At 38.4% G+C, this 288358-nt stretch overlaps 3 protein-coding genes across 6 annotated transcripts; all 3 read right to left on the bottom strand.

Moving 5' to 3' along the window:
• Positions 1-110368: 110368 nt before the first annotated feature.
• On the bottom strand, positions 110369-148491 carry TINAG (tubulointerstitial nephritis antigen). Its single transcript, XM_056486448.1, has 11 exons — positions 147974-148491; positions 142871-142934; positions 141756-141845; positions 140064-140178; positions 134901-135024; positions 133120-133270; positions 127520-127700; positions 127024-127069; positions 122572-122677; positions 111940-111985; positions 110369-110815 (listed from the first exon to the last, which is right to left on the bottom strand). The coding sequence occupies exons 1-11, from the start codon at positions 148341-148343 to the stop codon at positions 110699-110701; spliced, it is 1410 nt and encodes a 469-aa protein (XP_056342423.1). The 5' UTR covers positions 148344-148491; the 3' UTR covers positions 110369-110698.
• Positions 148492-155177: 6686 nt separating this feature from the next.
• On the bottom strand, positions 155178-255771 carry MLIP (muscular LMNA interacting protein). 3 transcript variants are annotated; one of them, XM_056486445.1, is made up of 14 exons: positions 255622-255768; positions 212742-212900; positions 210448-210813; positions 202928-204544; positions 197193-197264; positions 188834-188899; positions 188670-188753; positions 188515-188574; positions 186751-186795; positions 184320-184364; positions 178850-178975; positions 164961-165014; positions 157593-157627; positions 155199-155495 (listed from the first exon to the last, which is right to left on the bottom strand). In XM_056486445.1, the coding sequence occupies exons 1-13, from the start codon at positions 255682-255684 to the stop codon at positions 157601-157603; spliced, it is 2784 nt and encodes a 927-aa protein (XP_056342420.1). In that variant the 5' UTR covers positions 255685-255768; the 3' UTR covers positions 155199-155495; positions 157593-157600. The 3 variants fall into 3 exon arrangements, with proteins under 3 accessions (XP_056342422.1, XP_056342420.1, XP_056342421.1); XM_056486447.1 differs by lacking the exon at positions 202928-204544 and having other exon boundaries at positions 155178-155495; positions 255622-255766; XM_056486446.1 differs by lacking the exon at positions 184320-184364 and having other exon boundaries at positions 255622-255771.
• A 6225-nt stretch (positions 255772-261996) lies between these two features.
• Positions 261997-281277, bottom strand: LOC130251383 (protein scribble homolog). 2 transcript variants are annotated; one of them, XM_056487956.1, is made up of 6 exons: positions 280759-281277; positions 278471-278665; positions 277852-277941; positions 277118-277195; positions 275280-275375; positions 261997-262755 (listed from the first exon to the last, which is right to left on the bottom strand). In XM_056487956.1, the coding sequence occupies exons 1-6, from the start codon at positions 280978-280980 to the stop codon at positions 262603-262605; spliced, it is 834 nt and encodes a 277-aa protein (XP_056343931.1). In that variant the 5' UTR covers positions 280981-281277; the 3' UTR covers positions 261997-262602. The 2 variants fall into 2 exon arrangements, with proteins under 2 accessions (XP_056343931.1, XP_056343932.1); XM_056487957.1 differs by lacking the exon at positions 277852-277941 and having other exon boundaries at positions 261998-262755.
• Positions 281278-288358: the final 7081 nt, after the last annotated feature.

Raw genomic sequence — 288358 nt, 5'->3', positions numbered from 1 at the left:
GTGAGTCCTTCTGCCCCTCAATCCACTGAAATATTAACCCATGTAAATGTGGTAGTTTTCCCAAAACAATGAATTTGAAAGGTAGTTCAGGCTGGTAGCGGTGAGCCTGCCTTTCAGACAGGGCTTGCTGTACCTTTTCAATTGCAGCTTTTGCCTCAGGTGTCAGCTCTCTGGGAGACAGTAGCTCCCTCTCCCCTTTCAATAAATTAAAAAGGGGTTGTAAGTCCTCATTAGTGAGGCCTAACCAAGGTCTTACCCAGTTCAATGACCCACACAGAGAGTGAAGATCTGCAAGAGTTTTAGGGTTACAATTAATTTCTAATTTCTGTGGAACAATGGTCCTGGCTGTAATTTGTAGGCCCAAATATTTCCAAGGTGGCATCCTTTGAACCTTGTCTTCCTGTAATTGAAATCCAGCAGAGGTTAAAACTTTAACTACTAGGTCAAGCGTGTGTTGGAGTATGGAGTTGTCAGGAGCACACACCAGCACATCATCCATGTAGTGTAGGATTATAGCTTCCCTGCTTTGTGCACGCACAGGAGACAACAATGAAGCTACATACCACTGACAGATAGCAGGACTACACTTCATGCCCTGTGGAAGCACTTTCCAGTGGTATCTCTTCATTGGAGCCTCTCTGTTCAATGATGGTACTGAGAATGCAAACCTGGGAGCATCTTCAGGGTGTAATGGGATTTGGAAAAAACAATCTTTGATGTCTAACACTGCCAATTTCCAGTCTCTAGGTAACATGCTAGGACTAGGCATCCCAAGTTGAGGAGACCCCATGTCCTGAATTACTTTATTTATTTCCCTAAGGTCATGCAACAATCTCCATTTGTCTTTCCCTGGTTTTTTCACTACAAAGATTGGAGAATTCCAGGGACTAAGTGTTTCTTCTATATGATTTTTTGCCAATTGTTCCTCTACAAGTTTTTCAAGTGCCAGTAATTTTTCCTTTTTGAGCGGCCACTGTGTTGTCCAAATAGGTGTGTCACTTAGCCATGTTAGTTTCTGGACCTGGCAGTCTACAGTGGCTGCTTCCAAAAAATCTTGAGGGGTTTTTGGAATTATCATTTTAACTCCCCACTGTGACATGGAGTCCCTCCCCCACAAGGGACATTTGTAATCAATTACAAACGGACGAACACTGGCTAATTTGCCGTCCGGTCCTTCAATTTGTACCATGCGTTTTGATATTTTTGCCAATTTAACTCCTCCTATACCCTGGAGCTGCCCAGCCACAGGTTGCAATTCCCAATGTGAAGGCCAGAGTTTTTCAGGAATAATGGTCACGTCTGATCCCGTGTCCAGAACACCCTGCACGTGTAGGTGATCTGTTCCATGTGTCATGTTGCATGCTAGAGAAGGTTTTTCCTCCTTTACTGTTTCTGCCCAGTAAACCTCTGGTGACTTATCATCTGCTGTGATGTCTGCTGGAATAGGAAGGGCTTGGGCCAGTACTTGCCCCTCACACAAATAGAAAGGTGCTTGAGAGCAACGGGCTAATATTATAACACTGGATATTTTCCCCTTCATGATCATAGGAGCTATTTCAATTTCTAAAGGTGTGTGTGCTGTGTCTCCCACAACAAAATACTCACTCTCCATGTGGCAAACCGTCATGTCAATTAAGGGGCTTGAGATGTCCACTGTAATGATGGTCCACTCAGCAGATCTGAAATGAAAACCTTTGGTAGTCTGGAGCCTAACACGGCCACAGGACTGCCTGACCTGGTTAAGAGAACATTTAATATTTATATCATCTGTTATCCCCACATTGTCCCTTCCACCCTCCCCCTTTGTTTTTAAGAGAGAGGCTTTTGCTACAGTATGGCCTGCAGAATTTATATCCTGGCGCTCTATGGTGTTTATGGCAGGCCAGCGCCTCAGTTCTAGTTTTTTGGTTCACTGATTTTCTTCTGTTTCCTGTTCTGAGGACAGTCCCTAGCAAAATGTCCTTCCTGCTGACACTGGAAACAGGTGATCTTCTTTAGCTGCTGTGATGACATGTGCTGCTTCTTCATCTGTTGTGGTTGAGGTGCTGGAGGCTTAGGAGGTGCTGGACTCGGGGTTCTCTCAGGATCACTGAACAGTTCTGCTTTGCGTGTGCATGCTTCTATCATCTGTACTAGGCTGGGCTCCGGGTAGAGTGGTAAGCTTGAGATGACTCTGCGACATGCTTGATTGGCATTCTTCTCTGCTAATTCCTTAATCAGTTCTGCATGCATGGCTGGATTTTGCACCTGGCATTCCACCTGTGTCTTTAATCGATCTATAAAACTTAAAAAACTCTCAGAAGAATGCTGTTTAATATGAACATAACTAGTAGTTACTTCAGGTGTTGGCAAACTGATAAAGGCCTTTTCAGCTGCATCACTAACCTTATTTAAAATAAATTTAGATAATAACCGAATTTGTTTTTCAGGGCAGTGAAGTTCGCCCTCCCCACATAAATGATCCAATGTAATTTCATTATCATCAGAATCTTTGGAATGCTCAGGGTTTTTGTGAAGCTCTGTTAAAAGACTGCTTAAAGAACGTTTCCAAATATTAAGCCATAATTCATATTCAGCTGGAGTTAGCAAACACATAAAAAGGTCCTTTATATCCTGGGGAACTAATTCATTAGACAAAAGAGTTGTTCTTAGCATCCCTTTAAATATTTCACTTTGCCTCCCAAATTCCCTTTGAACCTTACAAATTTCCTTTTTATCTTGGTATGAGAATGGCTTGTAGCTTCTCCTACCATTCCTTCTACCTACATAACTAACCGGAGCTGCATCAAAGAACTGAGGAGGGTTAGTCAGCAAGTTAGGGGTTAAGTGGTTCTGTGTCTCTGCCTGCGTTCCTGAAACACGTGCTGCCCCTCCCCCCGTCTCAGCCCTCACGGAGCTCCTATTGTTTTCTGTCCCCGTGTTAGAAAGATAGTTACAAGGCGATATAGGAACAGCAGCTTGGAAATATGGGTTTACATAGCTGGGAAGATATGGAGCAGAAATGGGAGTTGGATGCAGGAATGGGTTATTGGAAGAAAAAGGCATATGGTTTGAAGTTAGTACAGGTTTTCCCCCCTTGCACTGAAGAAAGGTGATTTTCTAAATTAGAATTTTCAGGCGGCAACATTGTATAACTGGAGGGATTGTTAGAATTAGTAGTTTCTTGAGGTATTACTGATTTCTCTTTTAATTCAGGGACAGAAGATTCCGAATTAGGCAAAGAGGATTTTAATTCAGAGACAGAAGATTCCGAATCTAATTGCGTTAAGTGTTGGTGAATATTTAGAAATATAGGCAAAAATAAAGCAGCCGTGGTATCGCCTTTCTGTATTTTAGAAGTTAATAAATTTCCAACATTGTCCCAAAATAAAACTGAAGTGACATCTTGCTTTTCAAATTCTATAACTTCTCGAGACAACAAACTAACAAATTTCTGAATCTGTTTTTTAGAAATTACAAAATCCTGCGCATCTAACATTTCTTTAAGCTGAGAAATAATGCTCTTTTGTTGTGCAGAAAATTTCCCCCCCATTCCGATGTTATAAACACAAATGCACGATTCCTATACTGTTGCAGAAAGTTACAAATTAGCAGTCCGTTGCAAACCCAGGTATGGGGGTACTGGGCTTTGTTACCACACGCGGCTGTCGCTATGGCAGCACCAGGCGGTCCCGGGGAAATCCTCCTAAGGGAAATCCCCGCGCCCGTGCTCACGCCAATAGCACAGACCACGTCGGTGGAGCGGCCGAACACGTAAATGCCGGCGGGATTGCGCAACACCGCACACGCGCTTGCCGCTCCACGCAGGACTGCCGCCGCTGCCCCCGCGGGATACAAACCTCCCCCCGCGAATTTGGGGCTACTCCGTCTAAAAACTCCCCCCTCCCCAGTACCTCGGGGCTAGTTAGGGGTTCCCGCCTCCCCGAAGGGATCTTTTACCTTCCTCAGACGGAGTGCGGTCTCGCCGTAACTCTGCAAAAGCTCCAATCCAGAACCGGCTCCTCCGATTTCGCGGAGAAGTTATCCGATTCACCCTCCTATGTTCGGGGCTGGCAAAAACAGCTCCGACCCACAGAGGTAGTTGAACAGCTCAACGGGCCTTTCTTAGCCAAATGGGGTCTAAAACTGAGAGCCCCACGTTTGGGCGCCAACTGATGCGATTACACTGTGTCTTTTTCCTAATTACTTAAGATCAGACACAGTATCGCATCATGGATGGAGAAGGATACCAAAAGAGGCTCTTTCAGTCTTAAGTTTATTCCTGGGCGATGGTATGGCCGGAAAGAGGCCGAGTTTCTCTGGGGCACAGGTAATCAGGAGAGGGGAATGGGAGTGGCCTTGGCTGGCTGCCAATGGGATGAAGACACAGACGGGACAGGGGCCGGAATACCTGACCCCCCAGTGGGTACAAGGACACAGGGGAAGGTCACAGGACCGGAAAGGAAGACAGGAACTGGGGTTTGCAGGAAGGGGGTTACAGGATACCTTGATATAATTTCTTATACCTCAAATACTGAATTACAACAATGCTGGAACTTGGAGTTCATTTCTGGAATATTAGGCTGTTGGAACTAAACAGTGACCTATTCTTAATGATTTTGCCAAAGAAAAGTAATTTGTAAACAAGATAGAACTTGGAAAAATATCTAGAGCCTCTGGAGCCACCACTGTGCAGTGGAATGTTCTCAGTCCTGGAGATCTGGGCAGATTATTGCAATCCAAGCTTTTGACAGGGCTTTAGTAAAATGATAAAGGTTTAATTTCTGTGTGAATACTTCCCTTTCTTTGTCTGCTGCTTTAAATTTCTGCACTTGTGTCTGGTTTCTGAGATATACTCTGGCACAGGTTTCTGTAGTTAAAATAAGTACTGTACAGATCTGTAGCTGTACAATTGCATTCTTAATGTGTTGACAGAAAGATTAGTTCACCAACTGCCAAGCACAGGCTTGTTGAAGCATTTTGTATTGCCAGCAGGTTTGGTCATTCAGCACCAGTATCAAACTTTCTGCTCTTGTGCTTCTAATAATTAATTCATTAACAGCAATTGATGATCTCCACCAGTGAGTAAACTCTGAGCCTGTGTATGTAAGTGTCAGCAGATAACCAGCTGGTGCTATATTCAGCCCATTTCCATATAGCCTTTTCCTATTGTGAAATTAACACTTTGGGAATTCAGGGGTTTTGATAAATGGTTCAAAATCTCAGTGCACATTAAAACTAAATCCCTATTTTTTTTCCCACTTTGGGCAGATATTTTGATTTACACCAGTACTGGTAAAAGCTGAAAGAGAGCTTTGAATAAAAGGAACTTCAAATATTCCATAAATGTTTTACATTTATTCTAAGATTTGTTTGTGATTATTTTGCAGTGCTGAAGTGCTGCTATTTGTTATTTAGAAAATAAAAAATGTTGAGATCTTTTTTTTTCTCTATTCTTACAAGGTTGAAAGGATATAAAAACATTATGAAATAAGGTGAACATTCCCATTAACTTCAAATTAAATCAATGCAAATAAGGGCTGCTTTTAAGAGCAGAGATTAGTAAAACTTTGTTTAGTTGACCATGATGATATAGAAATGAAAAGACACTAGTATTTGATAAACTGATCCCATGATGTATGAAATTTAATTCACCCTAAGTTGCCATCTGTCTCCCTGTAGCTGCCATCAAATTGGTGCACCAGGACGAGTCTGCCTTGCTCAGGGATGTGGTCATGCATGGCTGGTATTAGGAATGGTGAAATCAGAGCCTCACTTGCTCCCTGGCTTCTGCTCTCTTGTCTGGATGCTGGGCTGTTTTGCTCAACATTGCAAACCAAGAAACAAGCTCAATTTAAGACAGAAGAAACATCTTTAAATTGGCAGCCTTGTTAAGCTCAAGGATATTAATCAAAGCTTAGAGCATTTGAAGGATAAATTGTCCAAAGGCTGTTAGGTGTCTTTGGGAGTTTAGAACCATTTTTATAAATGGTGATAAAAGTGATAAGAAGTGCTCTCTGCTGACACTTTGATGAGATGTGAAAAGAAATATTGTTTTAGATATAATAAATGAGTGAGATTTCATATATCTACAAAGGTAAATCAGTGAATGCTTCAATGACAGTGTGAGGCTAAAAGACTTTTTGTTTCAGTTTTAAATTCTCAGTAATGCACTTGACCTTCACTGCTTGTATTAGGCTGAAATTGTATTTTGATGTTGCTAAGCCATTAAGAAATGGGTTTAATTTGCAAGTGAAATTTGTTTGAAGTAAAGAACAGGGAAAGAATACTTCTGGCAGTGTTTTCCAGTTGACATTGCTGTTTGATGGAATTATGTAAAGTTGGCACATACAACACTTGTCATAGCTTTTCTCTGAAATCAGAAAACAACTAGCTATGATTTTCCTTGGGCTCTGAAATGACCATCCATACTTTCTAAGTTTTGTGCTTTCAGTAGTATGAAATAAGCCAGAAGAAAAATCTCTATTAAATATTTTTAGGCAAAGAATGTAATTCTCCAGAAATCCATCATTTTTTTAATATTACAGGTCAAGGAGGAAGGTAGGTGCTCACCAAAATCAGAGAGACAGATGGCTGATGTAATAAGGTCCCTATAAACTATGATTGCAAAAGACTGGCAAATTGAACACTATTAATCTGAGCATCAGTGTCAGATCAATCTTATTGTAGCTACATCATGTCATATAAATAACTGGTTTGGTCTGGTTTTTAGTATGCAGGGATTTGCAATTTCATTCTAACACCCATGAAATGGCCTAATGCTTCCTCTACTGCTTTTTTTTGGTGAACCTTGACTGCTGTTTGGAAGCTGCAGTCTCAGGAGCGCCTGTCGCTGTTGCACTGGGATCACTTGTCACTTCACCAAGCTCATGGGCGAGCTGGCTCCTGAATCATTTGTACTTCCTCCAAGAAGTACAGACCTGGCATGCACCCTCTGAAGGCTGGCTGCAGACTCTAAAGCCCCATCTAAGCTAGTTTTCCGTGGATGAGATGGGTACTGGCACTCAGCTCCTCGCAGTGCAGGGCAGCAGCGCGCAGCAGTGTGTCTTTGTTGACTTCCAAACTATTTGTTCAGCTTTCCTGGTGGATTTTGCAGGTATGTCAGCACCATCTGCAGTCACAGAAAAAACAGCAGTGTAAATATATTCCTAACCTGAAATTCTGTCCTGCAGACACTAATGCCAGGAAGACAACAGGGTGATAATTCATGTACAAACAACAGGAGGTTTAACTTCAGTAGCATCAATTGAATACTAACAATTTAGTTGTGAACAAGGGCTTCCAGGACATATTACACTTTTTATGAGACATTGTGTGTGTCATTCCAATCAGGAAAAGAAACTCAATTTACATAGAAACAGAATATTTTAGAGCAGTCTTGTAGTCAAACATAGATAGTAATAAAGATTTAAAATGCCTTCACTGATGTGTTGAAGACCTTGCTGCCTCCAAAAACACAGAATTTTTTATCTCAAAAAATACCAAAATTTTGAAGTAAACACACTAATAATAAGCTGAAATTACTAAATTGAAATTACAGTCTTTTGAATGAGACATAATTTCACCTATTTTAATATTTTTTATAAAAGTAAATTGGCAAATACCTACATTTATAACAATTGTTCTATATTTAAAAGAGGAAACAAGACATTCACATATGTTATTAAAATAGAACCTGGGTTAAATAGAAATTGCATATACCAGGTAAACAAATGTTATCTGTTAGGTTCTTTTATTTTAAATCCTCTATATTCACGATTTTCTACTGCCAATTGTATTATATAGGCCTGCTTACTATACCTATAACTGCCCTTAAAGTCTAAAAGTTTACTAAAAATAAACTTGAGAATTGCAGAATGTACAGTAGCTAAAATATACCTAGATTCCATGATACCAATAAATCTAATTGAACTTTTGGTTCAAAAAAAAAAGGTACAAAAAAGTCAAAAGTACTGAATTCCAACCGTAGGTTACGTCTAGTGAAATCACAGATTTTATGATGTTGGCACATAAACAAGAACATTTTAACAGCATGTTAAAGTGAACATTGTTTCGCTATGGACAGCATAATTTTATTTATTAGCCTTTTATGCAGCTTTTAATCCACATGTTCTTCCAGATACTAACCCAATGACAAGATACTACTTGAGCAAGATGATGCAATGCTAGTCAAATCTTCTGACAGAGCACAGAGAAAAGATGGGTAATGAGAGATGGTAAAACACTACTTAAAAGAAACCTATAAATCTCTGTGCTCAGGCATTTACATGAAACCTGTTGAACATGCAGGATGGCAGTGCAGGCTGCAGTGCCAATGGTTTTTAGTTGTATTTGTCATTTTTAGTAATGTAACCATTCACTAAAAAGGTGCCACAAAGCCTTCAAGAAATTATTTCCTCAAAGAGAAGCCACTGTCTGAATCTGAAATAATAATAAGAGTCCTAACTCACTTACTAACTTTTATTAAGGCAATTCTTAGAAATGCTAGAATGAAATCACTTCTTTTCTGCCTTCTAGAACTGGACTCTTCACTGTGGTCAGCCATTAGACCAATTTTGCAGTTTCTGCAAAACACATCTCACGGTTCTGCATCTTCTTGGTGATGCTTGGTGCTTGGTGATGGAGTTACCTGCCACGCATTTTTTCTTGATCTCCAAATAGATATGGTCATAATCAAAACTTCCAAATAAGCAGTGGGGCTGTCTGATGGAACCAGTATATGACACTGGTTAAAATAAGAGCCCTTTTGCTCCTGGATTAGTTCCTCCCGATGTCTACTGCCACAACTTGTTCAGCCCAGTTAAACAGAACTTACCGTCGCTTCTAAGCCTGCCAAACTGATTGTAAAAATCTGGGATAGGAGAGAGAACAAGGATGTGATGTTATCTCCCCTGCCACTGGTGTTGTGGTAGCTGAGTGGATGCACATAATTAAGGGAAGTAGCAGCTTGACAGTAATTTTAATCAATGTGATAGACACCCCCCTACAATTGCTTGAAAAGTTCTAAAGCTGGGAAAGACACAGCAATAGTGTGGGGCACTAACACCTTTAACAGGCTTGTTTTCAGTACATGAAAGACATAAACCAGACTGACCACATTTTGGGCCCTCCCTGTAGCAAAATGTCTGGAAGTGAGCCAAGGGTCTGTAAAGCTGGAACAGCTAACCATCTACCCTCATTTCACCTATGCAGACTCATCCAGCAAGATAATTTTATTTGGTAGTGAGTCAGCAGGACAGTGACATTGAGGATACTGCTGCATTTGTATGTCTTGGAGAGAAGTGCAAACCCAGGTCAAATGGGGCAGGATTTATTAGATTAATTATACACCGTTTTTATTGATCAAGACCCATGAAATATGTCAGAGTGTGAGAAGCTAATCATCTCTATTTACACTTTCTTTTTCTTATTCTGGGAGCCACAAAATTATATGAGGCAGGGATTTTTTGGGAGAGATACTGCCTTTTCATGCAATCTTATTATCGATTAGATTGCATGGATAGAGTAGATCAGGAAAAACTTTTGAAGTATGAGATCACCCTGCTGCAAGCCCTACATGCACTATCAGTGCAAATGGAGGTCTTGGAGCTGTAAGCATCTGGTTAAATGCTCCTAGGATTAAAATGTGTAGGTGCTTAGTTGTGGCTATCAGTCCCCTTTCAACCATTATATCTACATGTATGTCTCTGCTTAGATGACTATGTACACCCACATGAATGTGTGCTTGTGTTAACATTCACCACACTCATTTATATAAGCTTTTAAGTCCCTTTTCAGATTTTCCTGCAGATCCATGCAGCCAGAATGGTGAATCCTTGCTCAAGGCTGCTTCTTCTAGTAGTTGACTTCCCCCAAAATTGGGTCCTGCCACTGGTCACCAGAGAGAAGAGCTCAGTGCCTGCCCTTCTGTTTCCCCTCGTGAGGAAGTGTATGGGTTTACCCTGGCTGGGCACCAAAGCCTCTCTGTCACTCCCCTGGGAAACTGGACAGAGGAGAGAAAATGTAATGAAGGGCTCGTGATTTGAGATAAGGAGACACCACTCACCAAATACTATCAAGGCCAAAACAGGCTTAATTGAACTTATTACTAACAAAATCAGAGCAAGATAATGAGAAGTCAAATAAGACCTTAAAAACAGGATGACACTTCCATGTGCTGTGTCATGCTGTGTACCAGCACTGCACTCATATATTTTTTTATGACATCTAGGTTCTTACTAATAGCACCAGACCTGGGAGCACACACATTAGAGGTGTCAACCTGTAGTTATTTATGTACCAAGCTTCAGGACAGTGTATAGCCCTTCTAATAATCAATGTGATGTCTCATGTTAATAAGTTCAGTGTGTATATAAATTGCTGCTCAGCTGAGGGCTGTATCTGATTAAGACTGAAAGTTAATTGGATGTGGATTTTCTATGCCTTTATATTAGTAAAATGGAGTGCATATCTATGGGACTATCAGGTAGTGTAAGTGAACTGTGTGTGAAGAGAAGGTGTGGATAAGTTTTGTACACATCAGGGTGTGTTTTTAATTTTATAAGTGTCTGAGCAGAATTTTGCATATCTCATCACCTCGCCCCTGCTTTTATCTTCCTTCTCTTGTTTTTTTGTTCTTCTCAATCCTTTAATTTTCCTGCTGCTTTTATCTGCTTTGCTTCCTTCCTTCTATCCTGGTAGACATCTCTGCTTTCATCTGTCAGGTCCTCTTCTCTCTCACTCTGCTGTCCCCAAACACATATCTCTAAGCTAACTCTCATCTTTATAATCCACAGTATTAATCTCACACCTTTACTTAGTTTAGCCTTTAATCCTGTGTTTTGACATGCTATATTAGGTTCTTTGAAACAAAGAAAACATGTTACATGTTAGGGCAGTACTGCTCACAATTCACTACAAATACTTTGGGAAAACTGTGACAAAGTGCAAATTGATTCTGCACATTGGGGTTATTTTTGGTATTTTAACCCTGTATTGTCTATTCTGTTTCTTAAGATCATACACCCTGAACTCATATAATTATTTTTAAAACTGACTGTTCCTCAAGAAACTACTCAGAAGTTAGCAGGTAAAGAGGACAGCTCATTCATTTCTGACAAAAATACTGTATTTCTGTTAAAAATAATTATGAGCTTGCTTTTTCCTGAAATCATCTTCTAATGGCACTGCTCACAGAGAAAAAATGGGTGTGACTATCATGAGCAAATCCTATAAGTCTCACCTGTGGGAAGTAATCAGAGACAGTTTATCCAGAATTTTGTGGTTAGAGTGCTTTTTATGGCAGGAGTAACACAAAGCAGATGGTTGGAAAACTATAAACTTTTCTTGATGTTGATTTGTTAGACTCTGCGATATAATCACCTTTAAAATGTTATAATAAGTGAACATCCAGAGTTACTTTTCACTTTGTAAATCTTTTTTATATGCTCAGTTACTTGGCAAGAGAGCCAGTTGGCATATTTTTGCAAAATTTCAGATAGGTTACACCTATCAAATTGAATATTAGTCAGAATTACCACAACTATGTTTCTGACTACTAATGAAAACTACAATCATTTTTCAGAACATGTATTCTTTACTGTGTTAACTTAGAGGTTTTATATCCATCTCTGTTTAAAAATAGAGGAGAAATAAGAAGTTACTAAACTCCTCCAGTTGTCTAAACATTTACTTACATGGAAGAACATGCAAAATGCTTTATACCTAAAGATTATTAACCTGTGATCTGTAATAACTCTCTTCTTCAAAAATATAAATGAAAATAAAATCCTGCTATTTACTGTAGACCTATTTGAAAGACTCATTGAATTTTGAAGATAGTTTAAAAAGAAAATTGCCTATCTGAATGTCAGTATCTTTGTTTTTACTCAGAACATGAAAATATTTTCAGATCTCAGCAGCTGAAATCTCTCTTCTCTCACCTCCCTTTTCCTTCACAATTGGGACTTTAATATTTCAGCAGAAGCAAATTCTTGAAGCAATTTCCAACAAAAAAAAAAATTCCTATTTTTAAAAATGTCTTAAAAATTATTATTTCTACTTTGCTGTGGTGAACAGAAATAACAAAAAGGAAGAATGTCAGGAAAATAATTTTATTACACAGGCAGGTAACAATAAGTTTGGATATAATTGCTTTGAGTTCTATCTGATCTTGACTTTCTTTTCCTGAACAGGCATCCCTCTGTCATCAGACTGAGAATGGAAAAATGAAACTTCCTTATCTTCTGTGCCAATGTGAAATTAAAGCCAAATTCACCTGCTTTCTAACAGGTGATCTCTTTGACAGATGATATGTGTTTTTCTGGGGAAGGCTGCAGTGCACTAAGTCTATATAAGCTTTTGCAGCAGCAGCCACAGGCTGGGTTTGAATATTCTGCTCAGCCTCTCTTACTCACACAGGAGGAAATTGCACTATAGTTTAGCTACCTCTCATCCCCCAGGTTTGAATGTGGAATTCATATCTGCTTTCTCACTTCTAGCCTCAAGTAGGAAGTCTCCAGAGACCACAGAAATCCTTAAAATGGCTGAAGAGTCCTCATCATTGGAGGAAAGCCCTAGGCACTTGGTGTATTTGAGGTAGGAATGCAAATGCAGAACAAACCAAGAACGAGGAAAAAATGTTTCAACTTGCCATGTCTTCTAATGTCGGCTGCCACAAAACTTTGGGCGGGCTCTAATGCTCTAATGAGAGCTCACCTTGCACTTGAGCTGTTTATTCAATATTATTATATTCATTGAAGACAATTTAAGGTAAATACTGCTGTTTTCTTAGAATACCTAGGATGAATGTGAAATTATCTCTATTTCAGAGAAAGGAAAACTGTTGTGAAGAATCTGACACAAAGAGATTTATTTGCCATCAGCCATCAGCTGCTGCTGAAAGAACAGACTTCTGCTAGAAATGAGAACTGAGAAGTGGTTCATTTGTTCTGGCTGCTCTTGGCCATTCATCTGAGGCTGTCTGATTCTGAGTCAGTCTGATTCATACACCTCTATCCTGCCCTTCCAAACAGCCATTTGTAGCAGACTGAGCTTTATTAGGGAAGATTACACTTGTCACTTGTACAGTGTCCTTAAGGATAAGAAATCATCTAAAGACAGTGGAACATAAGGATAGTCAAAGTTATTACTTTCAACCCCTTTACCACTTTTTAGCTGCTTTTTGAAGCCCCATATGGATCTGATACCTGGAAAGGCTGACCTGGAATAGAGACTAGACAGAGCAAAAGGGATAAAATAGGTATTTATAGACAGGATACACCCTGGCAGTGCAGGAGCCCGGCCGGGGCTACACCCAAATCAAATCCAAGGTGGATCCTGGTCAGGAGTCTTGAAACTTTTATAAGTTGTGGTTCATCTATTGGGGTCAATTTTCCAACCACAGCCCCAGGCTATGGAATCTCAGCCCCCTGGCTTGCCCCTTTCCCTCGCCCTTGTTGTGCTTTTTTGGGTAACAGTTGTCCTTGACTCTCTAGCTAGGAAGGGATTGTTTTGTCACTACCCAGTGAAGAGAACTTACTAGCACCTAACATGAAGTTTCAGAGTTACACACTAAGCAGCAGAGAATCTGAAAAATATAGAAGCTAAAACCCAAGGCATCAGGTGCAGTTCAAACAGGATATGGAAATACACATGCAGGTGAGTTTCCTAGATGTTTAGCAACACAATCACCATTTTTAAATTTGTTGGTGTTGTTGTTATTGTTGTTGTAAATATCTGGTTTCCATATAGTGATATAAGCTACCAATTCTTAGCAGCCACTGTAGCTTTCAGAAAGAAACACTTTCTCCATACCAGCAAATGGGTCTTCAGAGGCTCAGGTTGGTAAGTTCTGTTCTTATTTACAGTCTCAGAATGAGCAGTAGATTTTGTTGATGCCTAAAATTTGTTTGAAGTAACTCAAATTAGTGTCAAAGACTATGCAAATGGTAATAAATTACCAGGTCTTCTTTTCACCTTCCAGCAGTGTAGATTGCTCCTCACAAGTAATTTTATCAGTAAAGCTATCATGGTTGATTTTAAACATGCCAAGAAATGCAATTTTTCTTCTCCTCTGAAATCTTCTTCTATATGTACTTTTGGCTGGATTCTTCTGGCAAAATGTCTAAATTTACTTTTCTGCCGCTTTTCACCCCATTTTTCTGCTAAAGGCCAAATATGCTTCTCCATTTTAATTTGTAGTTCTTCTGTGGACTGTGAGGCTGATGCACCTGGCCTACATCTCCCAGGAGGCTCATGAAGATTGGAACTGGAGCACAACTTTTTGTGAAGGAGGCCAGAGAGATGTTTTCACATGGTAACTCTGTAGGGACAGCTGCTTGGCTGAGGTGCAGCATCTATTTGCCCTCAGTGCTGTCAGTGCATCAGCAGGGAAACAAGAAGCAAGAGTTTAGGAGAAGTGGTCTTTTGGGAGGTCTAACACCATTCTGATAATGTGTTATATGTTTATAACTTCTGAGTGTTTTCAGGCCCTTATGTTCCTTGCTCTTTCTTTATAACTTCTTGTTGAAAAGAAATCTCTTGCCATTCCTTTGAACCGTTTCCTGCTAAGGAATCTCTTTTTCCAAAAGTGTGTGACCTTCAGTGGGCATAACATTCCAATTGTAATCTCCATTGTAGACAGAATTACTGTACTTCACTGCTCCAGGCACCATTCTCTGACACCTCCAGGCTGCAGGAAGCTCAGCTGATCTAGCAGGACTGTCCACATGACCAGCACACATATCTATGTGCAGACTTCACTGCTTTACATTAACAAATTTTACACAACATTTGCAGCATAGCTGACTGTTCATACAGAATGAAATGCTGGCAGTGCTGCAAGGGCCTGTAAATTCCCATGTAAGTATGGGTCACTCTGACATGCTTATGTTTCTCTTGGATAATTAAAAAAAAATTAAGGAACTACAGGTAGACTGCTGCTTTGAACAAAATTCCAACAGGTATCAAAATAACAAAGGGGAAAATTTTTCTTCCTTTTCGTCTCTTTTTTATCAGGCACCTTAGTTTTGTCTCTCCAGCCTCATTTCCCAAGGGGATTTCCCATTGTAGCAATGTGGCAAAGGCTGTGTGATGTGTATGACAACAGGAAAGAGAGTTTCCTTTGATGCATACCTCTGAGCTTTGATGAAGATCTCCAATATTATTAATACTTAATAAAAACCCAAACTCTCCAAAAAATTGTATGAACAGCCACAAATAGCTTATATCCAAATACATCCAAGGCCAAAATCTGGGTCAAGCCATTCAAAAATGTAAGACCATGAGACTTTGTGCATGCTGATCAAACTAATGGCTCACAGTGGTTTGCAATGACTTCTGAGCATCCCTCTGCCCAGTGTTATGTCCATGGGTTTGTGGCTAACCCTTCCAAGATTACTTCAGTAAACACAAATCTAAAACTGTAAGATATCAACCTTTATCAGGAATGTAAATCCCTCTAAAACCAGTGAAACTGAGACTTTCCTGCTGTTCTTACAAGGTTTCAGTAAGTAGAAATTGTACCCTGTTCCCTGCTGTATAGAGCTTATGTCCCTCAGGTTAAAATCACACTGTTGGCCTCTATGTGTTTTTCTGATACATGGCAAGTTTTGCATTGTATGCAAAATTTGCATTGGGTGTTTAAAAAAGTGTGTGTAGAGACATGGCCATGCATCTTGGGCATGGATTTGGCCACTTGATACTACTGCCTTTAAGTGGTTTGGATTATGGATACCTAAAAAAATATATCCCTTATTCATTTTTCAAGACTTGTTTAGGACCTGCTTTATTTCTCATTGTAGAATATTTTGTTACCAATAGGAAAATATTAAGCTACACAGTTTCGGGTGGTTTTATTGCCAAATGCAATGTTTGATATGTTCAATTATACTACAAGGAGAGCTGAGACATTCCAAAATTCCAGGCAATGCTGGCAGGAGGACAGGCATATGGAGTGCTAGGTTGTCACACCACAGAGAAACACAGAAGGGTTTTGATTATCACAGATTTTTTATATCAGCACCCAATCACTCCCTGGATAAGCACGGTGTTCTAAGTTTGAAAGAGACACAGATAAAGGGGATGACAAGAAATAGAAACAATACTGATAACAGCATGGAAACCTGGGCCAATAAAAGTGTCAGATGTAAGGAAGGTCTTTCTTGGTGTAAAACATATGTTTAAGTGTCACACAGTTTTATTTAAAGATCTTTTGCTATTTTTCATGTCTTTGCTCAGAAGAAGTATCTGCATTCAAGCATCCTGTGCTTGTCAGTGTGTTGGGTGGAATGCAGATAAAACCCATGGTGTTTTAGCTTTCAGACTCAGCATTTGCCATTCTGGATGCTGGAACATGAGCTGTGTCTGCAGAGGTGTGTGCTGTGGTACTCTGTCACATCAGGGGCAGTGTGGAGGTTTGTAACCAAGGGGCTTCTCTATGAGCTGTGCTGCTGCCTCTCCATCTGCATCTTCTGAGATATAGGGACTGGTGCTTCCTCAACAGCCCCAGCCAGCCCCAGCATAAGGTGACAGTGGTGGAATATTTGTCTTTAGGTACAACAGAGAATGCACCATCTCCTTGACTCAAGATTCAGAGCATCCTCTTAATCATTGAAATCTAGATGGATTTGGCATTATGCTACCTTACATGTAAGGAAAGGAGTTAAATTTAGACATATGTCAAGCTGCTATCTTCTTGCAATTGGAAAATAAGCAAACACACTGATTTACAAATTTATCTCCAGGCTTTGAATTGACATTGGAATTTTTGGAAAGGGAACAGAAAAACAAGGATTAATCTGTGTGCAAATGTCAGGTTGATTCTGAGATGAATCACTTGAAATAATTACAGTTTTAAGATTCATTCTTTTCATTTTTAGATTCTCAAAGTTTACAATCACCTAGCTAATTTAAGCAGGTGACTTTTAAATCTGTGTTTTGCCAAAATTATGTATTCACCAGTGACTTTTTTTTTACTTAGCTGACTGAGCAGCAGCAAAAGCAAGTAGATGTAAGCATTGGAGTCAGATCAGAAGAGATAAAGGTTGAAGCAGTAAAATGTGCAATAGCCTGACACAAGAAATACAAAGGAGCTACTACTGAAAAGGCAGAAGCCCTAGCTTAGAAGCAGCCTTGTATGTCAGTCACTGCTATTGTGAATTAATCCCTCTTTATACCAGTGTTAATAGCTTTCTGGAACACCCACAATAATAAAACAAAAAAGACAATGAGAGATAATTGCATGAAGATGTTGAGTTTCTGATTTAAGCTACTGTGTCTCATCTTACAGATAAATGAATCCAGAATCAACAGCCATTTCCAGAATTGCATAGAGTTACACACTGGTTGAAAGTCATGCAGGTACCCTGAGCAGATGTGTGAGAAAATACATTTTAAATTCTAGATTTAGTAGTGAGCCACTCTTTCCAGCATGGCTTGTAGCTAAGGGTTTCATGTGTCACAGAAGAACAGAGTTTATGGATCATCTGTGTCATAATCTCCAGCTAGGAATTTGAACCAGGAGAGTCCACCTTTGCTTGTTCATGGCATCATGGGCTATATCTCTGAAGAGGACTGCAACTGTAGGTTTTTGGAACTAGAAGCCTGAGAAGCATGAAATTAATATTGACAGAAATGCACAAGTTCAAGCCCTTTTCTTCCAGCTACAGAAATCTGAAAGAATTTTCTCTGAAAATGGGTCTCAGAGTTAGAAGCAGCTTTAGACTGCATGAAAATGAAACACATTTCTGTAAAAAAAAAAATTTCCATGACCCTTGAATCATCACTTCATCCTATCCATAAGGTTTTCAACATCCCTTTATACGTGTTATGTGTGTTGCTTCAATTAAAAGAAAAACCAACAACAAAATCATTAGAAATGGTGTGTCCTCAAAAACAATGCCAATATAGTTGAGCATTTATAGAAATAGATATTACCAATACTGCACAATACTCCACAATTATGTGATGCAATCCCTGGTGTATTTTGTAACTGGATGTTACTGAACTCAGCACAGTCAGTAAGCTTGTGTTTTTACTGTGGTTTCAACAGAGTGTTGTTTTTCTACAGCAGAGACCCAACAGGTGTACTAAGTAACATGAGAAAGGTAGCCCTAAAATACTACAGATGGAATTATTTCAATTATTGTTTATTAGGAACATTAGGTCAGTCTTAATAATGTATTTTTCTAATACTAACAGTTGGAAAACATTCTTTTTCCTGAACAATATTTACAGATTTACTAATTCATATTTAAAGTTTTTATTTTAACTGCTGTCAGTCCAAAAATGTGAAAAAACATCCAAGAATACTGTGCAAACCATGGACACTGCATGCTATGGGTGAGTTATTCTAGAGCTATTGTCAGTACAAAATGTTAACACAAGGTACAGTCAAGTCAGTGTCAGAGGATCACAGGAAAATTCAGGTGTGAGAGAAACTCAGGGGGTCTCTAGTCAGGCTTCCTGCTCAAACCAGGATCAGATGTGGCCAGAACAGGTTGCTCAGGGCTTTACCCAGGTGAGCCTGAAAACTTCAGAGGCACAACACTGCACAAACCTTTTCTGGGCAGCTTGCTTTCTTGCTGGGCTATCCTTATTGTGACAAAATTTCTCCTTCTATCCACTACAAACTTCCCATTTCAGCTTTCAATTTGCTGTCAACCTCCTGGGATACCCCACTGGGAAAATCCTGACTGCTCCCAAATAACTTCCCTGTGGGTCTCCCCTGGAGCTCTGTCTTCTCCTGCCTGAGCAAGCCCATCTGTCCCAGCCTCACCTCAAAGGCAGGTGCCCAGCACTGATGGTCTTGGTGCACGTTCCCAAAATCACTGCAGCTCATCAGTGCTTGGTGTTTTAGGAGGAGACACAATGTTGGATGCACGTTTTAGATGTGGTCTAAATGGAGAGGGATAAACCTGTCCCTGATCTACTGGCCATGCTGTGCTGACAGCCCAGGTGCTGTTGGTCATTACAGCTGCCAGGATCCACTTCTGGCATGGGATCATCTCTGTGTCCCCCAGAACTGCCAGGGTCTCCTCAGGAAATCTGCCCCTCAGGCAGCCAGACCCCAGCCTCAGTCACTGCCAGGGTTATTTGCCTTTGTCTGTCCATGTGGAATTGCTCAACTTGTTCTCAAGGTGTGAGTTAGAGGAGTCACCATGGTTGGTACCATTCCAAGCCATACACATGACTGGCAATCAGACAAACTCACATGAACCAGGAGAACAGCAACCATTCTCCTTTCTGCTTTTTGCCCTTGGGCAAATCATGCCACCTCTCTGTTTTAATTTGTCATCTAAAAAGGCATTTGGCATTTATGGTATATTTATTCCCCTTGTCAGAGCACTCGTGGCCAGGTTTATCAGCAATATTTGATTTCTTTCTCCTGGAACACAGAGGATGAAGACAGACAGAGACTGAACCCAGAATTTCACCTACAGAGTCATTTATGGACAGCTGCTCAACAAATAGATAAAATCAGTATGTAATTACAAATATATGTGTCTGGCAGTGAACTGAGTGTAAAAGTAATTTTGCTTTAAACCTATTTCTCAAAAATATCTAAATTTGAACAAAAACAAACGCTTAATTTTCATCAGAAGCATCCCAGCAGAATTCTGAGTGTAGTGCTTACAGGCTAACTCCAAAGCTGCTAAAATAGAATTCTCTGTGATTCATAATTAATTTTTTCTTTTCCATTTTTTATGTTCAATATTTTACCTTTTAGCTCATTTTTCAAGCCTTTGTAGTAGAAGGTCGGTCATCTGCTGGTACTCTTCCCTTGCTATAGTGCTAAGTAAGCACTTTATGATATTACAAAGTTTGTCTTGGGATTTATTAATTGAGTGAGTAACACCCCAAAGACAATGTTTCCTGAGAAGATGGACATTGCAGAAAAAAGGAGATCTGCTCCTTGGGTTGTTTCCAAGTAAAGTTTGCACATTATTTTTTCAACTACTTTGGGACATCTGCACTCTGCAAAAAAAAACAAATCTGGGCCAAACTTTCAAACTGTGTTTCCGTCTGTGATTCATGCTGCACACCCTCTGCAGCAGGGTGTGACTCTGCATGTTGGGAACATGTTTGTGCAGATCCTCCATGGATACCTGTAAAACACAATGCTTATTTCTGACAGGGAAACTAACTTGCTCAGGTAGAAAATGCTCCTCAGCTATCAACTTTCACGCTACATTTTTTGTTTTAAAAGGTCCAGCACTTGCAGCCATTTGCAGACAGTACTTTGGAGGAGTCCATTGTAGGGCAGGTGTTCATTTTGTGAGAAATACACCTCAAAGTATTGATTCCTTTCACCAGTTCATCTGTCAGGCTGCAAGCAGGAAAAACTGCTGCCCTCTAGAAATGGTTTAAAAAGTAATAACTGGAGTGGTGCTGTTCTCCCATGGGTTCTCTTGGCTGTCTGAAATTCCTCCCACCACACAGATGATGGCACAGGTAGTTCTAATACAATATTTTGTCAGCAGATTTAGAAGACTTAATGTCTCTTCTTTATGGGATGCCTCCTTCTGACAGTGAGATCTCATACCAATACCACAGTCCCTCAAGAAAGCTGTATCACCCCTGGTGTCAAAGAAAGGGTCAAATGGCAATATGAGGTGTAGATACCCACCCAGGTTTTCCCTGTGGATAATAAAAGGCATCCAGATGCAAGCAGTTCCAAATCTTTCTTATCCACAAATACTGTAACTTCTTTCATATGTATAAAAACATAAAGAAATAAGGACTTGGAATCCTTCCTCAAAATCCCTCTGAAGGAGTTGTATACAGCAGCTGGTTTGCAAACACTATTACCATGAAAATTCTGATTTGGAAGAGAAAGAGCACTCAAGCTCAGTGAAAATATACAGCAAACATTAACCCTGGAAAAGAGCTCTTGAAGGAAATATTTCTTGGCTGCATTTTCCTCTCCCACACCAAGATGTGCTGTACTGACATTTTATAAGTGCTGTAGGTGTGGTCAGCAGTAAATCATGACTCTTCTGGGGAGCTCTCTCCCCAGCACCTTCAGCTGTATTATGCCTTGAGGGTGGCTGTCTCACAGTGCAGTCAGTACAGCTCAGTACTTAGGCAAGGAATCTTCACATTCGTGTTACAACATGGGAAAAATATTTCTGTAGCATTGGTACTTTTCCAGTTGTGTTTTCTCATACCTGGTGATCATCCTCATTCTTAAGGGCTCTTGAAGAGAAATGTCTTGGCTGCGTGCACAGCTCGAGCCTTTAGGGCTCTGGCTTTTCTCAGGAAAATGATGTTTACCTTTCTGACAGAGTGCCAAGCATTAAAAACTCCTTCCTGCATCATCACAGTTAAAGAAGGCAAATTTAAAAGGGAAAATAAAATTAAAGCCAGCAAGACAACCCTGCCTTTTCCATTATAACAGTTTGTGAGCTTGGAAAAAGATTAAAAACAGCAAATTGCCAAAATAAAAGCTGACAATTTATGCAATCTGGTATTTCAGTTGACAGAAAGAAGTTCCTAATCTCAGTGGTATCTGTGCATTATTATAGTGATATAGCAGTTAGGTCTGACCCAGCAACTTATCTAGTCATTACTGAAATACAATTGTATGACTAGCACAGCTGAGTTAGTTTCATTCTTTTTAATGTAACTTGCTTTTTAAAGATTTGTGTGCTCCTCTGATTCCCTTTTGTCCTTTGACTAGACTAACATATTCTGCATCATGCAGCATTGGTCTCTGTTTTAAGGAAAATGAATTTGAAAGTTAGCTGTGTCACACTGACACACAGAGAAAGTCTCACTAATTCATCCAGTAGTAAAAATGCAATAGGTCACAATGGCTATTCACCAAGAAACTGTGAGGAATAAAACTACATTAAATACTTGTGTTGAAGATACATCTCTACCTTTGGTCATTTTGACTATTAATCAACTTTTTTATTTTTTTATTTTTTTTTAAAGCTGGTTAAGCCCATATGCTAATAATATTTTCTACATTTGAAATCAAACCCTCAAACCATATGGAGCTGTTATATAGTCTGACTATATACTGTGATATAGTCTTGTTCTTCTTGTTGTTGTTGTCATACTATGCATATTGTACTGTTTTAACCACTACTGACAATTCTTCTTTTCCACAGCAAAATGAAAATGAGGCACTTTTACAGACAAAACAATGTGATAGTTGAAATTCCATGAAAAACTTCTTGTTTATAATATTTAAATAGAACGAAATATGTTCCTTCATCCACCAACTAAAGAATGAAAGATGTTGTTGTTGTTAAGTTAATAAAATCTAATTCAGGAATTAATTTCTACTATTTATGATTTTTTAAGAGACAAAATAAAATTAATTATGAAATTATTATAAAAATATGAGATAATATTTTTATGTACAAGTACCAGTTATGTAATAAGATACTTATAATTTCGGTAATTTTTAGTTACTGTCAGTCTGTTTGCATCAACCCCAAGTACATGGCTGGTTTATCTTATTCTCCTGATCCTTTGTCTTTCAAGAAACAAACAGAAAAGGGGTAAGAACTGCTTGCTGTACAGTCTCATATTCATTCTAGATCTAGACTGAGGGTTTGGAAGTAGTGCAGGCTTCTTCAGAAGTCTCCTGCATTGGCTAGAGGCTCTTGTTTGCTCTTTGCTAATTTTCTTTTTGGCTTATATACCATGAAAGCCCCAAAATCTTCATCAGCAGGCTAGTAAATCCTATAACCCAGCTCAAGTGTAATCCTGCAGTTCTGTGACAAAAAAACCAACCAACCAACCAACAGCAAAAACAACATAACAAACAAAAATAACAACAACAACATACACAAAAAAAACCACCAAAAACAAAAAAAAAAAAAAAAAAAAAAAAAAAAAAAAAAAAAAAAAAAAAAAAAAAGCAAGCCAAAACAAAACAAAAAAGTAAGAGAGGGGGAGAAAAAATCCCAAATGACCATTACAGGAATAAAAATTAGGAAATCTTGAAAAGCTAACCTCTCAGTAATGTTTTCTTGCCTCAACTTTCTGTTTCCATGAGGGGAAAAGGCTGAGAGACATGTCTCCTCCAAGGATTTGCTTTTTTGTGATGAGAAAGATAAAATACTTCAGAGTTAAGTAAGGAATATAAAATTTGAAAGTGCTCAGAACTTTTCAAAATGTTATTTAAAAGGACTAGGATACAGAATTTTCAATATTTCTTATATGCAGTCCTTCACATCTGTCTGAATTTGAAATAAAAATGTTCTTGTGATGAGGAAAAGACTTCTCCCTTTAGAGGCAGGAGGACTCTCTCCCTTTATTCTCCCTTAGAGTTACGTTTCTGCAGGTGAGGAAATATCTTTTTTCAATTTATGCAGTACCTAGCTGCCTAGTATAATCTAAATGGATAATTTTTAGTACTCTTATGTCAGAAATAGGAAAAAGAAAATAAAAACAAGGAAACCAGTGTTTGCTTCTGTAAGTTGGGGGGGGGGTTTAAATTAATTTAAGCTTTTATGCCAGCAAAATAAGAATCAATGTTTTGCATTTAATTTTGCAAATAATATTGACATTTTATTTTGCACAAGAATGATATCTGGTCTTAGATTAGAACATTCAGCCAGACTTGGAGCACTCTGAATGTTCAACAAAGGCTAATACTCTGCTGTATTGATGTTTGAAATCACTGCTTCCCACTGAAGTCTCCAGGGGCATTCCTCTTGGCTCCAGGTGGGTGTACTGGGCTCTAAGTTGAACCTTTTGTGTTACCAGCAGAAAAATTTAATAAATTGCCAATAGGAGAATGAAGTATTTCAGCAATGGCAGGAATGCTTTGGTTTTTTGTTTTGTTTTGTTGTTGTTGTTTTTTCTCCTTTCTCAAAAGAGCTAGGCAAACATACTAATATTTATTGCATTTCTGTTTAAGCTTGGAGCAAAAAACTAAATTATAACACAGCAAAATAAACTTGCCTTGCATTCTAATGCTTCCAGTATTAAAAATACCATGTTGCACTATCATCCCTCAAGGACATGTGTATGAGAGTTAACAAAGGTGAAATAACACTGGTTCTTATATTATACTTATGGCATCCCAAATGTCAAAATAAAAAGAAAAATAAATAAATAAATATTTATTTCAATAAATATTGTTGAAATTTTTGGTAGTTTTTTACCATTCATCATGAAGTCATAAACGGTAGGATAAAAAAATTATTGTTTTGTAGATGATCCTCCCAAATAGCCTTGGTTACTTGACATAGGGTCAGGTATAGTCCAGAGAAATATAAATTTAGTCTTATTTTTCATAGAAATTTGTCAGAAAAAATTATAAAAGGATACCTGTTTACATATCTAAAATAGCTTCAAAAGCCAAGTTATATTCACCCAGAAGGAGTTTTGCCAGAGGCTGATAAGAGAAAGATAGTGTTGGAGTTAGTCAGTAATTTCATTGTTCAAACAAGAGATGAGCCACTTCATATTCCTCAGCTCCTGGTGGAGTTGTAGCAGGAAGCAGCAGGGGGATATCCCTGCAGAGTGTCTTTTCTGGAAAAAGTCAAATAAAAACAAATGCAGTATGCTGAACATCTGTATTGTTCTTTACCTAAAGTCATCCTTGCTGAAATAAAAAGCGAAGTTCTCTCAGTGATCTTCCTCTGTCACAGGTTATAATCAGCCTTAGGACCTCCTGGGAAAGTGTTGTTCTCCCACCAGGCACAGAGTGTCTGGCTCAGGCACAGGTCTACTGGAAACAAAATGCCTTTAAATTTCCTTCCTGGCAGGCACTACCAAGCAGAGGGTCACTGTCTCACACTACCAGCTGTGGGCACATGTGTGCAGAGCCCTCCTGCCCTCAGAGACAGAGCCTGGCCAGGTGTTCTCACAGTGCATGCTGATTAACATTCCCTGCTGTAGTGGTCTAAAGGGCTTCTTCACAAAATGTACAAATATGTGTATTTCTTTTCTCCAGAAATCCTGCCTCATCTGGTTAGTGTCAGTCAAACTTTTGCAGAAGTGAATCATGGCATTACCTACCACAGAAATGGACTTCATCACTGACTCCGGTGGAATCTGAAAGCTCTGCAGAAGCTGCAGCTCCTTGCTGCTGTCCAGCGACCCAGCAGCTGCCACGGATGGAAGAAAATGGGCTGTGTCTTAATCTGCTGCTTGTGGAGCACTGGATTCAGAGTGAAACCCTAAAATGCCTGTTTGCCTGTACAGCCTGTGCTCAGCTTCTCCAGCTTGCTCCTTTGCATTCTCTCCTCCTGCAGCTGTTGCTCTGGATGCTGACTCTGGGAGTCACAAACACTCCAATGGGGGGAAGGCAGAGCATCCCCGTGGAGCATTCTGCTGCTAGAGATAAGCTTGTCCTGGAACCTGATGGAGCATTCAAAATCAGACCACTTTCTGCAGGTGCCTTACAGGTGTCAGAGCTGCTCCTGGCAGCATGCTGGGGGACACACTGTGCTGTGGATTATTTCCTCTTGAGATGGAAGCAACCAAGCTCCTCTGTAATAGGGATTTGATGTTTGTACTTCATTGGTGTTGCCTAGATATTGTAATGACTTTAAACACAAATAGTCTTGGAAATAATAGAACATTTTTAAGGTTGCAGAGTCAAACACTCAAAAGAGGAAATGCCAGAACTAAGATTGCCTGGGAAATCTTAATTCAGCCATCTTTTGCTGAATGTGGTAGGACACTTTAGTTACATAGATCACTTGTTTCTTTAAGCATGAATAGAGATAGTGCTCCAACAGTGAGAAGTTGTATATTGTATTTGCTTCTCACTGTTCACTGTATACCCCATGACCTTATTTTTGCCTCACATTATTCAAACACTTCTGTAAGGCAGAATTATTCATTTCCTCTAGGGTGTCAGAGTGTTTCACAAACATTAATTCATTCAGTCCCACAAAATTAAAATTAACTTTTTTTTTTTTTTTTTTTTTTTTTTTGGTAAAAAAAGCAATACAGAAGTTGTTTAACATCAGAGGTTTTTCTCAGGTTTAGGTGTCAGTCACAGTGATCTAAACCAGGAACTTTTAGAATACTTTCAACTATATCTTCAGAAACAACATCTCTTTACTGCAACTTTTACTTGTTTTATATGCAATAAAAATTTGTTTCCAAATAGAGTTTGCACATGCACATAAATATATTGTACCTAACTCTTGACATTCAAATACTGTATTTCTGGTCAATTATGCTCTGAGAGATATTTTGAGTCTGTATTTTCTAATTCAGTGCTCATTGAGCCAGTGCTCATGTGCATTGGTCATTGGAGACTGTACACTGCCATCATTGATGGGAGAGATGTCATCAAAATGCCTTGAAGACTCTCTATAACTCAACATTCTGAAGGAGTGGATTTAGCATAGGGATCTCTCATAAAGATATTACCCTTGGACCCTCACCATGACATTATTCATTATCTAAATTAATTGTATTTAATCTTTCCTGAACCTCCATTTAGATTAAATGCTTGTTAAATACATGTACAGCAATTGAATTTATTTTGTGCTCTCAGTATTTTAAGAAAATTTTATACCCCACCTACACTGATGGAGCATAAGTTGCTTTATTTGGTGAATTCACCTATTCTACATATGAAATTCTGCTCTAAATTTTAGCATGAGAGGAGTTTCCTGGCATTTGTAAACCCTATGCTAAAATGTATATGCCTGTTCGTATATTACAGGATATTTGGTCTCTGCTTTATCCATATTATATTCCAGCATATATGTGCCTGTATAAGAAAAGTTTAAGAAATCAAAAGAGGAGAGTGCAAATACACCTCTACACAGCTGGACAGTTCACAGTGTCCTACATGAAAATATATTTGCCTTTCAAAGACGTGGTGAAATGTTTGCAATACAACAGTCAAACCACAGTTGTGTCAGATCTACTGTTAAAAACAAAGAGGTTTTGCAACAAAGAGGCTCTGAAGTGTTCATGCTAATAACAAAGTTTTATATTTGGTTCGGAGACTAAACTGAGAGCTGGACAGTTGAGAAAGGACCCTAAGAGGAGTTTATTGCGCGTTGAAATTGTTCCAGGCTTTTTTGTGATAAACAACCTATTGAAATAACTCTGTGGAAATATCTCCTGGATTAAGTTGCTTTTCAGCAAGAAAATAAGATGTAACTACAGCCCTCAGAGTCACATGAAAACATAAAAGTAAAGCTTATTTCTCTATGGTTTGCATATTGGCAATGTTAATTGAAAAAAATTATCAAGTGCCCTGTAGGGACCTAATTTAAATTCCTTTTTGATTTTAATGGAATTTGGATGAGGCACTTAGTTCATAAATCTACCAATGATGTATAAATGAGTATAAAGCTTTGTTTGCTGCATATCAGTATAAACTTTCTGTTGTTCTCTTTTGTTCAACCATGAACACACAAATTTGGATACACCCGTCAAACGTATGTGACTAAATTCAAAACTCTCTGATACCATCATCTTTTTGACTGTGACGGATTTCTGAAATATTAGCCATTACTAAATAATCTTTTTCATAATTTCTGTATTTACTTTTGCTCCTTTTAGATGTATTGTCAAAGTTCATTTCCTGTGGCTTTTTTTTGGCAATCCATGTAATCCATGCTTTGTCTGTTACAGCCTGCTCACAACTAGCCTTTGTTTGGTGCATTACACATGTAGATATACCAACAATACTGGGCTCAGTATTGTTTACTTTTTCATCAATGGCTTGGATGAAATGGCAGAGGCCTCCTCAAGAAGTTCACTGATGACACAAAGCTGGGAGGAGTGGCTGATAGCCCAGAGGGCTGTGCAGCCCTTCAGAGGGACCAGGACAGGCTAGGGAGATGGGCAGAGAACTGTCTGAAACTCAGCAGGGGAAAGGGCAGGGTCCTGCACGTGGGGAGGAACAAGCCCAGGCACCAGCACAGGCTGGGGCTGACCTGCTGGAAGAGAGCAGCTCTGCAGAGAAGGACCTGGGGGTCCTGGTGGACAACAAGCTGTCCCTGAGGCAGCGGCGTGTCCAGAGGGCTGGCAGTACCCTGGGGTGCATCAGGAATAACCCTGCCAGTCAGGGAGTGATCCTGCCCCCCTGCTCAGCCCTGCTGAGGCCACATCTGGGTGCTGTGTCCAGTTCTGGGCTCCTCAGGATGAGACAGACATGGAGCTCCTGGAGCAGGTTGAGCAGACGGCAGCAAAATGTTTTAGGGATTGAAGCATTTCTCTGATGAGGAAAGGCTGAGGGAGCTGAGCTTGTTCAGCCTCTAGAAGGGATGAGTGAGAGAGGATCTCATCAATTTCTATCATTATCTGAGTATGAAGACACTGGAGCCAGAGTCTTGGGGGTGCCCAGTAATAGAACAAAGGGCAGTGGACAGAAACTGATGCACAGGAGGTTCCATTTGGATATGATGAAGGATGTCTTTACTGTGCAGGTGACCAAACAATGGCACAGGTTGCCCAGAGAAGTTGTGGAGTCTCCCCCAGTGGAGATATCCAAGAACCATCTGGATGCAATCCTGTGCACTGTGCTCTACATGACCCACTTTGGTCCCTTCCAAACTGTCTGTGGTTCTGTGATATCCTTTGTGATTTATGCTCCTTTGAAAGACAATTTTTAAAATAGAAAGTCTATTCTTAACTTGTACAGCTGAGCTCTATGCTGGAACAGGGCACTGTGAATCCAAGTCAAAGGCAAAAGTTGTGCACTCAGAAGAGATTCTTCCTACTTAGAAGCTGCATAGCAGTGACCAACAAGTAATACATACCATGAAAGCATCTGGCTTTCATTTCCACTAGGAGGACCCACTTCTGTGCTGTTGTAACTGCTGGGATATTAAACTCATCAGCAGGCCTTTAAATTTCACAGCCTTCATTTGCTGTGAAGTCTTTGTGTCTGGGATTTCACTCCTGGGCTGAAATGCAAGGACATGTCCCAAACTCTTCATTGTCCTAATGATATACATAACATCACCTTCACATTTTACATTATTTTTTTCACCAGATAAGACACCTAGACCAGTGTAAGATGATCCTAGTAGAGCATCTACTAAAGGCAAGCATTTATCTGTTCTTCAAATCTGAAGATCTAAATCTGCATCTAAGACTGAGGCTGGATCTTTCTTAGCTATGCAGAGACTTTGCTAGTGTCAACTAGGACAGGTGATTTAGCCAAACTGGAGGTGTGAATTACTTCCATAGCATCACCAGCCTTGGATTCACTTGGAATCAGAAAACTGTGGATGTTGCTTAAAGACACTTGTTCTCTGTTCTCTTGCTGTAGCTACACATTAAATATCACTTGGGTGGTGGGGATGTGTGAGGAAGGGGAGACAGAGGAGGTGGAAAGAGAGAAGGTATTCACTGAAAACAGGTGATTACAGAATAAATATTTTCACCCTTCAGCTTCAGAGCAAAATATTGCAGTCTGAGCAACTACTTTGGTATTCTCCAGGGCTCTGTAAAATGTATTTACTTCAAAAGTATTTAATTGTCCTTGTACTGTACAAAACAAAAGCAATACAATGAAGTTTCAGTTTAGTCCTTAGCTAGCCAAGTTCAAAAGGGAAATTGAAAAGTAGTTTTATACCTCTGAGACTTAATTCCAAAGAATATTATCGTGCTTGAGATTTTTTAACTTGTAGTACATGCTTTTATCTCTACAAAAAAATCTTGAAGTTAAAATGAAATAGTTCATTGATTATTCAAGAGGTCCATTCTTTCACTGTCTTCATTCCATTCTTTTTTAAATAATTGACCACATTTTAAATTCTGCTTTTAAAAGATGCTAGATATTGTTGCCTCTTGAGTATTCAGGCTCACTTTTTCATCCAATAGTATTTGCAACCTCTTCAACCCAATTCTTTAAAAGCTGTTTTTTAATGCTTTGCCAACGTCTGTTTTTCCTGAGTTTCAGTTATGTTTGGAATCTCAAGCTAAAGTAATATAAATTTTCTTAGTTTTTTTATAATGGATAATGCATTTTGTCTAAATATGCTTTGAAATAAATACTACACACTAGAGTGCCTAATTTATTTTGTTAGAATGGATACAGATTTCAATACACAGCTTGTCCTCACAAACTGGTACTCAGAGAAGCTTAGGTTATTTGAATTTAAGGCTTTTAAAGTCCTGTTACATTGTCTTGGGCTTTTGTTTGAGTAGGACTTGGAGATTTTTAATGTAAGAACAAAAAAAAAAGAACCAAACAAGCCTACCAGGTCTTGGCACTTGACATATTTTGATATTAGAAAACATAACTGTGGAAAGGACAACAGGACCATCTAAGAAGAGGCCCAAGCTGAAGTCAGCTCTAAAATTAGCTGTGGAAAAGCACTTGGGTAATTTCTAAGGCATGACTTCTCAGCTAAGATGAGAATATCTTCTGGTATTTGTTTTTGTTTTGAAGAATTTTGCTCCTTTATGTTGTCATTCTGTGTTTTTGCTTAGCTTAGGACATTCTGTATGTCTAGTGCAAGCATCCATTAAAAAAAAAAAGAAATAAAAGCCACAATATGTTTTGCAATACTTTGAAAGTTCAAAGGTCTCATCTGCTGGCTTAAACAGGTTTAAAAACACAAACCTAAGTTAGTCCATTAATGATTGATTCTGAAGCTCCATCCTTTCAAACAGGCAGCCAAAATGTCCTGTAAACATGCCTGAAGAATTTTTCCAAAGAATTAATCTACTGAAGACTTTTGTTGTTGAAGGGAATAAATTCACCTGGATTTGACAGTGTAGTGGATGTGGTGGAATTTTGGGAGAGATGGTCATTTTCATACAGACAGAGTTTCAAAAGAACAGCATTGCAGCTACAGAAATCAGTGTAAAATGAACTGCAACATTTCACTTGTGCAGAGTAGCACATCCAATTTTTAATAATTTCAGTGGAAATAGAATGGCAGAGGGAGATTCAGGGATTTTTCTCTGCATATGCTGGTGTTGTTATTAATGCAGAGATCCTTTTGTTCTGGTGAGTTAGAAGTTACACAGAGCCCTTAGATCATGGAAATGTTTGAAAGTGACTTCACCCATGGTTTTGTCGGAGTTTTGAAAGCCTCCAAGGATGGGAAAACCTGTTTTAACATTGAATTTTCTCCCAGTGGCTTTTCATTGATTGGTTGGTTTGTTTTGTTGTGCTGAGTGTGTTTTCATTCCTGCCATGCACCTCTCCAGGTTCCATGTCTCCTTTGACCTTCTTGCCATGATTGCCCCTGCTGAGATGATTTGGGCACTGCCTCTTTCTAGTTACCCTTCAAGTAATTGCCACCAGCTGTAGGAACTTCCCTCACCTCCACTCCCCTGTGCTGAACAAGCTCAGCTGCATCAGCTTCTCAGTCAGGCAAGGATTTGCAAAGTAACAAAGAAAAAAGACTCTCCCATTTAAATCACATGCAGCAGCTGATGAACAACTGAGCTGGATATGTGTAAGGAAACCATTGACTTGATTACTATGAATCCAAAAATAATACAGTAATTTAAAAATAAATTATAACCAATAGTATAGTGTCGAAAAGATTTTATTAGCATAGGACACTTGTTGCTTTTAGCACTATGAAAACTTAAAGTATAGCAATTCCTCATGAAATATTTTTTCAGTCTGTCTCTTTAACATAACAGTTGTAGGAGTCACTTTCAAATTAATATTTTATAGAAGTTATGAGAAAAGTTATGCAGTTTGGTCCTATCGAAATCCACACCAACAGAAAAAAAAAATTTGAGTTAAGAGGCTCAGAAAAGGCATGAAGCCAAGAGTCCAAACTTCTTTAATCCTTTGTTCATTTTATTAATTCCTGCCCTCTGGGCTCTTTTCAACTGAGTAAAACTCAATCACAATATATTAACAGTCCATAGGAGACACCATACTACCATAGGTTAAGGTGCTACTCCCATGGAAAGCACATCTTCCTATTTTTTCCTTCTGTTTCAACAGAAATATTGCCAGGGAATTAGATGAAGTGGGAAAGGTGTTTTGGCCTGATAAAGATGATTCTAAGTGCATTTTCTACATGGAAAGGTATGCAGCCATAACTGAAAAGTGGCTCCTGTGACTAAGCTACCTTCCAAAATAATTTTAAACTTGAGAGGTAGACACCTCAGATTTTTGTGTTTTGATTAAAGTAAGACAGTGTCATGTGCAGTACAACTTATTTCTTCAAGGCTGAAAGCTGATAAGATGCTAAGTTTTTTAAAGTTAAGAACACCTAACATGTCATTAAAGTCTCTGTTAGTGGAAGAAATTCTAAAATCTGAAACTTACCCTGAATTATGAAAAATGTGAGAAATACAAAGGATAGAAATAGATGGTTAAAATTACTTTTTTCCCTTTGAGGTTGCAGGGAAAAACACAGTATTATCCATCCCCACAAAATCTACTGTCAGCAGGTTCAAGCATTGCTGTCCTTTCTGAACATTTTAATTTTTTTCCAAGAGATAGGAGCTGAGATTTATTTCTAGTAAGTGTAGCTGAAAAAAAAAATGGAAGGACAAATGTCAGGACAAGCAATCATTTTGTGTCATGGCTGGAAGAAAAAAACAATACATGCTTTTCATAGTTACAGTGTCTACCCTCACAAGTCAACAAGGGAGGTGGGATAATAAATGGGCAGAAAGCAATAGGACAGAGTAAGAGGAGTGAAATAAATGACTGGAACAAGAATTGGGATAAGAATAACTGAATAATTGAGTGAGAGACTTAATACCACTGTCAAGAAGACTCAATGTTGAGACTTCAAGAGTTACATCAAACATCTCAATAAGAAGTCCTGTAAGAACAGGCTGAAGTAGTAACATTTTTAAATGGGAATTTATATTAGGCAGGTGCATATCATATTTAAACATATCACCCCAAATGTATCTTGAAAAATTTGTGTAAAGAGGGGCAAATTGGGTGAGAACCCTTCTGGAAATACAAATATTGTGTATGCCCTTTATGTTGGGAACTATGTATAAATTAATTTTGTATTGAATATCAGGCAACTCAGAGAGTATAGGAGTTGACAAAAAAATTGGAAAAATAAGACATGTTAATTAAGTTGTGCAGTAGGCATGCTGTTTTTTTGTTTCATCACAAAGCCTTTTGTCTTCTCCAACAGCATCAGTCAAAGAAGAGAAACTGGTAAATACAAACTGATTGACAGCTTTTGCACTTTTCAGCTTCAACTAATGGAATTCCCAGGACACCTGCACAGCAGGCTTGCTGATTTTCTCACAAATAACCTAGCAAATTCCCTGCAGTGGTCTGGGAAAAGAGGGTGTGAAGAGCTGCTCTGCCCTCCACAGAAGATGTTGCACAAAGAGACAAACAGGTGAATAATGGAACAGTTGCTTCACAACCTGCCACATTTAGCTATTTTGTTATACATAAAAGGTATGTCATAGGTAAATTGGGATGTGACATAGGAGAATAAAAGACCTGAGTCAGCTGTCAGCAAACTTTTCTCTTTTTTGAACAAAGGTTTCTTCATCAAGGGAAATAATTGGATTGCTATAAGCTGGACCTGGGGAGTGAACTAATGTGCATGCTGTGCAAAGTGATCATTTGAATTGGCCCCAGAGTGAACAAATCAAACCACCTTGGCAGTCAAGTTGTTTTCAAAAGGTCACTTACATTTAGTTAAAACCAATATTTGCATCAACAGATGATTTATTACTATCTCTAGTAATAAATCTTCACTTCTCTAGAAGTTTAAAAGTATTTCTATTTATAGCATATATGCTATAAAATGTACACTTCTCTGATATGCAACATCTTAAAACTCATGCCATGAGAAATATTTGTGGTGGTGAGAGCAGCACCTCTCTATCTTAGGACATGGTAACAAGTATTTCTAAAATATATATAAAAGATGTAATACACTTGACAGTATTCATTTTCTCCACATAGCTCAATGTAAAGGACACTGGAAGCAGGTCCTGTCCCTTCCTTTACCAGTAATCAGCAGTTGGAGACAGCTCAAATTCTGTGGTTAAAAATGATACATTTTGATAACAGAAGTCCTATTGTCATAGGAAGATATAAAATTATATAAATTAATACACTTTTGGTATCAACTCTTCAACCTTTGGTTGAAATGGAGAATACCTTTCTTCTCAAAATAAGTAGAACAATTTTATTTTATAACTTCATGTTAAAAAAACCCCTTTTTTTTTTTGAAAATATTTCTGGTTTCCCCTGACACAAACATTCATTCTATTATTTTCTGTGTTTCATCATGTAGAGAGAAGAAAATAGATCATCTGGGGTTTTTTGTCTATGCTAATGCCATTGCAATGTATGTGCTTAAAAATAACTTTCAGTCTTTGATTAAATTTATTACAAACAGAATTTGAACAAAATGTATTTTTTTAGCAGTTTTCTAGTTTTATGAATTCGTAGCCTCAGAATTTGAAAAGCTCTTTCCAATAAACAAATGCATTTTATATTTATTTTTAGAAGCAAATCCAGAGGGCTCTGTCTTTTCCTCTCCTGCAGCATCCATCTGCACAGAGGAGCACATCCTGAGAGCAGGACAGCTACTCACAGCTGCCCCAGTGGGAGGGGTCCCTGCCTATGGCAGGGGGTGGAACTGGATGATCCTTGAGGAATCCAACCCAAGCCATTCCATGATTCTAAGCAATCTAACCTGAAGCTAGGAGTCATGTCCTCTGTTTTTCTTTGAGTACATTGTAAAAATGCACTAGCACAGGTTGAGGTCTGGTGACACAATGTGCACTGTGTTGCTGTCTACAGAAAAGCAGATCAAAACTGATCAAAATACATGAAGCACTGGGTTAGGATATGGGAAGAGTGTGGTAAGTAAAGCACACATTTGGCTGAAGGACAGAACAAGGCTCCAATGATCCTAACTTGAATTTGATAGTTTACTAGTTAGTAGAGCTTGAACCAGTGGCACAAAGTCAAAGAAGCTATAAGATTTTTCATGAGGATCTATCTCTGGATCCTGAATTCTCAAGTAATTACTCAGATGACTGTAATAAAATGATCAGAGTTCTCTCAGAGTATGAGCAACATCCTTCCTCAATGCATGTTCAGTTCTGATGACAGTCCTGAATTGGATTGCTCCATAGGGGTTATAACCAGCATATTCATCAAATACTTGTGGTAAAAGCTGTAACCACTATTATTGTGGCAATCCTCTCCCCAGCCTCACCTTAAAACTGAAAAACTCTAAATAGCATGAAACAGGAAATTTCACAATGCTCAGGCAGGTGAGATCTATTCAGGGAGGAATACACAACACACTAATTTGTGGGTACCTTTACCATTAACTCACAAGTGCCTTATTTGGTTTAATAAAGTGCATTTCTTCTTCCTTGCTTCCTTTAAGAACACAGCAACTCATTGCACCTGTAGAGGAAAACACACCAACATAGGACACAACATGCCCAAATCATGCCCATAGCCCCTAATTACCTGTATTTGCAGTGTCTGACAAGAATAGCAAAATACTGAGCTAGGCAGTCTGGCAGGAGGAAACATCAACATTTCATAAATTGGCCCCATTGCTGTCGCACTGCAGAACTCCAGAAAAATCTTTGTGTGAGCTCATAGTGAGTAGGATATTCAACAAATACAGAAAATAAAAATGAATATTTCCATAATGAAAACAAATTTGAAGTGAAGCCTTCAAAAGAGAAATCCCGTTTTCAAGTGCATCTGTCTCTCTCTCCATCTTTTGGGATCATTCCCCCATTGCAGTTAAACACCGTACTCTGTCCCAAACATGTTTGTTTGTAAAGTCTGGCATTGTCAGAGCTGTGGCTGGGATGTGAATATTGTCCCCTGGCTGTGGGCTGGGGTGGCCAGACCAGCGGCAAATTTGTGTCAGCACCATGAGCCACTGAAACCACCCGAAACTGAGCACATGCAGGCTTTTAATGAGGTTGATCAACTGCAATCAAATGCCTGGAAAACACCCAGAAATCAAGACTTTCCAGGCCAGAGCCACTGATCCAGAAGGGCTAGCACTGGAGTGGCAGAAAGCTCATATACCTACCTCACTCTGAAAATTTGCAGCTTACCTTTCTGGCTTAAGGTGCCAGCAGAGACAGATATGAGCTAGAGTCAAGGATTTTTTGTGCTGACATGGGCAGAAGCTTTGCATGGAGCATCAAGCACTGAGCTGTGGATTCCAGCACACAGGAATGTACCACAGGCTTGGACACTGCCCAGCTCCTCTGCAAGTACCTCCCTGTGCACCAGGTGTTTGGGATGCAGGCTCTCACAGTCGTGCTCTGTGAGCCAGGCAGAGGGAAAATAACGGGATTTCCACTGGGCATCAGTAAAAGCTGGCAAATGGTCATGCCAGTAATTGAATTGTTTGCAAACTGAGGAGGAGAGGGAGAAAGTCCTGATAGGATAAAATGTGATCAGAATAACAGCTTGCTGCTAAGCAGCTAAAACACAGGCTGTGACTCCTGGGAAGTGGAAGAAAAGCTGGAAATACAGCAATTAAGACCTTTATTTAGCAGTTAACAGGCAAGTACATGCAACACTGTGTGCCTTTTCACAATCAAGTTCTAACAAGTTAAGAGATATCCTTCAAAAAAAGCAGTGCTGTGCTGTGCTCACTGGGATGCATGAAAGGAAAGTGTTTGTTGTTCCTGTTTTTGAATGAAGGTCAATGGAATTGGATTTGTGAAATGGGATGTGACATGAGAGGAACTGTCACTCGCATGAAGGAGTTTTTTAGAGTCAGTCTTTTGTCAGCACAGTATTGCTTTTCATTGTTTGGGTTTTTAAATTTAATCACTGCTATGGCTGCAGATGTTCATGAAAGCGTGAATCACAGAAATTACACAAATGTTTAGGTTTTCATGCTTATTCACTTCATACTTGTCAGAACAAAAGGAGGTCTGAGTATTTGCCTGCAATGCTTCCCAACAGCTTTATTGCTGTTGCAGTGCCCATCCTTTCAAACGAGCAATTTGACCTGTCCCATTATTTCTGTCACTTTTCTTGGTTTAGGATCTGAAAGACAAACAGTACTTTTAGGCTGTCGATCCTGTCTTCTTTCAACACAATGGAAAGACAGAATTGAAAGAATCTCAGCTAATTCAATCTCATGAAATCTTCTGACTTTCCTAATCTCTTTCTATGACACAAAGAATGGAGAACTATTAGGGCACTGAATTAAGGATAGGATGAGTTAAAATCCCCTCAATGTCAAAAGCAAACAAACAAAATGAGGTGACTATAAATGAAAGCAAGGAAAAAAACCCAGAACGGTATAGCAGCTGTTGATGTGGTTAGAATAAAGCCAATTATTCTATGAGAAACAATTAAATCAAACAATTAAGCAGGAGGCTGGCACAAGGCAGCTAGGTAAAGCCTAGGAGTATGGGAAAGCAAGCAGGTTAAGCAGGTTTTGCTGCTGTCTCAACATCCCTAAGGTACCTATGGATAATACTAGGCTTGCCTTGCTCAAGTTTCATTTGAGTTACATCAGAGATGCCAAAAACTGGTGTTGTACTTAACGGAACACCCCCTCCCTCCCCAGATCCTGTCATGGATGATTGTGAAGACAGGGAAGTCTTAATAAATGGTTTCTTGCTCAGATTACATGTATGAGCAATGACCAGAGTGAAAAGACTGATCTGAGGTTTCCCTCCTGCATTTGGGAGAGAATCTTTACAACTAGCTCATGTCCACTCACTTACTCACTTGGTGCAAAATTTTCATTACCATTTTCATTATTATATTCATTGCTGCTTCCTATATTTCAGAAGGCAAGGTGACCACACATCGTTCAAGACTATTCCACCAAAGTGTCATTTAGATTATCTAGCTATGTTTAATTTGTATGCATTTGTGAAATAAAAGCAGCAGTTCTCATGCTCATTTCAAAAAAGGCTAAACGTGAGGTTTTAAATAAATAAATAAATAAATAAATAAATAAATAAATAAATAAATATAGATAGATAGATAGATAGATAGATAGATAGATAGACAGATATCTAATAAGGAGGATAAAAGAAACAGGATAGTTGAAAAATAGCATTTGCATAATTAATATGTATAGAGATGAAAAATACTGACTGTGTACAGGGGAAGATAATTGCTTTGTATTATCTCTACAAATGCTAGATTACCTAAGCTTCCACATCCATTCCTCATTATATGAGCACAGTTTCCTGATTCATTTTATGTTTATAAACCCTTCTTGACTGGAGCATAATGTAGGATGAAGCACCTAATGTTTTCACAGGATCTTCTCTTCCTTTCCCAATCAATATATTCCTAATAATTTTAAATATTTTCTGTTCTGGGTCTCATTCAGTGTATGATTCATATAAATCAGAGAGTTACTTTACATTTACTTCCCATAGCCAGACCTGTAAAGGATAAATAAGATAAATGGGCAAAATATGTAATGGTCTAAAATGAAAACAAAATATACAAGTTCTAATTAGTGTCCACGACCTGTAATTTGCCTACAGATTTCCTGTTGTAAAATTAGTTGTTTATGCCATTTTATTAGGGATCCATTTGTCAGAGGGTGCATTGGGCAAAATTTGCTGATCACAATGTTGTTGCAGTGGAAGACAATCCCTGCTGCAGGTGGGGATCCCTGGTGGTTTTACTTTGCACACTCATTGAGGGTGGTCAAATGGGGTCTGGAAAGGCTCAGTATTCAAGAGCCATCTGGAGAAAGAGAAGATAACTGTAATCCCTACTAGTAGCACGGGGAAAATTTCTCCTGTCTTAGGGACTCAAGGGTGCTATTAACAGCTAAACCACAACTTTTGCATAATGTTGATGTTCTAGTTGTGCTGCACACCAATTTTCCCATGTTTGCAGATGAGGCAATATTTGCCAAAAGAGAGTCTTCTAGAGATAATGAATTAATGCTTGAAAAGTATCAAGATTTCCCAGAAGGTTTACATGTGACAAGCACTTGAGATATGTCAGGTTTCTCATGACAGTGTATTTAGTTGTAAAATGTATTTTAGAATGAACTGATTTTTTCTGACAAAGTAATATTGAATTTTACAGTAAAGCTTTCTATGACAAAACTGTTTCTTTTTCAAGCTTCAAATGTTCTGTTAAAAAAACAAACAACCAAGAAAAAAACCAAATGAAAACAAACAAACAGAAAAACAAACAGAACAATTTGAGGAAAACATTTAAAGTATTTCTTTGATCTTTTGAGAATGAACAGCCTCATATATTGTGCTTGAGTTTGTAACTCGAGGTAAGTTTGTGATGCCATTAGCCTAATCTTGCTTTTGCTTATAATAAAATAAAAATCATTAAAAGGTACTATTGCATGGGCCTTCAGCCACAATGTGGTATGTAACACGCCTTTCTTTCTGAGATAACACTATAGCCATAGTTAGACTATTCCTGACAAATTCTTGTCTAATCTTTCCATAAAACCTTCTATTTCAGTTCAATTATTTTTCAAAACTGCCAGAAATTATCATCCTACATTTGGAAAACTTATTTAAATAATTTAATTTGATAATTTAAAAGAATGGCCTAAGGGTTTGGATGTGTGTTGGGGAAAAATACAAGTAAATAAAATGTTGATAAGAAAGTAGATCATATTTTAAATCTCCATGTTAACAGTTTTAAAAACTGGCTTATCAGAAATCTTAGAAACTACAGTATATAATAAAAAATCCTGTTACATAACCCTTTGATAAAGACAAAAAAAAGAACTATCATGCACCTTATTCTGAAAATATCACAGAATTTAAAAAAACTTTGGGATATTAATTTGAGTTTAGATCATATCTTGAACAGTGAAATAACTATTAGGTATGAGGTTCTATAAAATAACTGTCTTTTTCTATTAAGTCTTTATTTTAGAAAGAAAAATGTGGTTGGAATAGGGTGAGGATGAGATTTAAAGAAAAAATGCTCTTTTTCCCTTGCATTAGCCCTCCATTCAATTTTTATGGACCTGAAAATAGCATTATGGCAGACCCCAGGAAGAGCTGAAATACAAGTACAACTTTTTTGAAAATATAGATTAAGTCGTATTTGCTAAATGTTTGTGCAGAAACGCTAAGTGAGAGATAATTCACACCCTTTGTAACTTCTATGGCTTGTTGTCAGCAGCTGTTAATCTGAGATGAAGCTCACAGCAGGGGTGGAATGTGCAAGCTGTGATGGTTCTGCCAGCATCACTGTGTAGGAGGTGTTTCAGAAAGAGCCAGCTCTAGCAGTGCTGGCACAAGGTGCCTCACTTTGTCTGTTTTCCTTAATGATACCCTTCAAATTACTTGGAAGCTCTTCCCACACATAATTAACCAGCATGCTCAGGACAATTAGATGAAGAGTAGCCTGTATTACTGTCCCTTACCCAAAACTGTCTTTCCAAATTGTAAGACTTGCTTCCTGAGCAGGACCTTGACCTTCAAGACACATGTACCCTGTGCTCACCATAATGCAAACACAGGCCATGCATATTAATGTGTGAAAGGCACGCTGCTCGCCTACTAGTCTCTCATGCCACTCAAGGTGTGTCTTACTAGTTCCAGCTTGCAGGAGCAGAGAGTTTTCATTGATATGCTACAGGGTGCTAAACCAGTTCTCACTGTATCTGCAAATAAACAAGCGTGAGTACAGATATAGATACGTGTTTTATTTTACACATGATGCTGCTTCTCAGAAGTGACAGTTTCAGCTTCTCTGTATGCTGTGCTTTTAGAAGAATATCCATCTATCTCATTGTGTGTACTACAGGAACACAGCTTTCGTTTCACAATCAAAATGTGGCACAGGACCTTTCCAAACCTTTACAGCAATGTGAAACCTGGGTACTGGGAATTAGTAACTGCCCAGAGAAAACTCCAACTTATTCATGCCTCAGGAAAATTGTGATTAACTATTCTCTTTCATACTCTGATCAACACAGTAGAGTTGTAAAGAAGTACAGAAAAACACTGGGGATGAAATGAACCCAAATCTGAGGTGAACCATGGTCCTAAATTCTCTTTCTATGTCAGTCAACAGAGTTGTGTTAACTTCCAAAGAGGTTCACAATGCTTGTGCTCTCTAGGAATGCTGTCAGATAAAATGTATGCTGTGGACTCCAACAGTTCCACTGTGACAGAGTTGCAGACTGGAGGGGATCAATGACATGAAATAAGCTGGTCACTGCAATGCAAGTCATTGATCTTCCACAGATCCCCTTCTGCTCAAGGTCTAATACAGTTCAGAATCAATATACAGAATTAGGTACATAAATCCTTTATATAAAACTCCTTCCATTCCCATCAACTCTCCATTGAGAGATTTTATATTACCTTGATGGCTCCTCAAGTTCTTTCTTACTTTTATTCATTGCCTTTTCATGAGAGCTGTGACTTAACAATACCTTCACATCCATTTAATTCAGTATTGATCTTTTTTTTTTTTTTTCAATGGTACCATAATTACAGCTTTCCCATTTGCACAAAGGTATATGTTTAGGATTTTAGATCTTTTGTGAAATGAACTTTCCTCATTAAGAAATGAGTTTTAAGTATACACAGCCATCACTCAGTTGTCAGGGTAACAGAAAATTCAAAAAAACTAGATAAAACAAAAATACAGATAATAGCAAGAACATTAATTATCCTGTGAGTACATTTAGCACATTCTCTCCTCATAGCTTCAAAAGTCCTGTTTATCCAGTTTTTGCTCAAGACAAGGGTACCTTTACATAGCAACAGGCAGAGCTCTTTCAGTATCAAGTCCTTTTTATTATGCATTTTATGGACAGTTCTCTATGTCACATATTAATAATGCATGGAAGAGAAAGGAATAGGGAAGGTGTGGTTTATATATACAATTTAGTTAACACACTCAGAAGAAATAAATTCTGAAACCTCCAGTCACTATATCTCTTCCTTTAGTACTAGTCCTGCTATTTCTAATATAAAAGTCATGTTTATGCCCAGTTTAAAATTCCTATACACCATTTGATTTAATGGGAGCTATTTTGTTAGTTGTTTTGCAACCATGTCTCCCATGAGGAATTCCTGGGAGCCAGCAGTGCTGTCAGGAGGCACTGCCCTTTAACCCCTTTGACCATGGGCACATCTCTCATGGAGCTCCTGGTCCCTTTCCCACAGTGGTCACTCTTGGGTTGGTCATGTTTTGGGCAGAACGTGATGCTCTGGCTCTTCACAGAGAACTCGGATTTTGAATTACTCATGACTCTCAACCTGCTTCTGACTGCAGTATCTTTGTCTGTCAGTGTTGGTCCTTTGTTAAAGATTCAGTCAAGACTGAGTGATTTTATTTCTCTGAACAATGTAACTACTTTCCTAAGTGTGAACTCTGGGTTTCCTCAGCAAGTCCATGAGCTTTGGCTTGTATTCTATTCATGATTTAGCCTGTTATCATGGATTGTATTAGGCTCAAAAACTTGTAAGACTGGATCTGCTGCCTTAAAGCAGAGATTAACATCTTTGTGGGTGTGGGTTTCTGGGTCTCACCTTTTTCAGAAAAATGTATTTTACACAGAATGTTGTCTCACTGAACATTTCTGATTTCTTGTTTCATGTTAGCACAGGAATAGGTGACTGACTGTGCTTTGTGAAGAGTAAGGCCATCTGTTGACAGAAATAAGACCATTTTCTGACTAGCCAGTCTTCATCATTTACAGTTATAATCATGGATTGTTCTTTATTCATCCATCAGCCTGTATGTTTCCAAAAAGTGTCAATGATGCTTTTAACTGATGTACTAAATGGGATTTTAGTTGTCTTTAATCACCTTAATGTGCTTTGCTTAGTCAACATCCAGAGCCAAGAGTATTAGATAGATCTGAACACGATATCCAGCCCCAGTGTGTGATTACCCACACTACACAATTGCTGGTGTATTCCCTGCTGGATGCACAGTGGTGGGGAATGTTTAGCTCTAAGGACACAAGTCATGAATGGTGTATGCCATTTGTATGCAGGACCAAAGGACAGCTTCTTGCACATTATATTTAGCAGCACATATTTAGCCAAAGAGTCTGACAGTGATCTGCTTCCTTCAGCCATGAAGTTTAACTACTCACTATTACAAGTCAATGAAGAAAATAGCTGGTTCCAAACTGTGTGGTCTGTAGCAGTTCAGTTCACAACATCCACAGCCTACTCACCTAAAAGTAAAAACATTTATTTTAATTTTTGTCCACAAAATGCTGTCAGCACTGGAGGAGGAGAGGGAGAGGAGCTTATTAAGGAGGTTTAGGACCAACACAGGGGCAGCCAGGGAAGACCTTGTGGCCAGGTAAAATCTCTGTCTTTGATCTTCTTGCAGTTTGCTCTTGCAGGTGGAGGAATTCAGGCTCATTTTCTCCCTACACAGGTGTATGACATGTTCTCATTATTACTTAATAAAATTAGGTCCCACGTTGTCACAGTTTAACAGTAAAAAGTACCAAGAGATTGCATCTGATAATGCTATACCAAATAAAAGATCCTGGCCATGAGTCTGGTTATACAGAGACAGTGAGCTGACAAGTTCACACTGAGAATGCTGGTTAAAGTGTTCACTAATCTTTAGCCAAGAAATGTTTTTTTGGAATAACCTGCCAAAGTATAATTAAGTATTCCCTTAAAACTACAGTGTAAACAAGCAAAGTATCTAATCAACATATATCCTGTCAGATTCAAATTGTTTTAGCCTGTTCATTAAAAAGCCATGCAATGAAATTAAGATGTTTTTACATAAGCCTAAGTGAAATAAACCAGCACTGTTGCACTAATATTAAGTTCTTTGAGAGAACATGCTTTCAATACAGAGATGCTTAGATTAGGTAATTTGTATTAATTATATTGTCATCCTCTAGCCTCCTATCAATACAGATTCAGATCCAGTAGTTTTGTCATTTTATTCACAGTTAATAATTAATTTTCAGGCCTGATATTCTCTGTTGACATAATTCAGTCTTTCAAATACTATAGAGCATTATTTTTTATTTTATTTCCACAGTCCCTTGATCAATATCTAAATATTTATATTGATATAAGAGAGCTTGTTCCCATGCCAGATCCTCTCCAATTGAAGATTATGGCTCAAAATAAAAGACTCATCATCTCAATAACTACATTTATTTTCACTTGTATGGCTGGCTCCCAGACCCTTGACACAGAAACTGAATACAGTCATTGTGATAAAATATAATGCTTTAATTATCAAACCTGTGGTGATCAATATCAGTGGAGATTTGCTATTGATAATTTCTTGATTTCTCTTTGTCTTCTTAACCCAATGTAAGAAGTGAGTTGCAAATCAGAGTTCATTTGTTCAGAGTTAATTTTTTTTCAGCAAAATATATGTGAATAAGAGCTGAACATTAATGCAGTTTTCTGGTTTAAGTGGGACTTCATTCCACAAGTTCTGATTAAAATAAATGCTGCAGAAATACAAGTTATGGTGTGTGTTACACAGCAGGAGTCTGAACAAGAACTGCTCAAAAATATCAGGAGTTCATCTAGTAAGGCTGCAGTGACAAATGAAATTTGAATGGGTTTTTTTGGTTGGTTTGTTTGGTTTTAATCTTTTAATTTATATCCACTGTTTCCAATATTTCCATATGGCCAGAACTATGTGAAGCCACTCCAGAGAACCATGCTCTGAAAGTTATGGTGAGTCCAAGCTGCCTGGTATTTTTGTGCCATTTCAGCAACTAGGCTGCTGCTCTCAAGGGTGCTGGATGCTAGATTAATCTGTTTCTGAACAAGAGAGTAGGGCATTTCTGACAATATCTTCTTTCATAATATAAAAAACATAGAGCTTTACTCATGTGGCAGAACTAGAGGATTTAGTTCTCTCTCACAGACAATGCCCAGCCCATTGAAGGGAGCAGGAATTATGTCCTATTTCATTGCAGCTCGAATTTTATTGTAAGCTGAAAGAACACATCAAAGTGAGACCAAAGTTCAAACCTTCATGCTTAGCTACTTTTTTCCAAAGGCCAAAATAATTGAATTTATTTTATAAAGATTTTTATTGAAATTATTTCAATAGAAAATATATGGTTTAAATTGAACATAAAATATTTAATATTTATACTTGCTCTGGGTTTTTTGCTTAAGAACAAATTGGTTTCCATTCATCCTAGCGTTTATCTTGCAGAACTTCAAGCATGCTTTTCTGCTACTATTGCAAAAATCAGATGTAAAATCCATCCATGATTTCAGATTGTTTTGCATTTGGAGCTTGATTTTGAGTGCTCAGTGACCTGAATTTTGCAAAGGACCCATACTTGCCAGGTAGGACACTGACATTTGAAAGAAGACTTGTTGGCCAATTGACTCCTGAATGTTTTCACAGCTGTGTTACAGAATAGGTTGTGTAACTGCAGTTTGCAGTCTGCTGTTAAAAAGTCTTTTTAAAACCCGTCAATAGACATTCAAAATGAAAAATAAATTATAACTAAACAGCACTACATGCAAAAAGACAGCAAGATGCCTAAATGTGATTAGCTAAGTGTGGTCACGTACACAGAGTGATCCAAGTCTCTTTTACAAGCTCAGAAAAGCTAATAAATTCTGCCCAAATACATTAAAAGAATTTGACTAACAGCACTGCTAGTCATTATTATTAGTGTAGAAAGTCATCAACTTTTCAGTCTGGAAAGATCTACCAAGTGTAAAATAATTCATAAAATCAGCCTAAATATTTTTTGGGGGTTTTTTAAAGGAAGCTTCAGAGAGTGGTTCTTTTCCATTTCCATAGAAACTGTTGACTCATTTACAAGTGCCTTTCTCCACTCCTGGGGATCCTTCAGGGACACACTGTTAATCAGATTGGACTCCATGGGAAATTCCATCACATCCTGTGATTTCTCCTGTTCATTTTGCAGCTCACAAGGCAGAATTCCATAGGTAACTTGAAAAATCAAAATGTTCTGAGTCTTGTAGGGAAAATATGTCTGTTTTTCAAAATGCCAAAGACATGGAAGTAGAGATGAAAGAAAAAAATGGTTTAATGCCTCTGATGCATGCTACTGTTCCATTGACAGCTACATCACAGAGGAAATTCAATTACAATCAGTTTAAACTGACTTTAAGTTTCATTGCTGGTTCAAGAGAAGAATAATATAACACAAAGATTTTCATCTGTAAGAGTGTTTCTTTGCAAGTATCTCTCAATTTATATCACAATATTTCCTCTGCTTAGTCAGTTTACATTTTTAGGACTCTTTTTCTGAATCGAGTACAAAAATAATGTCTATGCCAGCATTTAAAAAACAAAACAAAATCTTAATATACTGTTTGAAATTTGTTTGCAAATCATATGAAGGATGGTTAAAGTTAAATGTTATGTATACATTCTACAGCCTTGTCCTGTGCAACTGACAGCTCACACCACAGCAACAGCTCTACCTGGGGAGTGGAAAATGTGGATGTGAATACTTTTGGACCAAGGAGAGAATTCTCACTTCTGGATGATAGTTCTAAGGCCATTTATTTATGAATAGGGAAGAGAGCAAGACTTCCTGATATACATTTTGGACAAAAACCCACCAACAATATGTTTTTGATTTTTATGAAAGAGAAGATATTTATAGCACTATAAATCAAAAGTGTAGTAGGTACCTTCTATCAGCAGGTGACTGGCCAATAAATGTTGCATTCAGACTGTCTGAAATTTCCTGTGTTGGTTAATTCCAGACCTCCATATACTGGCTACTGAATGCTGCTGCTGCTCCAGACTGAAAGCACATATGGATGTCTCCTGATCCTGCCACAGCAGTCCCCTTTGGGGACCTTGGGATGAGGCAAAGTTTTAAGAAAAGTGAATCCTGCAATTAAGATTTCAATAACATTGCAGCTATTGTGTATAAAGATTCTGAACAGAAGCAAGCAATATAGTTTCATTATCTTTGAAAGTAAAATTTTATTAAAGAAGATATAGTGTGCTGGTCTCAGTATGTCTCAGTATCACTTAGATACTTAGAAAACAGCTTCATACCTTGAACTTCATCCACTGAAGTTAGCATTTAGACAGAAAGAGAAGGAGAAAGAAGGGCTCAGTCTTACAAAAACCCCAGAATGAATCCCAGGTAACTTCAATCTCAGAGTCACAAATGCTTCCAAGCAAGCAAGCCCATTTCCCAGCAGACTGCTATTGCTGAGGAATACTTAGGAACAGTAAATGGTAACACTCTTTGATTTGAAGAGGCAGTCTAGCAGAAAGGGCTCATTTTCTCTGTGTTCCTCTTCTTTCTTTAAAAGCGTGGTCAGTACAAGAGTGCTTTGCTCATTATCTCTCACTGCAGCAGGTTCTTCTTGTACTGGGAAAGGTAAAGTGACCTCTATTAATTTACAATTCAAACCAGAGGTTGCTTGATCTGTTTTAAAACGACAGGCCTTAGGAAAGCCTTATTTATGTGAGCTTTAGTTGTGTGAGCTTTAGTTACATGAGCAGAAACCTGAGCTAGAGCCTCCCTACCTGCCTGGCTTAGGGCATGAGTTGACAATTTTATTCTTGGAGTAGGTAAATCTTCATCTTTGTTATGATATGCACACAAATTTTGTTTCTTACAACTTTGATATCACCTAGACTGTATCCAAAACAGCTCACCTTCTAATTCTTCTGGCCCAACAGGAGGTAAATCTTGGAAATTAAAACCAAACTTTTAATATAGGTAGATCATGTTTGAGCATTAACAATTTCTGGGTTTGCCTGAGACATCTATCTTCACAATTTAGTTCAATCCTGCTCTCATCTGAACCATTACAGTGGCAAATCAAGATATCCTGGTGTGCTGTACCTGCAGGAGGTTTTGAATACAGCACTCTGGTCTTGCAGAAATACTGAAAGTTAGGGAACTGAACCACAACCATTAAAACTAATAAAAAATTCATAATTATCAATTGTGACACATACCATATGCACATCAACAGAGTTTATAAAAATGAAGAAAACACACAGGTAAATTCAATAATAATTGTTACCAAAATATATTTAGTAAATATGATGAAAGGGGTCGTTTCTCTCCATTGGATACTGTATAGTTCTTTGCAAACATGTGACCCAAAAGATTTGCTGCAGGTATTCCTTTCTTCGCTCTCCACTGTGAAATATTTTCAGTTCTTGGCAGGGAATCTTACATTTGCATACATAGGAAAACAAAAAAGTTGCAATTCAATGCAGTAGAATATGAAAGGAAGAGATGAGAGTTACTTAAAAAAAGGGAAAATTAGTGCACGTTAGATTCCAGTCTAATATGTGATGGACTGGTGCTACTAGAAAATAGATGCAGTTGACTTTGAAAATGATTTCATTGATCCACTTGAGGATTTAAAAAGATAGCAAAGTCAAATAATTAAACCATTTCAAATTATGCTCAAATTTTATTTCCCAGAATTGTGGTACCTAGGCAATGAATTCTGACTTTTTTTCCTTTACTAAGTAGAGTCCTTCAGGACATGCTGTGACTATCACTCAAAGCACTACCACCTACAACCTACAACAATAAACAACCTTTCCTGGAACACCAAATACTATCAGCTGGAAGAAGCATCTGAGCAAGAGATGACTAAAGATCCCAGCACAACTAAAAAAACTGAAAAAAAAGGAAATTAAAGTAGAACATCGTAACTCCCATGGAAAAAATACAGAACAGAAATAATTAGAAAGTGATTATACTCTAGAGGTCAAGTGGAGGAAGGTCAAGTCCTCAATTAATATCAAATACAGTTAAGCTGATTTTCAGGGCTATTAAGAAGTGAGAGCAAAACAGAAATTTAAATATTTTCTGTCAGTTTGTGAATGTTACCACACATTTTAGAGAATCAGTACAATCCTGACCATCTATATTAACAGCATAAATCAAAAGGGTAAAAGTAATATCTGAAGATGTGAGAGACCTTGAAGAGTTACTAAAAAGATTAAAACTCATTGGCAGAAGGCAAAAAAAGATTGTGATAAAGATCCAGAAAATCACAAACAGCAGAGATTTGGAGGAACTGAGTAGAGATGGGTAGTTCACTATTTGTCACAGTGTCTTGGGGACAACAAATGAATCTTAGTTTGTGAGAAGCAATAGGACTAAACTAAATGGCTTACAAGATGAACAGGAAGAATAAAAAAAGAAAATCAGAGTTTTAAAATAATAAAATCACAGATTCAGCTCCTCTGCACATATCCTTTCACAAAGGCATTGAACCACATAATAGTACAGGCCAACCTGGAGGGAAAGGAGAGCAAAGGACCTGCAGGAGAATCAAAGGCATGTGAAAACTGCTAAAAATAGCAGCTGTCTGGGACACCAGCCCAGTGCTGCTCCTACCATCCATATTGATTCATTCCCAGCAGTCCCCCAGCAAGGCAAGGCTCGTTTTAGGCTGTAGCAACTATCAGACAATGCCCAGGAAAATCTGAGGAACCGAACGAGCCAGGGATTATTTCCATTATACAACCTGGACAGATCTGGGTGTTTGGATAAGGGAAGCAAGTTCAGCTGTGGCAAGCTGTGCTACTCCACTTTCCCCAAGGGCCACATCAGACTCTGTTTTTTGTATAGATCTATGTGATCACAGCAATTCCCATTAAACTTTTGGTAGAGCACGTCTGCTTGCCTTTCACCAAATTGGAAGAAACTGGACAGGGGATCCCCAAGACTACAAAATCATTAAGGATATAAGATGAAAAGCAAAGAAGAACTTAGCCAGGATCTCACTATAATGTTATAGCAACCTGAAAGAGAGATTGCCCTGTTCCTTGTCCTTGAAGCTGTGTGCAAATGTCTTGTCACTACAGAAAAGAGAACTAGAGCATACAGTGATTCATCAGTTCTGTTTGAGTGGAAATAAAACACACACCACATTCTTGAAGCAGGTACAAGAAGCATAGGCATGAATTGAAAAAGCCCACATTTTCATGGCTGATTGGTATCTAGCAAGTAGGTTATTCTGTCCCTCCAAAAAACAAGGTTGTGGGATTTTTCTCTGTCTTAGGCTGCACTTGGTCCTGCAAGCATCCAAATCATCCCTCTAGGAGAGGAATTCAAAAGGCTGGACTGCTTCCACACTTTCTCTCCTCCTCTTTAAGGCCATGCAATGACATAATCCTTACTAGAGTCTATACAGAATATGTGACTTTTTGTCTCAGTTACATCAGCGTTGCCTTTACACTGGCTGAATATCAGTCAGTTACCCCACCTTCAGCCATAATATCTCTAAGTATTTCATAAATCCAAGGTGCAACCAAGAGCATGTGTTGCATGGATATTTATGGGTATATAAGTCTTCCTGTAGCTATGGAGAAAAACATATAAACAGTCATTTCCGCATCAGTGTTGTGTTCCTATTCAAAATTTGCAGCAACAAGAAAAGAAAATGCAAGCCTCTCTTGGAGCCTCTACCCAAAAATTGATGATCAGCAGAAGAAAATCCTGTTTATAAAAAGTATGTGACAAAGATGTTGCAACTTGGGCACATATCTTAGTGTAAAGAATGAAACATTTCTATGCATCCTGACCACCACTCAGACAGCTACTACCCTTTTTATCTCTATAGCTTGGATCACAACTACACACATGACAACCAGGCCACTGATACTCAGACTGCTGAGAAGTAGACATTGGGCCTATTATGGGCTCTGATTTTCATATAATTTCTTATTAAAGAGGAAAAGAATCTTCCATATTCCATATGGAAGATACCAAAAAAAGGTCACTTGGTCAATCATGTAATTCCATGACATGATTTCTCCTTCCTTGATCAAAGGTCAAAAACGTTTAATGACTCTCAATTTTTAACTGATCAACACTACTCACCATTGGGAATGGGTTGAGGTGAAGCCCCAGCAGAGATGTTGCACCATGTGCATGACAGGATTGTCTTAGTTAAGAAGAGAGTTCTTTTCTCATCAGAACGGCTACAACTGAATTAAGCCGAATTACAGCAGAGGTTGTGAAACTTCAAGGAGCAAAATCAGAGTTCTGTGCATGACCACCAGGAATCAACCAGTTATTTCCAGAAGGGATGTGTGGGAGTCCAGAGTATTCCTCTGGCTTCCCTGGAAGGTTTAAGACCCCCCTGGTGGGGTCCTCAAAGACCCTCAAATGAGACCCAGGTGTCTCAGGGGCTAGATTTAGCTCCTTGGAACAATTTACCAACATTGAGAGAAGAAATGCAAGCCACAAAAATAAATAGAGTGCAAATTAGACTGTTAGAATGTAGAATTAGCAGATTTCTAGAATGTTTGTGATAAGGGACACGTGGCCAAGATGGAGAATTGGGGGTGTGGATACCTCTTCCTCCTTCTTCTCCGTGTCATCCATGCTGGGTGACACGCTGGCACTTTTAGATTGGATGAGAACAGATCTGGACCATGTAACAAGATTGTATTGTATTGGGGGTCATTTGTAAATACCTAGTACGTAGTTTTAACTATAAAAGATAAGTCCTGCCTCTGCCAGGCGGATTCTGCCCTGGACATCTAGCGAGCAAACCGCTGCTCGCTGGACAAAGCATTCCTGAGATAAGCAACAATAAACAACCATGAAAACCTCTGAGAACAGCCTCCTGCAGTCTTTCATTGATGGGCATTGGAAAGAGCTGGGTTCCAGAGCACCTGCATGTCCACCTAAGGTGATCTCAAGTCTAAGGAGACACCTCGGGATGTGACAGGGATGAATGAAATGAGAAAAGATGCCATTTATGCATGTAACTGAGATGATTTTTTAAACTTAGATATCTATTGCCCTAGTGAGTATGGTGATAGGAGTGGACAATAACAATTTAAATGGCTAACTCAATCATAACTGCAATATTTTTAAGGACAGTAACCTAAACTCATGAAGAGCACCTTTGACACACTCATTCATCTTTCTTAGTTTCAAAATTTGTATAAAGGGTGAAAGAAATTTGCATTTTTAATTACATATACTTGAAGTGGATGAATATTGTTGGATTTTATTGAATTTATTAAGGATATTAAGAGACATGAAGAGTGTCATACATGGAGATTGTGCATCCCAAAGCTGGAGGACCTCTTTCTGATATGTCCACCAATTTCAGTAGGTTGTCTCTTTCAAAAAACTGCCTATCAACTTGAGAAAGAACTGCTTGAACTAGCACATTTTTCATAATTTTAACCTCTTTAGACACCTAAAAAAAATAAAGAACGCTTCTTTGCAGTATGTTTAATGTCTATTTCTACCAATAAGAATTAATACTCTGAGTACTTTTTATTCCGTGGTGACACAAAACAGCAAGAGCCAAATAATGAGCACACAAACCTTTTTATGAAAGAAGTCAGCAGAGTCCCATGCTACTGAAGGAGAGGAGGTGTTAATTACAGACCTTATGTTTGCTGACCTGCCAAGAAATAATAAGTATAATATTCAAATTCGAATCCATTATTTCCTGATTCTTACACATTCAGATATTTAGACTAAGGTCAACACTTCATGTTAACTTCTGTTTTATCTGCAAATACAAGGGAGAACATAAGGCAGTAAAAGACTCAGTTCAATCTTATCAGAATTAGAACTTATTTAGTTCTTATTAGAACCTATTTATTATTAAAATACCCATGACCTAAAGACAAAAGCAAGCTTGAAGCAGGCACGACACACAAAGAAAAACCAATGGAGCTCCAATCAGTAATATCAATTTTCATTCAGGTTTAACAGCATGTCCAGCTCTGGTTCAGGCAAAAAGTGCTGGTCCCAGTGGCTAGCTGTTGCCCCAGGGACTGAAGGCCAGGTTAGGGCAGGATTTAAGTCCCAGCCTTCCTTCTCGGTTTTAGAGAAATGCCACTTCATTGCAGAAGCAGCAGTTGAAGGCTCCTACGTTCCTCTCGAATTGTATTTGAGCCCCTGGGCACTGCTGGTGGGTACCTTCAGTGGTTCTTCCCTGCTGGATGCCCTTTCCACAGGTAAAGGCTTCCTCTGCCCAAACCTACTTGTCCTTCAGGTGAGGCTCCCATGTGCTCAGTTCTCTTTGAGATGTCAGTCCTGATTTCGAACACCTCTTACACTAATTATAGCAGCCATGTGAAGTTTAGTCTGTATTTGAGTAGACTAAGTCTTGTCACTGAAACTCCTTGAGGATTCCTGTACACAGCCTGTTTAGAGCACGGGGTTAGTTTGAAGTCATTGCAGCAATCCAATAGTTAAACTTCCAATCTAAGTGGCATTACCTCAAAGACACTTCCAGAAGATGATGAATGTCATGTACGATGTGCATCTCTCAGATCCTCTTTTCTTTCTCTTGGTCACAGAAGGAGCTTAGGTGCCTCACACTGCCTATAATCAAGGAAAAAAAGAAGAATTTAATGTTAAAGCTATTTAACTTGACACTTTGGTTTCTTGTAGTTTGTTATGTTTTGTGTATTAATTAGGTTCTTTATGGGAAGTGTTGTTTGTTTTGTTACTTGTGATCATTAATTTTCTTGGACAAGTTGTCATGAGCTCAATACTAAGAAAAGTCCCTTTGCATGTGAAAACTTAAACCTGTAGTATCTTACTGGTGCTGGTTTCAAATATTACATCTGGCTGGAAATAGACTATTTTAAAGCACAGTTTTTAGAAAAAGCAGAGGAAAGCAGCAGCTCAAACCACACGAGAGAGTACAGTGAGTAGGAGGGCTAGAGCTTTACGCTTATAATTTTATTCTTTCAGTGTTGAGTGACTGGCATTATCCTTTCTGCAGCTGAAATTCCACTGTGTTTATGTTAGTTAATCAAACAGTTGAAGTCAGTTATTTTCCCAAAAGGCAAAGGATTCTTTCTGAAGGCCTGTACATACTAAAATCCAGATGCATCAAGTTAGCTGTTGATTTTCCTTGAATATTCAAGCACACATGCAAATTAGTTCAGAATGTTTTCTGTCAGAAAATGATCACATAAAATTAGTTATCAGAGATTCTTTTTGCTAATAATTTAGTCTATATTTATTAATAATGATACAGTGGAAGGATTTAATTAATACATTAGTACATTAAATTTATGAACTAAATATTGCATATGTCCTGTAATTGAAATCTGAGGTTAGTTCAGATTTTGAAGAGTAACTTGAATTCTATTTTTGCTTTTTTGCTACCATTTCTTGTGTCCTTGTGCTGTTCTTCAGCATAGTTTTAACATACTATTATGGATACACCAAAAAAGGGAAGATTCAAAATATTCAGATAGAAAGAAGGAGAATGATTCCCACTGATTTTTAATAAATTTGAAACCTGTTATTTATGTCTATAAAGTATTTTCTGAAATTATTTAAATCAAACAAAAACTAGAATGTTCAAACCAACCCTTGTGAATAGAAGCAAACTTGGTACCTGCAGGTCAGGATTTTAAACCTGCATGCTATTTTGGTACCTTTATAGTCTGTTTGTACATCATATCCAAGCTATTAACAGTAGATATGCCCTTCTGCCCTTACAAAAAGAAAAAATCCTGGTTAGTTATTTTTGGTTTTCCTGCCCCAACTCTGAAGTGCATGGGTAAACTTATGCTGAATTTTTGGCTATCCCTATTTCACATATCTGGCAGCAGAGAGGGTTGTGCTCTGCTGCCTTGTAAAACTACCTAGCACTTCCCTCTGCAGCTGGACAGGAGAGAGAAAATATAATAAAGGGTTCATGGGTTCATAAGGACCAGGAAAGATCACTCATCAAATACCATCATGAGCAAAACAGAGAATTAGAAATATTAATTGAATTTATTACAAACAAAATCAGAGCAGGATAAAGAGAAGTCAAATAAGACTTAAAAATACTTTTCCCCCACCCCTCCCTTCTTCCCAGCTTGACCTCCTCCCCCAGCAGTGCAGGGAGACAGGGCATGGGGATTATGGTCAGCTCATCACAGGCTGTTTCTGCTGCTGCTCAGGGACAGGAGTCCTTCCCTGCTCCACTGTGGGGTGCCTCCCATGGGAAATAGCTCTGCATGGACTTCTCCAGAGTGAATCCATCCCACAAGAGACAGTTCTCCACACGGGTCACTCCTTCACTGGGTGAAGTCCTGCAGGCACAGCCTGCTCCAGTACGGGTCACAGGTCCCACCAAGGAACCTGCTCCAGTGTTTACAGGTTTGCAGCTCCTTGCCAGGAGCCTACTCCAGCTGTGGCTGGATCAAGGCCCCCTGTCAGGCACCCACCTGCTCCAGTGTGGGTCTCCCCCAAGGCTGCAGGTGGATCTCTGCTCCCCATGTCCCTCCCTGGGCTGCAGGGGCACAGCTGCCTCTCCATGGGCTGCACCAGGGGCTGCAGGGCAATCTCAGCTCTGCACCTGCAGCATCTCCTGCCCCTCCTTCTGCACTGACCTGGGGGTCTGCAGAGCTTTCCTCACATTTTCTCACTCCACTCTTCTCTGGTTGCAATTACAACTGTGCAATCACTTCATTTTTCTTCTTAACTTTGTTGTCACAGAGGCATAATCATAATTTCTAATTGGCCCAGCCTTGACCAGCAGCATGTCCATCTTGGAGCCAGCTGGGACTGGGATTGGTTCTGCTGGACATGGAGGAAACTTGTGGCAGTATCTCACAGAAGCCAGCCCTGTAGTCACTCACCACCCAAACCTGGCTGCTCAAACACAATTCATTACCATACATCTTGAGAAATTAGTTTTTTCTCCAGAAGTCATCCCATGCTGTAGTGTCATGTGTTTGGTGGCTGATTCTAGTGCACTTACTACTAGAGATCCTGCTAAAACCAGATAAATCATGTCTGAAATCCCAAAGATCTTCTGGAAGAGTTCAAGATGGGAATATGAGAGATAAAAATTATTTTCTTTATAGTTCTTTGTAGAAGAGGTTTTGGAAACCAGAGTAACTTCAATACCTAGCAGCCTAGATTTTACCTGAGAGTACTTGAGAGAGCTCCCATGTGCCTCAGCAGTCAGAAAGACTACTGGTTATTAGCAGTCCATAGTCAACAGAATATGCCCACAGTCTCTCTCCTACTCTGTTCTGGGGTGCTACATTTCAGACAGAAGACTTTAGGATGTTAGCAGCTGGCAGAGACATAAGATTTTTTTTATGACTTATGTATATACTAATACATTGATTAATCTCATTCTTTAGGATTCTTTGTGGAGTTCACCATCCAAATGGAGGTTGATAGATCTGAACCAACATCTCTTTTTTGGGGTACTTTAACTACTAAAACCTAGCTGGCATTAATCTATTGGTAATTTTAAGTGTAAAGCCAATCCTCTCTAAGGTCAAGACATCTGAAATGGTAAGAGAAAAAGAAGGGAAGATGAAGTGATGGTTTCTATAGCCTTCAGCTTCCATAGTAACAAAGGGATTTGTCACAAAAGTTCACAGAGTACATTTCAGGAGAGAATATAAAACATCATACAACATTTCAAAGAAAGTTGGAGATGTCAGAAATGCATTATCAGAAAAAAAACATGATATAAGTTAATAAAGAAATCATTTTTCTTTCTAATATTTTTAATCTGACACATTTCTAACAGAAAGTGAGGTATTTTATTCTGTACAACCACATTTCCCTAGCAACAGATTTAGAACCAAGTGGGTATCCAGAGCCCCTCCTCTCCTCTAGATCTGAGTCATTGTTTAAACTCCCTATGTGGTATAAAATAAATTCCTTATTTCTTGCAAATACTGCTTTCTCACTATCTATTTATCATGAACTAGTTTCCTGACTTACGTGACTCACTTTATGAAAATTATTTATTTCCTGTCAAATTTTGACAAAATAAAGGAGTCAATCGTCATAAAATTAATTTTATCCAAAGTCTGTTGTTTTGATTACATGGTGTTTAATCAAATAAGGAATGATATCTCATAGGTAGCATCATTTGAATTTGAGTTGATGAGCAAAGTAACTGGAGAAGCCAGAGCAATAACAGGAAAGGTAGATGGGACAAGTAACCAATGAAGTAAAGGCTCTGATGAAAACTGAGGCAGCTACCCAAAAATGTAAAGCTGCATGTCAACACTCAGTATAGCTATAAACTGGTATAAAGGTATAAACACAGATATAAACTGTCCACACAAGAGCTATCACCTGGCACGTGTTCAATTTCTACGTGTTCTGAGAAGCAGGGGTAGAGATGAAGAAAAAGAATGGGTATTTCAAGGAAAAGCAGATAAAAGACAAAGTTTCAGGTATAACAGAGCCCTTGCAGATACCTGCTGAAAACAATGCCTGGAAAAGAGATGTGTTCAAGAACAAAGGATTTACAAGCAAGATCAAGGTCTGTGGTGGCTGGTAGAGCAAAGAGCTGTTGACTGTCAGATTAGATAAAAGGAATAATCCATATTATTTCTGCTTTGACACAACCACAATGAGTCACAGAAAGCCACCAATGTCAACAAAAATGGTGGTTTTAATGTTTTTAGTGGCAAAAATAAACATTCAGAAATACAACAAACTTTGTGCTGCCTTTTTTTCTACCATATCTGAGAGGATGAATAGAGAAGAAAATACTATATGAATAAGTATCAAACTGCTCCTCAAGCATACTCTTATTTTATGTGGTTTTTGCACTCCTGTGTGTATCTCCCAAATACATTTGAGGCATTTTATTTTTCTGGGTAAACTTCTTTCATTGTCTTTAAATTTGTTGTATTTTTGATACAACAGTAGGAGTTGTGTTTTCCTTATTAAAAGGCTTCACAAAGTATCCTGTCAAAATACTTGACATCAAGACATCCACTTTCATAAGTATTTTGTAAGAATCCTAGCATTAGCTCTTAAACAGCTTTCAATTCAAAAAACCAAACACATCAAATATAGAGATCTTATGTCAAACCAGGTAAATTCTTTCCATTAACCATCCACTGAACTTCCTACTTAGATCTATCAAGAGACTAGTTTCTTTTCTTTTTTTTTTACTTCCATAGCAATTGACAGCACTAAAAAGAAGATAAAGAAAGTTGGAAAGTAGCACAGGTCTCAGATCAGAAATGAAGGTGCTTCTCTTTAAGATCTTCAGTGAAAAAGCAAACTTGAAGGGAGAAAATAAGTCATGCACAACAGTATGGCCTTTGAAACCAATTTGACCCAACATCATTCAACAGGAGCTTCAAAGAGTGATTTTAATGATGACCCACTGTTCTGTGAAATAACAGTTAGCTGGTTAGTTTGCAGGGGAATATTATATTAGGGGAATATTACTTGAAAGAATCTAGGACTTTTCAGATAAACATATTTCCTAGTTACTGATTCACTGACTGATGACAAAGTGAAGCACACACCAAAGCCATCCACAGACAATTTGGTTTTCTTATGAGACAGGAACAAGCATAATAAAACAATAGTGGGGAAAAAGTTCCTTATTTTCTTTTACAATGAAAGAAAGGAAGCAATTGTTTCTGAATAAAACTGTGCTAGCAGTGGTGTTTAAGAAATCTGTTTTTCACATGCAATGTTGAGCTTCATTGCCAAGAGCCTTGGAGGACAGCTAAGAGTGTTGATAGTATATAACCTTTTTACAGAAACATTTGTGTTTCAGACTGCAATAAAGCTGCAGATGTTTAAATTACTTGAAAAGTTAAATTAACAGCTCATTTTTTGGCTATGACCATGGATCTGCTTTATTTCACTGGACCCTTTTGGCATAATACTTTTGGTTTGAATGTGACCACACTATTGTTAACTGCCTTTCCCTTATCTCCTGAGAGCATCACCATGGGCTTTGCAGGAGCTTCCCACTTCCCTCCTTGTACAAGCTTCTTCCCATCTCATGCATATCCTTAGATGTTTTATTTGTTTATATATGGATTCTGGCTCATTATTTGTCAAAAACCCCATGGCTTTCTTCATCCTAAACTGTACATTCTGCTATCAGGTACCTTGTCAGTGTTTTTAAAACACCCCTACAGCTATTTGAAACAATGCCCAGAGTGCCTAATATTGGTAAATTCTGAGATATATTATGTGAAATTTTCAAGTGAAAGCAACAGTCTCAATTCAGGAATATGCAGCAAGGGAACAAAATATCAGTCTAAGTTGATCTCAAAGGTGCAGCTATGATGGCAGCTCATTTTCTTCAAAAGAATAAAGATATTTGTTTTCCCACTGCAGTTCTATGAAAGCATCATCGTTCTAAAAAAGGTTGTTACAAATTTGAAAGAGGGATGATATAACATATGGAGGTTTTACAAGTTGACATAAAAACTTCGTGCAGATACTTTGTGCTACAATGCAGACTTCAGCCTCAGTGGGAATTTTGCCTGGCTGAGGCAAAATTAGAGTTAGAGTTCCATTCTTTAACCCAAGTTTCCTAATGATTTCCCCTATTTCCAGTTTTCAAACTTCTTCTGCATCTGTCCTTGACTAATACTAATTAAGGTACTCTCTTTAGACTCTCATCTGCTCCACCAAGTGTTTTAGAGGATGCCAAGCACACCATCCAAATTTTGTGTGCAGCTTCTGCCATCTCCTGTATATCGGTTTAATCTCTGGCAGGTTTGCAAAAAGAAGGAGAGGAGGAATAAATTAATGTTTATCAGCAAAAACACTTAGAAAATAGCAACATCACAATTGACAGATTCTTCCTTTGGGAAAAAAGAATCAAACCAAACCAAACCAAACCAAACCAAACCAAACCAGAAAACCCCTGTTGTCATTAAAAACTAATTGTATAGATTAGATGTTTAGATGAAGAAAAACTTTTAGTTTTAAACTGTGTTATTTTTACAAATGGCAAGTATTTAACAAAAAATGCAAGGTGGGAAATGTTTGAAGAATGTTCTGGTTTCTGAGATGAGTATTTTATTTACTTGGTGCAGCTTATTAAGGCAAAGAGATTTCATAAAATCACATGGACAATGACAAATTTCTTGCACACCCTTTGAAATCAGTATTTACATTTACTATAGAGATCTGTCTAATATTTAGTTATAATTGTTGTTATGAGACTTTCCCAATCCTATTAAATGAGCTAAATACCAACTAAGGACTAACCCAAATCCCACTGAAGTTATAATGTTTTTTATCTACTCAGACAAGAAATCCAACCTCTTTCCTGCATGTTTCAGGCTGCCTATGGATGAGCTTTCTCTTTCTTGTTTACAGGAGTTCTCCTGAGCTTACCTAGCAACAGGTGTCACTCTCAGAGAAGACAACCTTCTCTCCCATAAATCTTCTTCTCCCTGTGTTGGGCTCATGCACAGCTTCCTTCTGTGATTCCCAAAGAACCAAGAAGAATTTCATGAAAAGGAAAGGAAGATATAGTGAACAGATGTTAAACTGAAGTCTCATTTTTCTGCTGCTACTTTCTGAGGAAGGCAGTGTGGATTGGCATGAAATCTCAGCCTGTCCTGCTGTTCAGAGAAAAAGCATCTAAGCAGTAACTCAAGAAAAAATGGCCAATTGAAGATGCCACTCTTTTTTGATAGTAAGACATTTTCAAATGGTTCAGAAGGACTATATGACTGCTTGTGTTCTACATTTCAAGGATATCAGAGGAAATAAAATTTTCCTTCGTGAGACACAAAATCTGCAGTAAGTTAATCTTTTAAAAACCAGCTTTTTAAAAAAAGCTATGGGCAGAACCCACCACCCCTAAGAAGTCTAAGAGAAGAAGGTTAAAGTAAACAGCAGAGAAACAAAGGCAAACCTACTGTCTAGCCTGTCACCCACATTTCTGCCTTGCTTCCCATCTTCCCAGGAAATATTCAGAAGAGTTCATAATGATGAAGAATCACAGTCCTATGAAACTTTAAAGAGACAAACTTTAAACCTTTCCATAACCCCCTCCCCCTTAAGGTCTTAATTACTAGTCAAAAGTTCATCAGGCAGACTAACTGAAAATTAAGCATAGGAGAAATGAAATCCAGCCTTATTTAAGTCAGTGGGATTCTTATTATCAACACTGACAACAGCAGAATTTCACACAGGATGTTTGCTCTTGCCACCCTGGTAAACAGGTCAGCATTTCTTTAATGCTGACTGGGAGACTCTGTAGCAGCCCAGCACACCAGATCTTACAGCCTGATCCTTGCTGTGTCCTGCAGTCACAGTGAATGTGAGCACAGCTGTACAGAGGGGACAATAGTCACATGTTTCAAAGACTGTTTGGATTTTTACAAATGGGAAGTATTAGGAGACTTGCATGAACATTATTACTTATGCCCTGCATATAGGTAACCCCTCAATTCTACACAGACTTCAGTTCTGTGAGAATTAAAAAATATATTTTGAGCTGCTCCTTTTTTAAAACCATCATCCATTTGTCTGTGCAAGGGTCCCTTTAAAGTAAGAAACACAGTGCAGACAATTTTGCTGCTTGCTTATATTTACTTACTGTAATTTTTATTTAAATAATATTGAAACAAAATTAGCATTCTAGCTTGAATTTTCAGTTTGATGCCTGCAGCTTTCAAAAAAAGAGAAAAGCTGTAAGCATTAAGATTCAAAAGCACAAAGGAATTTTGACAAAATATTTTGATCAGAAAGTAGATTATTAGGTATTGTTAGGTATTAAAATTTGACACTTCTTTATTAAATAGAAAATGTGCTATGTGAATGGAAATGCACTGCTTTCCTTTCCTATACAGCTATGTGTTAATGTTCCTACACAGAATGTACTTGAAATCTTCCCCCCTAAACTGGAGTAAGAAGTAGTAACATTATCAGAACCAGTGTTCAATAAAAGTCCAAAAATATTGGAGATCTTAAGCAACAGCTTTCTCAAAAGGGGAAGAGGAGGGGCAGTCCCTGATCTCTGCCCTGTGGTGACAGTGACAGGACTGAGGGAATGGCCTGAAGCTGTAACAGGGGAGGTTTAGGTTGGATATCAGAAGAAGGTTCTTCACCTGGAAGTTGGTTGGGCACTGGAACAGCTCCCAAGGCTGACAGAGCTTGAGAAGTGTTTGGACAATGCCCCCAGACATGTTGGCATTTTTGGGGTGTCCTGAGCAGGGCCAGGAGTCAGAATAGATGACCCTTGTGAGTCCTTCAACTTAGGGCATTATATGATTCTCTGAACACAAGGGTATTATTCACACATATCTTTGTGTCATTTAAAATTCACAAAAGCTGGGACACAAACACCAATTTCATAGTTTTGATTAAAGTCATTATTTTTGTATTGCAATATGCATTTGCTGTAACATATTACTATAATGCATACTTTTTATTCACTAAAGTGAGTTTTGAAATACTTATCTCTTAGCCTGGAAGGCTGAAAGATAAACTCTTCTAGATAAACATTTCTAGAGTGACTCCAGAAGGGCATTCTTGCAACAGGAATGTACTGTGTAACTGATAGAGAAAAATAAAGAACAAGCCTGGCACAAGAGAACTCTGTGTTCATAGGTTCTGGAGATTGCATTTTCCTCCATCTTTCTCTCTCTCTCTCTTTTCTTCCTACTCTGTTTTTCCATTTAATTTCTTCATCCACCTTTCCAGACAAAATCTTTATTGAATAGAAGATGAACTACACTGTCTAGGTTCTCACTACTTGGCAACAGCAGAAACAACAGAAACCCTGCCCCTCTGAGGTTAGTAAGTAAAAGGCATCTGTTCATTTCAGAATGAGTCATGATTCAATATATTAATTCAATCTATTAAAAAGGCAGGATATGTTGTTAAGGAAACGTCCTGTCTGTCCCTCCAGGAGCCTCTGTCAGTCACATTCTCACACCTGAGCTGGGACCAAGGTGCAGCTACACCCCAAACTCTCACATCACACCAGGCTTCCCAGCTGGCTCAGCCCCAGGTTTCCCACAGCACAGGCTCAGATGAATCAACCTTTAAAATAATTCAATCTTGATGCAAGAGCTAAATAACACAAAACCAGCTCAAGCTGGTGCCTCCAAAGAGGGACTGCAGAAGAAGGAAACTGAGCACTTGTCCCCCCACAGTCTCACAGATACAGAAAGTCCTTGGCCCCTGCTGTGTCTCTGAGTGTCCAGTCCCCTGGTTGTGCCAAGGGCCAGTGATTCCTGGCCTCTCACCTTGGGCTCGTGATCCCAGAGCTCAACCTGCAGCTCCTGCAGCAGCTGCCCACCCAGCACTGAATGGACACCTCAACAATCTGACTTACTGCTTTTTCTTCTGCATTGTGATAAATCTTTAAATTTTTTTGGCAGTGTTATCATATTTAACAAGACTTGTTAAAACATGTAAATCTAGGTGATGTTTTCTTCAAAAGATAGCTAGTTTCCACTAATGACCATACCAAGTTCTTTTAATCTGTTTCTCAAAAGCCTTGAAAATAGATATTGCTGATATACTTATTCTATTTTCTGTCTGAACAGACCCCAATGTTTTCAGAAAAACAAGCGACAGATGGGTTAATCGATTTTTATTTATTAAATGATAAGTATACCAGATTTAAGAAACAAGGTAATCTTTACTCTGTGTGTCTATGGATGACACTGACTTGTGTTTTATCATGCTTAATATTGTTTCAACAAGCAACACTGACGTGTTCAGCCAGTGTGAATTCATTTATTCTACTAGACTCTCTATTTGAAATCCTGTATAAAAGAAAACTTCAAGGGAAATAGTATTTTCCCTTAACTTATACGTTTTCCTGTGCAGACAGTGAAATATATTTACTATATAGATCAAAGCACTTCATTGTGGCAAGGCTTCTATAAATGCAGATAATAGAAATAACAGTTTCCTGAAGGGCAATTCAGAAATAAATACAATATTTCTTAATGGATATTAAATTAATATATCTTCATATATACAACCCATGGTCATATATTGTCCATTGATTTATTGTGCTAACATAACAATTATTACAAACTAGAATTCATTCTTGGATAAATGAATATTTAGCCAGTTGTTTATCTCATAGCAAGATCCAAAACATTTCAGGGTACAAGGATGGTATCCTAAAAGGAGCCATCACTAACACAGACAAGGAGTGGACAAAGACACTCCAGAGGAGTCATTGCCTTTGAAAGATCATGGTTTGTGGAAACTTTTACAATGGGTAACCAAGATGAGGCAATTCTACACGCAATTTTTATGATGTATAATTACACAGGCTCAGCTTATCTCATTACATTTTTATTCCCTAATGCACTATAAAACCAGCTGCTCTTCAAAATCTTCTACATTGATGTGGGAATTTAATCAAAGTAGTCCATCTTCAATTCAATTGCTTAAATTTAAGGGACAACAGAAAGGTGAATATAGACATCATCTTCCAGTGAGTCTTTACATGATGAGGTCAAAGCAATAAAGGGAAGTATATTTAGATATTATCCCACTCCCTTAATGACAAACAAGTGAAGCACAACACATCCCCAGCTGAGTTGTCTTGTGTTAACATTAAGACATAGGTAAGAAAGTAGAGAGATTATTTTAGTTAAATAAGACAGAACCATACTAATCTATGAATTTTATTATAGTGCTAGTAAACAAAGCTAGCAATTTATCAATGGCAACATTTCTAGCTACATATGAAGGAGTATTTCCCAGGAATATTTCCTGGGAAGAATGAAGATCTCTACGTTTGTCTATGCACTTGCTAGAGAAAACAGTAAAAGGTAGCAATGATGATTATATTAATTTTGAAATCTAGCAGTTGACCTATTAGCTGATAATTTATTACAGTTGCCCATAATTAGATTTATTCATAAAATGTGCACTTTCTGACTTGTTTTTTCTGTGACTATTTTAATGTTGGTCTTGAGAAAAAAATCCCAGTGTATTATTTATTGGACAAATATAGTGAGTGCTAGAGCAGAAGAGACAGGTACAAAATATAAAAACTCTGAATTCTTTCTACATCTGTATCATACATAGATTTTAATTCTAAATACCTTCAACAGAAATGGAATTTCAGGCACATTGGCTGTAATATTGCAGGGAGATGTCATTATTTTTTGTAGGAATAAACAGAGAAGTTGCCAGGTACCCTTCTGGAGAACCAGCCACTTAGAGAGAACAAAGCAGGAAAAGCTGGAGAACTGTCTTCTCCCTGAAGCCACAAGAAGTCAAGTAAAATATGAAAAATGAAGCAGGTCTTTTATGGCTGACCTGAATCCCAGCTCGGAGGCAGATAAGAGATGGAATCACTTAGGTTGGAAAAGACCTCAAAGATCAAGTCTAGTCATTAACCCAGCTCTGCCAAGTTCATCACTTAATCACATCCCTAATTGAGATATCTACATGTCTTTTAAATACCTTCACAGATGGTCACTCAACCACTTCCCCATTCTGGTGCCTGATAACCCTTTTGGCCTAACTGGTTTTCCTGCTTACTTTTTCTCCCTTCAAGATATTAGAGCTGTCAAAAGTTAATGCAGCAGATGAAGCATTTTCTAAGGCACAGCAGAAAAACAGAGTGACTACAGCAAGCAAAGGGACATTACTGAAAACCTTTACTTGTGACACAAGCACCCATTTTAGTAGTCAACACATGGCATGTATGTGCCTGCTAGCCCAAAGTATTTCCCTGCTGCTCTTTCTGCTGTGACTACCCACAAGCACTGTCCTAATTCAGGAAGTTATCAGAGGATACAGATTCTTGTTTATACACATACCAGAGCTGCTGGAACAGAGCAGGCCCAAGGAGAAATTATTTGAGCCAGTACAACTCATTTTTAAATGTCACCCAAGCAAAACTGATGTTGGAAGCCAGATACATGTGTGTACAAATAACCTCCTTTCTATTTCAGTCACAAGTGTGAGGGGAGTATGGAAAGTAAAAGGGAAAACAGGGAGTTTATAGAAGAAACTGCTACACATGTTCTTGGCAAAGGACAAGATACTCTGTGGGTTTCTTTGCAGAAGGTTATGCACAGACGTGCTCATTCCCCACGACCTCCCAAGTGAACACAACTTTGAAACAAGAAAGATAACTTTGGTTTGTACCAGTTCTTGTTCTCATTAAAAGCAAAGCTCATTGAGTAATATTTCCTTTCTGGCTTCCTCTCTTGTATTTTGTGTAGGAATAGGTGCTCTCATATCCCCATTTAACTGACACAGGAAACTGCTGGGCATAGCAGAGAACCAGTTAGAGTTTTACAGTCTTTTCCAAAGGAGCAGGTGCCACATTTACCTCTGCCTTAATGCCCTTTAATCATTAATATACATATATATAGGTATATGTGTGAGAATATATATACATAGTTATGTGTATATGTCTATGTCTATAAATGTTTATATACACATTCTATTCTATTCTATTCTATTCTATTCTATTCTATTCTATTCTATTCTATTCTATTCTATTCTATTCTATTCTATTCTATTCTATTCTATTCTATTCTATTCCATTCCATTCCATTCCATTCCATCCTATTCTTTTCTGAAGGACAGGTAGTCCCAGGTAATAAACAGAAAGCAAGGAAAGGAGATTGAAGGAGGAAGGCAGGGTGGCTTCAGGTGTGGCTCTCCCAGCCACAGTGCCAGAAAAGCTTGGAGAGGCTGGAGCCAGATGAAGTGCCAGGGAGGCCTTGGAGAAGGCAGGGAGAGCATCAGGAGGAGCACCATGCCATGCTCCATGGGACACAGAGCACAGCAGAGCAGAAAGGCAGCAGCTTGTCCTGCAGCTGCAGGAGTGATGCAGCACGAGGCTGAGCAGGGCACTGGTGCAAAGGTGAAAACTCTGATGTTCCAGAGTAGTGTAGGGGAACAAGGTGCTACAGACACAATGGGTCTGCCCACAATACACTCCCAGAGTCTAAGCTCAGTGACATAATGGGAAATAGTAACTAGCTGTTTAAAATCTGTATAAAGACAGGTATCCTGGGGAGCTCAAAAGCCAAGTGTTCACCTCCACACTGGAGATGTGAACCTGAGTATAAAGCATGGCCTAATAATGTGTTATTTGTGTTGATACCCCGTGTTTTTCCATCACAGTCTTCTTTCATGGTATAGAATTTAGTCAGAGCAGGCATTCCCAAAGCTCAGAAGTGTCACACTTATCAACATCTCTTTGAACCCTGACATGAATAGTTGAACTGATAATTGTAGCTGCACAAGCTTCTCAAATGACTCCCTTTAGACCCTGTTTTGTGAACAATAATAGTCACCCACAGATCTGCTCTCAGGATTGCAGTCAATTGGTACTATTTGATCTTGTGGAGTCATTCACAGAGCCAGTTCCTGCATGCCTACCTGATGATTCTTTACAATACTGTGGTACTTAGGTTGCTGTTAGAATCTTGTATTAGAGGGGATGTATAGTGTTTACAAGCTTTTAAGATGCATATTTCCTAATGAGATTTATTTAGTTTATCACATTAGCTTCTAACTTACTGCTTTTGAATGATCTCAAACTTCTTTTCTACACTCACACAATGGAAATTATACAACTACATGGTAACATTCTCATTTTTTTCTCAAAAGTACCTGAGGTTTTAAACTCAATTTGGTTCTAAGTCATTATGCCTTGGAGTTTTCTGGTTCACCATAATTTACTTGGATTCTCCACAGGTCTGTGTAGTATGCATGAATACATCCTGCTTGCCCAGCAGCTCCCCATTTTTGCTTAATCCCAAGCTGTTTTCCTGCAGAGTTAGACTATGGACACAAACAGAAGTTTTCTTGACTAGAAGTAGGTTCTACACACCCTTAAGTGTAATTTCTCAAAGCTAACTAGCAAGCAGATATGTGAATTCTATAAATACCTTTGGAGACTTGTGCCTGGACTGGGGAACTTCAAATGCTTAAGGACTTTTCCATTTGCTTCTGATTAACTCCACCCGACATTTAACCACATTCAGTCTGAACTATTCATTTATCCCACAGGCATACTTGGCACAAGTAATATATTCATAATAAATTAATTTTGGTTTTAGGTCTTTTTTGTATTTAAAAAATTAATTCTGAATACCTTTGAAAGCAAGAAACTGATACTTTAGTTGTCATTTCTGTAAGCAATTTAAACAAGAGAAAAAAAGAAAGAAGAGAAAAAGAGTGGTTTTACAGGCCTTGATTATGCTTAATACACAGTTCTAATATGCTTATCAAGATAAGCTTCTGGGCTGCTGTAACCAAGACTAATGGCCCTTGAAAAAAGAACATACAGAAAAGCAAATATTGGTAAAACAAAAGGGTGCTGGCAAAATGATGGGAAAAATGTATTCAGTACAGTGTTATACTTTACACAAAACTATGAATCTAGTAACCAACGCTTATCTCAGGGAAGGAAACCTAGATAAGTAGAGTTTTAAGTTCCCACATAAAAAATAGTTACTATAGTAACATGTAGCAATTTCAAAATTACTGAAGTTGCATTCTTTGGAAAACATGCTATTTGCTTCTCCTGCCCCATATGTGGGTCATGCAGGCAGGAACAGATGTGAAAGACCTGTTTGGATGGAGGTTCAGATATTTCACATGTTGCTAGCACAGCAAAAGCACCATTGAGACCTGATTCAGTGCCTGAACCCTGCAGCTGATCAATGAATACAGTAATACAACCTAGGGCTGTAAAAACCTCTGTTTATAATCCAGCTTGGCGGATTTTTTTGCATAAATTATTTTAGTTCATGATACCTGATATCATCATGTTCATGATGGCACAAACTACACAAGATTTATGGAAAGGGTGGGATGACAGCTGAGAATCTTCCATCAAATTATTTTTACAAGGCAAGTTTCATTGACATCAATGGTATGAATCATTATCATGTCAGCTTACAAACAGAATGCATGCCAACAGCTAATTGCTTTTGTTTGAATGAAAGACTGTGACAAGCTCACAGTTAAACTCTTGGCAGTTACTTATGAGATGATTACTATGACTGTAACAACTGACACAGACATTGATTCTGTTATGGTGTTCACTGAAATTCCATTTAATTTAACACTGATATTCTCCACCTAGAACGTAAATCAGATATCAAATGCTTCAGAAGCAAAGATGATAATGAGGCAGATGTGACAGGACTATTTCTGTTGAAACTCTTTGAATGTGTGTTCTATTCCATACTCCCACCTGCTTCACTCCGCGGATTATCTCACATCAGCAGCTAAAAGCAGAAAAAAAATAAAACAAATTCTCTCTGTTTTTTTTTTTTTTGGTAAAGTACCTTGGAAAATCTGCCTGCATTCATTCTGAATAATAATCTCCATTAAATCTTTATCCTAGTAATTTCTTACAGTAATACAGTTACAATTAGTGAGCCACTAAAAGCTCCTGCTTAATGCATTTCTCAGAAAACTAATAGGTCTTGAGTACAAATAACACTTTTCAGATCACAATCATTGATTGCTCTACACAGATACAAATTTTAGTACTCATTGCTCCATTTAGAAGCATAAATGTCTGTCAACTTAGAAAGATGGAAGAATGGAATAGAATAGAATAGAATAGAATAGAATAGAATAGAATAGAATAGAATAGAATAGAATAGAATAGAATAGAATAGAATAGAATAGAATTAACTTTTTAAAAGGCTAATTAGTCAGCTATCAGATCAGTTTTCAGTTAAAGGACATTGCAAGCTTGCCTCTGAATACTCTTTCTATTTCACGGGCACTGCTATGAAGTTGAGAGATTGTGTGTCAGTGGTTCTATCAATTTGCTGCATTGCAGTTCATGAGTGATTTGAAGAAACTGAAGAAAGGTATGATGCAAATCGCACTGTGTGTAAAGAAACACATATCTTTCTTCATTTCATGTCTTTGTCCTGCATTGCTTCCAACTACTCTCAATTTCACAAGTGGTTTCTGTAGGCTGTAATTGTCAAGATCAACAAGAAAACAAGAGAAACAAGAGAATGTTACCCTTTATTTTTAAAAAAACCTTTCAAATTGTATCAGGTGGATTTTAGCTTTTGATTTAATATTCTGGTAAGGTCACCTTTAAGATCATTTTGTGTAAAGCAGTATGTTCACTGACCAGTGCTGAGAGGAATGAGAAAGGTGAAAAACCTAGAGAAAGGCGAAAAATCTAGAGAAAGGCTTTTTTTCCATATAGCAAAATCCTGAAAATCCATGTAGTCTCATGTTAATTGACACAGCTTAAGCTCCTTATTTTGTATCGAAATAATTAAATGTTCACTGTGGGCTACTAATGACCAGTTAGCACAATTCTCACACAATATGTGGTTTTGCTCTTTCTTTGCTAATTTGTTTAACCTGACCCTTTTCAATTGTAATTTAATGGTGGGGAGTTGGTAATGAACCAGAAGCTTCACAAGATCTGTTATATATGAGGATGTGCTATTCTTACTAAGTGGGTTTGTCCTCACCAGCTGAGTGTAAAACCACTCTGTTTTGTTAAATCATATACAATTAAACATTATGTGAACTACAGGAATAATAATAATAATAATAATAATAATAATAATAATAATAATAATAATAATAATAATAATAAACATTAAAAATAGCAATAATAATAAACATTGTCATTTCTGTCATCAGTGAGATTAATATGGAGCTAAAGCATTAATTTCAGCAGGACTGTCTGGTATATACTGGCTGCAGTATATGTAGATCACAATCTAAAATGGAGCTTACTTATTCAAATTTAGAGTCAATCCTAATTAAACATGAAATTCACCCCAACTTGTCTATATGACCATAAGATCTCATTTTCCTGAGACAAAGGAGAGAAAGAAAAGCCACACCACTACTGTGGTTTGAAATTTTCTGTTTGGAAGCTCATTGGTTTGTATTTATTTCTTTTCTACTTCTGGTTAGACTACGGGAATTGATCCGGGTTTTTAAGTATTTTAAGTGTGAAATCTTCACCCTTGTTAAAAAACATTGTGAGATCTGTTGTTTACAGTATGGGAGACCAAGGCCAAGTATCATCCTTGTTCGTGCTGACATTCCTGTAGCTAGGATAATTTGTCAGTGATACACCTGAGCTGTTGCCTGGTTCTGGAGTTCAGCCAAAAAGTGAAGTGTTGCCTGCATAAAATTCACTTGAACTTGATCACTGGAATTCCCTAAGCCAGCCAAAACTATAAGTATCATCAACAGCTCTTCGAAAGAACTAGTCAGAAATGCTCCATTTTCCTAGCAGTGTGTGTGATGGCTGGATGGAAGGGGAAGAACAGGTCCTCAGCTTTCCTGCTTTAGTCAGATCCAACCTTCTCCTCAGCAAATGCCCCACAGGTGCAAGAGGTGGTGACTCCTGCCTGTGCACCTGGAACCTCTTAGGGCAAAGGTGTAACATGATGGTGTGCAAAGAGAAAGACTGGTGCTGCTGGAAGGGAAGGGTGTGCTGGATGAATTTGGGCCCTTCAGAATTTAGGTGCATTAAGTTTATAAAGTCTAATGAGACTGATTTCTTAAGCCAGACTTGGTCTGAGCATCTATACATCTATGAACACTGGAGAATTTAATTGACTTTGATCTAAAAAAATGTACATTCTATATTAAGGTGCTCATAAGCTATTATTTAGCAACATAATTTTAGACATGAATTCCTATAATATTTTAAGTTCTCTTTTAATTACTGAAAGCCTTTCTTTGATCTGGCCCCTTGTTTGTTTCAAGTTTCCAGCAAGAATTGGGGCATATTAAGTTAACATTATCTCAGTAGGAAATAAGACTTCCAGAAAAATTTTAGCCAATATTCTGGTCATCAGTATTCAAGACTCCTGTGCTTATTGAATATTCAGATATTGACTGAAATGCTTTCTTAAGAGAAAGACTCTGCTTTCAGTGCAACATTAACATGAGTTTTGATAAAAGCTTCTAATCTGTATTCTGACCACCACATTTAATACGTATCCATTATTCGTGGTGAAGTCTGGTGGTTAATTGATTGTTTTGAAGACAAGAGGCAGACAATGTTCTGATTAGTTTGAGATGGAGGAAGCTTGCATATGTATTGTTTTATATTTTCAGATGAAAATTATCTCAGTATTCCCTCAAAGCAGTTGAAATTTTGACATTTATGAACTTTTGTATTCTAAGATTTTTTAATTGTTGACATTTTATATATATTGAGTTTATTGTCAAAAAGAAATTATAAACATAACTTTTTTTTTTCCTAATATATTGAAGTGAAATGAGATACATTAGAACTACAGAAGTAATTGGCATACCTCAGAAATTCATTAAGTAGGACACTGTAATTTAAATCCCTTATCCTGCCTCAAAAGAAAATCTACTATGCATTTTTAAGTCTAGCTCTTCAGTTTTCTGGATGTTGTATTTGAGATGAGATTATGCATTCATCTTGATTCACTGGTGTCAAGTAATTTTACAGAAATGAAATACAGGGCAAAGATAAACTAGCTATTGCCTTGTGTTTGTGTTAAAAAACAAGGCAGAAAACTCCATCTTGCAGAAAAACAGAGCAATATTCAACTGGTCTTTTATCCTTTAGACAGATTTGTGTCTTTGGAAGGGTGTTAAAAAATGATTGTATGGTTAATATAGAAAGCTAAATTGGATAAGTCTTCAGTTAAATTTGAACCCTCTCTATAGTGAATTGTCTACTTGAAGAATAAAGGAAATTATCTGTTGTGACTGATACCAGTCTGGTCTATTTTCAAATGGGCATTTTACAATCTAAGCAGCTGCCATTTTCCAGCTACATGACACAGCAGGCAGAGAGTGACAGGGTCTAAAACCATCCCATATAAACTCAGTCCTTCCCATAAAAACTTTGCTCCTGGCTGGATGATTCAGCCTGCTGAGGGTGCAGGGCAGGCTTGGCATCAGCCTGGCTGGGGATTGTTTTGTGTCACTGCTGTGGCTACTCCAATGTCCCTGACTGCAGCCTCTGGGTACCATTGATCACAGAGCCCTAAAAAAAGAGGGGTCAGTGTGTACCAAAACCCCATCTCTCATTTCTCTCTGTTGTCTCTATCCTACTGCTCTTGACAATGCTCAATACACCCTAACCCAGTGCTCTTGTTGATGAGTCTAGAGAGGTCTGTTGTATTTTTGGGCTACTTTGCAGTTACACTGAGTTCTGGGGCTGCCTCAAGGTCTGGTGCCTGCCAGGTGCTGAGGGCTCAGCCTGGCTGATCTCAGCAGTCCCTCCTGGCCCTGCAGTCTCTGAAGTGATCCATCCATCACATGTGTAACTGCAGATGTTTCTTTCAAGGCTTCTTTCAAACTTCTAAAGTTTATAAACAGCAGAGGAATATCAGCAGAATAACATCAGCAAGTAATACTGTGTGACATCTGTACAGAGGAGTATGAAGGTATGGTTTGAGCAACTGTGTTGAAAGTAGCTACAGCAAGTGGTAAGTAGCATCTTCCACTATGGGACCTTTCTGACAGGATTTTTTCAAACTTCTTTTTTTTTTTTTTTTTTTTTTTTTTTTTTTTTTTTTTTTTTTTTCCCTGCATCTATGCTATCAGTATCCATGTTCTTCTCATTCAAACACTTTGGAAGAGTCACCCGTCTCCTGTCCTGGGGCTGTCTAGAAACAGTCTGGTTAGCCTGGTATATCCAAAACACTCTGTCTAGAGGCAGCCCTTCAAAGGTACTTTACTCAAAGATGACTACAACTGTGTCACTAGTACATCATTGGTTCCTATATTTGAAAGCTATCTCTAGTACTTTTGGACTACTTATCAATTATTGAATACTAACAACAAGGTTTTAGCCAGGAAGCTTTCCACATGATCCACTACAGGAGAGCAAATCACTGCTTTGTAAAAAAACCATAAAAATGGAGGTAGAATGCAGCTTCCACTAGATAGCCAACATTAAGCCAGATTTGAAAATTAAAAATTTTTACTGCTTTGTGAGACTCTCTGAAGAAAAGGTGGAAGATGGAAATCTCAAAAGATATATTTTTGAATGTTCCTGTAACTTTAGTAGCTGCTGCTGTGCAATCGCTTGCTGCACTATGCTGTGAAGTACAGGACACGTACCTTTCAGAACAAGAAAATAATCAAATCTTGCAAAAGTATTTTGGACAGTATTTAGGATTAGATTTTGTCTCGAGGTACAGCAATGCTACACAGTTATGTACTAGTTTATTTATATTGCATTCTTTAACTCTGTGAATTTTTTATAGGAGTAATTTCCAGTCAAAACTGTGGAAACTTAGCCTGAATTATGTTAAAATTAACTACTTTTAAACAGCTAGATTTCTAGGCAGACACTGGAAAATCGTGGTCTGTTGTCATATTTCTCTTTCCCTGCAAGGATGGAGCATTGTTTACTTTGTGATTTAAAGGAGTGAACTGCAATGTAAGAAAGCTGCACCTAAGCCATCTCAGAAACTGTCAGTAACTGAAAGAGAGATGAGGATATTCAAACCTTATCCAAATTCCTAGCTTTTTGTTTTCTATTTTAACTAGTATCATCTGTCATTTTTTTAAGGAATATATTGACTGGGGAAATTCATCTCTGTGTTCCTACATTTGGACTTTATCCTGAACCTGTTGCTTGAAGAGCCAAGCTGAGCCCAAATTTGGGGATTCATGAGAGCTTCCAATCTGAGTAGGTGGTGATGTTTTTTTTTATAGGAGAGGTGGTAGGAGGCAAAATCAGGAAACAAAACGCAGTAAATTAACACAAATAGTCAAAACACTGAAAAAAAAAGAGTTCTTGACAGCTGTCAGACTGCAGAACAGAAGAGGCTGAATACAAGCAGACATAAGCCAATTCAGAACTAAATATAGAGTGATGGTGTAATGACACAGAGGCAAAAAACCCCTAAACCAAGACTCAAATAACATATCAGAATTCTGGACAAGGATTTATAATAAAAGCAAAACTGTAGCATTTAAATAAATGGCGAAAAATCTGCTAAAATGTGAGGTTTTTGTTTGTACAGCAAATTCAGAAAGCTAAAGATTACTGAGAAATTGTGATAGGAATCACAAGGGGGTGTTAGTGCTGAGCAGAGGGAAAGCATCACCCTGTGGACCTGCTGGTGTAGACCCCAGTGCTGTTGGCCAAATGTGCTGCCAGGGCTCACTGCTGGCTCAGGCTTTCCTTGCAACCAGGAGCTCCAGCCCTTTCCACAGGGCTGCTCCCCAGCCTTCTGTGCTGTGGGGTTATCCCTACCTAGCTGCAGGACATGGCTCCCTGGCAGCCCCTTTCTCCAGCCTCCACTTATTGACTATTCCCTCTAACTTGGTGCTGCCCACAAACTTGCCAAGAGGGCAACCCTTCCATCCATCTAGGCCATTAATTAAGACAGTACAGATCCCAGTATTGTGTCTATTTCTGAAATGGGATAAACCACTTTATGGGATTGAGAGATATTATTCATATCTTGACTTTACCTATCAGTCTTGCTGATCAGAAAATACACAATTATGATTATGTCTGAAAGCCAGCCATCACTGCAGAAAATGTACATTAACCAGCAATCACTGTATCCTCAACACAAAGAAAGTATTAGTGAATATGGCTCCTAGGAAATACTTATGCCAATGGACTTGCCAGTGTAACTTTAAAAGCACTCAGAATTTCTGTGGGGATCATTTTCAGAGTTATCAAGGCTTACAAAATGCAATGGTTTACAAATGGACATGTTGAATATACAGAAGAACTAAAAGATATGGTCAGGATAAGCCTGTGAAGCTATGATGGCATGTTTGAAAGCATTTAATTCCACCAGGTATTGGTCAAAATGCTTGTCTACACAATAGTAACCATTTAATCTAATAATGTGATAATGTATGGTTTCTCTTTTTCATATTAAAAAGAGATGCCTTTTTATATTACACTTCACAAGGCACATATTTCAGATGCTTGACAAGGAGTAAATTTTTCCTAAATTGCAATTTGATACACATCAGTCTTATGGTATAAAGAACAGTATGTTACAATGGTAAAAAACTAATTTTCTTTATTCTTAAACATGAAAAGTACACACCCATTGAATCATTGATAGATCCATTAAATAATTAGACAGATTTTATTATTTCCTCACAAAACAATTCAATGCCTGTCAAAAAAGCTTCCAAACAATGTGGTACACCAAGAAGAAATAAATACTTTCACATTTTTAAAAAAATGCTATCATATTTTCATATAAACTACCATGGTCCAAGAAAACATCTATTGAGAAACAGCTAGCAGGGAAATCCAGTGGGTACAGGTGGAAATCATAATGCATTTTAAAGACTGAGCATAGACTCTAGAGCATAATAACTAAAGTGTGAGCTGGTTTGACATCCTCTCTCTGACAACTCACAGTTTACATTGGCACATCAAACTCGAAGAGCAGAATCACCCACTCAAAAGTATACAAAAAATGTAAATTTTAAATTAGCTCTTTTTGAAACAGATGCATTGGTGACTATTTCTACTCTGAAAGAGAATGTGTGGCTTTTGCCTGGCAAAGCACTGTCAGTGGTCTACTGTGTCTAGCAGTGCATTTGAATGTGTATTGTGCCTGTGAAACATTAAAAGCCATAACACAGCTTAAAAGCAGATATTGGTGCCACTGAAGGTGTTTAAAATAACTTCCCCTGCTGATTTTAATTTGTGATTATATTTTCTGATCAGCAGTACCACTTTTTATTTGTGCTGCTTTTAAACAGCCACAAGAAATTAATCTACTCCAGGACTCCACAGCTCTGTCCCTATAAAACATCTCCTAGCATTTAAATGCTATGGCTAAGAGGAATATTTTAGTCTGAATCCTGTTGAGGCTGTCTATGGTTGACATGACTGGACAATGAGTCCTTTTAAATATATCATTGTTCTAAGCAATATAACTCGATTATTATACATACTACATATACTATGGCATGATAGAATTATTCTCTTTATTTATTAATTTTAAAAGTATTTTGGCTAGGTATTTATCAATACTGGACAAAGATGGTATTTACTCTGCCTACATTAAGCATTTCAATTTAGATCCCTAAACTGGCAGCCTGTTTACCCTAAGATCACTTTTCAGTGAGTGGTGAGAGAAGAATTTTAGAGAATATCAAGTGTGTCTTCTTACTGACTTCAGTTAAATATGTCTGACCATAAACTATATTGACAGAAAGAGACACTAGACTTGTAACTCAGGGGCTTAATGGTCCATGGCATGAGTACTCCTGTTACCTCAAAGGAAGTGAAATAAACACTGCACTGTTTTCACACTAAAAATTTAAAAAATAAATCCACTCAAAAAAAAGGTTTTGAAAGTTGCTGGTCATGCAATTGGTATATTTTCAGTTTATCTTCTTTTGGGTTTGAAAAGCCAAAGTGTTTTCTCACAAGAACACAGGAGACATTAAGTTCTAGAAAATCAGTAGTTCCAACCAGTTTTAAGTATCAGCTTCCCTTTAAAATTTTAGACATGATAAATCCCAACAATACTTTTACCTTATTGTGAATTACTACTGATTGATATGCTATTCCATACTGTCATGAGGAAATAGAAAGGTAAAAGAAGAGAATAGTAATAAATTAAGTGATTTTGAAAGGATAATCCTACTTAAAAGTGTCATTCTTTAAAATAAAACAATAAATATTTTCATCTCAATGCATCTCTCTAAGAAAAATTTCATTTACAAAAGAAGAATTAAATCAATATAGCTTTCTGAAAAACGATTGAATTGATGATAAAAGGTTTAATGAAAATTTTACTACAAGGTTTTGTGCGGATCATCAGTCAGGTTGACAGTCCAAATAAATAATCCAGTTTTTTTTAAGAATGTGAGATCCCAGTCTTTGGAATGACCTACAATTTTTTCCCAGGACCATGACATTTTAAAAGAATGACATGTTTTTTATGCTTCATTCAATTTATTTATCTTTTCATTTCCTAATTGTCTGAATGTCAAATCTGTGCATATTTGTTTTTTGAATACTCTAAAAAAAACCCAAAACCCAAACTGTTTATTTTTCCATGTTTGACCGGTTTTATAAATAAATTATCTGGAAAAAAATCAGCCCACACACCTGCTTTTTTTTGACATAATATGGAGTAACCAGATATGCCTAAGGATCTGGATTTTCTTTTATATTTTACTGTAAAATGCAGTGCCTTATTGCAGACCCAGGAGCATAAATGGGAACAATTTAGAGAAGTTGAATTAGGACACATATTTTCTTTCTGGTACTGTACAACTAAACCAATGGAGATACAATAGACTATAGGATTTCTAGGTCACCAAAGATTTCCAGTCATCAAAGAATATTTGACAGGTCGTGGTCTGTTCAAGAATCTGATATAATTGATTTTTATTTCTTGCAATCTTTTTCCACTTGCTTTTATTACATTAGGAAATCAGACTTCCAAAGTAGAATCTGTTTTCCTGAAAAATTGAATTATCTCTGTTTCCCATATATTCATTATTAGCTTGTCTTTTGAGGTTTATTTTCTCTTCTCTAGGCTTACAAAAGAGGGCACAAAGCACTGGTTCTAATACCAAGATGCTGGATGGCAGACATATCCTTGGTGAAAAACAGATTGGAAGTTTGTCATAATAAAATCCTTAAAGTGTGTTCTATAGTCATAAAGTACAAAAATGTAAATGAAATATCTTTAATTTTAATCCATTTTAATGTAAATGTAAATGAATCCATTTTAATATGAAATCTTTCATTATAAAAAAAATAAGTGGAAGCATAGAAAGGGATACTATTGCGAACAGTGAAGAAAATTTGTGAAGTGATCATAGCATCCCTAGTGGCACACTAACACTAAAACATTAAACTACCAACTCCTAACGAGACAGCAGACTTGACTGAGGAGAACAATGCATTAAGAGTTACTTTCAGCATATGGTGGTCCTTCATTTTGTCTAGAAATTGTAAGAAATGCTTACAGTTGAAAGGCCGAGTAATATATTTCAGGGAAAACCATACAAATTTCCCAGTTGTATATGATTTTCTTAGCCCTTGCTGTTAAGGATAAGAGCACAAAGACATTTCAATTCTTAATATTCTCAACAAGTTGCAAACGTGTCCTGTTTGCAAAGCTCAGGCATTTTTCTCTGAAGCATGTGCAGGGAGTGTAACCTGCAATCCGTGTCCAGTGTGTTACTCAGGAGCCTTATCTGTGCCCTCATTTGTGCCTTCCCACCTTGTCTTCGTGTCCTGTGCTCACCTTTTGGATGTTCTGGCAGACATGAATTATTCCCACCATCTCAGTTCCAGATGGAAAGCTGGCACTCACAGCCCTTTTGCCACTGCTCAAACCCCTGTTTGGTGTTTTGATGTTTTATTACGCTTGCCAGTCTGTCACAGGAATTTCAGAAAACATCTCATCCTGATTTCTATGTCACTGTAAACAACCTGAAGTTAAAAGCATTGATTACTTTGACTGGCTTCTGCTTCTGCCACTGGAATTGGATTTTTATGCTGTGGTATAATCTTCTTTCAGGGGAGGTTGCCTCTGCTTCCCATGGTGCTGTGCCCTTTGGCAGAGACAGACTCAGTCAGCACTGCTGCTTTTCAGCTGAATGCTCTCTGATGGGTGACCAAATGCCAGTGCTGAGTTGTCTGCACTTTGTGAGATGTGGGGATTTTAATGCAATATTTTGCCATAAAATGGAGACTGTTTTTGTCATCATTCTCCAGCGAGTGAGGCAAGCAGTTGTAAATGTGTCAGAGCGCACGATCTCACGGGTCACGGCTGTACGAGCTGCATGTCAAGGCACAGCTTGCCCTTTAAGTGTATAAACAGCTGACATGCAATGCACATGAGGAAAAGGGCAATTGTAAAGGAAAGAGATAATATATTCATTTTGTTAAGGCAGTGATGACTGGCAGAACCTTAGAAAACAACAATTTGCCCACGCTCATTGCCTTCCTTAAATCTCTACTAGATTGGGCTTCAGCACACTCACTGACAAGCATGGGGAGTCTTGGAACTCCAGTGGCAGGAAGAAAGGTGTTTTCATAGACCTGGGCTTGCTTTCAAGATATACCTAATAAAAGAGATACACTAAAACAGAGTTTTAAAAAGAAGGAGAGGAGAAAAAGAAAACAGAGTTGGCTTATTATAGTAAGCCCCAAAAGTGCAGGTTTCTGGTGAGGAAAATGTTTACATTTTGAATTCCTATTCAAATTTTAGACACCATTTTTATACCTTTGAAGGTTGCAGGAGCTCAGATTAAATATGTAATATGCTTACACAGTTTACATATATCTGACAGAGGTCATGTAGAGAACAAACTTCAATTCTTGCATGAATCAGTTACCATGGGTTAAAAGACCAAAACTCCAAGAGATAATATATTCTGCCTCCAAATCCTAGATGTCATAAAGATACAGGAAAATAGAAGCCTAAAAATGAAGCTTCCAGATCAGGAAGTAATACTTGATTCAGTTCTACTGTTCAACATGAATAAAAGTTGAAGATGGCATTTATAATTTTAGATGGACTCACACATTTTACAAAAGCTTTGATATAGGTAACTTTTCACCTCAAATGTAAAAACAGAACTCCCATGAAAAAATCGTCCAATTATTATAACAGAGAAAAAAATTGAAACTGACACTGTTACATTTTAAATGGCATCAGTTACAGTATGGTTAACAATGTGTCCTAAACTTTAAAACAGGACTGCACAAACATTTTAATTTTAAAAAAACAAAAGATAGTAAACACTCTGCCCAAGCTTTAAGGATGTTTGAGACCCCTCAGTGAGTGATAATTGTGCCTGCATTTTTATATTGCATGTGAAAATATATAAAGCCCCTAATATTTATCCAATTTTTTGGATCACTTTTTTCCTGTGAAAATGTCTAAAATAGCAAAGAAACAAAAAAACACTACAAAAGTGAAAGTGAAAGTTTCATTCTTTGAAGAGAAGGATAAAATAATACATAAAAATATTAAATTATTAGTTTACTAATTTTCACTTAATTTCAGTGCCTGAGACAATAGACAATAGAATTTTAGAGAAATTTGATCTTTATAATTACTTTTATAATTAATAAGATTTCTATTTTTAAAATATATACCAGATGCATGCAGTCATATCAGAAATGTGTTCAATGGCTGTAGTTTTGGCTGATATCAATATCTCACCTTGTGTAGTGACAAAAAGTCATCAAAGCAAGACAGAAGTGACCAGGTTTCAGTGGAAATAATACATAGAAGAAGGATTTAAGGTAATAAATTGAAATAACAAAAAACAGATTGCAGCTACCATCACACTTAGATTCTTTTTATTGCTCTATCTAGGGCCTTTCAGTTTCTTATTAGAGAAAGCACAAGCAGAAAAAGGTTGATTACTCTTGAAGGAAAGAAACATTAATGGAAACACTGGCTGAAAGATGTGTTTGCTCATTTTATACCATATTTGACAAAGCATTCAGATAGAAATTAAGAGAGGATAATATACACTTAGCTTTTTTCAGAGACAAATAATGTTTGGCAGCAACAGGAGTGAACACCAAGGAGGCTTGGAGCAAGGCCAGGAGCTGCCCAGGGTCCCTACAAATTTGCCATCCAACTTCAAAAAGATAAGTTTATGCTTTTGCAAACCTATTGCTGCATGAATGTCAAAGAACTTTTAATACCTTGATTAAACACTGCTGAATATCTTGCTGGTAGTGTTATTAATATCTTTAGTTAATACTATGATAAATGGTCAAAAATATGTCAAATAAAAAAGTAATTTCAAGATGTCCTTTCTCTCCTGAAAGAAACATGACTTCAGTACCTTAGGAAGAAACAAAAGAGAAGACTGGTATTTGTGTGCCTGTTGAGCACAGGCATAACTTGTGAATGCTAAAGAAATTTTGCAGAAGGCAAAGATAAAGGCCTAGGTAAAATGGTGAAAGGAAAGTTTGGCTTTGTTCAAAACTTGCATATGCTGAGCTTTATACATTTGAACGACAGTAGAATAATATTTAAAGAGTGGGGAATAACACAGCAGGTTTTGCTTCAGTCAGTTCAGGCCTGGTCTGACTGCATGAGGTGAGAAAAGGGAGCACCATCCTTGCTACATCAGGAAATAGAGGTGTGAGTGTCAGACCTGTAACTCCCAAAATACCCTTTCCACCTCTTGTTTACCAAATGGGACATCCAACATTGTTTGCATCTGACTTAGATAGTGGCTGCCAGCAAGGTAATTATAAAAGGCTATTTTATAAAATTTTAATATTTATTCTGATAAAGTTAGGATATTATAATTACCTTGTTCCTACTGTTTGAATTTTTGCTGCTAAAATTATTCTGGGACAGACTAGATGGTAATGATACTACTGGAATTTTTAAATTTATTTTATGAGACTACAATTATATTGTGTGGCTCATGGTATGTTTTACTCCAGTTTAAAGTTTCAAAAAAGTTAATACTCTTGGCCATAAATACTTGCAAATATATTTATAAAAACTCAAGAAAGAAGGTTTTGTAGTTCTCATTTCACCTTACTTTTTCTCTACTGTTTGAGAGTGTTTTGTGGGTTATTCACATATATCTGTCATTGCAAATTGCAGGGCATAACAAATGGTTACAGTTATGGACATTTTTTGGTCAGTCATGAACTAACAGCAATGACATCTCCCAAGACTGCAAGACAATGCCACACTGAACATATGTGAGATATCTAGCTCAAGATATGGTGGGGAGATAAATTTATAAGGATCTGAAAAATTATGAAGAGTACTTCTTTTTCTTTACAGAGAGATGTTAATTAATCATTCAAGAGTTTTAAGGTAAGGGCTTATTCTTTTGTGAGAATATGAGATGTCAGAATGACAAATTTTAGTCTTAATATCTCAAGAAATAACAAGCAAAATTGTAAAAAAAACCTTGGCCCCTCTGACATTATTTTATAGCTCCAAAATATTCTGGAATAAAAATATCCTTATCAATTTTAGCTCAAGGTCCTTAATCAAGGTTCCTTTCAATTATTTACTTCAGAAACATGTGCAAAAACTGATTTCTGGTTTTATGAAAGAGAAGAAATTAATCAGATTTTAATTTCCTTATATAAATGGCTTACCTATTACTGAGCAGTGTCAATAATGGAGTTTTTTAAAATAATGTCTCTTTAATACTTGTTTTGATGTCATAAGTTCAGGTAAGATCAGATATTTTTCTCTTTTACAAATTCTCTCAAGTCATCCATAAATATTCTAAGCAAAATTTCCCAATCCTCACAATATATTTCCCTATTCGTAATATACTAAAAGAATTGTCACCATTAATTTATGAAATAAATTATTTCAGTCCTACTGCAGGAGGGAACCATCCTAAAGGAGTATTCCCCATCAAAGTTCTTAAAGAGAAATACCAAAATGAGGTTGTAGCCAAATGAGACATTTTTATTACGTTCTGTTGGCTCTTCTCAGATTTTTTCCTTAAACAGTAAAATAACTGTGGTCAGTAGCTTCAATTACTGAATTTATCTGCAGTGGAGGTGTCCATAACTTGATAAGGTTCTCCCTGGGTTAAAAGAGGAGGACTTACTTTGGCAAGAGGATTATATCAATTCACGTTTGCAAAGGTTAATCTCATGTGGAGAAGATCCACAAAAATGATTGCTATCTAAGCCTTTAGGTGAGTCACAATGATTCTTTTCCCTTCCCTCCTGGCTTATGGATTTCTATGCAATTAAAAGCCAGACACTCTGAACTAAATCAAAGCTGAATCAGTTATATAATAAGTCTGCTATTACAGGCTCTGTGTTCCAGGATCTGGCCCAAAGTCCTTAGGTACAATCCTGGTGCTGGAACTTCCTTTGTAGAATGCCACAAGGCAGGAACAAGCACTGGTGTGCCCAATTTGGAAAAATCTCTTAGTTTCTGAGTGAAGGTAAAACAGAGATAAAGCCTTCATCTTTTTTTTTTTTTTTTCTTCCTCTGATAGAATGAAAGAAATGCGGCAAGAATGGAAAAAGAAAATCGAGAACTGCTACTCAATAGATGCAATCACTGGTTAAGGTAACTGACACATTATGGTGTGGACCCATCAATAACTTTTGAAAGATTCTGGAATTTTCAAGCTTTTAAAAAACGTGAAATTTTCAATGAAAATATTTTGTTAATGTTGTTGTTGCTACTGCTGTTATTTTTATTTTGGGGTTTTCTTTGTCCAAAACCCCAAATATCTGTCTTTTAACACCTTGAATTTATTAACATATTATAGGTCAGCCTCTCAAAGGCATCAATCTGGAGACTAATACTATATTGTGACAAAGTATCTTTAAAGAATATATAAATTCATGTGCCATTAACTGTCCCTGTAAAAGCCAGCAGACAGAAAGACCACTGTGAAGAAAGATCATAACTCTCAGATACATAATTTCCAAAATACTGCAGCTTTGGATTTGTAGCTTCAACTCAGTTGTTTTCCTAGGAGAAAAAGGTTTATATGGATAGAGGAATTAGCATTAAGGAAAGGAGACTCTCATTAATTTTCAGATAACCTGAAGAGCAACCACCAAACTTTTCACAAGTGCTAGGTAACTGAACAAGAGCAGCCAATAAATGCATCAGAGAAATCCCTTCCTGCACTGAAAACAGGTTGAAATCTTGTGCATTTTGAGTTTGCAGATTCTTGTGTTTTCACAGGAGAAGGACTTGGTTTTTTCCTTGCCTCAAGTAATTTTTTTTTTTTTTCTTTAAGCTGCTGCCACTCTGAAAAGATAGGACAGTTTGAGGCAGGGCACAGTGTGCAGTTCCTGTCCACACAGGAACAAGATTACTCATTGTTAAACTCTTGTTGCTATTGCTGGGGCATATAATGCACAGACTAATTTCACAGAATCATCTCTTCTCACAACATCAGTTATTCTCAACAGAACTTGTGGAATATCTTCTGTATGGTATCCTTCAGTTAAGATGGTAAACATCTTAGGAGAAAGTATTGCAATAATTGTCCCTTCTCTGGCTTTTAGAAGTGTGTGATTGCAATTAAATATTTTGCCAAAGCTCATCTGTTTTTCGTTTTTGTTTTTGTTTTTTTTTTTTTAATTGAATTTTATCTTCTTTTATTGATCTTAGACATTTATGGTTCTTATTTTTTTACTACATAGCCCCTTTTAAATTAAGCCAAATTTTATTCAGTGGTTAATGTTGGGTTAATCTAAGCACTTCACTCAGCAATGAGAAATTTGTGCCACAATGTTCCAAAAGTGACTGTGAGTGAGATAAAAACACTTTGCTTTTATCAGCTTTAGATTTGTAACTCTTATTTTCCCAGGATGACCTGTTTCTTGTGTTATAAAAGCTCAGCTCTTACAGTGCATGATTCACATTCTGTAACTGTTTTATATACCCATATCCCACGTTCTCTTACTCATCAGCTTTACAAAACCAAGCAGTGAAATCCTGACCTGATTGGACTCAGTGGGAGTTTTGACATTGCCTTCAACAGCACTGGGATTTCACCTAGGATCTTTGTAGCCTTTAAATGAAAGAGCCTTTGGTCTTCTCTGTTTGGAGTGGGAGGAAGAGCACCAAGACACAGGGCGAGAGTATTTATCATTTAACTAGATGTATCTCTTCCATTTGTGAGACAAAGCAGCCAGTAGAATCAGAGAGGACATAAAGGTGAAGGAATTGGAATTTACTAGGATGGGAACACATTGGCTGTAATCTGCATAAACATTTCTTTTGCCAGGATCTGTAAAGACCTGGACTTAAAAAACCACACTGACTCATTTGGCTTGCCAGCTCATTTTTAATTCTAGTCTCTATTAAAGAAAAGCCAGGCCTGGTTAATCAAAGTTTTTACATTAATCAGAGGTGAAACAAAGTTATCCAGAGTTTTAAATTTAGAATGAAATGAAGGAATTTTCCATTCTATTCATGCCTTTATGTTCCATGACTGATGGATCAGCTTCTTTCCCACCTGTGATGCGATTACACTGTGTCTATTTCCCAATTACTTAAGACCAGACAAAGTATCGCATCATGGATGGAGAAGGATACAAAGAGGCTCTTTCAGTCTCAGTTTATTTCAGGGCGATGGCGTGGCCAGAAAGAGGCCGAGCCTCTCTCCGAACCAGGTATTCAGGAGAAGGGAATGGGAGTGGCTTTGGCTGGCTGCCAATGGGATGAGGACACAGAGGGACTAGGATCAGAATACCGACCCCCGGTGGGTACAAGGACACAGGGGAAGGTCACAGGACCGGAAAGGAAGACATGAACTGGGGTTTGCAGGAAGGAGGTTACAGGGTATCCTGTTTTCAGTTCTTATACCTCATATACCGAATTACAACACACCTGTGAGTGTGAACTAAGGAGTAGGAGCTCCTCTTCTGCTGAGCTGCTGTTAGGAGAGTTTTCTAATACCTCTCACAGTATTTTGTGTATAGGACTCCAGTGCAGAGGCAGCAAAATGTAGGGTTTCAGAGTAGGAAGAGTAAACCTAAGTAGAGCCAGCAGCATTGCCTGCATGCTCAGCACATGAGACTTAGCCAGTGCAACCATATTCCTAAAACTGATGTCATCACCAGGATCACACTCTAAAACACTCTGCTGGAGCATGCTAACAGGAGAACTACTCACTTGTTTGTGTGCTGATGGAAAATTGCTACTTGGCCAGTCCTATAACTGATTCCTTATTTTCACTCCCTTTTCAGTTTGTAAGTCTGTCAAAAAATACACTGAGACTGAATAGCAGTGCTTTGTTGTTGAGCTGACGCATAGAAGTCATATCTGATGGTATTAAAGAAGTGTCAGAATTGAGCCTTAGAATTAATGCAGCAAAATATGTTTTCAGTATTTCTTCCCTTGATTCCCCAAACACAGTCAGGGGAGTTATATCCTGACTGATCAAACATAGAGCAGCATTCAGCACGAGGTAAGCAAGCTACCAGCAGCCCCCTGAACTGAGTAGGTCGGGCTCTACTGCTTCATCTGCTTTGCTAAATTACATTGCTCTGTGACTCTGTCAGCCATCCCATGCTCTCACTCCTCTCCATGCCATGCCATTCCATTCCATTCCATTCCATTCCATTCCATTCCATTCCATTCCATTCCATTCCATTCCATTCCATTCCATTCCATTCCCATTGCTTTTGACAATTATCTTCCCTCTACCACAGAAGTATGTAATATCTATACAAACACCTCACCAGCTTTATTAAACTTAGCTGCATACAATACCTCTGAAATATTAAGGGTTTCCTTATGTTATAGATAAAATGGAAGTTCACAGATAGCAGATTTTTTTGCCCCCTTGAGAGCCAGGACAACAATGTGCCAGAATAGAATCCAGTGGCCAGTGATTGAAAAAGTCACCAGATAAGATATATAAATCTGAGGGAATGTGGTTTTGATTTGGGGGTTGCTTTTTCTTTTTGAATGACTGTTCAAATTGACATGACCTTCCTCTTACAATCAGGTCATCTTTCCCTGCTCCAGTGGAGATACCACTCAGTTTGCTCTGAATGCCAGTCCTATGAATGTCTGTAATGTGTAGTGCTCTGGCAGCAGCTGAGACTGGCGACCTGCTGGGCCATGGTGAAGAGCCCCTCCCTTCTCACAGCTGCAGAGCAGGATGAGGGCTGGGATCTGGGCACCCAACCCCTCCCTCCTGTCAACAAAGGCAACACCCAAGTGGCCAGAAACAAGCATACTGGTGGTTGCTGGTTAAAAGGTTCAGCAGGTTTGTTTGATGAAAGAAGTTAGTGCTTCAGTCTTATCTAGGACCATCAGAGTCCAGAAGCAGCCAAAAAGACAAGATATTTTCAGGATCAGTTTTGGATCCCCACTCCAAATATAGCTGAAATCCTGAACTAATTTTGGTCTCTTGATTCCTCTCCATAATGTGGAGAAAAGTCTTCACTCTGCCTTTACAATTTGGGAAGACACAAAGAAATTGCCACAGCTTGTAACCACTATAAGGGCTTGTGGCAAAACCTTACAGTTAGTTAGAAGTCTTTTTATTGATTGAGTAAATTAAATTCAATTACTTATGCTTCAGTGACTTTTAATAACAATTCAGCTCTTTCCCCTAACAGTTTCCTAATTAAAATTACATGTAAAATTGAGATGTTGCCTTTAGAGCTTATAACAAATCAATGCTTTTCAACTCCCTGCAGCACATGGACAGCTTCTATATCCAGATTTCCCTGTTAGACTCAGGATTCAGGCACTAACACTTCACAATACCTTGTTACCTGGATTTCCTGGAGTGGAAAAAAGTACACACATACTTCATCCTTCTTGTTGAGATCCCTGGGTAAAGAAGGGAAGAGCACTCAGGGGCCTACAGCAAGCCTTGAGGTTTCTGGAGTCAGACATCTTTGCTCCCAACTACACATCCTGTTCTGGAGAGTTAAAAGTGGGTGGCAGTGATAACAGGGGGAGGAAGAAGGAAGAAAGGAGCCCTGATCCTCTCTTTGGGATACATTTCATATTAGCAGTGCATGAGAAGCAAGAAACAGAAATGGCTTTGGGAGCTTGACCTGTATGCAAGACTCAACTTTACCATCTAAGAGATTTAACCACCAATTCACTGATTCATATTCCTTGCTTGTTTTTCCTCTAAGTCTTAAGTATGCTTTTGAGTTTGGCACTTGGATATATAAGACATACTTAGTAATATAACAGCTATGTGAGGGGCTCAAAATGATAATCGTTTTGACCTATCTCACAGTGATGGCAGTAGTTATTCAGAAATCACTCCACTAAGTGGCTGAAGTAATTTGTGCTTTTGATGTATGCCTGCTGAGCATAGTCCTTATCTTTGACCTTGGCATCCATGAAAGCATGGCAGATCCCACAGGTTTTAAGACATAGATTAGCTTGTTTAAAATTATTACTTCAGTGACCTCTATCTTCTATAATGGAACATATTTTCTCTATGCTATAACATCAATGGATATTTTGCATTGTGTTCTTCATTAGTTATAAGCAGCTCGTCTATGCACTTTTCTTGGTTATATTCTGTGTTATTGGTTAAAACATAACAAAATTGCAATTGGATCTGCTGTCTTATTTTATGCCTTTACTCTTATTTTGCAGTGAGGGGCTAAATACAAGCAGACCATAGGTTGTGTTACATTTTGTTTGCACCACTGTGCTCTCTAAACCAAAAATTTACTGCATTTAATTTAATGCATTTGTAATGAAGAAGCACTAATAATTCCTCCAATCTCAAATTTATTTGTATAGTTTAAAATTACAGAGAAGTCTTAAAGGTATTTTCCATATGTTTAGAGACTAAAGCATCCCTCAGAAAACAAAATTAAAATAAATTTTATTCATTATAGGTACTTTTCTTGGGGGAGTTTTGATGCAAATTATCTCAGTAAGACCTTTTACAATCAGAAAAAAAAAACCCCAACAAAGTAATTATACTCTTTGTAAAAAGGTGATGTCTCTTATGCCATGAGTTATAACTGGTGCAACTGATAAGGAAACCAGTTTTCTAGCCGAGAGTAAATCATGTTAATGGCTATCTGTTTCAGTTATTACACATTTTTGGTTATTCTTTTGATTTTCTATATTTTCAAAAATTAAATCTTATGCATAGGGATTTGAACTGTTGGCTAGAATATTGTTTCTAACACTATTTGGTCTAAAAAAATAATTTAACATTGTCTGTGGATCTGGATTCATAATTTCCTGAGAAAAAATTATTCTCCCCTTTCAGCCCCATATACAATACAGACTTTCATTAAAAGAGTTCCAATGTGGTTCATTATGTTTTACAAGGGCTTATAAGCACCCCTCAATTCCTTTACAGTACTTCTGAAGACATGCATTTAATTTTTTCTGTGTATTGATCCTGAAACAATAACCCATGAAGCAAACTCAAGTTTGCAAAGACTTCAGGAGTAAGAAGCAAATTGGCTGGGTACTGCTGTATTGTCCAAATGCCTCCTGTCTGACAGAGGGAGAATCCTCAGACTGTACCTGGCCCATGTTTCACACAGCTTGTCTTTCTCTTTCCTGCCAAGAAAAAATGTTGGGAAGATCATCTGGAGTCTTGGATGTGTCCTATTGGACTGATCGAGTGGGAGAACTTGAATGGTTGTAGGTTAATGAGTTTAAAGGAAGACCAGGGGCAACATAATCAACATAATGAACATACAAATCTCTAGTGAAGGGGGAATTGGTTACGTAGGAAAAGATGCAGAAGTATCAGCAAGATTTTAGATGCACATACACTGAAAAGAGAACTATAGCAAAGTAACACGAACAAAAATATGTATATGTATATGTATATGTATATGTATATGTATATGTATATGTATATGTATATGTATATGTAACACACATAAGAATGTAGCAACATTATTTCAGCACCAAAACTATCACTCAGTGGATCATTTCTATAATATGAATGCTGGTGAATAATGCCACTTATTAAGAAGTTTGGGGTAGAATTTTATACATCAAGGTTATATGCACTTTCACTGAATCCAAAGTATTTAGACTCACTAAATCTCTACCCAATAATAAAAGGAAAAAAACCCCAAGAATATTGCCATAGGTATGGTCTATTACTGGCTTTTAAATTAACAGGATCAAGTGGAAGAAGCCTTTAGGAAAAAAAAAGGAAAAAGTGTTAGTACCATCATTTGACAGAGAGTCTTTGACGTTAATGGCAGGTTTCTAACTCTTCATTCACTGAAGAAAGAGAATATGACTTTACAACAGGCAAGCAGGACATATCTTTAGATCTAGGAAGTTAAGACACAAAGAATAACATTTCCTTCTGTTCTGAAAAATTCTGGAAAATTGGCAATGCAGCAGACATTAATCATAATATCATGCAGTGTTTCATTCCTAGAGGAAAAGGGAGACCAAAAAGTAGGAGAGACATAAAAGCTTCTGCAGTAATTGTAACTTCAATTTTCAAAGCAATATTAGAAAAAAACAATTTGAAAAAGTTGTCATCTAGAAGACACCAAACTGATAAGTCATAATCAATATGGGTTTGTCAAAATGGAATCCTGATGAACCAATTAATTTTTTGACATGACAGAAAACCTGAGAGTTGGGTAAAAGTAAATCTTTTGAATTGGACTTTTGACCCTGTCCACCATGATATTCACTTGGCTTCCTCCAAAAGCACAATCTCGATTAGCTTCCTACAAAATGGATAAGTAATTTGAAAAAAAATTAAATTAATAGGTCAGAAGTTAAAGGATATAAGTACTACAGGGGGATTTTATGGTTCCATATTCTTTAATATTTTCATTAGGAACCTGAACAATATACAGTGCATTAAATGTGCAAGCCATTTGTGGTTGTGAGCTTACTCTAAGTGGAATACTAGAATGAAGGATCTTGACAAAAGAAACAAAAGCAAGCAGCAACAATCAAAACAAAAGCAAAACCAAAAACAAACAAATAAGCAAAAATACCAAGACAAACAATAGGAAAAAAGACCTACAAAAAAAACTTTCCTAGACAGGAAATAGTGACCATCAAAATCAAGTATACAATATAATGTCATATCAGTGCAAATTAGAATTTAAATAATTACTGTTTGCAAAAAAAATCATAATTAAATAATGTTACTGAAATACTGAAAGGTAGAAACATAATTGCTTAAAATGAATCACAGGAAGCAATAATTCTGCTCTTCTCAGCAATGATATGACCTCCCCAGAACCACCATTTCCAATTTGGACATTACACAATAAAAAGGTGACCCCTTAAGAATTATTAGACAGTAAATGTGAAAACATGAAAATGTGATTTCAGGAGAAATCTGTAGGGAAACATAATGGCTAGCTTAAAAAGCTGCTGAAAAAAGAGGAAGGGGAAAAGCTTTTTTCATGTCTGCTGAGAATGAAACAAGTAATGTGGACTAGAATTGCAGCAGTGGAAATGTACATCAGGCAGGTAGGAAAATATCTAATGGGAAGGACTGGTAAGTATCAGAGTAAATTGCTTAGCAGTAATGTACATGTTCCTCTGCAAGCCTCAGACATCTGTCAGGAATAGTTTAGATACAGCCAGTCTTCTCTCAAACTGGGGAGTAAAAACTGAGATGGAACTTTCTGATTCCCATCTCATTTCCCGTGATTCTGACAAAACTTCTTAAAAAAAAAAAAAGAGCATACAGGTTAAAACCAGTGGGCTACATGGGATAACTTGTGTCAGTGTCATTAGAAGAAATACTTGTTTCCTGCTAAAATATGTGTGTTTTACTGACACCTTATGCATACTTTAAAATTCAACATTAATTTCTTGGTCTACATCATATATTCCAAACTGCTCAGTTCTGTCCTTTTAGCACAAACCAGTTTGTGGTTCTGAAAGTTTGGCAACATTTCTCATGCAGAGCAGCATAGGTCTTGAACAGTGTAACTAATGAATCATACTGTCATCCCAAATGTTTTCAAAAAGACTTTTACTTGAATTAAGTATCCTTGAAGTCTAAAGTGATATTCTCTATTACTGTCAGTCCCACTTGAGCTTCTTCCTGTACTAGACTAAGGCCATCTGTGACCTCCTTGGTTTGACATCATATTTTGCTTTTTTTACTGGAAGTACACACAGGCTGGAATGAGCTGTAAATTCTGCTTGCCTAATGGATCTATATTCTACAAAGAAGTGTGGTCACCCATCTGAAAACATATTGTTTTGTTATCTCAATAGCATAGAGGCAGCTACTGCTTTTTGACTGTGAATTCTGTTTCTGTTCCTCTAATGTGTTTGTCCTCATGGCAATTTCATTACCGAAACAAAAAGCTTCACAGTGTTTTGGTTTTTAATTAGGAATAATAGTGTTCCATATTTTTTCAAAACCTTTAGACTATTATTCATTGACATAATTTAACTTATGTTTCATGCTGCAGAAATGGCATAATCCAAGCCAATGAAATTTTCCCTCTCACATTTTATTCAGAAGAATAACCCAGCCTTCATAGGTATAAAAAGAAAACGGTGCTCAGGATGAATGTATGCACTTCTCTTAGTCACATAAAATGTATAATGGAAGATCACTTAGCAATCCCATAAGCTTTTTTTTCAACATTCCTAATGGACCCAGCAGATTGCCTAATGCAGCATCTTGTCTGGCAGATTTCACTACAGGTGCATTAGGAAGAAGCATAAGAAACAGTATATACCCAGTGATTCCTCTTAGTTATTTTCTTCTCTTATTAATTTTATTACAGTTATATTCAGAAATATTCTTTTTTATATAATTGATTGTCAAATATACCCTTTATAAAGAAATTATATAGTTGTTACTAAGCAGCGGATGGGGGGAATGCCCCATGAAAATATCTTTTATATTACTCATTATTGGAAAGGAAAGAAATACTATCTGTATTAAAATCAAATTTCTCAGTGTAAGAAGAGAGAATAAATGTTTCCTTTTTTGTGGCTTTAATACAATTAGGGTATTGTAATTGAAACCTCAGGAACGGGAGCCACCAGCTGAACAAAGAAAGTGCTGCCATCTCCCAGCCAGGCAGATGCCAGTATTTAGTTTTTCAACTGCATCCTTTATACTTGCCATGAACTGTCTTGCAGGACACTAACTTTGAGGTAATCTGAAGGGAAAGGTTCTGACATTACCCAGTAGTAATTTTCAGAGCAGCCAAGGTGTGCTAGCATGCTCAGGTTAGCTTAGGAGTGCTTTCCAACAGGTGCTATATAAAAGAGGAGTCTTCTGCTTGCTGTTACCAGCCTGGAGAGTTCCTTGGCAAAAGCAAAAGAGGTATAAAACTCGGATATTTGGGATCCTTAGGGAACTTGGAGCAGATGCAATAGTTCAAGTCAGACATCAATATACAGGAGAGAAGGAAATGCAGTGACTAGTAATGGTCATGGCTGTGAGAAAAGACAAGCATTTCTGAAACACCCTCAAAGTTTCATTCAGCTACAGCCTGGAAGACAAGCATCTGTACTTTCACACTCATGATTCAGATCTAACTGTTCAGATGCAAGAAAAACTACAAAGAGCTAAATCCAAATACTTTTCAGACCTGAGGCAACTGTTTAGGGAGAAGCAGCAGCACTGCTGATACAGTAAGTGCTTCAGCTCCACTGACCTATGCCCACATAGAAACACAGACCAGCCTTACACAACTTGGAAACCTCACACCCACACATCTGAATAAACTTAATAAACACCTTCTCTTAGAAGAAAGGTGGCTCAGTGCACAAGTAATGCTTGATGTCAGTGTTCTAGAAACTTCTGTACTAGATTAATGGTTCTAACACAGGAATGAACCTTAATAAATACTGCAGCTTACAGTCCAGTTCACAGGTGCACTTTTTACTGCACAACTGGACTTCCCAAGAAGAGAGGGATCAACAGCTATGTAGTGAATTTGGAACTAAGGAGATCTGGAGGGAAATGCAGTAAGAAGGGTAACTATATGTAAATGGATTAACAGAGCTTGCAAAAGGAACACTGTGACTGAAGCTGTGTGTAGCTGAAAAAAGAAAATGACATTTGAGAGAAGTCTACTGAACATAACTTTGCTCAGATATCTAAAATGACTCTGGAATTTTTCTGCAAATGCCTTACTGGTAGGATGGGAAGTGATTGAAACAGTACAATAAGAGGGAGAAAGGCAACTTACACAGAAGAAGGCTTTTGTCCCCAGAATTACTGTGCCATGGTTTATTATTTAAATGCAAATCTGTTTTTAATTGCCAGATGAATTCCAGTGTTCTACTGACAGTGTACTTGTTCATATCAGTACAGCAGAACCATCCATTTTCTACCAAACTGCTGGGTGACAGGAAAGTCAATTTTCTTTACATTTTCCTCCATTTGGAAATAAAACATTCATGTTTCTATACCTTATGAAGGTTTACCCATCAAAACCTTTTAATATCATCAAGATATTTTGAAGATTATAAACTAAATTGATACATTTAATAATCAAAATTAAGAAATCCACTTGGGAACATTCAATACTTAGACATCCAGCTCTACATCCAAAAATATCAAACAATAAATTCTCAAAAATACATGGCTGAAATATATATATGGGTATATATCCCTCCAAGGCACAAATATTACCTTTATGAGAGACAAAATCCATTTGAACCAGTACAAATGTTCCAGGTAACATGTCCTCATGTTTCAGGACTTTCTATTTATATTCCTGACTATGAATTTTGAAAGTTAAAGGGAATACATCCTAATGAGTCACTTAGTGCCTTTTGGCAATCCCCTGCTTCATTCATTTTGATGAATATTTCATAAGTGTGAATTGTAAGACTTGGATGTAAGATGAAACAGAAGTGTCAAATGTTTAATATTAAAATATATATTAGACAAGAAACACCTCTCTTTCCTATATGTCAGAGCAGTTGGATTTATATGTTACAGTATTTTTTCTACTTAGTCAAAATTACAATTATGAGAAAAATTATGCTCAATTGAATGACAGCAGAATCATCCAGACCTATATGACCTCTCTGAAATAAACCAGGACTATTATGAGCAGGGATGTATCTATGCACTGTGAGGTAAGAGAATAAGTATTTCTTTCTACACATGGGGAATGAAAGTGCAGAAGAATGCAGAACCTTCTGCAGGATGACACAAAGAACACTGACAGAAATTAATTCCAAGGTTTTCAGGCTGATAACTGGACTATACATTTAGATTCTAAACTGAAATGTAGCTCACTTGCCCCCTAAAGCCAGCTGTCACAAGATCATTTTATTACAGTGAGTTGAGAATGAAACTCCCAACTCTAATTATTATATTCTTATGGGAAAGTATTATTATATTTTTATAGGGAAGATATGATCATGGTGATTAAAAAAGCTCTTTTCTCCTTCAGTAAGAGGGCCTAACATATAAGAACTCCTAGCAGGGTGCATCATCTTTAATTCATCTTGAAGAAAGGTCAGTGTGTTACAACTCAAAATAGGCAAAAATATATTTTTTAAATCCTATTTATTCAATCTTTTAATAATAGAATAAATGGAAATGCTGATAAATATTAACAGAGTCAACTTGCCACAGACCACTACAATATTTCCTAATGAGCATACCATATTCATTAACACTAAGAATACTATATTTATTGAATCTAAGAAATAAATATGCATATAAGAAATGCACACACCTGGAGTGACACATGGTTTTACATTTTATACTTTACATCCTGGAGATTTAGCAAGAGTTTTATGTCCCTGAAGTCAAGTGTCCTTGGGAGGGTTTTAGATAATTTTTACCATTTTTTAATTTATGACAAAGCTCACATATCTAGAGAGAAAGGGTTTTAAGTACATGGTCTATATGTAAACCAAAAGTCTTTCAAACTGAAAAAAATCTCCAACATTTTAAAACTGATGATTCATTTACACTTATTTCTTGATTCTATGAGATATGACTTACAATATTTAGCTGTAGGATTTTGCAAGACATATCTGAGTAAGAATGCAATGGGTGAATGTTGCTTTTACTCTGAAACATTGCGTTCATTCTTGCCTTTTCGTTGCTGCTATGTGGAGTGCAAGCTTCAGTCAAGCTAAATAAAGCCCCACAAACCAGCACTATCTTAAATGACGAACATGCAAAGAAACAGATGAATGGAAAGACTTCATTCACTCAGTTCCATTTGGCTCAGACAGAATGACAGCCAGCCTGGAGAAACTGCTAATGAAACTTACTGCCTTTCTAAAAATAGAAACTCCAGCTTGAAATGAAATGCCTGCGCCTCTGTGGAGGCTAAAGGAAATGGAAATGTAGCCATGAGTACATTTTGGAAAGACATCAGTGTATTACAATGTTTTCTGGTATTCAAAAAGTCTATATTAACCATTTTGAAGGACCCTCTATGCCTCTTTGTGGTAAGGAGCTTTTTCTGTCGGAAAAAAAGAAAAGGAAAAAGGAAAGTTAAATCCCTGTGTCTTGCTATTATTGTGGGATTTGCACATGTCGGATTTAACATAAGAAATGGCAAAGGGAACAAACTGCTACTCTAGACTCAGAAAATATTTCTCTCTCTCTCTTTTTTTTTTTTTTTTTTTAATAATTTATTCCATACAATTCATTTTGCATAAAGTTTCATTTCTCCTGGAAACTGAAATCCTGCATGAGGTGTTTTTTTTCCTGAATGGTAATAATATTAAACTATTTATTTTTGTCAGTCTCATGTAATAAACAATTCCAACCTCGTAGATCACACTCAGGACCTTGTAAGTCACTATGGATTCTGCATGCATGTCCATCTTCTCTCTCAGCCTCACACAGCTTAAGTGAATGTGCTCTACATGTGTGTTGAAATCAATCTCACTCCTTCTCAGGACAAGAATTTCCAAAAGGCTTAGTCATAATTTCCAGAAGTACGTATCTGGCAAGTTAAGACAAGTAAAGAGGTGGAAGAATCTAAGACATATGGATTTACTATGCCTAGGAATGTCAAAGTAGGAGTAAAGAAAAAGTGTGTACCTTGTGTGCACCTGATAAACAGGGATAACAAATAATCCACAAGGAGTTTATATGCACAATAATGTTGACATTATGTGGACAAATTTCCTTTACTGTCCCTCATTTTAACCAGTCCTACATAACCCTTCCCACAGGAATACAAAATAACTGGTTAGCTGTCATTGTCTATAGAAGGTGACAGTTGTTCTGGTGACCAGATCTGAGGTTCAACTTACCAAGTATGGAACAACCCAATCTAAATTTCCACCACTAATACAAGAACCTGCATGTAAATTCATACACAAAATTGTGTACTCTAAGTTTAAATCAGATGCTTTATTCTGAGCTGGAAAACATTTATAAATTTGTGGATATCAAAAGGAAGGAGAGTGTAACGTGAAAAGTAAAGAAAATGAGTGATATAATGTGATAACTCTAGTGGGTGAAGGATTGTATGATGTTATCAGGCAAACCCTCTCAATTCCTCATTCTAGACACTATTTTTTTGTACCTTCTGGAAAGCGAAGGCTATCTTTAGGATAAATGAAATATTGATTTTGGGTTCTAGCTAGACTCCATTAAGAAGCTCTTTTAAGTTACATTGTGTCTGCAAAGACTGGAGTTTTATGAACACAAATCAGTTTTCTTATACCCATAAGTGTGCTTTTCATGAGCACTCATAAATAATTCACCCAACTTTCTTGTCATCAGTAGAACTTGACTTGAAGCTTTCTTAAGCACTTTCAAAAAACCTTAGCTGCATGTCTGGTATTGAATATCAATGATGACTGACTGAGTTATACTAAAGACAGCCCATTTATTTCTAAATACAGGAGCAAGAGAAACAGCATTGTGAAGGGAAAAAAAAGACAATCAATGACTCACAAATACTTTCTCTGTGTTGAAAGCAGATGGTTTGAAAGTGTACTTGAATAAAAAAAGACTGTCTGACCAATGTGATAATGGTTTGGGATGCCTCTGAGTCTGTTAGCTCTGTCTATACTGCCAGATGCACCACTCCCCAACTTCCAAAAGTTGTTTTAACACAAAAGACCTGGAGTGCAACAGACCTGATCAATTCGAAACACAAATGGAAATGGGGACTCAGCCCCTACAACTCAAAGAGGCACTACAGCGACGGTCAAGTTGTTCTGGCTCAGGCTTTGAGCAAAGGCAATGCTTCATCCTATTCAGAGTGAATATCAGTCCTGGAAATCAAATTAACAGAAAGGGATTGGGCTTCCTTCCTTACCTCACTCTTGGAATGGTCCAAAGTTTTACTGCATCTCTGGCAATTCTGTTCAATTGCCTAACCCTGAGAGGGGTGGACAGGGTTACAGGAGAGCAGGTCAGCCCAAGGAAGGCATACTGACATCCAGAGAAGCCTACTTGTTCAGAGAAAGGTCAGGAACAGTTTCATTTTTCAACAATTACAATTTGACATGACTTGGGCCATACTGTTATAGTGTGTCTTGCTTTCAGCTGGGGCATAGTCTTCCTGGTAGCTGGTGTTTTGGATTTATCATGAGAATAATGTTGATAACATATTCATGTTTTAATTGTTGGTGAACAGTGTTGGCATAAAGTCAAGGACTTTTCAGTGTGTCGTGCTCTGCCACTGAGGAGCTGCACAAAAAGCTGATAAGGAGCATAACCACAGTACCTGATCCAAACTGACCAAAGAGTTATTTGATACCATGGAACATCATGTTCAGTTTATTAACTGAGACGAGTTATCAGGAGGTGCCAATCACTGCACAGGGACTAAATAGGCATTGGCCAGTGGGTAGAGAGCATTTTGCATCAGTTCTCTTTACTGGATTTTATTCCTCTCTCTCTTTTTGTTATCTTCCTTATCATCACTATTGTTATTGTTGTTGTTGTCATTATTATTTCAATAACTAAACTGTTCTTATCTCAACCCACAAGTTTTACCTTTTTCCGATTCTCCTCCCCATCCCACCAAGGTGGGGGAGTGGGAGGGGCAGGGTGAGTGAATGGCTGCATGGTACCCTAATTTCAGTCTGGGTTTAAAACATGACACTGTGCTGCTGTTTCCTTAGGAGTTGCATCATATTTCAATGATACTATATACATATGGGAAGTTGGTAAATTCTGCTCTGATAGATGTAAGATGAAAAGATAAAGAATTTATTTTTTTCAAAAAAATAGACGAAGTTAACTTCTTTGATCAATACTCACACAAATTTTTAAAGCATTCCCCTAGAGATAGCTTTCACATGTATAAATATACATAAACTTTAGAGGTTGTTACAGCTGCTTTTGATAGAGCTTGACCCCTCTGAATAAAGACAAATACTATTGCCCAAAATGGCACTGTTCTAAGGCACTGCTCTAAGGCAATATAACTGAATCCTTTCAGAACAACATGAGTACTGAGCAGCACTAATCAAAAGTGTTTCAAGGGCTTGAAGAAAAAGATGTTTAAAAAAAAGTGAATGCTATGGTTTTTTCCCAGTTCAGCTAGGTCTGAAGTCTCATCATCAGTCTTACTGAAGTCTAGTCAGAGAATAACTTTTGTGCCTGCTCAGTATGCTGACACTGCTTCTCTGGGTTTCTGCAAGCATTTCTAGACAGGAAAAGAAGAAGGTGAATAAATTATGGCACAACAAGGGTTCAGTACTTTCTATTTAAGAAAACATATGTAAAAGGAGCGCTTCTTGTCCCATACCCAGCACTCTGCTCTGTTTTAGAAATAAACAATCTCATGGCATTTCGTACTCCTCAGAAGGCTTTGCAGGTAGGAGGGGGGAGTGTGATCCTCCCCATCTGCTTTGTGCTGGTGAGGCCAGGCCTGGAGTACTCTGGCCAGTGCTGGGCTCCCCAGCACAAGGAGAGATGGAGATACTGGAGAGCCTCCAGCAAAGGTCCACCAAAACAATGAAGGGACTAGAGCAAGCTCCTATGAGGAAGGGCTCAGACTGCTGCCTCTAGGCTGGAAGTTGCCTCTTGGAAATTGCTCATTTATGAAGTCTCCATATCCTCTTTTTTTCCCCTTTAGGCGATTTATTAGTGACTGCATAGACAGCTAACAAGCTAAACAGAAGTATGAGGGCTGCAATGTGTGAAAAATCTCTCTAAAATCATTGTCTCTGTTATCACAGCATGTATTGCAGGTGACCATAGGTTTCCCTGTTGGTTGGCAGGTCACAATTTATAATTGAAGCAACTTGTTGCACATCAAATCTATGAGCCAGAAGTTGGCAGCTTGATCTTCATCTGAATTCCTTCAGAGCAGCATCTTAAGACTTCTTTTTTGTGGTGGTACTAGTCATGGAGTGACATTGGGTGTACAAAGTGGAGGCCAACTGCAGTTAATTACAAAAATTGAATACAGGGGAGTTTTGTCCAGTAATTAATGTATTTTAACACCTGTCTTTTGAGAAGACTCCTCTTTTTGCTCCAGTCTTATTTGAAAGTAACAGTTCTTGGCACAACACAGTTTGTTGATGACTTTGGCCGTCTTTGGCCATGGCCTGAAGAGCCTGTAGCCTGTACTGCCACTCTGGGTATTAAACCTGAGGCTTTGTACAGGGCATAGCACCAAGGCAAATTTCTCTATGAAGCCTTTGGGGGTTATTTTTAAAGTCTCTAAGGAAGCAGGAGAAGAGAAAGCTTTTCAGAGGCTCGCTACCAGGCATTAGATTTGGATTGGCATTATAGGTAGTGAGAGACAGAGTAATTGTAAATTGACTTCACTTTTCACTGCCATCTTATGAGAAGAATGGTAAAAAACAGAAAAAGCTATTCTGGGAGATATTTGGAATGAAGCATGAGAAAACAGATATGAAAGGAGCTTTTTCTAATAAGCCAGTGGTGGTGTAGATATCAGGGCAGAAAGCAGAAAAAGTGGTAACATCTTTAGTTGATAACACTGTGGAAATTCAATATAGGGAATAAAGGCAGTTCTATACAAAATATTCAGTACCACATTTTATGGAACAACGTAAAATAGAACATGATGACTAAACCAGCATTCAAGTTTCATGTTTGCTACCTTCTTAAGCTGAAAAGGCTTTGCAAGTGTGTCTTTAGATTTTCAGATGTGTTTTATGATGGAGACTAGATCCTTGGTCCCAGGCTTGAGCATTGGATATGACTTTATTTTTGCAATTGTTGTAGGGGCTGTTTTTGTCTGAAGTAGTATCATTCCTGACACTGGTAACAGGCCATACAGTACTTCCCTTGTTGGTTGGGTGCACTACCAGGTTTGTGCCCAGCATGGCTGCAGGACTTCCATGGGGATTAGTTCCTTGCCACCTATGGTTCAGTGAAGGAAATCCGGCGCCCCCGCTGATGGCGCTCACTCCAGTCCGGGGAGCTTGGGATGTCCCCTTCAGCTCTTAGAGCTCGTCCCTCGTCACGTTCCATCCTCCTTAGCTTCTCCCTCAGTGTTTGGTGCCAGGTGCTGTAGGATCTCTGTGGGGATCGGCTCCTCGAAGTCTGTGGCTCGCTGAAGGAAACCCGGCGTCCTCGCTGCCGGCGTTCGCTCCTCCCTGGCGCTGGGATATCCTGTTCAGACCTCAGAGCTTCACCCACATCGTGATCCATCCTCCTTAGCTTCTCCTGTGGGGTTTGGTGCCAGGTGCTGAGGGACTACCCTGGGGTTTGGCTCCTTGTCCCCTGCAGTTCAGTGAAACAAATGCGGCGGTCCCACTGATGGTGTTCACTCCTCCCCAGAGAGGCACAGACATGCCCCAGGCCCTGCCAGTGTCCTTGTCCAGCAAATCTGCTCTGCGCCCTTAGAAAGCACACAACAGGATGTCTGTCCCTGATGGAGGAGGCCAGGCACTGTGGCCCTTCAGGCCTGCCCTGGGCAACCAAAAGCCTTGTTGTCACACTTGTCACAATGGCTCCCTGGTGACATCGGGGCTTTAGAGACCACACCCAGAAGATAAGTTCCAGCCTCAGGAACAAAAACTTCCCAGATAGCTCATCTTACATGATTCCCTGTAGTTGAGCAAAACTCTGTTGCCATGTTTTTCAAATAAATTCAAAGGTTTAACCTTTCACAGCAAGTGTGGTGTTCTGTTTTAGAAACTGACCATTCAAGGCCTTTCTTACTCCTCAGCTGACTTTTGCAGGAGCAGTTTTGGTGTGAAGTAGTACCATTTCTGATGCTAGTACCCTTTTTGGTAGGGTATGCTACCAGCCTCTATGCTGGTCAGGGCTGTGGGACCTGCACTAGGACTGTCTCCCTGTTGTCTGTCCTTTTTTTTCCTGATACTGAAGGGTGTGATGTTTTTGCAGAACTTTCTGAGTGATAAAAAAAGTTAAAGCTCTTGCCCTTTGGCTACAAATCTATTGTCTTATAAAGAGTATTTTTTAAAAAAATAACAGGAAAGTGTTACATAGGCCTATCTTGTCAGTCAATGTTCTCAGAAAAGCAAATTCCTCTTTTCTGTACAGATACCTTCATAGTCTTTAGACTAACTGAGCAACGTGCCTTTGCAGCCTGGCAGAGCCGGGCCGGACCGGGCTCTTCTGTGGCACTGCCCCCTTCCAGAGAAGCCTGCCAGGCCCTGTTCCAGTGGGGTGGCTGGGACCCTTTCCCAGAGAGGCCAGGCCCCATTCCAGTGAGGTGGCTGGGACCCTTTCCCAGCGAGGCCAGGCCCTGTTCCAGTGGGGTGGCTGGGACCCTTTCCCAGCGAGGCCAGGCCCTGTTCCAGTGAGGTGGCTGGGACCCTTTCCCAGTGAGGCCAGGCCCCGTTCCCAGTGAAGCCTGCTGGTCCTTTTTCCAGCAGCGCCGCTGGGCCATGTGGCCGGAGGGCTATACCGGTACCAGGGCAGCCATGCAACCGGCACCAGCACCAGGAGTGGCCCTGTGGCCAGGACTGCTCAGCCAAAATCGGTGCGGCAGCGCCCTGCAGCCATGGCTGTCTCAGCATGGCTCACAGTGAACTTCATTTTCTTACCTGCTTTTAGCCAGCAATGCTGCAAACAGAAGGATAAAAGCAGCAGCAGCAGCTTCCTTTACTTTCGGCACCTCACGAGGAGAAGGCGCGGGGTGTCAGTGGGGACCACATGACTAATGGAGAGGCACAGCGAGTGATTTCCCCAGTGCAGAGCCTGGATGAAATCAACCTTCCAGCTGCAGAACTCCATAAAAACTGTTTCAATTGATAAAGCTTGAGAACAAATGAACCTGCGAACACCAATTCTCTCCCAAATCAGAAAAAGGAAAGGGTGAGACAGTAGTGAAAACAACATGGCGACACCGAGGTCAGTGAGGAAGGAGTCAGGTCCCAGATGGGAGGGGATTGAGGAGATGCCTTAGTTCTGGGCCGAAATTCTTTTGAAAGGCTGTGGTGAAGATATATTTGATATATCAGACTTTGTTTTTCCCTGTAATTCATGGGATGTGCTGGGGGATGTAGCATTCTGACCACAGCCATGAGCAGAGGCACCAGTAAGTAAGCAAATGTTGCAGTAGCTCTGATCCAACGAGAAGCTTGAACAGAGAGGGATGAGAGAGATGACAAACCTTGCCACAGGGATAGAAGAAGAAAACCTCTGTTCCCAGAGATGAATGAAAAGAACTTTTACTTTCATGCTAGAACAGATAATCCTTAAAGTAACACTCTAAAGTTGACATGACCCATGAAAGCAGCTGTGGGGAGGCTGCAAGGCATGGGGAGGAACTTCACAGTTGCAGATTTCTGGGTGGCTGCTGTTTGTAAAAGTTAAAACCACAACAGTTTCTTGTGCAGAAGTCACCATGGCATGATGAGAGAGACTCCTCTCCCTAAGTGAACTGAAAAATAGACTATTTTAGAGATGGTAAACTGACTGAAAGTTCCAGGTTTTGTCTCTCTACATTGTCAGTACGAAAGAAGAGTTGAGGGGAGAAGTGTTCTGAAGGTTTAATCTGATTTCTTCTTTTATTCCTTTAGTTCTGTTAATAAAGTTTTCTCTATTCCCTTTAAAGTTGAGCCTGCTTTGCTCTCCACCTAATCCTTATCTCGCAGCAGAAAATGAGTAAATAATTCTAGTGGGTGCACTGGCAATATGGCCAGCGCTAGACCCACTACATGAATTGATGCCTTGGGTGGAAGAACCAAAGAACCAAAGAACCTTGGTGGCGAACCAAAACCACTACAATCATCCTGAGTGCCATCCCACAGCACAGGCAGGACAACCAGGGGATAAAGCCCAGCCAACGTGATTTTTAAAGGTAGGTCTTGCTTGACCAGCCTGATCTCCTTCTGTGAAAAGAGTTCCACTTAGATGAAGGACAGGTCTAGAAAACATGTCTTATGGGGAGTGGCTGAGGGAGCTGGGACTTTTAAGCATTGGCTCATGGGGGACCTCATTGCTCTCTACACTACCTGAAAGGAAGTTGTGGTTGGGGGCTGGTTTCTTCTACTGTGTCTGCAGTGAGAGGGTGAGGGGAAATGGCTTTAAACTGAGACAGAGGAGATTCTAATTAGATATTAGAAAAAAATTTCACTGTTATGTTGCCCAGGAAGGTGGTGGAGTCACCAATGCTGGTGTTTAAGAAGCATCTGAGTCTCACTCTGGGTGATACGGTTTGGTGGTTTAGGGGTGAGAGTGGTGGTGCTGGGTTGACAGTGGGACTTGATGATCTTAAAGGTCTCTTCCAACCTTGATGGTTCCAAGATCCTATGATTCTATGAAAGAGTTGAACAGAAACAGACTGAAATCAAAGCTGCCATTTTGCTTACTTTATATTCTTTCTCTTTCTGCTGTTAGCGCTTGGGTGGTCTGTCCATTGAGAAAACTCAGTACACAGAAATTACATTAAATTTCTTGCTCTCCTGCTCTCCCGAAGTAAATTCCAGCAGCTTTTCCAAAATACCATGGAAACTTATGGGAACCCAAGTTCTTAAATATACACAGATGGCTTGCCTGTAACCTTGTTTAAATATCACCTTCAGTGTCCCAAACATTAGCATGCCAGTAATAACAAAGGTAACACAAGAAATGCAAACACATGAAAAGACAGCACACCATGAGGGACAGAGAAGCATCAGAACAATGAAGGAAAACCCACATTAAAAGTAGCCAATTAGTGAAATGCCATCTATTCATCCAAACTTCACTCAAAGAAGGAAGGTTTCCTATTTAATGGAAAAATAAATTCTTCAAGACTTAGAAAAATGAGTGATTAGTTGTACTTTTTCCCTCTGTCTTTTCTTATTGGATGCATCATTATGCAGTTATTTACCTTGAAAATGTCACTAGGACAGCCACCACTGTGGTGCTCTAGTATTTTTTTGTTTGTAGTAGTGTTGTATGGAATTTGGCCGGATCTATATTTGCTAGACATCAAAAATGCTTTTTTTTTTTTCTTTGCTTTTTTTTTTTTTTTTTTAATTCTTGTTCATTCCTTCAGTGCACTTGAGATAATGTCCTATTACAGTCCATTTTGATTTTGGTTAGTTTTTCAAAAAGGAAATCAGAGTGAAACGGGCGAGTTTCACACCAGACTGGATGGAGTGGAATCATTACAAGATGATGATTCCAGTTTAAACATATTGTTGCTTTAAACTTTGTCAAAACTTGGCCCAGACTTGCTGAAAAATCTCTAATATGGCCTTATTTTTTGCTTTAGACTGACCTGAAGCCCAGCAAAACTTGCTGAATTTTGTTTCCAAGACAGAAGTACAATTACTTTTTACTTCCATACCTAGTGGAAACCAGAAAGATTTATTAGACCACTTCTCTCCCTCTTCTTCTACCCTTTTTGCCTTTCTTCTGATGTCAAGACCTTCACAGACCAGCAATTTGGGTTCTATTGAGGTCACACTTTTAATACGCTTTTTCACATGTAGTGGATCCTGCTAGCTAGTAGTGCTCTCAAAAAACTTCTGTAGTTTAAAAAGGAAGACATGAGTTTCTAAAATCTTGATTGTCCAAATTTGTTGTTTCTTGATGAAGAGAAGTACTTCGACTGGAGCATAAGTCTTACAAGGCTGAGGAAACTGAATTTGTTTAGCCTGAAGCAAAGGAGGCTGGAGGGGCACATTACCAAAAACTGGGAGGTTAGTCTTCTGCCAAGTGACAGGACAAGAGGAAATGGCCTCAGTTGTGCCAGGGGAGGTTTAGATTGGTTATTAGGAATAATTTCTAATACTGGATATTAGGAATAATTTCTTCACAGAAAAGGTTTTCAAGTTTGGAAAAGTCTACTCAAGGAAGTGGTTGAGTCCCTATGCCTGGAAGTATTTCAATGAGCTGTAGATGTGCCACTTAAGGGTGCATGTTAGGGATTTGGCAGTGGTAGGTTAATGGTTGGACTTGCTGGAGGTCTTTTCCAATTCTGTGATGCTGAGTGAGAACAGAATTACAACTACATGCAATAGCAATATTGCTAATAAATTTGGACTAACAGCTGGGTCCTTCCCAGTATGACAGTACAGCACACTAGGGCTAAATATTTGTCTTCTACTCATAAGTTTTCCAGAAATTTTTCTTTGATAACACATTGGGCTATGTATATGATTTGATAGACATAATGAACTGTACTTTTGTGGTTTTATGCCCATTTTGCTGCAGTGAGAAATAAAAGATTATAGTCTCAAGAGTTTTGCAATGGAATTGCAGTTGTGTTTATATTAAGGCAGTAGTTTAAATTAATAAGTTCCTATTTATGTGGCTGTCACTGTCGGAAAAACTGAATGAAACATTCAGATGTTTCATTCCTAAAATATTTCTATTTTTCTATATTTTCTATTTTCTTCATGCCTAAAGTATTTCATACGGAGCCTCAGGCAGCCCAGAGCTTCAAGAACCCCCAAACCTTTAAAGCACAGAGGATTTCAACAGTGAGCAGAGTCTGACCTCGTGCCTCAGGCTTCTTCCTCAGCTGCCTTCCCCAGGAAAAACTTTGCACAGTGCTGCTCCACGATGAAGATTTCCAGACAAAACAATAAATTGTTGTAGATGAAGCAATAACATTCACTGTATTTGACAGCTAGACTTATAAAGAGAAGAGAAAATTTATTCCTTTCATTGCATTCAGTCTCTAACATGCCCTAACTAGAAGTTATTTGAGTCAAAAAGGCTTGGTCTGCAGGCAGTGCTTGGTCTGCATCACTCAGTGACCTTTGCCACCATCCTTGGTTTGGGATAACTGCTGAACAACCAAAGACGCTGTCTCCATCCTGATAAAGGCTTGGTCCTTGCAGTGAGGAAGGGGTGCAAAGATGTAAGTTCATATAGGAAACAGTTTCCAAATGTTAGGTATAGCATTAAGTCACATCTCTTGGGAAAAAATTTGCTGAAAATATTTACAAACATATCATTCTGTTATTCTGATTTCTAGAAATGCAGCTCCTCTCTTCAGGGTTGCTTTTAGTATAGCAACTTTTCATGGTCCCTGCAACTACAGGCAAACAGTTCCCTTGTTCTCAGGGTTTGTCTCATCCTTGCTCTAGATGCAAATTCCTTATGTCCCTGGGAGTTTACTTTCCTTTTGTTTCAGGTTGTGTTCCTATGGAACATGTTGCTCTAAGCTCTACATAAAGCTTTGCAGCTTTGAGTCCCAGTGCTGGCTGCCAGCTTGAAGCTGTGAAGCCTCCCTAATTTTAGCATGCCTAGGTGTCACGGTGTGACTTGGGTTTTGCCAATTTTAATATATTTAATTTCCTTTAGAGATAGGATCCAGAAGTAAAGACAATGCAGGCTGAAAACTTAAAAGGATATAAGAAGAAATTTATTAATAACACAAAAAAAAAAAAAAAAATTTTCAGAATAAGATTCCTAGATTGCTCCTTCCTCCACCTTCCTTCATCCCACATTCCTTAACAACAACATACAGAGAACACTTCAATCAGTTATCTACTTAAATAATCATTTCAGTTCACTTAAGAGAGAAAAGCTCCTTTTTTAGTTTAGGCTTAGGCGGTGTCTTCACTTTCACAATCTACATCCACCCAGGAAAATATTGCAGATTATGACTCTCCTCCTATTTTTCACAGTCCCTCCAGAGCTGTGCTATGGGTTATATTACACACTTGGGGTACCACTTTTAAGGGCAGGCTGCTGAAAAACAAAATTCTCTTCATTTCCTTCTCTATCAAATGTCTCTGTTCATATTCCAGTCCCAAAACAGAGAGAGCTCCATTTCCCTGAGGCAAAAAGTCTTCTTCTCAAGAACCCATCCTCCCCAAGTATATTTCACAGCTTAAAGGAATTTTACTGAAGTCATAACCCCCTTAGAGCCCCACAAAAAAAGGTTTTCAGCTACTTATCAGTTGCATCTTTTCAATCTCTTCCCATCAGGAACTTTATCTTCATTCCGCTGACTTCTGTGGACTGCATGCTTCACTTCTTCTCATTCAGGGGAGCTCAGGAGATTGAGAATCTTATCCAGGCATAAAGAAGTTAAAATTGTATCCAGATCATGAAGAAGCCACATGGGCAGCTGGAGGCCTCTTCTGGAGAACCGAGCCTAGCTGAGCCAAGCCAAGCCAGGGGCCCAGCAGGGCCGGGGCCGGGGCCGCCCGGAGCCATGTGGTCGGGTGAGGGGCGGGGGGGAATGGGGCTGGGACCATGCAGCCAGGCCAGGCCCCCCCACCAAGCCGGGGCCGGGTGCCGAGCCGGGCCCCCCGCAGAGCCAGGGCCGGGGTTCCGGGCTGGGCCCCAGGCCGAGCCTGGAGCCGGGCTGGGGCCCCAGCCAGAGAACGCCGCACCTCCAGAGGCCGGAAACCATAAAAGAACAGTCAACTTAATCTAATGTGATTTGTGAAAGCGAAACAACCTTCAATTGGTTTCCCCAGCTGTCCATCACCAAATCCGCTCTCCAATTGTCCCCGTAGCCCACAGGGGAAGCCCTCAGAGACGGGACAGCCCCTCCTACCCCCCGGCCTAGTGCGGCTTCCCTCAGGCGGCTCCATCCCCTAGCACGTGAAACCAACGCGCCAGGGAAGCTCTCCTTGAGGAATCTCACTATGGGCAGCCAGGACAAAGCAACCATCCTAAATAAATAGCTTAACATTACAGACCAGATCTTAGGGTCTCATAAGGAAATCAGGAGCAGCAAAAGCCACTAGCAAAAGTAAAAGCCACAACAGTGCAAAGCAATTTGAAGTTGAAATCAATAGTCCCCCCCAGAGTTTACTGAACATGTTTTTACAGTGTCATTCACTCTAAAGTTAAATTCTCCTCTTCTGAAATCTTGGCATTTATGGAATCAATACATACCAAGAGGTTGGGAAATAGGTGTGCAGATGATTCGGTACACTTTCATCTCAAATACTGACTTAGCTCACTAAAAATACAAGAGCTATTTCTCTCAGAGCATTAAGAGCTTCTAAAATTGCTTGTGTTACAATTTGCTACAAATGTGCTCGTGTGTTGTCAGCACAAATTTCAAGTGATAAAGGTTTTTTGTGTCTAAATTCAGTTTACTATATGACACTAAAGGCCGTAGGAGGCTTGTTGTGCTGCAGTATGGTATTGACATTTTAACAATAGCTCCTCTAAGTGATACAACATAAATTGTCACCCAACTTTAGTTTAAGAGAGATTATTTCAGAGGCATGGGTATTTGTTGTATACCACCACCATGAAAGATTCTTGAATGAACTTGCTGGTGACATTAGAAAACAGGTTCTAATTCTAGAAAGAGTTAACATTATTCAATACACTGAAGAGATACCTGGAAATTCTTTGTTCACTTATATTTCATGGCAGCTTTTTCCCCCCACTTATTTAATGTGCCGTGTTTTCTGTCAGATATAATTTTATTCCAGTTGGCATTTAGCCTTTGGATTAATTGAATCTGAAAAGGCTAGAAAGTATTTAATTTCTTCTTACGTCAATAGTTTTAATATCAATATTTTAATTAGCAAATTAGCAAAATAGTCCTCAAGCTTGTCAAGATCTGCAGCAATGCTTATAGGAGGGGGTGTGGGTCAAAGCTGCTTCTTCAGACAGAAGTAGCTATGGAAGTTTTAGGAGTTCTAGGTGTCTCACTTGCACTCGTGATCCTGATCACCAATACCAGGAAATGTGCCTGGATTGCAGATATGTCAGTAGAGACAAACAACAGAATGTCTTTTTATCTTTTTCTGTTTGCAACAGGCTTTTGGGAATGTTGGCACGTTCCTGTTCTCAGGTTAAACAGGGAGTGGAAGGCAAGCAGTTCAGGAATTGGTCTAGTCTAGACTGAATTGAGGAGAAATTACATTTTCTTCTTCATTTTATTTCAATTAAAACATTATTAAAATTGTACAGTTTTGATTGTGGTTGCAGGAACAGCAGTCTTTCACTGCAAGCAATTTTTGGATTACACCAAATGCATCGACTTTGTGGGATCTAGAAAAAAATTAATTTCCTGGATGAGATATTGATACATAGGTACAACTTATCTACTTAGTTGTAGGAAATAATTCTTCAGCTGCAGGATCAGAACTACTTACATTTCTTTGGAATTTACTACCCAGTATGACCGTGAGCTGAGACAATTTTGTTTGGAAGAGCACATAATACTTCTGAAATAATTTCTGATTGGAATATTTATTGCAAAGAGATTAATGCCAACAGTGTAATTCCATTTTTTTCAGGCATTTTTCAATCAGGAGGTGACTTCCTGCTCTGTGAGCCATCAAGGTTTTCAGTAGTCCTGGAGATAACATGCTTTTAGACAAAAGGGCTGCTTGTACTAGGTGAGATCTAAGAGTGCTCTAATGCCTACAGTGCATTCCAGGAAGACCTCATAAGGGCTAATAGAAGGGTAACTTATAGAAGACTTTATTATTTCCCCACAAAGACTCAATATACAACAATGGAAAGAATAGATACATCAAGCAGAATATGGTACAGATAAATTATGGCTGTCCTGAAGTAGCTAAAATCAGCTTCTCAATATCACACTCATTTTGTCCACGTAGAATCTTAAAATAACCATTTTCTCCCCAGGATTTTCCCCAGGAATTTGCAGCAATCTAAAAGTAAACAAGGCAGAAAAAAATTACCAGTTTTCATTTTAAAATATTATTTTAAATGCAAGGTGCAAGATGCAAAGTGCAAAATTAATCTCTTTTTGTTAGCTTACTTTTTAAGAAACAAAGTCTCTCAGATTGGGTGCGCTGAGAATTAGCGTGTATTTTTTTCTTATTTCTAGTAATTTGTTCCTTTTCTGGTTTGATCAAAATTCCAGTTCCAAAATTAGGGTTAGTAAAAATGGAATAGCATTTCTACAAGACAGTTTGATAAATTGAAGCAGAAATCATTAAATGGATATTCAGCTCTTTGCTGGTAAAAGTGGTTATTTAAACAATAATGGTCAGAATTCCAATTGCAACTAACCTGTTAAAAATACACCAAAGATAGATTTATATATATATGTATATATAAAGCTGACTTTTAAAAAATTAAGTTTTATTCAAGTAGCTATTGACATATTGAGCAATTTATTTTCTGATGAAGTCTCAGCAGGTTTTAGCTTTGATACCAGTGAAACTACCTACCATAAGCCCTGCCATCAGCTATGTAAACACCAAAGTACCTTCAGATGAATGCAGGAATAATGGGATATGCTGTTAGTCATAATCCAAGTGATAAAATTTGACTTACTCTGAACGGCTTAAAGGAAATATTCTTAGTATGATTGGTTTTAGTTTTGAGGCTTATTCTGATGGCTGGATAACAATTGCCAAGACTGTTTAAATAGAAAATTTGTCTTTTCCAAATATTTGTTAAAATACTATCGATTAATTTTACTAACTTTCATTTGCAGGCATCAAAATGAACTGATTTTTCATAGAAATTTTTAATAACAATTGAAAATTTGGATAAGATTTGAAACAGAAAAGGCAGGGTAGGAAAAAACACAGGTATAGGTGGGATGAAACAGACTTTGAAATTGAGGTAGGTGATGCTTTAGTTTGAGGGTCAGCATGATAAAAGTTGCCAGAGAGGGAATAGAATTATGCAGGACATTTTAAGGTAAAGGAAAAAAATAGATGCAGAGAGCATGAATGAAAGTAAAAAAGTAGATTTCAGATGAGCTGTATTGTTGGGATCTTTTTTCTTCTGCTTCCAAACACTGACCTAAGTATTCACTTACCCAGAACTTCTGGTTCTGTCCATTTTTGTCACGTAATGCTCCCCACCTTTTAGAAAAGAATGGTATTTTCATGACACAAGCAATCAGAAAACAAAAGCTTGTCTTAGGTATTTGTCATAATTGCCAGTATCAGAACAAAGCGTGAGTAAAAAACCCTGATGATTCAAGTGAGGTTACCTGCTGACCTGCTAACCACAAGTCAAATTCCCATTCGTTATTACAAAAGCTTAACACAAGTCTAGTTTTAGTTTTTCATTGCAAAAATCTCTTTTCATTGACAGGATCTCTCTTCTGGAGAGCTTTCCTGCTGAACTGTGTAGGACTATTGAAAATGATGTGAACAATATTTCTTCAACTCAGCTGAAGATTACTATGAACATTTTTGTTAAAAGTCTCCAGAACCTTTACAGAAGTAGCTGGTGAGTTGGGACTGAAAATATTCCTAGCTTTTCTCAGATCACATTGAACTGCTGACAGTCTAATCGTTATTACATGGTGTGTGTCAAGGGGGGGGTGGGTGGTCAATGTTTTTGTCATCTTTGTCATGCTAACTTTTGTGGAAATATCTATGAAATCATACAATAAATTTTCCCCACCTGCCAAGTGATAGGATTTTCATAGGGGATAGCTGTAGCTGAACTCTGATTTTTAGATCTCACTTTATACACAGGGCAGAAGTTCCAACCCAATCACCTGGATGTCTTTCAGTGAGCAAGAGTTGCACTGCACACCTTAGGTAGTTAAGTACATGTGGTTTTTCTGCTGGAGCTTTAAGACCTCTTTCTTGTTTTGAATTTATGCAACAAATGCTTGTCTAGTTACTATTCACAGCTCATGATGGTTCAATGTCCATGAAAGGGCACAAATAAACAGAAAACCAAAGATGCGAACTTTTAGATTGTTTTCCCCAGTGTAAAATTAATCCTGGGATATATCAAATGCAATTGATAGAGTGTTTACTGGTGTATATCCCATAAATACTGCATGTTTGAGCTGTATTTGCAGTGCTCCAGTCATTTTCAAAGGCAGCCAGCAAAAATATGATGATAAACCCCACACTATGGATGGGGAAATAGGGATTTTTCTGTCACCCTTTTATTTGAACAGCAACAGTGGCATCAACTCTCCTTGGTTAACAGTGAACTGTCATTTACATGGAATACCTGCACTTCCAGCCAAAGAAAAAAAAGAAAAGGAAGACAAATTGGTGACTAAGAGAATTGAAGTGTGGATTGTACTTTCAAGCACAAATTGTAGCTACTGATCATAAAATTCAAGGAATCATAAAAATAATGTTTGCCATAATGACCATGGAATGCAGTTTATTTTTTTTAAAAGAGGCCTCATGATGCATTTTCTTTTCATTACCATATGAATGCTCAGAGATTATCAATAATTGCCATTTCTTTGCCAAATATATTTCAGATACAATCTGTCGTGATTATAAATTTAAAAAAAAGTTATAGGCTTTTGAATTGCATATGAAGTTCAGATTTATTTCTTTACTCATGGTTGTTTTACTAAAAGAAATTACATTAGCTGCAATGTGAAAGTCCAACATTTCTCAAAGACAGAGAAAAATTGCCTTGAATTTATATTCATGTATTCCTGCATTTCAAACTACACGTAATTTCTCCCAGTTGCTTGAGCATGATGATGACCAGTTCCCACAGGGTCACATTCCTGTGATAAAATGTTTTTCTAACATCTGTTATTTTCTAAAAGAGTCGACTTCTAGTTTCATACATTGATAGGAATTTATTGATTCTCAGAAATGTTTTTAAGTGAAAGAAGACTTAGAAGCCAAGATAGAGAAGGGCCGTTTTTTAATCCTTGACTATAACATATCCATGAATCTAATTTCCCAGAGTTTGTCTCATCATAGATACATAGGCACTTGACATATGCATTTTATTTACAGTTTAGAAAGAACTGCTTTCTCATTAATCAATGTCTATGGGTATTCATCAAATACTCTAAATAAAAGTATATGAAATTAAAATATAGAGTGCAGCCAGCAGGTCAAGAGAAGTGACTGATTTTTTGGGACTGCCATTCTGTGTTCAGTGCTCAGTCTTGAGCTTCCCCACACAGGAAAGGCATTAACAGGCTGGAACAAGACCAGCAGGAGTCCACTGAGATGTTTGGGGTCTGGAGCACAGGATGTATGAGGAGAGGCTGAGGGAGCTGGCTTTGTTCACCCATCAGGAGAGAGGGCTCAGGGCAGATATATTTGTTGTCTTCTTCTTTGCAAAGGGTGGGTAAAGAGAAGATAGGACAGACTCTCCTGATACAATTTGGTGGTCCCCCCATTGCTCTCCCTCCACATCCCCTACTTGACCTCCAGCAGTAGTGATGGCTGCATCCACTTTACTCTAGATAGCATTCCAGATCATTTTCCATGCAGAGTAGCAGCTCAGAAAAAGTGCTGACTGGTCCCTCAAAATCTTCAAAACCAAAATTAAACAAAAAAAAACAAAAAACCAAAACAAAAAAAACCAAAACAACAACAACAACAACAACAAACCCCTGACCAAACAAAACAAATCAAAACCAACCAACGAACAAAAAAAGCCTAATTCTGAAGGACTTTAAAGAAGTAACTAAACTCCCAGTGGAATTAGTTCCCAAGAGGAATTGACAGAGACCTTAAAGTCAGTTGACACATTCTTGGACCACATCCATTAGAGAACAATATTGCATTTTACTTTTTTTTTTTTTTTTTTTTTTTTTGATTTTTTTTTTTTTTTTTTATTTTTTTAATTTTTTTTTTTTACTGTTCCAGCTTGATATTTACTCCAAATGAATGCCATTTTAAAAGCAAAGAGATGCTGGATCTCATTGGACTTGGACAGACAGGAATTTCTCAGGGTTATTTTTGCAAGGCTTTAGGTCATTATTGTCCCTATCTCTGGTATTTTTAGGAAAACCTTTCAGTGGTATGTCCTGGTTTCAGCTAGAATAGAATTAATTTTTTTCTCAGTAGCTGTTGCAGGACTGTGATTTGGATTTGGAATGAGAGTTGAGAAGATGTTGATAATACACTGATGGTTTGGGTTTTGCTAAGGAATTTTTCTCCTTTTGTCTCATGATCTATCCTCTAGTAAAGAGGAATACAAAATAAACTAGGAAGGATCCTACCTGGGACAGGTGGCCAGAAGTGACCAAAAGGATATTCCACACCACAGAATTCATTCCCAATACATAAGCAGGGGGAAGATCCCCAGAAAAGTGTCCAGTCTGGGTTCAGGAAGGGGGTTCTGGTGTTGGTCAGCAGGTGGTGAGCAATTGCATTGTACAGCACTTCTTTTTCTCTTTTTATTATCACTTGCCATTATTGTTGTATTTTACACTATTTTTGATTATTAAACTGTTCTTATCTTAATCTACAAGTTTTACTTTGATTTTATCCCCCATTCCACTGGGATGTGTGGGGGGAGAGATGGAATTGAGACAATTTCCAGCTGGGCTTAAATCATGACACCATTTCATATCCAAACTTTCAATTTTTATTTTTAAGGAAAAAAAAAAAGAGATTTTAAGAAATCATTAAGAAGGTTTGTCTATCAATTACTGAAAATTACTTTTAAAAGGGAGTTTTCTTCTCTCTGGCAAAGATATTCTGTGATATTCTGTGAGAAACACTCCAAGTAGCTTTTCCAAAAACAGCTATCACAATCTTCAATCAAAAATAACCGTGAATAAAAAAAAGTAATTTCACAAAACCACATTCAGTCCCTCTTCAGGAAAAAAACTAAGCAATGTGTTTCCATTTACTCCAAGGAAAACTGCTCGAAATGACTCTGTAAAAAGAATTTTGTTGCTCTTTCAAATAAAAGGATGAGTACTTGTGGCCCTATATAAAATTATTTTCATAATGTTGTGTCCAATTTTAAATAGTAGAGGCATCTCAGCTGTCCTTTTCAGTAATAACTTTCCCTTGATATTAAATCTGTAGGAGCAGGCCCAGAATACACAACTCTGCCTGACAGGTAAAAAACTAGAATACAGAGCCTTTGAGTCATGTTACAGAGAAGGGAAATTGGTTTTATTTGAACATTTCTTTGTTTGTTTTTCAATAAGCTACACCACTAAATTGAAGGTGGACTTCACAAGAGAAGCATAAAAAAAACCTATGAGGATAAAAGTAAGCTGATAATTAATCATTGAAGAAAATAATAAAAAGTGGGAAATATAACCAAACAATAAAAAGGGTTATCAGCAGTGGCTTAAAAACTGAGGTGTTTTGGCAGATAACAGAAACCATGTTCAAGTGTACTTACACTCACTTTTGTAGGTAAAATGCTCTTAACAGCAAATATAGTGAGGACTTCTGAAGATAATTATAAATAATATCATACAAATTGACTTCTTAAGACTAAAGATATGAACTGAAAACAAATACAGCCTTAAAAATAGAGAGGAATGGCAGATCTTAGATCTTGAGCTAATTTATGAAGATTAGTAGTTATTAGAAGTCAATGCTTTGCATTAACCAAGGATTTAAACTGCTTGCTGGACAGAAATATATGCAGTCCAAAATTTATCTCAGTTTCTTTCCTGGATATGGTTGTGTAACTGTGATCACGCTACCAGAGAAAAAAAAGGTGTAACTATTGTAGGTCATGCCCTATTCTGAATGCTGGCAATTTTATCTACTCAATTAGACAAAAGTTTAATTTTAATCTTGCATTAAAAATAAGAAGGTTAGCCACTGACTAATGTTCACTGCAAGAGAAAGCTGCTTAGGAAGTGGTTGCTGGAATTTTAAATTGTAGTTTTGAATAGACTTTTCAGCATGAGAGGTGAGTCAAATTCAGTCAGTGAGCCAACAGTTAAATCACTCCCACAGATCCCACAGATCTACTGTAAGGAATTGTATGGGTGACAGAATCATGAATTTAACTTCATGAATCATCAGACACTTTATCTTTTCCCCTTGATCTCCTCATGTATTTCTCTTTGCTGTAAAATGTTTTGAGTCTTGCTGTTTAATTTTTAACTATAATACCTGATGTTGATTGTCTGACAATGAAAAAGTAATTATTTTTTCCCCATAAAAGAAAAAGGGAACTCAAGCCCAGGTTTCTGTATTCAAGAACAAAACAGTTTGGGTTATGACTTTTGGTGGTTTAAGATGTTACTTGGTTTTAGTTATTCTGACTGTAAGCTGGAGTGAGGGCAACTAAAGAGAAAAATATAGAGAAAAATAGAGTCTCCAAAGCAAAACCCCAGATGTCATTAACAGTAGTCAAGACTTTGGACTTTGGACTTGGGATAGGTGAATCATTTAATTATGCATTAAATGTTGGAATGCTGTTGCTCTGTCTGGTTTTCTCCTCAACAATAAACCACAAGCTCTTTGCCTCACATACCAACTTTATCTCCATTAGTATGGCTTTTTGTGTTAAACATTCAACCAATGTTTTTTTCAGGGCATAGAAGTTTCAGTTTAGTATTTGGCTAAGCCATTTAATCTGCTGCATTATTCCACTTAAATCTTTCAGTGAACTGACAATTAAAATGAAGGGGAAATGTGTTTCCAGATAATGAACATCTCAGTGTCCTCTTATTAAAGTCTTTTGTCATTCTGAGCTCCTTTCAAGGATTGAAAATATATCTTGTTCATGAAAGATTTTATCAAGGCTTTTAATATTATTTTCTTGTTTCCTTCAAGCCTTAAAGTGATAGTCCATAGATTTAATAGCAGCCAAAGGCCTGGGCTTTTGAGACCTTCCTGGATTTTTCAGTGCCATGGCTTCACCATCTCCAGCTTTTTAGTGAGGTGCGGATCATGTATTGTATCTTGGCATTGATACTAAAGTGATTCTGAAATAAAAGTCTGAGAGATTTGTCTGAACAAACTGCAAACATTCATGATGGAATATTTACTTCACTAACTTTGAAAAGAGATTTGTTTGAACCAGAACCACAGATACTCCATCCAATGTACTTCCTTGACTGAACTGAACTTTCCTTACCAAACAGACTACAGCATTTTATACCAACAAATCCTCCCCAGGTTTTCTTTTCCTATTGCATTTACTTTCCCAGATGGAACTAAGAAAGCCAGAAGACTAGAAAGAAGAGGAAATAAAATTTTAAAAACCCAGCTAACCAACCGACCAAAAAAAAAAAATTAAAAAAAAATTGCATAGAATCTGGTATAGAATAAATATGACAGGTTTGATTGGAAATCCTAGCTTAAATGTACAGATCTGAAAGAAATTTACCAGTAAGCTCATCTTTGATGTGAATTTAGTCTTTTTTAAATTAAGAGACCTTGAGATAAAAATGACAGTTCCATATGTTATTTTTCAGCCATCAGTCTTCTTAAAATAGGAGGGTGCCAATAAAAAAATGAAAATTACCAAACTAATAGTTTGTCCTCCTTAGTCCCATTTGCCATTTGCAGTTTCATTGTGCCTCTTTAACTGACTTTCATTCTGTTGTCATTAAGAGCTGTAATTGTCTATGTATCGATTCACATATGCATGTATGTACATACACACATACATATGCAAGACATTCTGGAAATACCATCTTACCATGAATATAATGTAACAGTCATTTTGGTTTTAAGGGACTTTATGAGGCCATTGCATGTGGGATTTCTCTAATCTAATCTTGAATTTTTCATGTTAGCTATCTAAGTGTGATGTCATCCCATAGATTATTTTATAGTCTTCAAGGAGAAATCAGATCCAACAAAGCAATTCAGCTCACCTTTAGATACTTAAGATAGGGCAGATTAATGTCAATAAAAGATATAGGGAAACTCGCTGAGGCATGGGAATTGAACTTTTCTATGTCAAAACTTAGCTGTTATGTATCCCAGTCTCCATTACTCACTTTTTCTGCTTATTCCCTGACTGGAATACTGACACAGAAACTGCCTGAGAGATCCTGCTCTCTCTAAATATTAGTGAGTGAGTCCATCCTACCTTCAGATTACTGAAAGCCCTATTTCACTAGAGAGACTGTGACCAAACCCAGACACCCTGCTCCCCCAACAGCCTCCACCTGGCTGTTCCACATTTTCCTCTCCTCATTCCATGCTATTCCATCTTTTCAGGTTCTCACCCTGAGCCTGAGGTCACGCAGTGCTTCACTGGAGATAGACTCCCAGTCTTGTCACAGCTGATTTTATAAATAAGCCTTTGAATGATAGAAAATAACTTGCAATTTCACGTTGCAGAGCAAGGGAAGCCAGTCTAAACATTTAAAATCCTTCTGGCCCAATGATCAATTAGGCAGTTTGTATGTGCATTTCTAGCTTTGTACAAATAGCTCTTGCAAGTTTCACCAAAATGTACTCACATCTTATCACTCCATTGCCTTATATGTTGCACAATTCATGGGCAATTTAAGGCATTTTCAAAAATGTTTCTGAGATATTACAAATAGCAGCTTAATATGGTCATTCATTATTATGACTTTTAAAAGTATTGAATCTCTTTTATGGAAGGGATTATAAATAAAAATGAGCCTACAATAAGCATTAAACACAAAACTGTATTTTCTATCCTATCTATCAGCATGTCTCTCTTTTTGTCTCTCCAGGAGCCATATCAGCTAAGCAAAATGCAAATATGCATCAGTATTTTTGTATGAAGTAAAACTATGATGAGATTCCCATGAGTTTTTTTATTGAGGTCAAGCAGTCTAAATTTTCCTTTGCTTCCAAGCTATATGTGAGTGACAAAGAACTTACACCTACAACACATATTTTGTTCATTGAAACAAAGAATTTATATTAAAAAGTGATGGCTTAATCCTGAATACATTAAAATCTATACAAAGAAGTGGTTTAGAGTTCATGATGCAGAATCACATTTTATGGCTGGATTTATGAATGCTAGAAACACCTTAAGGCTCCAAGAGCCTCCAACCTCTCAGGATCTAATTCCATTTTTGCAGTTAAACAGCTCTGAAAATATTTTCATATGACACAATCTTGGAGGCCACAATGTTTGCACATTAGACATTTCAAGGATTGGTAACCCTTTATATTGTTGGACCCGTTGGATACTTCAGCAATATACAAATTAGGTAAATGTTTTATTAAGTCAATGCATTCCCCACATATTAAACACTGAACAAGTCTGAGGTTTACTGTATATCATCTTCAGTTTTCATCTTTTTCCTTCACTTCTTACATCTTTTTTCAGTACATCAGACTACTCATCTTTCCTCCTACTCTGTATTTAACAGTGACTAACACAATCCTGTGTCTCAGTCAAGGCACTCAGATTTTGCTCAGAGTGGCCCCTTGCCTAAGGATTGCTGTCTTTTCTTTGCACAGCCTGTCAGTTCCTATTTAAATCATCATCCACTTGAGCACAGAAATACTGAATCACAGAATATACTGACTTGCAAGAGACCTACAAGGATCATCAAGTCCAACTCCTGGACCTGCACAGGACACCCCAAGAGTCACCCCACGTGCCTGAGAGCTCTGTCCAAACACTCCTTGAGCTCTGTCAGGCTTGGTGCTGTGACACTGCCCTGGGGAGCTGCTCCAGTGCCCAGCCACCCTCTGGGTGAAGAACCTCTTTCTAATATCCACCCTACACCTCCTGTTACAGCTTCAGGCCATTCCCTCAGTCCTGTCAGTGTCAGCACAGAGCAGAGATCAGGGTCTGCCCCTCCTCTTCCCCTCACAAGAAGCTGTGACTGCAGTGAGGTCTCCCCTCAGTCTCCTCCAGGCTGAACAGACCAAGTGCCCTCAGCTGCTCCTCATGCAGCTTCTCCTCAAGGCCCTTAACCAACTTTGTTGCCCTCCTTGGGACATTCTCTAATAGTTTAATATATCTTGCTTATAATGCAGTGTCCAAACTGTCCCCAGCTCAGAGCAGAGCAGGACAATCCCTCCCTTGCCTGGCTGGTGATGCTGTGCCTGATGCCCCCAGGACAGGGTTGGCTCTCCTGGATGCCAGGGCACTGCTGATTTATATTCAACTTTCAATTAGCCAGGATCCCCAGGTCCCTTTCTGTGGCACTGCTTACCAGCATCTCATTCCCCAGTCTGTCCATACATCCAGGGTTGCCCTGAATAGGGTGCAGAATCTGGGACTTTCCCTTTGTTGAACTTCCTATGGTTGGTATGCATGGTTGGCACGTTAGTTATCTCCTCCACCCTCCCTCCTCAGCCATCTCTTTATTCCCTGGCACCATTCTTGCATAATCACTCATCTGGGTAGGTTATTCTGCACAAATGTGGAGCAGCTTGTCTCAGGGAATAGTGGTTATCACCCTGTGCTTGCACCAAGGATATTTCACAACCATCCCAACAGCTGAACTCACAGCCTCGCAGCAGCTTATGCCAGAGCTAAAGTATTTAAATTGCACTGCAAATTTTACTGTCTAATGTTATTGGTTTCCCACTGCTTAAATATACACACAAAACCAACACATACCATCTGTCCTCCATAAACATCTTTTCCTAATTCAGTGCTTCATTTTTCTACACTAAAGTCCAGTGTCTTTTTTTCATTGCTTCACAATATTCTCTATAATGATAAATTGGGAGTTTTTCCTCTATTAGCCTGAGTTAATACTTTTTGCAGCAGTATCAAATATGGTCTTACATAACCCTTCTGCTTCTCTTTGTTTCTAAGCCACTATCAAGCACACTTTTGTAATCCGTAGCCAGCAGTTTCCACAACCATAGGCACTCCCATGCCCTTCATGAAGATGTCTTCACTAAGATCACAAGCATAAAATGCACCTTATTTTGAAATGTTATGTTCCTGAAGTAGTTGTTGAAAATATCCTCAGTAACCTTCATAACACACATTGAATCATTATTTATATGATATTCTAGACCACCAATAAAATATTTGCTTGAGATTCTACAGTCATTTTTCTGTGTATTAAATCCCTGATTTAATAAATTCACCCTCACATATTCCCTCCATGGCAAAAAATAGAGTCTTGTGGTTTGTTCAGTAATTCAAGTATATGCATTATTAGATACTTGTCTTCTTAACATAGTGGCCCTGGTCTGCATTTGAGAGGAAATCCACTAGTCTACTACACATATGCTTCTGAAGCAGTTTCCCAAATAAATCATCAGCATCTCAGCAGCAGCTGGTTTCTATTCAGGGCACAGAGAGCCCAGACTTCTGTGCTAGTAAGCTATGCCATTTAAGTGGGAGGTCACTGTCAATCTTTATGTTTCTATTTGCATTCTGTTTGGTGGCATATTTGAAGAAAATTATATCAACTTTGTTCACAACTTGATGAATACTAGTAATATTTGTGAATGCCCATCCGAGTATTTTTATATGTTGTGCATATATATAGATAGATAGATATAGATATAGATATATTTATGTGTGTGTGTGTGGTTAACTATGTTTATATGGGGTTTAATGGCTTATTCTGTAAACATTATATATGAATTTTTTTAACAAATGCAAGAGTAGATTAAAAGGTGATGGGTCTACACATCTCTTCAATACTCTCTAAAATTCATAGACGAGGCAAAAATGAAACATCCATCTTATGTTGGGAGCTAGCAGTGTTCCACCTGTGACAATCAAATCTTTGGGTTCCAAAGGGGTCATTGACATTTTATTACACTCGTGACTGGCAGAGAAAAAGGGTAAAAGAATGTGCTTTACTCACCCAAGGAGTTTGACTGAATGAGTTTTCCATTTAGAGCCTGCTTGCTGGGAGTGTCGATATATTCCCTCTTTGTAAAGGAAAAAATCTTCATACACTTTCATTATAGCTGGAAAACAATAGGAAAAATCACCACAGTCAGCAAACATTACTTCTATTATTTGTTGCTCCTTGCATTTTACCAGTAAAATTCTTGTTGTGTGTTGGACTGCATCAAGTGTACTCTGTAATTCCACTAAAAGCATCAATTTCTCAGAAGTGCCCTGCTGTGAGTGAACCAATAGAAATACTTCAAAAGAGTTCTCTCTAAGGTCTCTTACCAAGTTTGTTGGTTTTCCTTGTCATGGAAACTCCCTGTCATTGCCTTCTTCCAAAGCAGTAAGAAGAAACACAAATTTTGAAATCTAATTCAATAACATTAATCTCCACAAGGTTCATATATAAACTACTCAGTTCTGACTATCATCTGCATATCCAAGAAAAGTATTTAACAAAAAATGTATTTCCTGTGTAATATGGTGGAGTGACATGCCTTTTTCTGAAACTTAAAATTCATCAAATACACAGCAATCTGCTTAAAGAAGATTGGATTGTTTATATATGTATAAACTGTGACCAAAAAAAAAAGTGTGGAAAAAATTATCCCTCTTTTTCATAAAAATGTAGGGTGAAAGAGCTGATGAACAGAAAATTTTGAACAAGATAATGAAGATTACAAGTTGCATTTCATGCCTATTTAGTATTTCTAAAGAACATCATTCATTTGTTTATTAAGAAAATAGTTCTTGGTTTCTTTTCCACATACAGTACCTTAGTACCATTTTCTTTATGGTGGGCTACCAGATTCAGAGAAATGAAAATACTTTTCAGGTCTACATTACCTTTAGATTCCAGTGAATTAGAAGCATTAAATATGAGCTTCATTCCATCTTATTTTTAGCTTATGAATTTAACTGCCACACACCTTGGAACATGAGAATCAGTGAAATCCAATTTTCTAAAGCCTTGAACCTTGCTAACCATTTTTTATGTGGTTGGATCATTTATAACATGTGCTGGTATAGATCTGCAGTATCCAGTAAGTTGAGCTCATCCTGCCATTTTTTTCTGTCTGGCATACTTACAAATCTGTTTTTCTTAAGTGAGTATTTTCATAAACTTGAAGGAAATTAACTATCTTTACAACAACCTCTATCATATTTTATATGATTGAGCAAAAAATTTTAGGGGATGAGGGAGAACTCCAAAAACATGGTGAGATTAGGTCATTTGCCTTGCCACGGACAAGCCTGATATTGCACCCTTCCCCATCACATCTTGGTTGAAGCTCTGCCTATAAGACCCACTGTTCCTGAGCAAAGACTCCCTTCCTCTCTGAGAAAGGTGAGTCCCATCATTCCATTGTCAAAAACCCCCAACATTTTAGCTGTGACACCAGCTGTGGAGCCGTGTATTAATAGACCCAGCCCATCTGTTCCTTCCAGTGTTGCTGCCTTCAACTGCACAGAGGAGAATATAACTTGTGTCTCAAATGAGACACATTCTTGTCAGTGGAGAGATATCATACCTAATTTTTTCCATTGAAATGAAGTAGAAATTTTTGAAGTGTATTTCCAGAATAACTTTAGATTATATGATATAATTTTATCCATGATTATATATTATATATACCTTGCACAGACCTGCGTGTGTGTATACATTCATTTGCATATGTGTGTAAATATATATACCTATGTATATGCAAAACCTTGCAATCAGGAGCTAAATAATGGTATCATCTCTGGAGTTAGATTGATCTGGGTGCATGAAGTATAGGGTGGACAAAGATGATGATAATTCTAGATCTAGCACTGAAATATTTTCATTCATTCAGTGACTTTGTCCTAATACGGACTGTGACATGGACAGGACAAGGTGATCATCTAATTTTGTTCCCTCTCACACAGGAGAGAGTTTGCATTTCCCAAACTGAATGGATTAACAATTAATGAATCAGAAAAGGCAGCAATTTTCATAAGGTTGACTATAGTTCATGCATGAGCTACTTCAGTCATGCTGAGCTTGTCAGATCATGCTTATCGATGCAGCAGATTAAAAGATGGATTCCACCATGGATTCCCCTGCACAAAATTCTTAAATAGGAATTTTGGTCTCTTTTTAATCATACAAAGACACAAGAAATTAAAACTAGTTGCTACAAAAGAAAACAGTTTAGCTCTATACCTTAATATAGCCAAGTGCTTTCTACAGATCATTTTCTTGTGTTAGCAAATATAGAAATTTTTCCCAAGATCAAAACTGAAACTGTAAGTTTTGTGGGGTCAAAGCTCTGATGAATTGCCAACAATGTGTGAGCCTTTCTTTTAATCAAGACTGACTAATGTGTCAGAGAGGATAATTTCCTACATCAGCATTATAACCATCAGAGTATTTCCTGAAATCCATAAAAAAAAGTTGAGTGGGCAATATTATATTGTCCATCTGAATGTTTTCAAAGTAATGGTGAAATTGCATTATGTTTACTTGAAAATGGATTTCTTAAAAAAATATAATATTTCTTCTTTGAATCCAAAAATGCTAATTGCTCCATTTCTGTACCATGTAAGACAATGAAGTAGGTCAGAGAAAAATTGTCATTCTAACTTGAAAGTTGTATGACAAAATTTTCAATTACATTCCTAAACCTACTGCTTCACAGTAGTTAAAAAAATATTTTTTTCTTAAAAAAATATTTTTTCTTAACTTTGAATATGTCCAAAAATCAAAGTCCATTCATCATCATGATCTTGAAAGGATCTTGAATTCCCAGCTATTAAACATTACTTGGTACATTAGATAAGACTGTCCCTAAGCACTCTGTAAGTTCTTCAGGAATGACAAGTGAGTGAATAATGGAAAACCTCCTTCAGTATTTGAAGATCATTTGCAGAAAAAGTATGACATGATTTTAAAATTAGACTTTTGCCCTGGTTGCATTTGTAATATGGGAAGATAGAAGAAAGGATCAGTGACAAATTACAGAGTCATAACTGTGATTCATTTAAAACTCCTATTATAGCCAAAAGAAAAAACAGCAAGTGATTTCACTCAGTGATGCATACTCTCAGTTATATGCCATTATGTAGATCTTGATTTTTCTACAAACAGCATTACCTTAAGCTGATACACAAAGAGCATTAAAATTAAAAAAAAAAAAAAAAAGGAATTGTTGAGTGGCTAAATCCTAACAAATGGCTGAATATTGATTATTTAATGTGCAATATTTAGTACTAGCAGATTAAGACAGCAAAATGTGTGAAAATACAGACTATGAATGCAATATTTGAGGCCTGAAACTGTCTTGAGGATCCTAATTTTTATCATTTTCTAAAAACAGCAGAAATTACTGTCTTCGCATCTACATCAAATGCAGTGTGGGAAATAATATTTTCCTTGAGCAAACAAACTTGGACAGAAAAAAAAAAAGATGGTGTTAAGTCTGAACTTCAGATTAATTGCAGCTGCCCACATAAAGAGCTCTAAAAAGTAATTTCAACTCCATGATGCACCAAAATGAATTCTATCTAACAATCAAAGCCATTTGAATAATAAATTGAAGATTATGCTAATTCCTTATATAATTAAAGGCAGTAGAAATGCAGAAGTCCCCTGAAGTAAAATTCTTTGGTTTTGCATTAGCCAGCCATCCAAGAGATCCTGCACTATGACCTTTCTCCATCATCCCAAGCCCCACATCCATCAATCTCTCTAGTTACACTGGCCTGGGCTGTGAGCAGGAACCTGCATTTTCAGCTGCTGCCAGCACCATTCATGCCTACAGACAGTATCCAAGGTTAAAAAAATATAAATTTGCAGTTCCCCACTCAGTGCTGAAGTGTCTTTATTTCTGACCTCTGAGAGGTCAGGGATCTTCATTGCAGAGTTCAGCAGAAAAATTCAAAATTGATAGGCATCAACAAGAGCATTTGGGCTCTGAAATGAGAAATTCTGGGGTATTTCAGTACTGAATGATTTGTGGGAAGGCTCATATAGTTCAGTATTGCCTTCAGAGGAGAGCAGGTCTGGTGGGCTGGCCTTAGCCAGTGAGGGAATCAACCCCAGCCCTACAGAACAGAGTTTGGCCAACATTTAATTCCACCTGCACAGCCACAGATTGCTCTTTCACCAGTGACCAAAGAACTGCCATGAGAAAAGGACACAGATTTGCTGCACACAGATTTTGCACAAATTTTCAACGTGTCCAGCTCAAGGTCAGTTTACTCTTTATAGGCTCTGATGCAGTCAAGCTGCCTTTAGGGCCACTGTTTACCCATCAAATATCCCTGCATGAACTACAGTGCATATGACCAGTTTCTTCACTCTGGCACATAATTTGCATTTTCTAATATTTTGATACAAGGTAATTGCATAGTCTAATTATTTCAATAATGTTGTTATCCTTTAAACTTACCATACCTTGCACTGGTCCTCTATTCTTGATTTCTTCCATTATATCAGTTTCCTGAGAGGAGGTGAAAGCAGCAAGAGAGGGAGCAAGGGAAGATAACACTCATTAAATAAAATTAAACCTCATACTAATTTATCATTGTGTGCACATACATATAGTATAAATATACCTTTGTACTTGTATTTCTGCTGGAGAATATTTGGTTTACCAAATTAACATAACCTTCAGAAACATGTTTAAGAAGACCAATTACACTGTAATGACTGCATACCTTCTTTTCTATCTCTAATTTCTATGGGACCACAAAGAATCGCCTTTAAAGATATAATGTACAACTGAAAAACTTCCTTAGGAAACTTTTCTTAGGAAAATTCAAGGACAAAATAAAGGAAAATTTACAGCTCTAGTCTTGAGGTTAAGTGAACATATTTTGATAGGCCTGATAATATTCAAACCCCAAAGGAGTAAAACTGTTGAGAGAACAGATGAATGCCATGAACTTACTTTTGAGGACACCCTGTAGTGAGAGGCACACCGGTATAACCGATTGGATTTCTCATAAGCATTGGGACATGGCCCATTTGTATGGTTTTTTCCTGATTCACTTGACACATAACACTGACTTTCAGCTGCTGGCCCCAGGTGTTTGTTCCAAAATGATGGATAACAAGCATATGATACAACCCTGTTCAGGTATTTAAAAAAAAAAAAAGTTGTCAAGAAGCTTGCATAAACATTTTTGCCATTTTACTTCAAGCTTTTAATTATTTTGCAGCTGTTGTATTTCAAGTAATATTCTTCAGAAATGTGAATCTTCAACTGGCACATCTTCTGGATGGCATTTTCTTCAATTGATATACGTGATATTTATGATTAATTTTCATTACAATAGTCCTCTCCCTACCCTTCTCCAAAGAGAGGTAGGGTAAAAAATGCATTTAGCACTTGTCACCTGGTACATTCATCTCATCAGTGATGCATGAAAGTTCATGCTGAAAAAAATCAATAAATTACCAATGTTGTCAATGGGCTTCATTTATCAAAAATGGCTTGTGAAAAGGAACACGTGGAATATTGTGAGAAATTTTTGAAATATACACATTTCTGCATTAATGCCATGCAGGCCTATGAGAGGATTTCTTTTACAGGGCATAAGTAAATAATTTGCTGAAGCAGAATACTTTAAAATAGTCAGTCCTAAAAAAGCATTTGTATTTAAGTAGCTCATCAATTATACTGGACTTTCTGAACCTGAGGGACTGGAAACTATGTTTCTACACAATGTGGGATATAACTGTGCTTGGCTGTGTATACTTAGCTGTCAGGAGTTTTACAAGATAAGCCCATATATGCTCCAGCTGTTTTGAATAAGGCATGGCATTTACCATTAGCATTTGGTGATAGAAAACCTGAGAATGTCTTTTCCTTTCTGCCCAAAGTAGACATACACACAGTAGCACACTGGAGCTGCATGGTAATCCAGATAAGATCTCTCACTCTGAACTAAGAGCCACATTTGAATCTTTTCACCAGCCACAATTTCTGCAGCCTTGATGAACACAACTGAACAGCTTTCTGCTGAATCGTGATTTTATATGTGCTAAAGCATTGGCACAACAGTAAACAGGGAGAAGACCCTTCTAGAAGAGTCACAGAAGAAAAATAGAAATAGGTATGAATATGTTTATATGCACAAATATAGATACATATATACAAAAAAAATGTTAGAAGCAATCAGGATCCAGGGTCAATTAGGAAAACTCTGTAGTGTGTTCATACATTTTTGACAGAATTCATTTGAAGTCACATTTGTGTATTCAATTTAATGAAAATTCTTGTGCATTTATTGCATTTATATGATTGAATTGTGAGATAAGAAAATAATCCTAAACATTAGACTATGGTATTTGCAAGCTGGCTAACAACAATATCATCTTCCTCATACCCTGCAACTGCCAAAAGCCCAAGGTACAAATCAGATTAAGCCCTATTGTGATTAGAAGCACTATTTACATTCATGTCTAACTTTTATACTACCTGAAAGTGAAGTGTTTCTTCCTCATTCTTGATGAATATAAACTTTTTGTTTTCCTTATTAGTTAAAATAGATGCTTTCAAAGAACACTTATTTCTTCCAAATTATGACTAGTAACTGAAATATTTAAAACTAATTATAATTAGTAATAGAATACATATTTATTCTTTAATTAATGGAGGAAGACAAAGTGATATTTTTAGCTTCACTTACTGCACTGTTAATTAATTGAGTCTTCAGTGATGCTGAAAAGCCAGGTCTCAGCGCTGGCCTAGCTTCATTGATCTTTATGGAAATCTTTTCCTGACTTCATTGGGGATAGTTTAGGTCAGCACTTGATTTTTCTGAACATCTATCAAAAATCTGAGCTAAGCACACTCCAGAAATCAAAACAGCAGAAACTTTAAACAGCACTGAATGCCTGCTGTGATAATTTACAAGGCCCTGCAGAAAATCAATGTGTTTTCTCCCTATTGCAGGGTATGGAGATAATGAAACAATGATTGCAATATAACAGTTCCTAAAAATAAGTCACCTGAAGGTGTGAGGAAGCAAGGACTTTTTGACAGGGCTCATTCAAAAGACACTTCTGACTTGTATGCCATAAATTTCCAATTTTCTTTCATTGTCACAGGTAAAAGGTTATGGATTATGGGGTTTAACTACAACACTGATTAAATTATGGGTCTAGTGAATCAAATCAGGTTTGGATTTTTTTATTGCTGTTCTTGATATTATTTTCTCTTGGCTACTGTCAGACACTTGACACTAGATGAGCTCTTGCTCAGACCCAGAAGTGCTGTTCTTGTGTTCTTCCAGTATCTGTTCTAAAGATATTTGGATATTTACCTTAATGTGTTTATTTGTGTCTGGAAATGTGGGAATTGGTTTTGAAATATCATTTGAACTTGAGGAAATAAAAGCAGAATTTAGAAATGTTTATAAAAAATAGGTAAGTAGAGATACTTTCATATGTGTGGTACTTTGATGACAAATCAATGATCAGGGATAAAAATGGGTAGCAAGCAGGAGTCTGCCACAGCACAGTGATGTTGTACAGGCTGGAGCTAGCTCCATGGCAACATAAAAAGCATAATAAATGACTAAGAAAGCAATCCTGTACTGCTGAGATTTGTTGGAGATTTAGATAGCTTCCAAAAATTCATTATAGTTTTCACAATTGCCCTTCAGATTCTTTACTGAGGTGATCAGTTGCAAGAGGCTGGTGAATAACATGAGGGTGAGCAATAAGCAAGTACTTGGGAGTGTGGAGGTGAAAAGACAGCTCTAAGAGGTGCTGTGTGAGCTGAGGTGCTGTGGCTCACGCTGGGTTTCCAGGCTCACATCAGTCAGAAATCCTGCTCAGCACACCACTGTCACACTGCTGCTCAGTCAGGTCAAACAATGTTATTGCATTCACACCAGAGCAAGCTCCTGCAAGGGAACAGCTGGGTTGATAATAAAGTGCCTCATAGAGCTGCAGCCTGCCTTGCTTTTCTTTTAAAAATAAGCTATCTCTTTTATACTTAAATTGCTTCTGCAAAACAGGCCATGTCAGTAACCACAGTGCTAAAGTCAAAATAATACTACACTCTGGTATAGGAAGAATTGTATTAATATGGTAGTTGTGCCTGCACAGGGATAACAGTCAGAATAGAAAACTAGGGGATTGTCCTATCACTGCATTCTTTGCAGCTTTTCCTCTAAAAATAACATGCTGCAACTGTTGTGGAGATAATGCTCATAAAAATTATTCTTGCTTCTCTTATCTACACCAGCAATTCTTGTGCTCCTTTTTTTAACAGTCAAGAAAATACTCCAGAGAGAAAGAAAGAGTTGCAATTACTCTCCCTAAAACACGAGCTACTCAATAAAATGAGACTGTTCTTCTAGTTACAGAAAAGTATTGCAGTTAAAAAGTACTTTCAATTAAAATGTCAGGTTATAACTTTCATTTCTTCATAAATGAAGCCCTTAGCTCCCAAGGTACTCAGAGACCTTTGCTGGGTAGAATCACTCAGCTGAAGGATCTCCTGCTAAAAACCTAAATGAAAGCTGGTTTAGTGTTAAAACTCTGAGAGAAAAAGAGGAGCACTCCAAGTAAATACTCCCCATAACAATACAAAATCTTTGTCATGTCAGAAATGGTTTGATACACTTGCAGAAACTTGCAGAAAAGTTTGATAGTTTGCAGTTATCACTTGTATAGTGTGACAGGGCTTCTTCTGGATCCCCAGAGTGCCATGTCAACTGTAACACATCACATCTGACATTCTTTTGCTCTTGACATGGCTGTTTCCTTTGTTTGTTTTATAAATAAAATTAAAAGTTGACAGAGAGAACACCTGAGATGTCTCTGTCTGTCAGTTTCAGAGGTATCAGAGTAAGGGATGAAATTGTATGAAAGCAAGACAGGAAATAGATTCTGGTATGGAACAGAAAGGACAAAAAATTCCTGGTAATGTGAGAAACAGCAGGATTTAATTATATGCTATGTAAAATGCAGTTATTGAAATTCTCCTGGAAGTAATTTCCAGGCATACAAACTTCTAGGAGTTGACTGAAAGCAGGATGTGTGGATTTACCATGATAATGATGATATGATGAGACAGTCTGACCACGATGGAATGTCTGGCTCCATAGAGAATAAGGAAAGCAGTACCTATAATTTGCCCTGTCTTTAGTGACATTTTCAGCACAGGTTTATGTGGTGTTCCTCTAGCTTATTGGATTAGGTAAATTGCTAACAAGGTCAGTTGTGAACTGGAATGTTGAAAGGTTGACAGGTCAAAGTAACTGGTGTCTGTTTATTAATGACATTTCCCAGAAGACAACACAAAAGCATCACTTTTGCATCTCTATTAACAATCTGGTTAGATTGATAACCCAGATGTAAGATACCAGAGCAAGTTTGTGGAGGATGTAAAATTTTAGGGAGTGATTAGTATGCATGGCTGCTGTTCAAAGCAGCATTAATAGGCTGAAGAAATGAGCCTGACAGAAATATCCTGAATTTCAACAAAGACAGATGGCAAATCCTACCTCTGAGCCAGAACTGCCCAGGCACTGGCAGGGTACTGCCAGTGTAGAAAGTCATTTCACAAAGAAGGACATGAGGTCCTGAGAATCAGAAAGTAGACTGTAAGTGAGCAGTGAGCCCTCTTGCAAGTGTGGTCAGTCAATACTGGGCTGTGTTACCAAGAACATAACCAAAACATTGTGAAAAATTAATATTCCCCTCATATTACTACTTGGCAGATGGGGCTGTATTTTCCACTTATGTGTTCCCTGGGAAAGACACTGACACACTGAGCAAGTCCAGTGGAAGGCTCTTGGGGGCCTGGAGCTGAGGCAGTTGGACTTGTTCAGTTTAGAGAAGAGAAAGCCAAAAGAGAATATAATTCCTGACTTCATCTACATAAGGAGAGGTACAGAGGAGACAGAAAAAACCTCTTGGAGATGCACTGTGAAAAGCTGGAAGATAACAGTCAAGTCCTACCAAGGGAAATGCTGATGTAGGAAAAAATCTTTGACCATAAGCCAAACAAACTGACCTGCTGCAAGAGAGGTTTTGGGACCTCCATCCTTGAAGGTACTCAAAATGTGTCCAGGGACATGGCCTAAATTTCAAAGTCATGCTTTGAGCAGAATGTAGAACCAGGTCACCTCCAAAGTTCCAACCAAAATAATTTTGTGATTCCATAAATGATTATATCCCATTTTAAAGTTTCTAGCTGTTGTTCTAGCTGAATTTGATAGCTCTTAACCCTGCCTAATCTGATTTGAAGGAAGAAGGATCTAGGTACAGTCCTTAATAGAGTGTTGCACTCTGGAACAACCTTGGGATGAGATGATTACAAGTTGCTTTATAGAGAAAAGATGTTTGATTCTTTTTGAAGATTCACGATGTTGTCTCATGCAACTGGCTGCTTACTCAAGGTTGTTTCAAAAGAAGAGCCTGTATCCCAAGCAGCACAAAAGTTCTAAGAACATTTACAGTATTGTCTTATTGCAACTTAAGCAACTGGTTCAATTTGAAATAACCTGAACAGCCAGATAAAATATTTACCCATGTGTTTTCAGATATCTCCAGGCACCATCAATACTTCCACCATTACATCCATGTTGATTCCTGGTATCACAAGAGATCAGGTTCTGAGCAGAAAGGTTGTCTGTGATCTGACCCTTTGAATGAATTGCTATTCTATCTGCTGCAACACCTGTTTGAAAATAAATTTTCTGTTGTCAAAAACAAATAATTACTTACAACTTGATGTGATCTGTCCAGACTTTTGTGAGAGAGGACTGTGAAACTGCAAAGCATCATGAGCAACTTTGCTGTTATATGAAAAATTCCTAGATGTACTGGCTATTATAAAATCCCAAATATCTAAACGTCAGATGAGACATTTGCATAATTGTCTCTACCATGTTTGTGAATTCATATTCACATCTGGTTGTCTTCAGCAGAAGAAACAGATACTTCCCAACTTTCTGCAGCTGAATCTCCAAATCTCTTGGCTTTCTTTTCTACCTTTCTTTCCTTCATGTGAGGGGAAAAAAAAAAGAATAGCCCTGTGAAGAAGAAAATTCAAGACTAAAAGTATATATTGTTTTTATTACAAAGAATATTTGGACATGTTCATATTGAAGTGTAAATGTAAGCAACTTTGTACCTCCTTCCTTTGTTACTCAAAATTATTCCTCAGGCACAGATATCTTCTCTGAATCCAATCAGATAATCACAATTTTTAGTAGTTATATATTTATGAACTGATTTAAAGGCAGACTAAGTTAACTAAGTTGTGGGTGAAACTTTCTTTATCAAATGGCAATGAAACAACCATTAAGCCTCACTGCCAGTCATTACCAGTGATTAAATTGTATTTGTAGTGCTTTCAGCCCCACATTTTTGAATTTTAAAATAAGTTGTTTAAAAATCTCTTGAAATCTAAGTCCCCATCAAAATCAACACTAACTTTGGTGAACTCTGAGGAAGACTTCAGTAGACAAAGTTTGCTGATGTCAGGTGACAACTGTATTTTGTGCTTTTGAGAGGTGTCCCATGATAATGAATTTATTTTCATAGGTATAAAAGCCTTTTATTGTAAAGTTTTGGAATACTAACAGAAATTATTCATGATAAGAAAAAATTATAGTGCTTGTCTCTTCGTTGTGCAACAATTAATCTTGAAAATTCAGACTGAAAATGTTAAACAACATTATGGTTGTTTAATATGTTTAACATATTAAACACACGTTCAACAACAACTGTTAAATAACATATGAAGGCATCTCACAATACATTGCTTTGAAAATAATTATGTGAATTAAAATTAAAAGTTTTGTTTATGGAAAAGAAAAATTGGACACGATATCTGCAAAGTCTTTCCCTCAGTGATCTCTGTTCATCTCTGCAGTAATCTGTCAAAAGAGCTCTTGGTTCTCTCTTTTTAAAACTGCAGTGAATAAGATAGATCAGAAAAAGAGGATGTTCAGTCTGCTTTTTCAGGGAGCTGAGATTTGCTGCCTAAATGCTTCTTTCCTTCTCTTACTGCTGTGATTTAAAGAAGCAGTTGCAGAAACCTGCACCCACTGACCAAATTAAGCAATGAAGATTGATTGCATGCTTATGTTACACAATTTTATGAAAAGCAAAATGCTGCAGCTTAGATTGACACTTAAAGATTTTGGGACAATATAGAGGGAAAGTTGTAGCAATTTTAAATGTTCCTATTTGGTAATAAAAGGTGAAAAGTGAGCTGGTATGATTTTGCTACTAACCACTATGATTTTCATCACACATCTAACATCACTGATACTATCAAAGGGAGTAAAAAGAAATATTACTTGCGGTTGAAAAAGCCCAGGATGCTCCACAGTTCCGCTGATCCAAAGGATCATGAATCCACTCAGGCCACTCATAAATGGCTGAAAAAATTGCAGGAAACTTTTCTTCTGGAAGTGATTTTCCCTAGAACAAAATGTAGATCTTTATATGCTTAATTTCCTATTTTTATCATAAATTTTACTGTCTTTCTGATCGTAAAATTCTTGATTTCTAGACTGAGGAAACCTAAAGTGTTGGCCCGTGTGACTTCCCAAGCAACCCAGTGGTGGTTTCCCCATGGCTGGGTGCTGCAGATCCCTGAGAGCAGGAGGGTTCTGCTTCAGGACTACCAACCTGAATAACCAGACCAGTTCCACTCTGATTTTTATCGCAAACAATAATTCCTTATGAAATTTGCTAAGTATGACCCAGCTGGAAATTTTGGAAAGAAAAGCCCTCTGCTAAAAATAGCAGTGAAGTTAAATACCTGTTAACCTGTTCTCCCAGACACACGGATGTAGGTAGGAAATTTTAGTGACTGTGAGAGAGGAATCAATACAGTGTATCATTGATTTGTCTTGTACATACACAAAGGTTATTCAATCTGAAGCAATTATTCCCTTTCCAGAATAAAATCAGTGATTTTTCTTCTGCTTTTAAATCTGATAGTGAATTCATGAAAATACATGGTCTGCTCACTAAAGCAATTTGCCAGCCATTTCTGGCACTTTCATCCCTCAGCCTTAATTTATGTCCTCCTCCAAAGTCCTCCAAGCTTTGAACAAATATTTGCATATTCAACAGCCATCTGGTACAACTGATAATAATCTGCTATGTGTTCAACATATCAAAATCATTGACCCTTTTTTTTTTTACTGTTGATCTTCATGGAATGATGGATCATGCTGCACAAGGAAATAAGAATGGCCACAGAGAATTGCCGTATTAGGCCAGGCAATCAATCTGTTTCAAAAAAAAAGTTTGATAACCTCTGTTCCAGAAGGAAATACAATATATGAAATAAGATAATCTGTTCCTAAGAAAAATACTCACTGATGCATCTTTCTCATAAGCAGTCTGAAATTATGAAGCACAGTGGCTTCTCTCCTGTTTAAATTCCTTTATTTTACTTCAATTTACTTATCTTCTAATTCTTGGTATCCCTGCTAAAACATTTTTCTATTGTTTATATGATTTATGATAATAAAACATAAATTTTGCTTAGATGATTTTAACATTTGAGGCCAGTTCTTTCAAACTAATTGGGGACGCTTTGGAGAACCAAATTTTAGCCCTTTGCTAAAGATCACTTTGTTGTGTGCACTGTGAAACAGCAGCACCTCCATCGAGCTTGAACACCTGGATCAGCCACAGAAAACCTGCAGCTGAGAAAAAAGGGTGAAGAAAAAGGGAAGTTTGTACCTCAGGTCAATATCTAACATTAGGTTGGGACTCAGCTGTGTGTATTCCCAGACCCAATGGATCCAAGTTGAGCAGGTTGGATGCAGGCTGCAAGACCAGAATCCATTAGGGAATACTGCAAGCTGTTAGGTCACTTCAATGGTTTCTAAAGTCTCACCTCCACCCAGTTATTTTACAAGGTCAGCCATTTTTTATACCTTGCTAAAATATTAATCTCAATATTTTGATTAATCATTTTCAAAAGACTGTTTTTCTGAGTTTTATATTCATGGGACTTGCAACCTCAAGTGACACTCAGGAAGCAGTAACTAATTTAAAGAATAACTTGACAAATTATGTTCATTATTAGTGAGTAAGCACTAGCTCAAGATTTACTTTGAAGATGAAACATACAGGAGAAAACCCAGGCAAAGAATTTCTCTTATATCATGAGACTGTTCACTACCAATCATCAGTAAAAAAAAAATCTGGCAAATGTTTAGCACAATTATGTGTGTAATGGCTGCTTACAATGCTGATTATGATGCCTCATTACAAATGAGGCAGTTGAGAAAAGCAAAATTCTAAATAGATCTCTAGTCTTCACAATGTATTACTTTATGTATTTCTAACCTACTGCCAATGTATTTGTTAGCCTCATAATGTAAATCCCAGAGCAAATTCATCATTAACCCTCAGCCTTGTCATTTAGAAATGCAGAACTGATCTGTAGCCAGAAACATTGGGTTTTTTCCTGAAAAAATTGCTACACTGATATTGAGAAGTGCTGCTAGTCTGTGGCAAACATCAAGTCTAGACAACTGTTTCTGAATGTATGCTCCATGGACCAGCTTCAGACAGCACAAGGCAATCAGCAAAATGATTGGTGAACTATTTTTAAACCTTTCTGTGTACCCTCTGCAGTAAAGTTAGCAGCCTGGCCAAAGCAGGAAGGTAAGAGGATATAAAAGAGCACTCAAATTTCAACAATGACTGCTTCAGAAAAGATAGATGACCAATAAGAGAAAAAAGGCCAAAGATAACTGAATTTGCAAATGTGGAAATAGTTTCCCTGAGGAAATCAATTTTTTTTAAATGTTGCAAAAATATTCTGGAGATCACTTGCTTTGTGAAGACCAAATGGGCACGAATGACCTTCAATTTGCAAGAGAACTACAGCTGCTGAGGGTTTTTACTGTGAAAAGCCATATATCAGTGGAACAGAGGGTGTACTCTGTCTACTTTACAATTGTTTTTATGACTTTCTTGATATTTAGTGAAAAAATGGTGCCTTATTACTGAATTTTGTATTTCATTTTCTTGTAAGATGGCACTTAGGTGACCACATTTTTGGGTGAAGCCTTACCATTGCAATGTACCTCTTGCCAGGATTTGTGCTGACAGAATACCACCAAGAGTGCATCACAATGGTTTTAAAGGTGTTGCAATTATTCTTGCGCTACATGAAACTTTAAGAATGATTGCAAAGCCTCCTGCAGTGAAAATGCCTTCTCAGATGGAGGAGCTTCAGCTTTGTCAGGAATCACACAGTTTTAGTGATGCATTTAGCTGTTGGTCTGTACTCAGGTCTAGCCACACTGTGCAACAGAGGGGCCTCAGTTCAGATTTAGTTCCTGCTCCCTAATATTGTCTTTTGGGTATTCTAATGTACCATCGTGTCAAACTTCACTTCCAGACAAAAGCACCACCTTGGTGAGCAGGTAAAGTCTTTTATTAATAGCAGAACTTTTAAAAGCTCTATGAGCAAGTTCAGGAAGTTTGAGATTTCCCTAAGGATTTTGCAGAAGTTGGGAAAGCCATATGGAGACTATTATTTTATATTTTTAGCTTTTGTAAGTAAAAAGATTTCCTAGAATTCTGTGAAAGGTATGTGATTCCAGCAACATGTAAGGAATCCTCATGATGACTAAATGCATCAATGTGCCAAGCTGGATTTCTGGATAAAACTGCATTGAATCTCCTTGGGTATCTGTCAGTGCCAGAGGAAGCTGGGTTGTGGCTCACAGATTTCATAAGTTATCAGACAGAAAAAATACGACTGAGAAATGTATCTGTGGGAAAAAGGCTGTGAGAAGCGTAGCAGTAGCTGCAGGAAGCTTCATCACAATAATCCAAGCTGGAGATAATGCAGGACTACTGAGTAAACAGCTGCTACAAAATGAATGGAGGAAAGGAAGTATCATAAAGAATTTCTTGAAACCTTCCCTTTCCTGTTTTCCTAGGTCTGATTTGTCCCACCTGGCAATGGAGATGTCAATCTCTGGGCTGGGTACATGACATCCTTTTTTTGCCTGTGCTTTATAAGATTCACACTGTATACCTCAAGGACAATGCCAAAAACAACAAATCAATCCAACTCTTTTGAGCCCCAGTGCAGTTCACTGGTAACTTCAGGCAGACACCTACTAAATATTGGATTAAATTCTGTTACGCCATTGTCTTATTTTGACCTGCCATCTTCAAGTGAAATGATCCTTCTTTGGCTGCAAAGGGTAGTCCAGAAAGTCCAACAAGGCAAAACTCCAAAGCTTAATTCCTGTCCACTTCTTGCTCTGGCAATCCTTCAGTGTGTAATTTTCATTGAGTTGGCCAATCTGAAAATTGAGTTGGCCAATCAAGAAAAGAATTTCTAATAAGAACATCCTGTTTTGCACCAGCACACAGGAGAAATAACAAAATACAGGGCTGAGAACCCCTTGCAGGCCCAAGGGTGGTTACCAGGGTAACTGATTTCCTATAGGACGTACTTGCTAGATAGATTGATTAATTAATTAAACTTATAAAATTTGTGGAAATCCCATATCCGGCAGGCACAAAGATATTTTGTGCACCTGAAAGCTTTCATTAACGAGCTGCTCCTATATTACCACCTTTAATATTGTTTGGAATATTTTCTTTTGATTGTAGAAATACCACAATACATAAACAAGCATTAATAATTGACTTCTAATAGATAATCAATGGCATCACTTGCCTGAACTATATTGAAGGAAAAGATAAATACCTGTTACACCTTATGCTTTTGCAGACCTTGGATCTATCCATACTTGTATGGTAGATGGGGGGTTTTGGTCTGTGAATTCATTAAATTGTGTCATCTAAGAAAGAATCTAAGTAACTGATCCAAAGCATTGGAAAAATTACTCTGGATTCATTTTTTCTTAAATTGTTTAACCTACATACATGACTTAAAGTATATTTTCTTTGATGCAGAACTAATTTTAACATAAATAAATGGTAGGAATTTAATTTAGCTGTCATGAAAATAGCCATTGCCAAGGGGTTTGGAAAGCTGGTAGTAGAGAGCCATTTCATTTTGCCATGATTCCCATAATTTTGCTGTCCATTTGTTCAAAACCCAAAAAATGCTTTCATGGCTTCTGTCAAAGATTTCTGTTTAGTCTCAGCTGTGAGCCTTAATAAACTATGCCCAGATGTATTTTTCTGTGGTTACAGCTATGTGTGCAATGATTAGCAAATAGATAGAATTAATATGGAGCCCTCTTACAGAAGTGAACTACAATGATACATTAGTATTTCTGCAGAGTTTCACAGTGATTAGGATTTTCTTTTGCTCCTTCTTGTTTGATTTCTGTCAATAGGGACAGACATTCTATGACTTGTAGAATTGTTCCAGGAACATCATATTTGCCATGGAAGCATTTAGTGACAAAAAACTACATAATACTCATAATTGTCCACGTTTATTTTTCCATGTGATAAAGTTATTTAAAAAATTAACAAGTGTACATAACACTTACAGGAGCTTCTCTCATATTCAGCAAAGACTGAGATGGAGTCAAGGTGCCCAGGCGCTTTTTGAAACCTTCTTCCACTGTCATTCCCCAGAACTGACTGTAGTTGTCAGCTTTCCATCTTCCTCACAGATGAAAACCAAAAAAAAGACCCAGGTAAGAGATACCACTCACATTAACACAGTGTTCATTTAAGAGTACAACTAGAAAAAGCATCCAGAAATAAATCTTTGAAACTGCATTTTAAAAAACTTGCATTCAATATACTTGAGAAAATATTTACTATGGGCTTTTTCCCACTGCAGGATGGAGCAACACAGCAGTACATGAGTAGTGGTGATTTGGAGTCAGCATCACATCAGCCTGCAGGACATGAGTGTGCAATACTTCAGAGCAGTACTGGAAAATGAGACACTCAAAATATTACTCTCAAAGGTATGCTCAAATCATGCTCCAGCCCAGATGCCCACAGAGAAACCACAGCCTCCTGTAGTGAGTTACAGTGCACCTTCAAGCCTGGTGCACCAGAAGAGAGATACTGTTGAACCCAGCAAAAAGTCCAGCTGACACCTTCTGCTCGAGTCTTATACCAATAGTCACTGTGAGAGAAAGGGCTCCCCATGGTTCTCTAAGTGTTCTCTTGCTGCTGTCAGGTGGACTCAACTCAGATTGTAGTGTTGATGTGCAAACCATAGGCACAACACAAAAAAAGCCACCCTTGCAGCCATATACATTTGGAACACACTGAAATCTACTACTGAATAAGGGCTGAGTGACAGGGGAGCAAGCATTCTCTTTACCCATTCCATTCTTGCTTTTGTGTGAAGAACAAGAACTGGGATTCATGCTGCCCAAAGAAGTCCCATTGCTCTTGGTCTCCCTGTGGTCAGTGAAAAGCGCAAGCACATGGAGAAGTTGAGTCATACCTCACCTGTCACCCTGTGACAAATCTCATTGTTCACCACTAACAACAGACAGGTTCATGCTCCAGGGGCCAGCTTGGCTGTTTATCATTATGCAGTTGGTTTAAATGTCTCCCATGAAGTACAAAATGTTTCAGCACTCAGGACAGCCTGAAATCTGGACGGGTTTCATTGGTGAATTTGGCACCCCAGATCCTAGGGAGGCTGCCCCTGTTTCTCTGTCTCAAAACAGCCAGCTGGCTCCAAGGCACAGATCCAGTACTTGGGGTCCCTAAACCCTGTGCACTAGCCAGGGGAATGAGATTGTTAGCAAGAAAAACACCAAGTCTCCAAGGTTCTGATAACTTCATCCCCATTGCGCCCATCTTCTCCTCTTCCAGTAGTATCTAGAGTCCAGTTACACAGAACAGTGCTCCCAAGGGAGCAGAAAAAATTCCTTTAAGTATCTATCCCAAGTAAGAAACACAGTGAAGAATAGGGAAAGGTGATGAAAATCATGTTTTGAGAGAAAAGAAATTTTTCTAAATTTGGAGAATATTTTAGATGGATGTTTCCAGTAACTCTTACCGGCACGAGATGTTCAGTATCTTTCCATTTAAAGCTTTATAAACTGCCAGCGATTTAGGGAAGTTTCACAAATGCACACACTGTCAAATTGCTGTAATGCATTTGAAGAAGGAAGGGTGGAGAAGACTGCATACCTTGTAATTTGTACATACCCAGAATGAGCAGTACTGTGATGCATAACAAAACTTTAAAATAAAAGGGTTCTCACCCATAGTCTCCAGAATTGATGCGCTGAATTAAGTCTTGGCGAACAAGACATACATCTGTTGAGCACTGCCAGAGACCATTGGAACATTTGCTGAAAGGACAAAAATATCATTAAACAAAAAAAAGAATTGTCAAAGGAAAAATATGCACTTTAACAGCAGAAGGCAGATGGAGGGGGGAAAGTGTGAACAATATAATTGTCAAGAGTGTTTATGAAAACTTTGAATCATTTCTTCCTGCTTCACCGTCTAATGAGTTGGAAGAAGATGGGAAGGTTTACAGTTTGTGAGAAAGGTTGTATCTGAAAAATTTTGCTTCCATCTTTTTGAGGCCAAACCAGGCAATGCAATGTTGTTGTTGAATTCCTGAAAAAATGTGATGTTTTGAGGAAGTTTTACCCTGGAAACCCAGAAAGAGTTTTGTGGCCCCCAATATGGTGCTCCAAGGACCCTGGGGTAAAGTCAGCACAGCAAGAGCTCCAGCCCTATTTGGGATTCCAGTCCCTCCAGTGCAGGGCTGGATTTTTGAGAGGCAAAGCTTGGGCAGCCGACTGCCAGGGCTGACAGCAAAGCTCCCCTGCCTGCACTGCCTGCTTCTGTCCCAAGGCAGAGAAAGGGGTGCTCAAAAAATTCACCCCTTTCCACATAAATATACATATATATGTGTGTTTATACATCCTTTCCTTACAGGTTAACATAAGTTCTCATTACTCATTAAAAAAAAAAAAAAAACTCCCCCAAAAACCAAACAAACAAAGAGGAAGGATTCCATAAAGTTTAATGATATTTGTTTGATCTGCATTCAGGTCAATGCCCAGGTCTAGACTGAAATCACTTCAATTTAGGTTTGACTGAGCAAGAACAGAATTAGACCAGTGAGGAGGAGATTTAAATAGTCTAATATTTATATCTTGATGAGAAAATCCAGTTTTCTTCTTGCTGTTCTCCTAGGTTGACTGTAATCTATGTCCACAAAACCTTAATACTTAGCACTACTTTTGCAGCCATTTTGTTTTAATTATGTGTTTAATATGAATTTAAAGGTGCTCTCTACCTTAATTCCTGTTTCATGACATATGCTAGATAAAATTCAATTTTCTGTTCTCTGAAACATTACCAGGAATTGCAGTTGTCTTTAATTATTGCTGCTTCTCCGTAATATCGGCCATCTTTATAACAACCTGCCAACATAACATAGAGATGTGTGAAAATAAAATAATTCTTCAAGTGAAATACTTAAACTTTTGCTAGTATTTTATTAATTGTTTTATGCAATATGCTTGAATTATTTAGCTCATGGTCAGTAATATGGTTCCAGTTTCTTCTAAGTAATGAAGGCAGTTTAATGTATTTTACTTTTTTGGAAAATATATTAAGATTCATAGTAAATAAATTCAGCATCAGATTCAAAATACTGAACTCTTACATTAAAAAAATAAATAAAATTATTTTCCAGTAAAAAAAAAGAAAATATTTCTAATAAAAATTAGTTTCTAATTGGCAATTAAAATAGAAATAGGTTTTTACAGGTATAGAATTCAAAAAACTAGTGAATACTCCAAATCTATTACAATAAATTATTTTTCCTTGCCAGATTAATTCTTCTTTGAAAAACAGATAGATCAATTGAACTTCAAGGCAAATGTATGTTTCATTCACCCTCCAAAACCCACTACAAAATGTAAATTAAGCAATGAGTTCTGCAAAAAAATACATCCCTCTCCTTTTTCTTTTTTATTTGATAACACCTCACTGAAAAAAGATTTTGGGTGTGTTTCAATATCTTCCACATAAATAGTTTCATCAGTGCATTTAACTGTCAAAGCTCCAGTGGAATAATGATCCAGAATGTCTGCACAGGGCATTGGATTGAGACAATGACAGACATTGTACATTTCTCACACAGGTCTGTGTTTTCCAGCCTGTTCCCATAGGTGAGCCCACAGACACCAGGTCTCTTCCCCTGCTGAGAGAGCCTGGACTCCCTTTTCCTCCGTGTTCAAGAAGCTTTAATACAGTGTTGACTTGCAAACTTGCATGGTACCTTGCCTTCCCCCCAGCACGAGTGTGAGGAAGGCCTCTCTCATGTCACATCCTGAGGTGTCTCCTTAGACCTGAGATCACCTCTGGAGGACATGCAGGTGGTCTGGAACCCAGCTCTTTCCAATGCCCGCCGATGAGAGACTGCAGGAGGCTGTTCTTAGAGGTTTTCATGGTTGTTTATTGTTCCTTATCTCAGGAATGCTTTGTCCAGCGAACAGCAGTCTGCTCGCCAGACGTCCATGGCAGAATCTGCCTGGCAGAGGCAGGACTTATCTTTTATAGTCTAAACTACGTACTAGGTATTTACAAATGACCCCCAATACAATACAATCTTGTTACATGGTCCAGATCTGTTCTCATCCAATCTAAAAGTGCCAGCGTGTCACCCAGCATGGATGACATGGAGAAGAAGGAGGAAGAGGTATCCACACCCCCAATTCTCCATCTTGGCCACGTGTCCCTTATCACAAACATTCTAGAAATCTGCTAATTCTACATTCTAACAGTCTAATTTACACTCTATTTATTTTTGTGGCTTGCATTTCTTCTCTCAATGTTGGTAAATTGTTCCAAGGAGCTAAATCAAGCCCCTGAGACACCTGGGTCTCATTCGAGGGTCTTTGGGGACCCCGTCAGGGGGGTCTTAAACCTTCCAGGGAAGCCAGAGGAATACTCTGGACTCCCACACTCTCACAGCCAGGGTTGGAGTTTGTCTGCCCAGATACACACATATCACATTTTTGTTTTCTTTTTTCTCTTCTGCCAGAGCTGGGATTAAAAGCTCAAGAAATGGAATTTCATGTTCGAACCCAGATGTTTATTAATTCTTATCTATGTTACAGTGAGTGCTACAGTACTTCTAGCTAACAAGCTAAAAATGGCAAAATGACCATGTATCTCTCTCTACAAGGTCTTTTAAGCCTAAACTGTCCAATTGAGAATGAACACCTAAATTATTTTTACTTTTGACCCAATAACCAAACACCCGTGACCTGCAATGCGGAATTTTCTATCCAATTAAACAAGATTCCACCTAGACCCAAGAAGAAGAAGGAGAAGATGAAAGAAAACTCTGCCCTAAAACCTCCATCTTGTTATCCACATATTGCTGTATTCTAAAATCCCTGATTCCAGATTTTCCACCTTGTGGTATTACACACTTCTATACAAACTTCACACCCATAATCCCGGTTCTATCGATCAATTTTGGAAGCACTCTCCATGGCCTCAGGTCAAAAGTAGTACCCTCCTGTGGGTCAGTGCCTGTCAGCACAGAAAGTCCAAAATTCTCAGTGTCCAGGGTTCCAGCAGACACACACACACACACACACCTCAGCTGCCTGCACCTCCTTCCCTGCCAGGACAGAAACACACACTCCAAGCCCTACATAATTTCATAACCAATGCAGAAGTGGAGGTGATGTGTTAACTACAAATGCCTTTATTTCCCTGTTGTTAATTCAGCAGTCTATGGGAGATAGCACAGGTAAAACAGATCTCACCAAGGAAGTCTGAGGCCCAAATTGACTTCAACTTTTAACCCAACTTCAGCTAAGGGCTGAGGTTTTTTTCACAGAATACTCGAAGCAAATTACCAAAGCACCACAGTTTGTCACAGTGTGTCACAAAGTCAGCATCAGACAGTAGCTGGAAGCAGGATCAAGCAATTTATTTCAAAAATACCAAGAGAAGGAAGTATTGATGCAGCATTTGAGAGATGGAATAGACTCTCATTGGAGCTCTGCTGGCAGGGCTCACTGCCTGTGCCCAAGATAAAATGCAAACCTGGACTAGTACAGAAGCAGCTTTATAATGGTGTATGCTTAGGGAATTGAAGTTTAACACCATGCAGTTTCTTTAGCCTAGCCAAATTAATATTCTGTGGGCCAGGAGTACTGTTCGAAGCAACAGAGATATCTAAGATAAAAGACTCAAGAGAATACAGTGAGGTTGTCTGGCTCTGAATGTATTATGTTGGCATATTAATGCATTAAGTGGGAAAATAATTAATTTGAAGGTGCAGCTTGATGACTTTGTGAATGGGATTTTATGATGTAAAAATCAATAATGGAAAGATGAGAATCTGAGAAATGGAGACTTCCTTCACAGTACAACATTCATATACCCTTAATGGTTCTTATTTCATTTGTTTCCAGCATTGGTGAGAGTATTTCTGTCAGTGAAATATCTTCATGCTTATTCCCTTGTAAGTCAGATCACAGCTGTCATGTAAAAGCCATCAGCAAACTCATTGGATGTCACTTTTACCACCAATAGGGTGAGATCCTATTGTGTGTGTGGATTTTGACAGGGCTTTTTGTACCATCAGAATAACTGATATAGAGATAAAATAAATAATAAGTAAAATCCTGAGATAAAACTCAAAAAGTTCCTCTAACAACAAAATTTAAAATACTACTATAATAAAAACACCCTGAAATTCCATTTGGCATCTAAGGCAGGAACATGCAGTTTCTTCTGTAACTACACATAAAAGCCATAGGGGAAAAAAACCTGAAGGCTGGGTTTATAAAGGCAGTTCTCCTGCTTTATTTTGTCTTTATCATTTGCTTTTTACCCTCTAAATTACTTATATAATGAATATCCAGTAAAGAGATTTTTTAAAATTGCATACTTTCCATCACTTTAAAGATCAGAGAACCAGAATTTTTTGTGAGATGACATATTAAAAATAGTATAAGATTGTCTATAGGACAAGTAAAGGTACTGTAAATATAACTACTACCCCTGGCAGGTATGTTAGGAGTTACAAAACAGCAAACACAAATGAAAAAATTTGATTAAGAAGGAAGCAAAAATATTTACCCTCACCTACGGCCTTATCTAAACTTTCTGTTACACTTCTACCTTTTAGAGTTAGACTTGTGGCAGCAACCACATGGCAAACTGCTGCAGTTTTTGTAGTGATTCAGCTCCATGAGACAGTTTGCCAAAGTAGATTCACCAGCTCTCAGCTCTGGGCAAAAATACAACCACATGTTTATGTAGAACTTGCAACAAAAACCCCATGTCAAAAATAATACACAGCACTGCACCAAATAAAAAATAAAAAAATAAAAAAATTAAAAAAAAAAAAAAAAAAAGTCTTTATTTACAAAGAGCCCTAGAACATTCTTTTAAATGGTTAGAAACACTATGAAAAATCAAATTTGCTCGGGAGCATTTCTGTCACTTGCACTTATCAAATTTTGGCTGTGTGCCTAAGAGCACAACCTCCTGAAGAGCTTGTGTTCTGAGTGCTGAACTGCAAGCAGCAAGGTTATTCCAAAGAGACAGTTAATTTTAAAAAGTCACAGTAGTATTCTGTTGATTATAGGCTTTTGAAACTTTGCTCCATTCTCTACATCTTTGGCCAGGTTTGATGTACTGACAGTAAGAAGCAACATAGTCTTAAAATCCACAACACCAAATTTTCTTGACCAGCAGAGATTTGTCCTATTCGCAAGCCAAGGGAGGACCAGCTGTTTGAAAATTTTTTTCTTTTTTTTTCTTTTTTTCAATCTTTAGTACTAAAAATAATTCGGCTAAATTTAGAGTAGTCCTGGAGGGACTTCCACTGCAAACTAGATAGTAAGAAACTAAAATATGCCACAAATCCTTGTTCTAAACACATCCCTTCACCTACTCCTTTTTCTAAGCACATCCCTTCGTTTAGTCCTGCACCTGAGCTGTAGCCAGAAAAACAGTGTCCCACAGGAAAGCTGTGCTGCATCAAAAGCACTGCAGAGCACCTGGAGGCAGTGTCATTCAGGATAGCCCTCAGTTTTGTTGATGATTTGTTTGTACTGATGGGTACAAATATTTAGAGCTTGCTGTTCATCTCGTGTTAATCTGTGAAACCCTATTGAAATGTTTCAGTTTACACTAATTTTGACTCAATGAGGTTATTCTCTGAGAAGTTTCAAGTAAAACAGAGGTTCTGTCCAAGAGAAATACAGTCAAGTAAACACTAATGTCCTAGAGACAAAGAAATAACAGCATATAATATACAAGCATATATATGAGTATAATTCTCACTCCAGTTTAACACTCAATGCCTTTGCCCACTATGTCTTCAGTCACACTTTCAGGATGTATACACTCCAGAGACTGATCAGTAATTCTACTTCCACCTATACTTTCAGTGCAGTGCACTGAGCATCCTCTCCCTACTTACCCCATGCTGGAGGTGGCCAAGGCTCCTCTGACCTGGTGGGCTCTGCAGGGTGGTGGCAGACATCCCAGTAGTCAGCACAGCAGTCCACAGGCCCCGGAGAGCCCGAGGTGCAGTACTGGTCACAGTAACATATAGCTCCTCTGGAGACAATGGTGAAGCTGCAGTCATCATCTCTCCCTGTGCAGCAGCCCCGAATCCTGCAGGAAGTTCTGTGATACAGACTCCTTTTGATCCTGTTCCACCCAGCAGAACCACTGTCTTCCACAGCCTGAAGTCCTCGGGGGAAATTCCTTTTAGAATCAAGATGCTTTGCCATCGCAACTTCACTGGCAATGCAATATAAGAGCAATATCTGGATTCTGTGCCACATTCTTGTGCCTCTAGAAGCCTTTTTTGAGGCTTGTTGTCCTTCACTTTCTCAGCAAATGTTCATTTACTTTAGATGTAGTACCTCCAGTTAGCAATCAGAAAGAAATCTGAACAGAAAGCTGCAGACTACAGTTTTCTAGGAAGACTCTGCATGTGTTAATTATTAGTCAGATATGTTGTAAACTGATTTATTTGCCCAAGATACAAAGATACTGGAAATAGAGCCACAACTATGTATTCATCATTATGAAATAGAGCCACAACTATGTATTCATCATTATGAAACTTTGGTGTGATCTCTTGAGAGAAAGTTTATAGCAAAGTTTCAACATATACAAATTATACATGATCCAGTATACTTCTATACTGCAGATTCTAAAATCAAAACAATGTGAGGGATAAGTACATGGTGTTCTTTTTGTGTACCTATAACCAGCATATTTTAAAAATTATTAGAAAACTTTTAAGTTTAGATTGTAGCTCATCTAAATTTTCCTTTCTGGTAAGCAGGGTGACATCACTGCAGTAAAATAATTCTGCATCCCTCATTTCAATTTTATTTCCAGTGGTCTAGCTTAGCCTCATATGTTTAACTTTTTTCACTTGTTTTACTACGGGCAAATTCAAAAAAAAAAATCAGGTGATATTCAGCATAAACTATTCCTCAAAGGTATTCTTTTAAGATTTGAATTTCTGTAGTCAAAATGAACTTGGAAGTCATTCTAATTAACATAATAAATACTGATAAGGGTTCATTCCTAATTAAAAAGTAAATGGCTGTATTCATATATCCACAAAAAAAAAAAAAAAATTGAAAAGTAGATATAAGGATAAGTCTAACAGCCTTTGCTACTTAATCTGTAATCTCCAGGTTTTTGAACAGAGGGCTTAAAGAAATATACGAGGTACTGTTGCCAAAAAAAGATTCAGAAAAAAGAACTGAAGAACTTTGAAGTTCTTACCAGAGATAGCACATAAGGCTTAATAGAAATAAAAGCCCCATGCACAATTCCACATCTGAACAAGACAATTTAAGTCTCCAAAGCTGAACAAGCAGAGGTAAAAACCAGTCATCCTTCTGTCTCCTTTTCTTAGTAAGTGAGAGGAAGCAGAAGAAGTTGATGGTGGGTTGTTTTTTAGGGAATTAAGGGGATTTTTCCCTTTGTGACTGCAGCTGGGCTGCATGGGAAGGCACAGCATCAAAAGGCAGCTACTTTTGAAAGCACAGCCATTGCCATGAATGGTAGAGTCATTAGGAGGCAAAGTGTGTGTATGTTTTTATATTTGGGCTTGTATTCCAAATACTGAAGTCTTCAACACAATTTCTTGCCAGCAATGCTTTTATTGGACCTGCCTCCTACACTGTCCTTGTCACAACTAAGGAGCTGCAGATGAGGGAAAATTACATCAGACCACACAGTTTTTATTTTTCTCTCTTGCAGGAAATCTTCTGTGTGAAAGAAAACAGACAGGCCAAGGTCAGCAACAGGCAATCACTGTCCATTAATGGTACATAAATATTAACCTTCACATTTGCTTTGCTTTTTTTATTTTTTTATTGCTTTGTTCATAATAGAAAAATTTGGACAACCTTAATTCTGTCACTGACTGCAATGATGCAACAAATGCAAGGGAGATGAGAAAGGATATATTCATGGAAACAGTGAAGTGTTCTCTGGAAATTATAACTCATTTCTTTTCCTTAAGTCTGTGCAGCTCTGTCAGCTCCAAGAGAATTATCTCTGATTTGCACTGACATTAGCAAAATTCAAATCTCCTTTGTATTACAAATCTTCAGAAATTATTTTATCTAGTTATTTCCTTGCTCTGGAAGCATAAGAAAGAATAAGTGGCGAATGTCTGTCAGTCAGATTAAGTGAACAGGCATAACTCTTTTTAACTTTAAAGACCTGCTGATGATAAACCAGAGGCAGGGAATTTGCTTGGAAATAATTTCAGCTCATTTACACAGGAGTGAGATTTCTTTTAAAGGAACACAAAAATCAATTTGTGTTCCAAGCACCTTTGTTTTGCAGCAAAGTTGATATAACCCATTTTTCCCACTTGATGATTTCTGTTCATACCTTTAAAAAACCCACAAAACTATTCCATTGTGCTCCAGCAAATTGATTTTTTTTTAGTATTTTCCTCTGTAAGCCAAGCAGCTCTGTCTTCACTGTGTGAAAGCATGCACTGAATTATCTGTAACAATTTAGAAAAAGCTATACGTGATCCTTTTTCTCTGTTGAAGATTAGTCTGTTCCAATCATAACAGCTGCCCTAAGATTTTGAGTTAGGGTTCTAGTACTAGTTCTAGTTGGCACAGTTAAGTGCAAAAGTGTTTGTCTAATTCCTCTTTCAGCAGTTCTTGGTGTTTACAGTCGAGCTTCAGGAAACACCACACATTTGGCAGAAATTCAAATATTAATACCACTGAATGACTGACGAAGTAACAAATTAAAAATAAAATAAACAAACAAACAAAAAAAAGAAGGTAAAATGTCCAAGAATTTCTTTATAGATGGGCCAGGTTTGTTTCACAGCCTTTTTTTCAAAAGCTGTACTTATTTGTCTGACTGAGCCTACTGGGCATAATACATATATGCTTTACATGGTTTACTATTATTACTAATAATAACAATATTATTAATATTATTCGGTTGCTATGGCCTCACAGCCTTTTAGTTCTACCCACCACAGTAACTGACCATATTTCCCGTGCCAGATGGATCACTTGGTCAGCCTCAAGCAGGAGCCATCCCATTCTTCTTGCCAGCCATGCTCTTGCACTGTGTCAAGCTCAGGTCAGCCCACTCTGGGCTCAGCCAGTGGAGCCTGTGAAGAGTGGGGACCCTGTGCATGAACCAGCACTGTGCCCATGTAGTCATACAACTGCAGGGGCTCTCATAAATGGTGCTTCACTAGGACTTGCAGAACAGGTAGCAGCAGTCATTGTGGCTCACACCCCAATAGGAACCTCCCAAGAAACACAAATCAAGCACGAAAATTTGGCAGTGATCCCAATACAGGATGGACCACATGCCACCTTCATTAGACCATCAGTGCAGACACTGAACATATTAACATATTAACTATTGTGAACATATTAACCTGTGCCTGGCTGCATTTAGCTTCAGGGAGGTGATGTTTAATGTGAACTTGCCAATCTCAAACCTCATCAACCAGTCAGAGATGAAGGCGACAAGGATTATACACGCTGTATTTCATTGACAGTGTGAGATCTCAGAAAGTGCGCTGGTGTTGCAAGGATGTTATGCACATATTGGTGTTCATCCAAATTGTGTGCACATATTGGTGTTCATCTCAGTTATGTCCTCTTATCTGATCACACCACTGAATCTTAGAATCATAGGATCATTAACTTCGGAAAAGGCATTTAATATCACCGAGTCTATCACTGTGTTCTCCACTAAACCATGTCCCCAAGTGCTTCATCCACACACCTATTGAACAATATCTGGCATGGTGAATCCACCACTAACCTCAGCAGCCTATTTCAATGCTTGACCATCCTTTGAGTGAAGAAATGTTTTCCTAGCATCCAATCTAAACCTCCTCTGATACACACTGAGGACATTCTTATCCTATCACCTGCTACTTGGAAGAAGAGACTGATCCCCTTGCCTGGCTACAGCCTCATTTCAGGCAATTCTAGGTCTCCCCTGAGCCTCCTTTTCCCCACGATAAACACCCCCAGCTCCCTCAGCTGTTTCTAGTAAGTCTGTATCTTAATCTTTTGTTGTAATTCGGTATATGAGGTATAAGAAATGAAATACCCTGTAACCTCCTTCCTGCAAACCCCAGTTCATGTCTTCCTTCCGGTCCTGTGACCTTCCCCTGTGTCCTTGTACCCACCGGGGGTCGGTATTCTGATCCTAGTCCCCCTGTGTCCTCATCACATTGGCAGCCAGCCAAAGCCGCTCCCATTCCCCTCTCCTGAATACCTGGTTCGGAGAGAGATTCTCCCTCTTTCCGGCCATACCATCGCCCTGGAATAAACTGAGACTGAAAGAGCCTCCTTTGTATCCTTTTCTATCCATGCTGCGATACTTTGTCTGATCTTTATTAATTAGGAAAAAGACACAAAGTATCGCAGCAATCTTTTTAACAGACCGATCCTCAGTGTTGCCTAGTTGCCACTTCCTGATTCTCTGCCATCAAGGATTTTTTATACCTTAAGGTACAGATTTGTTTTTTCCTTTTCTATCCCTGAGTTGCTACTCTTATCATCCCAACAAAATCCTTCTCTCTCTGCTTTTATTTTTCTCATTTTGCATAGCTTTAGCTTGTGAGCTCCCTGAGATTTAAGCAATTTTCTCATTAAAACTGAGTCAAGACCACAGATCTGTGCCTTACCAAACCAGGCTTTGGATGCCAGCCAGTTGAACCCTAGGGCTGAGGGCTGTCCTGATTCTGATCAGCATCCAGATTTTCTCAAGTATAGCACTGTCCAAATGCACGTATAGTGCTGGACACATTTCCCTTCTGACCACTTGGGCCAACTTTAACAAGTTATTTTCTTGATGGCTTGAGTTGTAGGACGTAGCAACAAAAGAAACATCACAAACTTGCACAGAGGGAGGTGAACATGGCTCAGACTGCAAGAGAAGTGAGGCAAAAAGAATCCCCTTCAGCCCTCAATAAAGATATACAGACATTGTGATCCTGGTGGGAATGTGTATTTTACCAGAAAATCATTACTAAAATCAGGGTAAAGGTATCAGAACCTGGGTTAAATATATCACACTATTGAATAAGCAGCATCCATTAATTTACTAATACTACAGAAAAAGCAATCACTTTCATGTTATTTTGCTCTTTATAATCTCTCCTTAAATATTTTTTTCCTAATACTTTCCATTGGTTTCCCAGGATAGAATTTCTAGACATTAATTGCCAATTAATTGCCAATATAATCTCATTTTTCATTCTTAGATGGAAAATGTTTGACCAGAGAGGGAAAATGTTTCTTAAAGTACGCACAGATTAACAAAATCACAAACCTGGAGGTAAACAAAAGGATTTCTCCTTTGCTCTTCCTCTAATCCCAGTAGCTGTTTCTCTTGCTTGTGTTCCTTTCACCTATGGGCTTCATTCAATATCATGGGTTAATTTAAACTTAAGCCATGTGAACAATGTCTCAGCTAGACATGCTAGAATGGATTTGGGCTCTACAAAAATGAAATTCAATAGGAAAAGGAATCTGGAGTTGGAGCAAATTCAGAACAAAACAAATGCCTTGGTAAAAAAGGGCAGGACAGCAGACTAAGGCTTTTGTGGATCACACACATCACATGGCTTTAAACGTGAATTTTTGCCACTTCAGTGCTTTATTGGACCCAAAAAATACTATTAGGTCCTTGGTGGGTACATCTATTACAGCTTCTACAGTATTTTTAACACATTTATAGTTACAGATGTTTTTATATGTATGAATTTTTATCTATTTTTAATTTTTTTTTAAACTTTTTTGTTCTATTTGTATGTGTTGATTTCTGTCCCCACAAACTCTCTCTTGAACTGACTAAAATGCTTTTTCAGTTTATTTCCACCACCTGGTTAATAGGTATGCCATTCACAAGATCTACACAATTAATGTCTGCTATTTTTCCATTGAGAAAGAAACTAATACAAAAAACACCACAATCTTTCCACAATATTCTTAAAAATTTATATATTACCTATAGAGAGAAGGACTTACTGATTGCTGACCTTTCATTCTGTTCTCACAGCTACAGAGTCCAACAGCTTAAAAGAAGGCTGGATTGAATTCACAGCAGTTCCAATAGGGCAAAAGGCTGAGTAGCCTTTGGGCTATTCCACTTAAACTGGTCTTAATTTTAATGCTTTTCTTTATGGTAGTATTTCATAAAATAGCTCATCATATTAATTTTCATGAAAACACCAGGGATTCTCATTAAAATATCAGTCTCAATCACAATGTATCAGGAGATAAAATGTACTCTGGGACAGGGCTCAATGCAAAGGTCCTGAGCACGATGTCAGAGTCACCCGGGGGGTGACTTGTGGTTCAAAGGACCAAGACACTGGGGAGAACTTGGCTTTCTCAGCTCCAGCTCAGATCTTTCCCAGGCTGTGGATTTTTCTCAGAGACAAGAGAAGGAAAAATGAATAACATAGATTAACACCTGTTGATCACAGAGCTGTCCATGTACTATGTAATGTTTTACAGAAAACATGTTTTCAAAAAAAGTGTTGCCTTCTTGCACCAATAAGCCTTTTCTATTTTGTATTACACGATCTATCCTATAAAAGTGCAATAACTTTTCAATAAATCACCTCTTCCTGCTACTTTGAAGAGGTTGTGTGTGTGTTACTGTATTATTCTCCATTCTTAATCACACAGTGACAAGGCAGCTCGTGCTAGCATAGACAACCAGCTTCCTTAGACTTCCACAATGCATTTTGAGAGCAAAATCTTTAAGATCCAGGCTTGGACAATATCATGTGGAAGCAGCACAAGATCAAAAACCCAGCAGCATAAACTGGGAAGTGGTGTTTCTTCCTGGTGTGCCAGGAATACGGACGGGGATTCTGCCTGCACTCAGCACCTGGCATGGTCAAAAGGGCAATGAAATATTGCATGGCAGGGGAAAATCACTGTGCATGCTCACTGCTGGCTGCTGTGGGTGCTGACACAAACATGGGTAATCCCTGGACTGCTTCACAAAATGAGTGTCTGTGTGGTGGCTAAATGTGACCAAGTTTAAGCACACAGGAGCATTCCTTTCCCAGCAATGCTGGCATTTGTCCAGATTTACAGGAGTAAAAACAAGAATCACAAAAAGACTCTGCAATAAAAATACAGCTTTATTTAATTTCAACATTTATATTATTTCTAAAGAAAATATGTTGTGTTATATTGGGCATCTCTTAAAACAGCAAGCACTTCAAGAAATGTCATATCCAATGTGTATCTCTGGGGTTAATTACGCTTGTACATAAGATTATTTCTTGAAAGAATATTTGATGGTTACGACTGCCTTGCAACTAGCATATGGGAAGCAATATTTTTTAAATGGTGCTTTCAATAAGACTGGTGCTGTGGATTCCTTCTTAATATAGAAATAGGCTTCAAAATTCCGTTTTAGCTCTGGATCCTAATTTTGGGCTGCAAAAGAAGGATTTTTGCATGAACACAATTTGTCAAAAATACAGATTAGTAAGATACATAACGTACACTGAGATCACTTAGTTTTCCTAATTTATACAACCTGATGACCTATTAACAAATAGAATTCATAGTTTCACAGAAAAAAAATCAAACAAACAAACCAACCCTAAAGATATATTCAGCCACCTTATTTGTCCTGTGGCTGTGGGAGAAAATGAGAGCTGGCAGATCAGATTTGTCTTGTGAGAAGCTTGCCTGCCTTTGCAGCAGCCTAAGGCAAACTGCTTTTAGGACTTAAATTTTCACAGAGCTGTAACTGTTCAAATTCAAACTAAATCTCTCTCTTTGAAATTTAGACCCATTTCTTTTTCTCCTACTCATAGGAAAGATGGAAAAATGACTAATATCCCTTTATAATAGTCCATTATGAAGAGAGAAACTGCTGTGCCTCTACTCTGTCCTTATTTCTTATCTTCTCTGTGAAGACGCTGAAGCCTTTATAACTTTTCTAAACCTCCCACATCCTATGCCATTGATTTTGCACTAATAGTGAAAAAAACCAGTGATTATCTTCATCATATTATAAGCATTCCTTTCAACATCTCCCTGAAAACATCACCTCTTCTTCTCAGACTCAGTTTTTCCTCCCCCTATAATCCTCAGCTTCTCACCTGAAGTATTGTTTTCATTCCTTTTCTGCCTGTACCCTTCATATTTCTTCTTATTTTTCTTTAATCAATTGCATCATATTTATTTCAAGCCATTCTTGTAATGCAAGTGAATTTTTTTGAACTAAAATCCTGGCTTCCACGCTGCTTGCAAGTTCTCCCAAGTGGGCATTATCTGTAAATTGGGTAAGCATATTGCCCATGTCATTGAGAAAGTAATTAATGGCAAAGTTTTATAGTGCTAGAGCTAGAAGACAGCATTTTGGAAGTTTGTATATGTTCTCCCACTTAGGCAGCAAAAATCTCCTCTCAGAGTCCTGCTTTCCAATCAAGTACCTATCTACCTTATGTGATTTAATTTAGTCCGTATCTGCTTTGCTTGCTCGGGGATGTCATGTGAGACTACATTGAAGATACACTGTATAAAACACATCCTTATATCTGCTTTGCTGTCACAGAAGGAAATGAGATCAACTTGATAGGATTTGTTTCTGATGTGTCCCTGTGCAAATAATCTTATCATCTTACCATTCTCTAGATGCTCACAAATGTGTTGTTTAATACTTTGTTCCAGTCAGTGCCTTGGAAATGCTGTTAGGACTGAATTTTATGTGGTTCTTTAGATTTTCCTTCCCTCTTTTGCTTGGACAGAACATTGTGTTTACCTTTCTTTCTCCAGTTTTCTGGGAACTTACTCATACTGCTAATCACTAGTGTTTGAGAAATTGCTTGGGTTAAGTAATTTAAAGGTAAATTTCATTAGGTTGTTCCATCCTGATTACTCCAATTTACCTCAGTACTCCTTCAGGTGTTATTTTCCATTTCTCTCCATGATCCTATTCTCAAATTCTTAATAATAATTGAAATAAACTTTTAGTGATGATTAATCTTTTTTTTTTTTTTTTTGGTGAAGACTGAAACAAGGAAAGAGAAAAATAGGACATTGAACCTTCCAGCCTTTTGAGTATCACCTATTTGCTGGCCTCTCTTGCTAAGTACTTCATTAAATCAGCTCTCAAGCATCGTACATTATTTGCAATGGGGTATTGTTTAATTCTAGCAAACCATTCATTTAATGGCAGTATGTGGTTATGTGCTCAAATATAAAAAAATTCATCTTATTTCCCTGATATCCTTTCACAATCTAATTCCAGAGTATACCTCAATTTCTTCCAATCATTTTGATTGCATACCACTTAAAATTAATTATATTGCGACTTTATTCTGTCATGCTAAGAATTGGAATTATTCTGAATTGGTAATTATTCATAGGCAATCATTCTCCAAATATAGCCATCTTATTATCTAAACACTGAATTGTGTACCTAAAGCATCCTATTATCTTTTCAAATAAAATTATAAAGTGACAGCAAAGCAGTTACATATTCAAATTGTGAATCAAGTTTTTAAAAACAGTGATACTCACCATCATATCTAAACAGAACCTCTTTCATTGGAAACCTATAGAAAAATGAAAATAAAAAGCAAAAAAAAAATTAAGAGGAGAATAAAGACTGCAATATGTTATGCAGGAACAGTTGTAAAAACTGGTGGAAAACTTCATTCAGCACTTCTCTATTTTTTTGATCACTGGTTTGGTGCACTCTACTTTTATAACTCTTCTCACTGAACCAGAAATGATTTTTCATGCATTGATACTCTTGAGGAATTCTTCACATAGCAAATTTCAACAGACAAGCATCACCTTGACTAATTGCACATCAGAGAACATTTCAGATTCACATTGATTTTTCACTTTCCACGTTTTTGAACCTCATGCTGGGAGGACAGAGCATGTGGCCACCCTTTCATTCATGTGACAGGTGTTGCTTGCCTCCCCCTGTAATGCCAGTGTCCTGTAATAGCCTGGCACCCAAACCAAGGAGTAGGATAGACTACAGGGATCAATAACTATCTGGGACACTGGTCTAAAAATATAATATTCAACAGTCCAAAATCTCTGTTCCAGGTGGTGTTTCAGAGGATGCTAGGGTGACACCTCCATCAGAGATCTGGAGAGCCTGTATGTCCAGGAAGTCTGTGGATGTTCCTGATTTGGAGGGTGAGAGAGACTGGTATGCCAAGAGCATGACTCCCATTCTGGAGGACTTTTCCAGACTGGAGGAACAGGCTAGCAGAAGATTTGTGAGCAAAGGCAAATGCAAAATTCTGCATGGGGTAGGGGACAAGGAGGGGAGGAGGAAGTGAATAACACAAGCAATGGTACAGGACTGTGACTGACAGACTGACTGACTGACAGACTGGCAGCAGCTCTGCTGACAGGGACATGAGGTCTAGCTGACAGCACACTGCATGTGCATCAGTCCAGCCTTGGGATGAAGGATAGCCTCAAACACAGTTGCATTAATTAGAGCATAGCCAGCAGGTTGAAGGAAGGTATTCCCCTCTGCTGGGCACCAGAGAGCCTGCATCTGGAACACAGTTTTTCCATTTTTGAGCCCTCACAATACAAATAGTTTTTTGCTTAGTCAAGCAAGCAGAAGAAATCAATGGACAACTATCAGGATAGTTACAGGTGTTTGTAGATTTCTGGGAAATATGTGTGACAGATGAGGGGTGGCTAAGGGGTATCTATTTTCCCTTCCCAGCCATTTAAGAAAGATTTAACTCAGATTTGCATGGTGAAAGAAAACAAGGCAGCAAGTGGGAAAATTTGGATTAGCCACAAGGAAAAATATTTTATATCATAAGAGTGATCAAACACTACAGTTAATTTTAATCTGATTCTGTGATTACTTATGCATTACTTAAGTATTGAATAATTTTAAAACACCTTCTTCAGCCTACAACTATGTTTTGACTAGCTATTCATGGCAAGTTCTTTTCCTCTAAAACTGTTTCTCAGAACTCCTGCCATTCTTTGTAGGGGACTGATAACAACAGCTGTTTATTAATGCCAGGTAGAATTAGATTCAAATTGCAGTTTGAATCATATATTGATATTTCAAACTTTCTCTTTATCATTCTTGTATTAGTACCCTTTCAGACTTTTAAATGTAAACTTATAAAACTACAATATTTATAGTAACTATTTTTATGCAATCACCCTACAAATAAAATTTTCTAAATGCATATAATGCATTTTCCTTGTTACAGCATGGTGATCTAATATGCCCTTTCAAGTCAGTAGGATATAACTGAAAGGTTTTACTTAAAACTAGAAGATATAATTGAAGCTGACTAAAGTATTGCCCAAACACCCGTTGCAATATAAATTTCCTGTTGAACATGTAAAATCTTAAAGGAAAAATATTAAAGCATTGTTCAGGTATAACATCACTATAAAGTTTTTCTTCTGATATTTAAAGTTTTTATTTGATAATTAAGAAGTGTGCATTGTTTGGACCTGCCTTTCTATTTATAAGTATCAGAAGACAACAGTTTACTGTTTCAGTGGCCTATTCAATTTAGAGATTCAAGAATTCGTCACAGCTAACACCTGAAAATCTTACTCATTTAGTAAAAGCAGTAGCTATTCCTACTTTTAATGTTCATTTTCAAGGTCACTAAATTTTCAGTTAAATGAACTGCTATAAATCTATGGAGAGAGCTTAGGGTTGCAGTCCTTGGCTTGGTCAAAATAAACTAAGGGTGGTGAGACCACAACTCCAGAGAGGAACAGGCAGCCAGGTTCTGCCATCCCAGTCTGTGCCAGCTCTCCACTCTTTGGGGAACAAGGCTGCAAACTTGTGCAAGGCTGAAAGCAAGAAGTGAATAGTACATCCTGATGTGACACATGATGAGCCCATGTCTCCTAGGAAAGCACAAGAAGCAACACTGTCTTTTTCCCCAGCCCATCTGGAAAGATCTATCCCAGTGCCAAATGGGAAAAGTAGGTGCTTGCATAAAGTTGGCCTTTGGCTGGGAGTGTTTCCAGTAGAGTTCCCTCTAGCTCCATTAGGTAACTATCACATCCCTGTCCTTACTTTGACAGGTTGGAATCTTCTTTACAAGTTGAAAAGGTATTGGGCAGTATGCAAGAGCTGAATCATTACAGAAGAATTCAGGGTCCAGTGGGGAGGGTGTTTAACTGGAAGAACATCACTTTGCTGTGATAATGCTATTTAGTTTGGAGCTTTTGTTTGAAGCAAAACCCTTTACATAAATTCTTTATAACAAGGACACTTTCATAAAATGGGCACATTTTCCTTTTATATGTAGAATCTATCAATGATTAATACTACTGTTGACTTCTGAGCAGAAACACTCCTTAAGTAAATAAAGACTGAGAGCAGTGTATAACAGAACTTTGGACCTTATTGATGTTTTCACAGAATTTCAAATTTCAAGAACTTTTGTTACTTTGCACAAAAGTGTTGGTAAAATCCTGTCGCCACTGAAGTCGATAGAATCAGCTTTCTCTTATGGGGTCTTTTTATGAATGTTGACTTTAGAAATGTTATTGATTGTCAAGTAAATATTGCAGATCTTTTATAAACAACAAACAGATAAAACTGAGTAATTACTCAACTTCAGCAAAAGATCACATGGGATCTGAAGTAATTGTAATGGTAACTGTAATGAGTCATTTATTAGTAATTGTAATTGTAGACTTGGGATTTTGGAAATCATAGATGAATAAGGGTAATGAGGACATACTTTTAGCCCCTGCAAACAATCAGGTTTTTCCAATTATACAGGTACATGTGCCCCACATTTTCTCTAAAGATTCTGACTCAGTAAAATTCTGAGACTGATTGTAACACCATTCACACATCATAGCCTGGGCAAATACTAGCTTTGCTTGAAAGGAAGACAGTACATATCAGATATTACTGACTTATTGCTTGGTTATGTTTCAAAGAGTATCCTTCAGACCTCCTCCATTTAAAATGCACTGGTTGTAGAGAGGATTTCACAAGGAGGAGAATACAGTTTATTTATTTTCTTACACAGGGAGGTCACAGGTCTTACTTGGTACATGCCCTAACAGAATAATGCTAAAATTACATGAATGCTATTCTTCTGAATACAAAGGTACCTCCATTTTGATTGTTTGTTTGTTGTTTGTTTTTGGTTTTGTTTTTTTCATTATTATTTCCAGTGAACACTTTGCTCTGAGGAAAGCAATATAAATTAGTAAGGAGAAGCTACCAGCCCATTTCCCTCATTTCCTCTCTCACTCCTTCCTAGAGGTGTTTACATTTCACAGAGCATCTGCCCATTTGGAACTGCACAAATCACTCTTACTTTCTCATTCTGAGGGAGGAACATTGCAGGTGAAGTTAAGTATGAGCCTATATACAATTTTAGATAAAGAGAGCAGATAATAATTTAGATAATATAAGAGAGTGATCTAAGGGTCTTATGATAGCAGTAAGAGTAATATTGGGCTTATGACTTGGCAGATTGTTTCCTAATCAGTTCATCATCCAAACAGAATTCACTGATAAAAAAAAAAGTCCTTAAATTAGGTGGGGATTTGTGGGTTATGAAACTCATAAGGTGGAAATTCGGTATACACTGTTGCTAGAGTCAAGATAGGTTCTCAAATAAAAATGAACAATGCAGGTGCCTGAAAGATGTGATTTTTAAAATCATCAACCAAGATCTACCTTGCATTTTTTTTAATGCACTGGAAAGGGAAAGCATTATAACATACATTTCTGAAAACCCAACTATATAAAAGAGAAAATGGTGAAAATGTGTTTGTTTTACAGAGACAGCTTGACAACAACTTATGTCCAAGAAGCCGCTACTCCAGATCTGCTAACAAGGCAGTCCCAAATAATTTAAACTGCTCCCAGTACTGTGCTGCTCCCCTGTCAGTCTCCAAGACAGAATAAATGTTGTTCTCCTTCTGGATATCAGAACTGTATACTTCCATTTCCAACAACAGATCTCAAGGGAAACAGATGCCTTTGTTCAGTCCTTCTTGACTGAGAATGAGAAAAGAGAGTCACCTCTAGATGCATTTGTGTCTTCTCTAACATCCATTAAACAAACAAAGAGATTGCTCAGCCTTCACATGGCCAACATGATGTGCCCTGGTCACTTTCTCCTTCTAAAAATGAAATTAAAAATTTGAGGGAATATTAGATCATTTGCTCTGTACAAGTGATTTGAACAGTTTTATGAAAAATGTTTCCTTTGATTTGTAATAGAGAAAATAATAAATGTGTCATCTCTTAATGCTACTTCCTGAGCAGTTTGTTGTGAGCCTGACACAATTCTTCCTGATATTTCTACACGGACTGGAGTCCACCTGCATAGTCATAGCTGCAAAGTACATATTAGTGACATGCCCCAGGGAACAGCACAAATAGTCAGCTTGCTCAGCTGTGCCAAATGGTATCTGACACTTTTTTTTCAATGTTAAAGCTAATTATTTGTCTCCAGCTATCCTTATTATAAGTCATCCAATAAGATGTTAATCAAAGGAGACACAAAGTGTACTGATAACAGCACTTATAAATCTTCTCCTTTCCTCTTGACTGTCTTTGGTCCTTACAAATGCAACCACAGCTTCATCAGATATAGTTGTTCTCCTGGTCATGGTAAGAATTCTCCCATTGTTGTAGCACATTTGCACTCTTAAAAAAAATGTACATAGAAATTCTGTTCAAAATGCTTGTTTAAAATATAAGGGAACTTTTAGAAAACAGTCCTAATATATTTTACCTGCCTTAGAACAGACCAAGTGGGCCCCTAAACAAAGGAATTTTGAACTCTTTTGTGTCTGACTTTACCATGTCAGTGTCAGATCCTTCACTTTCTGAATTGATGTTAATAATGCATCAGTTACATTATGTGTCTTATCTCTTAGAGAACTCTCTTTGAAAAGAACTGTCTTTCCATTAGATTTTGCAAAATTCTTCCTTAATGTGCAAATTGTAAAGCAAAGGATGAGACACAAGGATCTAGCTGTTTGCTTCCCTCTCTTTTCAAATACAGGAAAATCATCTGCATCATCAGACACTGCAAATACAGACACACACACACACACACAAATATGCATGTAAACATATATGTGTGTATATCAGCACGTCTTAGAATTCCTGATGTACTGCAAATCTGCTTAAAAACAAATTCATCCTCAGAGCTATTCAGTCCCTCTCACTGCCTTCTAATGACATGCCATTACTTCAATATTTCTGAATCTTTCTACCTGAGATGGAAAAAAACAACCTATCTGAGAAGATCTGAAAGGAATTCTTAGTCTAACTTCACTTTGTGAGGGCATTTTGGGTCTTTCATTGAGTAGTTCCATAGCAGACACTGCTTTTGAGAGAATCAAGAAGTGGCTCCTGGGAGGCAGAGGAAAGGGGACTGATGGTGCAGAAACAAGCAGAGATGTCAAAGGCAAAGAGCAAAGGAGCAGATTTGGAGGGCTGTGATGGAGATTCAAACAAAAAGAGATATGAAATAGCTCCAAGTCTCTGACACCCTGTGCAGAGAGGCCAGGGATGCACATGAGGATAAGAGACTACAGTCATGCCTTCATTCTCCTGGTGCAGAACCACAGTCTCTTGATCCACCCAACAACTGAGATATCAACCTCTTTGCATTTTTATCTTTGCCCCCACCCCTTTTTCTTCTTTTTTCAGTGGAAACTCAGATAAACTCTGAGGATATATTGATATGTTGTCAATAAACTCAGAACTCAGCAAATCATCCACTTCCAAAATGTCAAGGGCTTGACCCCAAAACTCCCACAATATTTTTCAAAACTAAAAAGAAGTTACTCATTTGGTAGCAATTATTGGCAAACATCCTTTTCATTTATTTGAATTGTCATGTTGCTTATTTCAGACAAACTAGAATCTAATTTTGAAATAATAAATTAAAAAGAAACTGTTTATAAATAGGTAATTATCATTCCTATGTGTATTTTTACATTCATTGAAAAACTAGTGAAATAATTGTGAGAATGCACCTGGTAAAAGAGGTTCTGACGGTAAAAAATTCATTCTTTTGTCACAAACATTCTCATACTGCTATTGTTGGTATTAAGTTATGCCTCCATAGGTGAATTTCTAAAATACTAATGAAAATGTCCTGTAATGAGCAATGTCCTATTACATTCAAAAGTCTGAGTAAAGAGTGTGATTATTAATTGAATTACATATGTTTATTTCAACATTGAGTCCATAATTCATCTTCATGCTCATGATCTTGTTGGAGAAAAGGACTTGCCAGTGCCAGCTGAAGTTTTTTAATTTTCTATATGCTTTGTCACAAGAGAAAATTGATAAGGACTAATAGATTGCTTCTGCTCTCACTGAATGAATTGTCTAGGTTGGTAACCACCATGGTCCTAGAGTTTAGACATACAGATGTAGAAGGGAATTGGCCACTGAATTTAGACTTCAAGAAAATTTTAATCCTTCTTCAAAGTCAAAAAAACCTGGCACTGAATTCTGATACTGGGCAAACTTGAAAGAGGCTTTATGTTTTCTTGACTGTCTTTTATGAAATTCTCAATAACTAATTATCCTAAGTGCTTCTGGTAGCTGTTGTAGCACCTAGTAGTTAAAACAGAAGCTATATCAGTGACTGAAAATTGTGGAATGTGTTATTTAAATATGGCTGCATAATTTAACAAACAGCATAATTTAACCATTCCCACTTGCTAACATCCCAGCAGCACATCAGGAACCATAAATGTTACTGTTATTTCAAATTCACATAAGCAACATAGTTGGCAAAACAGCTCTGGTTTTTTTTCTTCATTGATCATTAAGAAAAATTAATGTTTATGTAGTCTCTGCACTAGAAAAAAAGATAAAGTTAGCATGCAAATGCTAAAATCCATTAAATGTCAACTGATTACCTCCTTGGAGATGAGCATCTCATTTTCTGGAATAGGCACCATGGGAAGACTGGGCTGCCAAGCCAAGATGTCACAGGTTGGAGAGAGCATGAGGTTAAACACAGGAAAAAGAAATCCATTATCAGTTCAATTTCTATATAAAATATCACTAAAATTTATATTAATTATTAAAACAAATACCCTCAGCCATACAGAGGATAGCAAAGCAATGAGATCTGTCTTCAGCAGACTCTTACTGGTCCTTGTCTGAATTAAAATCTATTTCAAGATATGGCCTGTTTTCTATTACATTATATTCCTGTAATTAAAAGGGTGGGGAGGGGATAAATCCCTTTTGAATTACAAAGAGACATTTCAAGTAAAAATCACAGCAAAAGTGCCTACTTTATGAAACCTTTAGTATGAGATAATGTACATAAAGTTATTTAAAACTGCAACCATATTTCCATCACTTCAAATATCTGTCTTCTCAAATCTCCTCCAGAAGAGCTTTCCTTAATCTGAAATTTCATAGACATAAATCATACAAATATTTCACTAAAAAATGCTGTATAACAGTAATTAGTATGTGCAGTAAACTTTTGAATCTTGGTAACTTTCCATCATTTTGATTATTATATATCTTGCATCTGTGTAGTGAAGTTTGATGGCTGTGACTCAAGTGAAGAACCATACAACTTCAATGAAATTTTAATTACAATGCAGGTAAACAGATCAGCTGGAGTTTATAAAGGCAATGCTAAGATCATAAGCTTGTGACATTTCCCTATAGAGTGACACAGACACATCATCTTTAAAGAAAAGGTTTTTGGGATTTGGGTGTTTGAGAATTCTCCAAAAGATTGGAAGAAGCCTGCTATTTTCAGTGTATCAAAGGCATTAATTTGTTTTGGCATTTAGATATCAAATAGTAAATCAGCAAATTATGTGTTGCTTAAAAATATTGCTCTTCTAAGAAAATTGATTTTTACACTGTACTTTTTGAGAAGCAAAACTGATCTACTAAACTGGCCCTTGTACACAAAGGAATAAGCTGAAGTGGAATATACTCTAATTTTCTGCAGTTACTTTATGGAATTGTTTTATATTTCTCTCTTTTGCCCTGGTTTCTTTCCAGAGAAGGAATCTACTTTAGCAACAACAGAAGCTTTGAACCATTTAACTTCTTTTTTTTTTTTTTTTTGTGTGTGTGTGTGATTGTTATTCCCAAGAAAGAAAAGTAAAGCAATAACTTTAGGCAACAAGTTTATTTATTCAATAGATTTTTACAGAGCAATAAATTTAGGCAAAAGAAGAGTAAGGAAGGGGTAAGGTGCCTAGATCCTCTCAGTGGCAACACCCTCTGACACTCATGTGGCTCCCAGTGTCAGCCAGGCCAAGGCACCCCCAGACCTTACACACACACACAGAGCTGCTTGATGCTCTGGAACAGAACTTCTTCTTCCAAACCCAGCATCCCATGACTCCTGAGGCTGGGAAATCCTTGATAGCACACAGGTACAAAGTTCTAGCAACACCTGTGGCATCGTGGTAAGTGTGTTCCATTGAAGGAAACCCTAGAGTTGAGATATTCATTGCCTTGTCAGAATATGGCACATCTGTATCCCAGGGAAAGTAAAAAGGGTCAACCACAAGGAGAAGAAGGAAAGTGTTGTTCATATCCTGTTCCCTTTCTGATGTATGGCTATGCCCTCTGAGAAGAATTCTCCACTGCTCACAAGAAAGAAAAGTTCCCTAGTCAGGCAGTGACCTGAGAATGCAACAGCTCTTTTTCTCAAATTGCACAGAGAAAAAATCAATGAAAAACACATTTCTATTGTGTTATGTCATCCTGGCCTTTCTTGCTGGTATTCACTGCCTGCCCTGTTAATCTGAAATGCCCCTCTGAGTCATGATTCTGCCTTACCTTTTTTTCTTGAATATGAGGTCTCAAGTCTGTCCTTAGACCTGACAAAAGTAAATACCTTTTTCTGTCCAATAAGTATATTTGCTTCCCTTATTTTGAAAGCATCCTCTTTTCAAACTAAAGAGTCAAACTGTGTGACAGTCTTCACAGAGAGGAAAATTATTTTTTATTTCTGGAGAGACACTCTTAATATTAATTATTTTAGAGAGTTTAATTAAAAGAAGGCAAGAAATTCATCAATTGAAAATGAAGAAAAATAGTTAATCAACAATATAGAGTCGTCTCAGTTTCCACAAGTCTTCTCTGACCAAAAACCCTTGAAGTCATCATAGAAGAGTCTATACATTCTACTAGCCAGGTGGGTCTGGTCTTAAGGAAGTCAGTCACATATGGCTCATTTATACAGAACTGTAAGTAGTGCTTTAGTGAGTATGGAGCACATAAGCCAAGTGCTGTACCCTTTTTCTGCTGAAATAACAACTGGTCTTGCAGGTCCCATAAAGGAAGGTGTTTGGATCTTGCCCAAAATCATACAATTCATATCAATCACACAATTCCTCTGCCAGCTGTAAAGCAAACAAGTGCCTTGGCCTGGGTGACTTCATCCCAAAGACCTGGAGGCTGATTACCTGTGTTATTTCCATCAAGTGTGAGTGTAAACCAAAATGTGTCTGCCTTGCTGTAGAAAATATCCCATATCTGTCCTGAGTTTAACCAAAAGACTACAGATCTTGTTCTTCCTGATTTTTCCTTAAAAATATGATTTTTTTTGTGTGTTCTTGAGACAGCACATGACACAGTCAAATTAAAAGTACCAGAATATGAAGTAGGCAGAATGAGGCTGGATTAGCCCCTTCTTACTAGACTTTGTGTGGCTATCATCCCTCAGAGTCATATAGGAGCGTGCTTGTGTCCAGCAGATCTGAGGTGGGAATGCCACTACGACTTTTTACTTTTTATGGCTGTGTAGTCTCAGGGAGACCTCATCAAACTCTGTCACTGGCATTCTTTCATCTTCAGGCCAAAGCAGCTGGCAAGAAGCCCTATCTCCCATACAAATGTGGAAATATTGTGTCTGTTGATGTGGGAGATGAATATTGGTTTTACAGTGACTAGTCTTTTTTCCTTTGACAGTTACAAAATTCTGCACTACTCTTACAAGGTTAATCAACAGTTTTTAACTTTTCCTGATGGTACTCAGATTTCTCTTAATGTGGCATTTTTTATTTATTATTTCTAAGAAAAGTGAAAGAGCAAAATAGACAAATCTGCATTTGTGGCTGCAAAATTGTACCAAGGAGAGCAGAGTACCTTTACAATATATAAGTACTAGCAGCATATAATTTCAAAGAGAAATTATACACCTGCCCAAAATAACCTTTTACAGACTAAGACAAGGCTTAGAAAAAGATGGTTATATAATATCTTCATTAGACCTTTGCTCATTTAGCTCTGTAATCAGCAAGACATATTTACCTTTAAAAGGTCAGTTGATTTTTATTGTGCTATGAATCACAGCTGCCTCTGAACTAATATAAAGCTTTCTGAACTGTTCTCAGCAAAAGACATTTTTCATAAATCTAAGTCACTCTCTGGAGGGTCTGCAACCTTTGCTAATTGAGGCACCAGCTTCAAACTGGAACCAGTGAGACATAACACATAAGAAGTAAGAATATTTCAACTATAGTAACCAGAGAACATTCACATTTGCACTACTCTGTCAAGTCTTTAATCCCCTTTAAAATAAATTAGGTACTCTAGACCCTTATTAAACATGGATACATTCCCTCACCATAGGAAAAATGGATGATTTCTCAAAGACTAAAACCATTTATTTAAACATGTACAAAAAGCAAATAATTTTATAAAACACTTTTATGTGTCTCCACTTTACCTGAATGATAGTGAATATGAAATAGTCAGTACCAATAAATGGTAAAACACCCACAGTAGCACAGCAAGGAATACTTTCAACCACAGGGAAAGAAAATAATATAATGTAAAGGGGCAATTTATGATTATAATGCCTCTAGTCTCTTTGAAATTACACAAAATAAAATTTATATGAAAGATTCAGTCCTTAAGCACCAACCTCTTTTGCATTTTGTATCTCTAGGAAAAGTAAAGCAAAAACAACAATCTCAATACAGATTTACAATGTCCTTCAGACCTATGCTGTAAAACATCCTGACAGACTTGCAAATCCTAGTATTTTCTTTTTCCTTCAGGCCTTGCTTTTACACTATCTTCAATAAGAAGTGCACAAGTATCATTTTTGTTTCTCATACAGGTTTCATACACACCAAATCTGGTTTGGTATTCTTCAATTACTCACTTCCATATTTCTGCTAATGCTGTTAACAATGGCCTTTTCCTCTGGGTTTCTTCTGTCCTCAGAGGGAGTTGTTAGCCAGGGCCAGAATTTCTACTATATTTTGGAATGTTTATTGTATAAAAAACATCTGGCTGAAATCCACTATGTAAAAAGACTAGATGCCATCATCCTAGAAAGACAGATATTAGGATGAACTCAAACTTTTATTATGTAGAGACTTCTAAGAACGAAGACAAAGCATCTCAAAGCTGTGTTTGGTGCTTAGGACTGGTTTAATCTGTCCCAACAGAGAATCTGAAAAAGGCAAAGGCAGAAAGAAACAAATGGCTGTAACTCTGTTTCAAGAGGAAGCTTGAACTCTCCTGGGTGTGTTCACTGGGAAGCACGGTTCTGGATTCTGTTTCTGAGCCTAGAAAGTGCCTGCTGGGGCTTGATCCTATTGCCTTGTGGGCACGTTTTCTAAATAAACAGAAGCACACCAAAGGAATGCCAGGGTCCTACATCAGCAGCTTCTCCCATGGAAATAGGACAGAAAGGTTCTCAAACTTGTCTAACTGCCCAGGCCAAAAGCAGTGACACGGTAATCAATTATTTTCTCTTCTGCTGGAAGAGCTATCTCCAGAGAAATGTGACACTCCATTGACCCCATTCCAGGTGGTGCCAGGCTGACAACACCTCCATGCCAAGTGCATGTTTCTGGGACTCCTGTTGAGCCTGAGATACCTCCAAGTTCTGTTGCTAATTCAATGGCTTTGAAGATAGCAATTGATTATGTTTAGAAAGTTATGATCTTTCTAAAAAGAGCTTCAAGAGAAACACCTTTCTTTAAAGATGAGCTGAGCAGGAGCTCTAGGTGCATTTTCTGAAGGCATTATCAAAGCAAGTCAAAAGTGAATGAAATGTCATCTAAATATATCATTAAAATAAATCATTAATCCCAAAAATGTCATAAAAATAATATACAAAGAAGACACAGCAATATTAATGATTAATATTTTCCCAACTAGGAGGTCCAATTTGTAGCTCAGCACTAATGAACTGACTTGTTTACCTCTAATATCTTTTTCTACACCAAAGCAATTTTTCTGGATCACAGACAGTAAATTGATCAACCACAATACATCTACACAAGTGCAACATTTAAATATCAAAGTTCAAAAGAGAGAAAAAACTGTCTCCTAGAAAATAAAAGCTGCTGGGATGATGTCTGGGAGAAAAGTGTTTTTCCATGGCAACCTCAAAAGGCTGCTGTATTCACAGAATGTCAGTTCCCACTATGCTACTATTAATCAAATACAAACTCCAATGAGTAGGAGATTGGATGATGAAGTAAAGATCAGGGATTTAATTTTAAAAATAATAAAGATCCCCTTTAAATATTCTACCTACCTATGAGCCTGGAGATCTGCAAGTGATTATGAAAAGTTGACACTCTTGGCATGACTACATTTAGTGGTTTCAAGAAAATTCCATTTAGACCATTTAGGAAAAAAATGAAATTGGCTTGAGCACAAAGTTGGACATTAAAGAGAACTTCTCCTCTGCTACTGTTATAAGTAATACCTGACCAGACAGAAATGGTAATTTTTTTACATTTCTCACACTGCTTACAAAAAGGCAGCTCCAATCCATTTTCAAGGCTGTGCTGCTAAATATTTAACAAATAGGGAGATTTTCACAGGGGTGTTCATAAATCGTGTATTCAGCCCTTACTGACAGAAAGAAAGGTTTGAAAGTCATTAGGGACTTAGAGGCTGAGGGAGCTGCATCCACTCATTTCTTGCCTCTTTGCTTGGGTAGGTCATTCCTTTCTCCTTCAAAAAACAGTTGATTTTCTAAAATCTAGTGGTGTCTGCCCTAACAGGTACTTACATCTATTGTGCCTCCTATAAATCATAGAATCTTGGAATAGCAAAGATTGGAAGGGCTCAGCCTTTTGAGGGACAGAGAGCTTAGGTGAGGTAACCTAGCACCCTGTCCAAACACATCTCAAAACCCAACTGTGGTGGGGACTGTACACATCCCTATAGAGGTTGTTCCAGTGATTGGTCCCTCTCACAAAAAAAGTCTTTTATATAACCAGATGAATCCTCTCCTCCTGCTAGTTGAACCTATTGTATCTTGTCTTCTCCATGTGGATCCATGAGAAGAGAAAGCCTCTGTCCTCTCCACAACTGTTTTTTAAGTACTGGTATCTTGTGAGGAGGTCTTCCCCCAGCCTTCCCTTTTTCCAGCTGACATTACCTTACACCCCAAGCCAGCACATCACATGATCCTAGTTTTAGGTCCTCACCGTATCCACTCTCCCTAATATAAGATATAGATAATCATTTTGGTAGTTTCCATTTGTCATTTCCAAGGGAACACTTGTTTAAGGTAATTTTTTAACAATACTGCAGATGGAGAATAACTTCATTAACTGTGACCTCCTGTCCCCTTTCAATACTGTACTTTTAACATATTAGGAATGGTTATAAGAATTTATACCAGCAGCTTTTGCCCTCTAGTGGAAGGTGAAGAAAAACACAACATGTAATTAGAAATTCAACATTCCATAGATTGACCCTGTAGACACTGACCACATGTTTACTGGGTAGCTGGAGAGACAGCAGGTGAGTCACTACATATTATTCCTCATCCTAAAGGATGAGAAGTGAAAAGAGAAACTCCAGAGAACTAACAGAGAAAAACAGTCCAGGTTTATACAGAACAGAACAAAATTCCCATGCTGTTGAGATGTTGTTTGCAGAATGGGTCTAACTGTTTGAAATTCCAACACCTTATCCTGTATCTGCTGTGACATTTCTGCTATTGTAAGTATTTATGACAATAAATTAAATAATTTCTTTTTGAAAACATTAATACCTCAGACTTCAGCTGGGTGGTACAGGAAATACTATTAAGAATTTTATCAGCATATTCTGATTCAAATGTTAAATATTGATCATGAGAACAAAATCAAAATTAATCTTCCTTTGGTTCTCAATGAGTGTTAATACTATAGATGAAAACAGAAGCATTAAAAAATTCTAAAAAATTCTAAGTGGTATTTGCTTTTGGGGTAAAAAAAACCTCTGTTTATATTAAAATAGCCCAGTATTGACATCTGATTATTCTGTTTGCCAAAGAACAGCTGACATGATATACCAAAAATTTACACTATCTTAATTAACTTCAAACACCTTTTTCCTGACTTATTCACTTTTCTATTCAAATTTCTGAGTTTTTAGCATTGTTTTTATTAGTAGCAGTAAATGCCCATGCTCATTATAAAAAATTATTTTATTGGTCATATGAACTATTTGCTTGTTTTTGTGGATTCCTTCAATGAACCAGGAAACTTGTTAAAAACATTTGATTGTAAAATCTTTCCTGCCAAAGTAAATATGTCAGCCCAGTCCAGTAAAAATTTAAACAGAACTTTTGTCCTGTTTAAACCAGTCTCTCAGATATGAAAAGGTGCTTTTGTTCAGGCTGTCTCAAAGACAGAATGGAAGGTTGACTTTAGCTTTAGTTTTAGTTCTGGTTCATCCTCACAAGTGGGTAAAATGGTAAATTCTGTAAATCCCACAGGATGGAGGGGCCAATATCAAGCACTATTGACATTGCCTATGAACCTAAACTGTGCTTCTGGTATGAAGAGAGAAAGACATTTCCAGGTATTTCTTTAGAGTCTGACAGCTGATCAACATCTATTCTCTGCAGAAATTATACATTTTTTCCAAAGCAGTCTTGACTCCCTGTCAAGTGTGCCTGAAACTAGTGCACATATTCCACCCAAGAGGAAACCATGACATAGCCTAAAGAGGCAGCACCCAATGCCTACATTTTAACCTCTTGCATCCCAAAGTACACTCTACTTCTCAGAGTGGGATGTTGCTCCTGGAAACAATGTTTGATCATTTGCAGCCAGATTCTGTGTTAGAAAAAGAGAAAATAGAAGGGATGCATCTGAAAGGTTCCAAACAGCATCTTCTATGAACTTCCACAACTGATGCTTTTCTAGGGCAGGAGCTCTCTTGAGATACTGTAAATACCTTGTGTCAGCTGCTCATCAATAAGACTTCAGTTAAGGAATAGGACACAATTTTCACCCTACAAAATTCATTAGCCAGACCTGTTACCCACACACCTTGGACTACAAAGATTTTTGTCCAACTTCTCTAATGCTTTTTCAAAGAAGATTAAAAATTTCAGCAATATCATTCACTTTGTACTGGCAAGAGAAAACTGCTTGACAGGATGACAGATAGAGCCACTGGAAAACTCCGTATTTGTCTCAGATCAGTCTCCCTTTGCTCAATCACCAAGAAAAAAATAAATACCCTATTACTTTTGTGTGGGTAAACGTTAAAACTAATCAGAGCATGAGGGATGAAATAGATTATTCCTGCTTTAAGGAAGAAATAGTTTGAATGAAGAGTGGTGGGAGCCTGTCCTAGCTGGTCTAGAGAAAGCAAGACCCAACATAAGCTGTGTCAAGGAATGGAAAAGCTGTAATATCTCCAAGGAAGCTGGACACAGGCTCATCTGAGATGCATCTCCCATAGCACTTGCCAACACAGAATCCTCACGACTCAGATGAATTTTGCCTAGAATTTAAAGGATAGCAGCCTACAAAGATCTTGAATCACACTATACTTGATGCTTACCTTATTGTACAACAAATTGTGTCTATAAGGATAAGGGCTAAAGGATTCTCATGAACATCACACACAATGGGAGAGAAGTGGCTGAAAGGTCCAGAATTTGGACAGTCAGTGGGGGAGATGGATGGAGGACACAAGGGGACTTAGCTGGAGGGATCAGTTTAGTTGGGTACACAGGGTGTAGGAGACCAATCTTCTAGGCAAAAAAAGAAAAGTAAACAGAAAAAAATTAATGGGTACAAAAAAAAGAAGTTTGGGCAGAAAGCAAAGTGCTTGTCTTGCACCATTTTAGGGCTCTTAGGTCTTGATGGTTAACCAGGAAAGGCACTGAAGTTTCATGCCAATACAATTGATCTACACTAAGCACTTTTATCAGCATGAAAGTGCACACACAAAAAGCTGCAGTAGACGTCCCTCCCATTAAACCAGTTATACTTTGACTGGGATCCAGTGCATCTCCCTCCTGCAGCTCAGCTGGTGCTCAAGGGACAGAAAAGAAAATCCCTGAAGGATCCTGTGCTAGGACAAAATGATTGTGTTTGGGAGATTTAATGAAACAGGATCAAAACTGTTGAAAAAAGAGTGTCTGAAAGGTACAAAAGAGGGCTGTGTCTGTATATGAGCAGGAGCACTCCATGTTTTTTAGCAAGACTCCAACAAGGCTTTTGAGGCATTTAAGTGTTAAATTAGCAAATGTGAATACACAATATTTTTTGCTGCTCTGAGTTGTCAGTAGTTAATAGTGTTTCTGGTTAAGAAAACCCAATATATAAGTTCCTTTTGTGCCTAAAGGATAAAATTCCTTTTAAAAAGAGATTTTCAAAAGATTTGGGATAGAGTCAAGGAGGCATACCCAGGTTTTGGAGTACATCTTGCACTTAGATTTTGTCAAGGCTGTTGACACAATACATCCTGCATTCTCACCCAGCTGGCTGGCTGTCTAGACCAGGAACTCCACTGTGCTGTGCCTTTGAGCCAAAGAACCAGAAAATTTGTGACAAAAGCTGTGATTAGTTCCAGCAGAAGCTAATGCATTGCTCACCAAAAGAGTGAGCATGAGCAAACAGCAGAGCAGAGCCTGGCAGCAGCCCAGCCACTTCACACCAGCCTTGCCTCCTGCCAGGCCCCTTCAAAGGCACCAGTCCTGCTCCTATTAATGATAAACCTTTGCAAACTGGTCACACAGGTCCACACCACATGGAGCTAATATCTCTTTAGTTCATCCTTATCTTTCTTCTTCCATTGCCCTAAGTAATTTATTTTTTAAATGACAAAGGAGTCTGTAAACATTCTTGCTAATAAATATTTGCAAGCACATGAATTGTTTAACATTTTTATGAGTCATTTTATATGATGTAACAAAATGCTTAATCTTCCTCCAAAAAGTTTTTTCCTTCCCCAGTTTAAAATTTCAATCTTCACAAAGCTGACATATCAGCATTGCTGCAGATTTATACCCAGTTCCAGTGTAGTTCATGGTTCTTTTTTGAATGAAGTGGAACACACTTAGAAAATTTCTGGGATGCTACTGAAATGTACCAAGAGGAAAAAAATTCTTTCTTATGATGGGAAAAATACAATCTCCAGTAAAGGCACATAAAGATGTGGGAAGCATGATACTTTTGGATTGGAACTTCAAAAATATTACATTGTCTGTAAAAAGTGTTTGAGGGGCGGATATCCACTAGGTAACAGTAATACCAGTTGTATAGGCCCTCAGGGGGGAAAAAAAAAGGTGGCATCATATGCTAACATGAGAAAAAATTCCAAAATAAATCGGGGTTTTTCCTTGGTTTATAAATTTTACTGGCACATGAGTGTAAATCTATATACACTGTACTTAGAACACAGATGATGAAAGATATCTATAAGCTGAACTACATGTTTTCCAGATGATCTTTGCTAATTTAGATATTTTTTTTCTCTGTTAATTACTTTGGATTATCTGCATGACATCATCTACCTGTTAAAGGAAAAACTACTATTTCTTTTTAAAGGAAAAGGACTGTTCCACACCGTGACATTTCTTAATGAAATGAAAAGCAAACAAGGTACTCTCTGGTGTGCAGAAAACACAGTGTGTTCAACAAAGGGATGTGAAGCTGGAGGTCAGCAGTTACAGCTGGCTGCATCATTATGTCTCAAACTGAATGTCACCCACATAGTCACCAGTGCTCAGTGTCACACTGAGAGGTTTGGCAGGGCAGGGAGGTACTGCAGAGGTCTAGCAAAAATCAAAAGAGATAAATTAATAAAGCTGAGGCCATGTGGGATCTCATCTACTCTCTACCCTCCTCAAAGATGCATCTGAAAGGCTCTGTCCTTTCAAGGTGGGCTCATGAAGGAGAGGCAGCAGTCTTACCTAGAGAGGTTGGTGCTGGCAATGGTATTAGAAAGAAAGGAAAGAAAGCTAGAGAGAGGGACAGAATAGAAATGTAATAGCTGAACCTCCCAGCATGACTGGGAAAATCTTCAAAGAAAAACAGGGAAAATCTGTAACAGTATGAGCACTTTGGCCCACTGCCAGTCAATGCCTGCTAAGTTCTTATCCAAGAGCAGATTAGCACTGGCTCTTTCACAGAGAGCAGAATGCCTAGCTCCCAGTCTCCTAGTTTTAATTCCCAGCTCTTATATCCCATGAAAGCAGTAAATTTATCCAATTTGGGGGGATATTGGCAGGAAGAACTCCCTCCCTTCGGAAGTCAGCTGCCATGCAGCCAAAAATGCTTTTACTGAGAGCAGGTGAAGGGGGAGAATGAGTCATTAGTCTTTACAGGCTAAAAACCCCACGGTTAGAGACAACCAGAGCAATTTTCAAGCTGCTGTCTTGGCACCAAGCCCAGTTCCACAGTCAGTGCTGCAGCCCTCCTACAGGCACTGGAACCCTCAGGAGAGTTTCACAGGTGCTGGGAGATTGTGCACATCCTCACTTGGGCATCCAAGTCTCCTCCACCCACAAGGGATATAATATCAGCACCAAGAACCTACTCTGGGAGGCAGGAGCTGAAATTAAGAGCATATGCTGTCTTGTTCAGCACTTCAGTGTTTTCCCTAGATCCACATAATATTATACTGTTAATTGCTCTATGAGACCACATATGGGAACATATGGCCATTTCTCACACAAACAAAACCAGTTTCTGTTAAGTGAATCCATCTGAATACAAGTCACTACTTTTTTCATAACAAAGATGTCTTAATAAAGATTTCAAAACAAGTACTTTATAGCAACTTGTAATACTAGTTAGCTTAGTACAAATTTACAAAATACCAATTTATCAGTACTATAAAGCACACAACATAATTAGATTAAATAAAGCAAGCAAAACTGAACCTATTAATTGTTACTTTATCTTTTTCATCTATTAAAGACAGTGCAGTATTTTTTTTGGTTCCTTTTAACGTGTAGCTTTTATATAAAATAATTTTGCCTTCTGTTGTAACAACAATAATGTTGGACTTATGCTGTCAGTATTTGTGCCACAAGTAATTTATAAAGTTTCCACAGTTAGTTTCAAATGTCATAATGCTTCAAGCTCTGGTAATATTTGTCTGAAAATATAAAGTATGGTGATTACCTAACCCTTTAATCAGTAAAACTCTAGCCAGTGTAATCAGTGTCCAGCCCTGGTGAAAGGGAGATCTGAACTGCCCCTGCCTTTGCAGGAAGGCTCTGCTGAGCTGGCCTAGGGCAAAAGCTCTCTAGCAGCAAGTCCAGATAACTCTCCTGCTCTTTCATCCCAGGAAAATGGCAGCACTCTACCTTGGCATCAGAAGGCTTTCAGTAAGTTAAAGCATGAATAACTCACTATCAACTCACCTGTGGTCACTGAACTCAAAAATTCACTTTCAACCTCAAAAGTTCAAAGTCAAATTGCAAATCATTATTTTTATCCATTTTTTCTTATATTTTATATAAACTGTACATTCTATAGAAACCTTCTGATGCCACCCATGTGTTGCTGGAACCCACTCATACCACAATTATTTTCCTCTGTACTGATGCAGTACTCTTGAGGAGTTCTTGGATTTTTCTACATCAAGTCAAAATTGTGGAAAGGAATGGAAAGAGCTAAAATTAAGTTCTCAATCAAATTCTGTTTTAAAAGGAAGAAGAGATGGCTGCCATTGCTAAAATGTCCGACATGAGCAGAGAGGCACAGGAGCAAGAGAAATTCAATTAGTAGGGTACTTTATTCACATCATGTCTGACAAGAGGACTATTGGCTTCCTTTTACTTCCCTGCAGATGGAAGATTCAGAGCATACTGGATAGCATGTACAAACTCTTACAGGGACATTCAGGTTGTTTATCATATTTAAGGGTTTTTTTCTAAATAATGCACACAAACACAAATGCATGAGGAAAGGCTGTCACAGCCATTTATCTGGACTTTCTCTGAGATAATGCCTCAGTCAGGTTGTTATAATGCCTCAGTCAGGTCAGCACAGCTCAAGGTGTGTTTTTGCAAAGTGATCCTATGGCTTCATGCAGAGGGCTGTGGGAGAAGACAGCATCTTTGCTGCCCCACCATCACATGAACTGTTCCCTCAGTCTGAGGAGGGACATGGATACAGACCTGGGGAGACATGGACCTGGGGGAGCACTGGAAGTGAAACAGAAACACACTGGGGCTCCTCTGCTGCCTCCCTTGGAGTGGGAGTTGTGAACCTTGCCCAGTCCTGGCTGTCATTTCTGTCCAGAGAGGATTCAGGTCTGAGCCCCAGATGAAGGAAGCACTTTCTAGTAGATATGATCTAGTCACTTGTTTGACAGGGAAGCAGAGGACTTCAATCCTCTTTTTTACAATATTTCTTCATGAAAGGTCCTCTCCCCAGCATATAGGTTTTTACATCCTCTAACTTTGGAAAAAAAAAAAAAAAAAAAAAAAAAAAAAAAAAGAAGGAGACCAGGACAAAACAAGGATCTATGTTTATTCCTTCATCTTTAAGGAAACTAGCTGAGGTTACAAAAAAATTTCAGAGTGACAGCTACTCACCTGCTCGATATTTTGATCACTGACTTCTTCAAGGTACTTTTTAAAAGGATTGGGTTGATAGGGCTCCTCCTTTTGCTGTGCACTCTTTCCTTTCACCAGCACGGGACGAATGACACCAGGTTTTGTCTTGACAAATAGCACACCCAGGAGAAAAGAGATGGGAGAAGAATCACATAAAACATTTACAGAATATTTGTTAGACAAGTCAATTCTGGAGGGGCTGTACTGACTGTATTTTAAAATATTTTCTTAATGACATGTTTCACCACCAAAATTATTCAGGTGTCATGCTGCCTGGACTACTTCTAATACAGATTCTGGGCAAAAGTGCCAAGAGCTGCTTTTAGGCACAGAACTTCATCATTGGCATGTGTTTATTACTGACAAAAAATAGCCACTGAGCTGTCAGACCACGGTTTGTGGGTTTTGCTGGCTGCTATTTTTTTCTGGCTGCTCAGCTGCAGCTTGATAAGTTCAAGTCACACTTTCTGCACAGCCACACATCTGCTTTCACACTGGGCTCCTCAAAACAGTAACTGTGAAACAAGGAAGGACAATCTGTGATGCTGTTAACTTACACCCAGGCAGAAGCATGCTAGGAAAAGTCTTGCTGGGGAATAATACCAGTGATTGCATGCTGCATTCTACAGAGTCATGAATCATGTAGGTTGGAAAAGAGCCTTACAATCACTGAGTCCAACCAAAAACCTAGTACTGCCAAGTTCACAACTAAACCATGTACATGAGCACTCCATCTACACATCTCTTAAATACCTGCAGATTATTATGTCCAATGAGAGGAAATTTTAAGACAGAGTACTGAAAGTGGAGATATATTATTGATTTCAGGTACAAATGTAGATACAAATGATACAAATGTAGAATAGAATTGTCTGGATTGGAAAAGGCCTCTAAGGTAGCAGAGTCCCACCAATGACCTACCACTGCCAAATCCTCCAGTAAATTTTATCACTAAGAGCCACATCTACACATCTTTAAAATTCCTCCAGGCATGGTGATTCAACCACTTCCCTGTGCAGCCTGAAAGAATTTTTCTTAATGTCCAATATAAACCTTCTCTGACATGACTTCAGGCCATTTCCTCTTGTACTATCACTACCCTGCTACAATCTCCTTTCAGGCACTTGTAGAGAGCAATGAGGTGTCCCCTTACCTTCCTTTTCTCCAGGCTAAGCACCCCCAGCTCCCTCAGCTGCTCCTCACAGGACTGGTGCTCCAGACCCTTCCCCAGCTCCACTGCCCTTCCCTGGACTCTCTGCAGCCCCTCAGTGTCTTTCCTGGGCACAGCTGGCTCATGTTCAGCTGCTGTGACCAGCACTCCCAGGTCCTTTCCCACTGGGCCCTGTTCCAGCCACTCCTCCCACAGCTTTTAGCTCTGTGTGAGGTTGTTGTGACCCAAAGACAGGACCCAGCACTTGGCCTTGTTGAACCTCACCTGATTAACCTTGTCCCATCCACACAGCCTGTCCAGATCCCTCTGCACAGAACCCTCCTACCCAGAAGATCAACACTGAGGATGTGTTAAATCCTCTCCTACAGATCATCAATAAAGACACTCAGCAGAAAGGCCTTTAATCCTGAGCCCTGGAGACACTCCTTGTGATGGCCACCAGCCAGACTCAGCTCCACTCACCACCAAGCTCTGAGCTTGGCCATCCAGCCAGTTTTCTCTCCAGCTACCTCTGAGGTTCTCCAGCTCGGGAAGCTGCTCTGTGCACCCCACTGGAGCACTCCACTGCTGATCATGCCAGCACTAGAGCCACCCACTTGGTGACAGAGTGACAGCATCTTTAAGGGCTCCATTGGAAAAGGGCAATTTTAGAGAATCTGATCAGCACAGATATATGACACCCATCATTTCAGACAAATTGGATTATTTAATCAAGAAAAAATTCCTTGGTTAGCAACAAGTCAACCAAAAAATTTGACTATTAACTTCTCAATTTAGTATAACTGTGATTTAAAAAAAAAATTTATGGTAAAATCTGACAAGATGTATTATGGCATAAACTCTAAATGGAAGCTAAGACATAATTTTAAAATATACATGTTCAGTGAGCCAAAAAAAGGGAAGAAAAAGTATACTTTCTCAATGGAATTTTAGAATTAGTCAAGTCTTCGAAGATCTGTGATTGAATTTAAACTTTTTAATGAGTCAGTTGTATTCTCCTTATGTAGGTAAAAACAGGACTGCCATTGAGCTTCTTCTGTGGTTGCAGCACAGAGGGGCAGCTTGCCCAGCTGGGACTGAGAAATAAGTGTTGTCACAGCTCCCCGTCCTCAGTATCCAGCCAGGTACAAAAATGCAGAGAAGAAACTTGATTCACTATCATATTTATTTCTAAAATAAATATGTATACTTAATAACACCATGCTGTCTGTTTATAGGAGCAATACACTTCATCAGTCAGTCTGGAAAGAGAAGCTTTGATGCAGCTGAGATTACTGGATGTAGAATGTAGAATGTAAACTGAGTCATGGACCACCTTAAAACAAAATCTGCAGGCATCCAGCAAGGACAAAGCAAGAGGGATGTCCATTGGAAGGGAGGGTGCAGAGGGTGTTTTGTGCTCTGCTTCTGCCCTGGGACAGGACAGAGCACAGCCCTGGGGCTGAGGTGGGGGCAGCAGAGACAGGCAGGAGCACACCCAGGCAGAGCAGGGTCCAGGGAGCAAAATATCTCCCCTTAGATTTGTGTTTTCTACTCTCCCTCTGCTCCACAGATTGGGGCCCTTTCATTTGTCTCAAGTAAGAAAAACATTCAACTGAAAGCAAAAATATCAGCCATGCAGTGATACTAATTTTTTTTAAAGAGTAGCAGCTGTCAAGCTGCATCAAAAATGTTTTCATTACAAAGATCAACTTTTTCAAAGATGCAGTGCTTATTTAATTTACAGTCCATAGCTAATGACTCTATCTTTGTAGGATTCACCAAAAGACACTTATTTTTCTATGAACATTTCTGAAAAGCATTCATAACATGTCTGGGTTTCAACATAAAGGTAAATATAAATTTAAAAAGAAAGGTACTGTTGTTTTCAAGTCATTATTATGTAGACAAAGGACATGTGACCTTCTGGCACTCCTGCATACCATGTAACCATGCAATTAAAAGCCCATTGTGATACCTGAAATCATCAAGGATAAGCTACTCTCCTTTTGTAAGAAGTCTCTTCCAAAAGCATGCTGTAGAAATGCTTTTAAGGAAGCATTTTCTAAACAACATCATGTACTCAAGTGCTGACTGAGTCATATGTTTATGTCAGACTCTGCTAACAGAGTGACAGATATCAGCCAGCAACCAGAATTCTAAACACTTTATTAGCACCCTGACAAGCTACATAAAATCTTTGATCCGAAGCTAAGAACTCGAACTCTTTCTTTGATGACAAATGTCACAGCTGACATGCTGAGAAACAATCTAAAACTAAGTTTTGCCAAGGAAACTGTTGGTCTTCCTACAACAACATCAAAAAAATGGTAGAGGCTGTTATGGTAGCACTGAGCTGCCATTTTGCATAAAAGTGAGCTTTGCATAATATCTGTCTGAAAAGTCAGAAAACTGAAGGTTGGCAGATGTATGGGCACATTCACCTCCAATTTTGTCTCCTGTTGTTATGGCACTGGCTGCCCCTGAGACCTTGCTGAAACTGGTGGGTCAGGTCCCAGTTGCAACCCCATTCCATCAGTGACAGAACAAGGGGGATTTGCCTGAAACTGAAAGAGGGCAGGTTGAGATTAGGTATTAGGAAGAAATTATTTACTGTGAGAGTGGGTGAGGCACCGGAACAGGTTGCCCAGAGAAGTTGTGGGTGTTCCAGTCCTGGTCAGGTTGGTTAAAGGTGTCCCTGTCCACAGAAGCAGGGTTGGAACAAGTCACAGTGCTCCTCAGAGATCTGCTTGGGAATCTGGGCTATGAATTATGGATGCAGATCAGACGGAAAAGAATGTCTGGTAAGGTGACAAAGTTTGCTGGTAATACTAATCAGGTAATACTAATCCCCTAAAAATTTTTAGTGCAATATTTTGCACTAAAAATATTGGTGCAGAGAGTTACAGAGAGATCTTACAATACTGAGTGAATGAATGATAAAAGGCAGGTGAAACACAACTGAATTCAGCATTGATGCATTTCACTGCAAAAAAATTAAACTACATCCTAAATTTGCTCATGCTTATGTACCAAAGAACTAATTAGCTGAGAAACTAGCTCTCACTACTAAGGAAATATATTTTGGCTTTGTTGTGTACAGCTCTGTGCAAATATTGGCTTGCTGCTCAATACAAGTAAGAAGAACTTAATAAAGTACTATAAATCATTAAGAAAGGAATAGAAATAGCAGTAAAGGATCTTATCCCATCCTCATGTAAATAGAAAGTTCTAGAGCTTCAGAGATACACAAGAACAGTTTATGGTTTTAGTCTCCCATTCTCAAAAACAAAAACCTGAAAAAGACATAGAAAAGGGCAAGAAGGATCATCAGTGATATGGGACAGCATCCGTACTTTCAGTGACCAAGCAATTTTTAATTTTCTGCATGTAACAGAGATGACTAGTAGTGTTAGGACTAGGTATAATTGCTAATACCTAGAAAAACAAATTGATGTTATTTAGAAAGTAAAGAAAGAAAAATTATTTTCTATTTCAGTACAAGAACTGAGGCCAAGTCATGGGTTTAAAAGGAATAAAGCACTATCTTGTACCATGCATAATTTAAAAGTAAAGCCAATTGCTAGAGAATGTTATAAAGACCAAAATAGAACAAAACTCAAAAAGTAACTGGAAAAAATAATGAAAGTAGATATGTTCAAAGATTGCTAGGAGAAGAAATTGATTCAGGAAGTCCCTAAGATTCCATTAGTTGAAATATAATGGAAAAATTCTCATCCACATCTCCTTTTTTCCCTAAGCATTCATTAGTGGTCACTGCTTCTTGGGCCGGCTCCACAATTTCTCTTCTGACTTTTCTTCAGAAATTTTGACCCCAACAAGATCAGAGCTAAAATGAATATCTGATATATAATCTCCCTTTCTTACTTGATCTTACCCTTGCTTTTCACTCGTTAAAGCAACTTTGGCATAAAAGAGTATAAGAAAATAGATGCTAGAATCTATTTACATTTAAATAAAATTGAACAAGTGAAATATTAAAAGAGTCCAAGAACCAGCAGATGACTCTACTGCTGTCATACACCTCAAGACTCAGCACAACTGTAGTTTGGCATTTGGCCCATGGGTTTACAAGTAGTGTCAGGATTTATAGCTACTTAAAACAAGTGTGTATTCAGTGCAGAAAAATCCCAATGCAGCTCTGTAGAAGCAATGCAGCTTTGTAAAAAGATATTGACTGCAGGTTTTTTTCAAAGGACTAAGAAAGCAAATAATTAATAAAATTTTGTGCTTGTGCAATTTTTTAAAAACAGTGTATCACTGCTGTGCTATACATACCAGCTGACTCTCAGTTACTATAGGCACCGATTTGTAAAGGTTGGCCTGCAAAAAGATGAATATATACAGTATTACATGCAAATCTTTGTGATTATAATGATGACAGAAAAAAAATCAGACACAGCAAAGCTTAGATTAGCTACAGAAGCTTTTCCCACTCATGCAGTGGTATGAGAATATAAAACATTCTCATTTTCAGTTTACTTCTAGATATAATCAAATGCCTTTTAAGATTTTAGGGATTCTTTTTTCCAAGTGCAACAAAATTTCCCTTTTTCATCTTGATCTAATATTGAAATTTAAATCTTATTTTTCTGAGCCTGCTTTTGTCAGTTAATTTGCACCATCAATGTTATTAACACTATGAATAGTGCTGGGTTAAGTACCTTCTCAACCTTTTCTCACTTTACAGTAGGAGAACCAGAACAATCCTGCTTAAGCACACATGTCAATAATATGGACATCTGTTTTTCCAGTTATCATGAGAAATTCCTATCTAGAGAATCACTGCATTATTATTAAAAATCAGCAGGATCATCCCTAAAGCAAACAGAGATGCATTATTATTAAATGTGAATGGAATCATATCAAAGACCATACCGTTTTAAAAGTTGTTAAATTACAACTTAGTTGTCAGCTGGTTTAAACTGAACTTAGTTTTCACATTTTTTATACATTCCCTTGCTATTTGTACAATCACTTAAATCCTTAAAAGGTTCTGAAGTTCATGAGAAGATAAAAGGCAGCTGAGACCAAGAAAAATCCATAACATTTTAATTGTTAAATGGCAGGCTATGTCAACATACTTCTATAACCTACTACTCTATATAACCTATTGAAGTAGTTAGTAATATCATGTGTCCATACACATACCTTTACATGTGGTGGTTATAATATATATAAAATATAATAATATAATATAATAATAATATAATAATAATATAATAATAATATAATAATAATATAATAATAATATAATAATATAATATAATATATATTAATATAATATATATATATTACTCGTTAACAAATTTAAGCTCCTCTTTTAACCAAAAATGTCCTCAAAGCAACATTTTGACAAGCATTAGATATTGTAAATACAAAAAGAGGATAGCTCTATGGAAAACCACTTCTGTGTGCCCTGTACCTAATAGCCAGAGGACAAACCATCACCTGGATTATTAACTGGGGCAGAAATAGCTTTTAAAGCCTACTAAGGAAGGAGAGCAAGAGAGGAGGAAAGAGCTGTGATGCACCTGTGCTGTTACAGACACCTGGTATATCCCTCAGGAGACTCTGCTGCAGAGTAGATCAATGGCAGAGTACAGGAGAGCCTGGACCCACCAAGTTCAGGCACCACAGCCCAGCCTGGGGACTCCAGTCTGTCCCTGACACACAAAAACTTCAATTTATAGGAAAGATTAGCCTTCTAATAAACCTCTGTGTTATTCCCAAACATATTTTTAAATATAGATTTGTTTCATTCATCGAGAAAGTTCTCATGGAAATAGAAAATAAAGTGTTTGTGAGGGTGATTTTCCATCTGTCCTTAGGCTTCTCTAAGCTGGATGCCTGAATTTATGATATATGTCCATATTCCAGCTTTGGGAGTTGGAGATTTGCACTGGAGTGTTATTAAATACACTCTGTTCTCAAAGGCTACCTCTGAAGTACATTCTTTTATTTCATTAAAAAGCTCTCCTCTGATATTCTTCCTAATTAGTATGAGCCAACACAATCTGTCAAGTAAAAATCACAGTATGCAATAAAATATGCATACTGCCACATTCAGGAAGCAAAATTGAATTGATCAGTCAAGCATTGTGCTGGCATAAAACTGGGAGACCTCTGTTGTTTTGCCAGCACAGCTTTGATTTGAGGCTCAATAGAAATGCTGGATGATGAATAGTAAGCTGAGATTTCTCACCACATGACTAAATGAGTTGCAAGTAAAATGTGGAACCTGTAGTAACTGTGTATGCTAGAGAGAATTAAAATGTTAATTGGGTTTAATGTTTCAATAATTGAACAAATGACTCAATATAGATATTATCATCATATGTTGGAATGTGTTTGTATGTGACAGAACAGCTTTAATTCATCTAAATTGTGGGTTTTCAGCCAGCTCTGTATCTTGGAAAGAAAAGCTTGGATCAACCCCAGATTCTGCAGGATAAGAACTACAGGACTTCTACCAGTGCAAGTCCCCTACAGTGCAGGCTGCATTTACTGCAGTGGGAAGACACCTCAAATCTCAAATGCCAGGACTCCATGGCACTACATTACAGCCTGTAATTTATGTGCTTGTCTCTGCTAGTCAACATCTGGTATCACATGTAGGTGCTTGTTCAGACTCACCCAGGATTGTTTAGGAGCAGACAAAGTAAGCATTTCTGCATGCAAAATATAAAGCAATTGTAAAAGTACTTACATATCTGGTTTCACGCCCAGCTGCTCTCTGCAGTGTTGCTGACATCTTGTAAAAAAACAAATAAATATATAATCAATATGTTGAGTTACTCTGAACAGTAACTCTAAGAGATTTTCAACACTCTGAGAATTTATTCATTGCTCAAATTCAGGGAAACTTAAGTTTTCCAGAAAGATTCACACCATGCATGAGACTAAGGCATATTTAAGTCTTGCTTGTATATTTATTGAAGAAAATACTACTTAATTTTACTGCTCAAAAACATTGATCCTACTCTATTGAGGATGGCATTTAATATGAGAACTTTCATTAAAAAATTCTTCTTATTAGATACCCATAGGTATCATTGCCCCATGAAATTGAAGTTGCATTTGCTCACAAAATACAAAATAATTATCTCTCTATGCTTTCATTTGCAAGAACTTGCTTTCATTTGACTAATCCATAACAATTCTAAAGCATTTACTTATCAGCTCTCTTTTTTCTTCCATATCTATGAGCTTCTTTTTCCCTCTGTGAAGCACTTTTTGACCTCATTCTGAGACCCTCACCACTTTTAGCTTGGTCCCTATGCCATATCCTGTAAAGCTCACCTTTTCCCCCTCTTTATTTGATTTCATGACTGCTAAAATATGCCTTCCATTCTCAATTGCCCAGGGAAGGGGTTTTCAGATACTCTAACTCAGCTTGGCAGCAGCATTCTAACCACTCCAGACTCTTCAGCATTGGAAAACACACTCAAAAACATTGTCTGCCCATCCTTCTCCTGCTATCACATTTCTTTCAGCCTCTAGGAGTCCAATTCACCATTGCATGGTGATTGACAGAAGCACTTTCCAAAACGGAAATTAAATTTGAATTGCATATTCAATATAGCCACTGAGAAATGCTGGACCTGTGCCCTATTCTCGCATGGTAGACTGGACATTCAGCAGGATATTTTGAATGGATTAACTTTTTGATGTGTTCATCTGCCAGAAATTCCTTTCCTCCCATTTTTAGTTGGATTTCTGCCATTTTCACTTTCCTATAGCTACGATGAGTAACTGAAATTTACCTGGATCCAATTGAATACAAGACCTTCTTCCCTTGGTTAGCCATCCATCTGAACCCAGAAGGCACATCAGTATAACTTAATGAAGTCAGAAGTCTAGAAATAGAAAATTAACCCTGCCTCTCACTACCTATTTCTTATATATCCAGGAGAAAGAGATGTTGCAGACATCCCCTTTCTGGGAATGGTGAGACTTAAAATTAAATCAGAACTTCAGAGCAAGTCTAACTATTAATTTAATACTCCCATTATTTGAAAATAAATAATGAACTTGGAAAAAAAAACGAGTTCTGAAGTTGTGTTTTGAAAGATTCTTCCAGCCATCAAAGCTAGATACATTGGTAACTTTGCAGTAAGGACACATGGATGGGATGAGGTCTGGGAGAAGGCCAAAGACCCTCCCATATGGCAGGCAAAGCATGAGAGATTTTTCGCCTCTAAAGCCTTAATACACTCTTTCTCTCACAATATATCTCCTCCTGACTTCAGAAATGCCTCCTGCAGCAAAGACTGCACTGACTCCAGGGCTACAGTCCTGTCTTTCCATGCTATTTTAACCACCAAACACTTTTGATGTTGCATTTCTCAGCTGCAGCTCTGAGTTGCCATTGGTTTTACTGTTGCAGCAGTCTCTAATGCCTGCTGATTTTGCCTGCCTTTATAATTACTTGAAAAGAGCCCTTACTGTGGATGTGGGATTGTTCACCTACCTTGCCAACATCTGACTCCGTGCTCATCTGCAGAAAACTTGGAGAAGACTCACACCGGCGCTGGAAAATCATTTTCAACAGAGAATGGACATATTAATGACAAGAGGCAAAAGAAAAGGAAAAGAATAAGTTCATTTCACATACTGATGGGTTACCATAGTCAAGGGGTCCTGCAGGACTTGATCAATGACAGCACACAGCTCTTCTGTTTGTTGTCTGATCTGGGTAGGGGAGCACATCTGAAAAGGAAGGATGGATCACTCAGTTAAACTGATTTTTGCTTTCAAATATAGATCTGAAAGATAAATAACATCACTACCTCTGAATGAGTGTCCAAAGCAGTGCCTTCAGTCACACTAGCAGGCTTGGTCGGCTCTTCTAATGCCTGCAAATCAAGAGGTATTGGTGTGATACTGAGTTGAAAATTCTGAAAACCAAGCAAACATATGCTTTTTCTGAATATCTGTTTCCAAAGGTGGCCCTTTCACCATGAAAAGATGGGGGGGATAATTACAGGCCTAGTGATCTTCTTTAGGTTACCAAAACCTGATTCAGAATGTAGATATGGGTTTACAGAGAAGAGAGTATTCAAGCAGGGTGAATCATCTCCACTTCTGTAAAACCAGAAACTGCCAGTTTGAACTGTCTTCTTCAACCATGTCCCCTCCTCCCCAGGAAATGTGGCACAGTGAGTGTGCCCCCGAGGTTCTGGGGGCTGCCTGCTGTGTGCCAACAGAGAGCCACCCCCTGTGAGACAAGGCAGGGACCCAAACACACAGGACCCCTTTCTTTTCCTTCAGTAGACGTTTTCTGTAAAAAGTGTCTCCTGTTTAAAGAGGATGGTGATTTCACCTTGCAACAAAAACAGTGTTTGTCATTCTTGGGTTTTAGCCTGAAATCAGAAACTATGAACAAAATCTGTTCCATACTCTGTTTCTGATCTCATATTAAGCAGGTATGCAATCTCTCCAAAACAAAATGAAAGCTTCTTGTGTTTGGCTGTACTGCTCACTTTCCTATAGCAGAACTTGGAGCAGGTTTGAAAACAGTGGAGATCAGTTTGCCGATCCCTTCACTTTGTAAGGGTCACAAAACACCCTCAAAAGCCAAAATCCACTGTTCAATTCCCTTTTCATCTTCATCCAGCATCTGTGAAGCTCGTTCTCCCTGCCATCACCCATTTTTGCTTTGAAGTGATTTTCAAATAGACACCGTGCTGAGACCAGAAGTTACTCTGGAAGCCTGCTGATGTGTCTGCTGAAGCTGGACTACAGGGAAGGGAACTGCAGGGTCTGTGGAGGTTTGTAAGGTTTCATTTTGTTATTTCTTTTTTTTTTTTTTTTTTTTTTTTTTTTTTTTTTTTTTTTTTTTTTTAAGTTTCAGAGAAAAAAAGAGCATTCCAGTAAAGCCTGTTTTCAGGCATGTGAATTCTGCATGAGTGGACTTGTCCCACTGAGATGGGTATGAGGGCTGCCAAATACAAGTGACATATGTGAACCTGTGATGGAAACGTCATGATCTTTAAAAAATAAAAGAGAAAAAAAGCATATTTATTTCTGAGTTTTACTTTGCTAAGTAAATTTGATTTCTTTCCTTGTCCAGCTACTGGCAGCATACATCTGTGTACACCTAAGCAAAAAGTTAATGACAATTTACTTTTAATATTATTATAATGCCATCCACAAATGATCTTGCACAAAAGCTCATGTATGGAACATCATGTCTTCTAATAAAATGAAAAGTAGTTGCTTTCCAAATATTTTTTTCCTTTATCTCTTCACAAATGTGTTGCCCTTAGAGTAGTTGTAGTTCAAAAGGTAAAAAGGAAAAGCAACTAACTTTGATATCCATAAATTAATGTAAGCCAAAGAGAGCTCAGCACTGCACTCACATCCAGTGCCCCTGGTTCAATAAGCAATAAAGTTAAGTAAAAGAGTCATTTCAGTACCCGCTAGGGTCAGGATTGACAAAGCAGTCTGATGTAGAGGGATGATGACTTTGAATGTGAGTCAGGAAAAAGGAAAACTTCTAATCAAGCATGGGTTTGGAATGAGGAAATATCTAAGCTTCTCAAAACCCCCAAGAGGATGGTAAGATGATAAACATAATGAAGGGATCGTTAAGAAAAAACTTACATGTTTCTGTTTCATATTCATTTCACCAGAATAGTGGGTGAACAAGGTGAAGGGAAAGAAACAACCACCCTTAAGATTTGAGGGAATCTTTCCAGAGGAATTACAGCTACATCCAAAAGTCTCTGTTCAGAACCAAGACTGGCTAATTTAAGAATCTGTCAGTTTCAGAAATTGAGTTCCCAAATATCTTTCCATTATGGAGCCTTCAGTGACTAAGGAATTCAGGTGAGCACAGCACCAAGGTCTAAGATAGAACCATCATGCAGGAGCCACCCTAGAAAAAGACGCAGTGTTCTCCCTTTCTGTAACTTTGTGAAAAGAAAATTTTACTCTTCAAGGCAACTAGTCTAATTTCATTCACTCTTTCACATCTTTAATTCTTCTTTTTTTTCTTTTTTTTCTTTTTTCCTATTTTTAATTTTTTTTTATTTGAACAGCTGGGTTCTCCATAGAAAGATTAGAAACAGGAAACTATACTTTTTATAACTGTCTCTATCACCTCTAGAAAGATAAATGGTTCTGTTTAATCTGTTGTTAGCTTTTCAAAACACATCTCAATTTTTTTTTTACAGCATGTCTTCTTTTTATTTTCACACTTCCACACAGAAAAAAAATGATATAAAAATGTACATCTACTTTTTTTCAAAATTACTGGTGTTGTCTTGCAAAAATGTCATGATTAATTTCTATCTACATACTGCTGATTAGCACTATCAACAGTATTCAAGATTCACTTCCTATGCTGATGGTCTAACAATATGAAAAGTGGAACATACTTATTTAGACATTCAAATTTTTGATTATATATGAAACAATAGTGGTACCATAATTTAAAATAAAATTCTAATTTAGATAATGAAAAATTCAATTTAAATTAAATAACTAGTTGCTGAACCTATATTTTCTTTGAAAAGGGCAAATTTGGGTGTTTGATGTATTCATGCCACTGACATCACTGATGACTACAATCCTTCCCTCCTCTTTCTTCCTTTTTGGTTGCAAAAACAGTATCAGAACTGAAAGGATACTGGTAAATGATCCAAACACAATCCCCAGTATTTTGTTAGAAGTCTGAAAGGTCCAGGCAACATATAGGAAATATAGAACATCATTTCATCCACCAATAGACCACATCATTAGAAAGAGAAAAAACGAATTTTGTGACCTAGATCTGGCATAGCTTTCTTCTCACTCTATTGTGCATACCCCAGACTGAGCGTATTTTTCCCATCATTATTTTTTACTAAGCCCTCAGCACATGCAAAAAAATCCCACTGTATAATGGAACTTCACATACCATTAAATCCTTTCTTGAATATCCTGGGGGATTATACTGAAAATTTTACTGAAATTATACTGACTATTTTCTTTCCTATTAAATAATTAATACTGAAAACTGCAAGACCCATGAAAAATGAGTGAGTTCATAGGCTGCTCCTACATTAGCCCACTTGACTATTATCATAGACAAACCAGGCCTATTTTTTAGTCCTACAACTGCACAAATTATTGCCTTTCTTTCTTACCATGAGGAATTTGTCTCCAGTCTTGTGAAACACTTTGATATGAACACCTAATCTGGATGCAAGTGCATGCCAGAAGTATTTGAGGAAAATAAAAATCTATTTTTATCAAAATATTCTCAACAAAGTGTTGTCAGAAATGCTTTCCAAGTCAGGAAAGTTCTGACATGCCTGATAATAACAGTTGTCCTGCAGTTAGGTCAATCATCTGAGAATGAGAAAAATTGGCTTCCAGGTTCCTGCTGTATGATTTCAAGGAGCAACCTATATCTGCATGTGCCTTGATCAGTTCCTATAGCAATGGATTTCTGATAATAAAATAACTAAGGGTTTTCTAGATGCCTTGCTGTCACCAAAACCTGACACCTTGAGAGGCTACCTGGAACAGAGGCTAGACAGTGTTAAAGGAATAAAGTAGGTATTTATTAAAAGGCCTTCAAAGGATACACCCTGGCTCAGGCTCCACCCAAGATGGGCAATGGGTCACACATTTTCACACTTTTAATAAGTTTTGGTCCATTTACACATTGGGGTTAATTGTCCAATTACATGTCTTCGATGTAGCTGAATGCTGCCATATTTCCTCCTTCTTCCTATTTCTTCCTTTTCATTTAAAAACAAAACAAAACAAAACAAACAAACAAACAAAAAAACCCTAGCCCAAAACCCAGCACACCCTCTTTTTACTTCTTCATGCAGACAACCTTTGCACCTCTTCCATCCATAGCCAGTCATACCTAATGTTTTTCAGAAGACTTGGTAAGTGTGGAATAAGCCTCAGCTGTGAGCAGGTTTGTCTCATGGCACATTCCATCATCCTGGGTTCTAACATGTTGCCACACTTCATCCCAGTTCAGGCTGAGGGAAGTCTGAGCAGAATATTTGCAGCACCAAGTCTGTATGCCCAAGTTTCCTTTCCACCAAAATGATGCTCAGATAAGGGAAATTCACCCCAGTCAGTATGTACAGGGCATGTGTAGCTGGACAAGTACAGCAAACCCATATTCCCCTGCACAAACCTTGCTGTAGACCAAAGACAACTGAATTGTTAAGAGAAGATTTTTTTTTTGTTTGTAAATCCAAAGCCTACAACAGGTTTTGGGTTACTTCTGAAATTTTATATACACCTGAAGATTAAATTTGACTTGTTTTCAGAGACTATTTTCAAGGCCCTTGAAAGAAAGAAGGAGTTCATAGGCTGCTCCCACATTGGCACATTTGGCTGTTATTACAGACAAACAAGGTTCTTTGTCACTCTCCAACTGCACAAATTATTGTCTTTCTTTCTTAACACGAGGTATTTAAAGTTATTAATCTTTCTGTAGCTCCTGGAAATAAACTCTTCATCTATCCATTTTGACTGAAAGATATTGTAGTAGATATTTGATAAATACAATCTCTAAATAACAGACACACTGCTTTTTAAATATTGCCCAATTCAGAAGGAATTTTGAATTAGACTGTGACAACATCCATATAATTGTAGACATCCATATAACTGTAGAATCTACACAACAATGAGTGAGTGCAGAAGGGTGACTCACTGTCTCTGTTAATAAGGCCAGAAGAAATGACAGTGCTCACCTAGTATGGCATCTTTAAACCCCAGGACTATCTGGAATATGAGGACCCAGAAAATTGTCCTGTCTTGATTTTTCAATTTTTGTCATAAAAAGCCTATTTCAGTCTCCAGCAATTTTTCTAACAGTTAATTAATGTTTTCTGTCAAATTTTTCCCTTATGCCTAGATTAAACATGTTCAGCTTCCTCTTCTGGCCAGTGGACCTTATCATCCACTAGGCTGAAGGGTTCAGTACTGCAGCCTTGGACCTGCCTCAAAGCTCTGGATTTGTGTGGCTGTGATGGCACTGCTGACTGACCCTGGTTATCATCAGCTCATTATCAGCATTTCTGCCATCCTTGCTCAGGCACTGAGGAGCTGTGCCCTTGCTGGTGAGGACAGTGTCCTGCCATCCTTGCTGCCATCTCAGCTCTCTGCAGAGCAACCCCTTCTTGCTGCTCCCTGACAGAGCCTGACCATGCTGAGGGCAAGTCCCTTAAAAACAAGTTTTGTTCTTCTGGCTCTGAAGGAAGTTACAGCCCAATCTTCCAAGGCACATCCTGGATAGTGATTTTTCTGAGCAGAGAACAGGTGATGTGAGAAACATCAGGGTCATACAAACTCAAACAGCTGGGAAGTTTGCCAGTCAGGAGATTCAATAAGGTTAAGCAACTTCTGGGTTTCTCAAAGTATACACATATATAGACAAGCAGCTTTTTCTTGTCTACTAATGGGCACATACTTGAAGAACTCTCTGAGCAAGAGTACTGGAGGATAAGAAGAACATGTTCTAGAAAAAACATTGAGGTGATGACAGCCTAATGGTTTCATAAGCAGAAGTTTGAAAATGCTGGTTTAAATTAAAGCATCTACACAAAGTAAAAAACTTGAGAGAGAAACTTAGACACCCAGAGAAAATTTAGAGGCAGACAAATCATTGCACCTTACATGGCACATGAGTGGCAGTTTTCTGTCGTGGGACCTAATTAGTACTGCAGATGATTTGTTACTAAGATCACCCACAACATAATTCTGACTCATTTTATTTCTCATGACCACTTAAATTAAGTAATATAATTACTTACACAGCAGGAAAAAATTGACTTCTGACAATGTACATTTTTAATTTAATTACATAGCAAAACACTTTTTTGGCACTTTAGGCTAAAATATATATCTAAAATTATGTTGTATTTCTAATCATATAATCATGATTTTCATGTTAATAAAACATCACTTACACAGTTAAAATCTTATTGTCCTAGATCTCACTCTTTTTAATGCTGTGTATAAAGCACAATGCATAAAATGGGAACAATATAATTACTGTCTTTGAGCTAGAATGTATCATGAGTTCCCCACCCAATACTTTTAAGGAGAATACCTGGATATTAAGGCTTGGTACAATGGGGCCTGTGTACCATGTGACTACTCCATGCTTTCTTGTAGGAGTCATAATCTGAACTCTTACCAGCTAACACAACAGGACTAGTTTAGGAGCACTAGAATTATCTGCTGCTGCAGATCAATAGGACATTGTTATCTAGAATTCCCAAGGTAGGAGAAAGCATATACACAGGCAATGTTGAAACATACACTTAGAAAGTTACTTAGCCAAGAGTCTCTTCCGAAAGCAAATCCTACAGCAGAGAATTGATTTCTTATTAGTACTACATGACAACTTTCACTACTGAAGGATACACCAAGGCTATGATTTTCAGTAAATCAGTGGATAACCAAAAGTCTGTCTAAACACAGATATCCTTTGGGTCATTACTTTTTCTGCAGATGCTGGTGTTAGATCACACAAATCAGTTTCATGTTCAGGGGATAAGTAACATGCAGGTCGTGAGTCAATGCCCCAGAGAGCACCAGCAGTACCATCAAAGGAAATCCATTTTCCTATGAAAAAGTGCCATCAGACAGCTGACATAACACACTAGCTCACACCAGGAGTGTGATCTTAGCGTGAGTACCCTGCTCAGTCACCTACCTGGCCAGGGTTGCAGAGGGCACAAACAGTGCCTTTCAGGTGAAGTCAACCATCAAGTGCTACTGCAGGAGTCCACCAAATTCTTTCACCCACTAACAGGCTTTCTCCTCAAACAAAACCCTCCCAAAATACATTCTGTAGGGTGTGGAATCTCCTGCATCAGCTATTCTCCTTTACAGAGCCATTTCTATTGCACCACATTGCAAACCAAAGCAAACACAACCTTCATTAGTGCTTCAAGGTTTAGGCAAGGGAAGGATCAGGTTTTATGCAAAGGATTAAAAAATCGTTCATGATTAAAAGAATATTGGAAATGAAAGGAATGTCTCTTTTTTTCTGAAAAAGAATCTGATTTATAGCACTTAACTAATAATAATTAGATCACAAACAGCAATATTTCAATGAAAAAATTATCACCTTCAAATTTTGTACACAGTCAAGTTCACCCTATCTAATAAATGTAGGCTTTGTAAACTATCAATGAAATCAGCTGTATATGTGAATAAATATTTACATGTGTAGTCAGGAATGTTTAAAAAAATTAATCAGAGGCTAAGCTCCTCAACTAGGTCTTGAACAGAAAGCTTTCCCTGATAAAGCTACAAACTGGATGTTAGCATGATTAAGTGTGTCTTTAAACATGCAAGACACTTAGCTCATTGATCATCAGAGTAAATTTTTGTTAAACTTAGCTATTCTTTTGAGCAGAAAAAATTTGGGGAAAATATTTTAAAAATAAATATCCATGGATATTTTGAGAAAGCAAGATACCTTCATGCAAAGTTTAAATTTGCAATTGACTTTCCAAGCTGAAGTGTCTAAATAAGACTGTAGAGCCCAGCCTTTGTTGACTGTGACTTTGGTAGTAAATCAGAGCACTGAAGTCTGGGGTTTGAATCTATCTGCCTGTCCTACAAAAAATGATTGTTACCACAAACTACATACTGGGAACGACCCACTGGCTAGCTCATACAGTGTTCAGGAAGAATGGAAGTTAACAGAGGTCAGAACTATGGCCACGATGGTTCTCACAGTTTAACAAGACAGCTGGTCAAAAATGCATATTTTGGCATGTTAAATTTATGAGCATAAGCACAGCTGTCCAATAATCATTAACTGACCAAGATCTACTGATTGTCAGGTCCCAGAACAGCAGTGCTTCAGACACCTTCCAATAACAAAACAGATTTTGAGATGTTGCCATAAAAGGCCGTTCCTTTAGTTCACTGGATATTTTTCTGTTTTTTATGATAAATTGATTTTCAGAAATTGAGATTAGTGAAATCTTTGATCTTCAGTGAAAGTGGTTGACCCTGAAAAACGGTCGGAATTATAATCCTGAGTAGTTAAGTTCCCAGAATTTACATTCTGCAGTATCCCCCCAACAGAAATGTCAGAACTTGTACCCAAAGTTGGATGGTCTCAAATATACAATGCAATGCCCATGTCTCTGAGCAAACACTAACCTTCTGTTCCATAAGCAATGTGTTTGTAGGGATTGCTGCAAATGCCTTGTAGCTTGTCTTGATCTTGTACTGCTAAAAGGGTAAACCAGAAAGCAGGAAGAGAAGTAAAACAGGGTAGAAGAGAGAGAGGGAAGAGAGGGGAAAGGTACAACACAATGAAAGACAATTACAATCCTCTTGCAGACATGTTGCAATAAAACAATGCTAATTTCTATTTCCTAGAAAAACTATTTCTTAAAATAAATCTAGTGTTTCTATTAAGGTTTTAAAGTCAGGAAATGTACACGTTTTGTTCTTAGGGATGAAGTAGGACAAAGCAAATTCCCTCTACCTTATGGCTTCCAAAGTAAGTTTAACCACTTTCTGCTGACTAGCATCCTTAAGTGAATAGCAGGGGAATTTTTCCAAGTTTTCTTGTGATTTAATGTGAAAATGCACAGCTACTTCTGTCAGTACATCCACCTCCACAACTGTTGCTGAGTGGTGTGATCCTGAACCATGAAATCAGAGGGATTTCTGTGATTGGCTCTCATGAGACTGATTATGATCCTTAAATGCTGAATTGCTGGTTTGAGTGGCTAGATCATTAAAATTTTCATGCAGCTTTTCATCTCCTGAATAAATAACTCTACCACCCAAACAAAGTAAGTATAAGAACTTTCATACTTTGACAAAACTAACAGAATGACAATCTAAACCATACAAAATGTATGAGTTTGGGTATGAAAATTCTAAGATCAACTTTAAAAATTATTATTTTCAAATAATTTATATTTTAGACTATCTTAGTTTGCCCAGTTATTTTTAAATCTTTACAAATATTTTTTTTACATTTTCTTTGCAAATATAGAGGCTGAGTTCAGAAATTCTTAAAAGATTGATGAGATTCTTCTATACTTATAGGAGTTCAAGAGGTAGGATTCTTAATCACATGACTGCTAGAATTACTATTATATTATATTATATTATATTATATTATATTATATTATATTATATTATATTATATTATATTATATATATTATATTATATTATATTATATTATATTATATTATATTATATTATATTATATTATATTATATTATATTATATTATATTATATTATATTATATTATATTATATTATATTATATTATATTATATTATATTATATTATGATTTGATACATTGTTCTCTTTTAGGCAACAATCGGACAAAAAAGTCATAAATTCGCACAACAATAGACTTTTAAGTTAGTGATTGATTATTTCTGTGACAGCCAGAAATTAAGTTATTTGTCAATCAAGTTGGGTTTTTTAATGTACCATTACCTGCATCAGAAAATACTGGTGATTATGTGGTAACAGTCTAAATCAGCATGCTGCACTTTGATTCATTCTTTTGTTTACTTTTTATTTTCTTTATATCTACTAAGGTCTTGATGACAGGAGCGTGGGCAAAATTTTAACTCAGGTAAGAAATTTGTCTACACACCTGTCTTGAAATAGTGTAGGGCACAACCTTCTAATTCTTTCTATACAAATATTGTTTGCTTTTGACTTCACTGAGTCAGAAACTGGAGAATGAGTCATTCAAGAAGTCAGTAATCACAGCAATCATATTGAATGAACAGATTAAAAAGCAGATGAATGCAAATGCTGGAACTGAACTTTTTTCTGTTTTTTAGTGGGAGAAGCTTTAGAGCATGGGATATAATTCCCATGAGATTTAGTGATTCTAACTTGAATGTCTACCATTCATTTTCTTCAGTCAACACTAATGCTTTTTATAATCATAGGCATTTCTACAGAATTAATCTCATCCCAAAGTAGGCAAACAGAAAGGTAAAATACAATCATCTTCTACATACACCATATTCCTTCCACTAGCTGTTATAGAATCACCTAAATTGTGCTTGGATATGTAACCTTCAAATATCAAAAGTCATGTGAGTTGAATCCTATGCTTTGAACACTTAGACAGCAACACTGCATAGCTCCATGGATATATTTATGCATATACAAAAACTATATGCAAAACTAAAGTTATGTTTATCTTAAACTAAAATAAAATATTGATCACTGAGATAGAAGACCAAATTCCAAATATTAAAATAGGCATATTCACAAAATGCATCCTTGTTTAATTATAATTGCTATCCAACTAAAATTGTATAATTGAACATGTGAAAAATTTTCACTATTTTCACTAGCAAATAGGATTTTACATATGATGAAATGTGCATCCTATATGAAAAGAGAACTAAGATCACATTGAGGTTAGTTGCACTGAACAAAGACATAACAGACTGCTAAAATGTAAAAGTCTCTATACTGCTTTCTTGTGTTTCATGACTCCCAAATACTGTAGAACCTGTGAGCAAAGTGCTATTTTTGCAGGTCTGAGATGATGGAAAGTTTTTAATTCAGTTTCTCATCTATATGAATATGTTTCTTTATACAATATTTCCTGTTTTTTAAAATTAATTTTTCAATGTCTAAATACATTTAATATTCTGCTTCATGGGAATCTAGCAGAAACTTTAAACAGTCATGGACAGTCAGGTCTGCTGGCCATGGTACAGCCAAAAGCAAACCAATTCCAACATCAGAGCTTGGGCAAATGTCAGCCTGGGGAGTTTGGGGGGAAATGTCCCAGATTTTTTGTTCAAATGATCACCTAAGAACCCACTTGTCACTGCAAAATGTGCTAGATGTGCTATAAAGGCTCAAAATCAGTGACCAAGCATGGTGGCACAAAGCTCCTCATGAGAAATCTGTCCTGCTTTATGGCAGGTTTTGCAGCTGTGCTGAGCTCCATGTTGTTGAAGTCAGTTTGGTCCCTAACTGTTTTGGGTAGACCTATATGCATTTCTGAGCTACATTCAAGTAGGAAAAATCAAATAATATGGAAGAATGAAACCACTACAAAGTTTGTTCAAACCAGAAAGCTAGAAGCTGTTATTCTAATGACTGTTCCTACAGAATTTATCTGTCCCTACCCTGTCTCACTCTCCATTTTTCTATATTAGGTCCATGAGGACACCATCAAAGTATCTACAAAGTCTAGGGAGAGGGCTTTTATTTCCTGTGGTCACCCAAAGTTGACTCTTCACACTGATCTGTGGATTTGTTTATATTCCCTTTGCAAAAACATTCCAATTTTTAAATCATTAACAAATATAAACCAAGGAAAAGCACACGCTTATATGTACACATACAAACAGTTAAACCAATGAATAGGTTATCCTTTGATTTGCTTTAATCAGTGCATGTCCAAATTCTGATTTAATAGATGTTGGTTTAATTTGTCTTCACGTTGCTGCAAGGACTGTTGAAGCAACATTAAGGTTGAAATATTACACATGCCAAATTGTACACACCAAAGGCAAGCACTTTTAGATTTGTCTTTTTCCCTCAACATTCACTTAGCACATTCATACATGAAAAGATTTTGTCATGCATCAACAGTCGTCAGAGGAAGCAATCTGCATTTTGTTTAGTTATAAAGTTGAGCTGATTAGTACTAAAGAGACCTAAATGCTAATTAGGATATTAAAGTTGTCTCTCCTCAAAACTCTTCTTTTTTTCTGTGGAAATATACTGAGATTTGAGGCTAGAATATCACTGGACAACCTGCTACCATTAACACATCAGCAAAGTTCGTTGAGTTATCCCATAATCTAGGGATGGAAATAAGTGAGAGCAGGAGGAGGGTTGAATGCACAGTATTATTAACAGTAGATGAAGTCTCAGACTCACATTTTAAAGCCATGAGAGACCTTTCCTTCACTGAACACCCAGCTGCATTAGATTTAGATATTTTAGGTCTTCCTCATCTCCAGCTGAGTCAGCTTTGTCTACCTGATGAAAAGTTTGACCAGACTAATGGTCCAAGTCTGTTGTTCTGGTGGACACTCTCCCAGTCTCCATGGGATGGTGGGGCAGTTTCAAATGTGCCACCATATTGCATGATAAAGCAGAATTAGTAGGAAAAGGCACAGTAGGAAAGACAGAAGGAGTATAACAACCTCTGCAAATACAAACCCAGGCAATAGCTCTGTGTCACAAACAGAGAATTTCCTTACTGCCAGAGACCTCACAGTGCTCCATGCACCAGCTAGCAGGAACTGCAACTACAGTGCAATCTGCAGGCTTGGTTATGCATCACAGTTTGCTCTCAGGGCCTTTTTTCTTGGAATTTCTACAATTTCATATATCTTTTTGTTTCATTAACTAATACTGACAGGGTGTGACAACACAATGGTTCCTCTTGGCTTGTTTGGATTTTTAAAGAGCCATTCATGACAATTGCTACTTCGTGCTTTTTAACTTCTCATTTCCAATTAACATTTTAAAGTCAACCCTGCCATGGCCAAGCTGTTAGGAGCACATCTGACACAACTTGATCTGGCAGATCAGGCTGTAATTTGGTGCTGTGAGCAAATAAATCAATAAACTATGACAGACTTTGTGTGATGAACAGAGCTCAGATATGAGTTAGGGGAAGGGAACACAGCACAAGGGAGGCACAGAGTGCCAAGATAAGACAAAAGAGGCTGGAAAGCCTCTTGCAGCTCTGGTGCCTTCTGCAATTAATTCCTCTTTTTTGCATAGCAGTTCCTCTTGTTTTCACCTACTTGCTGCATGTTTTTTGATTTCCCCTTTCCTTTCCTTTCCTTTCCTTTCCTTTCCTTTCCTTTCCTTTCCTTTCCTTTCCTTTCCTTTCCTTTCCTTTCCTTTCCTTTCCTTTCCTTTCCTTTCCTTTCCTTTCCTTTCCTTTCCTTTCCTTTCCTTTCCTTTCCTTTCCTTTCCTTTCCTTTCCTTTCCTTTCCTTTCCTTTCCTTTCCTTTCCTTTCCTTTCCTTTCCTTTCCTTTCCTTTCCTTTCCCCTTTAAATCTGTGGTGTGACTGGCTCCCAAGCCCTCCTGCAGCAATTGCCATCACTGCTTATTCTCACTCCGTGATGGCTCTCCTGCCTTTGGGTGGATGACAAACAGCAGGAGCATGGCTGATCTGCCAGGTGTGAGACTTTTGTATTTGCAGTAGTTTGGGCTTTAGGAAGCTTGGCTTTTCTTTTCCCCTCATCCTCTGTCTAGCACACCAAGATCAGAGGAGTACAAAAGAAGCAGGAGACTGTGCTTATCTTCCCTTGCTGGCCCTTGGCCAGTCTTTGCTCAGTCACAGCTCATTATTGGCTCTGGGCTAGTCCCAGGGTGGCTGGGGTGAGGAAAGCCTCCTGGGAAATCACTTATCAGTGGAACACCTAGGTCACATCAATTAGATCAATTAGATTAAACTGCTTCTTGCTCAGCCCTGCACCTAAGATCACCACACTTCTATTACTTTCCCTGGAACACATATGGATTTACTTTAGAATGGGGTGAACAGAACACGTTTCATGGTTGATTTTTGATACCCCAGGATTTTAGGCAAGCTTCACAAATATGTGTACAGAATGTACATCAGAGCAACTGGACACAAATCCATCTTTAGTAGTAAATCATCTTACTCAAAAATGAAGTAACTTCTTTTTTATGCTAAAGGATTCCTACATCATCTTCTCCATAATACAGAACACAGTGCTAACAATTGAAGGGTAGGATTTCATTTTTCACTATCTTCATTATTGATACAAAACCTGTTCGTTTTCCACATTTTTTCTACGTCCCATATATTTTACTAGTATTCTGCAACATGGATGTGATTTTTTACTACAGGGACAAAGAACTATTATAAAATAAGCATGCACCAAGAGTACCTTGGGTTTGATGTTTTCATGGTCAGGAGGCAGGGAAAAAGACTGTGGTGAAGTCAGCTCTCTGGGTCTTGATGGCAGTGTGCCTGGTGACTTGTCTGAGATGGGAGATCTGCACTTTAGCACTGATGAGGTGGCAGAATTCTCAGGTCTTGGAGGGGAGGAGTGAGACCTAAAGTTTGCTTGCACCAATGAAGAATTAAATGGCAGTGGATGGGAATTAATATTTCCAGTTTGTGGAACCAGTGGGGCAGAGTGAGGCTGTGGGAGAGACCACTGCTTTGAGATGCTCGAAGGGGCAGGAGAGGAGGCACTGGTCTCCAGAACAGATGTTCGGGGTGAATCTGGCTTAGATCTGGAAGGTGAGTGCAAAAGACTTGGGGAAGGAGAAGAGTGCTTTTCTAGGGGGGGAGAGAGTGCACCACTAACAGGGGTAGAGGGAAGCAAAGGGAATGAGCGGCAAGTGAAGATGGGCGAGTAAGTGCGCACCCTCCGAGACTGCTGAGGCGCCCGGGACCTGGAGGCAGAGCAGCCCAGCCCTGCTGGAGAGGGAGAGCTGGGCTCTGCAAGGGAAGAGGCAGCTGGGCCACGAGGAGGAGGCAGTGGAGACTGCAAATCTGGAGAGGCAACTGATCTTCTATGGGAGGAGACAGGGGATGACAAAGAATTTCGGCAGTCTGGAGAAAGTAACTTAATGGGAAGGGGATTTTTAGGAGAAAGGGACCTTGCCCGAGGGGTGGGATAAGGCTTCGAAGGTAAAGGTAGATGCTGAGCCCATCCTGAAAGCCAATCCTCCTTGCTGGGGGAATCTGGCCTTATAAGAGGGCTTGAAACAGATTTCTTGGGGGTTGGGGGAGACTTCTGATCAATTCCAAGTGTTGAGGAACTAAGGGAGCTAGGGGAAAATGTGGGACAAGAAGCAGGAGAAAGTGGCCTCCTCTGAGAGGAGCCTGATCTCAAAATAGCAGTTAAGAGAGTCAGTCTGGTTGGCAGAGGGGATTTGACTCCTGACTTGGCTGAACTTCCTCTGGATAATGTTTGTGTGCAAGGCTCATTCATACTACATATGGTCGAAGAGGACCCGTAAAGAGAGGGTGGGGACAAAGGCTTAGGGCTAGGAGATAATGAATGAGTTATTATATGTAGAGGGAGAGGAGACAAAGCATTCAATCTTTTGGAAGGACTGGGGGATACAGACTGAGCTAAAGATCCCTGGATTTCAGCTGAACATGGAGGATTGGAGGAACGACTTGGACTCCTTGCTGGAGCAGGGGATGTGGTGAATCCTCCCATTTTGCAAACACAGCCAGGGCTATGGGGACTTGGTGTTTGTAGGTTATCAGACAGCTGAGGAGTGGAGTGCCAACTCTTGGATGCACAAGAGGATATTTTAGACACTGAAGGAGGTGAACTATGGGAAGCAGACTGAAAGTAGAGAGATGAGTCTTGCTTAGAAAACCCAGTTGCTGACTGCCAGTTGTTACAGGAATCTTCCACCGAAGAGGCTTGATTCATGTTAACCATGGCACCACACGCTACTTTCTGATTAATTGGAGAAATTAAGTGGACAGCAGGTGGTTTAGAGGAAAGATGATCAGAGGTGGAAAGAGTAGAAATTAACTGGAGAGGAAAAAAAAAACAAACAAAAACAGAATTGTTAAAATAGATGGAACCTGTGGAACAGTTAAACACCCCACATTTCAGTCCTGTGGTCATGCTTACAGGGTTTCCATTAGTACTGGTGTGTGGGTTAAAGCACAGGGCTTGTTTTAAGCTTGGACATAGAGCCTGATGGATAAGGTCCTCACAGGAAGGTGACTGAGGCAGACAAGCTATGTGGTACTTTGGCTTTATGACACCTCTCTTTTGTTGATATTAACAAGGTTCAAGGCTACAGTGTTTTTCATTTTAGTAGTGCCATGAATATCTGGAGTCATGTGATGCCATCCACATTATATAAACACGATGGAAGGTAAGACAATGGCAATAGTGTCCCATCTCACTTTGCCAGTTCAGTGGAAAGCAGCCTTGCTGAAAATAGGATTCAAGTCAAGTGTTCTCTTTCTCATGCAGTAAACAACCCCTTCTGCAGCACTCTGATACCAGAATGAGAAATTTGCCTGGAACTACTTAAATCAGACATCCAGTCTGCTTTTCACTTCTCCTGTCATTCACAGAGCAGAGCATTTGACAGTTTGCAGACATGTAAGAGTCCTTATCCCCTTCTCCACAGTTCCTCAATGCACTAACAAAACAGTAATGAGCTCTTTCATGAGTGTCTTTTTTCTTGAGTCTATTCTAATTAGGATTTGTCAAAACTAATTAGAGCATACAAGTATATTATCAACCTGTTATGCAGTTTCATGCTTCTAAAGAAAGAAATTCTCTCAAAATCTTCCAAGTTATTATAATGCTGAAATTAAAAACTGAGGTATACACAATATGAATAAAACATGTCAGTATGAAATAGTGATTAAAGTCAACTGTAAAACCAAAAGCATACAAATTGTCATCTAACATTTGACTGAGCAATTTGAAAGCAGGGAAATTGACTCCAATTTCATCAAACTTGATGTAAATATAAGAACACCTATTTAACTACTGTTAGGTACCCTGAAAATATTATGCAGCTCTATAAAAGACAATTATACCATTCAGTTTAACACACAACTTGCTCATGGCTGTGGCTCAGCCTATTAATTACATTTTTAATACATATGCCTTACCCATAATAGAGAGGAATTATGATGATGATAATTGTTATTATTATTATGTAATTATGTATTGATATATCACAAAATAAAAATAAGAACAAAAGAACTAATTTTCAAGTGAGAGCACGTGCTGGAAGAAGCTGCAGCAGAAAAGCAACACTTAAGAGCTTTCAAAGGCAAAACTATGCCTAAGTTTAGGATAAACACACGCTTCAAAACCCTATTAACCCTTATAACTTAAATTCAGTGAGCTCTTCCTGCTAAATGATACCATATAAACAGCAAGCCTTTTAAACCAAAGACACTTTCTGTATAAGGTAACCTCAGAAAAGCCAGATCAATGCTTTGATTTATAGGAATAAACACGAAACTTCTGAATCCCTTTACAAAAACACTAATTTCTCCTTTTTTTCTGTGTTTTATGTCTTAAGGTGTCACATTTCAAAGTGGAAAGTCAATGGATGTATACAGGGAAAATACTGGAATATCAAAATTAATGTTGTTTATATCATTGTATATATATTCCATTGAGAAATTAGGACTCTTGTTGAAAATGCATCTAATCAAGAAGAAGCAAAAACACTGTAAATTGAGAATAATTTACCAATATTTATTCATTATGAAAAATTATTATTAAATATTTCATGAAAGTTAAAATTATTTAATGAGATGAAAAGCAGTGTGGTAATAAATCTGATAATTTGAAGCAGCTTCCTGAATTTAATAATGAATTCTGGAAGTTAATCAGCTACCAAAACAGAGCTGGGGTATGAAATCTCTATATTTCAAAATATAATAGATAAATTTCCCTTACAAAGACAACAGATTAAAAGAAAGTGAGGAACAAATATGAAACTTCATAATAAAAGCACAGGATGTGCAGTGACTTCTAATTAGTTAAAACTTAATAAGATTTAGAAGCAGCTACAAAAATGTCCATGGTAGCAGATAACAAATAAGCTCCTGCAAGTAAGATAAAGACATTTTGCAGTATTCTTCCTGTTTAAATACCACTGAACATTTATGTGCAGAGCTAATTGAGCCATTAATCAAGTCTTCACAAATGATTTTGCTATTGAAGCACAGTATTAACAACCACATCTATAGATGATCAACCTCTTATTTACAGGATCAGGAAATCAAAGTGGGCTGGAAGTGACTTCCAGAGGTGATCTGGGGCAGCCTCTGACTCGCAGCAGGTCTCACCAGCACAGGGCTCAGCCCAGCTGTGGCTGTGTCTCACCAGCCTCCAGAGCTCTGATGGAGCTCCAGCACCCCCAGGCAGCAGTGCCAGTGCTGCACCACCTTCCCTGAGGAAGCTGCTCCTGCTGTGCAGATGGCATCTCCCACACTGGGATTTGCAGCATCGCTGCCTGACCTGCCCTGCAGAGGAGTTTGGCTCTGCCGTGTCTGTGAGTGCCCTGCAGGTGGTTCTGGGCAGATCCCAGATGACTCCTTGGCTGTGTCTTGGTGGGAGTCAACAAAGCCAGCTCCTTCAGCCCCAGCTCTCATGTCCCAGACACATTTACACTTTTGTGCTGGACCCCATTCCCTTCCTCACATCTCTCTTGAATTTGAGGGCTGCTGGCCAGAAGAATCGAGCACGTTGCAGCCTCAACAGTGTCAGGTGAGATATAGTAACTTCCCTCAGACAGTGGAATTTTTTTCTGTTCAGTTTCTCTACTGGCTTAAAACCCTCCTGTAGGTGAACTGGATTAGTGCAGAAGTGAGTGACCAAAGTAGATTCGTGTTTCTTTGGTCTGTGATTCAACTGCAAGCCTTTTTCTCTTCTCCTGAGCACCTCACATATACATGTCCTAAAAAATGTATGAAGAAAGTTGAAGCAGGTGGCAATGTTACATTAGCACAAAGGTACAAAGGCACTTGAAAAATATCTTGATGCCTTGTAGTTAGTCATTCTAGAATTATCAAAGTGGACATAATACTAGTATTGAGCCTTGCCCAGAAGACCTTCAGCACATTTGAAATGGCAGAACTGAGCTGGACATAAGGCAAATTGTCATTCTGCTGAGGTCACATTGTTTTGGAAGGGCACAAAAGATGTGGCTACCTGCACCTGCAAAACCTGAAAGATGTGCTGGTCAAACAGAAGGGAAAGAGAGTGCAAACTGAGAGCCTAAAAGGCAGAAATCTTGTCTGAGTGAATTATGTCTTCAATTTAGACCTGATCCTGGCCCCAGTTAACCATGCTTTGATCTCAGTACAATCTGCTTATAGATAGGAAAAGATAAAAACAAATTACCCACAAAGACTGCAACTTGAGAACCAGAAAGTCAGAAGGAAACACTGGAAACTGTGGAAAACAAAAAAATTCCTGGAGGCAACACAGTAAAGCAGACTGTGAGCTGAGACCCATAATATAAATGCTATTTAGAACAGTCCAGTTTCTCCCAACAAGGAAGGTGCACTGCCCAGGCAATGGCAGGAGTTTGTAGGGACTCCTGACTTATTGGTCTGGAAAAACCAAACCAGATGGCACTCAAAGGACAGAGGAACATCAAGTGACTTTGATTAACTAAAAACCCTTCTGGTTACTGATTCCCACAGCAAGTCAAGAAATTTTTCCAAGTTGAGCTCATGCCCTGACATTCAGGGAAGCAGACATTCTGCTCAACCCAAAGGGTAAATTCCCAAAGGCAGGAGTCAGTCTGACTCTCTTTTACATGCCTAGGCTCTCTTTAACATTAAAAATAAAAATTTAAAAAAAGAATAAAAATTTAAAAAAAAAAAGGGAAAAACCCTCAATAGAAAATATAAACATAAAGCTCTTACCAAAAAGTTCCAACTGTGACCAGAATAACAGATTATTTTTTTTCAGACATTGAATATAACATGGCAGTTTTCAACATCAGTCGGGACCTCTATGTCTCACAGAACAGAAATTTCTTTTTTTTAATGCCTTCCATTTTTCCTTTTGTTTAAGCAAAGTCAGAAATGAATGAAGCTGAATGAGCCCTCTGGGTCAGTTAGAGTGATCCCTTCTGCAACACAGTGGTCCCCAATACTGGTCCTTGCTTTTTTCACATCTGACAGGAAACTCATCATCTACTTATGCTTTTAAGTTAATGTTATATGAAATAACTCTTAAAAGGGACATGGTAGTGCCCTTAGAATTCAAGAATTGAAAAGGTAGCCCATATGTGGACTCCTTTGTAAAAAGGAAATGTACCCACAGATAAACCATGCATCTCTTTAATCTTTTCATAGTTTTTCCTTCATTTCAGAAGTGAGGATCCTTCATTAAATAACAAGTCAGAAAAAGTGATGCCTAAGGAAACAGCTTAGAGCCAGAACACCAGTGAAAGGCAGCTTAGTAAAAACACCTTTTTATGAAGCAATAGCAATGGCTAAAGATACTGAGATAATGAAGTCTGGGGAAGTACAGTCTTGAAAACTTGTGACTAAAGAATAATGATAAGATATGCAATCACCCATATTACATACTGCCTCTCTTCCTGTTCAGGTGAATATTGAGCAAAGTTGGGCATAATTTCTTGTCCTGTGCAATCTTTATCTTCAGTTACCTCACCATTCCAACCCCTCTTCTCGAGTCACAGGAATCTTAAGAAAGATCCAACATAGGATTTCTTCTGTACAGTACTCCAAAATTCACCCAATTTCTGTAAAAGCTTTTTAAAAAATACCCAAGTAAGCCTGAACATTGGTAAATTTTCATTTCCTCAGGACAAGTATTCTCTTACAGGCTGCTTCCTCTAGGTATGCTTACCTATGACTTTAACCTTCCTCATGGAAAATTCTCACTGATTTTACTGGGATTTTCTCTGTTGAACTAACATTTCATACTGCTGTGAATCCCAAACCAGAGTGGATTTTTTATTCACAATGTCTTCAATCAAAAATTGACACTGAATTTGATGAAATATTGAGTGGCAAAAGTATTTCAACACAAGATAAGAAATTCTATTCATTTTCAGAAACAAAGTAGACATGCTTAATATTTGTTTTTAAATTATAAATGAAGAATTGCATTTTCAAGTGATGGTAACCCATGCAAGGTCAAAAGAACTGCATGCCTACACTTACTTCATGAGAGAAGGATGTTGCTGTTTTGCTAAATGGAATTTTCCATTGCATAAACACCTTTCAATATACATCAGTGTTCTTCCCAAGAGGGGAGAATTAACTTTTAATTTAAAGTTAATTAACATTAACTTCTCAATGCAGGATTGATGCATTTTGGGAACGAAATGTTTTGAAAAGACCTTTTTGGGAAACGCCCCAGGGAGAATTGAAAATTTAATAATTCAATAAATGCACCTATAAGGATCCACATAAAACAGAAATTTCATCTTCATTAGTTCTGTACACCTGTGCAAAGTCAAGTGTACCAACCAACAATCAGAATAATAGGATTTTTACAGCCTCTCTCTCTTGCATAAAGGACTGCAAGAGCTGCTGAGGAGAGAAAAGAATCTAGTTCTGGGAAGTCTGATGCTAATAATTCAAATGGTCTTGAGACTTCATTGATTTCAATGACCTTACCCAGTTTAGACTAGTTAGGAATCTAACATACCCTGATTCACTTGGTCTCATGATGAGCTGCTTTTAAAGGGAAGAATAGATCTGCCTCATCACCACCCACACCAGAGTCTTATGGAGAAGCAGTCAGAAGGGTTGGGCCACCTCCTTAAGGTCCAAATGTTACAGAAATGGCCAATGAAAATGTTAATTAAAGAACAAATTGACCAAGCTGCTGTACAAACCAGCTCCAGATCCTGAAAGATTTAGGAAGCAAAGGTTACCTCTAGAGTGTGAAGAGCTTGTTACCTGATGTTTTTGTGGATCAGTACTGTGGGAAAGTGCAACTCCTGGAAGGTGCCCATCGCCAGGAGGTGTCCCTGCCCCAGTGCCAGGGGACACATGGGACGTGGTCAGCAGCTGAGCCCTGATGGGGCTGTAGCCATTGGAAGGCTGCTGGGCGCTGTCTGAGGCAGCAGCTGCTTCATCTTCATCGCCGGAGTCCGTGATCAGGATGAACTCAGCCTTGAAAAGGTCGTTCTCCTGCATTTCTCCTTTGCTGGAATTGCACCCCAGGGACTGGAAAGCCATCCGGGTGCTGTCTGTGCAGACAGTGGACACACAGCCTTGCTTGGCCCCACTCCTTAAGACCAGCTCATCAGACACTGCCTCAGACTGCAAAAGATACAAGGAAAAAGATCCCAATTAACTGCATTTTATTTGTATCCCCCAAAATGTGAAGCAATTTTGGCTTTAGGTAGTGGCTGTCTCTGCACTACCAAAAGTGCAGTAGGCAAATGAAGAATTTCGGGATGAAGCCACTTCCCCAGGGAGTCCCAGCTTCCAGCCCCCAGCCAGTGCTGTGGGGGCTGCCCTCCCAGCAGCTCACAGAGCAACGGGGGCTCTGAGCACAGGGACTGAGAGCAGGGTGCAGTCAAGCCCAGTGAGCTGTCAGCCCACACTGCACCAGACACGATGGGAAGGCATCCCGACCGCGGGATCCACGGAGCAGACAATGCTCCTCAGAGGAGTCTGACAGACAAATCTGGGACAAAACCTATACATATTAATGAAGAAACAAAGGCCCTTAAGACAAGGCATTCTCTGAAGAGAGCAAACAGACTCAGAGGTCAGAGAGCTTTACTGTATGTTCAAGCTCTGCAGCACAGACCGCAATTGTTCTTCGTATTTTCTGCAATTTCCACATCCAGCATGTCACTTCTCAGGCATGCTTTGGATGAAAGTGGGAATCGTGGAAACTGCACATATGACACACATATTAAATCACTCAATATCAAAACATCTATTGTAAATTATATTTCCCTCAGAGGAAGAACCAGGTAAATGAATAGATATATTGTGTACTGCAAGAGGAAGCCTCCAGATGGGGCTCATATTTGTATGATGCCTGAGGAACATGGTAATTACAAATTTCCACTTCACTTGCAGCTCCATGAGCCCTGGAGTTCAGTTCTTTGAAAAAATACTGGACCACAAAGGGGGACATCACCATTATGAGTTTGACAGTGTTATTTTGATTATCTGATGTTGGTTGTTGAAATATTGTTCAGGTTCTAGACATTTTAGAAGAGGGACTAATCTGTGCTATGAAGTCCTCACAACTGCATAAACCGCCAGAGAAGTTTCCTCTGTCCACAGAGAAACACAGGGGGATGGATGGAATCAGGAAGGTCTGATTCTGCTTTAGCCTGGGCATTACTTGTAACTAAACCAATCCTGAGCAGCTGTAAATGTAACTAATGAGTTAAATCACCTGGGAATAATATTCCAGTGAATGTCTCTTCAAATACATCAACATCTTCATACATCTTACATACATCATCAAATACATCTACATCTTCAAATACATACCCAGACCTAGCCCCTTTTTCACATAGCACACTGAAATGCTGGAGCATGTTCAGGTCAGAGGGCTGTGAACTCCTTATTACATGGAAAAGCACCCAGACCTGCCCCAGTGATGGAGCTGTTACACAAAAGCAGAATTGCCACAAGCATTAATATTAACCTGAGGATTGTGGTAGCCTTTCAAGCAGCATGGAATAAAATAAGAGGGCAATAAGAGCTGTGAGGCAGGAAAGGAATAAACAAAGGGTTGACTAAAGGAAGGAGAACCAGGAATGCTGTGCTGCTGGTTTCTCCATGGCAGAAATCAAAAGGACAAGTTTTCAAAAATCAGAAGCTTGCTTCCACTTTGATGCATACCTATGAAAGGTATTGGCACCTTTCTGGAAGCCACAGGACTGGCACTTGCTGAAACCAGGATCCAGTGAACAATTCCTGGCCAATTTCCATGTGATAACACCTTTGCTATTGTGAAGATCTAGAAGGAATCCCCTCACCTGCCATTGCATGACTGACAGAGGACAGAACTGGGTTTCCTTCCAATATAAAGTCTGCCAAAGGCAAAGCAAGCTATTGAGCAGGCACTCGCCTTCTCTTGCACAATGATTCCACATTTTGGGAATTAAACCAAGCACAAGCCAAGAAACCATTCAAGGGAGAGAGCTTCAGTTCAGCAATGCTCAGGATAAAATTGTATCTTTAGAAGAAGTGGAAAAATAATGCAAACAAAAATCTACCTTATTTACAATTGCTTGGTTGCTCAGATCCGTGGGTTCCTCTGGAATTGTCACAAGGAACTTAGAGATATCCACAACCTCAAAATGAGTTGGAAGCCGTCCAATGGATGGTACAAATGTGAAGGTCAATGGTTTGGTTCCAGATTCTTGAGAAGAGACCTACAAAACACAAAATTTTATTTTTATCAGAGATAATTTGAATAACATGAAATAATCAATCTACATAACTTGCATGTCTATTATTAAGTCTACTGGCCATTGTTTTGGTGAGATCTTTTAATTGGCTAATTGTGTATTAAAGCCTTATTTAACAGACAAAATACTGCCTTGGTTACACTCATCAACATTCTCTATATTCTAGAGGTGTAGCACAGCAGACAGAACTTTTGCTTAATAGCTTGCTATTCTTTCAATTTTCCATAACAAAATCAGAAAACTATATTCAATCCATTTCAAGGCTGTTTTTTATCTTTGTTTAACTCTACTTTAGTAGGACAACAAATAAATTATACCAATGCATCTGGGCAAATTATAGCCCCTAGAGTATTTGCTTAACAAAAACCAAAGTGAAAAAACCTTAGCTCTAAATGGAAAAAAAAAAACAACAACAAAAAAAACAAAAAACAAAAAACAAAAAAACAAAAAAAAAAAAAACAAAAAAAAAACAAAAAAAAACCAAAAAAAACTAACCAAAAGGTGTTCACATTTTCTATTGCAAATGCAGCTAACTCTGAGCAATATCTGAAATAAATTGTGATTTAAGTACCTTCTCTCTTTTCTTTGGGCTTTCCAGCCACATACACCAACTAATAGCTTGTCTGTCTGCATATTTCTCCCTTCCCCTGTTGCCCTCTCAGTAGGACAGTGTATATAAGGTCTGAATGCACCAAAGACAAGAGAGACTGAACAAAGGCAATTTCACCTAAATGTTCAATTTTATCCCAGTGCTCTCTGATCACTTGAATCTCCTTCACAGGAGATGAAACTGAGAAAAAAAGTCTACATCATGGTAAAACTCTCAGATGCTTTGCCAGACATCAGGAAGAGGAGCTGCACGTGCCTTTGCAAAATAAATAGAGGGAACCACACCCCAAACCACTGAACCTGACATGTTGACTTTCCCACTACTTATGGTATAAAAAATTCTTTTTTTCTGATTCAAAACTGTGGAGTACATTGATTTTCCTTTGTTCTATCATCTGATGTAAACCTTATGATTGTTAATTGTCTTTTCAATGAACTCTAATTTGCAGTGGCCTGAACTGTATTGAATCATACAGGAAAACAGGATTATTGCTTCAGCTTTTTTTTTTTGCTTGCTTGCTTGTTTAAAGTGAAACAAATTAAAGAGCTATGACTCTCATTATGCTTCTTTGTAATTTGCATCCATAAGTAAATAGCAATTACAGAAAAGATTGGAATTATGGTTTACATTACTTGATCATCTTGTGGCTGGAACATTAAAATGACGGACACAGATTCCCAGTTTTAAAAAACCCTAGGCAAATATTAGTTACTTCTACTAACAGCTGGAGTGCTTGGGCAAAACAGGGGCAGGTTATTTGTAGAAATGCTATCAACTGCTCTTTCCTCTACAGTTTGGAAGAACTGTGCTCTCTCAGAGATGTGCAAGTACAAGGTGCTCTCCTACTTTTACCTCCCTCTCCTTTTCACACAAGTGACCAGGCATTGGAATATATAATGCATGGCCTGAATCCACAGCAAAAGAGTAACAGCTAAATGCTGCACCATGCCAGGAGCTGGGGTTGTGAAGGAAAAACAACAGCTCTGTCCTCTCAGGAGCTGAGGCACTTGAGTCTGATCACTGCTTTTCATAAAGGAGCAACACCATCTTTAAATATCATTAGCCAGCACGTTAAACACTTAGTCCTTGCTGATTACTTTGGCTACCTTGCTTGTCTTTCAAAATATTTTCCCCCTCTACCTCATCTCCAGTCATTCTCTCATTTTGACACCTGACAGCAGCTGTTCTGTATCACTGGACATTCGTGAGTCAGAGGGCAAATATTCCTCATAAAAGTAAAAGCAGGAGAGCGGATAAATGTACAAATAGAAAACCCAAACATAAACGGGTTTATAGCAAATTCCAATATAATGTGGTATTGCTAAACTCCCACAATTTTATCTACATGTTTGTAACAAGGAAATACAAACAAGAAATCAGACTAGAGGCTCCAGGCTTTTGCATAGTAATGGAGATATCTTAATATCACCTTATTTTGTGTGTGTCTTATCCTGCACTTCCAATTTTATTGCTTTGGTGGAAAAATTACAGAACACACAAAGAAAACCTTTTGGCCTAAAGACATTGTGGAAATAATCACCAAAATTGCTTGCAAGCTGAAACCATGATTGAAAAATACATAAAAATGAACAAAGAATATTTTTTTCAGGTAGGAGATGCCATTAAATCATGGCATTATTTATATTCCCCTAGTGTATATTATTTTCTTAGACTTTAGAAAGCACACACAAGCAAATACAATTACTGCATTTCAGACAGTTTTAAGTTGCCAGATACTGCAGTAAGGAGTGACAGGACTGTGCTCCTCTTGGTTTCACCCAGAGCAATTGAGAAACAGGAACTTCCAGCTGGTAAAACTGGTCATGCAATCTAAGCTGTTCACAGAAACCTAGACAAGAAAATATCACATGACTAGCCAGAAAACACAAGTATTGCCACTGAGGGAAAACAAAAGAGAAACACTTCTTGCTTTACATTATTGTAAGTGCTTATTTTCATTTAATATGTTTTTAAAAAAATAAGTAAAAAAACTCTGACATTTTAAAATTTAAATTTTAATTGAACAATGTGAAGCAGAAAGAGCTGTTACATACTACTTCTGTTTTTAAGGTAGAAAAAAGATTTTTGCACCTTGTTTCATGTACTCATCTCCTTTACTCATCTCTCTCTCTGACTGATGTTCCTATTGAAGAACTGAAAAGAAATGAACAGGCTGGACTTCCAGCACTTCACAACATCTATTAATAGCCACTCTGATATGTAGAGGCAAATAATAAATAAAAAAGCTTAAATTTCAAATATATATTAAAAAGTATATGAAACTTCTTATCATCTTTTCTTCATAATCATTAGTAACAGCAGAAGCAATTCAATACCATACATGTCCTGCTGCTGGAATTCACTTGAATCAATACAGTTACAGTGGCAGAAAAATACCAAATGTGACTTCTATTGAACTCAATACTAAGGAATTCTGCTTTATATTATATAATCAATCTTATGCACATGAAATAACTGATTGTTTATAATTTCAGCCTTCACTTTAATTAGTTCTTTGAAGAATACAAATTATGGAGTTTAATATAAATAACCTTTGAATATCTGTTGGTGGCTGTTGGCAGCTGCATAATATATTGCCAAAAAGCTTCAAAACGAAAAATTTATTCCAGATGACTCCCATGAGCTCCTATGTCATCAATTTACAAACAGGTTTGTTGCATAATTAATACCATCAATTTACAGCTGCCCTGGGGAAAGTAACTTAAATTATATTAATTATTGTTTTCATTACCACAGTTTCTGTAGTCCTGACTTCTAGAGCCCATTTTTATTGTCTTGGTTACCTTATGAACACAAACAAACTCTTCTATTTAATCTCTCATATGCTCTATAAGCATTCAGCATACTGCCTATTTTGTAATTTAAATTGAGGTTCCATTGTCAATGATTGCTTCTCAGGACTTCCTTCTGGAATACAGATTGCTAAAGTGAAATTCAATATGCTGGTGCACGTTACCACTTCTTCCACTGATTTGCTAATGTAAGTCATTCAGTTAATAAAACAACACCCTGAGAAAACCTCATTCTTGAAGCATCTAGTCCTTCCTTTGAAGATATTTATTTGTTTAAAGGACAAGAAAAGGAAATTATGAGTAAAAAATAGCAAAATAACAAGTGTGTACATCATGAAATAGAAACATGTTGACTGAAGCACTGTTTTGGTCAGAGCCCAAATTCACATGCCCACAATTCCTGAGTGATAAATATAGCTCTGACACCCAGAGAGAGCACAGCCAACACCATTCACCCAAACAGGGGAGGAGCCATCCAAAAACACAGCCTGAGTTCTGTAATCTCTCCTTAAACTCCTTTTCTGTGTTCAGACTAAAGTAAAACTACAGAGACATTGTCTCCTCCTTGGAACAGAGAAAAATCTAGTCAGATGGTATTATCAGTTAATGAGATGTAAGAATCTTCAGCCTGTCTTCATATCCTGACTTACTATAGCTATCACAGTAACCTAATATGGATTAGCTGTTTATTGTGTAATATGAGCTCTGGCTTTTCTAAAACCTCTTACAAACAGCAGCAGATGATCATCTAACACCAACTTTCTCTCTGTGAAACTTCAGAGGAAAAGGCTAAACCCATTCCAAAATCCAGAAGGAAATTACAGTCAATATGAAGTTTGTGCCAAAGATCCCAAGGACAGCTGTGGTCCAGAAGTTTCCCCAAGCTTTACGATGTGCCCATTTTATCACCTTCAGCAAATCACTTGTGTTTCTTTCATTACATCAACCCACACTCAAATGCAGACAAGTATCTTTTGAAAATGGATGTGTGATGTGTGTAAAGCACTAGAAAGAGCAAATGAATAATAGTAAAAAATTTTAATCTATTATTCAAAATGCAAGAGCTCATTCAGATTAAGTGGGTTTTTTCAAACATCATTTTAATAAGCTCTTCAGCCCAGCAGACTTTATACAACTGTAATTGCTATTTGATATTGCTCTACACATATACAGCTAAGTTTGATGAAAATAAAGTTTAAAAAAAAAAAAGTTTAATTTCCTCTTTTTGCTAAGGGCAAGTAAAATACCTTGCCTGTTATGCTTACTTGACTTAATTAAATGCAGTGTCACTAAGTGATCATAAAATATTAGACCCTGGGTCTAAGATGACCTGGGTCTTTAAATCATATTTATAGTATCACTGACATCTTTAAACCCCTTATTTGCTTCCAGTCTCTGGATCTTCCTGAGGAGCAACATCTCCCAAGTTCAAACACTGCGTTGTAACATCCCAAGCTGCTCTAGTCCATCACCCATGCACAAAACCACAGCTGGCCGGTCCCATAGCCAGACTGCCCCAGCTTCACCCTCAGCAGGTAATCACCACTCCCTTCTGGCTGTCCTGTGCTCATTTTGCTGTGTGGATCAACCAGAAATTAAGCTGAAATTTTGTTGCTGATTTTGCACAAGTGTGGCCAGGCTTGCCATCTGGCCTTCCATAGAATGCAGTCAAGGACTAGCAAAAGTACACTGAAAACGTTTGAAAGCTGATTACAAAAGAAAATGGTTTAAAAATCAAAACAAAACAGAAAAGTAGTGCTAACACACACATGGACTGCTTATTAAATATTTTTATATTGTTCATTAACAGAAGACTCCTTGCGAAATGGGAGACTTCAGATCAAGTCCAGTGATAAAGAAAAATATCTGTAGACAAAGAAAAATATCTGCCTTGAAACTGGACTCCTTACAAGGTCATAGGACTTATGCCTTCATATGTAGAACATCCACACTAGCACATTAACAGATACATTTAAAACTGATATACATAATATATGCTTATGCAAAGTCATGATACCTCTGCCCAACAGAAAATCTGCACACTGGTTAGTCACATTAGTATAGCAGTGAGGCAAAACAGATCCCAATTTTCCAGTCCATTTTTGAACAATTTTTGTCTTGATAACTCAGTGGGAAATTGAAAGTTAGAATTTATTCTTTTTCCTGTAAGAATTTCTTACAATTTCAGCCCTTACAATTTCTTACAATTTCTTACAATTTCAGATATAAGTCCCAAAATGCTGCTGTCACCCTCACAGCAACCTTGAAGCACGTTCTCATTAATCTATATGATATCACTCCTTCCATTGTCTTTTCCCTATAGCTGTGCCTATCAATAAGAGGGTGTAGTTTCCAAATCAAGCACTGGGAGGATAAATAAATCCCTGTTTACACCTGTCAGAGCTGAGACATCAGTCTTGTGGGTTGATGGAACTTCAATTTTATAATATCACACACCAGCCATTTGCCTTTTGGTGTCCCAAAATGTCTGAGCAGCTGAGGGCCAGAGTCCCTCCCCACAGTGGTGAGGATCTCTTGCAGTGAGGTTCCACCACCACACTGGGCACTGCCAGTCCTGCCCACAACACCAGAGGGGAGCCAAGCCCAGGGGTGATGGCACACAGGTGAGCATCTCTGCTGCTCTCCTTTCAAAAACACATAAGAATAAGTTTGGTAACACACTGGTGACATTTTGCAAGCAATACATTTTGGAAGCAGGTGGTGCCCAGCGTCCAGCTGTACCTGCACATATCCCTCCATGTGTTGAAAACTACACCCTCTTATTGATAGAATGACAGAACACTCTGAGTTGGAAGGGACCCATAAGGATCAAGGAGTCCAGCTCTTGAGTACCCAGGGATTGAACCCACAACCTTGGCATTCTCAGCATGTGCTTTAATCAATAAGTTTTTATTAATTACAGGAATGCAACCTTGTGTGCTGGTATTAAAGATAACAGAGCAAAGAACCAGTATGTGGCATACATAAAACGTATCAAACACCAACAAATTTGGATACAGGATGTGCTGGCCAATGAAGGAGGAACAAGTAAACTGTTAACAAAGACAGTAAAGTAGCTTCAAGTGGGCCCAAAGCACATGGCAAGCCCCACCATCAACATGATCCACCTTCCTGCAAACTACTGGAGATATGACAGCTTCCATAACAATGCATAGAAAATAGAAGTGGTAGAAGTGGGAAAGTTGGCCAGGTTGCTTTCAACTGTATGATCATTGGGAATGAGCTGCAATAATAGGAGCATTTGGACTTTAAGTGTGAGTATGGCTGCACCTAGACTACATCATAATGGAAGTCCCATGTACATGAGACTTTGTGTGCAGTTGAATGAACAGTACAATGAGGAGGTGCTAAGAGAAAACACATTGAAGAGAGGGCAAGTGTGAGAGGTAGTGCACAAAAGTATTTCCCAAATGGATAAACTCAGGGGGTTAGTGGTCCAGCTGAATACAAAATAAATGATAAATTCAGAATATCAATTATCAGCACAAGACCACTGGAATCAGCAATGAACAAGTTGAATCCCACTCAGCTTCTGCACAAAGGGCTGTCCTGCCAGCTGTGGCTCCAGCTGGGTGTGAGTTAGTGCATGAGGGTTTCAGAAAGCTGCTTCAGCAACCAAATGCACCCTGTGAAAAATAACCTGCTTTAATAACAACAGCCTCATTATCATTATTATAATATTTCTATTAGCAAAAGGGTTCATATAAATGCTGTTTATGAGAAGAGCTTCCTTCAACTTGTTCCTGTCAGGGAAGAGGGAATTAACAACATTATAACTCTGTGATTAGACTGCTAATTTTTAAATTAGAGTAACTACAAATTTCTGCATCTCTATATGTGCTTCTCTAGCTTGCACAAGGTATCTGGCCTTACCACCCTTGAGGTTTGGTAGTGATTTGGATGCAGCAGATGAGATGGAGCATTTCCCACCTGTGCAAGGTTTCTGCTCAGTTTTAAAGCACTGCCTTGCTGGTTTGCTTGGATGCAACTGAAGGAGGACTGGTACAGCCTCACTTTAGCAGCTGAGTTACATTTCAAACTTCTGCAGGTCAGCAGTTGTGTGAAATCCCTCATGGACCCTTATGAGGATATGATGGATGTCAGGGCTCTCAGTGCTTCAGGGCAAACTTGCTGTTAGCAAGAGCCTTTAGCAATATTTTGGCAAATATAACACCTTTTCTTTCACAACAGCATTTTCTCTCTGTTTCCCCAGGTAGAACTCCATCCACAACACTTCAACACAGTGTGAACATCCCAGTCATCCAAGCCTGACAGGAAGAAATGACAACTATGGCCCTTTGTACCATGGTCACCTGCTAATTGTAGCATTTACAGCTTCAGGTTCAAATTCATTCTCACTGCCAGCACTTGCAGAAAAGAAAATTCTTTCCAGGAGAGGATGTAAGACAGTTTCCAACACTCCCCACCCTGCAGCTACCTCTGTAAGGTTTAATGTGCCCATTCCCTGCCCCAGGTTAACAGATCCTGCCATTGCCTCCTGCCCCTGACACAACCAACCAGCTCCACCTGCTGTCATCAAAACACCAAAATGCACTGGTATGCTCACACACGACCTGCTGCTTCCTCATTTCGATTTTCTGATTTCCTAGAAGTTTCCTTTTCCTCTAATTCTCCTCTTTTATTACTGCTGCCTGTTCTCTGCTAAACAAAACTTGTTAAAAGATTTAAGTTAAAACATTTAAGTTTTTGATGGTTTTTTCAGTTTAGTTTATTAAAATATTTAAATTTTTTAGAACTGTAAAAAGTAAGGGATTTTGAGAGTTAAAATGTTTTGGACAAGTTTTGTTTAATTGGAAAGTAAATTTTCATTTAAAAATAGCTCATCTGACTGGAGGAAAGTAAAGGCTGATGTGATTGGCTTCCAGCAGCACAGATTTTATAAAGTTCTTTCCTGTGTTTGGACTCTGCTGTTACCATTATTTTAAAATAAGAATCACATTTTCAATAGTTATCTCCTTTCCCAAACTGCTACAGCTTGTGTCTGGGAACTGGTAGTTCTGAGAAACTATAGTTTTGCAGCAGAGATCCAAAGAATATTAAGAAAGAGTTGTGTTAGATTTTCAAAAGGCCATACAGCTGCCACCCAGATGACAATGCCAGATAATAGCACATCTTTCATGTTTTGGAGTAATCTCACTAAATGATTGTGACACACTCTCAAATATGTTTTTCAAGATTCAAAAAGCCATCTGGCCTCTGGATTTAACAAGTTTTTTATCAATCAGAAAAGAGTATTTAAAAAAAAAAAAAAAAGAAAAGCAATGCTGTCATAGATTTCAACACAGGCAAATTAAAACCTTAGTCTTTACCTACACATATATGACCAGACTTAGGGCTTCTAGTTAATCTGTCACCATGTTTTTCCTACTGTCATTTCAGCAGAAAGCAGTGAAAGTCTTGTAATACCAGCTAGCCCATATTCCTCAGCTCCTTTCATAAAGAAAGAACAGAGCTCTCACTGATGGTACATTAGGGATACACAGAGTACTTTGGAAATATCAGCTGCTAAATTTTCAGCTTTTAAACAAAGCACACATAGGGGAAGGCAGTTAATATTTTAATCTCCAATAAATAGATTATTTAATCTTGTATTATCAGCAAGAGGCTTCCCATCAGAAGCTGCACCCTTCACAGTAATCTGTGCCAGGCATTTAATGAATAATCAATACAAGCTCATCTACAAGAATTCTTACCTGTCCCCTACTAATAAAACTCAGAGGGCTGATAATTCAGATGCCTCCTTCTGCAGACTGCTGCCTCTGGTATGTAGAGCACAGTTGGAAGATAAATAAAAAATGAACATTAAAAAGGCAGCAGCAAAATGTCTGTGATAAAACTGAAGAAGAGGTCATATCTTCCCCTTCTCAGCAAGGATTTTCAGAGGTCCTTTTAATGAGCTATTTTCTGAGTAGGTCTGTGTGGGCCCAGAAGAATGCTGGCTACAAAGAGTAATTATTCTGGCACTCAGCTACTAGCAAACAATAAGGTAAAGCTGAATGGCTGCTGGCTTCTTCTGCACGTTCACAGGAGGGCACGATAATAAACTTAGAATCTTGTTTTCTTCTCTGTGCCAATCATTAAAAAGCAGCTGTCTTTAAACATTTAACTTGAGCTTTCCCAGATATCAAGAATATTGCATGTTTAACAGTGCTGGGGTCATTCTCATATGACTTTATCTGTTGGGAAGAAACACTTGTTCTGATTAAATAACTTTATTTTTACTTATTCAATAATTTTAAACTCAACTTTGTCTCAATAAAATATTATTTGTTTTCCACTGTGGCATAATAATTCACTAAATACAGTCATGTACCATTCCTCAGATATTTCAGAGTGTAGGAGAAAGAATAGAAGAACTGTAGAAGAACAGCAGACTGTACATTTTGCACCAAGAACAAGCATAATTCCTTTAGCCAACAAATCTGGGTGGTGAGAAAACACTTCATGACCAAGTATGCTACTAATGTCAGGATTCTAAAGAAGAACCTTCCAAATTTAAGCAAAACCAGTCAGTGTTATAAAGAATACTTTGGAGTTTCAGTTGCAAGTGTGTAAATAACACTCTATGCATAGATGCTAGGAACTAACTAAAAGGATCAGAGGATCAAAGGATTATAAAAAAAGGGGAGGAGACCTAATTGAAATGAACAAAAATCTAAATGATACTTTTTTCAGAAGTTCCTAATATTAGAATGTAGGTGATAATGCAAGGGAAAACAATTTTGCATGTAGTAAGAAACAATGTAGATTCAGTACTTAATTCCTGTGTATTTGAACTGTTATGTTGTATCTCCATTCTAAGAAATTTGAGGTAGGGATGAATGTAATTATCATAGCTTTAGATTAAAGAAGTGATTTAATTAATTTACTGACAGAACTACAATACCAGAGATTTTATAAATATTTCTATCACTTCAAATTAGTTCAAAGCCTGTATTTCCTACAATGCCCCAAAATAAACTCAGTACAATCAAGGTTGACCCTGGCAGTAATTCCAGTATATTTCATACAGATTCTTAAACCACCCTCATCACCAGGGAGAACTCATTACCCTCAAGTTGAGCATTAAGTGACATTCCTGACATAAGTCAAGGTTCTCTTGTGCTGTGTTTTCTATTAGTAAGGACACACGCTCTCTTCTTCAAATTCTAGGTTTTAGAGTCCAAAATTTTGCAGCCACTCTGCTCCTTTTGCTGTAGTGGGAGATGAATCTGCAATCTCCTAAAAGCAGAGCTACAGATTCAGATTCAGCTTCAGCTTCAGATTCAACATCACTTGCTTACTGCAGTGCTCTAAAATGCATGGATTGAAGAGAATCATGAAAGATTTCAGAAGAAATGGTGATTTATTTTTTTTTTTTATCTCTGTGGACCTTTTTTCCTTAAGGTTATTTGAAATAAGTCAAATTTTACCCAAGAATTGAGTAAAAACGAGTATGATTCTGAGTTTCTGAACTTGGTCTTAGCTTTGAAAAGGGAAGAAATATATCTTGGATAAAGATTGAAATTGAAATTGAAATTAAGTAAAATAGGAGGTTAATATAAAGTTTAAAAAAATGAAAACATTTCAGTTATCAGTTTGTTAGTTTGAATCAGTCATAGTTTTAATTTTCAAGAGCAGGGATCATTAAACCAGACATCAAATATATATCCTTCATTTAAATTCAACAGAAAAACCCCTATCACTCATACATTACTTTTTTATCCAATGTTTTGACAAGTTAGAAGATTTACAGATAATAAACAGATTTGGACTTAATAAAAGTCCTTGTTCTGCGTCAGCAAATGACTCTTGCAAGTATTCTTTATCCCAGAGATTATATGTCCTGTGAACAATATTAAGAAATGACAAGCATTTTTAATAAAGCTCTCCTATCTGCCTTCACAAGGCACCATGCAATCTATGAAAGCTTCATAATCAATGTCTTCTGAACAGCTTAATTAGTTTACATAACACAGAAGCATATCTAGCCTCAAATTTAAAAAAAAATTTAAAACCCTAAAACTCAAGGTCATGTATCAAGACCATCCTAACAGCAATGTATTTGCAAGCCAATAAAATATTAATTATGCACACTTTTCACTAAATCTTTGGATTATTTTAAAATATCCCTAACTCAGTTTTTACAAAAAAGACACTGCTCTACTACTTATGTAAAATTCTTTTACATAATGTTAGACTTTATGTTCCTATTGAATACAGCTCTTTGTTCAGGAAAAAAGTGATGAGGAGCTGAGTCTTGCCACAGCTACCAAAAAAGGTGAGGTTTTGATTATAGCAGAAACTACAGGCCAATGGGAGAGCTCAGGCAAAAGCAAAAGGCAGATATACCCAAAGGCCCAGTCCTCCTCCATAAAACACCCATTCTCTGACTCTTAGAGCAAGTATAATCAGTGACATGGGTTCTCCCAAAAAGTTGTTCCCTCATGCAGTATTTGTCTCACAGCTCCAGTCTCTGACTTTGCACCTGCCCTGCCTGTTAGGTCCTGTTTGTTAAATAGCCAGAAATTGGCATGGAGAAAAGAATTTAAAAGTTAGGACCAAGAAATTACTTTTTCTCTGCCTTCCAAGCTGTGTTTTGTTGCATTTTGCTTCAACAGACTCTTTATTGCCATTGTACATAGAAAATGCCATCTCCTTTACAGTTCTGCAGTGGAACAGGAATTTTTCATTTAAGTCTTTTCTTTCACATTAAAAAAGTCAGTTTTCTTGAACAAAACCTTTTAACATAACATGTTTGGCTTCATTCATTTTATCTGGATGGTGCCTTGAATCCAGGAGGGAATGATTAGTGGAAGCACCAGACTGGATAGACAGAACTGCTTTTGAATTTGTCTCTCTTTGAATGACAAGAAGGGAACTCACCCCACGTTTCCTACAGTGCTGATGAATGACCCAGCTACCAGACTATTTTCAGATGTCTGTTTCTCAGATGTGTTTTTTTCAGCATAGGCTTTAAAAGAGGTCTTTCAGCATTAGCATTAGAAAACAGACTGCCAAAGGTTGAAACCCTCCTTCTGATAAAGTCTTTTCCTAGTCAGAGTTATCAGACTGGGTTTTTGAAAGTTATAATGGTGTTCCAACCTTCCGGAGTTGGGAAAGCATTTGACTCAAAAATCTTGACTCTAAGGCCTTGGAAGAAGGATTTGAGGAGCAAGAAAGGAGCTTTAGGTAACTGTGAGGTGGCAGGTTTTGTTCTGCAGCACTCACTGCCAAGAGCCACTGCAGCACCTGATGGTCACAAACAAGCCAGGAAGCTGCAGGTGAAGGATCTGCACATCTGATCTGTCATCAGCCCTTATTCTTATTCCAAAACAACACATATGAGAAATGCACATGGTCACAGATTTGAAGCAATTGGCAGGCATTTCTGTTTGGCTCCTCACTAATGCTAAATAAACACAAGATTTAAGGTTGTACTGACCCACAGCTGTTCTTGGCAGAATTCAACAGCAGAAAAGGTTTATAGAGAGAGATTTGTGCTACAAAAACAAAATCAGGTCTGCTTAAGAACTCTTTGTCTGCTACACAGGACACAAACAATTTCTTAGTCATTGCATTTTCACTCCAATTTACTAGAACCTCAAACATTCCATAGAGCATTCAGGATTAAGAGGCTTTGGCATGGTTTCTGTAGAAAGTGCATGTCTTTGTGTGTGTGTGTGTGTGTGTGTTTGTAAAATGAAAGACCAGAGAATGTTATGTGGGTGGAGGTGAAGTGTCAAGAATTTGGGATTTGCTGTTGCAAATAGCTAGGTCAGCAGACTATATACTTGTCCTATCACAATATCCTAGGCCTTGCTCACATGAACTGTAGAGTTTTTAATGGAAACTTTTTTAAAATGGAAAAATTTAGACTTGAGCAAGATTTTATTATTCCTTTGAGATTGCATCAAAATAAAAATAAAATAGACTTTCATACATTTGCACCTGCTACTTAAAAATACACTTCATTCCATGAAGACTAAGGAAAGGAACAGTTCCATAAGAATTATGCTGTATCACTTCAGAAGACCAAATTCTAAATTATCAGCATGTTCCAACCCTAATTACCCATGTGGCACACTTCAGAAGTAGTTTTCTCATCCAAGCTTGGCTTATCTCTCTTGGAGCATGTGCACCTGATTGCAAGACTATTTTTAAAGGTTATTATCTGTCAGTGGAGGTACTGATAGTCAACCAATCATCTAGGGACATCCACAACTGCAAAATAACATTACTGTGGTGCAAGTGGAACCTAGCATTACTTCTTCCCTGGATAGCATGAGAATGTGTCTCTGCTCACAGGGGATAAGGGGATAACTCATTTGAATGTGTTAGTTGAGCATTTGCATGTGGCCTTTCATACTGGTAAAACTAGCCTGAAGCAACATGAAAAACTCTTTTGCAGTATTTCTTAGTCAGCAACATTGAATTCTACATCACTTCTAAGATATTTAACTTCTTGTTTGTTTCTCTTTTTTTTTTCCTTTGCTGTTTGCCACCACTTTAAAACATCTGGTACACAAAAACACTCTTAGAAAGTCTATTATGGGAAAGAATTCTTATATGCTGCATCCATCATTGCAACTGATCAGTAAGATAAAGCCTCTGGTAAAGCTTCATTGACTGCACACTTTTCCAGGAATTGTAAAAATGCACTCACTAAATTATCAAACACAACTTTTGAGAGCCTAATGAGAGCTAGTTCAATGCAAAAGCTTTTTCATCATTATTAATATTATAAAATGACAAGATAAGTATTGAAAAATGAAATCTTAAATAAAATAAAATAGAGGCATGATGTCTTTGAAGAATATGCAAAGAATGTAATTTACTCATGTAACAGCAAAGGAAGGTGCACAAAAAAGTCACCAAGAATTGGTTTGCTGTTAGATTTTGACATCAAATGTAAGAGATTTTCAAACACTCCATTAAATTCTGTTCAGAGTGCAGAGAACCATTAAAAGCTTCTTGAAATTTTCTGAGGAAAACTGAATCATTGTGGGGAGGGGAAGCCCATAATAAAAATATTTAAGGGAAAAAAAAAAAGTTAAAATACTAGGTTAGTGTAAGGTAACAAAGAGGGATTCATTTAATAAATACATAGAAATTCCACCCAAAAATCCATAGAAATTATTAATATTTAGGGCGATGCAGAAGTAGTTAAGGATTAGCAGTTGATTAGGACATGGGAATGGAAAGGACAATTTAGGTCCCCTGCTCTGGCCCAGTGAATATTCAATTAGTTAAACAACATGAAAGACTTTCATTAGGAGAAACTCAGTGACGTGCTCTGTGCTAATGATGAAGTATTGTAATTGCCTGGCAATGGAGAGATGTGAGCTCAGCTCGTAACGCTGGCCCCTTGCTACACTGAGGTGTCAGCTCTCAGGCACAGCCTGGGACAGGACATGCACAAGCTGGGACCCTGGCTGATCCACTGTGGCAGTTTGCACAGTCTCATTCTCGTAAGAAACTGATCCCTAGCTCAGAAGCCTAAATTTGGAAAGAGTGACAGCTGGGAATGCCGAGCAAGGCGAGCTGCTCCCCGTGGCTCCGTGTCCCATCCTCGCCGCTCTCAAGGGCTGGGGCTGGGGCTCTTTCCTACAGCCAGCTTGTCCTCATGGCTCCTCAAGGCAGCTTCACAACCCCAGGGTAGTCACTTTCTTGGGTGGTTACTACAGATTGGTCCAAATTATCCCTTCCTAAGCTCCAGAGCTCCAGACCTGAGCCAGTCTGGGTCACCAGCCGCGCAAATACAGGCTAATTGTGTAACACGTCACCTAATTTAATAAGCAGAGCAGGGCTCTGTGCTAACCAAATGACTCATCCTCCACACCAAAGTGGCTCCCATCCAGATGGTCACAGCATGGAGGTGCCTCCTTTCCTTCAAACATGGCCCTTCAAGCTTTAGAGGGGATGTGCCAGTGTACATGGGCAAAGCACCACAAAGCAGCTGCAGATGAGAACTTGTTGGAGTCAGTGAGTCAGGGGTCTCTGAATTCTTCAGAGAGAAATCAGAGTGCAGGGATTGAATTAAAGTCTGTGGATGCATTGAAGAATATTAAGCCACTCACACATAAAGTAGATGTTTAAGTAAGTAGGTAAGTTTTAGGGTTTGTTCTAATGCTTTTAGCAAGTGAAAGGTTTCAAATGCCAAAGTTGCAGTGCTAGTTCTAGTGAAGGTTGCAAACATACTGATGTTTTAAGCAGAGGCTCCAGGACCATGGTTGTAGACAGTGCTTAGACATAACAGAGCTATAGTAAGAATATTGCTTACATTTTTCAGATAGAACAAGACAGGGTGTATGCGCAGTTCTATACGTAACCTGGTGTGCTAAGAAACTAGAATTCTAGAAGGTTAAGGAGTGGTGGTCTGAATTTGCATCCTAGCTTGTTGGGGAAATCCTATATAAGAGTATGTATTGGGGAGAGTTGGTGCTTTTAGCCATTCAGCTTTTAGCCAGTGCTTCTAGCCATCTGCCTTTTGCCATTGCTTTTGCTACTGCTGTGCCTTTGCTTTTCTGCTTGCCTTTTGAGACTGATGTGCTTTGTAATAAGATGTGCTTTGTAATAAATAACATTTTTAGCAACTATTAGCTGCTTTGCTGATTTCAGATAACCCAACGAAGCTGGAGCCAAGAGCTCCAGAGGGCAAGAACCTCACAAGTCCTGAAAGGCAACACAGGACTAAGAGCCACCATCCCACCTCTCATGACTCACAGGCTCCAGCAAGCACCTCTCAGTTCTCACAAAAGATCTTTTCTGTCCAAATGTGCACTGTTGAGCTGATTGTGCCCTAGACAAAACCCCACACTTTCTGTACTACCTACATGGTGAAAATAAAAGTCTATGGCCAAATCAACTCCACTGAGATCTAGAGTGCTAAGTCATGAACTTGTGCATGTAAATGCCTCACAGCTCAGGTCCCACCACCCATTCAGAGTCCATGCCAGCTATATCACCCTAAAATTCCTGTACTTTGGAAGGTTATGCAATTTGCAGCATGTTGCTTTCCAGACTACCTCTGCTAGGTCAGCCTAGTATTTTGATACCAGTCATTCACATTCAGAAGTTAGCAAGCTCTAATCAACTTTAAATTGCAATCAAATTATCGCCACATCTTAAAGATGCATAAATCATTACATAAGTATCAGTAAAATTTCATTTTTAACAGAAAATTATGCTGGTCCATACATCAAATTTTGATAGAAATACCAAAAATGGATTTGTATTCTGAAAAAAAATAAAAAATCTTGGAATGACATTGAATCTGTTCACTACTTGAATTGATGGCAATGAAATTAATTGTATGACAGCCTCGCATACAAAAATGTTACCTATAAACATTTCATATCCAAGCTAATAAACACTATTTTTGTTGCTAGGGGGGAAAAAAAGGCACAAAAATAACTACTGCCTTCTGAAGGAGATATTAAGGGCAATGCTAACAAGTAAACTGAAGCAATATACAATAATCTTACTCCTGCCAAGGAATGTCATGACAAAATCAATATGATATATATGTCAATACAAGCCAATGTTATTTTAACATCAAATCAGAGTCCTAGGCCAATGTTTTGCATAGCTGGTGATAAAAGTGACACTGGTAATAGCAGTATTACTTATCAAGATGTGTTATGTCAGCTTGCCTCTGTTCCTGTCAACACTGAAAATGTATAGTGATAATGCACTGCATATGCTACCCACCTCTCTCTGCCAGCATCAACCTAACTTACGCCAAATCTTTCTAGAAACACTAATCAACATGCCCTGCTACACAGAGCTGAGATACTGAGGCTGTCTAATTTAGGATGCTGATGAATAAGTAACAAACTTTCAAATATTATGAGCAAAGTAAGGTTCTGTCAATGTAGATATGGCAAAAGACTGACAGTGATTGCAATTGGATATTCTAATAGCTTTTATATTATGAAAATATCTCATTTTTTTAGTACTGCATTTACCATCTAATACAATAATGGCAGTATAATAGAAATGTTTGATTACCTACAGAAGACCTTGAAATCATTTTGGAGGTTTTCTCTCAGTGAAGATTTTATTAAACACTGTGGCATACACATATGCAAGAGATACAGTGCAGTTTCCATGGTCAATAATGGAGGCAAAAAAACCTTTCTAAGCATCATTTAGCCTGACTACTGTTTTCCAGCTGTGAGAGCCTTCATAAAATAAAAATACCCCTTAGAAACAATCATATGAATGACAGCAGCTTTTCTTGGCTGAAGTATCACCTTCAGGAAAGACTAATCCCTGAATCTCTAGCAACTTGGAGCTAGTCCTTTGTAGCTCACTGCCACTAGCACAGGCTCTGCCTGCAGTGGTGGAAGCAGGTGCTCAGGTCAGAGCCACTGACCAGCGTGTCCATGGCTCACTGGGACCAAAGGGGGCAATGAAATGCTCTATGCACCCAAACTGATTAATGAGTGCAGGTGGGATGGAAATTCTGGCACCAGAGGGGCCTCTGAGATTTTCACTGTTGATTTCAGTGAAGAAAGGTCGTCAACTTTTGTCAAGAGTACTTCAATGAAAATGTTTATGTGAGGTCAATGTGCTGCTCTTACTTCCTCTAATGAGAAAAGAAAGCATAGGGTGGATTTGGGTTTTATTTTGTCATGAAAACCTAATCTAATCCTGTGCTAGATCTTCCCAAAAAATGAGACAGAAGACCACACCATTAACAAGGCTAGATATTGTTACTGTGCAAAATTCAGAACTAAATGTAAAATATACATTACTTTTTTTACGAGCCTCCAGAATAACAATCTTTTCTTGTTATTATTCTTTTTGGCTTGAATATCCATCTCATTAAGCAGGACACCTGACAGGGACTGAAGTATCTGAAGAATCACTTACAAAAATGCTAACAATAATATTACTTCACAAAGCTGATGCTTTAAAGGATTTAAATGCTGTGAACTTGGAAGATATTTCCTCTTTTCTGTCCAAATTCAGGAGCAGTATATCTCATATGACTGCAAGTGCACCATAAATATTATAGATGGTCAGAAGTAATGAATTAGTTTTAGATTTTAAAATGGCTTCTAAACAACTAAAAAAAAATCTTGTTGTTTCTATGAATAAATTACATTGGTAATCTTTGTAGTAAGCACCATCTGAGACAGAAGGTTTTCCATTTACATAATTAGCAGGAGGTTAATCTCCATCAGTCAACTGCAACTGTAATAAAACACACTAAGAGCCCTTGAGCTGATGGTATGCAATTCTACAAAAGCAATTACATTTGTCTGCCTGTTATGGAAGTTAAGTTTTTTATGACAGCCAGCCAAGTTCATTTCTAGTGACAGAGAAAGTCAATGGCATAAAGTCAACAGCCTCAGGGATCTGTCTATCCATTATCTTCAAAATAACCAATTTCATGCTTAAATGTATATAAAAATGCATAAACATCACGGCACCTTGTCAAACCCTAAATCTCTAAAAGCATTCCCAAAAAACATATTTGATCCATGCAGTAAGTACTGCAGTGAAACACCATTTTAAATTAAACCAAATAGCTTTAAAATTGACAAAGACATGACACTGAGGAAGGGGAAAGCTAATGATACCATATTCTTTAATACAGTCCCCACAACTTGTAGGCAAATCCTAAATTATACCTCAAACATGACAAAGAAAGCAGCAAATATATTTCTAACCACAAAGTCACCATGATATTTGTTCCTTTGGGGTGGAGAATCTCTTAAAAAAAGAGCTTTTTTCATTAACACAGGTCTTGGTTAAACCAGAGATCACCTAGTGATCAACTTCAGACTTCTTATCATCTACACTATCTGTTAATGCATCATTCCATGCAAAGCACTACATACCATATTGCACCATTCCTGTAGAACACACTGCTGCAGAGCAGCACTTCAACATCAAATAAACCATTGCAGGTTTCTTTCTTTAAAGCTGTTCCAGATATGTTGGTAATAGTAAGCAAAACCAAAAAAAAAAAAAAATCTAACAGCACTGTGCATATGAGAAAGCATTACAATATGATGGAGCAAACTTTAAAAAGAGCTAAAATTGTGCAATAGTAAAGAATGAATCCTGCAGCTTCAGGAAAGCATAAAAAAATCTGAAGCATCTGAGGAGGAGTTCATTAAAGAGGTAAAACTCATCTGAAGGTGTATTAAGGGACTGTGGGTTTCTTCTTCAGCTGATGAGAACTGCCAGTTGTATCTCCCTGTGACTTCACTGCTCCACACTACAGAACTTGTGGGGGGAAAAAATGGAGCAGGAAGGAATTTTCAGCTGGGGATCAGGAAACATTTTCCAGTGCCATCCAGCACTCTGAAACAACCCCCCATGACAGTAATGCAAATTCTGTGCCAAACTTCAATGATCAGGCTTTTAGTAGCACAGGAAAATAGGTAAAGCTCAAAAAAGTATTTCCTATATAAAACATTATCTAATATTATCATGAATCTATAGTAAGGACTATTATTTATTTGCTACAATGTTTTCCATTACCATATAACTAATTTCTAAATACCTTCCTAAGAATTTTTAGCATCTAAGTTGTATCCTAGATAAGCTATTTATAAGTTGTTTGATTTAATAAGTATTTGAAATGCTCAAATATTCTTTCTATTACCCTAGGAAGAGGCTAGCAATATAGAGATGGTAACACTACCAAACAAGTGTAGGTGTGTAATATAGGCAGTTGTTTTTCCTTTTCAAACCAGCTTTCTGAATAGAGTCTGCCTGAAGAAACTTAAATCCATCTATTTCCCAACCACCAGGCAAGAAACCATTCTTGCAAGAGGTAATGCTCATTTCCTTTTCCATTATACTGCTTTATATTCAGAAAACATTCAGTATTTATGATTTCTTATTGCCCACCAATAGTTAAGGGACATTATTAATAGAAAGTGAGATTTGGGGGCTGGGATGCATCCTAAGGTTGATTTAAAGAAATTATTCAAAGACTGTGTCTCCAGGATGCTGCAGGCACCCACATTCCCCTGCCCCACTCCAGTAGGATGCCAAAAAGGGGACAATTATTTTTTTGCCTCTGTATTAAACAGAAATGACCACCCTGTGGATCTGTTCTGTGAGGGGGGTCCAGATCAAATTCATAGGATCAAAGGACTTACCAAAATAACTTCTGTTTCCTGCATTTGTGCATATTTGTGAAATATGGTTTCAGACCTGGACCAAAATACTCAAGAGTACACTGTAAAATGAAGCCCTTGAAGCTGAAATGGATGTGCTTGGGAAATTTTCATGTAAGAAAACCTTGAAAGCCCATGACTTGAAGGGAACTAAAAATCTCTTTTCCAGAATTTCAACTGAGATATTTGAATCATCTCAGGTGCTGGAAAAGCAGACTTTTCCTTGCCTTGCACTGTAGTAAACTAGATGGCAAATATGGTCAGTAAGAGCCAGTAAATTTTTCTGTCTTTTGTCATCTCTAGCTCAAGAATTGTGGTATAAATCTGGAAAATAAATAGGAAGAGAACATATTTGTTTTAGACTAAATGGACTGAAAATAATCTGCATGCCATAATATTGCACTGTCTCTTGGACTAATCTACATGCCAGAGTATTGGACTGCTCTTAGTGCTGATGTGCTACCTTCTCTCTAAAAGATTTACAGCAGTATCTTTAGAAGAGTGGGTTAGTGGTGGGGAGACAAAATTTAAAATGTCCTTCTAATACACTCCTCTGGGTCTGTAAATTTGGACATCTTTTTACAAATGTAGGGTGGGGGCCCACAACAAAAAGAAGGCAGCCAGCTCCATGGTCTCATGCCTGTCTGGGCTCAAGTGGAGTTACAGAATCTTCCAGAGAGCCTGGAGTAACTCCACATCAAGTTTCAGTAAAACTGACTTGTTGTTTTTGTTGCTTGGTTGGTTGGTTTTGGTTTTTTGCAGTAAATTCTGATCAAAGCAGACTGAGGCTAATAGTTTTATATATACTTATTTCCACTTCATACTACTCAACTTCAGGCAATTGCTCAGTTGAGCCAGCTTGATTTGAAGAGGCTGCAATCCAGTGAGCAATGTGACTGAGGAAAAGAGCAGCACCCTTTCCAGCTCTCCTCCAGCACAACTCCTTGTCTGCAAGCGCTGTTCTTTTCCTCCTTAGTTCAACTGTCTAGATTTTTGCTTTACCTTAGGCAATGTAGAATTTTCCCTGGAGAATTTTCTCTGTATAAAACAGCCTAAGAAAAAATAATTTTAAAAAACTACTGCCAATGACTTCTGATTTCAGCCCAATAATGCAAGCACAAAGGAAATTAGGTTGATCTGACACCAGGTGCAATGAGTCAGAGTATCTGGTTCAGTCACACAGGTGCTAAGTGTGTTTACCTGCTATGGGTACCATGGTCACTGTCTTTGGTAAATATGGATTTCATTTCCATCTGTGTCACTATGTGTCTATAGGTACATGTGTATCACACTTCAGCTCACCATTGCAAAAAACAGGTTTGATTATTTTTTTGTTATTGATTACATTGCTCTTGGTGATGCAGCACAGCTTGGCTGTGTATATTAATAAGGTTTATCAGGTGACACATAACCCTCTCTCTTGCTACAAATGTCCTTCTTTATTTGTAGACAGAGTGTCCTTTGTAAAGTTACTCTTGTTTAAATGAGAAAAGCTGTTTTGTCTGTAAAGATTGTATATTGCAAGGCATGTTTTTTCCTAGAACTGAATTTTTCTACATTATGATTTTCTAACAGAAATAGGAAACTAAATGAGAACAATCAACTGGTTCATCTGTTGCTATAATTTCAGTTAATTCATGCAAGAATTTTTGCAGAGTTCCTGCATAATTTTACTGCTTTCATTCATACTCAACAGAGTATTTGCACTCTGAAATGAAGCAAAATTCAAGCAATAGAAGTGGGATATTTCCACATATTTCTGTCTTGCACTTTCATGACAAAGGCATACAAAAGTTCTCTGCAGTCTAAGTGAAGCTTTCATTAATTATTTGAAGGCAGATACACTGACTGCATCTGTGATGATCAGTGAATGCATACTAGTTAAATAATTTCCATCTCCTTTTGACAAATTAATACCAAGTGAAGAGCTTTTATTAAGTATATATAAATAATTCCATGAGTAGATCTTTTTTCTCCACATTTCTTAATCCCATTTTCCCAAAACACAATAAAGTTACCGAGGCAAATACAGATAATTCCATTTATCCTACAGCCTTTTTTTTTCCTGCAGGTGTGATTGCCCTCTCTCAGGGCATGTGATGTCTCTTCACAGTTTTTCCTTTCCTGACTAGTAACTACTAAATCAGAGACTGAATCAGAATCCTGAATTCACAAACACAGCAAGGAGAGTTATTTTCCAGGACTATTCTCCTTGACAATTCAATAAAGGAATCTACAAGCCCTGTGGATCAATCCCAGTGCAGTGGTGATGTCTAAATGGCAACATTCCCTAAGAGGAAGGAGTTTTGGTTATCCCAACCTGGCAACTGCTGTACTTAAATTCACATAATTAACAGTACAAATTAAATGCTCTTCTGACCATTTGATCCTTTATTGCTCAAGAGAGAAACATGAGCAGAGCCTTGTTAGCTAATCCAACATACTAGAAAGAATATATAGGGTGTAGTAGAATATTAAAAGAGGCTGTACAAAAAAATAGCTTCAGAAAACATGAAGAAAAGACAAGAGTGTGTAAGATAATAAATGCCTGACATACTTAACATGCTGAAAATGTTCTTTCAGACTGGAATCCCCTCTGCTATCAATCAAAAACAGTGGTTCTAAATATAGCCTAACACATTCCACAGGAGTAGGAATGTCAGTGGCTGTTTCTTGGGGCTGTGCCCAGATTTAAGTCTACATTTTTCCCTGCATTTTCACTTGTGTATATCTTGAAATTCACATCTAAAGTTTTGGTGTGCCTGCTGATACCTCTGTTCCACATCAAATAAAACTCTGAGCAATTAATTAAATGAACAGACAGACCAAATTTAGCATTGCAATAATATGAAAAGCCAAAGTTTCTGCAAAGTTAAAGGGACATTTCCTGTACAGACAATTAAGGAAACATAAGTATTTACCAAATCTATGTGTGAGCTTGTTCAAGGCTCCATTATAGCCAAAGGAGAGAGAATAGACACTTCTTAGAGTGAAGATAGGCACCTAAACTACATCAGAGAATAATGCCCAAGAAGTCCCTTCTTCCTTCCCTTGACAGCAACAGGAGCCTGGACAACCTCTTCAGATGTAAATGCAGCTGTCTAAACTCAGGAGAGATGATTAACAGCCTGTTCATTAGCCCTGTTAGCTAAAATAAGGGGAATGAAAATCAGGTAATTGAAGCAAGGTCAGACTCTGAATTAGTAGGAGAAGAGACGTGGGGTCTACCCACTCTCTCCCCTTCAATTATTTCTGAAGACTAGCAAGTGAAATATTGAAATCTTCTGTAGATCTCAAACATCTAGAGCCTGCCTTCTACATCCAAAGTTCATAGCATAAGTCTTGAATAAATTTAAAACAGTACTCTGATACTTTCTATGCAATTTCTGTATTGAAATATCACCTGAAATTTTTGTGGGAATGAATGCTGGAGTGCCAGAACGATCAAGAAATAGATCCAAAGGTCTTTTTTGGTGTTTTTGAAGAAAGCAGTACTAAAAAGGAACTAAATACCATTTGCTGTTAAGTTACACAAGCTGCATAACCAGGGTAAGTCAAATGCTAGATGTTATTGAAATTCACTTACTGGCTCAGTCTAGGGTTGTTTATGTCTTTGAATAAATTCTTCTCTCATATTTTGCAATTGGAAAATGGTTAAAATCAAAATATAATTTTCAATTACCTAGTGGAATCAAACTCTATGGATTTGGCTTCAGGATCAGGAAAGACTTGACATCAGAAGGGCAACATCAATCGCAAGGCAGCGTGTTTGTGCCAAGGTTTGGTATGGCAGCAACAGATTCCTCAGCCATCAGGGAGATCAAATTTTTGGAATGGATTTAAGATGGCAAGCTCTCAGTTAAAGGCACACCACCAAGGCCCCTGCAAGCTGAGCTCTACTATCTCCCAGGTGCAGAAACCAGCTCTCCCATTCCCTTGGCCCTGCGATCATTTCTTGTTCTCAACCCACTGCACACCATGTGCTTGTGAGGATAACATTTACCTGCCACCTTGCTTTAACTAAAGGAGCAAAGTGCTTCTTTCACCTTGCCTTGCTTTTTCTGTGTGTTCTCTTTTCCTCCCTTTTGCTAGCTGCCAAACAGACACAAGGTAGCATTAATCAAAATGGTCTGGGTGACCTTTGAAGAGACACTCTGTTGGGAGCCCTCTTTACAATCTAAATGAAACACTTACATCATCCAAGGAACGGGGTCTCTTGAGGTTACAGACAATTTCACCAAAAAGCAAAAGTATGGGCACACCATGACGTCAGGCATTAAGAAAAAAACCCCTGTTTTAAGAGTATTCATTGTATAAAATCTCCTTGCCATTTCCCTCTGTACTGCAAAAGCACCTTAGCTAGTGCCCAAAAGGTCTAGCTACCACTTGCCCAGAGAGTGTCTGAGGAAGGACAGCAAGTAAAATGCATTTTTACCAGCCTATTATATGGTGAATGATTTCATAAAGCAGCTTTTTCCCAGGATAATGTATATTTCTTCTTCCGTGAATGACCTCCCCAAAAGCAATATTCATCTGCAGAGGTGTCCAGAACAGAAATCTGCTTCTAAGTCACGTTCTCTTTACATGCAATAGAGCAGAATTGGCACTTCTGGTGCAATCCATCCTCCTCAAAGGTAAATGTTTAATATGAGTCAGATTAATCATAGTCTCATTTTTTAACAGATATTAAGAAAAACTAAACCCACTACAGCTTCTCACTCAGATGCACATTATAGACATCTCAAAGAGGGGATATGATTCCTGTCCAAGCAACATTATTTGGACCATTCACGCACAAAATTCCCTATAAATATGAGCCAGTGGGTACTTAGAACAAGACTATGACTACTACAATATTGTAGAGAAAAACAGATCTATAGAAAGCTAATTTTCTACTATAATGTCATGAATTCTTGGGATAAGAACAAAATTGCCATGAGTTACCATATGAATTTATCATACAAACAAAAGTGGCAGTTCATATAACACATAGCTATTATGAAACTTGCTGCATCAGGAAGTTTCAGTTGCCAAAAAGAAAAACAGATCAAAACCCAAGAAAATACATCCAGGGTGTACAGATCCACTTACTTACACTAAGCTCAGGGGGAACAGGAAGACACAGGAATATCTGTCCTTTTCACTATGTCTACTTTTTCCATAAACATGAACCTCAAGTAAGAGTAGAGGACAGGACTCTGAGCTAGATGGACTGGACCTCCAATTCAGTCATCCATTCTTGTTTTCTGACCTCATATTGCCAAGACTGTTCCTACAGCAGTGAGCCAAGCAAGGAATATTATAGTCCTCCTTCACTCATACCATTTTTTTCCAGGATTAACAAATGCAGGTTAAGCCTACATTTAAGCCTACAGGAAGCACCAGAAGCACAAGCAAAAATGCAAGCCATCACCTTAACTGCTTTCAAATTACTTCAAAACATTTGTGCTTGGTCCAATCCTCCATTCCTGACACATTACTTTAGTAGAGATATTTACTGGTGAGGAGAGTTAGTGTTGGAGCCAAACACCTACTTGATATCACCCATTCTGTCATCAATGTGACTCATCAGCAGTGGTCTCATCTTCCATCCTTTCGATTGCTAAAAATAGCAACAGAATCTGACTGCAGAGTGTTTTTCTGGAGAACTCAAATCTTAGCCTGTGACTAATGCTGCTAATTGAATTTTTACCTCCATTTTTTTAGGGGAGAACACAAACAGTAAGAGATAAGCTTTTTGTGATGTTTTTTTTACTACATGGTCCCTTGTCCCTTTCTCTAATGGCAGTGAAACACCAAACTATGGCTCAAACCCTCTTCTTAAACACCTTAACTATTTTCAGAAGAATCAGACACATGGGGATTTCCCAACAATATTTTGGAGCTCAGTAGTGAGCTATCATTGCAACACAAACTCAGACCTGTTTGTGATAAAAAATATTTTACATATGACATTCTTTTTCCTTCTGTCCAAACATCCCATTTCCCTTTTACTTTTAAATCAGCCATCAGTCTAACTACTGTGTTTCGGCATCACTGCTGCTGTGCATTACCAAATATGAATTCTTATGCCAAGCTGAAGGAGATACATATCCCTTATATTACATACATCACCTACATGACTGAAAGAATTATGTTAGGGAACAAAAACTGTCATATTATGCTAAGTCAATTTCCTTTGAGCACTTTTAAACCCACTTTATAAAAAAAAATAAAAAAAAAGTGAAAAAACCAAATAAACACAGGAATCACAAATATTTTTTGCAGTAACTACCATTCCCTTCATCCCATTCTACTCCACAGAAAAAAATGAATTACTGAAAATGAAAAATGAATTACAGATCAGTGTAAATTAGTTATTTCAAAACTGGGTAGAAATAGACAAATAGACACAGACACACATACCCCCTAACAGAAATATTGAAATGCTGTTAAAACCAGGAAATAGTTACAAGTGTATTCAAGAAACTCCTTGATAAACAAAAGAGGTTTGTGTGTGTTTGAGGGCTTTCCCCTCAATTTTACCTATGTTTATTGCAGCCAAGCCTGTATAGAGAGCCCATAATAAGAGCAGGAACAGGGACTATATCAGTATGCAAGCCAGCTGTCTGGATAAACCTGCCTTCTGTGGTGGTAAGCTTTAAAAAAAAAAAAAAAATTAGTGTTTGGAGCCTTGTTGCTGGTTTTTTTTCAATCAAAACAAAATGGTATATAGTCAAAACTGGCTGCATATGTAAAAAAGAAGCCACATGAAGCTTAGCACTTGCAATTAACAGTGCAAGTGCTTTTCCTAAAGGGAAATAGAGGGAAATAATATTTCCTAAAGGGAAATAGTGCTTACATTCATCTCAGTACTAGCAGCCAGACACACATGCTTACAGCAATCATTTCCATGGAGTTATCAAATTTTTCAACTGCAAACTCTGGTCCCTATGGATATTAAATCACAGAAGCAATCCAAACAAAATCAGTGGAGGAGTGCTGCTAATGAAGTGTGTGCACAGATCCACACAAAGTTGTAGCCCTCAGTACTTATCAGAGAGGAACAGGTGCCAACCACATGCCAAAAAAATAAATAGTATGTCAGAAATTAATAGCAGTCAGTCTGTTGCTCCTGTAAGTGACAGAAGACAACTAAAATGGAAATAAAAGAACCAAAATACAACCTTGTAAGAGCCCACAAACAACAGGGGCAACACACAATCTAGTTTATGGTATCTGATATTACTTCAGGCTTCCTAATGCTGAAAGAATACAAGGTTATCTCTAGACTCAAATAGAGAACCAACCATGGGACTGCAGAGCACTGCAAAGCTGTGAAAGGGCAATTCTTGTTATAATGCCCTTAGCATTTTTAGCAGCTGCCTCACATGCCTGGAGTGCAGAGAGCAGGAGCACCACAAACCCTGTAAACACTTCAGAAAATACAGGAGAACAAGAGGTCAACCAAAAATGTCATACATTGCCTAGTGCTGTCGAGTGAGAAGCAACCACAACACTGAAAGAGCAGCAGCAAAGGATTGTCTGCAATGCTGGAGAGACACTAATCACAGAAATAATAACAGAAAAATAATTCAAGCAAAGAGCTGAAGCATTCTCACTTGAAGATACGATGCAAAGTATCACTCCCAGCTTTCAGAGCAGAAATGCATCTCCTAGTTATACAGCAGTCCCAGGGTATAAAAGTCTTCTGTATGCCTATCTACATCTATTTCTACAGATCAGCACAAGAACAATTGGTTAAGACTGAGTTGCAGGTGCAGCTGAGTGCTTTATGTGAAGTGCCGGAGGGTAAGGAGGGAAATCTTGTTTACAGTTCAGCTGGGCTCAGGTATGGAAATCAATGGCAAAACGTGTTGGTACAGAAGGAAAAGAGTTTTCCCTAGTATCAGCATCAACCCACGTGGAAAGCTGTGCTGATGAAGCCAGCAAGAAAAATGCAACAGCAACAAGGTTTTAGTCTCCTTACTGAAATCCCTTAATATGTGAAAAAAAACCACAACTAAAGTTTTTCATGGAAGAGGCTTATTAGTGTCTAGTGGGGAAATAACAGATGTTGGGAGAATCACTTCACCAATGCAAAGGGTTGCTATAAATATATTGGCAGAGGGAGTTTCTGCTGTTGAGCCATACTTAGAAGCTCTTTACAGGTGTTCTCCCAAGTAATCTGTGAATTCCACACAATTATTCACCAAAAGGGTGAGGAAACTTAATAGTAGGTACAAATCATGTAATTATTACATTGACAAATAAAATACAGCTAGTCATACATCAATTATTAAAAGATAAGCTTGCTGAAAATTCAGGCCAACATATCCCCTATTTTTCATTCTCCATCTTTGTTTCCATGTTTCTTGAACCTTATAATTCACACATATCTATTTAATTCTCACTCCCACCATCTTGCAGTATTTTTTTTCTTCATTTTTCAAAATAATTACCTTTTTTCCTTTTTCTTTAGTTTCTCCCACTTCAGACTCTTATTACTTTTTCTCCACCTTTTAAAAATAATTTTTAGGACTCCCTGCTTCTCCTGTCTTATTATCAGCTTTCTTCTCAACTCTTGTCTAATGTGTCTAATACAACCATGTCTATTGGGTGCAGTACTATGAAGGTTTGTGGTACATGTCACATTTTGCCACAGCATCAGTGAGTGCAAAGAGCCCCAAGATTCACCTCACTTTTTACTTCACCAATACTTTTCCCTGCAGCACTGATATTACTGACATATGCAGCAAAGAGTAGAATGATTTTGCTAAGTCCCATCACTTTGGGAAATAATGAAGTGCTGAAGCTCCCCACCAAAACTAATTTTGTAACTCCAAATTTCACTTATGCCATTTGAACTCAGTTAAAAGTTCTCCCAGGTTCAACTTTTCAACTCTTACTTCTCCTCCATTCACTGTTCATCCCTTTTCCACATCTGTAAACTCACATGTGCCTAAATATGGGGATAAAACATCCTTAAGTACCCATGCAACCATTTTTGCTTATCCAGCTCAGCATCCACCTGGATGTTCATCTCACAGCCAACACCAGACTGGGATTTATTGCTCAGGTGTCCCAGACCAAATCTCCTGATAGGCAGCACTCAGTGCTCAGGAAAAGCTGCATTACCAAACCAGGCACCAGAGGCATTTCTGACAGTGGAGTGTTGCTGTTCAGCTGGAGGAAGACAGGCAGGGATGACACACCACAATAATGGGCAAAAATTGTGAAATTGGGAGGTGATAACATAGTAAAACAGGCTTGAAAAGTAACTGGCTGGTGCAAATAAACTTCACTGAGAGATAATTCATTGTTCTGTGTTTATTTTAGAAGTTTAAAAGTTCCTTTCAATTTCTTTGTGGGTTAATAGCCCCAAACACATTGAGTATTTGGCATTCCATGTAATACCTAGCCAGTCACTTCAGCAGAATTCTAAATAACTGATTTCAGCACACAGCTAATTGACATAAATGTACTTTCTGATGATTTTTTTCTGTCAGGTACATTCATTCCTCTGAAATGAAAGCAACCACACAGAAAACATTTTAAATTTATTATATAATTATGATTTTAAAACTTCATTAAAACTGCTTTTAAACATGCCTCATTTTCCAGCATAAAACCATTGCAGATTATGGAAATAATTTTCTGTTTATGAAATCTACATATTTTAAATTACACACATTTAGTAAGAGAACTGTTTGTTGGATTCAAGAATGTAACAGTTTGGGATGTTTATTCCTTCATCAGATGGGAAAAAATAAGTTGGTCACAGTCCTCTGAAGATTGCTTCAAGATCACTTGAATTCATGCTTTTTCCACATATTCAACAGCAGCTTAAAACAAACATATAAACTTGAAAGACATTTACAGAGGATTCATGTGAAGAATTTAGTATACAATAGCATGCTCAGTGTGTTCTGAATTGGTTACTCCTTACCTTGAGCTAAAATTTTGGCCCTGATGTAGATGATTTGTGGGTGAAATTGCAACATACATCACAGAAAATTGCAATATTAGTAATGCTAAAGATGATGCAAATATTATTAATACTTATGCAATTATTTAGATTCTCCACTGGTTTCAAAACAATAATTTGGAATTCAAATATTATCTGAGTCCTTTTATGTTCACTAAGCCGGAGTACTAAAATCCCTCTCACAATTTCCTCCACTTCCCAGATTTAAAAAAAAAATAAAAATGGCTAGGATACTTCCCAGAATTGCCTGATTCCCTCAGAAGCAGGCACAGTCACACCCTGAACAAGCCCTGGTCTCTTCTTCTGAGAGCAAAAGCTGGTGCACTGAACTCAGAAGCATCCAATAATGCTAAAAATACCTTTGCATTCTGCTTCAAAAGTGAAAGCTGGTTTTACAAAAAAGCTTATCAACTCCCTTCACACTTTATGCTGCAAATTCTGTCCTATACCTGCATGTCCCACACCTGCAAATACAAAAATACTGTTCTTCATTGTTTGGCATCTGTTCCACTGTAGGGCAGTGTTCCAGACATTCCACACAGATCACCACTTTACAAATAAAACAGTCTGTTTGAAGGAGACATACACATGTAAGTAACAACAGATTTACTGGAAAAATCATCATCTTCTCACTCACACATTGATTGAAAGTGGCTATCTGCTTTTGAAGGGACCTAAATATATATCATGCCAGTGACTAGCTCTCTGAATCATTTATATGTGATGAAAATTTGATAAATTCTTGGACTACACTTAGATGCTGGATATCCATTTAGAATTGCACCCTCTCACAGACACCAAAAATAGGGTGGCTACAACATCAGACAATCTCTGTACTTACAAAGGAAGACAGACCACTATCAAACCACATCACTGCCACCCTGAGATAGCTCACTGAGGTAACTACTGCAACTATTTATGTTTTATACAAAAGCCATTATTTCAAATATAATTCCATCATTGGAGCAAATTGTCCTTGTTTAAGGAATCTGAAAGAAGGCAATTATCTCCTACACTAACGAAGGAACATCTAAACCTGTAAGATTTTGTATGAGAAATAGTAATTACAGAACACAAGAACATTAATTAGAAAATGGTAATATACAATTTCAGAGACAAATAATGTTTTACAAGAAATCTACAGTACACAAGGAATATAAGAGCATATAAATAATTTTGTTCTTAATAGAGTTTCCTATCAAAAAACTCCAACATAGAAAGAGCAAAGAAATTCCTTCAGAATACTAGGGGCAATATTTAAAAAAATATTTGAATTCTGAGGAATATGTAATATTGCTGTGCCAGAGTATATTCTGAAAATCTACATCAGCATGTGTCAAAGCATATCCTAATTCTGCAATGCCCAATCTCACACCCCTGCCAAGACTTACACTGCCCAGAGCATCATGAAAATTATTTCCCTATTTTTACATGACACCCATATTTGCAGTACTTGAGCACTTCACAGAGGCAATACTCCTGGAAGTCAAGTGGTCTGATCATTTACATTTCTTTAAAGTGACTAATATCTACAAATGTAGCTGCTTTTAAGAAACTGGTTTTACTTGTCCCTAGCAATTTGGAGAGTGTTACCCACACACTTTCTGCCAGGGGTAATTTCTGAGAGCACTTTGCAGTCTGCAGAACTATTTTCTGGACACATCCCTTTGATTGCCATTATGTGGAAGGGTGAAAATGCCAACTTTCCCTTTCTTTGGTCATCTCAACAATTTCACTTAGATTTTCTGCATATGTCAAAAAGCTCATGTTATGAAAAAAAGCAAGAAATATTCAGTTGGAAACAGGATGAAATATAAGGCTTTATTTAACCACATTGTACTTATGATACCACTGAGGATAACTACTCCTTTTTTCAGATCCCATTGTATCCTGATGTAGGTGGCCATGGTGACTCCTAAGCAAAATCACCATTGGAGAACAAAGAAATAACCTGTAATCCTGTTACTGACACTTTCATCATAACACTTATGAATAAAACAAAGCAAAACAAAGTGAAAATTAAATTTGCTCTGATAATTCTATTTCCCAAACTTAAAAGTGCTGAAGCCTCTGAAAACCCCAGGCAATCCATCACACCATGCAGCACTGTGTCACCACAAGTCATTGTCAAGGCTGGAGAATCACAGCCCTGACAGGATCCTAAGCCTTAGAAACTGGAAAAGAACTGAAAATCATTACAGGAATAATTTATCATTATAATTCTTTCTCTCTCAGAAAAAGACACCATAAAAAAAAAATCCTGACATTTTCTTTGTATTTTTTCAAGTATGTAAATATCTGTGTCAATTCACCTAAAAGATTGTAAATAAGATTGCTATAAGGAAAACTGCTGTATTTTTAACTGAGATCTGTTCTATCACATTAGTGAAAACATGATCTATTAAAGAAAAGCAGAGAGAAAGACAAATCATGTCCTTTCCTCTGCTGGAATTTCAAACACAAATACTTTGCATTTTGCCTTTGTTGTCTCAGACTGAAAGAGCTGTTTTGGCTCAGGAGCTTTGCTAAGAATGACTCTTTGTCTGATTATCACTTAACTCAATTGATGTTTTGGGTTTGAGCTGGATATATTTCAAAGTGCATTTTCTATGGAAGAATATTAAACCATTTAATTCTTGCTTGAGGCTGAAAAATCTAATGATCTTTTTCAAACATTCTTGTTATATAAAATCATCACCAGCAGCTGTATTCTTAAGAAGCAGCAAAATGGTGATAAATGTACTGCCAGTAGCATTTTCTGAGATGCATGGAATTTCTATGAAAACAATTTTAAATCTATTCAACAGGGGAAAAAAATTTGATGGATCTTCCCTGAATCTTCAGTTTTAAAAGTTTAAAGCAAATCCTGTTGGTTCATTTCACATCATTTAAAAAACATAACATTTAAAAAACACTATAATTTTCTCATGTTTGGTTTCTAAATGTTCCTCAGGATCAAGAAACATGACATAGCAGAGAGAATGGCAATGATTCACTTTCTGCCTCATAGGGAAAAATGTGAAATTGCTTTGGGGATTTCTGTCAGTTCTGGGATATGAATACATTCATTTATGTACAGTTCAAGATATGAAAAGCTTCAACCAGTTACTTTCTACTTTTCAGAAAACTAAACAAATTAAAAGTGGTTGAGCAAAATTAATTTTTCACCTATGTTCAGCAAATCTGCTTTTGTTCATTTTCCTCAAAAATGGATCTTTGTTACCAGGAAGGTATTAATATGGCACAATTTCCATCAGAAAGTATTTTGCAATATGTACTATAAGTCATCAGCAGTCCTTCCAAAAATATTAACTGCTCATTCTCAACCATGAAGTAGTAAATGCAGAAAGGCTTCCTTCATGCTCAATCAAGAGTTGAAGCTCTGCTCCCTTGATACAGAGGGCTTAGGGGTTAGGGTAATGCTTCCCTCTAAAGGAGCAGCAACAGGAAGGAAAGGTTTTGGGTGGTCCTAGAAAGTAAGGAGCACCAGGCTGCTCCATTTTCCATCCTGTTAGGAAGTGGCAGGTACTCCCCAGTGCCTCATCATTTGTCTGCAGCACAAACCCATTCCACACATGGCTTGTGTGCCTTCAGCCTGCCTTTGCAAACATCAGTGCAGCAGACTATATGCTTAAAAGAGAAATATAAGCTACCCTACTCCCACTTCTCCTCATCCAGTGGAATCTTCTTCTCAAGGAGAGATGAGAATAATCAACCATCATTGAGGGAGGGTTGAGACCTCATTTGATGTGACTGGAGGTGCAGGCTGTACTGAGGTAGGGCAGCACTTTCCTGGTATAAACATCCCTGTTCTGGTTTCTGGAGATAAGCAAACACAGCCCAGCACCAGAGCAGGAATGAGGTGGAGAAGAAGGAATGAGCTGCCAACAAAAGGCTGACCCAGTAAATGGGGATCAAGACCACCAAAGACCCCCAAACCCCTCCAACCTGTTTCCAGAAGGATCTAGAAGGATGAACTGCATATGACAACTAATTTGCACAGAAAGTGAGACACCTCCAGAACAGGCAAAAACTATCAATAAAAACAAATCCCCACAAAACCAAGGCACACATGTGATCCAGGACCCTGGACAATCCCTCAGGAGGACTGATGTTGGAACCAGGACTGGTCGTCTTTTTTCCTTTCCTTCTTTCTCCCTCTCTTTAATATCTCCTTCTTCTTTCACCCTACTCCTTACACTGCAGTGTATTTATGCCATAAGGGACTAACACTCCAGTTTCCATGCCATGTGTATCATTTACTGATAAAACTCCACAAGTTTTTGTAGACTCTCTGACCCTTGTGGCTCCTTTTCAACCACAGGCACCTGTGAATCTTGGGTGCTCCCTTCCCTTTAAGGATGGGACACCACTTGCATGTTGTCCTTCAAGTCCAGCTTCATCAACATCCACCTTCTTCATCCCTTTCATTAACCACTGCTCTCCTTTTATTTTGTCCATTGTCATGTAGCTTGTCCTGTTTTCAGCTGGGATACAGCTCTTAGTAACACACTGAGGTTTCAGTTTTTCCTGACTGGTGTTTACTCTAAATCAAGGACTTTTCAGTTTCCCTTGCTGAGCAGGTACTCAGAAGCTGGGAGTGGGCATGGTCAGGAGAGCTGACCTGGACCCCCAAAGCTATGAGCCACACAGTAGGACACCATGCTCAGTACATGAACTGGGAAGAGCTGATCAGGAGCAGTCTGGGCATTGGTCAGCAGGTGATGAGCAGTTGTATTGTGCATCACGTGTCTTTGTTAGCTCTTATTCCTCTCTCTTTCTCTGTTTCATTATTGTCATTATAATTACTATTATTGTTTCATTTTGTATCAACTAATTGTTCTTAACACACAAGTTTGTTGGGTTTTTTTATTCTCTTCCACTATGTGGGGTGGGGAAGGGGAAGGTGGGTGCAACTGTGGGGTGCTTAATTGCTGTCTGGGGTTAAACCACAAAAATCTCTATTTTCAGGAATTCATACAAAAGCAAAAGATTTAATGCTGCTGCTCTTTTATTGAGTGCTTACAGAATTCAAAGATCAGTGAATTCAAAACACTAGGCTTAAAATGTTGGAATGAGGATGCCTTAATGATAAACACAGACTCATTGTGCACTGAATGTATTAAAGGAGATTTGCAGATGGGAAAAGCTATTAGCATGTTTCATGACTAATGTTGTAGTGTAGCTTCAAAATTAAATTAATGTCTTGAAGGGACCTCCAAAAATCATCCACTCCAGAATATGGATCCAAGTTCAGACTACTGCCAAGGCAAGACCATGATTTCATATGGTTAAGTCCTGAAAAATTCCCAGAGTGGATAGTCTACAAATTCCCTGGTTGTTCCAGTGCTGCCCTATTACTTCTAACAAAAGAGATTTTCCTAGAATTCATTCTGAATTTCAATGCAGCAGCAGCAGTGGACAAGTATCACCCATAACTCACATATTCCTGAGGGATATCTTTGGGAAAAAATAGGGGTTTTTTTCTAAATAACAGCCTCCATAGCCAAACTTATTTCTGGAAATGGTCTCCCACTTGTTATAACTCTCAGGTTATACCTGGGTATCACTCAGGGAAGTATAAAAGCAATAGCATACCTCAGAAAAATCTTTCCACTTAACTGATTTCTAGAGAGTTGCACACCTAGAACCGTTTCCTAGAACTGCTTTATTAATCAACATGGGCTGTCTCTCCATACTAACACTCTGTTTCTTGATGCCTCACCCAAAATTCAATCACTTGAATTGCCCTGCGTGACTTTGTGGCAGCAATTGATCCATCTGTTATAGGGGTTCTTATCTTTCCTCACCCCAAAACATTAAAACAGGCAATTGCTAATTGCTCATGAAAAGCTTCTTTTACCACAACATTCAAGACTGTACAAGAATCTGCTGCACTCCTCTTCTGAATCCCTGTGTGATCTTGCATGGTATTGTTTCACATATCCTCCAAGGAAAAATGCACCAATGGAACCTCTCCAAGACAGCTCTTTTCCCACTGATACAACCAAAGCCTGCCTCAAATGTTCCAGCAGTGCCTCTGTAAGACTGGCATTAGCCTGAAGAAAAGGCAGCTCTTGCCTCATTGCATTTATGTTCAGTGACAGGATTAGAAAAAAGGGCAGACCAAGATTCAGTGCTTCCCACTTTCTTTTGTCCTGTTTAATGTCACATGAACAGTGCTAAAAATATGGTGCTAAGTGCAGGCTCCAAGTATATTCCCTCCTCCTCCTCCTGGGTGATTGCTAGCTGAAGTAACCCATGCTTCCACAGTTAGTAGGAATGCAGCTCCAGGTATGCAAGAGGAAATGCTGATCTGGCTGGAGCTCTGCCTTGGTCACTTTCTATACCTGTACAGCAAGATGCAATCGCCATCCTGTTAGGATCTTATTGCTGTAGTAACTACAAAGCCTCAGTCCTGATCTCCAAAGCTCTGGGTTATTTCTAAGTGGCTCTTCTGAAGCCACCCTTTTTTGCCAAAGCCTTTGGGACAAAGTAGCACAAAATTACCTGTGTCAACTCACCCACCTGAACTCAGCTACATGACAAAATCTCCCAGACGATGTCACACACACCCTCTACAGCAAGAACTACAACCTTCCTCTCAGATAAACAGGAATAATTTAAATATATACATATATAAAACCTCTAATTCTATCCTTTTGTGTTTATTTCATTTCATATGTCATGAGATGAGCATGATACTCAAACTTCAGCACCAAATTATCAAATTGAGGAAAGGATTCAGGCAGGCAATGCATTTTTAGGACTTTCTTCTGTGGGTAGGGGTGTTCTACAGGAGACAGAAGTAGAAAAATCAAGGTGCAAAATAAACCAGTGAAGAAAGTGGACTTAAACAAAAACTTACTTTTACCCTTCACCTGAATGTAAACTGGCAGTCCAGCAGCCTCCAGGCTATTCTTTGCCAGGTGAGAGAACAGGCAGAGAGAAGGAGGGGTTTGTGTGTGTGTGTGCCATTGGTTTCCTCATGGTGTGCAACCTGCTGAGACACCTGCATGTTCTGCACTCTGGGCTGTACCTCTGTGCTTCTCCCCTCAGAATCCCTGCCATCCTCACACCCCATGACCATCACCTCCTCTCTCCCAGAAGAAGGAGATGACCTTAGCAGTGCTGTTCCCTGATCCTACACCACTGTCCCGGCTGGATGTGTGTGAGGGTGGGCACCCTGATCTCTGCAGGGACACCAGACACCTGACACACAAGGAACCCACAGACCTGCTCCTCTCAGAGAGTGCAAGTTTCATCCCTGGAGCAGCAGCCACATCCCCCAGGATGTTTCCAGGCTGGCTGTCCCCCCAGAGGAGTGGCTCAGGGCTGGTGTGGCACACAGGCTGGGCTCATCCCCACGAGCAGACAGAGCTGTTCTGTGGTTACTCAGCCACGGGATTCCTGCTGTGCCAAAGATGATCCCGCTGTCTGGGCGTTTGACTCCCTGCATGTGCACAAAGAAATGCTCTTCCCTCAGCTCCTTCCCTTCCTTGTGGCAATCCATGGAGGCCTGAGCACACCCCTCTGGCCACAGCAGGACTGCCTGGTGCATCCCCAGAGGGAGCACTGGCCATGGGCTCCTGCTCCTGGCAAGGGAGCCACAGCCACAGCTCAGGAGGATGCTGCCATCTCTGACACCAGCCCCCAGGCACAGGAGCCAGGGTGGCCTGGCAGAAGAGTTTCCATGTAGGCATGGCTGTACCTCATGGACACTGCTGAAGGCTTGTGGGGAACCTAATCAGGTTTTTGCCCAGATTGTTGACTTTTCTTAGCTCCAGCCAGGATCTTTCCCAGGCTGGAAATCTTTCTCAGAGACAAAACAAGGAAAGGTAGAAAGAAAACACAGATGTTGACCACCGAGTCGTGTGAGTGTCTCGTGATATTTTGCAGAAAGCATGTTTTCAAAGAGGTCTTGCCTTCTTTGACCAATGTTTTTCCAATGTCCTTTATATATATGCCATGGCTTTTCAATAAATCACTCCTCCTTGCTGCTTGGAAGGAATTGTGTTGCTGTATTCTTTCGCCGTTTCCCAGCCCACAGTGACAGTACCTAGCTCTGCCTGCCCTGCCCCTCCCACCAGCCCCCACCCAGCTCTGAGCTCCTGCTCTTCAAACAACCCTTCCCATCTGGTACTCCCTTCTCACCTGGTTTACACATCATTAAATCAACAACAAGACCTGCAAGCAGCACCTGTCATCACTCATTAGTCACCATGCTCCATTCTGTGTGGTGGTGCACCTTTAGGTGGCAAACTTCAGGAATCAGGCTGCCTTCTTCAAGGAATCCCAACTTCCCACACTTCCCTTGGAGAAGGCCTGATACTGACAGGACTCTTGCTGTTGCTACCGGAGTACAAAGATTAACCATTGTTTCACTTAGGTGGGCTTGATCCAAATTGCCTTGCTCTGTATAAGCTGTATCCACATTCTGTTTGTGAAAAGCAAATGTTAAATCTCTGAATGAAGTCCTGCAACCCTGTCATTCAAAACCTTAGTGCATTTCAAGGAGTGCATGGCATCCTTTCTGATGCACATTTCCATCTGGTTGATTTATTTTCTCTATAAAACTGCTCTTTATTGCTACTTCATGTAAGAAAAAAGTAAGGAAAAACCCTTCTAATGCAAACTAAAGTACAGAGATTAAATGTTCCCCGTTGAACATACCAATGTAAACATTATTTTAAATGCAATAGTTCATGTGCTGTTTGTCGTGGGGAGAGAACAGATCAAACAGGAGAGAGACAAGCATGAAATATAATTAAAATAAATTCAAATAAGGCAATATGCATTAAGGGATGAGAACTTCAGAATGAAAAGAGGCTATTTTGAGGTGAGTCATCATTTCAGTAGGAAAACTTTGGAATTACTGTGTCCTTCTGAGCTATCAAAGCTATGAAAAGGAAAAGTATGTCCATCTACTTTGTCCAATCTATTTTATAGTGAGTCATTCTATTCTCCCTTCACAAAATGGGTCCTTCATTATCTTCCATTCTCACAGACAGCTCCACACAAAGACTCTCTTCAGGATTCTGGCTGCTGAGGAGTCTTCCTCCAGGAAGCAAGGACAAGAATTCCTTAACAATAAATTTCACAAATATTATGTGAAGTAGCGTGAAGTGGTGGAGAATTTTATTATTTATCTCAACCACAGTAAGCAGTGAATGTAAAGGTACAATACCATTTAATAAAACTGTCTGTGAGGTTGTCTTCTATGATAGACTCTGAGCATGAACTGGTCTCTCTTCGATTGACATGCTACAATCAGAATATTTTCAGGATGACATAGACTTTGTTCTTTTGAAAATAGCTATAAATATTTGTAACAAGGCATACAAATCCAAGATTGGTCTTAGACACACAAATACATATAGCCATAGAACTACAACATTACAGAAATAACAAATGCAGTGGGATAGCTCACATGGCTATAGTGCTGCAAGGGACACAGGCTCTTCAGAAAGGCAGGGAAAAGAAGGCAATCTCTTGTGAAGCAGCAGCTAAAATGTGGAGAATATTTGTACTGATTAAACAGGGCTGGGTGAGTGCTTGTGGGTCAGGATGGGAGGAGAGGTCAGTGAGAGTGGCATCACAGGGGGACTGGGCTACAGACAGCATGGAAGGGCTGAGGAAGTGGAGAGTGCTCCTCACAACACTTTCTTTAAACAACTCAAGGAAGTACCTGGACTGCATATCCTGTTTGTTTGGGTTTTTTCACATGAGACTTAAGCTTTTGTGACACCTGCAGAGAACAAAATGGCACAGCACAAGCAATGCAGACAATTTCTGCAGGGCATCAAGGACTGCTCCTTGATGCAGGCACAGGATGGGCCAAGCAGTGTCATACACAGCTGGAGCTGTTATTCAGAATCAAGGAAGGAGTGGCTCTGGATGTTATACTCAGGGCAGCCTTGGCTGTAGTTACTCTGAAATAGTGAGGCCTAAGACCTTATGAGGAACTGAGGAAGACAAGTACCAAAACACACACCCTGGGCTTTAGGAAAACTGACTTCAGCCTACCCAGGAGCTGGTAAGTGGGACAGTGTAGAAGGCAGCCTGGAAACACAGGGAACTTGGGAAAGCCATCATGTCCTTGAAAACAACCTCTTACACATGCAAGCCTGTTCATGATTCAGGAATACAAGCAGACTTATCAGGACACTAGTGTGGCAAAACAGAGTTTGCAACTGAGGTGAAGTGCAAAAAGGCAGCACAGGAGGTGGAAGCAGAATATGAAATAGTGCATGTGTTTGCTCCACTGAAGTTAAATATGTGAACAGACATCAACAACAGCATGTCCAAATAGTATCTGTAGCACAGACTGACACTGCTCCCATGCAGTCAGTTGACCTGACCTGCATGTAAAAAAGAGTAAAGGGCAGAATCAATAAAAATCCAGGAGATACAAAACTAGGGGAAAAAATGTGGGGGCAAAGGGAAATCAATCTAGCAAACATCAAGAAAGGCATTAAGGCTAAACAGGCAGAGACAGCTTGAGGTGGGATGTAGAAAAGGCTGGGGCTCAGCTGGAAGGGGACAGGAAAGGGCTGGGAGGACAAGCACAGAGCAGGGACATTCCTCCACTGTCATCACAGTGCTGTGACACCCCCTGAGCCAAGGCATCCCTCCCCTCGATGAGCATCCACAGGAATGTGACCTGCCACTGCTAAGGGACACTCTCAGCAAAACATGTTGGGAGGATTTAGTTTTGAAACTACTGAACAGTGTGAGACCTGACATGGGTGTCAGCATGGCTCCCACCAGGGGGGTCTCTGCTTGCTCCAGTTTTCTACTCTTAAAATTAGTAAATGATGCACACAGGGAAGGTCATCAGCAGATCATTAGTGTTCCAAATGAAGCACTCTGCATTTTGGAAAAGCCTTACTTAAGGTTGGCTGCTCAGTTCTTAGTGCATGAGGATATGGTCTGCAATTAGATAACCATACTGGCTGATTACACTGCTATGTATTTTCCCTATGCATGAGCTAGAAAAAAATTTCAGAGGATTCCTTTGAAACTTTCCCTGAAGATCAAGTGGATTTTACACTTTATTTTCATTTTGAAAAGTTTTCCTCATGTTTTATATATCAACCACAAAGTGAAAATGAAGTCATTGTCTAAAGAATTAATTAATAAATGAGAAAATGAAAAATTAAAAAATAAATAATATTCCCATTAGAATAGCTAATAATAATTAGCATTAGAACTTAATGCTAAAGCTTTATCAATGGTCTTTCAGGTATTACTCTTTAGATAAATACTGCTTTTTAAAAGAAAAAGTACTGTAAGATCATGTCATTACTTTCAGTTTCAGTGCTTTCCTTATTTCCCACCCAATGCACCTTGCCTTGGTGAAGCTGTATTGAAAACTTTACTAACACACAAGTTTGCCAAAACTAACTTATCTGAGGCTGGTAGAGGCCAACATTGTGATTAAACAGGAGTAAAAGCTGGCCCACTATGAAACCAAATGATGCAACACCACCATTTAAGTGCTAAAAAATTCAGTGCTAATTTGTTTCTTAGCAAGAGTGATGACCACCTTTCTTCACAGCTTTGCAAAGCCAAGAATAAACTGCCCTTTTTGTGATATCAACAAAAAAATCTCATTAATGCAAGGCAAATTATAAATTGCATTGCAAGCTTCAGCTAATTAGGGATAAGTTGTGTTTTGACTGTTTTCACTTTATCTTAATAATTTGTTTTGGTCACACCACTTTTCAGTAAGTTTCAGGCTCATTCCAGACACAAACAATTTCTTCTGCCATTTACTGATCTCAAGTTATGGAACACAATGTGCAAAGGTACAGTCCCTCAAGAAAAATACAGGAAAACCACTGATATTAGCTACTAGTTTGGGTTATGACAACACAGCAAAGTTTAACCAGATTTCAGTTTTTGCATTTGACATGCACACAAAAAGCATTCACAAATTTCCATAATTTCCACAGAAATGCACTATCATAATTAATTTAATATACACAAATGAAGTTTTAATCTTCAAGGTCAGTGGTTAAGGAAGACGGGAAATACTCCTATAATGTACAACAGATATTTCTTTTTCCTGATTACAATTACATTTTAAAAATTTTAAATATCAACATTTCTCAACATATCTTACCATTTGCTTTTCCTGTAAAGCTTCTCTTCCTGAGGCTTTGCTTCCATGTTTTTCTAACTCCATTTCTCAGGGGAATAAAAACCACCTAATATCCTGAGCAGAAGTGATTCAACCTGACTACATGTTAGATATCCCTGTACTTTTGGAGTCAGGAGAGAATAGTATCAGGAGCGCGGTGGCGATTTCTGGTCAGCGTGTGTTTCCATTTATAGCCATCGAAAATCCACAAATAGAAGCGTGGAGAGAAGGCAGGCAGCTGCCTCTGATAACAATAAACATTGGTTTGGTATCACAGCAAATTGTTCAGGATGGATTCTGGTTACCAGCCCCGTTCACTCCCTCCTTGTTCCCTTCTATCCCAAAATCTAAAACTGAAAAAGCCCATGAAAATAAATAGCTGTGTCTCAGTAGCACCAGCTTGAGTTCATAGAGATTATGAGCAAACAAAAATAACAAATATAATTCACTGGCACCACATGTGCCAGTCAAGACGAAAGCATACAGAAAAACACTTTAAAACAATGCTTTCCATAATTATTGGTCTTTCCCTGTTGAGTGTTTGGGACTATATAGGAGCTATCCCTATATTCCCTCAAGCAGAGAGTACTCTCCTATCCTAATATCAGAATGACATCTTTTGAAATGCAGGTAGAATTGCTGAACCTCCAGCAGGCACTGTGAAGAAATGGCCAGTGAACAACTAACATGGAGCTGACAGCCACACGAGGGTGGCTGTGGAGTTTGTGAGCTGACTGTTGAAGAACAGCTTGGCTCTGGTTCACAGTGATAAAGTCAGGAGGCCAATATTAGAAACTGCAGGGCTGGAGGAACATCTCAAAGCTCTGCTGAGGATGCCAAGGTTTACAACACACCCTGCTCTTGCCACATCCACTGGGCTCATGTTGTCTGCAGGGTGATTCACACACAGGGCTGGCTCTGCATGTACCAGCAAGGGAAGGGGAAGCATGAAGACACAGAGGAACACAGAAAATGTTTGCTACTGTTAAACACGAATGTGCTCTCTGGTGATCTGTGGTTCATTAGATATGCTGTAAAGCTGGTTGTTTAAGCATCTCACTAAATCCCTAGTAAATACATGCTTTCCACCTCTTCTTGTCAACACATTGGTAAAAGAGGACTCTCATAAAATGGATAAATAAGCAGATAGAATAAATTAATACATAAATGTTGAACCCCTTTTTCATCCAGCATTTTTTAACAGCCCTAACTAGGCACACTCCTTTCTACATGTTTCTTGATAGATGCTATACTCACAAGATCTTTAGGGCCTTGGATAGGAAGAAAAGGCAGCCAGTCATCTCCCAACAGTCTATACACCTTATATATGAAAAGCCCATAAAAAATTAAATTGTTCAGAACAAATGAAAAGTTACTTTAGTGACAATTGTTTTTCTTTAGCCTTTCTCTTACCTGTGTTTTTAGAAGTGTAAGACAGCCATCAGAAGAGTAAATCTGGCAAGGCAAATGCAAAGAACTAGTCAAATCTGCAAGGGCTGCTGTAGCAGAGGGCATAAATATGAGCTTGATGTCATAAAGTAAAAATACACACCACTGTGTCTCCTGGAAATGCTGGGACAAAAGCAAACGTGACATAATACCCAGAGGAAAGCTGCAGTTCTCCACTCTTCAGTGGGCAGGCAAACAGTAATAAAAAGTTCATATCTCCATAATCTTTTTTGTGAGACTGAAACTTATTCCTGTGGCAAGGGACTTCATAATGGCTTTGCACCACTTAAAGACCTCAAAGGAGTTCTTCATTGGGCTCCAAACAGCAACTATGCTGCTGCTTACATTACTGACCATTCCTGTGCTGTAGGTGAAGAACCTGAAGCCCCTCCAGTCCCCTTAATCTGTCCATTTGCAATGGTTTTAAACGACAGACAAGGACAGGAGCACCCCAAAGAGGGCACATTCAGCTGCATGGCTCAGTGCCATCCCAGCCCTGTCCCCCTGGATGTCAGCAGGTTTCCAAACAGCAGCATCCAGAAGAGTCCCTTCCTCCTTGGGCTGGGAACTGATATCCATGTTGGGAAAAGAGCAGGCTCTCAGTGATGCAGGAAACCAGCAATGCAGGACTCGAGACGTATACAAGCAAGCAATGGCAGATTTTTATCTGGTGTTTATGCTGCGTGTAACTTAGCACTCATCCTAACTACCCTAAAACTTAATCTTCAGTCACATTCATGGTCTTTATTTGCAGGGTCTGATACTGTTTTCATGTGTCAGCTCACCCTCTGATATTAAAAAACAATCACTACAGAAAAACACATGGAATTGATTATGGAGTGAACTATACTCAATAATTTAACATAAGATAAAGATGATAGTGTTTCACAGGTGGATTTACCATTAACATTCTTGTAGCAGCATCTAACAGCATTCACTTGAGAATCTCCACTTTTCATGAATGGAAATTGATATTCTGCAACTGCAGAGTAGTTGCAGCAAACTGCATTGAAGACGGGAACACGAAAAAAAGGCTATGAATGCAAGAGTATGACACCAAACTTCATGCTATCACATTAAAATCAAGGATCCTAGGCAACACTGGATGCAGAGCTCTTCTGTAGCCTGAATGCTATTGTATCAGGACCCTGGACATAGCATAGAAAAGCTGACATCACCTTATTATCTACCACATCTTGCTCAGCATGGCATTCCATCACCAAAACTGAGGAAAGACCGTGATCCTAACCATCTGAGAATTTGGTTTTATAGAATCGTGGGAGTGCATTTCTTATTCCTAAAGAGAAATATTGGTTATTCTACTCCAAGAACTTCGTGAGACACTGTTAGTAACTGTATATTTCCTGTTTTACTTTGTAAGGGGAAACACAGCAAACAGGTGCTAAGTAAAAAGCATGTTCTACACATTGCCTAAATTACTGTGCTATTTCCAACTGCTTCTTTTTATTACAGTTACTCATCTCTTGACACCTGTTTCTCTTCTGAGTGCAGGAGAAGAGAAATAAGAGGCCAAGAGAAGAAGCTGATGGAGGAGAGGGCTGTGAGCTCTCTTGTAAGATGCAAGTGCTGAATATCCCAACCATATTGTATAAATAAGGCATTTAAACAGATGTGTTTTCTGTGCTCATTTAATCTGCTGCTCCTGGAGAAGGAAGCAAGCGAGCATCATGATGTTTGTGTGCTACTCTCAGCTGTTTTCACTCTTGTGGCTCATGCAATTGTTTAAATTTGCACATTTTCATTTTCAGCCTGGCTCAGCAGTAGCCCAGGGCTGCCAGCCAGTGGCTGCACCACACGTCACACATTTGCACTACTGCTCCCTCTCTTAAGCCCGTAGCTTTTATTTGCTCAGCATCAGACACATCATAACAATTCCACAGAAGTATAAATTTCCCCCTGATGTGGTCAATGAGACTGTACTCAGTTGAAAACTGTCTACTTAAGTCACATTTACCAGTTAAAAACCCTAAGACTATTACAGAAATTGCTCTCACAGTGATTTTTAAATCGCTGATGTGGAGAGCATTACTGTCCCATATTTCAACCAAAAAGCTGAAAGGAACAAGCAGCACAAAACCCAGTAACTGCCTCACTACTTGTAAGTGCCAGTCCAGCAGATGGCACAAGCTGAGCTTCCCAGGTTATTTCTGGTGCTCGCCCTTCTCTCAGCCCCATCGTGCCCCGCCAGCAAGCATTCCCTGTGTTAGCCCAGGTCACATGCACATGCCTGGAAATGACAGGACCCCAGCAGCATTTCCAGCTGGTATGCATGGCAGGATCCCCGCAGAAACGAAGAGCATGACAGAGCTGCAGAGACAGCACACGAAGCAGGCTTACCTTCCAGGCAGCCAGGAGCCCAGGGTGGGAAGCTGATCCTTAAGAGGGATGGGTCCACGTTCCTGTGCAGCACCACAGCTGCTGCTGTCACTCCCTGGTCCAGCCCGCGGGCTCTGCAAACACTCACCGAGCAGGAGAAGCAGGCGTGGAAAAGGAAAACAGCACAGGCACCACCAGCTCTGTGCCAGAGGAAGCAGAGTCCTGCATGCCATGTACAGGGAGCAGAAGGCTCCTCGACAAATATTCTCCAATGGCAGAAGTTTGCTTATGTTTGAGGATGAAAACAAAGAAGGTTATTTCAAGATTACAATAAACTGATTCCAGGAGCTCAGAGCCTTTTGTGACATGGCAGTCCTTGGAAGCTGTACGTGCATTCTTCTCTTTGCAGGGCTTTTAAGTCAGTTGTTTGAAGTGGACTATCCTTGTGCTGGCAAGGTCTACATCTACTGTCCTCCAGGAGTAGAGATAGGAATGGAAAAACAGGCTTCTTTTCTGTCAGATATCCATCATTTCAGCTGTATACATGATGTCCCTGAATATTACTGCTATATCCCAGCAACTCAAATTATCCTGGGCTGTAAAAAATGTATCAATAGATTAGTTACACAAAAAAAATCTTCCCACCATATTGATTGGTACTGTTTGGCATGCCTTCCTCCACAACGATGGATGTAACCATGATGAGATGGGGCTAATGAAATACATTAATAAAGCATTATATACCTTCATAGCTATACTTTAAATTATGTGGCAGTTGAGAATGAGAAGCCCATTCCCCACAGAAAACAAGTGACTGCTCCATAGGCAGGCAATAGCGTTTTCCAGTCACCTCCCAGGTCAGCAGGAAATGAGGGCACAGGATATGAGCTGTAATTAACAGACCAACTCCCACTGAGCCTCTCCACCTTCTGTCTCTGCCCATTCTTATCAAACAGCCAAACCTCAAAAGAGACATTACTCAGTGCTGATAAGGACACCAGCATCTGACCTTTACCTCTGCACCTCTTTCACAGAGCAAAAGCAAAACATAATCAACTGCCACTGTTTTGTTTTTTTTTTTTTCTTAATCAGAGCTTGAATAAGCACAGGCTTTGATTGATATATCGTGATAGCTGCATGTCCATAGAGAGTGTTGCCACTGTAAGTTTATACACACAGCAAAATTCTCAACACTGCAGTATGAAATTTGCCTTGAAAACCCGTAAAAAAGGACAGATAAAAATCTCAGTGCTTAAAAGTTATCTGAATGGCGACGGCATTTGGTTAAAAGCTTGTCATTTTGATAGCAAATGTTTTGATTTCCAAGATCTAATGAAGAATCTAAAACAAACACTTGTGCATGGGAAGTAAAAAGGAAGAAAATACCAAGTCCTCAACAGAACTCTTATTTTACTAGCTTTCAACTACAACTTTTTCTGCAATCTAGGGCTGATTTATAAGAGCTGAGGGTTTGTTTGTTTGGGTTTTTTGTAGTCTAGTAAGACACAAAGTAGTAGTAAATGGTTCATTACTACCTAGAGTACAAAAGCAGCTTGAGTTCTGAGATTGATATTTTTGCAACATGCACTGATCAAACATTAAGTAGTGGTGGAAGAAACCTGTATATTTTGAAGGAAGAAAAGAGATGGGAAACAAATATTTTAAATATAATTTCATTTATCAATATCATTTAAGCCTATGCTTATGCACATTATATAGACTTTAATATTACAGTCATAGCAGATTCTTAGACAATGTTCATTTTGCAAATGAATTAAATTAACTTAATATTTGATTGCTATCATCAATCAAAAAGCAGATGTACAAGATAATAAAAAAAACCAAGTGGATGCCATTGACTTGACATTAAAGTGTTAGTGCATATCCGTCTATTCAGAATAAAATATCCCTTTTGTTAGTAGGAGATATTGTTCTCTTTGTGACAGCCATACCCTCCTGGGAACTTTCTAATTCTGTAAAAGCCAGCTACCAGCAGTCATTGAAGTTATTTATGAATGATCACCTGAGAAATCTTCCCTAAGAATGTGAATAAAAGATGAGGATTTACCAGGTCACTGGGTTGTGTTATATTACATTTCAGGAAAATAAACTGTATAAACATCATAAAAACCATCAATACACACTTAATGTACATGAAAAGAAAGTCATGGCATTCAAGTCCAGCAGGGCCAGACGCCACCTCTGAATTAAGGCAGCACCATGGAATCTCAGATAAAGAACATTCCCAAATGGTTCTTCTTAAGCAGCTTAAAATGCATTAGAAACCTGAATAGCAGTGAAGAGAATAAAGGGATTGAAAACAGTTGTACAGGACAATTTGCTCTTAAATGCTTACCTCACACACACATATACATGTGAAATACAGACGTACTGCAGTAAGGCAAATTAAAAGTGTCCTGCTTATATGCAAGTCAGGGAAAAAATAAGTTTCAGACAGTTCCTCATGCATAAGAAATTGCTTCTTGCTTCACTCTCAGGTACCTAGTTAAGGCATAAGGTGCCTCCTGCATTTGGAATTAATAAAATACAGCTTATAGGTCCTGTTCAAATCTGATATACATTACTGATATAACTGGAGAAACTGTTCTTTATTACAGTAGAATGAGATACAGAATTCCAACATAGATAACATTTCTCAGTGGGTAAAAAAAAACAAACCCCAGCACTATTTAAAGACAGATTTTTTTTTTTTAATTCTCATAGAAAATGACATTAAAAGGGACAAATCAAAGGAACCTGGGGGAAGACAGAAGAATGGGCTGTATAGACAAAACATAGACACAAGATTTAAAAAATCCCACCCAACTATACAATTGTTTTCAGTCTATTTCCAAATGAGTAAAGTACCTTCTGAATAAAAATCACCTGCTTTTTTCTCCATTACATTTAGGTCCTGCAGGGCACCTTTACAAATGGCTACTGGAACATGTGGTGACATTCACATAACTTGACCCAGTCCATTTCATTTCAAGTTCACAAGTTCTTGCCAAAGGAAAGTTCAAGGCAAAGAAATACAAACAGGTTTGTCCTCACAAATCCATCCTCCATGTAATGGTTTTCACTATAAATAAGGCATAGTGGTGCAAGTACTACATTAATGTAATCAAACAATGGGAAAGAAAACCACCCATGAACTCCTGCCAGAAAAGTACTTTATTAGGGAGGATAAAAAGCACTGCTCAGACAGTCTGAATAGGCATGGCCTCCTGTGCTGTCAGGCTCCTCGGGCTCAAAGTCATCAGGGTCTGGGGGCAGCTGCTCAGCATCTTCATCTGAAGTGGAGGGGCGTGTGAGGATTATCCGAGGTATCTTCAGCAAGAGGGAAAGATTTCAGAAAAAAAGAATCAGATCAATGCAGGTAAGTGTTTAATGGGAATATTTTAAAGGGGCAGGGGAAACAGATGATGAGAAAAAAATATGAGAGGTGTAACACCATAGAGAATCATAGAATTGTTTAGGTTGGAAAGGACCTTTAATATCATCAAGTCCAACTACTACCCCAGCACTGCCAAGTCCACCACTAAACCATGTCACTAAGTGCCATAACTACACATCTTTTAAATACCTCCAGGGATGGTGACTCAGCCACTTCCCTGGGCAATGTTCCAGTGCTTGAATGCTCTTTCTAAAAAGACTTTTTTTCTAATATCCAATATAAACCTACCCTGGCACAACTACAGACCATTTCCTCTTGCCCTGTCACTTGTTACATGGCAGGAGAGGCCAACCCCCACCTTTTTAACACCTCCTTTCAGGCACTTGTAGAGAGCAATGAGGTCTCCCCTGAGCCTCCTTGTCTCCAGGCTAAGCACCCCCAGCTCCCTCAGCTGCTCCTCACAGGACTGGTGCTCCAGACCCTTCCCCAGCTCCACTGCCCTTCCCTGGACTCTCTGCAGCCCCTCAGTGTCTTTCTCACAGTGAGGGGCCAGAACTGGACACAGCACTCGAGGTGTGGCCTCAGCAGTGCTGAGCACAGGGGACAATCCCTGCCCTGCTCCTGCTGGCCACACCATGGCTGATACAGGCCAGGGGCCACTGCCCTTCCTGGCACCTGGGCACACACTGATCATGTTCAGCTGCTGTGACCAGCACTCCCAGGTCCTTTCCCACTGGGCCCTGTTCCCACTGTCCCCAGCCTGTAGCTCTGTGTGGGGTTGTGACTGAAGGGCAGAACCCGACACTTGGCCTCACTGAACTTCACACAACTGGCCTGGGACCATCAGTCCAGCCTTTCCAAATCTCTCTGCAGAGCCTTCCTACCCTCCACTCCAGCAGACCAACACTCCCACCCAGCCTGGTGTCACCAGCAAACCTGTTGGGGGTGCACTCAGTCCCTCACCCAGACATTGACAAAGATATTAAAGAGGACTGGCCCCAGTGCTGAGTCCTGGGAAACACCACCAGTGACCAGCCACCCGCTGGATGCAGCTTCAATCACCACCATCCTCTGGCCTGGCCATCCAGCCAGTTTTTCACCCAGCAACAGTGTCCCTGCCCACACCATGAGCAGCCAGGCTCTCCAGGAGAATGCTCTGGGAAATTAAGTGAAAGGCTTTATTAAATTCTGGGTAGACAACATCTAAGTGGGTCACTGTGTCATGGAAGATTAGGTCAGTCAAGCTGAACTTCCCTGGATCCTCCTTCCAGCCCCTCTTCTAGATGAGAATCACATTTACCAACTTCCAGTCAACTGGGACCTTCCCAGTTAGCTAGGCCTGCCAAGAGATGATGAAAGGGGCTCGGGGAGCATTTCAGCAGTTGTCTCAGCACCCTTGGCTGGATTCCATTTGGCCCCACGGACCTGTGTGTGTCTAAGGTGTGCTAATCTTTGAAAAAACCTTCTATATTCTATATTCTATAGGTGAAAAAAAATTAAAATATTCTTCAAAAATAAAAACAAGTAAATACAAAAATTTAATTTAATTTCATTATTAATTGAATTCATCCTCCTGAAAGCAATAAAGGATTCATTAGCAACCATAAATCATATCAATTATTGATCTTTGAAAAATTGCATATTTGGGCTTCTTTACTGACAAAATATATTTAAAGGAAACATTAAGAGAAAATATCAATGTTTAAATTTTTCAGTAAAATATGCATACATGGATTTGATTTATATTTTTTTGGGCAATAACTTTGTGTTCTTTATGAATTATATTGCAATGTTTTAAAATTAAATTAAATGCTGTAACAGGGAAAAAACAGTGGCAGGCTCTTATGTGTAGTATCATAAATAATGTATCAGTAATTGTTTTTTATCAATGAATGGATTATTACAAATTTCACTCTGATGCACAAAATCATCCTCCTTTTTACTGCTTTCCAAAAAAGGTTTAACATGAAATGAAAACATGTAAAGGTGAGTCAATATATCTAACAAACAGGTAAGATGATAATGTGTAATAAAGTGGTCATCTTATTAGCAGTATGAAAATTTTCAGGACAGTTAGTACTTCTTATTTATCAGCTACTTCTACTTGTGAGAACTTAATGTTGACTGACACCACACAATTTAATTGTTTATATATTATTTCCTTGCTGTACATAACTTGATTTAGGAAATGACACAAGCATATAGATGCTTAGTAGCTGTTCCACTTTCAGCCAGGAGGTTTCTGCATTGAAGTAAAATGAATTATTCCCCAGGCTCCCCTGACATTAGCTCCAACTCCCCCTGGCTCACAGCACACTACACATAGACACCGAAGTGCAGGTGTTAATCCAGAGCAGAATCTCACTCCTGCTAGATATAAACTAATTTTAAAACCATGTGTAAATTTAGTGTATATCCTGGTGTACTAAGCACTCAATTACATACCTTTTTTTCCCCCTTCTTTTTCTTCTGCTTAAACTAAGAAGGACACATTTCTGGAAGCTTTAAATAACCTACAGAGATCCTAAGCACTGGCCATGCTACAACTCAGGAAGATTTGCTTTGGTCATGCACACATGACATAATTTATAAGCTTTCCTTATAAGCACTGGATGGCTCTGTTCTTTGCTGAAAGATGCTTCTTGCTTAACAACAGCCAGCTGCTTTGCAGTACAGCAAATGCACATCTATACACACAGGTGGTTTACTGGGTCACATAATGAAATTCTGACTCAAGAACTCAAGAACTACTGCAGAGGTCTGTGCCCTAAGTTATTTACAGTCACATCCAGGACCAGGCTGAGCTGTCAGTTCAAAGCTCAGGGAAGACCTTTCTTTGTGTAGTGTGCTGTTCAAAAATAGACATGTGCACACCTCCCCATGACTGACATGTATTTCATTAGCAATGCAGAGTCACCAGTCCTATTTGTCCTTTTGAAGAAAATACCTTAGCCATTTTGAATGTCAGTTTTTTAAGTACTCTTTTTCAGAATGGTCCCTACTCCCCAGTTTCCAAAGAACCAAAACTAATTCTCTAAAAGAGATTTTCTTCAAACATTTCATGACTGGTTGTATACTATCTTTCAAATATTATGATGGAACTAGGTCTAAAAATTATAAACTAAATTTAATTGATGAAAAGTGCTCCTTCACCATTTCTGTGGTAATTGAGTTAACTGCTCCACAAAATAAATGGTATTGGGAAGTCTTACATCTACTCTTCCATGTTGCTGCAGGTAAACAGGAAAGCAGCCCCTCTGTACCCTCTCCAGGCAGGTGAAAGCACACATGCTGACTCACACTGATTTGGAGACATAGTGTTGAGCCTTTCAAAAAAATCAAATATCCTGCTTCAAGTGCAGCTGTATGCTCTGTCCCTTTGCTTTCTGCTCACTCTCCCTGTGAAATCCCATGTGAAGCCATCACTGCTCCTTCCCCGTATCATTCATCCTCCTCTGTGCCTCTCTCCCAGACAGAATGCTGAGGAGCTGATTTCCTCAAATCTGAATCACAGGTACCAATGAAAAAACAACTCTCAGTTGAGGATGGTGCTAATTATGCAATTGCAAATGCAACTAAGTAATAGAGCAGGCATTTGTGCAAGGTCTAATTCAATGAAAAGAGGCTTGGGCCTCTAGTCTCTCTCTCCTTGCAGGAAAAGTTATCAATTAAGTTCCTCTATAAACCAAAACCAACACAAAATGGATGTAAGAAACACACATCACATTTCTAACCACAGTGGCCTAACCATCTTCACCTAACCATCCCCTAAGGACCCAGCACTCACTGTCACTGCCTTCACATTCACCCAAGCTCAAGGAACACCACAATATAAGCTTTTTCAGCTTCCTTTACTCTTTCAGTTTTGTTAAACAAAAACAATCAAACAAACTGCAAACAAAAGAAAGTAACAAAACTCAACAACTCTAAACTTGCATTAGGGTTTGTTACATCCTTTTCTCAAACCCAATGCTTCTCTTCCCAGAATCCTGGAGGGATTTTACCTTCATTTTCGTATTTCCCTGCTTATCTTCACTTACTCAGCATTACCCTATTAAATAGGCAAGCTTTGCTCTTGGAGCTTTCCTTTACTATTCATATCTGAATGTACATCTCCTGGTGCAGCATGATCAAGGGAAGATAGGAGAACAGATTTCCTATGTGAAAAAAGGGCACAGCAAAGAGGAAGGAAACTATTTCCACTGCCCATTACAGACAGGGCAAGACAGAGACATTTAGGATGGCAATAAGGAAAACCCTTCCAGTACAGGCACCTGAGTTGCTTGTCTAAGGCATGTGGGAAACTTCCATCTTCTGTAGACAATTCTCCAAACAAAATTGATGCCAGTGAAGGGGGACAAATTATCTGTATTTTCTATTATTCCATTGTTTCCTCCACTGGTTGTTACTCAGCAGTGTTTGAACTTGTTTAAAATACTTATGCTGAAATTGCAAAGTCCTCCTACTCAGTTTCCATCATCATGCTTTAAATAGCATTACTTAAATAATATTGGAGCTACTACTCAATCTCAAATTGTCAAAATACATGGAATATTTTTTCAGAAAAATGCATCATTAATTACTTGAAACAAGTTACTATTTTTCCATTTTCCCCTGAAATTACCTTTTCAGTCCTAAAAAGTAAACTTCAAAATGGAGATGTCCTGTAGTAAAACCAGGGGGCTCACTGGTGGAAACTTCTTCCATTACCTTGTGTCACTTTTTTTAACATAACCACTAAGACTTTCTACAACTAAAAAAACTCAGTTTTGTTTGAATCGTGCATAATTAAAAACCAAATTATTTCAGACACTCTCATTTAATGGATTACCAGCCTACACTGAAACTCTGAGTCCTTCAGCTGGAGCACAGACAGGGGGCTGCCTGTGCACTCTGGTCCTCTGCAGGAAGAAGTAAAATAAAGCCATCTAAACAACTTGGGGCAATTCAGCTGCAGTGTTGGCTGCAAAAATTCTTTCATACTGAAACAGGATAGGAACAAACCCGCAACTAGCTGGGATGTTTGAAAGCAGTTTTTAAAATGAAACATGATAAATGAAATGTCTTGCCAACAGGTCACCATCCAATAATTTTTAACTTCCAGACGTGCACATATGCTTTCCTTACCTACTTCTAATCAAAATCTCTGTTCAAAACATTGCAGAACAGTCCATAAAAGACAGTTCATTATGTCTTTTTATAATTTTTCAAAACAAAAACTGAACAGAACAAACTCCATCATCTTTTTTTTTTTCTTTTATAAGCCTTTCCCTTCCCCTGGCCTCTCCCAGCCCACAGGTCCATACTCCAGCATTAGCTGGAGAGGGAAGTTCTCAAGGCAACACTCACAGCTACAGACCAAGCTTCACATCAAAGGCATAACCAGCAGTGACAGGGCAAATCACAGCTGGCAGCAAGGCCAGCTGCTGGGCACAGAGGTACAAATCAGAAGATGAAACAACACATGAAAGGCCAAAGTTTGATGGAATAAGGGCAGGAAAAAAGAATTTGGATTGACCTTTTTTAGGAAGAAAACCAGACATACTTTTAACTCTAGTTCAAACAGGTAAATTTTTAAAGAAAATATTCCCCAGCTAGAAAATGCCTGCCTAGCTTTGCTCCATATATCTAAATAATGCATATTTTTAAAATTTGACTTTACAGCTGATCTTCACTGACTCCAGTGCTAAGGATGGCACCCTTAACTGGGGAAAGCAGGGAAAAACAAAATTATCAACACATGTGAGAGCATGTGCAGGGGTTTACATAAACCTTATGAATAATGTTATGATTTCATACTTAGTCTTACCTGTTTTGCCATCACTGGGGATGGAAGTAATTTTTTAGACCTGAGGAGTAAATTTAGATTTCTCACTAAACAATTAAAGCAGTCCTTTGCTAGATGCAAAAGATCACATTTGATAATGACTGTATTCACAGAATAAGCTGTCTAAATCAAATTTAGTAAAATAGGGTATTTTTTCATGCCTAAAAAATATTACAAAGCTGGAATTCTAAACAAAAATTTTAAAAAGAGGATGCAAAATGCATCCAACAGAGCAGCAGAGAAGGGGCAGAACTGTTGCTGCACAGTTCACAACAAACCGATGGTGTTCTTAATTGAAGAGACATCAGCAGCAATAGATAAAAACAACCTTCTCCCCAAAAGGAAACAAGGAAATGCAAGTCAAAGAGAGAAAAAGAGATCAAATTAGTTCCTTGTGAGTTCATGACTCACAAGCAATCCCACCTCCAGGCAGGAGCAGGCACAGCAGCCAGGACAGCAGCTGGGACAGGGTGGAAAGCTGTGGGACAGAAAGCAGCTGATGCACAGCTGTGTGCTTGAAAGCACAGGAATCTGGAAACCCCTTCTAGGCATTCAGCACAGCTCCCCTTTTCTAGCATATCAGGGACGTTTCAACAAGCATGGGTTTTATGGTGCACCCCCAAATCTCCTGGTCGTGGAATCCCTGGCTGCATCCCTTTCCCCAGCACTTTAAAATGCTGTTTTACTGCTGTGTTTGACCTCTGGCCAAACTCCAGAAATTGTGATGCCAGGTGGAGAGAAAGGTATAAACTCCTCCTGCACTCTGGGGAAGATAAATCTTTGGTGAGGCATGGATGAAGCACCTCATTTACACTTGGCTGCAGAAGATCTCTGCACAAGGAAATCAGTGTGATCTGTGCTGCTGCACTCAGGGAGCAAGCAGCTCATGACACCTTTTGTTGCTTGGGGCTGGGAGAGGGCAGCACATAATTCAGTTCATCTTTGCCCTTGGAACAGCCACACTTCTCTCCAGCCCTGACAGAGGAGCTCTGGCACCATGCTTTTGGAAGTGCTGCCTCAGTTTTGTGTGCAGCAGTCTGGTGAGAGCCCTGAGCAGGGGCTACCCCATCAGCCCATCCCTCTTCCTCTGCTGCTCTTCCCACGCTGTGCACATGATTTACTCCAAAAGCTAATTCAGGTTGGTATGATTTCCTGGAGGTCAATGAACCAGACAAGCACTAAAACACTGGAACAGGCTGTTCAGAGAAGTGTGGATGCCCCATTCCTGGAAATATTCAAGGACAGGTTAGACAGGGCTCTGAACAACCTGGTCTAGTGGAAGATGCCCCTGGTCACTACAAGTGGGGTACAAGATGACCTTTAAAGCTCCATTCTGACCAAAACCACTTCATGATTCTGTGGAAATTACCCCTGTGTGAATTTTCTAGACATTGATATATTTTACAGCTCAGTTTTAAAGCAGTATTTTCTCTACTTGGAATAGCAAGAGAACATCTTGCATGTTTCATCTGTCTTCCAGCATGCAGTATATATAACATTAGGTCATGTCACATTTAGAGCAAAGCTCCTTTCTGCTCTTGCTCTCTGCCAAGTGCCTCCCAAGGGCAATGCACAAGTCAAGAATGATGGAGCTCTGTCAAACTTATAAAAAAATGGAAGATCAATCCTCATAATGTCGTATCTGCAATGCTGTCAAGCACAAAAGGCTTTTGTATGACTCAAATTGTGTATGAAAAATTGTCCTTGCTCCATTTCTTTCATCTTTTAATGTACCACTGGATAGTGACTTCCCTGACACTGGAACCTAATTTACAGATTTTCATATAAGTGTGTAATCATTTATGGTCTGATGCTATGAAAACATTGAAGAAAATGCATTGCTCTGACCACATCAGGAGACTTAAAAGGCATTGCCCCCATAAGCAGTGCCACCCATGGTCCAAGTTATTATTTGAAGAAAACTCATCAGCCCTGTGAAAGGCAGAGGCTGAAAGCCTGCAGGAACTCAGTACAGTCTCTTCCCCTGCAGTATTCCTGCAGAGTCCATGAGCATGCCTTTCACAAGGGGAGGCATTGCTTGTGTACAATGCTACATCATTTGTGCAGTTCTTTAAATACTTATCCTCTTTTATTCTCAAATAATATGCTATGTCCAAATAATATCCTACAGCACAGTTCAAGGTGCCTTGCATGATTTTGTCTGTCTTTTGTATGTTTTTGCTTCTATTGTCTGCAGTGTTTATATTGCCTACCATATGATGGACTCACTTTGTAGATCTTCTCTAACTTGGAGGTATTTTAATATGGTAACTTGAAAAGATCAATTAATGTCCTGTCTTTTAAAAAGGTTTTTCCTATTTAGCATTGTTAATTATAAGCTTGGCAAAATCCAAGAACTTAGAGCTTTGAGTCAGTTTTGACTGAGTGCTGTGAGAAAACAACTTAAAAGGAAGAGAGGAAAAAGATACACTGTGCAAAAAGAAGCATTTGTTGGGAGCAGGAACTTAATTTCAAATTCACAAAATAAGCTCCCTAACCACTACACTATGAAGGCACACACAGTGTCTACAACACACACACCTTTTATCTTCCATCTTTCATGGTGACTCAGAAATACTCAGTTGCTTAGATAAAAGCAGAAGGAAACAAGGAGATGAAATGGAGGAGGTGATCACTCAGCACATGGGTGCTCTCACTCCACTGAAGCTCACACAATGACTAAGGTTAGCTAAACCAACAAATCTCACAGGCTTCTTTGCAAACATATGTAAACCTGCACAAGATGCAAGGCAATGGAGAATTAGGTTCCTGACTTCTAAAACTAACTTAGCTTGTCAGAATAAAAAAAAAAATAACATAAAAACACCAACACCCTTACCTGACAAGATAAAAAGAGTCATGAAAATGTTTTGGAGAAGGAATAAAGCAGAAACTTGAAGTAGTAGATCTTATGGTGCTATAGGTCAGTCAAACACTGTGATGTGAGCAAGGTCTTTACTGTTTGAAACAAACTTAAGAAGAAACCTGGCTTTGTTCATGATAAGAAAATTCTGAATCTCACTTTATTTGTCTCCTTTTACACTGCTTCTCTGACCTGAGTACTCCACTGGCTTTGCTTTTAAAATTGAACTAAGTAAGACAATGACTAAAGAAACAAAAGTTTTATGTTATGTGATTTCAATTTTCTGGTATGTTTCAAACACGCACAGATGAATAAAGAAAGTATTTGATATTAAGTTTTTTGAGGATTTTTAACTAATGTAAGTGGATCAAGGTTTTTTCCTGGAAAGTCATTATCACCTGGAAATGAAGTTAGATCTCATGTAAGATTTCTCACGACTTGCATATGAACAACATGAGACAAAGGCACGAGACCAGCAACTGCATAGTGTGGAAGATGGTGTATCTGCTTATGCATTTTCTGCAGGCACAAGAGAATTTCATTTTGATACCTTATAGATTCCTGTACACTTGTCTGTTTTCTCAGCAGATGCAGGAACACTTGGTATCTCTACATTTTTAAGTGCGCAGCCAAAAAATTTGGCTTTTTTAGCATGAAGAAGTTCTCCAGATTTTTTTTTCAGTACTGTAAGCTTCACCTTTTTTTTATTTATTTATTTATTCACACAATCACTTAATTGGCAACTCTTACTTCAACCTTTCTTGAAAATCCCAGTATCAGTGACACTTGTGCCCCTGGTGAACTGTATGAAAAAATGTAATTGGGGAAATTTCCAGGGAAAAGGCATAAAATTAAATCAAATAATATGCTAATAATTTAAGTTAAATACAAGATTAAAATATTTTGAAAGCTTGATAGTAATTACAAAGTATCTAATATCCTTATACTGATAGCCCCAAAATGAGTCAAAGAAGATGGCATGATGAGGCATGTTATGAAATGATAGAAGATGCTGAAACCTGTCAACACTCTCCATTTATTCAGACAAAATCCTCTGGGAGTTTCAGTCAGAGGCTGAATGAAAATATTTATGATGGAGATAGACTTTGAAGAGTTGGCTCTATGTTTGAGAGGATGGATAGGAAACAATAACAGAACTGGAAATGAAGACTGCAGAATCCAAGCTAAAGTTCCTTCTGTTAAAGTCAGCACAGGCATGTGTGTACAGCCCACTTCAAATATTTCTATTTAGATATATATCTGTATTAAGCAAAGTAATATATGTTTTCATATTTTGAAGTATTATTAGCATAACTGAGGCAAGTCTATAAAATACTGTAAAAACTGTTTAATCATAATTAAAGTTCTGAGGCCTCTATCTGTATGTCAGCAAAATACTCAATCATAATTAAAACCAAGGAAGATTCTCATTTTTCCTTTGCAATACAATGACTCACTGTGAAAGAACATTTCGTTTGTCCAACTGGTCATTCACACTGTCATAAAACCTTAAAGCTGGCACAAAGGGTTTGAAATTGAGTTTGGCTGGATGAGTTAACAATTAAATGAGGCTTTTAGAAGCAGTTAGAGCAACCAAAGCCATGGAAAACAGAGGAAACTTGAAGCTGGCAGCAGCGTTGCCTGTTGTAATGCCAGAGCAGCAGGCTCAGAGATGGTTGGGCTGTGGCTAGCAAGAATGACACAAATATTATCACAGAGAGCATATGCTAAGAGGATGTTTTTTAAAAATTCAATAAAAATAAACAGATGAAGACAGTATCTGCTGGAAGGCAGGCTGATGACATGGAAGAGAGGGAGAAGAAAGATGATACCATCTGGCACATACTCAGATTTTGCAGAATAGTAATAAGAGTCTCTGGCTTCTTTGCCATTTTGCTTCAATCCCTCCCTCCCTTGTGTAGACACAACCACCTTCTGTTGAAACCTGATCAGAAACACAAAGGAAAGGAACCTTCCTATATTCTAGCACAGAAGAAGATTCTGCCTTAAGGTCCTGCTGCCACCTGCTTATCTGAACATGCAAAGCAAGAACTCCATGAGAAGCCAGGCTCTAAACACTTTTCAGATCATAAGATTTCCTTCAGTTATTGAGGAATACAAGGGACTTCAAAGCATGAACAGATGAAAAATTGAGCATTCCCAAGTCAGCAGGATACTTCCCACAAGCCCATAATCCCTAAAAATGATGACTGCTGCTCCAGGTTACAGGCAATAGCATGTATCATTTGCTACAGCACAAAGATTTTTATTTCAAAAAAAAGAAACAAAACCAGAAATACAAATGTTTCTTCACAAAAGAACTTGCATACTGGTTACTTTTGACACTCAGAACATATTCAGCCAGTTGACTCCCTCTGAGAACTCTGCTCTAAGTTAAGTATCTCAGTCTAATCTGCCTCCTCTCCCCACTACACCTGAAGAACTTTAAAGGGAGGCATACAACATATAAATACAGTAATTTCTTCTTTTTGGATGAAAATACAAAAAGTCAGATACTACTGCAACAGATCCAGGCCACCACCAATGCATGAATAAACTTTCAACAGTGTTTCCTCTAACAGGAAGCCTCATGCTTCCTGCAATGATGATAAAGGCTGTAAGAAACAGCTACCAGGTAAAACTGGATTAAAAAAAAAAAAAAAACCAAAACAAATTGATGAAAGTGCTTTCAGCTGGAAAATAAAACTGGTCTAAATGTTTTATAAGATGATGTTGGAGGCCAGAGGCCTCAAAACAAGTTTCTTTAAGCAACTAATAGAAGGGAAAACCCTTCTTAGTCTATCTCATGGACAAAAACTGTAGCTTAACATGTCAAACATTGACTAAGGCAGGAGACCAGAGAAAAGTAGTTGCATTATCTATTTGCTGACTTTTTCAGTCAACTAACAAATCACATTAGTCATCTAAATGGCTAATAAAAACTGGTATGGTCTTTGATTATAGTTTTTTATATAATATACTTACTTTCATTTTTTGCCATTAGCTGGGCTGTGAATGGTACTCATGGAGAAAGATTTTAAAAAAGATTGAAAGAAGAGGAGTCAAACAAAGAATTCCTGTGGCATTTGCTGCAAGAGAAACAGCTGCTGCTTTCTAGTACTTCAAGCTCCCTACAAGATGCTTTTTGACCTTAATTATTCAGGAACCTCGATTTTTTTTGTATCTTCCTAGTAAAGCCATATTTTCAGTTGTGCACATAGGTGACCAAGATTAGGGTAGGTCTTCAGAAAGTTGAACTAGCTAGAGAAGTTCCAAAAAATGGGTTTCTAAAAGCCACCCTGCAGGCTCAGCTGTTGCCTTCTGTGACACGTGCAGTAGCCTTACTGTCAGTCACCTAAATAAAATACAGGCATGTCCTAGCCTGTGACACAAGTGCTCCCCTCCAAGCAAAAGATGAAAATGGTCACCTCCTGGAGGCAGTTCACTCTCTCCCTCCTAAAAGAGGGACCCTGGAAATGCTGCTCCTTCCATTAGCTAGAGACAGAGTTCAGACAACAGAGTAATGACTCCAGCTGGGGGAATGGCACCACTCTAAAGTCCCCAGACCAAAGTGCTTCAAAAGCTCTACCCAGGAGCTCCTCCAGAAGCCACATCCCAGCAGCACTGACAGCCACATAAATGCTTGGTAGGGTCTCTGATCTTTGATATGTGTGGAGCTCTGTGCCAGTCTTTACCAGCATTAATGGCAGACAACAGTAACTTTTAGGTAAGAGTGACTTGTTATTTACTGGGGCCATCCTACTTACTGTTATGACATGGTTGACTGTAGGGAAGGGACTGCCCTTGGGGGAAGCTTCAGCAGGACCAGCATCAAGGACAGCAGGCTCTGAAACAAAGGTGGCCTTTAAAAGAAAACAAAAAATATTAAAAAAAAAAAAAATATTTCAAATATTTTTATTTGAAATGCTGTTTAAGAAGAGGAGCTCCCTCCCTCTCAAGTTAGCATACAAACACCTGGCCCTATTGTTACATGTGGTTGTACAACAAAAGCAAATAAAATTGCAATTCTTGCTGTTTCCCATTTTTGGTGAATTTTGTATTTGAACTGTTGAAAATATCAGTTCAAGGATTAGAAGTTGTAACACTGTCAAGAGAAAAACACTTGTTATTTGTACACAGATTAGTCCTGTGGTCAAAACAGTAGTATTTCTATAGCACACCTCATTAATTTCTTCTCATCACACACTCTCAAAAAGCAGAGAGTTGTTTTCTATATGCTTTAAACAGATGAATGATTCTGCCATCTTGTGGGAGATGGAGAAATCCTAACTATTTGTATAATAACAGCAGGGCAGAACAGGATGGAATAGAAATTTCTTCTTTTTCACTTGTTTCCCTATTGATTAAGTGAACAGACATTACTACCTAGTATATTCCAAAGTCCCCAAAATAAATAATAATTATAGCCTCACGGAGGAACCTCAGCAATGGGGTTGATTTTTAAGATACTAACTTGACCAGAAACTCTGCTCAGAAGGTAAAAATACAGCAACTAAAAATCCTGAGCTTTTTTCCCCAATGAACTGATAATGTGAAATATGTAGAGAATTATTTACATTCTCTCCCATTTGTTACAATACTTTTCATAAAAGAAATGTAAAATTATACAGGTTTTTATCTACAATTAACCTTTTAAGAACTGTCAAACTAACACAATATTATGGAACATCACCCTCTATTAATAATTCCATAGCATAGTTTTACAAAATTAGTAGATTAATTTATCATTAAAGTCTTTGGCTGATACAGATTGTATCATTATTCCTGACAATTTAACAGACATACAATATTGCTTGCTCTATCCTACCTTAATTCAACATGGACCATGCTGGAGTAAAAGCTATTAATCTAACCAAGCATAAATGACAGTTTAAGAGAACAACAGCTGAAATAAATATGGACCAGTTTCACATAAAAATAATTTTGTAGAGGCTCTCTTCCTACTCCACCATTCTCAAACATAAACAGAAACCAAACAGTACATCAAAAGTGTGTAACACAAAACTGTATGTGACCATTTTTTCCATTGTTCTTGGGAAATTCTGAAGCTCAAGAAAGTGGCTTCTGCTAGGAAAGATGAGGCTTGAGGTGGAGCAGCCCAAGAGAGACATTTATCCCTTGGCACATGGCCCTGTAAGCCTCCATCAGGGGAGTTATTTTGAGCTTTTCTCTTCCTACAAAAGATTACCTTGGGGAAACAAGCTCATTTAGTTAATATTTCTTTGTTACAACTGCAATGAACTCATCTAGTAAATCTAATACCATGTCACAAGAAAGCTTCTTGGATCAAGTACAACTGCATTTATGCTTTCATAACCACTTACTAAGACCATTTTTTTCCTTTGTAAATTATTCATTTAAGTGAACAGTATTTTGTTAAGCACTTTGAACATAAAGATCTGACAACCAGAACATAATAAGAAGGAATACAACAATTTAATGTTATTATCATTTCTTCATAATGGCAAGGATCTAAAAAGCTAAGGCAAGCTAGATCTGGATCTCAAGTTCCCCAACTCTAAGTGATTTGATTTAAAAACAACAACAAGAGAAAACACTCCACAGTGACAAACAACCCATCTACCTCAGCCACTCTGTCTCCTGCTTGTACCCCAGCCAAGTCTGGTGGACCATCTTTTGGCAGCCGTGCAATCAGGATCCCCTGGTAACACAAAACATAGATTTCAGAAGTGACAGTTTCTCCCACTGTTCTTAGATGTAAAAAGCAAATGGGAAGTAATTAATTTCCAAGACTTATTGTTCTCTTGCCTCCATAAAATTAAAAACTAAATGCCTTAGCACATTAGCAAGACAAAAAAAAAAATAAACCTCCATGGCTGACACATACAACAATGAATAAAAGTCAGTAATTGTTTACACTGTGCCATGGGGAACAGACTGGAAAACAAAGATATTTAAAAGATAAATCAGTGAGAAGATGTGTGAAATAATTCTTCCAAATCAAGTTAGCTCCTGGGAATGAGCAAATGAGATGGGAGAGGCATGTGGATTGCCAAGGGAGTGACCCCAAAATGAGGCAGAAAATGATAATTAAACAACAGCCATCAGGTTGCCTTTTCAAAATCATTTGTTTACATTTGGGTATCTCTCCCAGATCACCCCTCCTGGAGCTTCCCATCAAAATCTAATGCCAGATCCTGCTCTGGGAAATTAGCTACCTATGTTTACCCTTGTTAGGTTTACAAAGATGGAACTGTTACATGAAGGACAATCTCAGAAAGCAAACAACAAAACACAGTAACTCAAGGAACTACTCATCAGTTTACTCCTAGATACGTTTTGAATAATGAAATGCACCTCATCACTTTCTTTACATGAAGATGAGCCCTTTCCACCAGCAATGCTAATACCAAGACTCCCCATTTGACTGCACACAGTAATGGTTACCTGGAAAAGAATTATAATGGATAAGTGACCTAATTAATCAAAAATATTGCCTGTTAATTATGTGAGCATTGAAAATCTTCCTCCCACTCTGAACACCAGCAGACATGCCCTGGAGAGTCCAGCCCAGAGGAAAATGGTTCTACACTTCAACACTGGCACATGCAAGACTTGACACCACTGCTTTGAAACCACACACTGAACAAAGACTCAGCTCAGTGGCCAACTGCACATAGCTTTGACTTGACCTCACAATGCCAAAGCTGGGTATGTAGAGTGAGATGCTACAAGGCTACAAGGAAAGTGGGTTTCTTTATGGGAAATTCTTTTTCCACATGAGCCATGGGCAGTAAACAGAGTAAGCTGAGGCTTGTCATTCAGGTAAGCCTCATGACATCTGCCATACAACACCCCCCTTCTTTGCCTGTTCTGTAACCTGCCTCACCCAAGAGGAGCTCCCCAGAGCCACGGGGGCTGTCCCGCAGACATGCAGAGCCCAGCAGCAAGCCCAGCCCCTGCAGCAGCCCCGAACCTTGAGCGGGGTTTGCGGCACGTCCAGCGCGCGCGGCGGCTCGACCCCAAGCTGCCCCTTGGGGTGGCATCCTGGCACAGCCTTCCCCTGCACTGCCAGCTTCTGCTTCTCCTGGAACGCTGCTCTGAAACTCCTCTGGTCTCTCACGTTATCGCCGCTACCAAAAAGGCTGCCGGAAAACTTGGAAATAGGTTCCTGAGGGTTAAAGATAAAAAAGGTAAACAAAGAGACAGCAAGGAGAATCTGAAACACAGACCTTACCCCTGCTTAGATGAGTTTGTTCCTCACTCTCACATTGCTCTATGATAGAATTTATTTCACTGAAGACAAAACTGGAACTTTACAACAAACACACAAAGGTTTATTTTACCATTATTTCTCTGGGCATGTTTTGCTCTCTGCACTGGGGTTGAAATTGTGGGAACAGGGAGAGGATTTGGATTCGTATAACTTTTCACTGGGTTCCCTGGCATGCACAAGCACATGTAACACACACATATCCATATGTGCACAAATCCTGCAATGCCCTGTGAAAATAGCAGAGCATCAGAACAAGACTATTTTGGGCAGCCTCTGGCAGCTCTGAAGCACTGAACTCACTGTTCTGGGGGAAGGAACCAGATACACAAGGCAAAGGAAAGATATTTCCATACAGAAAATAAACAGCTCCTCAAAACTCACATTCCATTTTTGGGAGCATAGGTGTGAGAGGGAAGGCAAGCCCCTAATAAGCATCTACATGTCTAAGACTTGGTTTCAGTCATTGGATTGACTTCAGTTGCAAATGGCAGTGAGTGGAGACCTGCAAACTTAAGTGAATTATTTAGGAGTCCTCTGGAAATGGAACCTCAAAGGTAATGCATACTGAAGCCTGGCTCTAGGGTGAATTTAATCTGAGATGCAGTGAGGAGCTCACAATGTCACCCTATGCTCAGCTAAACCACGAGGGCTTGAAAAGAGAATTACACAATCAAAATACATCCACCAAACAATTAAAGCTTCAGACAAATTTGACTGCAAAATGTAGTGATGTTCTCCAGCTATCAGTTACTCTTGACAAAGGGTTAAATTAAATTCAGACATGATACCCAAATTCTGTTCACATTTTAGGAATGCTTTACTTATATTTAGCTGATTTTTGCTCCTTAATTTGATGGGTTAAGGTCAAATCAGATCTTCACATTGCTCAAATCCTTCTATCTTCCATTGGCAGTAAAACAATGCAGCAAACACACACCAACACCTCTGAAAATAAACTCTGTAAGTGTTTTCCTAAGCTTGGAAGTTCAATGCAAAAATAAAAAGCAGTGCCATTACCTTGAACAGCTGTGCAGAACCCCACTGGACACTTTATTTTTCAATCTATATTGGCACTTTCCCACAATCTCTTTTTGGTTGGGATGGAAAGAAGCACTGACAACCCCAGGGAAAGCATATAAGGCATGATTGCTTCCCATTTTCACTTAAAAGGGAATTAGTTTAGCTTTGACTCACATAAAACATTCACTACCTTTCTTCTTTGAGAGAGATTTCTCTTTACAATGCCAGGCTGACTAACCCAGACATATCTGCAGTGCTGTGGGTGCCAGGGAAGAAGGCCATGAGCAAGAGCCAGGACTGTGGGTGGAGGAGAGGGCACACCAGCAGCACTCACAGGGGCTAGGAAGGAAGCAGAGGTCCTGGAAGAGAAGCAGGAGCCCCAATTCCTCCTTCATCTCCCAGCAAACATCAGGAAGAACAGTGAGCAATGCCCTGAAAGGGAAAGGCTGACAGAGTGCAGTCACCACCTCCTTTTCCCAGGCTAGCACCAAGAGGACAGCCAGGCTGCAGCACAGGTGACAGACACCTGGCAGGCACAGGCTGGAGAATCTACAGCAGGCAGGGGCTCACTGACATCAGCATCCTGGAAGAGCATCACCCAAAATTGACATACAGTGGAGGAGCACTGCAACCTCACTTTTCTACCATCCATGCCTAGGGAGGTGCTGAGCCCCAAGTGCTGCCAACAACCTATTTATCTGAAAGAGATGGGGGGAGCTTGGTAACTGGGGATATAAGCAGGAGAAAAGTAAAAAACGTGTCTCATCATTGCTCAGGTTACTCAAACTGCAGGATGAACTGTGCACTTGAGGGTTGGATGGATTAATTGCACACAAAGTGAAGGAATAAAGCATTGAACATAGCTCTGCACCCTCTGCACAAACAAGGACATGAGAGTTGAACCAGTGCAGGTCCCACAAACCCCTTCATAGATACACATTGCCTCTCCCAGTTTCAAGACTACTTACATCATCAGGATCCTCGAGCTCCTCTGCTTCTTGCTCAGGACTGATCCTTCCTTCTCTCCATTTCCCATTAGCAGAGCTGAATTTGTACAGGTTATCACCATGAAAACCTTCCTTTCCTCTCAACGAGGCCCAGCGAGAGCCCTGGGAGCTCCAGTTATGGCCACTGTACAGCTTAGGAGACTTGGGAAGCCACTTAATAGAGTCCTGAGGGAAAGAGAACATTAAAAAAAGGGCAATGAATAGATTTTAAGACAGTGATTGAGGTATTTAAGAGCAGAAACTGCCTGACAAGTTCTGGAAGGTATTTTAGATTCTAGCAAATACTTGTTTCACTTTTATTCCTCTAGAAGTACCTTCAGCCCCACAGAGACACTTTGCCAGTTGATGAGCATTACTGGTGATACAAAGGGCAAGCAAAGGCTGCTGAAAATAGTGGAAGCCTTCAAGGACCAAGAGCATGGGACCAAGCCTACCTTCAGCACCGTAAAGAAGAATTAATGATCGACAACAGTCTTCAATAAAGTGTACTATTAAGAAAACAAACAAGAGTACTTAGACCTTTAGTGACAGTCTCATCTCATGATCTGAGTGTAAAAAATTTATTAAGTCTTCATTATTCATTAAATAAAATGTTTCATTTGTTAAATGGTACCAACAGATTGATCCTGTAAGGATTTCTGGTTTTAAAAGTGATTATAGTTCAGTTATCCCAAAATGTCCATTACTTATTTACATCCAAAATACTCCACCTTTCTCACTCAGAAGTTTATACATGACAAGTTGTTTCAAGGTTGCCTACGTACCTAAATTTCACTGAATGTTAGATCTCTTTTCAAAATAATCTTTAATTTTCACTTCTGCATTTTCTTACAGTGATACAAATCCAGTGGCAAAAAGCAGCCTGATGTCAAACTAATAAGACATCAATTGAAAAAACAAACAAACAAAAACAATTTTCAACAAGCTTGTGGTGGAGTAATCAGAAGCACATGGTGACTTTCACATGTTTTAACAGGTATTCGATTCAGATTTAACAGTTCTTTAACTTTCCATTTTCCTTTTTAAATGCAGAAGAGGTATGTTCACAAACACACAGAGATATGTTGCTGCTACCAGCAACCCGGATGTCACCATCCCTATTAGATCTAAGATGGATAAAGACAAGGAAATAGGACAAGACTGTTCATGCTGGACACACTGATTCATCTTCAGAAGGTTCGTTCCCTTGGGATTCTTCATTTGCTTTCAGGTTTAAAATGGCTGAAAATACTAGGAAATGGAAACGGACAGTATCCCAGCATGTCTTTGATAAACACCATAGACCTTTCTGTGAGTCTTGAAAAGATGATAACCCCATCACAGGATTATTTGTATTATACAAGGAAGGCATGATTGGCCTTTTCCTGCAGGAAGTTTTCTTCTCAACCACAATTTGAACTGCACTGACACTCAGTAATATCACTATTTGCTGATAAATAGCCTGTATTTCTGGTTATTCTAAACCACATTGCTCAGGACACTGGAGTTGATTGTCAATTTAGCTGATCAATGGGAAAGCAACACAAACAATCACAACACAGCAGTGGCTCCCCTTCCTCTTGACAATCCGAAGTGCAAGGCAGGGTATATCCTGATATCCTTGAATAAGGAAGCATGGTACCCTTAAACAGAAGCTTTGCTTTCTGTGAATATTAACTAGGGGTATAGCAATGCTATTCAGACAGATAAACAGTACACCAGGTGAAATTGTTTGCTATTGGCTTGGACTGTTGTATTTCAGAATAGCTAATGTGACATCTCTCAATGTTCAGGGTATTTTGAGACACAACTTAAATCCTTGACAACTTTTAAGCCCATTAGAAAGTCAGAAAGAAATTTCACTCAAAAATAAACATGGGTACAGTGAAGCATTTAACTTCTTCCAAGAAAACGTCATTCTTGTTTGACCCGGATCCCTAATCCTAAACAACAGCTTCTCAAACTCAGCCTTCCAAATTCTGCAAAACCAGTAAAGGTCTATTCTCTTAAAGTAACAAACAGAGATTTCAAATGAAGCTTACACTGACAATCCCTTCACCATTTTAGGCACACACCTGGCTGCAGTGGCAGCCTCCTGTTTGCAAAGGAGCACAGTGATGAACATCAGTGCATTTTACACCCCTGTGCCCCCTGCAGCTCAGCTGGGAACACAGAGCTACAGGGCACCCCTGCTCCCTGTCAGCCTTCTCCTATGGCAGGATGCTTTACCTGTTTACACCAAGAAATTTTAATCTTCAATACTCTTGATCTACAGTACTACGAAGTAAAATAGAAACAACAGAACAATTCTGGTGAAGAGTTTTCACCAGGTCTACACAGTACTGGGGATAGCATTATTTTTATGAAAGCAGTTTCATGATTTGGTTGTATAAATAGTAAAAGATGAAACAGAATGGAGCAACTAGAAATGCCTTTTAGTCTACGTTTGCATGTACCTGCTATATGCAAAACACCACAAGAATTATACTTTCACAAAGTAAAATGGAGAAACCAAGCCAATGAATGCTACTGCTGTGAGTGCAGGCTAGTATTATTTTGCAAACAAATCTTAATCCCCAATTGTTTTTTACAACTTGGTCCTTTTTAATGAAAGAAAAGGGAGAGGGGTGGAAATAAGGTAGTGAATTCAACCTCTCAGTCTGATTTTTTTACTGGATTCTGTTTTCCCTGCCAAAAATAAAATCAATTCCTTATTCTGATGTATTAATGAAATACATAATTTAGATAGGCAAGAAGCTTCCATCACCCCTCAAGGTCGTTCAGGTAATAGATAGCAGATTCCAAAAATGAAGCTGTCTTAAAAAACTTCCAGTAATTTATTAGCTTGTTCTCATTTTATTAAATACTATAGGACAATGCTTTGAAATAGGAGACTACAGACAAGCATCCTAATATGAAGAATTCAGTTCTCCTTAGAGAATTTTACAGACTATAATTGGTCTTCTTACTACACAGGTAGAGTTCGGAAGTTCTTTCTTGTGTTTCATATGTAGGGAAGCTAAGACCTAAAAATATTAAAAACGTGAATGGCTTCAGTCATTAGCAGCAAACACAAAGTGAGATGCACACAGATTTACATTTTCTTAAAAGTAACTGGAATAAAACAAAGAAGTAAAGAAAAACAAAGAAATTCTGTATTTAGGACTTTGAGCTTCATGAGTATGTGGGTGGTGTAACACCACTGTTTTGTCAAAGCAGAAGTGTTTGGAGGGAGAAAATATTTATCAGCCTAGCAGTTATTATGTTCCATGGAAACACATTTTTCTTCTCCCTTCACTGTTAATGAGCCTAACGGATTGGTAACAGATCATTTTGCTTCAGTAACTCACCAGCAGGTCAAGTGACGTTTTTACCTTCTTTCAACATGTTTTTCATCTTTTCAAAGGCAGTCTCTCCAGAACATAACTATTGCTCTGTATCATTCCCTGGCAGTTAAGAGGACAAATTGTTCTCATAAAGCACAAGGTGTCTATTCTGGTAAGATATCACTAACAAATACCCTAGAGAATTAATTTCTTCAGGAAACAAAGGTGTGCAAATGCTATGTATCACCCTAAAACATTCTGGTAAGTGAAAGAGAATCCAAAACAGCCTACCAATAAAAGCCAAGATATGAAAGCCACTCGTGTCTCTGAAGCACCATACTGAAATCACAGTGAAACACCCTGCTTACAGCCACAGCCTGGTCTCCCCTGGCAAGTAGAATCCACTTACCTAGAACATTTCAATGGTCATACACCTGCTACTACAATTCAACTCAAAGCCCCAAACACACATTCTCACCTATTTTTCTATTTAAAAGATGATTTGCTTAAATAGCACAATTATGGGAGAGAAAATGGTTTTAAAGATGCATTTCCTGAATGAAGAAAATGAAGAAAAGTCATCAGTAGTATTCAAACAAACCTTTTTTTGTTATTACTTTGGATTTTGTTTTGGTTTTAAGTTGCTTAGTGGAAGTCCATTAACAAACTACAAAGAAATTCACTCATGTTTATAATCATGTAGTCATGATTATGTTTAATGTTCCAGAAATATGGGACAATCCTATCTTCTACAAGCAACTTCAGAATGATTTAAAGCAGCCCATTTGTTTTAGAATTGAGTAAAACTGGCAAGTTATTCACAGTGATTACAGAATCACACTGTTTCCAGCACAAGCACATTCCCACAACTTGCCCAACTTTGCTTCAGGAGCTAAAGAAGGCAGGACTTTGAACCATTTAATTAGTTTTGTGTCCAACTAAAACTTCCTCTGCATTATACTGGGGATGCTTACAAACTGAAATCCAAGCTGCTGATGCTTTTTGGTATTTCCAAGCTCTGTGTGCATCTGTGGACCTTGAGGAAAAATGCTGCAGTCAGCACTAGTGTTCCACAGTGAGCATTAATAATATTTTGTGTATGGCTGTCACCAGCAGCTGCACATCAGAGATTTCAGCCAAGACAACATTCCCCAGGACAGATGGGCACATCAGAGAAACAGTGTCAAAGGTTACTGTACATCAGGTGTCCACTTCCTGGTTTTAATGTCGAGGATGGTTTGCTAAAACCCTTCTCTGGAACACCACTGAGGAGCCACACAGTTCTCTCCATGGACAATAGTGATGCTGTATTTTCAGGAGAGGCTCCTGGAAAAAGATAAGCTACTTGTTAAGATCTCAGAGTTCATGGACTCATAACAACAGTATTTAGAGGCAAACCCCCAGAACAGGTTACAAATTCCAAACCAGACTGCCATGAACCCTCACAACTGAAGTCAGCTCACAGTCCAGCTGCACTCACTGAGCTCCTTCCTCCAAGTGCTCTGCTCTGGCACAACCCATGAGTGACCAGCCCACAAGAACTGCACAAGAGGGAATAAAACAAACAGTGTCTCCAACACCCACCAAAGAGGAGACAGGATGGCTCCTGCAAAGCAGCTCATAGAGTTCTCCTCAAACCAGGCATGTGCTACTCACTTCGGAAAAAAAAAAAAAAAAATCACATTCTTCATTCAGCCAGTGGAATAATAACTATAGTCCTGACTTGAAAATAAAAGACGGAGGCACTGTCCCTCTGAAAATTTCACAATTGCTTCAGGAAAAAGGGAATACCCAAAACAATTACTGATAGTCAAGACCAGCTTTTGTCATACCCCCTGACAGCCACCCAAGCACAGAAACAGATTTGTGTGTTTGTCAGAAACTGAAGATGGGAAACATTCTTATCAAGTCAATTGAAAAACTAAAGTAATTTTATTTCTGGAGTCAAGGCAAAGAATGGCAGTGAATTCTCCATTAGCAAAAGGTCTAGACATTTCTGATAAACTGTATGCTTCTGCCTCAGTGGCAGGCAGACATTTACAGCAAACCTGAATAGTATCAACCAATATACTAAAAAATGCACTTTCAATAAAATTAAATTTTTGGCGTCACTACTCTCTCTTATAGCCGAAATTACCAGTTCCAAGTAGCGAAACCTGTTAAATAGCTAATCAGCTAAAAGCTGCTCACCCAGCACTAGTAAAGCATCAGTGCTAGACCAGAAGCAGGCTGAGCAGGACACAAACAAGTCACTTGCTGGAAAGAACAGTATTATGCAAGTTTCCAGCACACGCTTTCCTACATAACGCTGATTATCAAAAATATGGAACTTAAGCCAGAAAAATAATCTCAACACATAAATTACATGGAAGTTGTGGGAAAAGCCTGAAGCAACACACAGGATGGAAAAATCCATTGCTACACTAACTATGGGTGCACAAGAGTGCCTTTTTTCTTATTATTCTTTTAAGACTAGGAACTGTGACTTTGAATAAAGAGAACCTACTGTATGCAGTAACTGGCAGGTTAATATTAAATCCACTCCACTACTATGGTCAGTTGATTTTCCAAGGTTACCTGTTTACAGCTAATGAAACAACATGCAAATTTTGTAGCCTCTTTGCATTAAATCTACCTCTTAAAAAAAAAAGACAAAGTAAAGTAGAAAAAGTTTATAGAGAAAAAAGTCATAATCATATTCCCTATTCAGGCTCCTCACATCTGCAGCAAGAGAAAAAAAAAAAGAGAGTGGGCAGAGAGGGCTCCTGCTTTTAAGGACAGACACTGCTTCATCAGAACATGTCAACTCTTTCTGGCTACAAAACAGTTAAAACTGCCTGAAATGTTATCAGTGCTGTTGGGAGGAGAAGGGTACTTCAACCACTCTATAAAATGGCACACATGGATCACTCAAGAGATGAGAGTGACTTCTGAGGTCTAGACTGATGGAGGTTTGAGCAAATAGAATGGGCATGCAAGTCACTCTGAACCAGCATTAGGAGGAGAGAGAGGGGAGCCACTTGTCTCTGTTTGCACAGCAAGAATCCAAGCATCTTGTCAGCCCTGAAAAACAAGACTTCATCTGCTCTTCATCCATACCACCAGCAGCTGTTGCCATACCCAAATGTGTACCCTGGAAATTACACTTACTGCCAGACTCAAACACTACACTAACTTGTATACAGTGCTGAACTACCTGCAGCACAGCAGAATCTCAAACTGCCTCATCAAAAAGCATAAACAAAAGACATTCATCAGACACAGTGCTACACAGTATTACTGTAGAAGCCTGAAAAATACACCTCCTCCTTTATCTCTCCCCAGACACCAGCTGAAAAAACATAACAAAAATCCAGATTTCCACTACACAGGTTAACAAAATGAAGAGAGATGGCAGTGAAAAGCAAGGAATGCCAGCACTCCTCTGCAGATAGTAGCAGGTTGGTCTGATAATGGACTTCAGCTCCTCTAACCTCCCATTAAGCCATTTTTGGATTCTAGTCTGAGCTCAATTAATTTTCTTTTACAATTAAGTGGAGGCAAACACCTTCAATATGCAATTCATAGCACCCATCTTTGACTGAGATGACCACAAGGAGATGATACCAGCCACCCTAGGGTGAAAGAATGTGAAACTGTCCCAAATGAAGGCAACCAGCCCAGATCACCCACTTATTTATCTGCAGCCAGAGAAACCACAATATTCCTTCCACTATTAAAAAAAGAAAATTTTATTTTTAAATCACCAAAGTAAAAAATACTGAGTGCTGACCAGTTACTTTGTGCCAAAGTGGATGCAGCAAGTGCCTGCCTTGTGGTGAGTTTGTGGGCTGCAGCAGTGTACAAAAAGCAAGGGCCAAGGGACACAGAGAGTATCACAGAGCTGCAACAAGATTTACTTCTTGTTCTGACTGCAGCAGGAGGTGCACAAGGGCAATGAATTATTTTCATCTGATGGCAGGTCAGGCAAGGCCCAAATCCAGGCTTTACACATTCATCTTGCTGATGAAAAAATGAAAAATTGGCATCACAGAGTCTTGCTGCCTTTGGCTTTTTTAGGAACTGTCTTTTTTAGGAACCTCTTTTTATCTCAAATGGGTTTGTTGCTGTTTACTTGGACTCTGGGTACAGGGTTTCCTACATTTTTAAACTTCTCCTGTGTCGATTCCAGTAAGTATTTTAAAAAGAAAATTCTACCCAAGGCCAGAGTCAGCTGTACCAAAACCAGATTTTCTTTTTGGTTTTATTTTAATAGC

The sequence above is a fragment of the Oenanthe melanoleuca genome, chromosome 3 (assembly GCF_029582105.1).
Source record: "Oenanthe melanoleuca isolate GR-GAL-2019-014 chromosome 3, OMel1.0, whole genome shotgun sequence".
NCBI lineage: Eukaryota > Metazoa > Chordata > Aves > Passeriformes > Muscicapidae > Oenanthe > Oenanthe melanoleuca.
The sequence above is the reverse complement of the archived record's forward strand: the minus strand, read 5'-3'. Positions and strand labels throughout refer to the sequence as shown.

Excerpts from the sequence above, each read along its gene's own strand:
- TINAG (XM_056486448.1), bottom strand. The coding sequence starts at position 148,343 with ATGTGGCACAGAATCCAGATATTGCTCTTATATTGCATTGCCAGTGAA. Across the intron at positions 111,986-122,571 it reads CATTCAGTCAAACTCCTTGG|GTGGGGAGCATTACGTGACA; the intron begins GTGAGTAAAGCA and ends CTTTTCTAAAAG. Across the intron at positions 110,816-111,939 it reads GACAGAACCAGAAGTTCTGG|ATTGCTGCAAATTCCTGGGG; the intron begins GTAAGTGAATAC and ends GTTTACTTTTAG.
- MLIP (XM_056486445.1), bottom strand. The coding sequence starts at position 255,684 with ATGGAGTTAGAAAAACATGGAAGCAAAGCCTCAGGAAGAGAAGCTTTA. Across the intron at positions 188,900-197,192 it reads CATTGCTTATGGAACAGAAG|GCATTAGAAGAGCCGACCAA; the intron begins GTTAGTGTTTGC and ends CTTGATTTGCAG. Across the intron at positions 157,628-164,960 it reads AGATGCTCATCTCCAAGGAG|GTTTCCAATGAAAGAGGTTC; the intron begins GTAATCAGTTGA and ends ATTTTTCTATAG.
- LOC130251383 (XM_056487956.1), bottom strand. The coding sequence starts at position 280,980 with ATGTTCTCTTTCCCTCAGGACTCTATTAAGTGGCTTCCCAAGTCTCCT. Across the intron at positions 278,666-280,758 it reads AGCTCGAGGATCCTGATGAT|GAACCTATTTCCAAGTTTTC; the intron begins GTAAGTAGTCTT and ends TTTAACCCTCAG. Across the intron at positions 277,942-278,470 it reads TGCCGCAAACCCCGCTCAAG|GTAACCATTACTGTGTGCAG; the intron begins GTTCGGGGCTGC and ends ATTCTTTTCCAG.